The sequence below is a fragment of the Aquarana catesbeiana genome, linkage group LG10 (genome assembly GCF_042186555.1).
Source record: "Aquarana catesbeiana isolate 2022-GZ linkage group LG10, ASM4218655v1, whole genome shotgun sequence".
NCBI lineage: Eukaryota > Metazoa > Chordata > Amphibia > Anura > Ranidae > Aquarana > Aquarana catesbeiana.
Window position 1 is genome coordinate 23752517 of NC_133333.1, and position 288358 is coordinate 24040874.

At 43.1% G+C, this 288358-nt stretch overlaps 7 protein-coding genes and 1 pseudogene across 7 annotated transcripts; all 8 read left to right on the top strand.

Moving 5' to 3' along the window:
- Positions 1–24556: 24556 nt before the first annotated feature.
- On the top strand, positions 24557–97524 carry LOC141110460 (sialoadhesin-like). Its single transcript, XM_073601814.1, has 19 exons — positions 24557–24606; positions 27712–28089; positions 39529–39822; positions 42651–42911; positions 49706–49981; positions 51496–51771; positions 53316–53591; positions 55140–55415; positions 56940–57215; positions 58722–58997; positions 60550–60825; positions 62369–62644; positions 64170–64445; positions 65953–66228; positions 67782–68057; positions 69600–69875; positions 74569–74665; positions 77640–77709; positions 87177–97524. The coding sequence occupies exons 1-19, from the start codon at positions 24591–24593 to the stop codon at positions 87318–87320; spliced, it is 4572 nt and encodes a 1523-aa protein (XP_073457915.1). The 5' UTR covers positions 24557–24590; the 3' UTR covers positions 87321–97524.
- Positions 97525–103747: 6223 nt separating this feature from the next.
- LOC141110461 (B-cell receptor CD22-like) lies at positions 103748–185342 on the top strand. The gene is made up of 15 exons (XM_073601815.1): positions 103748–104402; positions 129330–129394; positions 134031–134432; positions 137494–137784; positions 143246–143503; positions 151777–152037; positions 156218–156517; positions 161941–162201; positions 166232–166492; positions 169327–169423; positions 170931–171000; positions 173000–173035; positions 173330–173454; positions 179342–179408; positions 183204–185342. Exons 2-15 carry the CDS (start codon positions 129334–129336, stop codon positions 183348–183350), a joined length of 2637 nt encoding a protein of 878 aa, XP_073457916.1. The 5' UTR covers positions 103748–104402; positions 129330–129333; the 3' UTR covers positions 183351–185342.
- A 6052-nt stretch (positions 185343–191394) lies between these two features.
- LOC141109950 (free fatty acid receptor 2-like) lies at positions 191395–192369 on the top strand. The gene has a single exon (XM_073601205.1). It carries the CDS (start codon positions 191395–191397, stop codon positions 192367–192369), a length of 975 nt encoding a protein of 324 aa, XP_073457306.1.
- A 23316-nt stretch (positions 192370–215685) lies between these two features.
- Positions 215686–216603, top strand: LOC141109810 (free fatty acid receptor 3-like; annotated as a pseudogene).
- A 19441-nt stretch (positions 216604–236044) lies between these two features.
- LOC141109952 (free fatty acid receptor 2-like) lies at positions 236045–237001 on the top strand. Its single transcript, XM_073601206.1, has one exon. It carries the CDS (start codon positions 236045–236047, stop codon positions 236999–237001), a length of 957 nt encoding a protein of 318 aa, XP_073457307.1.
- A 6714-nt stretch (positions 237002–243715) lies between these two features.
- LOC141110462 (free fatty acid receptor 2-like) lies at positions 243716–255920 on the top strand. Its single transcript, XM_073601816.1, has 2 exons — positions 243716–243781; positions 252052–255920. Exon 2 carries the CDS (start codon positions 252142–252144, stop codon positions 253120–253122), a length of 981 nt encoding a protein of 326 aa, XP_073457917.1. The 5' UTR covers positions 243716–243781; positions 252052–252141; the 3' UTR covers positions 253123–255920.
- A 4392-nt stretch (positions 255921–260312) lies between these two features.
- Positions 260313–262109, top strand: LOC141109953 (free fatty acid receptor 3-like). Its single transcript, XM_073601207.1, has one exon. The coding sequence runs from the start codon at positions 260487–260489 to the stop codon at positions 261465–261467; it is 981 nt and encodes a 326-aa protein (XP_073457308.1). The 5' UTR covers positions 260313–260486; the 3' UTR covers positions 261468–262109.
- A 5856-nt stretch (positions 262110–267965) lies between these two features.
- Positions 267966–268925, top strand: LOC141109811 (free fatty acid receptor 2-like). The gene has a single exon (XM_073601078.1). The coding sequence runs from the start codon at positions 267966–267968 to the stop codon at positions 268923–268925; it is 960 nt and encodes a 319-aa protein (XP_073457179.1).
- The last annotated feature ends 19433 nt before the right edge of the window (positions 268926–288358 follow it).

Below are 288358 nucleotides of genomic sequence, written 5' to 3' on the forward strand. Positions count from 1 at the left end.
CGGGCCTTGGCACAATTTTCTTCCACGCAGTCGGTCCACGGTGCCAAAAAGGTTGGGGACCACTGCCCTAGACAGTTCCCTCCCCCCTTCAGTTAGAACACACACTAGGGAACACAGTTAACCCCTTGATCGCCCCCTAGTGTTAACCCCTTCACTGCCAGTGACATTTATACAGTAATCAGTGCATTTTTATAGCACTGATCGCTGTATAAATGCCAATGGTCCCAAAGATGTGTCAAAAGTGTCCGATGTGTCCACCGCAATGTCACAGTCCGCCATTCCTAGTAAAAAAAAATAATAATAATAAAAATGCTGTAAATCTATCCCCTATTTTGTAGACACTATAACTTTTGCGCAAACCAATCAATATACGCTTATTGCGATTTTTTTTACCAAAAATATGTAGAAGAATACATATTGGCTTAAACTGAGGAAAAATTTGCTTTTTTAAAAAAAAAAAATGGGGATATTTATTATAGGAAAAAGTACAACATAATGTGTTTTTTTCAAAATTGTCGCTCTTTTTTGTTTATAGCACAAAAAATAAAAACGGCAGAGGTGATCAAATACCACCAAAAGAAAGTTCTATTTGTGGGAAAAAAAAGTGACGTCAATTTTGTTTGGGAGCCACGTCGCACGACCGCGCAATTGTCAGTTAAAGCGACGCAGTGCCCAATCGCAAAAAATGGCCTGGTCATTGAGCAGCCAAATCTTCCGAGGCTGAAGTGGTTAACTTAACCGATTGCGGACCACCTATCGTACATTTACTGCGGCAGGGCGGCTGCACTGTGCCAGATCACGTACCTAGTAAACCGGCGACCTGTTCCCACTGTGAATATACACAGTGGGAGCCCAGTGGTGGGTACTGCGGATTTGATGTCTGCCAATTAGACAGTACAAAGGCAGAACAACAATCTGCCTATGTAAACAAGGAAGATTGTCGTTCTGTCAGAGGGGAAGGTACTGATCCTGTGTTTCTGCAAAGCAGGAATATGGATCTCTGCCCTTTCACTAATTCAAAGCACCTCCCCCACAGTGCGTAGGCACAATCTAGGCACACAGTTAACCCTTTGATCGCCCCTGATGTTAACCCCTTCCCTGCCAGTGTCATTAGTACAGTGACAGTGCATATTTTTTTTAGCACTGATCACTATATTAGTGTCACCGGTCCCCAAAAAGTGTCAAAGTGTCGCTGATCGCCGCCATTACTAGTAATAAAATGAATAAATAAAAATATCCCATAGTTTGTAGACACTATAACTTTTGCGCAAACCTATCAATATACACTTATTGGGATTTGTTTTATCAAAAAAATATGTAGCAGAATACATATTGGCCTAAATTAAAGAAGAAATTTGATTTTTTTTTTTTTTTAATTGGATATGTTTTATCGCAAATATTGTTTTTTTTTTTTTAACCGCTTGCTGACCAGCCGCTGTCATTATTTTGCAGAAAGGTGGTACGATCCTGTGCATCGGCATAGTGTACGTCGGCGCGGGATCTAGCTTTTGTGGGCGGCGCGTGCGCGCTCCCATTGGCCAGTGGGGGAGCCAGTCAGCGGGTCAGGCAGACTCAATGTCTGCCGGCCACCTGTGATCGATCCCCGCAGATCAATCACGTGTGTAAACAAAGCAGATCTCCGTTCTGACAGGGGAGATCACACAGATCCTGTCTTTCTGCTATGCATGAAGACGGATCTGTGTGTTTCCCCAGTCACACCGTCCCCCATACAGTTAGAACACACAGTGAGGGTACACATTTAACCCTTTGATCGCTCCTGATGTTAACCCCTTCCCTGCCAGTGTCATTAGTGCAATAACAGTGCATATTTTTAGCACAGATTATTGTAATAATGTCACCGGTTCCCAAAAAAGTGTCAAAAATGTCAGTTAGGTGTCCGATCTGTTCGCTGCAATGTCGCAGTCCTACTGAAAATCATTGATCGCCGCCATTACTAGTAAAAATAAAATTAAATAATAAAAATTCCATAAATCTATCCCCTATTTTGTAGATGCTATAACTTTTGCACCAATCAATATACAGTGGGGCAAAAAAGTATTTAGTCAGCCACCAATTGTGAAAGTTCTCCCACTTAAAAAGATGAGAGAAGCCTGTAATTGTCATCATAGGTATACCTCAACTATGAGAGACAAAATGTGGAAACAAATCCAGACAATCACATTGTCTGATTTTTGAAAGAATTTATTTGCAAATTATGGTGGAAAATAAGTATTTGGTCACCTACAAACAAGCAAGATTTCTGGCTCTCACAGACCTGTATCTTCTTCTTTAAGATGCTCCTCTGTCCTCCACTCATTACCTGTATTAATGGCACCTGTTTGAACTTGTTATCAGTATAAAAGACACCTGTCCACAACCTCAAACAGTCACACTCCAAACTCCACTATGGTGAAGACCAAAGAGCTGTCGAAGGACACCAGAAACAAAATTGTAGACCTGCACCAGGCTGGGAAGACTGAATCTGCAATAGGCAAGCAGCTTGGTGTAAAGAAATCAACTGTGGGAGCAATAATTAGAAAATGGAAGACATACAAGACCACTGATAATCTCCCTCGATCTGGGGCTCCACTCAAGATCTCACCCCGTGGGGTCAAAATGATCACAAGAACGGTGAGCAAAAATCCCAGAACCACACGGGGGGGACCTAGTGAATGACCTGCAGAGAGCTGGGACCAACGTAACAAAGGCTACCATCAGTAACACACTACGCCGCCAGGGACTCAGATCCTGCAGTGCCAGACGTGTCCCCCTGCTTAAAACAGTACATGTCCGGGCCCATCTGAGGTTTGCTAGAGAGCATTTGGATGATCCAGAAGAGGATTGGGAGAAAGTCATATGGTCAGATGAAACCAAAGTAGAACTGTTTGGTAGAAATACAACTCGTTGTGTTTGGAGGAGAGAGAATGCTGAGTTGCAACCAAAGAACACCATACCTACTGTGAAGCATGGGGGTGGCAATATCATGCTTTGGGGCTGTTTCTCTGCAAAGGGAACAGGACGACTGATTCATGTACATGAAAGAAATGAATGGGGCCATGTATTGTGAGATTTTGAGTGCAAACCTCCTCCCATCAGCAAGGGCATTGAAGATGAAACGTGGCTGGGTCTTTCAGCATGACGATGACCCCAAACACACCACCCGGGCAACGAAGGAGTGGCTTCGTAAGAAGCATTTCAAGGTCCTGGAGTGGCCTAGCCTGTCTCCAGATCTCAACCCCATAGAAAACCTTTGGAGGGAGTTGAAAATCCGTGTTGCCCAGCGACAGCCCCAAAACATCACTGCTCTAGAGGAGATCTGCATGGAGGAATGGGCCAACATACCAGCAACAGTGTGTGACAACCTTGTGAAGACTTACAGAAAACGTTTGACCTCTGTCATTGTCAACAAAGGATATATAACAAAGTATTGAGATGAACTTTTGATATTGACCAAATACTTATTTTCCACCATAATTTGCAAATAAATTCTTTCAAAAATCAGACAATGTGATTGTCTGGATTTGTTTCCACATTTTGTCTCTCATGGTTGAGGTATACCTATGATGACAATTACAGGCCTCTCTCATCTTTTAAGTGGGAGAACTTGCACAATTGGTGGCTGACTAAATACTCTTTTGCCCCACTGTACGCTTATTGCGAATTTTTTTTTTTTTTTACATTTTTTTCTGGATATTTATTATATAAAAAAAATAATTTTTTTGTTTACAGCGCAAAAAATAAAACCCGCAGAGGTGATCAAATTCCACCAAAAGAAAGCTCTATTTGTGGGTAAAAAAAAGGACATCAATTTTTTTTTTGGTATAACGTCACATGACCGCAAAATTGTCAGTTAAAATAACGCAGTGCTATATCGCAAAAAATGCCCTGGTCCTAAAGGGGTTAAACCTTCCAGAGGTGAAGTGATTGAAATAATCGCACTCAGCCCCAACTGGAGAGACAGCACAGTATTACCCAAGGATAATAATTTGATAACAGTATTGCCCCTCCTGTATACAGGCAGAGCACTCCTACATAAGTGTCTACTTACTCAATGTTGGAAAGTTTATGTCCCTCCAAGCTAACAACTGTCCCGCTCTTCTGGTCCGGACAGGAGCGTGAATAACCAGTTTCACTTCGAGACTCCCAGTGCCAGCACGTTCCATCCAGTCATGTGACTTGTATGATTTTGCTTGCTCCTAGTCCCCAATCTGCTCGGATTGGACATGGCCTGTAATGTAATGAATAAAATTAGTGAAACCTGAAATCAACTCAATAGATGGATCATTTTTGCTCTTACAGATCCAGCTAAATAAAATGTCTGTAAAATCAGTATTTTCCTGTCAATTGGCATTAATACTCATGCCCCAGTTGAAGTCCGTTGGGACGAAACGCATTTGGCTTGCATCATTCGCTCCCCACATTGCTTTTAACATTTTATCCTGTGATCACAATTTTTGCACTCATCTGCAATTAATGTTTGTACCTTTTAAGAATAAATCCCCTTTTTGACCTGCAATATATGGAGCATTTCTATTGTCTCCACGCTTTTATTTTGGCTTGACTGAGAACACCGCCCCACCCATTACCGGTCTTCAGACGGATCCTTTATTGGGTTATAGTCCCATTTGGTTTGGAGAATTGCCTGAGTCCTGGGCTTTCGGCTAAAAACGCATTCCACTGATTCATCCTTGCTGACAAGCGGACCCACCGTGTTTGGAGCGACTCCCTTCCGGGTTCCAGTCGTGTTTGAGTTGGTAATTAAAAAGGGGGGAATATTGGGACTTTAAATGAAGCACATATGATATGTGCCTCCATCCATCCCGGGTTCAAATAATATACAAAAAAGGGAATTTGGGACTTTAAATGAAACTAATGACATTGAGGAGGAAATTAATAGAGAAATATATTTAATGACATGCAAAGATGTAAAAACACATAGAAATAGTATGAAAAGTATGAATCATGTGTGTAGAACACATACATCTACATGTACAATATATCGACTTGGCAATACATGGTGTAAAATGTTCCTAGATAAATTCTGTAAATTCATAAATGTACAATCATCATATAGGCAGCACATTGCAATGGAAGTAATATGGAATAGTATAAACATGATTGATGTAAATTGATGTATCTGCATCCTGTAATGCCTGACGTGTTTCGTGTATAAACACTCATCAGGGGCAAAAGTTCAAGAGCATCTATGAAAAATAAATATGATTAAACTCATGTGGTACTAAACATAACAGGAAAAGGCAGATGTGCCGGTCCTGAAAACTAATGCCGCGTACACGCGGTCGGTATTTCCGACAACAAATGTTCGATGGGAGCTTGTTGTCGGAAATTCCGACCGTGTGTAGGCTCCATCGGACATTTTCCGTCGGAGTTTTCGACAAACAAAATTTGAGATCTGGAAATCCGTTGTTGGAAATTCCGATTGTGTGTAGACAATTCCGACGCACAAAGTTCCATGCATGCTCAGAATCAAGCAGACGAGCCGCACTGGCTATTGAACTTCATTTTTCTCGGCTCGTCGTACATGTTGTACATCACTGCGTTCTTGACGTTCGGAATTTCCGACAACATTTGTGTATGGAAGACAAGTTTGAGCCAACATCCGTAGGGAAAAAAAAAAACATGGATTTTGTTGTCAGAATGTGCGATCGTATGTACGCGGCATTACAGATAATTCAGTGAAACTTATGCCGTGTACACACGGGCGGACTTTTCGACCGGACTGTTCCGACGGAACAAATCCGTCGGACAATCTGACCGTGTGTAGGCTTCACCGGACCTTCAGCGGACTTTCTCTGTCAAAAATCAGAAGGACTTTAGATTTGGAACATGTTTCAAATCTTTCCGACGGACTCGAGTCCGGTCGAAAAATCCGTTTGTCTGTATGCTAGTCCGAAGGACGAAAAAGGACGCTAGGGCAGCTATTGGCTACTGGCTATCAACTTCCTTATTCTAGTCCCTTCGTACGTCATCACGTTCAAACCAAAGGACTTTCGAACAGACTTTAGTCCATTCATGTGTGTGCAAGTCCGGTCGTTCGCAAGTCCGTCGTAACTCCGTCCGAAAGACCGTTGGACGTTTGATACGCGGCATTAGTATGGTAAAATATGGTGAGTGGGGGCCAGAGAGGTAATCAATCCCGGGAGCTGAGGCAATTTAAGGCTGCATGGCAGCAGGGCGCACACACAGAGCCCTCCATAACACAGGTAGCCAGTCTGATCAGTGGATCCAAGTGGTGGGTGAATGGTGACTATCAAAGAGTCTGAAAATAGATAAGTAGGGTATAACTGTGCTGCAAGGGTTAATAAGGGAGTGAAGTGAAAGTGGGAAGTGACCGAGTGGAAAAATAAGGGAAACATGCACATGGTGATGAGTAAAAAGATCCAGTTCACAAACGTGAGTTGGTACAACTTCTGACTTCAAGGCTTTCGGCCAATACCAGCTCGATTGACCCACTACCGCTGGCAAGTGAGTCCACCTTGTCTGGTAAGAGTACATATCTACATCTTTCAGATAGAAGATTTTCCTGTTTTAACAGCTCTACAGCCAGCTTTAATTCACCCTACTGCACCAGTTTACATCCCTATAGGAGGACCTTAAAGTCAGTTATTTGATGGACACACTCAGTGTTAATTTCGTCGACTAAAACATTTTATTCGACTAAATGAATATTATTTTAGTCGACTAAAATACGACTAAAACTAAAACAACTGAGATGACTGAAATACGACTACAGGCAGTCCCCAAGTTACTAACAACTCCTACTTACGAACGGCCTCAAATGCCGGCCACTTGTGCTCCATGCTGGGCCTGGATACCTCCGGACACATCCAATACTGGAGTACTACATGTACTGCATGGCCAGAAGAGCCCCAGATAACATAACAAGCGTCCGGAACATCCCACATCCATGCCTAGGCGGACGTTACACGTAGGCCTCATCGGACTTTTTTTTTTTTTTTCGAAAATTCTGACGGACCTAGGTAGAGAACATGTTCTAAATATTTCCGACGGAACCAATTCCTATCGGGAAAACCGCTCGTCTGTATGCTGTTCCGACGGACCAAAAATGACGCATGCTCTGAAGCAAGTACGAGACGGAAGTTGTTGCATACTGGCTAATGAACTTCCTTTTTCTAGTCCCGTCGTACGTGTTGTACGTCACCGCGTTCTGGACGGTCGGACTTTGGTGTGATCGTGTGTACGCAAGACAGTTTCAGCAAAATTCCGTCGGAACGCCGTCGGAAAAACCTTCTGAGTTTATTCCGACAGGAATACCGGTCGTGTGTACAGGGCATAAGACTAAAACTAAATTGAAATTTGACTTCAAAATTAACACTGGTCTGTAGGGGTGCAACGGATAAAAAAACTCACGGTTCGGATCGTTCCTCGGATCAGGAGTCACGGTTCGGATCAACAAAAAAAAAAAAATCTCCCCCACTGTAATATCCACGTCATCTCCCCCACAGTCACATCAGTCTCTGTACAGAGGAGCTTACACTCTAATGTCCCCTCCCCCCACAGCCACATCAGTCTCTGTACAGAGGAGCTTACACTCTAATGTCCCCTCCCCCCACAGCCACATCAGTCTCTGTACAGGAGCTTACACTCTAATGTCCCCTCCCCCCACAGCCACATCAGTCTCTGTACAGAGGAGCTTACACTCTAATGTCCCCTCCCCCCACAGCCACATCAGTCTCTGTACAGGAGCTTACACTCTAATGTCCCCTCCCCCCACAGCCACATCAGTCTCTGTACAGAGGAGCCATTTTTGCAGGGAGGGGACATTAGAGTGTAAGCTCCTCTGTATCTATGCGCTCCCCTCCTTCCTCTCACATTATTGATCACCTATCATCTGTATTATTCATAATTCCCTCCATGTATCCTCCTCACCTCTCAATACAAGGCTTCTTCCTGTCTCGTCCTCCAAACACTAGAGGACAACAAAATTTAGCTGAGGCTCCGGCTGGCGGCCATTTTGCATAGGGCCAAACGCCATAATATACTGCATAGGGACACACAGGAAGTCCTCCAGCAGACACTAGAGGTCACACACTGCTCTGTGAAAGGACTCCAGCAGGGGGCGGCCATTTTTGCGGCCAGGTGTACCAAGATGGTAGGCCAAAGCCGCGGCCTTTCCTAAGGCCGAGGCGGCGGCGCGCTCCGCGGAGCGCATGTGTGCCGATCTGAACAGGCTGAACCGTTCGGATCACGGATCAGTGACGATCCGTTGCACCCCTACTGGTCTGTTGTGCATGTTCATACCTCAATGTAATAATAAATAACATATGAGATTTTTCACTCCAGCAGTATATAATGAGTTTGCAAATTGTAGAGAAATGTTAACTAATGCATTACAATTGAATTACACCCATTCGATTTTAGACGACTAAAATGAGTTTTAGTCGACTAAAATATACTGGAGATTTACAGGTAGTCGACTAAATACAACTAAAACAATTGCAGAAGACTAAAATGGGACTAAAACTAAAATGCCATTTTAGTCCTAAGACTAATGCCCCGTACACACGATCGGACATTGATCGGACTTTCCGACAACAAAATCAATGGAGTCTTCACGGGCTCTTTCTGACGAGGCAATGTTCTCATACTAAAACAAGAAATGGGGAATACATATCAATACATTGCACTGAATCTCACAAATTTCAGATTTGCTATGATGAAGGGAGATCCAGAAATGGTCATTCTGACTAAGTAGGACCCTAATGCCCCGTACACACGATAGGATTTTTGGACAACAAAATCCTAGGATTTTTTTCCGATGAATGTTGGCTCAAACTTGTCTTGCATACATACGGTCACACAAATCTTGTCGGAAATTCCGAACGTCAAGAACGCGGTGACGTACAACACGTACGACGAGGCCGAGAAAAATGAAGTTCAATAGCCAGTGCGGCTCTTCTGCTTGATTCCGAGCACGCGTGGAACTTTTGTGCGTCGGAATTGTGTACACGCGATCGGAATTTGCGCAAACGGATTTTGTTGTCGGAAAATTTCAGAACCAGCTCTCAAATTTTGTGCGACGGAAATTCCGATGGAAAATGTCCGATGGAGCCTACACACGGTCGGAATTTCCGACAACACGCTCCGATCGCACATTTTACGTCGGAAAGCCCGACCGTGTGTATGGGGCAAAGGACTAAAACTGAATCGAAATTTGCTGCCAAAATGAACACCGTGTAACGTGGGCAATCCGCGCTACCCCCTGTGGATATCAATGAAAAAACAATATATAAAAATATATAAATATAAAAATGCAAAAAGGTGTTATGCCCCGTACACACGGTCGGACTTTGTTCGGACATTCCGACAACAAAATCCTAGGATTTTTTCCGACGGATGTTGGCTCAAACTTGTCTTGCATACACACGGTCAAACAAAGTTGTCGGAAAATCCGATCGTTCTGAATGCGGTGATGTAAAACACGTACGTCGGGACTATAAACGGGGCAGTAGCCAATAGCTTTCATCTCTTTATTTATTCTGAGCATGCGTGGCACTTTGTCCGTCGGATTTGTGTACACACGATCGGAATTTCCGACAACGGATTTTGTTGTCGGAAAATTTTATAGCCTGCTCTCAAACTTTGTGTGTCGGAAAATCCGATGGAAAATGTGTGATGGAGCCCACACACGGTCGGAATTTCCGACAACAAGGTCCTATCACACATTTTATGTTGGAAAATCCGACCGTGTGTACGGGGCATTAGTATTATGTGACGGTGCTGCAATCTAAAAAAAATGGAATATTCAGCTTGGAAGTAGGTGTAATGTGAAAAAATAGATGTGCAACCCAAACAAAAGAAAGAAAATCAAATGTGTGCAAAAAAAAAGGAACACAAATTGGTGCAATAAATGGTGCAATAAAATGTCCCGTCAGAACAAATCAACCAAATAGCAGCAAACTAATAACAAAAGGAATTATCTGAATTAGACCTGTGTTGAGATAAAGATGAAATAAAAATGAAATAAAAAACGTACTAGTAAAAACACGGAAAAAAGCCCATAAAGTGTTCTATAAGGTCCAGTAAAAGGATCAATAAAAAGATTCAATAAAAAGATTGTAGGTGGAAAACCCCCAATTAGTCCTTTCCAGACTGTAGTCCCACAATATAAAAATGAACACTGGACACACTTCTTAGGAAGTTCACTATTTTGGTGTTTTCATTTTGTCTCTCACTTTTTGCACTTTATCTTCATTGATTACATTTTATGTATACTTTGTGTGATTATTGTACTCATTCATCACATGTTTATATTTCAATACTCACACACTACATGTCCATATTCCACGTTTTATATTTCAGTATTTTCAGTTTACCGCTGTTATATTGTTTTATGAGTATATTTAGCGCTACACTTTGTTTTTCACATATTTCTTGGACCTTGTTTGTTTTTGTGTTAGCAGCTTCACTTATATTGGATTAGCGCAGTAATGGAATACACCAAAGGAGAATATACTACCGATGAGCCCCTCTACACCCTGTCACGCCCGGCCCTGCACTACCTTCTTCTTTTTCTTTTCTTTCCGGGCCTCACTTAACAAACACTTAACAATCACAACCACTGATTTTCTATTGCTTGAATAAGCATACATAAAAAAAAAAAAAAAAAATCTGTCTCACTTTTTATTATAGAACTGCAAAGACAGGAAACTCAGAGGGTGGGCACTTAATGTAATGCTCTCTTGGTTCCAACATCACACAAGTATTGTGGCTGAGCTCCTTGAAGAAGAGGCAGTCAATTGCCGGAATTGCTGTAGTGGAGCTTCCAAAAAGTTCAGGAAATCAGGTAAAGCAATTAAGATTTACAGAATTTTCTTGGATGATAGATGAGGTTTTTCTCATGTTAGAAATAATGATGATGTGCAAAGTGCAGGAGAGGCATAGCAACCAATAGGAAGGAAGCTTTCCTTAGTTAGGAGCAGTGATAACATAGAAAGTAAAATTCTGATTGGTTGCTTTGGAATTAGGACATTTTATAAAACATTCCAAGGTGTTTTAGTAAATCCAATATTTATCCTATAGCAGTATATACATTGTTTTCTTACTCTGTAAAACTGATTGAAAATGTATTGATAATGCTCTGGTGGTGATTGCGTTATTGCAAAAAATAATATCAAATATTAAATAGAATAGTCCGTTTGACCACTTACAGACTGGAAGATTTTCCTGTTTAATGACCAGGCCATCTTTTGCGATACGGCACTGCGTCGATTTAACTGAAAATTGCACGGTCGTGCGACGTTGTACCCAAACAAAATGTAAGTCCTTTTTCTCCCCACAAATAGAGCTTTCTTTTGGTGGTATTTGATCACCTCTGCGGTTTATATTTTTGCGCTATAAACAATAAAAGGGCACCAATTTTGAAAAAAAAAAAAAAAAAACAATATTTTTTACTTTTTGCTATAATAAAATATCCCCAAAAATGTTTTTAAAAAACAAATTTCTTCTGCAGTTTAGGCCAATATATATTCTTTGTATTTATTTATTTCAGTTACTTATATAGCGCCGTCAATTTACGCAGCGCTTTACTTCTACATATTTGTGGTAAAAAAAAAAAAAAATCGCAATAAGCATATATTGATTGGTTTGCGGAAAAGTTTTTGCGTTTACAAACTATGGAAAAGATTTATGGCATTTTTATTATTATTTTTTTACTTTTTACTATAATAAATATCCCCAAAAATGTTTTTAAAAAACAAATTTCTTCTACAGTTTAGGCCAATATATATTCTTCTACATATTTGTGGTAAAAAAAAAAAAAAAAATCGCAATAAGCGTATATTGATTGGTTTGCGCAAATGTTATAGTGTTTACAAACTATGGAAAAGATTTATGGCATTTTTAGAATAATTTTTTTTTTTTTACTAGTAATGGTGGTGATCTGCGATTTTTTTAGCGGTACTGCGACATTGCGGCGGACAGATCAGACACTTTTGACACATTTTTGGGACATTGACATTTACACAGCAATCAGTGCTATAAAAATGCACTGATTACTGTGTAAATGTAATTGGCAGGGAAGGGGTTAACACTAGGGGGCGATCAAGGGGTTAAATGTGTTCCCTGGTTAGTGTTTCTAACTGTGGGGGGGATACTGACTGGGAGAGGAGACATGTCGCTGTTCCTATTTATAGTAACAAACGATCTGTCTCCTTTCCCCTGACAGAACAGGGATTTGTGTGTTTATACACACAGATCCTCATTTTGGCTCTTGTGCCCGCGGTCGCGGGTGGCCGGCGTGCAGCCTCCGGCGGCTCTTAAAGGGGAAGACTTACCTATACGTCGTTTTGCGGGAACGTGCCACTTTGCCGAGGTATATTGGCGTGAGACGGCCGGCAAGTGGTTAATATATTTTATTTTTCTATATTTTTTTTTTGTTTTTTTGTGTCTGGACCAGCACTATAATCATTGCTCCACATACCTATAGTCACAAATATGGATCAGGCACTTCATTGATTTGCAATTTAGATCTAATTATGTCTTTGTAATATGTCTCCATTCATACAAATTTAGTTAAAGTCGTATGTTTTCAAATAGTTTTGTAAAGATAAGGAGATATCTGAAATGTAAATCATTGCGGTACCTGAAAAGTCCCAATTGTAGATTTATGTTAATAATATATACATTGGGGGAAATAATGATTTGATCCCCTGCAGTTTGCCCACTTACAAGGAAATGAAGGGTCTATAAATTTTTATCATAGGTGTATTTGAAATAATAGAGACAGAATATCAACCAAAAATCCAGAAAAAACACATCATACAAATGTTCTAAATTGAGATGCAGTTCAGTGAGTAAAATAAGTATTTGACCCCCAAGCAAAACATGACTTAGTACTTGGTGGAGAAACCCTTGTTGGCAAGCACAGAGGTCAGACGGTTCTTGTAGTTGGTGACCAGGTTTGAACACATCCAGAGGCGTAGCTACAACTTTCAAGGGCCCGGTGCAAGAAACCATGAAGGGCCCTCTTGACCTCTGATCCCCGGGCCTGGATCCCTTTACTCTCATTGTGGGGCCCTTTATTAGGGTCTCATAGCAGCCTCCTTTCTGCCATCATGGTGGTAGAACACCAGGGTCCAGTCCCAAGTTCAACCTTTGTGACCCCGGTAGTTCCGCCACGGTGTTCCACCTGCATTTAGGTACTGCCATAAATGTGATAGATTTTACGGGCATGTAAGACCTGCACTCCCAGCATCCGCAAGGCTTTTAAACAGGGTGTTACTGACAGGCTCAGTGAGCGGACCCTGAGCAGATCACCCATGACAGGAGAACCAACATACCTATTGCCAACCCCAGGAATATGAGCTGCAGTGGTGCAGGAGGAAAGCTCTGACAGCAAGCGGCTCACATTGGGGACACTGATGGAGGTTGGAATGTCAGGCTGGCAGCATTGGGTTAGCAGCGGTTGGGGGGGGGGGCAAGTCAGGAGGCGGTTATCAGTAACAGAAGAGCCGGTGCAAGAATTTTTGTCTACACAGGCGAATGTGCATTTAGTTTTTTTGATGCTCTTCCACTCCACCGTCCACCCCTCCACAATGCAACCCCACCACCCCTACTATCCACAGCTGTGCTGGGACCTCCTTCACATTATGCCTGTGTTTGTGATGGGGTGCAATGTGAAGGACGTCTCTTCAAATCCCCCCAGGACAAATCCATCCCCACTCAATCCCCCTCTCAGCAAAAATCCTCTCCCCCCACCTCTAGCACAGATCCTCTCCTCCAGGTCCTCCCTTCCATCAGAACCCCCCCCTCATCCTCGGTCAAATCCGCTCCCCCCCCCCCATTCTCCCCTTTCTCCTATGCCAGCATAAGTACTCTCCCAATTCTGTAACAAATCCTACTACCCAAATCCCCCTTCTCAGTACAAACCCCCCCCAAATCACAAATCATCTCCCCTTCTAATACAATTCCATACTTCCCAACTGTCCTGGTTTTGGTGGGACCTTCCTGAGATACAAATGAAATCCTGTGTATCCGGATTAAGGGTCTGTTTATACCAGAATGTTGTGAGGGGAAAACCTGCGTTTTGTGTGCATTTCCCACACTGCATTCAAAATGCACTGCCATAGCGTTCTGTAATGGGTGTCAACTTAACCGCTTCAGCCCCCCCGGAAGAATTTACGCCCTTCCTGACCAGAGCACTTTTTGCGATTCGGCACTGCAATTGCCCTGAATCTCTAGCAAGGTGCCCAGGATCCCAGACCCCATGATTGTCCCCTCAATAGCAGCCAGTTTGTCTTTTAAGAAGAGGGGAAGGGGGCAAGTTGTCAAAGAAGAATACATGCAGTGATTTGGGGGGATAAGAGGATGCTTTATGTGTTAGGGGGCACTTTGGGAGGGGAGAGAAATTGTGCTGGAAGGGGGGTTAATTACAAAATCTGACCTCCCCTAATCACAAGTTTTCTCCTCCCCCCCAAAGTGCCCCCTAACACATAAAGCATCCTCTTATCCCCCTAAATCACTGCATGTATTCTTCTTTGACAACTTGCCCCCTTCTCTGATTCCCCTTTACTGGCTCCTTCCAGTGTTGCCAACTGTCCGTTAATTTACGGGCAGCCCGTAAATTACACCCCATTTTCAGGGCGCCCATAAATGTCCGTTACGGGCAGCGGTGCCCGTAAAAAAGATGGCTGCAGGCCGACATCGCTACTGCGCATGCGCCGTTCCGAAGCCTGCCGAGCTCGGGAGAACTCGTACATGCTTGGGCAAGCGCATACGCAGTGATGTAATTTTGCCGCCTGGTGCCATTTTTTCCTCACAGCCTCTGACCCCCTGTACCATGTCCGCACAGCCTCTGACCCCCTGTACCGTGTAAATGAAGAAATATGTTTTTTGACTTTTGTTTAACTTAAACACATTGCTAATAGCACTAGCTATATGTTTATAGTTTAGTTTAAATATTGATATTTGCACTGTTTAGCCTGAAAACAGGCATTGTAGGTACTTTTTTGCAGTACCAGTAAAAAATGTGGCTCTGTCAGTAAATTTCATGATTTTTGCCAGTAAAAAAAAAAAAAAAAAAAAAAAAAAATTGGCGGCGTTTGTAAATTTTGGGGTCCTGCCAGTAAAATTTACTTCGGGGGGGGGGGGGGGTTGGCAACACTGTCTCCTTCCCCTGCAAGTGCCAAGCATTAAGATTCAGTACAAACATCAGATCAGCACCCGTTCTGTTGATGCTGATTGCTGTGTCCATTCTCCTCCCCCTCCTTCTCCTGTCTCTGACATCCGTGCCGAGGAAAAGAGGGAGGGGACTTCAGCCTGTGTGTTAGTGTGAGGTGGGCAGGAGGGGGGAGGAAGGGGGGAGAGAGAGAGATGCTTTACAGCAGGGATCTGCAATTAGTGGACCTCCAGCTGTTGCAAAACTACAAGTTCCATCATGTCTCTGCCTCTGGGTGTCATGCTTGTGGCTGTCAGAGTCTTGCTATGCCTCATGGGACTTGTAGTTTTGCAACAGCTGGAGGTCCGCTAATTGCATATCCCTGCCTTACAGTGTAATCGCAGCGTGTAGGAACAGAAACACCCCGCACACGCTGCGAGCCAATCACTGGAGCCATTGGAGGTGAGAGAACCAGCAGTTGCTACGCCAGGTGCCGGACCGGAAGTCTTTCGTGCAGTCGTGGGGCGCCCTTACAGTGGCGGGATTTGCCAGGGCCCAGTCGCAAGTGCAACTGTTGCGACCCTGGTAATTCCGCCACTGAACACATCTCAGGGGGGATTTTGGTCCACTCTTTTTTACAGATCTTCTCTAAATCCTTAACCACTTCCCGCCCGGCCTATAGCAGAATGACGGCCGGGCGGTGGTTCAGTTATCCTGACTGGGCGTCATATGAGCGCTTTACGGAGGCTCTTTATCATGTGATCAGCCGTGTCCAATCACGGCTGATCACAGTGTAAACAGGAAGAGCCGTTTATCGGCTTTTCCTCACTCACGTCTGACAGACACGAGTAGATGAGAGCCGATCAGCTGCTCTCCTGACAGGGGGGTCTGTGCTGATTGTTTATCAGTGCAGCCTCCCCGCGGATGCCTGCCCAGGACCACCAGGGAAGCCCACAAAGGACGCCCACCAGGTATGCCACCCTGGACCACCAGGGATATGCCAATAAGTGCCCATCAGCAATGCCTGCCAGTGCCATCAGTGATGCCTATCAGTTCCATCTATCAGTGCCACCCATCAGTGCCTATCAGTGCCCACCAGTGCCGCCTATCAGTGCCCATCAGTGCCACCTATCAGTGCCCATCAGTGTCGCCTATCATTGCCCATCAGCGTCCACCAGTTCCACCTTTGAATGCCCATCAGTGCTGCCTATCAGTGCCCATCAGTGTCCACCAGTGCCACCTTTGAATGCCCATCAGTGCCGCCTATCAGTGCCCATCAGTGTCGCCTATCATTGCCCATCAGTGTCCACCAGTGTCACCTTTGAATGCCCATCAGTGCCGCCTATCAGTGCCCATCATCAGTGCCCATCAGTGCCACCTCATTGGTGCTGCCTTATTAGTGCCTGTCAGTGCAGCCTCATCAGTGCCCATCAGTTAAGGAGAAAGCGTACTTTTATAACAGAAACAAAGAAAAACTTTTTTTTTTTTTTTTTTTTTTTTATTCAATCAGCTTTTTTTTTTTGTTTAGCAAAAAATAAAAACCGCAGAGGTGATCAAATGCCACCAAAACAAAGCTTTATTTGTGGGAACAAAATGATAAAAACGTTGTTTGGGTACAGTGTAGCATGACCGTGCAATTGTCATTTAAAAAGTGACAGCGCTGAAAGCTGAAAATTGGCCTGGGCAGGAAGGGGGGAAAGTGGTTAAGGTTTCTTGGCTGTCGCTTGGCAACTCAAAGTTTCAGCTCGCTCCATAAATTCTCTACAGGATTAAGGTCTGGAGACTGGTTAGGCCATTCCATGACCTTAATGTACTTCTTCTTGAGCTACTCCTTTGTTGCCTGTGCAGTATATTTTGGGTCATTGTCATGCTGGAAGACCCATCTCCAATCCATCTTCAAGGTGCTCTGGCTGAGGGAAGAGGGTTCTCATCCAAGATTTTACAATACATGGCCCTGTCCATTGGTCCCTCAATTCGGCAAAATCGGCCTGTACCTTTAGCAGAGAAACAGCCCCAAAGCACAATGTTTCCACCTCCATGGTTGACTGTAGGTATTGTGTTCTTAGGGTCAGTGTCAGCATTTTTCTTCCTCCAAACACGGTGAGTCAAATTAAAGCTCAATTTTGGTCTCATCTGACCACAGCACTTTCTCCTAATCCTTCTCTGAATTATTAAGATGTTCATTGGCAAACTTCAGACAGGCCTGTACATGTGCCTTCTTGAGGAGGGGGACCTTGAGGGTGCTGCAGGATTTCAGTCCATGAAGACGTATTGTGTTAACAATGGTTTGTTTGGTGACTGTGGTCCCAACTGCCTTGAGGTCATTCACTAGTTCCTCCCGTGTAGTTCTGGGCTGATCCCTCACTTTTCTCATGATCATCCTCACCCCATGAGGTAAAACCATGCATGGAGCTTCAGACCGAGGGCGATTGATCGTTATTCTGTATTTCCTCCATTTGTGAATAATCATTTCAACAGTTGTCGCCTTCTCACCAAGCTTCTTGCTGATGGTCTTGTAGCCCATTCCAGCCTTGTGCAGGTCTACAATCTTGTCCCTGTCGTCTTTTGACAGCTCTTTGGTCTTGTCCGTGATGGTGAGGTTTGAATGAAAGAAAGAGATTCTGTGGACAGGTGTCTTTTATACACATAACGAGTTGTCATATGGAGCACCTTCTTAAACTGGCAGGACTAATCTGTGTACCACATGAGCACCTACAGTCTGTGGAAGCCAGAATTATTGTTTGTCGGAAGGGGACTAAATACTTATTTTACTCACTGAACTGCAACTCAATTTATAACATTTGTATGATGTGTTTTTTCTGGATTTTTTTGGTTGATATTCTGTCTCTATCATTTAAAATACATCTATGATAAAAATGATAGACCCTTCATTTCTTTGCAAGCGGGCAAACTTACAAAATCTGCAGGGGATCTAACAATTATTTTTGCCACTGTATATTGTTTTCTTTGTTTAGACAAAGCTGCTCCTCTGCAGGTACAGTACAGTAAGGCTGTCCATGCATAGATCAAAATTTAAAAAGTTTTTGAAAGTTTTCGAAATTCAAAAGTTTAGGGCTGTACTTTTGGCTTGTTGCGATTAGGTGGATTATCTTGCACCACGCTGCACTATAAAAGTACTGTGGCTCGGTGGTGTGAACTTGGGGGTGATGGTAGGGGACAAAGGATTTTTGCTATGTCTTGCTTTGGGACTGTGCTGGGCAAGATGTAGATATTTGCCAGCACACCATGGATCTTCAAGTTTTCCAAACAGCTTTATTGAAGTATGATCACATCACAAAACAGGAGAGTGCAACGTTTCAAAGTTACGCAGATGACCCCTTCGTGGCAGGTGGTGCTCGATAATGTGGGTAGGGGGGGGGCGGCAAACCAATGCCACCCCCCCCTTGGTGGGGGATGGACAATAATGCAGGGAACACCCCACCACCGCGGGAAAGGCCTCCTTACCTCTGTCCTGCCCAGACCCCGATCTCCCCTCCTCGAACCAAGGAGTGCTGGATGGCTGAGACGGATGCTGGATGGTGAGCCATCCATGAAGTGGCGGCTGTTGGGTCCGTTGGTCTTCCCCTTGCTTCTCCCCCAGCCGTGCATCTCCTCACTCCTCCTCCTCCCCCTTGACCAATAAGGTCGCTTCTCCTTTTGGCCAATCGGGAAACGGATCTCACTACCTGCTTCCTGATTGGCTGGGAGGAGAATCAGTGTGAGAATAGCGATATGCAGTTCGGCGGCATGATCGTTCTTACAAGTGGAGGGAGGGGGCAGAAGATGACACCCCTTCCCGCCGCCCTCTGGTGCTTCCCGCCATCTGCAATTGGTGAGTTGGAGAACAATTTGTTCGCTGCCAGAAGTTGAGCATAGCGATTTTCGATGACCAAATGGTCCCCAGTCATCTCTATGACCCTCGGAAGCCCGGGCGCGATGTTATGATGTCACATCCGGGCTGGCGGAAGTAAACAAAGCCGAGGACGGCTGGAAAGGTTGAGAGAGTTTATTTTTTTTTTTCCATCTCAGCCTTTCCAGCCTGGAGGAGAGATGTGGGGTCTTTTAGACCCCACATCGCTCCATAAAGAGGACCTGTCAGGCACTATTCCTATTACAGGGGATGTTTACATTCCTTGTAATAGAAATAAAAGTGATCAAAAAATATTTTTTTAAAGAGAAAGTGTAAAAATGAAAAAAAAAAAAAAAGTAAAATAAAGAATAAAAAAAAAAAATTTAAAGTGCCCCGTCCCCGCATGCTCGCGCACAGAAGCAAACGCATACGTTAATCACAGCCACATATGTGAACGGCGTTCAATTCACACACATGAGGTATTGTCACGTGCGTTAGAGCAAAAGCAACAATTCTAGCCCAAGAACTCCTCTGTAACTCTAAAAAGGTAACCTGTAAAAAAAATTTAAAGCATTGCCTATGAAGATTTTTTAAGTATCAAAGTTTGGTGCCGTTCTACGAGTGTGCGCAATGTTAAAGCGTGACATGTTAGGTATCTATTTATACAGCGTAACATCATCTTTCACATTATACAAAAAAATTGGGCTAACTTTACTGTTTTTCTTTTTTTAATTCCTAAAACTGTTTTTTTTTCCAAAAAAATGAGTTTGAAAAAACCCTGCGCAAATACCTTGAGACGTAAAAAGTTGCAACGAATGCCATTTTATTCCTTAGGGTCTCTGCTAAAAAAAAAAAAAAAAAAAAAAAAAAAAACATATATAATGTTTGGGGGTTCTGAGTAATTTTCTATAAAAAAAAAAAAATTAAAAAAGACAATTTTTACAGTAGTAGTAGCGATGTGCCAGAATTGGACCGGATAGGAAGTGGTTAATATCACTTGTAGCACCAAAATGCCAGAAGCGCAGAAGTACATCTGTAAGTACACTTGGCTGTTTTTTCAATATAAAAAAATCACATCACTGGCCCCTGACCCATTACATACAACAGAAAGCTGCTTCTGAACAAATAATAAAGACTGAGCCAAGTGTACAATTACAATCAGACAAGTACCATCTTCCTTCCCGTAATATATTTTATCTGACATCTAGCAGAGGAAGAGCAGAAGATCCGGTTTGCTATCAAAGTAACTGGCCAAGGTTTATGTTTTTAGCAATCCTTTTTTGTTTTGTGATACACACAAATTTAAATTGCAGACAGATACAAATTTGATGATTATTGAATGTTATAGAGCAGCGGCCCCAACCTTGTTTTGGCACCAGAGATCCCCCTTTATATCAGTGTCCACAGTCTCCCTTTACATCACAGATCCCCCTTTAACCACTTAAGGACCGAGCCTCTTTTTGAGATTTGTTGTTTACAACTTAAAAACAGGTTTTTTTTTGCTAGAAAAGTACTTAGAACCCCCAAACATTATACATTTTTTTTCCTAACACCCTAGAGAATAAAATGGCGGTCGTTGTAATACTTTCTGTCACACCGTATTTTGGAAAAAATACACTTTTTTTTTAATTAAAAAGTAAGACAACAGTAAAGTTAGCCCAATTTTTTTTTTTTAATATTGTAAAAGATAATGTTACGCTGAGTAAATTGATACCCAACATGTCATGCTTCAAAATTGCGCCCGCTCGTGGAAGGGCGACAAACTTTTACCCTTAAAAATCTCCATAGGCGACTAAAAAATTCTGTAGGTTGCATGTTTTGAGTTGCAGAAGGGGTCTAGGGCTAGAATTATTGCTCTCGTTCTACCAATCGCGGCGACACCTCACATGTGTAATTTGAACACCGTTTTCATATGCGGGCGCTGCTCATGTATGTATATAAAAAGGCTCAAGCGCTGACGTGGTTAAAAGTTACTACTAAAATACTGATATGGAAACCGAATGGTTAAGATGAGATGATCAAATAATATAGCTGCAACTAAATGAGTGATAAGTCAATAAATAATAAAGTGGTCAGTTGCGCTTATATTAACCTCATCTGCCCATTAAAATAGTGAAAGGAGAAAATAAACTACTAAAAAACTACTAAAAAACACCTCCCAATAATCTTAATCTACAAATTCTTTCAAAACTGATTTGAAATAAATAAATAAATATATAAATGAATAGATTAATCAATCTAATCCCACCATACTGCATATAATTAAGTCATAAAATGCATTAATAATAAAACTGCTCAAATGTGCATGTGCTCTTCAACATATCTACTATTCATACTAAATACATGGCATATGTCTGATTAAATATAATAAGCTGTGCTGCTTGAACTTCCACAAATAAAATAAATAAAATATAAGTGTGCCAAAAAATGTGCAAGAAATCCTTCTTTTATCTAAAAAATCCTTCCTGTGAACTGTGAACAATACAATAGTATTATGTAACCAAACACCTCAGTGTCAGATATAATGTGAAATTGAAACAAAATATATAAACTAAGTGAAAACAAAATGTGTTACTTTCCTTTTTTCACTTCTTCTTAAATCGCTCCTCCACTCAGATTGCGGGCATGTGAAAAGAGAAATTAAAAGTCTATTGCGCAGAGATCAACCACTGATTTAATGCTATCTAACAGATAGGGTTGTTCCACTCACATAACCTCCTAGTAGGGATCGCTTTTATTGATCAGCTGCAAAAACCGGAGCACAGCGGTGAGATGCTTCATTCACCGCTGCTGCTATCTCACACACTGCAAATGCTGGGGACTTCCAAGGGTTCCTCCTACATGTTACGTCACTGCCACGTGACTTGAAGGAACCTTGAAAAAGTCATGTGGCAGTGACGTAACATGGCTTGGCTACTCACGTATGCATTCGCTTCTGCGCACGAGCTTGGCTTTTTTTTCTTTTTTGTTTTTCCTTTTTTTTTTTTACACTGTTCTTTTTTTTTTTTTTTTTTAATTGTGTCACTTTTATTCCTATTACAAGGAATGTAAACATCCCTTGTAATAGAAAAAAAGCATGACAGGTCCTCTTAAACATGAGATCTAGGGTCAAAAAGCCCTCAGATCTCATATTTACACTAAAATGCAATAAAAAAAAAATAATGATAAAAAAATGCTGTCATTTAAAAAAAAATAAATAAAAATGGCCCTTTAAAAGCTATGGGTGGAAGTGGCGTTTTGACGTCGCTTCCACCCTGCAATGATATGGAGACGGATGCGGGCCATCTTCCCCTCACTCGTCTCCATGTCACACAAGGGACAGCATCCGATCGCCTCTGCTGATGGCTCCAGTAAGCGTCGGAGGGCACCGGAGCGTGGCGGGAGGAGGGGGGGGCCCTCTCCTGCCGCCGATAAAAGTGATCTCGCGGCGAATCCACCAAAAAGACCACCATTATCGGAAACCGGACCGCCGGCCGAAGAAGAGGATACCGGGGTTATGGTTGCTAGCATGTAGAAGCAGCAGTGCCTTTGATCTCACATTGCAGACATGAGGCTCAAGGTACAGGAGTACATACAGTAGGTACAGCGTTTGCACAACTATAATTCAAGATAATAGCAAACCTCCCAACCTTTTGAGATGGGAATGAGGGACACCTATTAGAATGAGTATGTAGGCAAAAAAAAAGAAAAATACTTAACCCCACATTTAAGAACTTAATGCAACTCTCTGGTGCAGATAAAGCAGTTTAGGGTTACCCCAGGGGCCAATATTTCAATAATGAAGATTTGGTTTGTCTAAGTATTCCTGCTTATTCTATACAGCAGGAAGAGGAGCATATGGACATCTCCATGGCATAGGGCTGCAGTTCGTTCTGCACTCCTGTAACCCATTTTCAGCAGGCAGCGGGCTGAAGCCTGCTGTTGGCTGACGTCACAGAGCTAACAGGCTCAAATAAGGCTCAGAAAAGATCCATATGGTCATGATCCACCCACATGCCTGGACCAGCACCTGGCTCAGCGAGCCGCTAAGACCCTGACCCGGCCACTCCCTCCACAGCCCAGCAATCCAGTGAGCGAGGCTGGGCAGAGCAGAGAGCCGATGACTGACAGTCACCGGCTCTCTGCTCACGGAGCTCTGAGAACCGAGCGATCAGCGGTGTTCTCAGTGTTAGAGACGGTGGGGGACAGATGCAAAAAACGGTGAATTAAATACGTGGGGTCAAAAATATATGTGGCAGTTCAAATTATCAAAAGACATCTATCTGGGAGAAAGGGACCAAAGGCTACTTCCAGAGGAGTAACTAGAGCCTCAATGCAAGAAACCATGAGGTGCCCCCCCCCCTACCGCCAGGGCACTTTCCATCCGTCCCGGCACTTTTCTCTGGTCTTGGGGGCCCTTCCTTCCTTTACTCTTTAAATCTTTTAAAGACCTGGATTTCACACTCTATCTCCTACTCTATTAGCTTTTAGACAATCCCTGAAAACCCTTCTCTTCAGAGAAGCCCACCCTACCCACACCTAAGAACTGTATTTTCATTTTTTTCCATCAGCTCACCCCCCACAGTTATTACCTTTTGTTTCCACTTGACCCTCCCTTCTAGATTGTAAGCTCTAACGAGCAGGGCCCTCTGATCCCTCCAGTATTGATTTGTATTGTAACTGTACTGTCTGCCCTCATGTTGTAAAGCGCTGCGCAAACTGTTGGCGCTATATAAATCCTGTATAATAATAAAACCGTTTAAATCAAAAAAATTGCAAGCAAGTGGCAAGGAAGTCACAGGGGAGTAGCAAGCAAGATGCAAGGAAATTAGGTTGCAAGCAAGTTGCATGATTTTGGGTTTGCAGCAGTGTGCACCAAGCCTTACAGTCCCACAGCAGACCCTTTTCCTGCTGTCTTGCCCCCCCCCCCCACATGGCAGAACACCAAACCCTAGTCACAAATGTAACCTTTGTGACCCTGGTAGTTACGCCACTGGATGCTTCATAAGGCTGTTTCTATCTTCTGTCTGCTTCTGCTGTTCTGTCAGCCCCTTAGCTTGACCGTCGATACCACCAGGTCCCAACCTTCTAGCTTAGTATCCAATTCACTTTTTAAAGGAAGTGTGTTAGGTGCTTCCTAGACCATTGTACATAGTTCTGTATCATTTGCTGCTCTGTACTTCACACTTTGAGCAAGGTTTGGATGCCCATTGTCAATAGGACTTTCGGTTTGCAAACTTTGAAAAAGTTTGGCCAAGCCACAGTCAATTGAACTTGTGATAAGTTCACTGATCTCTAGTTGCCATGTTACCCTTTCTTACTGTCTGGTTATATTAAGAAACCTTTTCATATAAATCATGTATTTACACCCACTGCTTTCAAATCCACATCATGTGGGCCTCTCTTCTCCAAGTGTCCCCTAGAAAAGCTCCATGTTCCCCCAAGCCACCATCCAATTTAAATGTTTACAGGAAAATGACAGCTGGGGAGTGCTGGTTTCAATCCAACCGGTGGCTGAAGACAACACAAGTAGTTCCTTTTTCGAGCACACATTGATAGCTGAATTTCTCTTTCAGGTTTATGAAGATGGGGGTGAAGATCATATGGATTTGTGGACTCTTAATGTTATTTCTAAAAGGTAAGTGAAAGCAAAGCACTCAGTGGTGTAAATTACCTAATACAAGTGCAGAGAGAATCAGGTGCCGTTTTTATTGAAATGCAGTTCCTTATTTACTGTATTTTTTGTTTATATAGTGTATATGCATTGTGCTGAGCTTAATTCACATCATACTTTTTTTATATCTGATCCCCCCAATGTTCCTGTCCCAGTGACCACAAAGGATATAAAAGGAAATCTCCCCAATAAAAACCCAAATGGAAATAAAAACCTGAATTGCGGTGTTGGCTTCATCCATCGCTCTGGCCACACACCTCTGTGACCAAGCCATGGTGGGCAGAGAGAAACCGGTCAGTGGGCATAGCCAGAGTGGCGGCTGAGGCCAACACCACAATTCAGGGCGTCCTTCCTTCCACTGCAACTTACACTTCTGTAGTAGTGCACACATGCCTGCCCCCGTTCTCTGGGCACTGGCGAGGAGATCTCTTATAATAGGCTTCATGTACATCGGGATCACAAGAAATAAAAACCTGACGGAGGTTCTAACTTGTTTTGCCATGAATTTCAGATTAAAAGAGCCCCCTTGTATAAGATATCCTGTACACTATATTACCAAATATTTTGGGACACCTGCCATTACACGCACATGAACTTTTATGACATCCCAGTCTTAGTCCATAGGGTTCAATATTGAGTTGGCCCACCCTTTGCAACTATAACAGCTTCAACTCTTCTGGGAAGGCTGTCCACAAGGTTTAGGAGTCTATGGGAATGTTTGACCATTCTTTCAGAAGCGCATTTGGGAGGTCAGGCACTGATGTTGGACGAGAAGGCCTGGTTCGCTGTCTCCGCTCTATTTTAAAGGTGTTCAATTGGGTTGAGGTCAGAACTCTGTGTAGGCCAGTCAAGTTCCTCCACCCCAAACTCGCTCATCCATGTCTTTATGGATCTTGCTTTGTGCACTGGTGCGCAGTCATGTTGGAACAGGAAGGGGCCATCCCCAAAATGTTCCCACAAAATTGGCAGCATGAAATTGTCCAAAATGCCTTGGTATACTAATGCCTTAAGAGTTCCTTTCACTGGAACTAAGGGGCCAAACCCAACCCCTGAAGAACCACCCCACACCACATTCCCTCCTCCGCCAAACTTTACACTTGGCACAATGCGGTCAGGCAAGTACCGTTCTCCAAACCCAGACATGTCCATTGGATTACCAGACAGACAAGTGTGATTTGTCACTCCAGAGAACACGTCTCCACTGCTCTAGAGTCCAGTGGCGGCATGCTTTACACCACTGCATCCGACGCTTTGCATTGCACTTGGTGATGTAAGGCTTGGATGCAGCTGCTCGGCCATGGAAAACAATTCCATGAAGCTCTCTACTCACTGTTGTTGTGCTAATCTGAAGATCACTTGAAGTTTGGAGGTCTGTAGCTATTGACTCTGCAGACAGTTGGTGACTTCTGCGCACTGTGAGCTCCATCATGCGCTGACCCCGCTCTGTCATTTTACCCGGCCTACCATTTTGTAGCTGAGTTGCTGTTGTTCTCAGTTGCTTCCACTTTGTTATAATACCACTAACAGTTAATCGTAGTAGCAAGGAAATGTTACAGATGGACTTATTGCACAGGTGGCAACCTATCACAGTACCACGCATGAATTCACTGAGCTCCTGAAAGTGACCCTTTCTTTCACAAATGTTTGTAGAAGCCGTCTGCTACACTGACACTCCTTACGCTGTCTCAGCAAGCCAAAATAATACCCAGTACTTCTGGGAGAACGGAAGCAGGTGACCTCCACTCGTGACAGTATTCAGGCCTACTAATAGAACCCCTCCCCCCCCCCCCCCTGGTTCTGTCCACGGCACTCTCGAACATCACAAAAGTTTTGACCCAAACCCAAGTCCCCATTTTGAAGACTTATATGCAAGGTATTGGCCATAAAAAAAAAAAAAAAAGAGTATGGGGGCCCGCGAACTGCCCTGGGGGACATGTATCAATGTAAAACGTTTTTTTTTAAAAGATTGTTTTTATAGGAGCAGTGATTTTAACGATGACATCACCAGGAGCAGGGACACACCAAGAGAAGAACGGCTAGGAAAAAGAGGCTACGCGCTGGGAGCTACAGCTCCTTCTACAGGCCTAAGGACAATAAACTGTTTTAAATTGTCACACAAATAAATATTTGAAATCTTTATTATTTCTTGGAAATAATATGGTGTGGGTGGATTTCTGCCAGTCATAGGCTGTGTCACACCCCTCCAGCCCCTGCAGCCTGTGTCTTAGAATAACAGGGAGGTGAAGCCTCCATCAATCTACATGTAATATCCCACCCTATTGCGTTTAGCTGTGCAACTCTATAGTCAGATGCGATAGGGAGGAAATGCTTAGGGTAGAAAATACACTGAAAAATGAGCATGTGCAGAGCTGGCAAAACTGCTCTGCAAAATCCCCAACTGCAGTGGGGACGTGGACAGAAGGGGGAGACAGAGAGCAGCAGGATCAACCAGTTTTTTTTTTTTTTGAATACAGAAAATCTCATAGTGAGTATAAACAGCATGTAGTACACCAATGATTGATAGTTTTTAATGATGTGGGTTTAAAGAGGAAGTAAACCCTGGTGGGTTTTACTTCCTCTTTATTTCCCTGCAAAGGTAAAGCATAATGGGCATAGTAGCCCATTATGTGTCACTTACCTGAAACCGAAGCCTACAATGTCATCGCTGTCCCCACTATCAGCGAGCGTCCATCTTCACCCCTCTTCCTTCCGGGGCCGCGATCTCCGGCTCTGTGACTGGCCGGAGTCGCATGACGTCACTCCCGTGCAGTCACGGCATGACCCCTTTTAGAAACAGCATGATCTGCCCTTTCTAAAGTGGTCATCAGCGCATGGCTTTTTTTAAATATCTCCTAAAATGTGGAGGTTTAGGAGATATTAATATAGGCTTACCTGTAGGTAAAAGAGGTTGTACAGGGTGTACAACCACTTTAATGACACATTAAACCACTTATACCAAAAACTATACTCATAATGGAGAAAACAAAGATGGAGAATACAAAAATCTGCAGAGTAAAGGAGTTGGAATAAGAATTTGAATAAAACTCATGATATCTGTGCTTGTTGCAGGTTGTTTCAATGGAACACTTAAAGATGACTATGTGGAACTCCTGGATAGAGTTGAGGTCTGGAAAGGCTCATGTGCGATGCTACCATGCAAGTACAAACCAAAAGACGACTTTGACAAATTTCTATGGTACTTCAACTCAACATATGATATTATTACTAAGGATTTTAATGGGACGACTGTCTACAACAGCAAGGATGAGAATGACGTGGACCCTTTGTTTGCTAGACGAGTGCAGTATGTAGGAAAGTCAGACACGGACTGCACCATAGTAATAAGAAATATTCAGAAAGAGGATGAAGGCACTTACAATCTGAGGCTGTTGACTAAGAATAAAGCTTTTAGGTGGATGTCCAAAACATTAACCATCGCAGTATCTGGTAAGTAATTTGCATGTTTTTTGCTGACTGCAACAGAGAAAACTTCTCCACAGGTCCTTCTTAAAGCATCCAAACCCATAAAAAGAAAAACATAAGATATTGCAAGTTTGTTTTATCCTTACATATGGATACATGAGACCAGCAAAACCTTAGAAGGTCCTAAAGCCCCTCTAGCCAAGTATCCAACAGGTAAACCTAAAGGGAGGCCAGACCAGATCAGACCATATAGCGGGAATCTTACTTTCCAGGCTCTTGTTATATGGGAGTAATGAAATAAGGGGTTTGGGAGTCTGGTCCCCAACCAGGACTCCCCAAGGGAAAGGATGGGGGGGGCAAGTGGACTATCTCGGGAACAATACAGAAGGGCATACAATTAAGTATATAAACAATCGAATAAAAAATAGAAAAAGTTTATTAATACATAATACATGACAGGAAATGTCAGTAACAGATTAAAAACATAGGTGACTTGGTCATGGACAGCATTTCAACTAGTTTCGCGGACTGGGCCGCTTCATCAGGAAAACATATGTAATTTAATCGACACAAGATCAATGACAATATAGTCAATCACATACAACAAAAATACAATTCAGCAATATGTAAATGTTACAAGGGGGAAAGATGCGAGGCTGCTTACCCGAATCCTGGTGTGCACACGGCACATGCCGTCACCAGTAGGGGGTAAGGTGAGAGTTCTGTGAGCACTGAGGTGTTGTTTGGTGGAAGCACAGGATTCACCCCCCACAGAAAAAGGAGTACACACCACTTGAGAGGACTATGCATATATTGATCTCACCCCACTGGGATAATATTTTTTAGGTCACTACTATCACTTGTTTATATAGTGCACTTGAGACTTTTTGTTACATCAGTTCATTTATTTGATGCAAATCTTGTTGATTGAGTTAAAGTGCATGTGTCAGATGAATTTATGTAAGAACTGGGCAGCTCTATCTATTTTGAATAATTCTTATGCCTTGCTTCATACAGTACATCACTTCCTACTGTGATGTCACCTCCTGACAGTTTATGCTGACCACCCAATGAGAAAGGAAGATTAGCGGTCACATAGTTACATAGTAGGTGAGGTTGAAAAAAGACACAAGTCCATCAAGTCCAACCTATGTGTGTGATTATGTGTCAGTATTTCATTACATATCCCTGTATGTTGTGGTCATTCAGGTGGTTATCTAATAGTTCCTTGAAGCTATCAATGCTCCCTGCTGAGACCACCGCCTGTGGAAGGGAATTCCACATCCTTGCCGCTCTTACAGTAAAGAACCCTCTACGTAGTTTAAGGTTAAACCTCTTTTCTTCTAATTGTAATGAGTGGCCACAAGTCTTATTAAACTCTCTTCTGCGAAAAAGTTTTATCCCTATTGTGGGGTCACCAGTACAGTATTTGTAAATTGAAATCATATCCCCTCTCAAGCGTCTCTTCTCCAGAGAGAATAAGTTCAGTGCTCGCAACCTTTCCTCATAACTAAGATCCTCCAGACCCTTTATTAGCTTTGTTGCCCTTCTTTGTACTCGCTCCATTTCCAGTACATCCCTTACTGAGGACTGGTGCCCAGAACTGGACAGCATACTCCAGGTGCGGCCGGACCAGAGTCTTGTAGAGCGGGAGAATTATCGTTTTATCTCTGGAGTTGATCCCCCTTTTAATGCCAATATTCTGTTTGCTTTATTAGCAGCAGCTTGGCATTGCATGCCATTGCTGAGCCTATCATCTACTAGGACCCCCAAGTCCTTTTCCATCCTAGATTCCCCCAGACGTTCTCCCCCCAGTGTATAGATTGCATTCATATTTTTGCCACCCAAATGCATTATTTTACATTTTTCTACATTGAACCTCATTTGCCATGTAGTCGCCCACCCCATTAATTTGTTCAGGTCTTTTTGCAAGATTTCCACATCCTGCGGAGAAGTTATTGCCCTGCTTAGCTTAGTATCGTCTGCAAATACAGAGATTGAACTGTTTATCCCATCCTCCAGGTCGTTTATAAACAAATTAAATAGGATTGGTCCCAGCACAGAACCCTGGGGAACCCCACTACCCACCCCTGACCATTCTGAGTACTCCCCATTTATCACCACCCTCTGAACACGCCCTTGTAGCCAGTTTTCAATCCATGTACTCACCCTATGGTCCATGCCAACGCACCTTATTTTGTACAGTAAACGTTTATGGGGAACTGTATCAAATGCTTTAGCAAAATCCAGATCCACATGATCTGCGTAAAAAGCATTAAATAAAAGGTGTTTAAGTGATTTTAAAAAAACTGAATCATAAGACTGATCAATGCCAGAGGATGTCATTGGGCCACTTGTTTTATGTATCCTTTGCATCTACTTAAAGCGAAGTTCCACCCAAAAGTGACAGGTATCCTGTTCCCACTTCTGGGAGTTCAGGCCCTGGCCCGGGACATCACCGCGGGGCTTCCTCCTGCTCCCTCCTCCTTTCCCTGTCGCTGGGCCAGTAGGAGAGAAGAGCGGGGCCTCGCGCATGTGCAGTAGGGTTCCCGGCGTAAAACATCAGCTGCAGTGCCGACATCGCTGGACTCCAGGACAGGTAAGTGTCCTATTGTTAAAAGCCAGCAGCTGCAGTATGTGTAGCTGCTGGTTTTTATTTTTTATTTTTTTGGACGGACCTCCGCTTTAAAGTGGTTGTAAAATGTTTAATTAAAAATAAAAAACACAAATGCGTACCTGCTCTGTGCAATGGTTTTGCACAGAGCAGGCCCTATCCTCTTCTTTTGGAGCTCCTGGACCCTCCTTTTCATCAGGTGCCCCCACAGAAAGCTGCTTTCCATCGGGGCACCCATGGAGGCTCACTCCCGAGGTCCCGCTGCTGCATTGGTTGACACAGACAGCAGGACTCGGCCCTGCCCCCCACTCCTGTGTCACAGATTTTAATTGACAACAGCGGAAGCCAATGGCTCCTGCTGCTGTGAATCTGTCCAAAGAGGAGAGCGACAGCGGCTGGAGCCGCTGCACTCGTGCACATTGCTGGATCGGATTGGGCTCAGGTAAGAACAAGTGGGGTCTGGTGGGGCGGGGGGAGCTGCAGCACAGAAGGTTTTTCACCTTAACCACTTGACGACCGCCTCACGCCGATGTACGTCGGCAAGGCGGCACGGACAGGCAAAATCACGTACAGGGTACGTGATTTGCCTTCCGCGGGTGGGGGGTCCGATCGGACCCCCCCCCGCCGCCCGAGGCGGTCCTGTTCTGTTCCCCGGCGATCAGAGATGAGGGGGAGGCCATCCGTTCGTGCCCCCCCCCTCGCGATCGCCGCCGGCCAATGGGAACACTCCTTTGCTGCTGTATGCTAAACAGCAGCAAAGGAAGTGATGTCATCTCCCCTCGGGTCGGTAGTTTCCGTTCCGGCCCGAGGAGAGACGACATGTGAGTGAGTGCACCAACACACACACACACAGTAGAACATGCCAGGCACACATTACACCCCGATCCCCCCCCCGATCGCCCCCCGATCCCCCCCCAATCACCCCCCCCTGTCACAAACTGACACCAGCAGTTTTTTTTTTTTTTTTCTGATTACTGCTGTGTCAGTTTGTGACAGTTACTGTGTTAGCACAGTTACTGTTACCCCCCTGTAGGTCTAGGGTACCCCCCTAACCCCCCCTAATAAAGTTTTAACCCCTTGATCACCCCCTGTCACCAGTGTCGCTAAGCGATCATTTTTCTGATCGCTGTATTAGTGTCACTGGTGACGCTAGTTAGTGAGGTAAATATTTAGGTTCGCCGTCAGCGTTTTATAGCGTCAGGGACCCCCATATACCACCTAATAAATGTTTTAACCCCTTGATTGCCCCCTAGTTAACCCTTTCACCACTGATCACCGTATAACCGTTACGGTTGACGCTGGTTAGTTTTTTTTTTTTTTATAGTGTCAGGGCACCCGCCGTTTATTACCGAATAAAGGTTTAGCCCCCTGATCGCCCGGCGGTGATATGCGTCGCCCCAGGCAGCGTCAGATTAGCGCCAGTACCGCTAACACCCACGCACACAGCATGCGCCTCCCTTAGTGGTATAGTATCTGATCGGATCAATATCTGATCCGATCAGATCTATACTAGCGTCCCCAGCAGTTTAGGGTTCCCAAAAACGCAGTGTTAGCGGGATCAGCCCAGATACCTGCTAGCACCTGCGTTTTGCCCCTCCGCCCAGCCCACCCAAGTGCAGTATCGATCGATCACTGTCACTTACAAGGCACTAAACGCATAACTGCAGCGTTCGCAGAGTCAGGCCTGATCCCTGCGATCGCTAACAGTTTTTTTGGTAGCATTTTGGTGAACTGGCAAGCACCAGCCCCAGGCAGCGTCAGGTTAGCGCCAGTACCGCTAACACCCACGCACGCAGCATACGCCTCCCTTAGTGGTATAATATCTGTACGGATCAATATCTGATCCGATCAGATCTATACTAGCGTCACCAGCAGTTTAGGGTTCCCAAAAACGCAGTGTTAGCGGGATCAGCCCAGATACCTGCTAGTACCTGCGTTTTGCCCCTCCGCCCGGCCCAGCCCAGCGCACCCAAGTGCAGTATCGATCGATCACTGTCACTTACAGAACACTAAACGCATAACTGCAGCGTTCACAGAGTCAGGCCTGATCCCTGCGATCGCTAACAGTTTTTTTTGTAGCGTTTTGGTGAACTGGCAAGCACCAGCCCCAGGCAGCGTCAGGTTAGCGCCAGTACCGCTAACACCCACGCACGCACCGTACACCTCCCTTAGTGGTATAGTATCTGATCGCATCAATATCTGATCCGATCAGATCTATACTAGCGTCACCAGCAGTTTAGGGTTCCCAAAAACGCAGTGTTAGTGGGATCAGCCCAGATACCTGCTAGCACCTGCGTTTTGCCCCTCCGCCCGGCCCAGCCCACCCAAGTGCAGTATCGATCGATCACTGTCACTTACAAAACACTAAACACATAACTGCAGCGTTCGCAGAGTCAGGCCTGATCCCTGCGATCGCTAACAGTTTTTTGGTAGCGTTTTGGGGAACTGGCAAGCACCAGCAGCCTAGTACACCCCGGTCGTAGTCAAACCAGCACTGCAGTAACACGTGGTGACGTGGCGAGTCCCATAAGTGCAGTTCAAGCTGGTGAGGTGGCAAGCACAAGTAGTGTCCCGCTGCCACCAAAAAGACAAACACAGGCCCGTCGTGCCCATAATGCCCTTCCTGCTGCATTCGCCAATCCTAATTGGGAACCCACCGCTTCTGCAGCGCCCATACTTCCCCCATTCACATCCCCAACCAAATGCAGTCGGCTGCATGAGAGGCATTTTCTTTATGTCCTCCCGAGTACCCCTACCCAACGAACCCCCCCAAAAAAGATGTTGTGTCTGCAGCAAGCGCGGATATAGGCGTGACACCCGCTATTATTGTCCCTCCTGTCCTGACAATCCTGGTCTTTGCATTGGTGAATGTTTTGAACGCTACCATTCACTAGTTGAGTATTAGCGTAGAGTACAGCGTTGCACAGACTAGGCACACTTTCACAGGGTCTCCCAAGATGCCATCGCATTTTGAGAGACCCGAACCTGGAACCGGTTACCGTTATAAAAGTTAGTTACAAAAAAAGTGTAAAAAAAAAAAAAAAATATGAAATAAAAAAAAAAATAGTTGTCGTTTTATTGTTCTCTCTCTCTCTATTCTCTCTCTCTATTGTTCTGCTCTTTTTTACTGTATTCTATTCTGCAATGTTTTATTGTTATTGTTATTGTTATTATGTTTTATCATGTTTGTTTTTCAGGTGTGTAATTATTTATACTTTACTGTTTACTGTGCTTTATTGTTAACCATTGTTAACCATTTTTTTGTCTTCAGGTACGCCATTCACGACTTTGAGTGGTTATACCAGAATGATGCCTGCAGGTTTAGGTATCATCTTGGTATCATTCTTTTCAGCCAGCGGTCGGCTTTCATGTAAAAGCAATCCTAGCGGCTAATTAGCCTCTAGACTGCCTTTACAAGCCGTGGGAGGGAATGCCCCCCCCACCCCCACCGTCTTCCGTGTTTTTCTCTGGCTCTCCTGTCTCAACAGGGAACCTGAGAATGCAGCCGGTGATTCAGCCAGCTGACCATAGAGCTGATCAGAGACCAGAGTGGCTCCAAACATCTCTATGGCCTAAGAAACCGGAAGCTACGAGTATTTCATGACTTAGATTTCGCCGGATGTAAATAGCGCCATTGGGAAATTGGGGAAGCATTTTATCACACCGATCTTGGTGTGGTCAGATGCTTTGAGGGCAGAGGAGAGATCTAGGGTCTAATAGACCACAATTTTTTCAAAAAAGAGTACCTGTCACTACCTATTGCTATCATAGGGGATATTTACATTCCCCGAGATAACAATAAAAATGATTAAAAAAAAAAATATGAAAGGAACAGTTTAAAAGTAAGATTAAAAAAGCAAAAAAATAATAAAGAAAAAAAAAAAAAAAAAAAAAAAGCACCCCTGTCGCCCCCTGCTCTCGCGCTAAGGCGAACACAAGCGGCGGTCTGGCGTCATATGTAAACAGCAATTGCACCATGCATGTGAGGTATCACAGCGAAGGCCAGATCGAGGGCAGTAATTTTAGCAGCAGACCTCCTCTGTAAATCTAAAGTGGTAACCTGTAAAGGCTTTTGAAGGCTTTTAAACATGTATTTATTTTGTTGCCACTGCACGTTTGTGCGCAATTTTAAAGCATGTCATGTTTGGTATCCATGTACTCGGCCTAAGATCATCTTTTTTATTTCATCAAACATTTGGGCAATATAGTGTGTTTTAGTGCATTAAAATTTAAAAAAGTGTGTTTTTTCCCCAAAAAATGCGTTTGAAAAATCGCTGCGCAATTACTGTGTGAAAAAAAAAAATGAAACACCCACCATTTTAATCTGTAGGGCATTTGCTTTAAAAAAAATATATAATGTTTGGGGGTTCAAAGTAATTTTTTTGCAAAAAAAAAAAACTTTTTCATGTAAACAATAAGTGTCAGAAAGGGCTTTGTCTTCAAGTGGTTAGAAGAGTGGGTGATGTGTGACATAAGCTTCTAAATGTTGTGCATAAAATGCCAGGACAGTTCAAAACCCCCCCAAATGACCCCATTTTGGAAAGTAGACACCCCAAGCTATTTGCTGAGAGGCATGTCGAGTCCATGGAATATTTTATATTGTGACACAAGTTGCGGGAAAGAGACAAATTTTTTTTTTTTTTTTTTTTTTTGCACAAAGTTGTCACTAAATGATATATTGCTCAAACATGCCATGGGAATATGTGAAATTACACCCCAAAATACATTCTGCTGCTTCTCCTGAGTACGGGGATACCACATGTGTGAGACTTTTTGGGAGCCTAGCCGCGTACGGGACCCCGAAAACCAAGCACCGCCTTCAGGCTTTCAAAGGGCGTGAATTTTTGATTTCACTCTTCACTGCCTATCACAGTTTCGGAGGCCATGGAATGCCCAGGTGGCACAAAACCCCCCAAAATGACCCCATTTTGGAAAGTAGACACCCCAAGCTATTTGCTGAGAGGTATAGTGAGTATTTTGCAGACCTCACTTTTTGTCACAAAGTTTTGAAAATTGAAAAAAGAAAAAAAAAAATTTTTTTTCTTGTCTTTCTTCATTTTCAAAAACAAATGAGAGCTGCAAAATACTCACCATGCCTCTCAGCAAATAGCTTGGGGTGTCTACTTTCCAAAATGGGGTCATTTGGGGGGGTTTTATGCCACCTGGGCATTCCATGGCCTCCGAAACTGTGATAGGCAGTAAAGAGTGAAATCAGAAATTTTCACCCTTAGAAATCCTGAAGGCAGTGATTGGTTTTCGGGGTCCCGTACGCGGCTAGGCTCCCAAAAAGTCCCACACATGTGGTATCCCCATACTCAGGAGAAGCAGCTAAATGTATTTTGGGGTGCAATTCCACATATGCCCATGGCCTGTGTGAGCAATATATCATTTAGTGACAACTTTTTGTAAATATTTTTTTTTTTTTGTCATTTTTCAATCACTTGGGACAAAAAAAATAAATATTCAATGGGTTCAACATGCCTCTCAGCAATTTCCTTGGGGTGTCTACTTTCCAAAATGGGGTCATTTGGGGGGGGTTTGTACTGCCCTGCCATTTTAGCACCTCAAGAAATGACATAGGCAGTCATAAACTAAAAGCTGTGTAAATTCCAGAAAATGTACCCTAGTTTGAAGACGCTATAACTTTTGCGCAAACCAATAAATATACGCTTATTGACATTTTTTTTACCAAAGACATGTGGCCGAATACATTTTGGCCTAAATGTATGACTAAAATTGAGTTTATTGGATTTTTTTTATAACAAAAAGTAGAAAATATCATTTTTTTTCAAAATTTTCGGTCTTTTTCCGTTTATAGCGCAAAAAATAAAAACCGCAGAGGTGATCAAATACCATCAAAAGAAAGCTCTATTTGTGGGAAGAAAAGGACGCAAATTTCGTTTGGGTACAGCATTGCATGACCGCGCAATTAGCAGTTAAAGCGACGCAGTGCCAAATTGGAAAAAGACCTCTGGTCCTTAGGCAGCATAATGGTCCGGGGCTCAAGTGGTTAATGCATAGAATGAATTAAAGATAAAAAAAACTTAACACTTTACAACTTTAAAGAATATGTAAACCCAACCTTTCATATTCCTGATATTTTAGTAATTCAATTCAAAAAGTGAAAGTCATATTTTATATAGATGCATTACACAGAGTGATATGTTTCAAGCATTTCTTTCTTTTAATTTTGAGGATTATGGCTTACAGCTAGTGAAAACCCAAAATTTAGTATCTCAGAAAATTAGAATATTACATAAGACCAATGAAAAAAAGATTTTTAATACAGAAATGTTGGCTTACTGAAAAGTATGTCCATGTACAGTATAGTATGCACGCTATACTTGGTCGGGGCTCCTTTTGCATGAATTACTGCACCAATGCGGCGTGGCAAGGAGGTGATTAGCCTGTGGTACTACTGAGGTGTTATGGAAGCCCAGGTTGCTTTGATAGTGGCCTTCAGCTCATCTGCATTGTTGGGTCTGGTGTCTCTCATCTTCCTCTTGACAATACCCCACAGATTCTCTAGGGGGTTTAGGTCAGGCGAGTTTGCTCAATTAAGCACAGTGATACCATGATCATTAAACCAGGTATTGGTACTTTTGGCAGTGTGGGCAGGTGCCTAGTCCTGCTGGAAAATGAAATCTCCATCTCCATAAAGCTGGTCAGCAGAAGGAAGCATGAAGTGCTCCAAACTTTCCTGGTAGAGGGCTGTGCTGACTTTGGACTTGATAAAACACAGCGGACCAAGACCAGCAGATAACATGGCTCCCCAAATCATCACTGACTGTGGAAACTTCACACTAGACCTCATGCAACTTGTATTCTGTGCCTCTCCACTCTTCCTTCAGACTCTGGGACCTTCATTTCCAAATGAAATGCAAAATTTACTTTCATCGGAAAAGAGGATTTTGGACCACTGAGCAACAGTCCTCTCCTTTTTCTCCCTAGCCTGGGTAAGACACTTCTGATGTCGTCTCTGGTTCAGGAGTGACTTGACACAAGGACAGTTGTAGCCCATGTCCTGGATATGTCTGTGTGTGGCGGCTCTTGAAGCACTAACACCAGCTGTAGTCCTCTCCTTGTGAATCTCCCCCAAATTCTTGAATGGCCTTTGCTTCACAATCCTCTCAAGGCTGTGGTTATCCCTGTTGATTATGCACCTTTTTCTACCACACTTTTTCCTTCAACTCAACTTTTCATTAAAGTGTTTGTTAACCCAAAAAAAATATATATATACAGATCCTGGTCCCTTAAAGCAGATTACACAGCACAGTGCTTGTGCTGTGTAATCTGCCCCCCTCTAAACTGTAAAAAAAAACCCTGAACCTGCCACTTTCTTTATGCCCTCTCTGCGCTGACCACAGAAATTTAAGGCTGCCTAGCCCTGATCACCGTGGTCAAAGTACATCCCTGCATTATACGTATCTGTCCTCTCAGCTCTCCTCTCTCCCCACCTCAGCCTCTCCTTCCTGCCTGTCATCTCCCTCTCTGTGTCTGTCTCCGGCCCGGCCCCGAGCCAGCCTTTCTATTAGAGGCTGGCATAGCACATTATGTAAGTAGTTTTCAAAAACGAGCGTTGTAAATACCAAATTTGACCTGTCTGCAGGCCGGTCACATCAATCACGGACGCTTTACAGCTCCAATGGATTGCTTCTGAGGGAGGGGCCGTAATCTCCCTCTGACATCAGGCGGGGAGATCATGTGGCCGGGCGTCTCCTCCACAGAAGCCCTGTATCGGAGCTGTAAAGCAGTCACAAAGTCACATGACCAGCCTGAAAACAGCTCAAATTAGGTATTTACAACGCTTGTTTTTGAAAACTACTTACATACAGTGTGCTATGCCAGCCTCTAATAGAGGGGCTGGCATAGTCTTATATAAATGGGTTAACAAACCCTTTAATATGCTTGGATACAGCACTCAGCCAGCTTCTTTAGCAATGACCTTTTGTGACTTACCCTCATTATGGATTGTGTCAATCATGGTCTTCTGGACAACTGTCAAGTCAGCAGTCTTCCCCAAGGTTGTGTATCTGTCAGGGCTGGGCCCAGCCCTTCCTTTTCTGAGCTTGCCGCTCTGCTGTCGGCTAATTGCCAGCTCCTATCACTCCACAGTGACTCACCTGTTGATGATCCTGCTCGTCGGCCCGGCCTACTTAAGCCGTCCGGTCCAGATGATCTCTGCCTTCACTTGGTCACATCTGCAGAGACACGCTCCTGTGTTCCTGTTAAAGACTTGCTTGGCTGACATTCCTTCTGGCTCCCTGACGTTTTGGCTTGTCTGACTATCCGTTCCAGTTCCTGAACTCTGGCTATGTTTTGACTATGTTTACGCTGTTTACCTTTTGTTTATTATTATTAAACAAGTGTGATTTAACTGTACTTCTGTCTCTGCCTGATTCATGGTTTCTGACAAAATCCTACTGAATCAGACTGAGAGACCATTTTAAGGCTGGGGAAAACTTTACATGTGTTTTGAGTTAATTAGTGCATTCGAGTGTCACACCGTGAGTCTACAATATTCAACTTTTTCGCAATATTCAAATTTTCTGAGATACTGAATTTTGGGTTTTCACTAGCTGTAGGACCTAATCATCAAAATTAAAAGAAAAAAAATGCTTGAAATATATCACTCTATGTGTGATGAATCTATAGAATATAGATGTTTCAGTTTTTGAATTGACTTACTGAAATAAATGAACTTTTTGATGATATTCTAATTTTTTTTAGATGCACCTGTACTTATATAAGAAAGTATCCTGTTCTGCCTTTCTTTTCTATTTTAAACTGAATGGGTTCTTATCCAAGGTGAGGGTTTACAGTCACTTTAATCTTGTTATTTTTCTCAGATATTGGGACAACCTTAAAAATCAACCCTCTGCCAGAAATAAGAGAGTCCGAAAATGTTACTTTAACTTGTTCAATAAGTTATTACTGTCCTTTGAACAACATTAGTCTTCATTGGATTGAAGACGTAAACGGTACCAGCACAATAGATATCAGAAGTGACATTAGTGAAGTACGAACCACGAGCACCTTGATGTTCCAACCATCGTGGCGAGACAATAAGAAGAACATCACATGTGTTCTTAATGGAGATGATGGAAAAGCTGATAATACAACAGTCCAGCTCAATGTCATGTGTAAGTCTATCTATGTGTTTGTGTTGTAATGATTGAGATGTAAAAATGTTAAGGGCAGACCAACATGCTATGGTACCTATTTATACAGCCCGCCAAAATAACACTTTATTCCACCATATTTTTCCACAAAATGTCATCCTTTTTTTTTCCTTTTCTTTTGTAGAATAATATGTATCGGCCGAAACTGAGGAAAAATTTTTTTTTAATATATTTTTGGGGATATTTATTATAGCAAAAAGTAAAAAATAATGCTTTTTTTCAAAATTGTGGCTCTTTTTTTGTTTATAGCGCAAAGAATAAAAAGCACAGAGGTGATCAAATACCACCAAAAGAAAGCTCTACTTGTGGGAAAAAAAGGACCTCAATTTTGTTTGGAAGCCATGTCGCACGACCGCGCAATTGTCAGTTAAAGCGACGCAGTGCTGAATCGCAAAAAGTGCTTTGGTCAAGAAGGGGGTAAATTCTTCTGGGGCTGAAGTGGTTAATGAGGAAAAAAAATGAACTTAAATGATTTTAGCAAATGGTTGCAATATAACAAAGAGTAAAAAATGTAAGGGGATCTGAATACTTTCCATCCCCACTGTATATATACACACACACACACTATATTGCCAAAAGTATTGGGACGCTTGCCTTTACACGCACATGAACTTTAAGGGCATTCCAGTCTTAGTCCGTAGAGTTCAATATTGAGATGGCCCACCCTTTGCAGCTATAACAGCTTCAACTCTTCTGGGAAGGCCGTACACAAGGTTTAGGAGTGTGTCTATGGGAATGTTTGACCATTCTTCCAGAAGCGCATTTGTGAGGTCAGGCACTGATGTTGGATGAGAAGGCCTGGCTCGCAGTCTCCACTCTAATTCATCCCAAAGGTGTTCTATCAGGTTAAGGTCAGGGCTCTGTGCAGGCCAGTCAAGAAATACAAAATACAAGTTCGGAAGTGATGTAATGTAATGTATTGCAGTAGTGGCCCGTCAATTAGGGGCGCACGGACACCGCTCCCCATCCATGTATCCGGCCCCCTGATCTACATGCGGGGGGGTGTTTTTTAAAGCACGCGATTAGAGCCAGAGGCTCTAATAACTTCAAAAAAAAGGGTGGGCTCCGCGCCCCAATCCCACCCTGTTGTGTGATGATAGTGAATGAATATTCGCTGTTTTAACACGAAATCTCCTCCCCGCCAATCAGGAAGCAGGCCATGAGACCCGTTTCCCGATTGGCCAAAACGTCAGACGATCCTACTAAATGCCTAGGAGGAGCAGAGAGGAAATGCACGGTGGCTTGCATGGCGGAAGCTGCCATGCTGGAGGAGAGGACACTGGAGCCGCTGCCCGGCCCTCAGATGGGGTAAGACCGACTGGCAGGCAGCTGGTGGGGGAGGGGGGTAGTGCCGCCTGCTGCCCGGTGGGGGGTGGTTGTTTGCAGTTACCTGTTTTTGACAGGTACCTGCTCCCACCTCCGAGTGACCTTGCTGCGGAGAGATCACCCAGAATTTCGGCTCCCATTCTCCTTCACCCGCCGCCGGGCCACTCGCAATGGTGCGGTAGGTAACCGGCTGTGAAGCCGCAAGGTTTCACTTACAGTTTACCTATAAAAGCAATGGCGGTGGGAGCACCCGGGAGCCAATGGCTGGGGTGCCGACATCGCTGGATTCCAGGACAGGCAAGTGTCCTTATATTAAAAGTCAGCAGCTACAGTATTTGTAGCTGCTGACTTAATTTTTTCTGAAGGAAGCTGGAGCTCCTTTTTAAGTCATCTTTATGTTTCCTGAATCCAGTATAGAAATGGGCAGTGTGCTAAGATCACATAAATAAGAGCTAAATTGTGAATTGCATGTACTTAGTGCAAACAAATAAATAACAAATGGTAATATAGAGCAAGGGGGGGGGCTGTTAGATAAACAGACCCCAGACTATAAAAAGTGCCCAAAAAGTAACATTAAATACAGTCGAAACAAGTGCATAATGTTAAATAAAAAGTATAAATAACATTGTGAATAAATAAAATTCCCCAAAAAATCTTTAGAATAATCCAATGAAAAAGATTCCTCCTACATGGATCATACGGTGAAATATTAGGTGTAGATGTACACTCACCAGATGTTGTAGATCCCTTGCCTTATGACAGGAAGGATCATTATAGGGCTTGTGGGGTCTCCCTGACCTCCTTGGATCTATTAAGCAAATTCCTCCAATCTCCTCCTCGTCAAAAGTAGGACGTATCTTCAAACGGGATGTCACCAGCGATATGAGTAGGAAAAAAGAGAAGCTTCTGATGACATCACACTTGATGATAAAAACGCATAAGGCTGGAACGCACGTTGCACTACGTCACCTCCTGGTGGAACACACGCTGACTCTGGTGTTGGTCTTGTGCTTTTCCACAGCCTCCACTGGTTATTGCGGTTACTCGCATAGGAGGTCCATAAATTGTTTTTAATCGGTTACTTGCTGTAGCCATTTGAGCCTTTAATAAACCAACCTCTCTGGTAGTTTTATTAAAGGAGTCCGTCCTCTCTTTTTTCCTTATATTGCTTGTTGTGCTTGCAATGCCATTCCTTGTTAATGGCAGCCCAAACGTGGCATAAAAAGACTTGTATTTTTTTATGCAAAAAATTGGGTGAAGCTCAAAAAAGGTGCATGAGCTACTTTTGCAGTGTTTGTTGTGCATTGGGCAACTCATTGAAATGAATGGACTGCCCTATGCATGTGGCGCGGCACGATTCTCGAAACGCTAAATGTGAATACAGACTTACAGTCTATGGACATCAGTAGTGCCCTCCTATCCTGTTCTGAAACTTTTTGTGTAATAATTTACAATATTTTCAGATGTTCCTCACAAACCAGTTATTAAGAAATATGGGGAAACCATAGAAGAAGGAAAGGACATCACACTGGAATGTTCTACTGAAGCAAACCCCCCGGTCTCCCTCTATGTCTGGTTGAAGGATGGGGCAGAGTGCTATAACCGCACCAGTAATCGGTTCACAATCTACAATATAAAGGAAGACAATTCCGGATCTTACACGTGTTTGGCCCGTAACAAGCTGGGAGAAGCAAAGTCTGACCAGCTAGATCTGAATGTGACGTGTGAGTATTACACGGAGCTGTATTTATGTCATTTATATGTAATGGTAACAGTGATGCTAATATAATAAAAGCAACATAAATATAAAACCCTTGGTTTAAAATGGTTATAAACCCATACACATATTTAGTGAAATGAATGGCCTCAGGTGATACACAGAGATGAAACAAATGATCCTACACATGTTGTACCTGTTTATCTGCAGTTTTCTCTTCTATACAGCCATTCAAAGTACAGGATTTATAAAGCTTGTCTGAGCTATCATAAAAAAAGGGACGGAGAGAGGAAGTTACACTCTGCAGAGCTCAGTGAGGAGAGCTCTGAGAGCTGATTGGAGGGAAGGGACACCCCTCCTCTCCCTCCTCACATAGCACACACGCTGTGCTCTCATGCCTGGTGTGGTCAGTTTTTAATGGAGAAGCACAGTCAAAGCTCGTTTGGCTGTTCTTCTCCTGTGAATCACAGGAGTGCAGTTTGTTCTGCCCAGTGCCGGCTGATGTCACAGAGCCGGTCCAGGCTCGGTAAAAGATCGTGACCATATAGTCGGGAGCCACCCACATTCCTGGACCAGCACCTGGCTCAACCTCTCAGTGAGTCGCCGAGAGCCTGAGCTGGCCGCTCCCTCCCCCTCCACAGCCCAGCGCTCCAGTGATATTCTTTACCTTTGAATATATTTTCTTAAGCATATCTTAGATGCTCCCAGTTACCCAAGGGTAGTCCTAGAGCTAAAAAGAACAAACAGCATTTGCTGAAGAAGACAAGATCATGTTTTTTGAAGAAGACCAGATCATATTTGTTGAAGGAGACAAAGTCATCTTTCGATGCAATGTCAACAGCAGCAACCCAGAAGTGACCAATATTATATGGCACGAGAACGGAAAGCATATTCAAAAATACAGTGAATCTGTAAATGCTGAAGATGCTGGGAAATATACCTGTGAAGCTGTAAATTCTGTAGGACATACAATGTCACCGGATGTTAATGTGGATGTTCATTGTAAGTATAAGATCTACGTTCCATAAGCCAGCAAGTAAAGTAGGCGTGTCATTGGCAAACAGTATATACTGTAAACCAGTGGTCTCCAAACTGTGGCCCGGGGGCCAGATGTGGCACTTTACTTGGTTTTATCCGGGCCCTTGGGACACTATTTCATTCACTGATACCAACAATGGGGCATAATTCCCCCTGCTGACACCAATGAAGGAGTCACATTTGCTCCCAATGGCACCAACGATGGGGCACAATGATATCATGGATGGGACACAATTCCTCCCACTTGCACCAATAATAGTGTGCTATTACTCTCTGAAACTAACAATGGGGAATTATTTTTCCCTACTGATGTTGGGACCTTTTCTACTCCCACTTGCCGCAGTGCAGCCCTCCTGAAGTCTGAAGGACAGTAAATTGGCCCTTTGTTTAGAAGGTTTGGAGACTCCTGCTGTAAACCAAGATCGTCATACTAGAGAAAAGCACCTTATAGCACTTAAATGATCCAGGTCACCACCTAGTTAACAGAATAATAAAAAAAAAAAAGCAGCTCATAGTGTATTCACAAAGAGCGTGTGACAAGCTGCACCTCTGAGGCATCTTATCAAAGAGACGTATTGATGTCCAATGTAAATACCTTCTCCTTGCTTTCATATTGTTTGTGTGTTATATTTTAGACTCGGGTCCATCCAACCATTCACACATAAGCCCCTGGCTGCTGACATATCCTGGAGGCTCCATTAGTGCGATCTCCTGCAATAATCCCCTTTATTCCTGCCAGGGGAGTTGCTAGGTGGCAAAAAAACCAGGGGCTTCAGCCCAAAGTCCGAGCCCAGCACCGGTGGGGGGGATAGTACCTACCTGACGCGTGCTGACCGACTTGACACTGACCTACACTGACCTACCTGACCTACATGACATACATGACATACATGACATACACTGACATACCTGACCAGACTTCAGGTGCCCTTTTGCAGCTCAGCGCACAGTAGAGTAGACTCCAGAGAAAGCCATGATGAGGTGAGGAGAGCCACCCGCCCAAGCGGCGAGTGGGGTCAGGATCTTCTGACAGTGGCTCAGCGGCCACATTGTAATTCCCGCCTTCTGGAGCCTGCAGCACCTATGATGGACGTCATGTCCCACGGTCCCAGCATTGGACCAGTGGGATGTCCATCAGAGCTGGAGGCTCCAGAAGGCGGGACCTGCTTGGGATCAGATCGGTCCCCGTTCGGCAGCGGCACTCAGGGCTAATAATAGAACCATGCCCACCTGAGACCCGGGGCTTTTTGGGGACCCACTCGGGGCTTCAGCCACTGTCAGCCCCCCCGCAGCCAATGCCACTGATTCCTGCCCACCTAGGAATTTTAGTGTCCTCACCCACATTTGTGCACTCCAGCTTCTCCTATTACATAATATAACAAAATAAATAGATAATCCCAATGTAACGAGTGGGAACCCCTTATAATGCACACAGCAGGTAAACAGGCCTGGAAACTCAGCACAGGTATAGAGGGAACCCCTCATAACGAGTAGAGTAGGTGTACAGACCTGGGGACTCAGTACAGGCATAATGGGCAGAGCATGTATGTAGAGCTGGGCAATTGGTAAAGCCCCTGAGAGGTAGAACAGATTGCCACCCTCTAGGTTCTACCAAAAACAGAAGCATCAATTTGGTATGGACTAACCCTTTCATATTTCATATACAGATAAAAAGGTACTTATCAGACAGACCATCAAGAGTCCTTGTTGAATGACCTGCTGTAAAAAAAGTAATTACAGGTTGGGGCGTATATCTACCGCAAAGACAAACAAGGCGTTTACCTGGGGTGGCGTCTAAACCGGTATGCTGCCAGCATCACCCCACTGGGAGACCAGAGTGGCACTCTGGTAAACTGGAAGCAATGACATCACTTCCAGTTTACTCGGGAACCATCGGCACCGGTAAAAATCGAAAGCATTCAAATCCAATCTTGGTGTTCTGAATGCTTTTAAGTGCAGAGGAGGGATTCTTATAGACCCAAGATCCCTCCATAAGAGTACTTTTTACTGCTTATTGCTGTCACGAGGATATTTACATTCCTTGTGTCAGCCATAAAAGTGATAAAAAAAAATTGAAGCAATAGTGTAAAAATGTAAAAAAAAAATATAAAATAAAGTAATAATTAAAAATGTTTTAAGTGCTCCTATCCTCCCATGCTCACTTGCAAAGGTGAACGTGTGTGTTGGTCCCCTACACGCGCAAACAGCAATTGTTCCACATATGTGAGACATAACCGGGAACGTCATGATCGTGGGCAGTAATTCTAGCACTAGACCTCCTCTGTACATCTAAAGTGGTAACTTGTAAAGACTTTTAAAGCATCTCCCATGGATAGTAAAATGTACATAATTTGCCGCCGTTGCACAGGCGTGCGCAGTTTTAAAGCAGTTGGGGTGGGGGTGTCTGATTTTAGTCTTGCCTAAGCAGTGGCGACTGGTGTTTTATTTGGGGGAGCGGCAAACAAGCATTCCCCCTCCCGGCGGCACCTCAAGCCCCCCTGCCCCCCTGCCTACTTGCTGTCTTACTTCAGCTAGGTGGCGGGTATCAGCCAGCGGGCATCGGCAGCGGAATCAGGATCGAGCAGCGGGAACAGGTATCTGCAGCGGGCATCGGGCTTCTCCTCCATTTTTCCATCTTGGCGGCCGTGCGTCTCCTGCCCTCCTCCTAGGCGTCCAATAGGATCGCCTGTCCTTTCAGCCAATCGGGTGACAGGTCTCAAAACCCGCTTCCTGATTGGCCGGGAGGAGGATCAGTGTTACAACTATTCATTTGCTGTAGTAACACACCTGGGTGGGCTCCGTTCACATTCTCTGCACCCCAAGCCCACCCTATTTTAAACACCCCCTCCGTATTGGAATTCATGCGCCCGGCATCCTGAAATTGGCCAGATGCAGTGGCGGCTGGTACTCAAAATGTTTGGGGGGGCGCAAACAAACTGAAAAATTCTGAAAAAAACCCCATCAATTGTAGCCTCACTGTACAATCAAACGCAGCCACTGTGCCCATCATACACAGCCACTGTGCCCATCATATGCAGCCACTGTGCCCATCAAACGCAGCCACTGTGCCCATCAAACGCAGCCACTGTGCCCATCAAACGCAGCCACTGTGCCCATCAAACGCAGCCACTGTGCCCATCAAACGCAGCCACTGTGCCCATCAAATGCAGCCACTGTGCCCATTAATTGCCACCACTGTGCCAAACGCAGCCACTGTGCCCATGAATTGCCGCCACTGTGCCCATCAAACGCAGCCACTGTGCCCATCAAACGCAGCCACTGTGCCCATCAAATGCAGCCACTGTGCCCATTAATTGCCGCCACTGTGCCAAACGCAGCCACTGTGCCCATGAATTGCCGCCACTGTGCCATCAAACACAGCCACTGTGCCCATCAATTGCCACCACTGTGCCCATCAATTGTTCCCACTGTGCCCATCAATTGCCACCACTGTGCCCCATCAAATGCAGCCACTATGCCATATCAAATGCTGCCAGTATGCCCCCTTTTGGCCCGCCGTCTGCACTTACCTGTCACAGTGGGACAGCTCCTCGATGTTTTCTCCCGTCCTCTCTTCTTGTCCTCTGCTTTGATTGGACGCCTGGCGTCCAATCACAGCGCCTGTCGTTTCAGCCAATCAGGTGACGGGTAACAGATCCGAGCACCTGATTGGCGGAGAGGCGGTTTAGTATTAGGAAAGCGAATATTCATTCGCTTTTCTAACACAGCTGAGTGTGGGCACTCACAGGTCACCTTTTTTGACGCCTATTAAAGCCTATGGCTCTAATCAGGTTCTTCAAAAAGACCCCTCCGCCGCTGTAATTCAGGCACCCTGAACCCGAAAAGGGGCCGGGTGCCTGAATAGGGGGTGGCAGCGGCGGCCATAGAGAGATTCATCCAATGCATGAATCTATCTATTGGTGCTAGAGGGGTGGCTGGAGAGAGGTTGTGCACCGCCACGGGGGGTGGCCATTGACGGGGGGGCGACGCCCGTGCGCCTAGGGGAGCACAAAACCAAAATACACCACTGATTACAGGATACGCCACCTGCAGAGTCTGTTTTATTTCAGACTGTACAACCTAAACTGGGGGAGGGAGTCTGGAGTTGGGTTTTAACTTAAAGCTGAATTCCCGACACAAATACTTTAATTTAAATGAACTCTTCACTAGTCATAGATTTATGTTGAACGCACCAAATCTTTTGGAAACTCAGATATTGCTTTGTAAATGCAGCTGTGGCATCACCATTGTGTAGAGTACATAGCCGGTGCAGACAGCAGAGCTGTGGGAGGGACCCAGCAGGCCACACCCACTACATGCTGCGGGGGGGGGGGGTACCAGACCAGTCACCCTGCAATAACAGATAGACCAACAGTGGCTGGTCTTTATTACAGGAAACAAAGTGCAGAAGTTGTTTCATGCTGAATTATGGAAAAAAATATGCAAAGGCTACTAAGAGGTCCATCTACAAAAAAAAAAGGGTGGAAGTTGCCTGCAGCAGTGATCAGCCTCGTTCCTCCTGAGCCTTCCCCCTCGGAGCACACCATGTGACACACACACCATGTGACACACACACACCAGGTGACACACACACCCCTCTTATCCTCTTGACACTGACAGGCTCAGTAAGCCCTGCAGACTGCAATGCACTAAGTTCAGCAGCTCTGTTCTCCTCCCTCACTCCTCCCCCACCATATAAGTAAACACAGCTTTTCTCCTCCTCTCTCCTTAGAATACCGGCTTCCTCCAGGTTTCCTGGGGCACTGCACAGGGCTCAGCTCTCTCTGCTGCTTCCATTCAAATTCTTCTTTTGCCGGAAAATGCAGGAGACCAGCACTGGATCAATCCGCCACTAATGCAGGCTCCTCACCACCCAGCCCCCGCCGGGTCTAACTGATCATTAGTGGCTTATTCGGCTGTATCCCTCCACTTTACAAAAGAGTCCCTAGCCTCTTGCAGACAGGATTCACAGCAGGTACCAAATAATTTTTTTTAAATCCTGTGACTTTACTGTAATACTTCTGTGGGAATTTTGGGGGTGCTATGAGGGTGCTTGAAGATTTTTTGGGGGAGCTTCAGCACACCCAAGCACCCACCTGGCACCACCACTGATTAAGGCTCCTTGTACGTGGAGCCATCTAGGAACAATATTTCCCTCCCAACATTTTGGTGTGCCTGGGAAGGACAGATACAGCGTCCAGCCCCTCTGCAGGCAACCTGTCAAAGTCTATGGCAGGTTGTGGCTATACGCTGTACCAAGTGGGACCCATATATGGGGCCATGTGTATTCAGGAAACAATACAATGAGAGCAGGAGACTTTTTTCTTACAAGTACATGGTACAGCATGCATGTATCAGGAATATGACATGTTGGATTTACATATTCTTTACCTTTGAATAATATGCATATGCCCGGATCTAGTACTGGGATCAGAAGTTCAGGCCTTCCAGCGAAACGCATTTGAGGAGTGGCCCGGTTGGAGTCCAGGCTGAGGTTGCCACTCACACACTCATCCTAGGGATGGTACGGATGTGCGGCTACAGGGAGACCTTTCTTTATCTCTAGTCGCCGGGACGAGCTCCCTCCCGAACCAGCACTCCCAGCTGCGGACGTTTAGAACTTACACCCTGTCCAGAGAGCCTGAGCGGGACACTATGCAGGTTTCTGGGTTACATGGTACAGCAGCCGAATATTAGGAATATGAAATATTGGGTTGATATATTCTTTACCTTTGAATAATTATTTTTATTACCTATCTTTAGATGCTCCCAGGTACCCAAGGGTAGTCCTAGAGCCAAATAGAACAACATTTGCTGAAAAAGACAAGATCATATTTGTTGAAGGGGACAAGGTCATCTTTCGATGCGATGTCAACAGCAGCAACCCAGACGTGACCAACATTACTTGGTACAAGAACGGAAAGAATATAAAAAAATGTAGTGAATCTATAAAGGCAGAAGATGCTGGGAAATATACCTGTGAAGCTGAAAATTCTGTAGGACGTACTAGGTCACCAGAGGTTAATGTGGACATTCGTTGTAAGTATAAGATCTACTTTCCATAAGCCAGCAAGTAAAGTAGACCTTTCATTATGAAACAATATATAAACGGAGATGGTTATATCAGAGAAATCGCCTTATAGTCCAACTGAAAGCACTTTTTTTAATGATACAGGCCACCACCTAGTTAACAAAATAAAAGAATAAAAAAAGTAGCTCATAGTGTATTCATGAAGCGAGTGTCACAAGCTGCACCTCTGAGGGGTGCCCACCACTGAGAAAGTAGGGAGAAGAATATGATTATCTAGAACAGCCATTTTCAACCATGGTCTCCTGAGATAGATTTCTTCAGGGATGCCTTGACAAAATACTTAAAAATTGCCCAAAAATGTCTACAAGCCAGTGGGTGGATGAAGGCTGACTTTTAGTTACAGAAAGCTACAGGTTTTCATTGTACACCATTACAACCTTCTAGCCACGGGCATCCTAACAACCAATGACATCATAAGTGATAAGGAGGACACCGGGCACTTGCACAGCATCCTTCCTTACCCTTCCCTGCCCCTCTCCGGCAGCCCTGGGGTCACATTAGCTGAGTGAAGGAAAGAAGCTGAGGGAGAAGAGAAACTCTGGAACACTAGTCATTACCAGTGTGCAAAAGTGTATTTGCTTTGGAAGAATAAATCACTTCTAATGTTGGCTGTCCTACGTGTGTGGATGATTCTACGATATGTAAAGCTATTAGTTTAGGTTTTACATTTTAGAAAAGGGTGCCTTGTGATTCTGCAGTATTTAAAAGGGAGCCTTGACTGAAAAACGAAACAGTTGAGAAACATTGATCTAGAAGAGATGGAAAATGGTAAGTATACAAAAAAAATTACCAGAAGGGGGGCTTTGGGGGGGGGGGGGGATTGCTTGCATGGTGTCTGCAGTGGGACTTTAGGGTGCAATACAAACCTTCTGTTTGTAAACTGGTACCTTCAGCCCACACAGGAAGCCAATATGTTCTGTGTCAAAGTTGAGTTTTTGCAAGTCCAAGCTCAAGCCCTGAGCTGAACAAACACTTTAAGAAATGGAGGGGCTGCTCATGCATAGCACTGATGTGTTGCTTTCTACACGCTTAACTGAAAATAACTGCCATGTAAGAAATACAAAGACTCCTATTAAATATAGGCTGCCTGGTTGTCCTGCTGTGGCCATTGCTGTAATACTTTCTGAGTCATAGGACCAGATCTAGTACTGAGATCAGGAGTTCAGGCCTTTGAGCGAAACTCGTTTGCCACTCACACACTCATCCCAGAGATGGTACGGATGTGCGGCTACAGGGAGACCTTTCTTTATCTCTAGTCATTACAGGAGCCGGGATGAGCTCCCTCCCGAACCAGCACTCCCAGCCGCGGACGTTTAGAACTTATACCACGTCCAGAGAGGCTGAGCGGCACACTATGCAGGTTTATGGGTTACATGGTACAGCAGCCGAATATTAGGAATATGAAATATTGGGTTGATATATTCTTTACCTTTGAAAAATTGATTTTTTTACCTATCTTTAGATGCTCCCAGGTATCCAAGGGTAGTCCTAGAGCTAAATAGAACACGATTTGCTGAAAAAGACAAGATCATATTTGTTGAAGGAGACAAGGTCATCTTTCGATGCGATGTCAACAGCAGCAACCCAGACGTGACCAACATTACATGGTACAAGAACGGAAAGAATATAAAAAAATTTAGTGAATCTATAAAGGCAGAAGATGCTGGGAAATATACCTGTGAAGCTGAGAATTCTGTAGGACGTACAATGTCACCGGAGGTTAATGTGGACATTCGTTGTAAGTATAAGATCTACTGTCCATAAGCCAGCAAGTAAAGTAGACCTTTCATTATCAAACAATATATAAACTGAGATGGTTGTATCAGAGAAAGCGCCTTATAGTCCAACTGAAAGCACTTTTTTAATGATACAGGCCACCACCTAGTTAACAAAATAAAAGATTATAAAAAGCAGCTCATAGTGTATTCATGAAGCGAGCGTGACAAGCTGCACCTCTGAGGGGTGCCCACCACTGAGAAAATAGGGAGAAGAATATGATCATCTAGAACAGCCATTTTCAACCACGGTCTCCTGAGGATTCTTCAGGGATGCCTTGACAAAATAGCTAAAAAAAAAGCCCAAAAATGTCTACAAGCCAGTGGGTGGATGAAGGCTGACTTTTAGTTCCAGAAAGCTAAGGTTTTCATTGTACACCATTACAACCTTCTAGCCACCGGTGTCCTAACAACCAATGACATCATCGGTGATAAGGAGGACACCGGGCATTTGCACAGCATCTTTCCTTGCCCTCCCCTGCCCCTCTCCGGCAGCCCTGGGGTCACATTAGCTGAGTGAAGGAAAGCAGCTGAGGGAGAAGAGAAACTCTGGAACACTAGTCATTACCAGTGTGCAAAAGTGTATTTGCTTTGGAAGAATGAATCACCTCTAATGTTGGCTGTCCTACGTGTGTGGATGATTCTACAGTATGTAAAACTATTAGTTTAGGTTTTTACATTTTAGAATAGGGTGCCTTGTGATTGTGCAGAATTTAAAAGGGAGCCCTGACTGAAAAACGAAAATGTTGAGAAACACTGATCTAGAAGAGATGGAAAATGGTAAGTATGCAAAAAAAATTACGAGTAGGGGGGCTTTGGGGGGGGGGGGGGTTGCTTGCATGGTGTCTGCGGTGGGACTTTAGGGTGCAATACAAACCTTCTGTTTGTAAACTGGTACCTTCAGTCCACACAGGAAGCCAATATGTTCTGTGTCAATGTTGAGTTTTTGCAAATCCAAGCTCAATCCCTGAGCTGAACAAACACTTTAAGAAATGGAGTGGTTGCTCATGCATAGCACTGATATGTTGCTTTCTACACCCTTTACTGATAATACATGCCATGTAGGAAATACAAAGACTCCTATTAAATTTAGGCTGCCTGGTTGTCCTGCTGTGGCCATTGCTGTAATACTTTCTGAGTCATAGGCCCGGATCTAGTACTGAGATCAGGACTTCAGGCCTTTAAGTGAAACTCGTTTGGGGAGTGACCTGGTTGGAGTCCAGGCTGAGGTTGCCACTCACACAATCATCCCAGGGATGGTACGGATGTGCGGCTACAGGGAGACCTTTCTTTATCTTTAGTCATTACAGGAGTCGGGACGAGCTCCCTCCCGAACCAGCACTCCCAGCCACGGATGTTTAGAACTTACACCCCGTCCAGAGAGCCTGAGCGGCACACTATGCAGGTTTCTGGGTTACATGGTACAGCAGCCAAATATTAGGAATATGAAATATTGGGTTGATATATTCTTTACCTTTGAATAACAGATTTTTTTACCTATCTTTAGATGCTCCCAGGTACCCAAGGGTAGTCCTAGAGCTAAATAGAACAAGATTTGCTGAAAAAGACAAGATTATATTTGTTGAAGGAGACAAGGTCATCTTTCGATGCGATGTCAACAGCAGCAACCCAGACGTGACCAACATTACATGGTACAAGAACGGAAAGAATATAAAAAAATTTAGTGAATCTATAAAGGCAGAAGATGCTGGGAAATATACCTGTGAAGCTGAAAATTCTGTAGGACGTACTAGGTCACCGGAGGTTAATGTGGACATTCGTTGTAAGTATAAGATCTACTTTCCATAAGCCAGCAAGTAAAGTAGACCTTTCATTATGAAACAATATATAAACGGAGATGGTTATATATCAGAGAAATCGCCTTATAGTCCAACTGAAAGCACTTTTTTTAATGATACAGGCCACCACCTAGTTAACAAAATAAAAGAATAAAAAAAGTAGCTCATAGTGTATTCATGAAGCGAGTGTCACAAGCTGCACCTCTGAGGGGTGCCCACCACTGAGAAAGTAGGGAGAAGAATATGATTATCTAGAACAGCCATTTTCAACCATGGTCTCCTGAGATAGATTTCTTCAGGGATGCCTTGACAAAATACTTAAAAATTGCCCAAAAATGTCTACAAGCCAGTGGGTGGATGAAGGCTGACTTTTAGTTACAGAAAGCTACAGGTTTTCATTGTACACCCTTACAACCTTCTAGCCACCGGCATCCTAACAACCAATGACATCATCAGTGATAAGGAGGACACCGGGCACTTGCACAGCATCCTTCCTTACCCTTCCCTGCCCCTCTCCGGCAGCCCTGGGGTCACATTAGCTGAGTGAAGGAAAGAAGCTGAGGGAGAAGAGAAACTCTGGAACACTAGTCATTACCAGTGTGCAAAAGTGTATTTGCTTTGGAAGAATAAATCACTTCTAATGTTGGCTGTCCTACGTGTGTGGATGATTCTACGATATGTAAAGCTATTAGTTTAGGTTTTACATTTTAGAAAAGGGTGCCTTGTGATTCTGCAGTATTTAAAAGGGAGCCTTGACTGAAAAACGAAACAGTTGAGAAACATTGATCTAGAAGAGATGGAAAATGGTAAGTATACAAAAAAAATTACCAGAAGGGGGGCTTTGGGGGGGGGGGGATTGCTTGCATGGTGTCTGCAGTGGGACTTTAGGGTGCAATACAAACCTTCTGTTTGTAAACTGGTACCTTCAGCCCACACAGGAAGCCAATATGTTCTGTGTCAAAGTTGAGTTTTTGCAAGTCCAAGCTCAATCCCTGAGCTGAACAAACACTTTAAGAAATGGAGTGGTTGCTCATGCATAGCACTGATATGTTGCTTTCTACACCCTTTACTGATAATACATGCCATGTAGGAAATACAAAGACTCCTATTAAATTTAGGCTGCCTGGTTGTCCTGCTGTGGCCATTGCTGTAATACTTTCTGAGTCATAGGCCCGGATCTAGTACTGAGATCAGGACTTCAGGCCTTTAAGTGAAACTCGTTTGGGGAGTGACCTGGTTGGAGTCCAGGCTGAGGTTGCCACTCACACAATCATCCCAGGGATGGTACGGATGTGCGGCTACAGGGAGACCTTTCTTTATCTTTAGTCATTACAGGAGTCGGGACGAGCTCCCTCCCGAACCAGCACTCCCAGCCACGGATGTTTAGAACTTACACCCCGTCCAGAGAGCCTGAGCGGCACACTATGCAGGTTTCTGGGTTACATGGTACAGCAGCCAAATATTAGGAATATGAAATATTGGGTTGATATATTCTTTACCTTTGAATAACAGATTTTTTTACCTATCTTTAGATGCTCCCAGGTACCCAAGGGTAGTCCTAGAGCTAAATAGAACAAGATTTGCTGAAAAAGACAAGATTATATTTGTTGAAGGAGACAAGGTCATCTTTCGATGCGATGTCAACAGCAGCAACCCAGACGTGACCAACATTACATGGTACAAGAACGGAAAGAATATAAAAAAATTTAGTGAATCTATAAAGGCAGAAGATGCTGGGAAATATACCTGTGAAGCTGAAAATTCTGTAGGACGTACTAGGTCACCGGAGGTTAATGTGGACATTCGTTGTAAGTATAAGATCTACTTTCCATAAGCCAGCAAGTAAAGTAGACCTTTCATTATGAAACAATATATAAACGGAGATGGTTATATATCAGAGAAATCGCCTTATAGTCCAACTGAAAGCACTTTTTTTAATGATACAGGCCACCACCTAGTTAACAAAATAAAAGAATAAAAAAAGTAGCTCATAGTGTATTCATGAAGCGAGTGTCACAAGCTGCACCTCTGAGGGGTGCCCACCACTGAGAAAGTAGGGAGAAGAATATGATTATCTAGAACAGCCATTTTCAACCATGGTCTCCTGAGATAGATTTCTTCAGGGATGCCTTGACAAAATACTTAAAAATTGCCCAAAAATGTCTACAAGCCAGTGGGTGGATGAAGGCTGACTTTTAGTTACAGAAAGCTACAGGTTTTCATTGTACACCCTTACAACCTTCTAGCCACCGGCATCCTAACAACCAATGACATCATCAGTGATAAGGAGGACACCGGGCACTTGCACAGCATCCTTCCTTACCCTTCCCTGCCCCTCTCCGGCAGCCCTGGGGTCACATTAGCTGAGTGAAGGAAAGAAGCTGAGGGAGAAGAGAAACTCTGGAACACTAGTCATTACCAGTGTGCAAAAGTGTATTTGCTTTGGAAGAATAAATCACTTCTAATGTTGGCTGTCCTACGTGTGTGGATGATTCTACGATATGTAAAGCTATTAGTTTAGGTTTTACATTTTAGAAAAGGGTGCCTTGTGATTCTGCAGTATTTAAAAGGGAGCCTTGACTGAAAAACGAAACAGTTGAGAAACATTGATCTAGAAGAGATGGAAAATGGTAAGTATACAAAAAAAATTACCAGAAGGGGGGCTTTGGGGGGGGGGGGATTGCTTGCATGGTGTCTGCAGTGGGACTTTAGGGTGCAATACAAACCTTCTGTTTGTAAACTGGTACCTTCAGCCCACACAGGAAGCCAATATGTTCTGTGTCAAAGTTGAGTTTTTGCAAGTCCAAGCTCAATCCCTGAGCTGAACAAACACTTTAAGAAATGGAGGGGCTGCTCATGCATAGCACTGATGTGTTGCTTTCTACACGCTTAACTGAAAATAACTGCCATGTAAGAAATACAAAGACTCCTATTAAATATAGGCTGCCTGGTTGTCCTGCTGTGGCCATTGCTGTAATACTTTCTGAGTCATAGGACCAGATCTAGTACTGAGATCAGGAGTTCAGGCCTTTGAGCGAAACTCGTTTGCCACTCACACACTCATCCCAGAGATGGTACGGATGTGCGGCTACAGGGAGACCTTTCTTTATCTCTAGTCATTACTGACTATGAGCTCATTACTGATGAGCTCCCTCCCGAACCAGCACTCCCAGCCGCGGACGTTTAGAACTTATACCACGTCCAGAGAGGCTGAGCGGCACACTATGCAGGTTTATGGGTTACATGGTACAGCAGCCGAATATTAGGAATATGAAATATTGGGTTGATATATTCTTTACCTTTGAAAAATTGATTTTTTTACCTATCTTTAGATGCTCCCAGGTATCCAAGGGTAGTCCTAGAGCTAAATAGAACACGATTTGCTGAAAAAGACAAGATCATATTTGTTGAAGGAGACAAGGTCATTTTTCGATGCGATGTCAACAGCAGCAACCCAGACGTGACCAACATTACATGGTACAAGAACGGAAAGAATATAAAAAAATTTAGTGAATCTATAAAGGCAGAAGATGCTGGGAAATATACCTGTGAAGCTGAGAATTCTGTAGGACGTACAATGTCACCGGAGGTTAACGTGGACATTCGTTGTAAGTATAAGATCTACTGTCCATAAGCCAGCAAGTAAAGTAGACCTTTCATTATCAAACAATATATAAACTGAGATGGTTGTATCAGAGAAAGCGCCTTATAGTCCAACTGAAAGCACTTTTTTAATGATACAGGCCACCACCTAGTTAACAAAATAAAAGATTATAAAAAGCAGCTCATAGTGTATTCATGAAGCGAGCGTGACAAGCTGCACCTCTGAGGGGTGCCCACCACTAAGAAAATAGGGAGAAGAATATGATCATCTAGAACAGCCATTTTCAACCACGGTCTCCTGAGGTTTCTTCAGGGATGCCTTGACAAAATAGCTAAAAAAAAGCCCAAAATTGTCTACAAGCCAGTGGGTGGATGAAGGCTGACTTCTAGTTACAGAAAGCTACAGGTTTCCATTGTACACCATTACAACCTTCTAGCCACCGGCGTCCTAACAACCAATGACATCATCGGTTGATAAGGAGGACATCGGCACTTGCACAGCTTAGCTGAGTAAAGGAAAGAAGCTGAGGGAGAAGAAAAACTCTTGAACACTAGTCAGTACCAGTGTGCAAAAGTGTATTTGCTTTGGAAGAATAAATTACCTATAATGTTGGCTGTCCTACGTGTGTGGATGATTCTACGATATGTAAAGCTATTAGTTTAGGTTTTTACATTTTAGAATAGGGTGCCTTGTGATTGTGCAGAATTTAAAAGGGAGCCTTGACTGAAAAAAAGGAAACGTTGAGAAACACTGATCTAGAAGAGATGGAAAATGGTAAGTATACTAAAAAAAATGACGAGTAGGGGGGCTTTAGAGGGAAGGGGAGGGGGGAATTGCTTGCATGGTGCCTGCAGTGGGACTTTAGGGTGCAATACAAACCTTCTGTTTTTAAACTGGTATCTCCAGTCCACCCAGGAAGCCAATATGTTCTGTGTCAATGTTGAGTTTTTGCAAGTCCAAGCTCAAGCCCCAAGCTGAACAAACACTTTAAGAAATGGAAGGGCTGCTGTTGCATAGCACTGATGTGCTGTTTTCTACACCCTTTTCTGATAATACATGCCATGTAAGAAATACAAAGACTCCTACTAAATATAGGCTGCCTGGTTGTCCTGCTGTGGCCATTGCTGTAATACTTTCTGGGTCATAGGCCCGGATCTAGTACTGGGATCAGCAATTCAGGCCTTCGAGCCAAACGTGTTTGGGGAGTGACCCGGTATGAGTCCAGGCTTCGGTTGCCACTCACACACTCATCCCAGGGATGGTAGGGATGTGCGGCTACAGGGAGAAGTTTCTTTATCTCTAGTCATTACAGGAGCCGGGACGAGCTCCCTCCCGAACCAGCACTCCCAGCCGCGGATGTTTAGAACTTACACCCAGTCCAGAGAGCCTGAGCGGCACACTATGCAGGTTTCTGGGTTACATGGTACAGCAGCCACATATTAGGAATATGAAATATTGGGTTTATATATTCTTTACCTTTGAATAATAGATTTTTTTTTACCTATCTTAGATGCTCCCAGGTACCCAAGGGTAGTCTTAGAGCCAAATAGAACAACATTTCCTGAAAAAGACAAGATCATATTTGTTGAAGGGGACAAGGTCATCTTTCGATGCAATGTCAACAGCAGCAACCCAGACGTGACCAACATTATATGGTACAAGAACGGAAAGAATATAAAAAAATTTAGTGAATCTGTAAAGGCAGAAGATGCTGGGAAATATACCTGTGAAGCTGAAAATTCTGTAGGACGTACTAGGTCACCGGAGGTTAATGTGGACATTCGTTGTAAGTATAAGATCTACTTTCCATAAGCCAGCAAGTAAAGTAGAACTGTCATTAGCAAACAATATATAAACGAAGATGGTTATATCAGAGAAAGCGCCTTATAGTCCAACTGAAAGCACTTTTTTAAATGATACAGGCCACCACCTAGTTAACAAAATAAAAGATTAAAAAAAGCAGCTCATAGTGTATTCATGAAGCGAGCGTGACAAGCTGCACCTCTGAGGGGTGCCCACCACTGAGAAAATAGGGAGAAGAATATGATCATCTAGAACAGCCATTTTCAACCAAGATCTCCTGAGGTTTCTTCAGGGATGCCTTGACAAAATAGCTAAAAATTGCCCAAAATTGTCTACAAGTCAGTGGGTGGATGAAGGCTGACTTTTATTTACAGAAAGCTGCAGGTTTTCATTGTACACCCTTACAACCTTCTAGCCACCGACATCCTAACAACCAATGACATCATAAGTGATTAAGAGGACACCGGGCAATTGCACAGCATCCTTCCTTGCCCTCCCCTGCCCCTCTCCGGCAGCCCTGGGGTCACATTAGCTGAGTGAAGGAAAGAAGATGAGGGAGAAGAGAAACTCTGGAACACTAGTCAGTACCAGTGTGCAAAAGTGTGTTTGCTTTGGAAGAATAAATCACTTCAAATGTTGGCTGTCCTACGTGTCTGGATGATTCTACAGTATGTAAAACTATTAGTTTAGGTTTTTACATTTTAGAATAGGGTGCCTTGGGATTGTGCAGAATTTAAAAGGGAGCCCTGACTGAAAAAAGGAAACGTTGAGAAACACTGATCTAGAAGAGATGGAAAATATTAAGTATACAAAAAAAAATGATGAGTAGGGGGGCTTTAGAGGGAAGGGGGTGGGGGGATCGCTTGCATGGTGCCTGCAGTAGGACTTTAGGGTGCAATACAAACCTTCTGTTTGTAAACTGGTACCTCCAGTCCACACAGGAAGCCAATATGTTCTGTGTCAAAGTTGAGTTTTTGCAAATCCAAGCTCAATCCCTGAGCTGAACAAACACTTTAAGAAATAGAGGGGCTGCTCATGCATAGCACTGACGTGTTGCTTTCTACATCCTTTACTGATAACACCTGCCATGTAGGAAATACAAAGACTCCTATTAAATATAGGCTGCCTGGTTGTCCTGCTGTGGCCATTGCTGTAATACTTTCTGAGTCATAGGCCCGGATCTAGTACTGGGATCAGGACTTCAGGCCTTTGAGCGAAACTCGTTTGGGGAGTGACATAGTTGGAGTCCAGGCTGAGGTTGCCACTCACACACTCATCCCAGGGATGGTACGGATGAGCTGCTACAGGGAGACCTTTCTTTATCTCTAGTCATTACAGGAGCCGGGACGATCTCCCTCCCGAACCAGCACTCCCAGCCGCGGACGTTCACAACTTACACCCCTTCCAGAGAGCCTGAACGGCACACTATGCAGGCTTCTGGGTTACATGGTACAGCAGCCACATATTAGAAATATGAAATATTGGGTTGATATATTCTTTACCTTTGAATAATAGATTTTTTTACCTATCTTTAGATGCTCCCAGGTATCCAAGGGTAGTCCTAGAGCTAAATAGAACAAGATTTGCTGAAAAAGACAAGATCATATTTGTTGAAGGAGACAAGGTCATCTTTCGATGCGATGTCAACAGCAGCAACCCAGACGTGACCAACATTACATGGTACAAGAACGGAAAGAATATAAAAAAATTTTGTGAATCTATAAAGGCAGAAGATGCTGGGAAATATACCTGTGAAGCTGAGAATTCTGTAGGACGTACAATGTCACCGGAGGTTAATGTGGACATTCGTTGTAAGTATAAGATCTACTGTCCATAAGCCAGCAAGTAAAGTAGACCTTTCATTATCAAACAATATATAAACTGAGATGGTTGTATCAGAGAAAGCGCCTTATAGTCCAACTGAAAGCACTTTTTTAATGATACAGGCCACCACCTAGTTAACAAAATAAAAGATTATAAAAAGCAGCTCATAGTGTATTCATGAAGCGAGCGTGACAAGCTGCACCTCTGAGGGGTGCCCACCACTGAGAAAATAGGGAGAAGAATATGATCATCTAGAACAGCCATTTTCAACCACGGTCTCCTGAGGATTCTTCAGGGATGCCTTGACAAAATAGCTAAAAAAAAAGCCCAAAAATGTCTACAAGCCAGTGGGTGGATGAAGGCTGACTTTTAGTTCCAGAAAGCTAAGGTTTTCATTGTACACCATTACAACCTTCTAGCCACCGGTGTCCTAACAACCAATGACATCATCGGTGATAAGGAGGACACCGGGCATTTGCACAGCATCTTTCCTTGCCCTCCCCTGCCCCTCTCCGGCAGCCCTGGGGTCACATTAGCTGAGTGAAGGAAAGCAGCTGAGGGAGAAGAGAAACTCTGGAACACTAGTCATTACCAGTGTGCAAAAGTGTATTTGCTTTGGAAGAATGAATCACCTCTAATGTTGGCTGTCCTACGTGTGTGGATGATTCTACAGTATGTAAAACTATTAGTTTAGGTTTTTACATTTTAGAATAGGGTGCCTTGTGATTGTGCAGAATTTAAAAGGGAGCCCTGACTGAAAAACGAAAATGTTGAGAAACACTGATCTAGAAGAGATGGAAAATGGTAAGTATACAAAAAAAATTACGAGTAGGGGGGCTTTGGGGGGGGGGGGGTTGCTTGCATGGTGTCTGCGGTGGGACTTTAGGGTGCAATACAAACCTTCTGTTTGTAAACTGGTACCTTTAGTCCACACAGGAAGCCAATATGTTCTGTGTCAATGTTGAGTTTTTGCAAATCCAAGCTCAATCCCTGAGCTGAACAAACACTTTAAGAAATGGAGTGGTTGCTCATGCATAGCACTGATATGTTGCTTTCTACACCCTTTACTGATAATACATGCCATGTAGGAAATACAAAGACTCCTATTAAATTTAGGCTGCCTGGTTGTCCTGCTGTGGCCATTGCTGTAATACTTTCTGAGTCATAGGCCCGGATCTAGTACTGAGATCAGGACTTCAGGCCTTTAAGTGAAACTCGTTTGGGGAGTGACCTGGTTGGAGTCCAGGCTGAGGTTGCCACTCACACAATCATCCCAGGGATGGTACGGATGTGCGGCTACAGGGAGACCTTTCTTTATCTTTAGTCATTACAGGAGTCGGGACGAGCTCCCTCCCGAACCAGCACTCCCAGCCACGGATGTTTAGAACTTACACCCCTTCCAGAGAGCCTGAGCGGCACACTATGCAGGTTTCTGGGTTACATGGTACAGCAGCCAAATATTAGGAATATGAAATATTGGGTTGATATATTCTTTACCTTTGAATAACAGATTTTTTTACCTATCTTTAGATGCTCCCAGGTACCCAAGGGTAGTCCTAGAGCTAAATAGAACAAGATTTGCTGAAAAAGACAAGATTATATTTGTTGAAGGAGACAAGGTCATCTTTCGATGCGATGTCAACAGCAGCAACCCAGACGTGACCAACATTACATGGTACAAGAACGGAAAGAATATAAAAAAATTTAGTGAATCTATAAAGGCAGAAGATGCTGGGAAATATACCTGTGAAGCTGAAAATTCTGTAGGACGTACTAGGTCACCGGAGGTTAATGTGGACATTCGTTGTAAGTATAAGATCTACTTTCCATAAGCCAGCAAGTAAAGTAGACCTTTCATTATGAAACAATATATAAACGGAGATGGTTATATATCAGAGAAATCGCCTTATAGTCCAACTGAAAGCACTTTTTTTAATGATACAGGCCACCACCTAGTTAACAAAATAAAAGAATAAAAAAAGTAGCTCATAGTGTATTCATGAAGCGAGTGTCACAAGCTGCACCTCTGAGGGGTGCCCACCACTGAGAAAGTAGGGAGAAGAATATCATTATCTAGAACAGCCATTTTCAACCATGGTCTCCTGAGATAGATTTCTTCAGGGATGCCTTGACAAAATACTTAAAAATTGCCCAAAAATGTCTACAAGCCAGTGGGTGGATGAAGGCTGACTTTTAGTTACAGAAAGCTACAGGTTTTCATTGTACACCCTTACAACCTTCTAGCCACCGGCATCCTAACAACCAATGACATCATCAGTGATAAGGAGGACACCGGGCACTTGCACAGCATCCTTCCTTACCCTTCCCTGCCCCTCTCCGGCAGCCCTGGGGTCACATTAGCTGAGTGAAGGAAAGAAGCTGAGGGAGAAGAGAAACTCTGGAACACTAGTCATTACCAGTGTGCAAAAGTGTATTTGCTTTGGAAGAATAAATCACTTCTAATGTTGGCTGTCCTACGTGTGTGGATGATTCTACGATATGTAAAGCTATTAGTTTAGGTTTTACATTTTAGAAAAGGGTGCCTTGTGATTCTGCAGTATTTAAAAGGGAGCCTTGACTGAAAAACGAAACAGTTGAGAAACATTGATCTAGAAGAGATGGAAAATGGTAAGTATACAAAAAAAATTACCAGAAGGGGGGCTTTGGGGGGGGGGGGGATTGCTTGCATGGTGTCTGCAGTGGGACTTTAGGGTGCAATACAAACCTTCTGTTTGTAAACTGGTACCTTCAGCCCACACAGGAAGCCAATATGTTCTGTGTCAAAGTTGAGTTTTTGCAAGTCCAAGCTCAAGCCCTGAGCTGAACAAACACTTTAAGAAATGGAGGGGCTGCTCATGCATAGCACTGATGTGTTGCTTTCTACACGCTTAACTGAAAATAACTGCCATGTAAGAAATACAAAGACTCCTATTAAATATAGGCTGCCTGGTTGTCCTGCTGTGGCCATTGCTGTAATACTTTCTGAGTCATAGGACCAGATCTAGTACTGAGATCAGGAGTTCAGGCCTTTGAGCGAAACTCGTTTGCCACTCACACACTCATCCCAGAGATGGTACGGATGTGCGGCTACAGGGAGACCTTTCTTTATCTCTAGTCATTACTGACTATGAGCTCATTACTGATGAGCTCCCTCCCGAACCAGCACTCCCAGCCGCGGACGTTTAGAACTTATACCACGTCCAGAGAGGCTGAGCGGCACACTATGCAGGTTTATGGGTTACATGGTACAGCAGCCGAATATTAGGAATATGAAATATTGGGTTGATATATTCTTTACCTTTGAAAATTTGATTTTTTTGCCTATCTTTAGATGCTCCCAGGTATCCAAGGGTAGTCCTAGAGCTAAATAGAACACGATTTGCTGAAAAAGACAAGATCATATTTGTTGAAGGAGACAAGGTCATTTTTCGATGCGATGTCAACAGCAGCAACCCAGACGTGACCAACATTACATGGTACAAGAACGGAAAGAATATAAAAAAATTTAGTGAATCTATAAAGGCAGAAGATGCTGGGAAATATACCTGTGAAGCTGAGAATTCTGTAGGACGTACAATGTCACCGGAGGTTAACGTGGACATTCGTTGTAAGTATAAGATCTACTGTCCATAAGCCAGCAAGTAAAGTAGACCTTTCATTATCAAACAATATATAAACTGAGATGGTTGTATCAGAGAAAGCGCCTTATAGTCCAACTGAAAGCACTTTTTTAATGATACAGGCCACCACCTAGTTAACAAAATAAAAGATTATAAAAAGCAGCTCATAGTGTATTCATGAAGCGAGCGTGACAAGCTGCACCTCTGAGGGGTGCCCACCACTAAGAAAATAGGGAGAAGAATATGATCATCTAGAACAGCCATTTTCAACCACGGTCTCCTGAGGTTTCTTCAGGGATGCCTTGACAAAATAGCTAAAAAAAAGCCCAAAATTGTCTACAAGCCAGTGGGTGGATGAAGGCTGACTTCTAGTTACAGAAAGCTACAGGTTTCCATTGTACACCATTACAACCTTCTAGCCACCGGCGTCCTAACAACCAATGACATCATCGGTTGATAAGGAGGACATCGGGCACTTGCACAGCTTAGCTGAGTAAAGGAAAGAAGCTGAGGGAGAAGAAAAACTCTTGAACACTAGTCAGTACCAGTGTGCAAAAGTGTATTTGCTTTGGAAGAATAAATCACTTCTAATGTTGGCTGTCCTACGTGTGTGGATGATTCTACGATATGTAAAGCTATTAGTTTAGGTTTTTACATTTTAGAATAGGGTGCCTTGTGATTGTGCAGAATTTAAAAGGGAGCCTTGACTGAAAAAAAGGAAACGTTGAGAAACACTGATCTAGAAGAGATGGAAAATGGTAAGTATACTAAAAAAAATGACGAGTAGGGGGGCTTTAGAGGGAAGGGGAGGGGGGAATTGCTTGCATGGTGCCTGCAGTGGGACTTTAGGGTGCAATACAAACCTTCTGTTTTTAAACTGGTATCTCCAGTCCACCCAGGAAGCCAATATGTTCTGTGTCAATGTTGAGTTTTTGCAAGTCCAAGCTCAAGCCCCAAGCTGAACAAACACTTTAAGAAATGGAAGGGCTGCTGTTGCATAGCACTGATGTGCTGTTTTCTACACCCTTTTCTGATAATACATGCCATGTAAGAAATACAAAGACTCCTACTAAATATAGGCTGCCTGGTTGTCCTGCTGTGGCCATTGCTGTAATACTTTCTGGGTCATAGGCCCGGATCTAGTACTGGGATCAGCAATTCAGGCCTTCGAGCCAAACGTGTTTGGGGAGTGACCCGGTATGAGTCCAGGCTTCGGTTGCCACTCACACACTCATCCCAGGGATGGTAGGGATGTGCGGCTACAGGGAGAAGTTTCTTTATCTCTAGTCATTACAGGAGCCGGGACGAGCTCCCTCCCGAACCAGCACTCCCAGCCGCGGATGTTTAGAACTTACACCCAGTCCAGAGAGCCTGAGCGGCACACTATGCAGGTTTCTGGGTTACATGGTACAGCAGCCACATATTAGGAATATGAAATATTGGGTTTATATATTCTTTACCTTTGAATAATAGATTTTTTTTTACCTATCTTAGATGCTCCCAGGTACCCAAGGGTAGTCTTAGTGCCAAATAGAACAACATTTCCTGAAAAAGACAAGATCATATTTGTTGAAGGGGACAAGGTCATCTTTCGATGCAATGTCAACAGCAGCAACCCAGACGTGACCAACATTATATGGTACAAGAACGGAAAGAATATAAAAAAATTTAGTGAATCTGTAAAGGCAGAAGATGCTGGGAAATATACCTGTGAAGCTGAAAATTCTGTAGGACGTACTAGGTCACCGGAGGTTAATGTGGACATTCGTTGTAAGTATAAGATCTACTTTCCATAAGCCAGCAAGTAAAGTAGAACTGTCATTAGCAAACAATATATAAACGAAGATGGTTATATCAGAGAAAGCGCCTTATAGTCCAACTGAAAGCACTTTTTTAAATGATACAGGCCACCACCTAGTTAACAAAATAAAAGATTAAAAAAAGCAGCTCATAGTGTATTCATGAAGCGAGCGTGACAAGCTGCACCTCTGAGGGGTGCCCACCACTGAGAAAATAGGGAGAAGAATATGATCATCTAGAACAGCCATTTTCAACCAAGATCTCCTGAGGTTTCTTCAGGGATGCCTTGACAAAATAGCTAAAAATTGCCCAAAATTGTCTACAAGTCAGTGGGTGGATGAAGGCTGACTTTTATTTAGAGAAAGCTGCAGGTTTTCATTGTACACCCTTACAACCTTCTAGCCACCGACATCCTAACAACCAATGACATCATAAGTGATTAAGAGGACACCGGGCAATTGCACAGCATCCTTCCTTGCCCTCCCCTGCCCCTCTCCGGCAGCCCTGGGGTCACATTAGCTGAGTGAAGGAAAGAAGATGAGGGAGAAGAGAAACTCTGGAACACTAGTCAGTACCAGTGTGCAAAAGTGTGTTTGCTTTGGAAGAATAAATCACTTCAAATGTTGGCTGTCCTACGTGTCTGGATGATTCTACGATATGTAAAACTATTAGTTTAGGTTTTTACATTTTAGAATAGGGTGCCTTGGGATTGTGCAGAATTTAAAAGGGAGCCCTGACTGAAAAAAGGAAACGTTGAGAAACACTGATCTAGAAGAGATGGAAAATATTAAGTATACAAAAAAAAATGATGAGTAGGGGGGCTTTAGAGGGAAGGGGGTGGGGGGATCGCTTGCATGGTGCCTGCAGTAGGACTTTAGGGTGCAATACAAACCTTCTGTTTGTAAACTGGTACCTCCAGTCCACACAGGAAGCCAATATGTTCTGTGTCAAAGTTGAGTTTTTGCAAATCCAAGCTCAATCCCTGAGCTGAACAAACACTTTAAGAAATAGAGGGGCTGCTCATGCATAGCACTGACGTGTTGCTTTCTACACCCTTTACTGATAACACCTGCCATGTAGGAAATACAAAGACTCCTATTAAATATAGGCTGCCTGGTTGTCCTGCTGTGGCCATTGCTGTAATACTTTCTGAGTCATAGGCCCGGATCTAGTACTGGGATCAGGACTTCAGGCCTTTGAGCGAAACTCGTTTGGGGAGTGACATAGTTGGAGTCCAGGCTGAGGTTGCCACTCACACACTCATCCCAGGGATGGTACGGATGAGCTGCTACAGGGAGACCTTTCTTTATCTCTAGTCATTACAGGAGCCGGGACGATCTCCCTCCCGAACCAGCACTCCCAGCCGCGGACGTTCACAACTTACACCCCTTCCAGAGAGCCTGAGCGGCACACTATGCAGGCTTCTGGGTTACATGGTACAGCAGCCACATATTAGAAATATGAAATATTGGGTTGATATATTCTTTACCTTTGAATAATAGATTTTTTTTACCTATCTTTAGATGCTCCCAGGTATCCAAGGGTAGTCCTAGAGCTAAATAGAACAAGATTTGCTGAAAAAGACAAGATCATATTTGTTGAAGGAGACAAGGTCATCTTTCGATGCGATGTCAACAGCATCAACCCAGACGTGACCAACATTACATGGTACAAGAACGGAAAGAATATAAAAAAATTTAGTGACTCTATAAAGGCAGAAGATGCTGGGAAATATACCTGTGAAGCTGAAAATTCTGTAGGACATACTAGGTCACCGGAGGTTAATGTGGACATTCATTGTAAGTATAAGATCTACTTTCCATAAGCCAACAAGTAAAGTAGACCTGTCATTATCAAACAATATATAAACGGAGATGTTTTATCAGAGAAAGCGCCTTATAGTCCATCTGAAAGCACTTTTTTAATGATATAGTCCACCACCTAGTTAACAAAATAAAAGGTTAAAAAAAGCAGCTCGTAGTGTATTCATGAAGCGAGCGCGACAAGCTGCACCTCTGAGGGGTGCCCACCACTGAGAAAATAGGGAGAAGAATATGATCATCTAGAACAGCCATTTTGAACCACAATCTCCTGAGATTTCTTCAGGGATGCCTTGACAAAATAGCTAAAAATTGCCCAAAAATGTCTACAAGCCAGTGGGTGGATGGAGGCTGACCTTTAGTTCCAGAAAGCTACAGGTTTTCATTGTACACCGTTACAACCTTCTAGCCACCGGCATCCTAACAACCAATGACATCATCAGTGATAAGGAGGACACCGGGCATTTGCACAGCATCCTTCCTTGCCCTCCCCTGCCCCTCTCCGGCAGCCCTGGGGTCACATTAGCTGAGTGAAGGAAAGAAGCTGAGGGAGAAGAGAAACTCTGGAACACTAGTCATTACCAGTGTGCAAAAGTGTATTTGCTTTGGAAGAATAAATTACCTATAATGTTGACTGTCCTACGTGTGTGGATGATTCTACGATATGTAAAACTATTAGTTTAGGTTTTACATTTTAGAATAGGGTGCCTTGTGATTGTGCAGAATTTAAAAGGGAGCCTTGACTGAAAAACGAAAACGTTAAGAAACACTGATCTAGAAGAGATGGAAAATGGTAAGTATACAAAAAAAATTACGAGTAGGGGGGCTTTAGAGGAGGGGGGGGGATCGCTTGCATGGTGCCTGCAGTGGGACTTTAGGGTGCAATACAAACCTTCTGTTTGTAAACTGGTACCTCCAGTCCACACAGGAAGCCAATATGTTCTGTGTCAAAGTTGAGTTTTTGCAAGTCCAAGCTCAAGCCCCGAGCTGAACAAACACTTTAAGAAATGGAGGGGCTGCTCATGCATAGCACTGATATGTTGCTTTCTACACCCTTTACTGATAATACCTGCCATGTAAGAAATACAAAGACTCCTATTAAATATAGGCTGCCTGGTTGTCCTGCTGTGGCCATTGCTGTAATACTTTCTGAGTCATAGGCCCGGATCTAGTTCTGGGATCAGGAGTTCAGGCCTTTGAGTGAAACTCGTTTGGGGAGTGACCTAGTTGGAGTCCAGGCTGAGGTTGCCACTCACACACTCATCCCAAGGATGGTAGGGATGAGAGGCTACAGGGAGACCTTTCTTTATCTCTAGTCATTACAGGAGCCAGGACAAGCTCCCTCCCGAACCAGCACTCTCAGCCGCGGACGTTTAGAACTTACACCCCGTCCAGAGAGCCTGAGCGGCACACTATGCAGGTTTCTGGGTTACACGTTACAGCAGCCACATATTAGGAATATGAAATATTGGGTTTATATATTCTTTACCTTTGAATAATAGATTTTTTTACCTATCTTAGATGCTCCCAGGTACCCAAGGGTAGTCTTAGAGCTAAATAGAACAAGATTTGCTGAAGAAGCAAAGATCATATTTGTTGAAGGAGACAAGGTCATCTTTCGATGCGATGTCAACAGCAGCAACCCAGACGTGACCAACATTACATGGTACAAGAACGGAAAGAATATAAAAAAATTTAGTGAATCTATAAAGGCAGAAGATGCTGGGAAATATACCTGTGAAGCTGAAAATTCTGTAGGACGTACTAGGTCACCGGAGGTTATGGTGGATGTTCATTGTAAGTATAGGATATACTTGTGGATGATGCTACGATATGTAAAACTATTAGTTTAGTTTTTTTCATTTTGGAATGGGTGCCTTGAGATTGTATAAATAATTAATGGGCACGGCCCATATAGTATTGCCTGTGATGTAATTGGTCAGGAAAAACAGCTGACTAAAGAAAAAAAACATCTCGTCTGCAAAGCCACAAACAAAAAATCCTGCAGAGACACAACTCCGCCAGCCTTCTCAGCTGCGACTTTACAAACGTCACATGTTCCATAACCTGATATTAATAAATCAATTTAAAAAAATCAATAAAAAAAGAATATTTGTATACAGACATTTTTCCTAGCCTGATGTTCCACACCAGTGGACCATAAACTATATATGTATATACACACACATACCTCTGCAAGTTGCTGCTAATCACATATCCAATGCCAATATCCATATGTCTTAAAAAACACTATGGAAACACAAATATAAACCATACATATATAACCTTATTTTATTTTGTTTAATAAATCCCCAAGATTATATATACCGTATATACTCGAGTATAAGTCGAACTTTTCAGCACATTTTTTTGTGCTGAAAGTGCCCCCCTCGACTTATACTCGAGTCAAGCACTTTTCTGCAGCAAAAAAGGTCATTTTCCGAACCGACTTTGGGGCCCCGTATCTCAGGGCCACTTGGTGCTAGGATACCCAAATTTGGTTTGAAAACCCAGTGGAACTGGTACTACAACATATCTAAAGCTGAAGTTCCTAGCACTAAGTGGCCCCGAGATATGGGGCCCCAAAATCGGTTCAGAAAATGTCATTTTCTGCTGCAGAAAAGTGCTTGACATTTTCTGAACCGACTTTGGGGCCCCATATCTCAGAGCCACTTGGTGCTAGGAACCCCAAATTTGGTGTGCAAACCCAGTGGAACTGGTACCACAACATATCCAAAGCTGGGGTTCCAAGTGGCCCTGAGATACGGGGCCCCAAAAATGGTTCGGAAAATGTCATTTTCTGCTGCAGAAAAGTGCTTGACATTTTCTGAACTGAATTTTGGGGCCCTGTATCTTGGGGCCACTTGGTGCTAGAAACACCAGCTTTGGAAAGTTTATGGTGCTAGTTCCACTGTGTTTGCACACCAAATTTGGGGTTCTTAGCACTAAGTGGCCCCAAGATACAGGGCCCCAAATTCAGGCAACTGTGTCCATTTGCAGCAATGTCATTTCGGACCCTTTGGGTTCAGAGACCCCAAATTTTGGCTGCAGCTAGGGGGCATCTATAAACCCTTAACTACCGAGTTTGAAGTTCAGGGGACCTATGGCTGCAAATGGGCACAGTGATGCTGCAAATGGCCATTGTTGACCCTCTTTTCCACTTACAGTAGCTGTGCATTTCTCACCCTCGTCTTATACTCGGGTCAATAAGTTTTTCCCATTTTTTTTGTGGTAAATTAGGGCCTCGACTTATACTCGGAACGACTTATACTCGAGTATATACGGTATATGATAAAGTTAGCACCCAACATTACATTTATATAAAATTATTTTATAAAACAAAGACTTCTGTGTGGGTTTATTGTTAGTTATTATTTTGTTTATGATTTTTTATTAATTTTTATTCCCCCTCCAATGGGAAGTCAGTAGTATATCCCCACTATATCAAACAAAGGTTGTTCTATACTAGAGAACCATGCACACTTCTGTGTTTTTATTGATTTTTTTTATTGATTTATTAATATCAGGTTATGGAACATGTGACGTTTGTAAAGTTGCAGCTGAGAAGGCTGGCGGAGTTGTGTCTCTGCAGGATTTTTTGTTTGTGGCTTTGCAGACAAGATGTTTTTTTTTTTCTTTAGTCAGCTGTTTTTTTTTGACCAATTACATCACAGGCAATACTATACGGGCTCCAGTAAAATGTCGCCGAGCCTAATTCCTGAAGACACGCGCACATTGTGAAATGTATTGAAAGGGAGGCTCGACACACTGTTACGAGTCCTCCGTTCCTGGATCAGCTGGAACGCTTGCCGAGGTGTCAACTAATACCCATAGAACATAAGGTATCGCTCAGTCTCTGCTTCCCTTCTCAACTGCAGCTTAGTTTGCTGTTTTTTCATCCTGTACCTGCACATTTTATTGGGAGTTTTTAGCTTTGTTGGAATAAGGACGTTTTTACACTATCCAAGTTTTTGTGGCTTTTATGGGGAGCCACTTTTTGCAGTTTTAGCTGAGGCATTGAAGCACCGTGACTCAGAGATAGAAGTCATACACAATTTCTGCTGACTGGTGATTAAAGTCTTTCTGCCAGGATCTGGCAAAGACACCTTTTTTGAAGATACATGGTTTTTCATGCCTGAGGTTCACTTTGATGCCACTACTATCTGGTGAGCGCTTAGATATACCACTTCGGGTGAAGCACGAATAAGAATGCATGCGCACTTTATTAAGTGGTGATTGGATTACTAAGAAGAACTTTGGGTGTTTTCTTCAAAATATTTGAGGACATTTCATTTGATTCACTGGATTCACTTTATTGTAAATGTAGCACAATTATCGTTTATGCACTATAGCACTTTTTGTTGTATAATCTATAGGTTCACATCATAATATATTGGATTCACTTTATTGCAAATGCAGCACATTTGTTGTTCATGCACTATAGCACTTTCTTTGCATAAATCTATAGGTTTACATTGTAACATATTGCCTTGAGAATGTGCAGAATTTTAACCACTTGACCTCTGGAAGATTTTACCCCCTTCATGCTATCCCCATTATGAGGGGTTGTTACCATCCACGTGCTGAGTTCCTGGGTCTGTACCCCTGCTGTGCCCATTATGAGGGGTTCCCTCCATCCCCCTGCTGAGTTGTCGGGTCTGTACCCCTGTTGTGCCCATTATGAGGGGTTCCCACCATCCCTGTGCCCAGTTCCTGGGTGTGTACACTTGCTCTGCCCATTTTGAGGGGTTCCCATCATACTTGTGCTGAGTTCCTGGGTCTGTACACCTGCTGTTCCCAATATGAGGAATTCCCACCATCCCCGTGCATTATACCATCCGGCTGCGCTGGTGTAATGGACTCCATTTTGAAGATCTCTAAGGGGATAAAAAAGTTTAACGTCTTCAGACCTACAACCGGACACTAGCCACCATCCCTTGCAAACTACATACAGGGTTGAATTGAAGCCTGTATATTCTTTTTGTGACTGGAATCAGGACGAAAACCACCCTAGGTCTGATTATTATGTATTATAGCAGCCTATCTGCCTAGAATAATGGAACCTGCTGAGAGGAGGAACATTCCCTATCCCTTTGCTTCCCATCTTGCGGGAGCAGGACGGACTTCCTGTTACTCCTGGTATGGCTGTGTTGCGTTTCCTACAAACACAGAGATTTCCTGTTATAAGGTATCTTACACCGAACTTGCCTGAGAAAACAAACGCAGCCCAAAGTTTCAAACATCGTATCTACTGTAGGCAGGGATTAAAGTGATGCTATCCAATCTCTAACGAGGATAAAACCTGTATGGACAAATAAAGGAGATTTTCTCTCCAAACTTTGCCGTTCTGAAGAAAGGGTGATTATGACTTTACCCATACAATTGGCTTATTGACTGTCTGGACACATAGTTCAATGGAGGGAAACCTGAAGCCAAGCAGTTCCAGGCCTTCCTCTGATGAAGAGGAGCTACTACTGTCCGCAGGCTGTCCACTCGACAGAGTAGCGGAACTAAGTGGGACAACGCCACCTGCCGACGTGCCAGGATGCTCTTCTAGTGACAGGCAACTAGGAGGGGTCTGCCTGGCCCGAGATAATTGAAATAAGTACAGCATAAAATCTCACGCCACCCTCTTCAATAACAATGATATTTGAGTGTTACCCATGTCAACTGCGAACTCCTCCAGGCAGTCTTTACTCACCAGCCTACTGGGCATAGATATTGCGACACAGGCATTGCAGGACTTTTGGTTGCTCTAGGAAGAATCAATAAGACATCATCCTTGGAACTTGCCCCCTGAATGGGAGCGGCCTCTAGGGCTATGTTCCTCCAAAGAACGTCCACCTTCCGTGGCTCTTGAACTTAGAGAGCATAAGCATACGGGGCTGAAAAAAATTCAAAGCAATCCGCAAAGAGAGACACTCTTTTCCTGAAACTTACCATCGTGATGGTCTCCCACCTTTGAATTTGAGGGTCTTTTGTATAAATGGTGACGGACTCATGGTTTGAGGACAAATAGGATGGCCAGCGTAAAAAAAAAACAAGGATAGCTGAAAGGGAAAATAGCATCAGAGAGCGAAGAGCACAGTGAACAGCTCTACTATTTGCCCTCTAGTGGAACATATTGAGGATGCATTTGTAGTAGGTGACTCTGGTGCCAGGAGCCATATCTCTGCTGAGTTCCCAGAGGTCTTTAAAGCCTTGTGAGCCATTCAAACCCTCCTGGAAATCCTGAGAGCTCCAAATCCAATGAGAATGGATTTCAGCACTGTGTAGGAATTCATTGTTTGCAGGATTAGGGGAATTCAGGTTTGCCAGGAGGTATCAGTGAGGCCCAGTAACATCAAAAGAGGCCACATAAAGAGGCCAAAAGCCGGGTTACATAAAAAATATATATTTTTAATTCTCTTAATGTTTTGCTTTTAATAAGTGTTTTTTTTTTTTAAAGGAGTGGAAGACTCAGTAATAAGCAGACCTTTTTGTCTTGCAGACAGTCCGGCTCCTATAGTAAAGTTCGCATCTATGGGGACCCTTTCCTTCATCAGCCTATTAATGCTCATCATTCTGATTGTTCGATTCAGAGTACGGTAAGCTGTGAGAGGAACCCACATGACACAATCAGACTATCCAAAGCTCAGTGCATGAAAATGATCAGCGCACCAGAGGATATATATAAAATATGCCCAAGCCCATTTACCTACTATTTCCTGATTGGCTAGAAAGGGAAAAAGTTAGCTGCCTCCTGGGGACTTTAGGTCATTAAAAAGGGGGTGCTATTTGATAAAAGCATAAGTCTGGACTTAAAGTTGTTCTAAAGGCAGAAGTTTTTTTTTATCTTAATGCATTCTATACATTAAAAAAAAAAAACCTTCTGTGTGCAGCAGCCCCCCTCAGCCCCCCTAAAACTTACCTGAGCCCCATCTCGATCCAGCGATCTTGCATGAGAGCCTCGGCTGTCCAGTACTCTCCCTCCTGATTGGCTGAGACAGCAGCGGGCGCCATTATCTCCCCTTGCTGTCAATCAAAATCAGTGAGCCAATGAGAAGAGAGAATGTGTGGGGCCGCGGCTCCGTGTCTGAATGGACACACAAAACACTGGCTTGGTGTGGGGGCAGGAGGGAGGGGCCAGGAGTGCCGGCAGGGGACCGGAGAAGAGGAGGATCAGAGCTGCTCTGTGCAAAACTACTGCACAGAGCAGATAAGTATAACATGTTTGTTATTTATTTGTATTTTTTAAAACAACTTTAATATCAGTTAACGTTTGTCAGAGTTCACCTACTAAAGTTCTATGGGAAAACTCCTTACTTTTTGTCTAATGGATAGAGCTCAGACAGAACAGGAAGTAAGGTGAAATCTTTCCACTTCCTGTCTATTTGAGGGGCATCACACACAACCAGAAGTGAAAAATATCAGGCTTGCTTTTTTTTTTAAGGGGGCAAAATGGGAAGTAAATGAAAATCCTCCCACTTCCTCTCTATATGGGGGGGGGGTATCAAGCACAATAGGAAGTGCAGGAAAATTCCTCCCACTGCCTGACTATTTGATGGGTGTCAGACACAACAGGAAGTGAAGGAAAATCCCCCTCACTCCCGAACTATTTGATGGGTATCAGGCACAACAGGAAGTGAAGCAAAATCCCACCACTTCCTGTCTATTTTGATGGGTATCAGGCACAACAGGAAGTGAGGGAACCCCCCCACTTCCTGTCTATTTGATGGGTACCAGGCACAACTGGAAGTGAAGGAAAATCCCACCACTTCCTGTCTATTTGATGGGTATCAGGCACAACTGGAAGTGAAGGAAACCCCCCCACTTCCTGTCTATTTGATGGGTAACAGGAAGTGAAGGAAAAGCCCTCCACTTCCTGTCTATTTGATGGGTATCAGGCACAACAGGAAGTGAAGGAAAATCCCCCTCATTCCCAGGTCTATTTGATGTGTATCACTCAGGCACAACAGGAAGAGAAGGAAAATCGCCCCACTTCCTCTTTATTTAATAGGCAGCAGATACACCAGAAAGAGAAAGGGAGTATCCCTCTTCCTATATAATTTATGGGTATTGAATGAAAATTCCCTCCACTTCCCCTCCTGTTAATTGAGCATAAGACACAACAGGAGGTGAAAGACACTCCCCCCACTTTCTATACATTTAATGGGTATTATACACAACAGGAAATGAGGGAAAATTCCATTGTCGGGACACAGACAGCATCAAAAGCAAAATTTTCTAGCTGGGCTAGGAAGGTCTAGATAGGCTTTATTGCTGCCTGTATCCTTGTATCCCCATAGGTAAAATTTACCCTCACTTCCTGCCCATGTGAGGCATTTCAGACAGAACAGAAAGAGAGGTCACCTCTATGGTGGCACAGGCAGCATTCAAGATCTCATCCAAATATATGGCATTTTCTCCCACAAAGAACTTCCTTTAGACTGGGTCATTCGTTATGATCGCAATTCGTAAATGCAAAAATTCGTAAATTCATAAATTAGAAAACTCCTAATTTCGTGAATTCAAAAATTCGTAAATTCGTAAATTCAAAAATATGTAAATGCGAAAATTCGAGAATTTGTAAATTCGAAAAAAAAAATCAGATAATTTGAAAGAACAGAAATTATAAATAATAACTAACTAACTAAAAATATCTAACTATTAAATTATAGGTATTGGAATTTCCTTTCAAATCTCGCTGTTAGTGAACGTAATGAATACGAATTTATCCGAACTTACAAATTATCCGAAATAAACGAATGCCGCATCCAAACGAATGGAACGGAACAAATTAATAAAAAATAATAATAATAAAAAGTATTTAATATTACTATTATTATTTATTATTATTAATTTGTTACGTTCCATTCGTGTAGAAACAGCATTTGTTATTTTGGATAATTCGCAACTTTGGATAAATTCCTATTCGTTGCGTTCACTAGCAGCCAAATTTGAAAGAAAAATTCCAATACCTGTAATTTAATAGTTAGTTATTTCAGATTTTAGAATTTTCTAGTTTTTGGATTTTCGAATTCCGAATTTATGAATTTACAAATTTTTGAATTTACGAATATTTGGAAAAATTAGTTAAACGGGTTTTCGTTAATTTGGATGATTCCGTATTAACGAATTTGTTGAAATTTGTTAAAAAACGAATTTGGAACAAAACAAATTGCACATGTCTATCATGCATTTAAAAAAAAAAATGCTGTTATCATGCATTTTTGAATGCACTACAATGTATGAGCATTAGCAAGGTGCTTTTGGGTGCCATTAAGAATGAATGGCACCACAGTGCGCTTGAAAGAAGGACACAGTGACCCAGTGAGGATGTCACTTGGTATAAAATGAGGTGTGCAATAAAAATGGAAAGGTTTGAGCTGTGAAAATTTAATTACTGTAGCATCTTGATTCAGGAAAAAGGAGGAACCAGGAAAAGCACAACCCTAAGCCAATGTTTCTGCATAAGCTTGAATAAACTAAAAATAGAATATCACATGTTAAAAGCACATTGATTATGTATTTTCATAATTTTTTAGTTGGAATTTCTTTTTTTTTTTTTTTTTTACCCAGCATCAGGAATGCACTTTGTAGAAGAACGGTTGATGACAAAGGCGAGTCTTCATCTTTTGTTTTGAAGAAGGTAACAAAAAGCACTACCTGCTGTACTAGTATTATATATTTGACCAGTTATGGCCGCTCCATTAGGGGCGCATGGGCGCCGCCCTTCTAATCCATATGCCCAGCCTCTAATCTACATGCAGGGCACCGGACGCATGGATTTCAATGGGTTTTGTTTTTTTTTGAAGCACATGATTAGAGGCTGAGGCTCTAATTGGCTTCAAAAAAGGGTGGGCTCGGGGTGCAGAGCACTGTGCCCTCAGCCCCCCCCCATTAGTTTGACATTAGCAAAAATAATATTCTAATATTCCCCCTGCTTCTCCTCCTGGCCAATCAGGAAGCGGGTCCTGAGACCTGATTGGCCAGGGAGTCTTAGGACTCCCTGGCCAATCAGGTCTCGGGACCCACTTCCTGTTCAGCCTGGAGGAGAAGCAACAGCCCCAGCTTTTACCTCGGCAAGCTGGAGCGAGGAGGAGCAACAGGTGGGGGGGGGGCAGATGGGCAGCGACAGCCTCTTTAAAATTCCAGGAGCCCTACCCTGGATCCAGCCCCACCTCGTCATCGGCCTCCTAAGGTAAGGCCACTGATCGCCGCCTTCCCGCCCATCTCCCGCAAGGGGGGGCGGTAGTGCCAGTGAGGAGGGCAGGTTTGTTTGCTTGACCCTCCCAAAATATTGAGCACCAGCTGCCACTGTATTTGACTGCTAAGGCGCCTAGGCATAAAACCAACTATTAACCACTTAAGGACCGCCTAACGCCGATTTACGTCGGCAAGGCGGCACGGGCAGGCAAAATCACGTACATGTACGTGATTTGCCTCTCGCGGGTGGGGGGTCCGATCGGACCCCCCCCCGGTGCCCGAAGCGGTCCCGTTCTGTTCCCCGGCGATCCGAGATGAGGGGGAGGCCATCCGTTCGTGGCCCCCCCCTCGCGATCGCCGCCGGCCAATGGGAACACTCCTTTGCTGCTGTATGCTAAACAGCAGCAAAGGAAATGATGTCATCTCCCCTCGGCTCGGTATTCCGTTCCAGCGCCGAGGGGAGAAGACATCAATGTGAGTGCACAACACACACACACACAGTAGAACATGCCAGGCATACAAAACACCCCGATCCCCCCCCCCGATCGCCCCCCGATCCCCCCCCAATCACCCCCCCCCCCCTGTCACAAACTGACACCAGCAGGTTTTTTTTTTTTTTTTTCTGATTACTGCATAGTGTCAGTTTGTGACAGTTACAGTGTTGGGACAGTGAATATTACCCCCCTTTAGGTCTAGGATACCCCCCTAACCCCCCCTAATAAAGTTTTAACCCCTTGATCACCCCCCATCGCCAGTGTCGCTAAGCGATCATTTTTCTGATCGCTGTATTAGTGTCACTGGTGACGCTAGTTAGTGAGGTAAATATTTAGGTTCGCCGTCAGCGTTTTATAGTGACAGGGACCCCCATATACTACCTAATAAATGTTTTAACCCCTTGATTGCCCCCTAGTTAACCCTTTCACCACTGATCACCGTATAACCGTTACGGGTGACGCTGGTTAGTTTGTTTATTTTTTATAGTGTCAGGGCACCCGCCGTTTATTACCGAATAAAGGTTTAGCCCCCTGATCGCCCGGCGGTGATATGCGTCGCCCCAGGCAGCGTCAGATTAGCGCCAGTACCGCTAACACCCACGCACGCAGCATGCGCCTCCCTTAGTGGTATAGTATCTGAACGGATCAATATCTGATCCGATCAGATCTATACTAGCGTCCCCAGCAGTTTAGGGTTCCCAAAAACACAGTGTTAGCGGGATCAGCCCAGATACCCGCTAGCACCTGCGTTTTGCCCCTCCGCCCAGCCCACCCAAGTGCAGTATCGATCGATCACTGTCACTTACAAAACACTAAACGCATAACTGCAGCGTTCGTAGAGTCAGGCCTGATCCCTGCGATCGCTAACAGTTTTTTTGGTAGCATTTTGGTGAACTGGCAAGCAAGCACCAGGCAGCGTCAGGTTAGCGCCAGTAGCGCTAACACCCACGCACGTACCATACACCTCCCTTAGTGGTATAGTATCTGATCAGATCAATATCTGATCCGATCAGATCTATACTAGCGTCCCCAGCAGTTTAGGGTTCCCAAAAACGCAGTGTTAGCGGGATCAGCCCAGATACCTGCTAGCACCTGCGTTGTGCCCCTCCGCCCGGCCCAGCCCAGCCCACCCAAGTGCAGTATCGATCGATCACTGTCACTTACAAGGCACTAAACGCATAACTGCAGCGTTCGCAGAGTCAGGCCTGATCCCTGCGATCGCTAACAGTTTTTTTGGTAGCATTTTGGTGAACTAGCAAGCACCGGCCCCAGGCAGCGTCAGGTTAGCGCCAGTACCACTAACACCCACGCACGCAGCATACGCCTCCTTTAGTGGTATAGTATCTGAACGGATCAATATCTGATCCGATCAGATCTATACTAGCGTCCCCAGCAGTTTAGGGTTCCCAAAAACGCAGTGTTAGCGGGATCAGCCCAGATACCTGCTAGCACCTGCGTTTTGCCCCTCCGCCCGGCCCAGTCCAGCCCACCCAAGTGCAGTATCGATCGATCACTGACACTTACAAAACACTAAACGCATAACTGCAGCGTTCGCAGAGTCAGACCTGATCCCTGCGATCGCTAACAGTTTTTTTGGAAGCTTTTTATTGAACTGGCAAGCACCAGCGGCCTAGTACACCCCGGTCGTAGTCAAACCAGCGCTGCAGTAACACTTGGTGACGTGGCGAGTCCCATAAGTGCAGTTCAAGCTGGTGAGGTGGCAAGCACAAGTAGTGTCCCGCTGCCACCAAAAAGACAAACACAGGCCCGTCGTGCCCATAGTGCCCTTCCTGCTGCATTCGCCAATCCTAATTGGGAACCCACCACTTCTGCAGCGCCCGTACTTCCCCCATTCACATCCCCAACCAAATGCAGTCGGCTGCATGAGAGGCATTTTCTTTATGTCCTCCCGAGTACCCCTACCCAACGAACCCCCCCAAAAAGATGTTGTGTCTGCAGCAAGCGCGAATATAGGCGTGACACCCGCTATTATTGTCCCTCCTGTCCTGACAATCCTGGTCTTTGCATTGGTGAATGTTTTGAACGCTACCATTCACTAGTTGAGTATTAGCGTAGGGTACAGCATTGCACAGACTAGGCACACTTTCACAGGGTCTCCCAAGATGCCATCGCATTTTGAGAGACCCGAACCTGGAACCGGTTACCGTTATAAAAGTTAGTTACAAAAAAAGTGTAAAAAAAAAATATATATATATAAAATAAAAAAAAATAGTTGTCGTTTTATTGTTCTTTCTCTCTATTCTCTCTCTCTATTGTTCTGCTCTTTTTTTACTGTATTCTATTCTGCAGTGTTTTATTGTTATTGTTATTATGTTTTATCATGTTTGTTTTTTAGGTATGTAATTATTTATACTTTACTGTTTACTGTGCTTTATTGTTAACCATTTTTTTGTCTTCAGGTACGCCATTCACAACTTTGAGTGGTTATACCAGAATGATGCCTGCAGGTTTAGGTATCATCTTGGTATCATTCTTTTCAGCCAGCGGTCGGCTTTCATGTAAAAGCAATCCTAGCGGCTAATTAGCCTCTAGACTGCCTTTACAAGCCGTGGGAGGGAATGCCCCCCCCCCCCCACCGTCTTCCGTGTTTTTCTCTGGCTCTCCTGTCTCAACAGGGAACCTGAGAATGCAGCCGGTGATTCAGCCAGCTGACCATAGAGCTGATCAGAGACAAGAGTGGCTCCAAACATCTCTATGGCCTAAGAAACCGGAAGCTACGAGCATTTTATGACTTAGATTTCGCCGGATGTAAATAGCGCCATTGGGAAATTGGGGAAGCATTTTATCACACCGATCTTGGTGTGGTCAGATGCTTTGAAGGCAGAGGAGAGATCTAGGGTCTAATAGACCCCAATTTTTTCAAAAAAGAGTACCTGTCACTACCTATTGCTATCATAGGGGATATTTACATTCCCCGAGATAACAATAAAAATGATTTAAAAAAAAAAAAAATGAAAGGAACAGTTTAAAAATAAGATAAAAAAGCAAAAAAATAATAAAGAAAAAAAAAAAAAAAAAAAAAAGCACCCCTGTCGCCCCCTGCTCTTGCGCTAAGGCGAACGCAAGCGGCGGTCTGTCGTCAAACGTAAACAGCAATTGCACCATGCATGTGAGGTATCGCCGCGAAGGTCAGATCGAGGGCAGTAATTTTTGCAGTAGACCTCCTCTGTAAATCTAAAGTGGTAACCTGTAAAGGCTTTTAAAGGCTTTTAAAAATGTATTTATTTTGTTGCCACTGCACGTTTGTGCGCAATTGTAAAGCATGTCATGTTTGGTATCCATGTACTCGGTCTAAGATCATCTTTTTTATTTCATCAAACATTTGGGCAATATAGTGTGTTTTAGTGCATTAAAATTTAAAAAAAGTGTGTTTTTTCCCCAAAAAATGCGTTTGAAAAATCGCTGCGCAAATACTGTGTGAAAAAAAAAAATGAAACACCCACCATTTTAATCTGTAGGGCATTTGCTTTAAAAAAATATATAATGTTTGGGGGTTCAAAGTAATTTTCTTGCAAAAAAAAAAAACTTTTTCATGTAAAAAATAAGTGTCAGAAAGGGCTTTGTCTTCAAGTGGTTAGAAGAGTGGGTGATGTGTGACATAAGCTTCTAAATGTTGTGCATAAAATGCCAGGACAGTTCAAAACCCCCCCCAAATGACCCCATTTTGGAAAGTAGACACCCCAAGCTATTTTCTGAGAGGCATGTCGAGTCCATGGAATATTTTATATTGCGACACAAGTTGCGGGAAAGAGACAAATTTTTTTTTTTTTTTTTTTTTTTTGCACAAAGTTGTCACTAAATGATATATTGCTCAAACATGCCATGGGAATATGTGAAATTACACCCCAAAATACATTCTGCTGCTTCTCCTGAGTACGGGGATACCACATGTGTGAGACTTTTTGGGAGCCTAGCCGCGTACGGGACCCCGAAAACCAAGCACCGCCTTCAGGCTTTCTAAGGGCGTGAATTTTTGATTTCACTCTTCACTGCCTATCACAGTTTCGGAGGCCATGGAATGCCCAGGTGGCACAAAACCCCCCCAAATGACCCCATTTTGGAAAGTAGACACCCCAAGCTATTTGCTGAGAGGTATAGTGAGTATTTTGCAGACCTCACTTTTTGTCACAAAGTTTTGAAATTTGAAAAAAGAAAAAAAAAAAAAGTTTTTTCTTGTCTTTCTTCATTTTCAAAAACAAATGAGAGCTGCAAAATACTCACCATGCCTCTCAGCAAATAGCTTGGGGTGTCTACTTTCCAAAATGGGGTCATTTGGGGGGGTTTTGTGCCACCTGGGCATTCCATGGCCTCCGAAACGGTGTTAGGCAGTGAAGAGTAAAATCAAAAATTCACGCCCTTAAAAACGCTGAAGGCGGTGATTGGTTTTCGGGGTCCCGTACGCGGCTAGGCTCCCAAAAAGTCTCACACATGTGGTATCCCCGTACTCAGGAGAAGCAGCTAAATGTATTTTGGGGTGCAATTCCACATAGGCCCATGGCCTGTGTGAGCAATATATCATTTAGTGACAACTTTGTGCAAAAAAAAAAAAAAAAAAAAAAAAAGTGTCACTTTCCCGCAACTTGTGTCAAAATATAAAATATTCCATGGACTCAATATGCCTCTCAGCAAATAGCTTGGGGTGTCTACTTTCCAAAATGGGGTCATTTGGGGGGGGGGGGGTTGTGCCACCTGGGCATTCCATGGCCTCCGAAACTGTGATAGGCAGTGAAGAGTGAAATCAAAAAGTTACACCCTTAGAAATCCTGAAGGCGGTGATTGGTTTTCGGGGTCCCATACGCGGCTAGGCTCCCAAAAAGTCCCACACATGTGGTATCCCCGTACTCAGGAGAAGTAGCTGAATATATTTTGGGGTGCAATTCCACATAGGCCCATGGCCTGTGTGAGCAATATATCATTTAGTGACAACTTTTTGTAAATATTTATTTATTTTTTTTTTTTTGTCATTATTCAATCACTTGGGACAAAAAAAATAAATATTCAATGGGTTCAACATGCCTATCAGCAATTTCCTTGGGGTGTCTACTTTCCAAAATGGGGTCATTTGGGGGGGTTTTGTACTGCCCTGCCATTTTAGCACCTCAAGAAATGACATAGGCAGTCATAAACTAAAAGCTGTGTAAATTCCAGAAAATGTACCCTAGTTTGTAGACGCTATAACTTTTGCGCAAACCAATAAATATACGCTTATTGACATTTTTTTTACCAAAGACATGTGGTCGAATACATTTTGGCCTAAATGTATGACTAAAATTGAGTTTATTGGATTTTTTTTATAACAAAAAGTAGAAAATATCATTTTTTTTCAAAATTTTCGGTCTTTTTCCGTTTATAGCGCAAAAAATAAAAACTGCAGAGGTGATCAAATACCATCAAAAGAAAGCTCTATTTGTGGGAAGAAAAGGACGCAAATTTCGTTTGGGTACAGCATTGCATGACCGCGCAATTAGCAGTTAAAGCGACGCAGTGCCAAATTGGAAAAAGACCTCTGGTCCTTAGGCAGCATAATGGTCCGGGGCTCAAGTGGTTAATGAACAACCCCTTGCCCCCCCCCCCCGTATAGACAGCCTAATTCCAATTTCCGATCAAGGGCAAAGCCCATTACAGCAACTTTAAATGCTGGCAAGGTAAAAAAAACGCTGCTAAAGCTGCAATAGACCATCCAAAAAAGGGGGCGGGAGGGTGGAAAGCTCTTAAAAAAAGCCCAGAATTCCCTGGGGCAGTCCTTTTACTGAGCTCAGGCCCAACCCCTTCACCCTCTGCGTCATCCAATCCTCTTTGGCCACTTACATACTGTTTACTCCCAGCTCCTGGCCATGCCCCCATCAGTCAAGTCTCTCTTTCCCTAAAGGGGATCAAGAGGGTTTCAATCTTCTAATTCATTTGCAGGTATTAAAAAAATGTAACAAAAATACATTTCTTAAAACAAGGATACATAGATCATCATTGAAATATTTTTTAGTACATTTCCTAGTAGTTCTAAAGGGAAAAAAAAAAGAATATACACAGAGCAGCCCCGATCCTTTTCCTTTTGGGTCCTCCGCTGGTGCTCCTGGCTCCCCCCCCCCCCCCTGCCGAGTGCCCCCATAGCAAGCCTCTTGCTATGGGGGCACTCGAGCAGGCTTGCTCTCGAAATGTGAAAAAAAAAAAGAAAAGAAAGAAAAAGACAGCACGGAGCCTTACACAGGGATGCACAGAACAGATATACACAGAACAGATATACACAGCACAGATATACACAGAACAGATATACACAGTACAGATATACACAGCACAGATATACACAGAACAGATATACACAGCACAGATATACACAGCACAGATATACACAGAACAGATATACACAGAACAGATATACACAGCACAGATATACACAGCACAGATATACACAGCACAGATATACACAGAACAGATATACACAGTACAGATATACACAGCACAGATATACACAGAACAGATATACACAGCACAGATATACACAGCACAGATATACACAGAACAGATATACACAGCACAGATATACACAGCACAGATATACACAGAACAGATATACACATAACAGATATACACAGTACAGATATACACAGTACAGATATACACAGTACAGATATACACAGAACAGATATACACATAACAGATATACACAGAACAGATATACACAGAACAGATATACACAGTACAGATATACACAGAACAGATATACACATAACAGATATACACAGTACAGATATACACAGTACAGATATACACAGAACAGATATACACATAACAGATATACACAGAACAGATATACACAGTACAGATATACACAGAACAGATATACACAGCACAGATATACACATAACAGATATACACATAACAGATATACACAGTACAGATATACACAGAACAGATATACACAGCACAGATATACACAGAACAGATATACACAGCACAGATATACACATAACAGATATACACATAACAGATATACACAGTACAGATATACACAGAACAGATATACACAGCACAGATATACACAGAACAGATATACACAGTACAGATATACACAGAACAGATATACACAGAACAGATATACACAGAACAGATATACACAGTACAGATATACACAGCACAGATATACACAGAACAGATATACACAGCACAGATATACACATAACAGATATACACAGTACAGATATACACAGCACAGATATACACATAACAGATATACACAGTACAGATATACACAGTACAGATATACACAGCACAGATATACACATAACAGATATACACATAACAGATATACGCAGTACAGATATACACAGAACAGATATACACAGCACAGATATACACATAACAGATATACACATAACAGATATACACATAACAGATATACACAGTACAGATATACACAGCACAGATATACACAGCACAGATATACACAGTACAGATATACACATAACAGATATACGCAGTACAGATATACACAGTACAGATATACACAGCACAGATATACACAGCACAGATATACACAGCACATTTATATAAGTATGTACACCACATGTATACAGGTATACACAGCACAGGTATGTAGGTATACACAGATATGCAGGTGTACACCGAACAGACATGCATGTATAGACAGCACAGGTATACAGCTATGTACAGCACAAGTATGCAGGCATACACAGCACAGGTATACACTGCGCAGGCATGCATGTATAGACAGCACAGGTAAGCAGATATTCACAGCACACATGTACATGTATGCATAGCACAGGTATGCACAGCACAGGCATGCTTGTATGCACAGCATAGGTATGCAGGCATGCACAGCACAGGTATACATATATGCACAGCATACATGCAGATTTTGGCACACATATAACTCCATAGATAGAAGAATTTGTTCAGCGCTAATGGTTAAATGATAATAAGAGCTGCTGCCGCCACTGTAACACCTACCTAAGTAGGGTCTAGGTGCAAAAAATTGGATCAATTCTAGTGGTTGTTGTGCTGCTCTATGAAGGTGTGATCTTAATTAGGTGCTATTAATTGTGTCGGCTTGACAAACAATCAACTATTAAAGCCACAGATGGTTTTCTATCTGGTCCCAGTGTGAAAAGATTCAGAGGACCTTTGGTTTACCTTTTAGAACCAAGATAGAAATATGGCCAGTACAACGTTGTCACCTCCTTTCCTGGCTCTGAAAAATCCCAAATGTGGACACTGATTCTTCCTGGTCCTGCGGTGATCCTCTTCAGCCAATAAAAAGATTGTTAGGGTCCTACTTAGTCAAAATGACTATTTCTGGATCTCCCTTCATCATAGCAAATCTGAAATTTGTGAGATTCAGTGCAATGTATTTATATGTATTCTCCACTTCTTGTTTTAGTATAAGAACATTCCTTCGTCAGAAAGAGCCCATGAAGACTGCCAGGATGGAACCCCCTGCTCCATCATTGCTAATTTGAATGAGAAGGACAAAGAACGGGAGCGTGACCCCGAGGTGGAATATGCCTCACTGGGACATTCATGAAGCGTGTTATGGATTGCGTTCAGAAATTTGTTTTGAAGGGTCATTTCATCCAGGAGGGATTATTTTAGTTATAGGTAAAGTTTGGTGAGCTACATCAGATACTGGCTCCTCAGATGATCCAGCGGTGAGATCTCCCTGCCCTAATTCTTAAATCATGTATGAGAAAAAGGAAGGTGGAACTTTGAATGAGGCTATTGTTTTGTGGGGGTGAGATAATTAGAAAGTATAATTAATTGGCATATTGAGTCTGACAATACATAACATTGATGCACATAGTAGAAAAGGTTTAATATGTACACACACACATACATGGTGTTGACCTCATATACATATACATATCAAAGGGATGGCATATAAAACTGACAAGAGATTTAATATGGATAAAATGAATTATTGCAGATTCATATATGTACACGTCATCTAAATGGCACTATGCAGTGTAATCAATAGTAAGAAACACAGTATAATCATTTGGTTGTAGATAATGAGTCTAAGTAGATTCCTATCAGTAGGCATGAGAATGCATCCTAAAATACCGACGCGTTTCGTGAATAATACCACTCTTTTTCCTTTTTTTCTTTTTCCTTCTTTCTTTTTTTCTCCTTTTTTCTTTTTCATCTCTAATCTTTTTTCTCTCTTCACACACTTCTTCTTTTCACATTCACTTGTCCACCTCCACTTTGGTATTGGGCTCTAGCTACTTCCCACAATATAGAGTATTTATAGTACACCCAATGAATGGCCAGTTGAATGAAGCTCAGGGGTTCCAATGGTGAGGTACTCCACTAGAATGCCTTAACTGTGCAGACATTGGCAGGTGTTCTTATCATGGGCACATAATGGCTTCTCCACAATGTACAATAAGCAATTGAGCCAAGTACACACTATAGAGGGATATGCTTTGTTAATATTTCATGTCTATTTACAGCAATTTTAATTTAGGAGCTGAAGCAATTCTATGCCATCTGCAGTGGTGGCTGGTGCTCAACATTTTATTTTTATCTTGGGGGGGGGGGGGCGCAAACAAACTGAAAAATGAAACAGTTTGTAATGCAGGACTGTAAATAGCCATTTATCAGGCGATTATTTATTATTACTGCTAGATAAAACTGTGCCCATCAATTGCAGCCTCACTATGCCCATCAAATGGTGCCTCACTGTGCCCATCACAGTAGGCCAATCACATCCACATTTCAAGTAAAAGAAAATTAAACCACTTAACATAAGGAGTCCTCATCAGAGTCCCCTTTTACATCAGGTATCTCAATCAGAGTCCCCCTTTACAGCAGGTGTCCCCATCAGCATCCCCCTTTACATCAGGTGTCCCCATCAGAGTCGGCCTATACATCAGGTGTCCCAATCAGAGTCCCCCTTTACATCAGGCGTCCCAATCAGAGTCCCCCTTTAAATCAGGCATCCCAATCAGAGTCCACCTATACATCAGGCGTCCAAATCAGAGTCCCCCTTTACATCAGGCGTCCCAATCAGAGTCCACCTATACATCAGGCATCCTAATCAGCGTCCCCCTTTACATCAGGCGTCCCAATCAGAGTCCCCCTTTACATCAGGCGTCCCCATCAGCATCCCTGTCAAGTGTCACCCCTTCCCCCCTCCCCGTCCCTCGTACTCACAACTCTCACAGCAAGTCGCCTTCCATCCACCTTCAGACTGGCCTGGATGAGTCAGAGAAACCAGAAGTGACACCACCTTTTAACCCTAGAGGAACCCCAAAAATGAGCAGGGCTCAATAGGAACAATGCTCCTTATATTAAAGTAGCAAGTATTAGGTAGGATATCGTGAATGACAGTTAGACAAAGAACTCTGGTATGGGAGATTTTATTCCATCTTTCTGGCCAGAAAAGAATGGACACTCCTGACCCGACTCGTGTCTACACGTCAAGAGTGTCAGATACAGTGAATACAGTGTAGATATATATTTGCAGCATATTGCGTCACAAGCGAACAGGCGGTACACTTCTGTTTTAACAGACATTCTAACCTTTTAAAAATCAACCTATGCATCCTAAAACCAGACAAGTTCCGGAAAACCATATATATTTTTAGCCTTATACAAAACTCATCTCTCTGCAGTATGCTCTTGCAGGTTCCTTCATCTGTCTTAAATGATGTCAGCAAGCAAGCTTTTTGCACAGAAAGAGGAATGTAGCAGATTCCTGTAATGGGGAAGTCACAAATAGCTTCAACGTGAAATACAAGAAATATGATTCTTAGCTGAAATTCTAAATCAGTCTTACTACACACATAACTATGGCCATATAAACTGACCCCCGTTCCTACTTCATTCCCCCCTTTGATCATAATCATAGCGATTAATATGAGTGAGATTAAGCATCACTAAATAGCATACAGTTTTGTTTTGTTTTTTTTTTCTATGATGACCTCACTAGCAGGCACAAAACATTCTTCTACCGAGATTATTCCCCATTGTCGGCTCCAGCCGGGTCTCTCATTAACTTATAAAACACTGGGATAGTGACCCTTGGCCCATGGTAACAATAAGAATGCAAAAAGAGTAAAAATATTAGCACTCCATACACTATAGGGAGAATCAGAAAATAATTAAAACTTGTCTCTGCAATACTTGAGTTGGTGATCAAGGTATGGTTTACCAGCTTACCGGTGGAGCTAAAGCTCCGAATGGTTAGCCAAGTTTTATAGGGAGCATAAGTAGGGTTATAACAGGTTATCTGATTTTCAACGGAGCACATTGAATAGGTAGTCCCATTATGTATGCAGGTACCAGTCTCTGTGCCTTGGCATTGATAATGAGAGTGCCACAGTAACATCTTGGTAGCTATGGTTCCTACTCTGGTAGTCCTTATACAAGAGTCACATGAATTACCCTCCCCCCTTTTTAGCTCGGCCAGTATCACTGCTATGACTATCAACAGTCTTGTTATAAAGATTTTAGTAAACATTACACCGATGAATATCCTCAGGCTTCAGCTTGTGCGTAGACCAACCAGCGTCCGGGGTGTGGTTGGAGCAGAGCTTAGTAGATATCCTTTATCTTCCGCCGTGCGTTGAGCCAGCAGCTTCCAGGAGTGTGTTGGCCGCAGGGCTGCAGTCTGTCTATCTTCTGCCGTGCGTAAATTCAGCAGCTTCCAGGGGTGTGCTGAACACAGAGCTGGAGTTCTTCCTTCTGACTTCTCTGGTCAATCTCAGTCTCAAAGGATCTTGGGGATCTACTGTACTGTGCCAGGATTCTGTGAGGTCAGCAGCTCGTTTTACCCTGGAGTGGTGTATCCAGGGTGTCACCTCAGCTACCTTAATGGCTGTTGGGGTAGATAGAAGAACAGTGTAAGGACCCCTCCATTTTGGCCCTAGTGGGGTTAAGTTCCACTCCTTTACCCACACTGTGTCTCCTGGTTTAAAGGGGTGTACTGGGTTCGACAAGCTTACGGGCAGTTTCTCTTGAACCCATTTCCCTATGTCTTGCTTAGTCTCCCCAAGTCTCTGTATCAGTTCACGGTTAACTACCCCTCCTATCTGATGCAAGTCTCCTCTTATCCCTCTAATGATGGGTGGGGGCCTACCATACAGTACCTTAAAGGGGACAGATTTGTCCTCTTTGTTGGGGTACCCCGAATTCTCAGTAAAGCAATGGGCAACATCAAGGTCCATTTCATTTGGATTTCCTGACAGAGCTTGGCCAGTTGTGACTTGAGCGTACAGTTCATTCGTTCAACTTTTCCAGAGCTTTGGGGCCTATATGCAGTGTGTAGTTTCCAAGTTATCTTAAGTGCTGTTGCAAATTCCTGGAGGCACTTGTGGACAAAAGCAGGGCCATTGTCTGAGCCTATATCTGGGGATAAACATCTTTTACAAAACTGCTTCTGTCAGTAAAGTACTCAACGATTGGATTTTCCAAGGGGCTGTCTTTCAAGTCTGGTCGGCTTGCATATCCATTACCTGGAGACTGTCATGAATTAGGGGTTCCTGTGAGGTGGGGAGCAGAGTGGCTGGGTTTAAAGTGTTTACAGTCTCTAAGTGGATACGAGGATTTTCACACAGCATAGCTTGATATTTAACCATTCAACTGTTAGTAAACCAGTGATTTCCCTTGTAATCCATTAATGCCTGTACTTGGTGTGGTACTTGGACATAAGTCTCCTGACCTAATGACAACTTGTCAGCTTCGGCCACAAGGAAGGCTGTTGCTGCGATGGCCCGCAGGCAGGATGGCCATCCCTGAGCTACAGTGTCCAGTTGTTTTGAAAGGTATGCTACAGGGTGCTGCCAAGACCCAGAGTATTGTGTCAGGACTCCTACTGCTATTCCTTGTTTTTCACTGACATACAAATAGAAGACTTTTTGGCTATCTGGCAAGCCTAGCGCAGGAGCCTGCATTAGGGAGACCTTAATGTCTTGGAATGCTCTGTTTTGTTGTTGTCCCCATTGAAAGGGTTCCTTTTCTCCCCCCTTTGTGGATTCATAGAGGGGTCTGGCTTTTGTGGCAAAGTCCGGTATCCAGATTCGGCAGAATCCTGCCACCCCCCAGGAATTCACGTACTTGCCGTCTGGTAGTCGGGGTGGGAATCTGACAAACAGCTTCTTTCCTGCCTTCTCCCAATTGTCTCTGTCCTTGTGATACTCTGAATCCTAGGTACTTTACAGTCTCTTGTCAAAAATGCACCGTTCTCCGGGACACCTTATAACCTGCCTCCCACAGTAATTGTAACAGTTCATTAGTGACCGCTGGGTGCATGGTCATTACAGCCTGATTGACCGCTCTGAGGTCTTGAACAGGACGACAGTGAGCTGTTTCGGGTTTCTGCACTGGGAGTAGAGGTGCATTCCAGGGAGACTGACAGGGTTTTAGAATTCCATAGTGTAGGAATTTGTTTAAGTACTTTTTTATTCCTACTAGGGCTTTTAGAGGGACTGGGTACTGTTTCAGGTTGACTGGAGTGGCTCCTGATTTTAATTCAATAAGGATTGGGGGAACGTGTCTGGCTAATCCTGATGCTTTGTCTTCTGCCCATAGTCCCGGGATGTCTTGCAGTATGCGGGCTTCAAAGGGATGGGGCAATTTTAGGATAGCCTGTCCGTCAGATTGGAAGTATATGTATGCTCTGAGTTCAGCAAGTAAGTCTTTGCCCAGCAAGGGAATAGGGGAATCCGGCATGTACAGGAACTGATGTTGGACTTGATGCCCCCCCCCCCAAAACTACAAAGTCTTTCTAATAGGAAGGGTCTTTTGCCTTTATACTTCTGCACTGCTTGGTTAATTCTGTGTCTCTCCTCAGTATTAAAAAGGGTCAATAAAAGTTGCTGGCAGTCCGACCAAGTGGGGTTATGGGTCTGAGTTATTGACCGGAGCAAATCTGTGATGGCTTGGGGCTTCTCAGAGTAGGCAGGGTTATGAATCTTCCAGTTCAGTAAATCTGTTGTGGTAAAAAGGGGTGTAAACTAAAGTCCGATGTTCCTCCACCGCCTGTTTTCTTAGGGGCATTTGCAGAGGTATGTTGAAAGACGGGGCAAGGGTCCGGCTGTTTGCATCAGGATTTCTCGGAGTGGAAGTGGACACTTGATTGGGGAGCCCATTGACTACTACTGAGTTCCCTATTTCTGTCCTGCCTATACCCAGAGTGTTACGGTTCGGAGTATATTTACTGAGATTTGGCATTGACAAACCTGCTGAATCTGATGTAGGTGGACAACAACTTGAGTCCCCTTGTTTACTGGACGGGGCATTTGGACATGGCTCTGACCTGTCTCTATCTGAGGTCTGTTCATCTACATATGGGGGAGGCTGATCTGTCTCTTCGGGTTGAGAATATATGTGTTTTGTTTGTTTTGTCAGTGGTACTACTCTTGTCATAACCATAATTCTACACTGTTCCTCTTTTTGTGGCTTCTATCCACTGCAGGTCTTTATCTCCCATATGTCCAAAGGATGCACAATCATCCAGACGGACGTTTTCTCCTAGCTGACTGACTGACTGGCTAAGGATTTATCCGAGAGATGCACAATCATCTGGACGGATATTCCTCCTGACTGGCTGGCTGAGGATTTATCCGAGAGATGCACAATCATCTGGACGGATATTCCTCCTGACTGGCTGGCTAAGGATTTATCCGAGAGATGCACAATCATCTGGACGGATATTCCTCCTGACTGGCTGGCTGAGGATTTATCCGAGAGATGCACAATCATCTGGACGGATATTCCTCCTGACTGGCTGGCTGAGGATTTATCCGAGAGATGCACAATCATCTGGACGGATATTCCTCCTGACTGGCTGGCTGAGGATTTATCCGAGAGATGCACAATCATCTAGACGTATATTCCTCCTGACTGGCTGGCTGAGGATTTATCCGAGAGATGCACAATCATCTGAACGGATATTCCTCCTGACTGGCTGAGGATTTATTCGAGGGATGCACAATCATCCGAACGAACAGTCCTCCTGGAAGGTGCGTCTTGGTCATGTTTCTGTGAGTCTGACATAATATTCTCAAATAATCAGTCAATGGTCTCTAAGTCAAGGGTTCCCTGTGGGGGCCACCGCGCTCCATAGCGGGGCCAATCTTTCTCACACAATGTTATCAATTTCTCAGGGCTAAGTTTTAAATTGCAGTCCTTAGCAAATCCCTTCCTAAAGTTGGAGATCATGGATTGTAGGGGAGATTCAACACTATATTTCCCACCCATACTTATAACCTAACAGACACCAAGACAGACACAGAGGGTAGGGTAAATGATGAGAATTCAGTAAGGGGTCTGAATCCTCGACACAAGTAGGGACAATAGACAATGCTTCCCTCGGTCAGTGGCCTGGGCGCGGTCTCCCGGCCAGGAACCGCACTTAGAAGAGGACCACGGTCACCTCACCACAATGTGATGTCTCATACACACATCAATCATACCAGACACTCCCACCCAAAAATTACTGACTGACTGAGGATTCGTCCGAAAGATGCACAATCATCTGAACGGACGTCTCTCTCGGAAGGTGATCAGGCTTCCCTTCTCTCGATCTGTCGAGAGGCTGTCTGGCTGTCTGACTGTTATCCAAAAACAGAAGTAAAAAAACTCTCACCTGTTCCCGTTGGAGCTCCAGCTATCTTTTTCTCAGATTCCCAGGTCCTTTTGACGCTACCAAGGTCGTCCACAGCAGGCCACCAAATGGGACACAGCGCAGTCTCCTAGATAATAGTACTAGAAGGCGCCTTTTGAGACTACGAAATAGCCCGCAGGGCTGGCCTCTCGGACCACTCCTTGTAGGTCTGGTGGAAAACAGTGCCACCTGCCTCAACAGGTCACACCGATATTCCCCCCTCATGGCCAAATGCACCAAATAAAGTAGCAAGTATTAGGTAGGATATTGGTGAATGACAGTTGGACAAAGAACTCTGGTATGGGAGATTTTATTCCATCTTTCTGGCCAGAAAAGAATGGACACTCCTGACCCGACTCGTGTCTACACGTAAAGAGTGTCAGATACAGTGAATACAGTGTAGATATATATTTGCAGCATATTGCGTCACAACAAACAGACACTCTAACCTTTTAAAAATCAACCTATGCATCCTAAAACCAGACAAGTTCCGGAAAACCATATATATTTTTAGCCTTATACAAAACTTGTCTCTCTGCAGTATGCTCTTGCAGGTTCCTTCATCTGTCTTAAATGATGTCAGCAAGCAAGCTTTTTGCACAGAAAGAGGAATGTAGCAGATTCCTGTAATGGGGAAGTCACAAATAGCTTCAACATGAAATACAAGAAATATGATTCTTAGCTAAAAATTCTAAATCAGTCTTACTACACACATAACTATGGCCATATAAACTGACCCCCGTTCCTACTTCAATATTGGTGGTTAATAGGAAGAATGTCCCCCTTAAAGTGGTGTTCAGAATGCCACCCTTAAAGACAGCAAAAAAGATATTTGGTGTCATGCTGCTGGCTTTGCTAAGTGGTGCTGAACCTTGAACTCTGTAGGCGTCATCAACTAGGTGGTCCATCAGCCACAGCTCAAAGAACCCCTAGCAACTTCTGGAGGAACCCTGGTTGAGAATGGCTGCTCTACTACAATGTCAGTGGCCATGCAGGCAGAAGCACCTAAATGTTATCCAGCTTTCACACTTAGGACCATGGCACGTGAGTGAATGAACCGGTCACTGGTGACAACTCACCTGCAACAGGACTGCTAAGTGACCATTTAACTCTATGAAGTCGCTCCCTTGCCACCTAAGCCAACAAGAAATTTCTTCCTCATTACCCTGTGACTAGAGAGAGAATTCCATATTAGAATCGTCCATATAGAATGGCCCTCAGTATTCACACATGTCCCACTGGGCCATGTCTAGGTTGGCTTGTGGGTGATCTGGCCCTGAACAATACCCAAGTGTTAAAAAGGGCAGAAGATTCAGTGGTATCAGCAGCTGAAACTGCATGCAGATCTCAAGCTCTGATGTAATAGGTGGCCTGATTTACCACCAAGAAGTTTCGGGCAAGGGTGGGAGGGGGCAGGGCTGAGATTATCATATAACTTCAGCTGTTGATTGTCCCTGATCTACTGATCATTTTGATGTGTTTTCACTGAAGATGACCTCTGCTATTTAATTACAAAATGAAGAAGATCCCATCTATGTCCCTTCACAAGCACAGATTCAGACTGTGAGTGACCCATCTCAGAATCAATGGATTGATGGGTATCATCTATATTTGCTATATATTTTTTTTTTCTCTGCAAGGAGAGTGAAAGAGATACTAAGCATCTCTCTCCTCCAAATGTATTAATTTTCTGAGAGTTTTATTCTTTAACATTCTGTCCTGTCTCCCTCTCTTTTCTCACTATGAATCTCCTCTTTAATGCCTTTATTCCCTTCTCCCTTCCCTATTTCATTCTCCCTTCTTTCCCCCTTTCAACTTTTCTTCTCTCTGTCTTTCCTTTCTTCTTCCCTTACTTCCAACTCCCCCCCCCCTTCCTTTTTTAATGCCTTCCTTCCTTTTTCCTTCCTTCCTTCCCTCCCTTTTCCCTATCTTCCTTCTCTTCTCTTTGCTCACATGCCTTCTTCCACCTGGCCTTCCTCTCTCTGTTCCTTTTTTATGAATTTCCTCCCTTTTTCCTTCCTGCGCTACCCCTTCAACCTTTTCTTCTCTACCTTCCTTCCTTCTTTTTCCTGCCTCCTTCCCTGTCTTACCTCCTACCTTCCCCCCTTCCTTCTTGCCTTTTTGCCCTTCTTTCTTCCATCATTATTTCCTTCTCTCTTCCTTCCCTCTGCATTACATTCTATATTCTCCTCTCTGTCCTTCCTGCTCTACTCCTTCTACCTTTTCTTCTCTACCTTATTTCCTTCTCTGTTTCCTCCCTTCTCCCCCATCTTATCTAATTCCTGCTTCCTCTTCCTCCTTGCCTTTTCTGCTCCTTCCTTCCTTACTTTCTTAATTTCTTCCATCACTGTTTCCTTCTCTCCTTCTTCCCTCCCTCTTACTTTCTTCATTCTTCCTTCCTTCCTCTCTGTACTTCCTGCTCTACTCCTACATTTTCTTCTCTGCCTTCCTTCCTTCTCTCCCTTTTTTTCTTGCCTTCTTCCTTCTCTTTTCGCTTCCTCCCTCTCTTCTTTTCTCCGTTCCTCCTTTCTGTCCTCTTTTCTTTCCTTCCCTACTTGTATCATTCCTCCCTCTCTTTTCTTCAATGGTTCTTTCCTTCCTTACTTCCTTCATGCCCTCCACCCCTTTCCTTTACTTTCTTTCCTTCCATTCATCCTTCTTTCTCTTCTTCCTTTCATCCATCCTTCTTTCTCCTCTTGCTTCCTTCCATCCTTCTTTCTCCTCTTCCTTCCTTCCTTCCATCCTTCTTTCTCCTCTTCCTTCCATCCATCCTTCTTTCTCCTCTTGCTTCCTTCCATCCTTCTTTCTCCTCTTCCTTCCTTCTGTTCTAAAGTACTTCATTCTCTCCTTCTTCCTTCCCGTTTTTCTTCTTTTTTCCTTCCCTACACCCCAAACACTTGTCATGCTATCTCAATGTTCCACCTGCTCCTACTTGCACCTGTTGCTACCTGCTGGACAATGAGCAATATATATAGAGGACAAAGTCCCTTTATACCTCTACAATAAGCGAAAATACGATTCCTGACCACTTTTTTCAGATGAGTGAACAATTGTGATAATGTGACATTCTGTCAAATATTAATGTACATATGTTTGTAAATAAAGTTGTGACAAACCACTGCGTGTGTCTCATTCTATACTGTCCTAAATAATCACAATTTTGGATTTCATTCAATTTAGGTAAAAAAATCATCCAACCATTTTTTATTATTATTATTATTATTTTACTAATTTTTCTTGACCCAAACACTGACCCTGGCACAGACCTAGTTTAAACCTTGATCTGGGTATTTTTTTTTATTTTTTTTTTTAATTATTATTATTATTATTTTTTCTCTGCAAAGAGAGTGAAAGAGATACTAAGCATCTCTCTCCTCCATCCAAGGAGAAGGAAAGCACAGGGACAGGCTTCACAGTAATTGATCACTGTGATAGCTAATCAGAGGCTACCACAGTGCTCAGGTGACCCGGAATCAGGAGTTCCGGGTCCCGATCATTAATACGGGCCCGGCGCTCTCTCCGTGAGACCCTGGTCTCTGTGCGGCGCGCTCCCAGCACAAAGGGAAATACACAAATTTGCGGCCCCATGGAAAAAAGCCCAGTCCAGTAGGACCACATATTTGCGCACGGCCGGCATCAGGGGGGTTAATGATTTACACATTTTCACTGCAGTTTAGGGCCAAAATACACCCCCCTTTATTTTGGGTACAAGATCACTACAAATATAAAACTGTACAATTTTTATATTTTTTTTCCATATTTGTATTATCTTGTAGCCGTGATGAACGGGGAGTGTGCTTTGCCCCCAAAAATGCATTGGCCAATTTGTGGATCATGAAAGCAGTTTTGGACTCCTTTATGACTTTGCTCTGGTGCTCTGGTTTATAATCTAAGTGGCATTCCTTGGACAGTCATGGGTGGGTAGCCCTATTTGCATACCTCCCAACATTTTGAGATGGAATGAGGGACACCTACTAGCAAAACGTATGTAGGCATAGGACAGGCCCCCTGCCACGACCTCTTAACCACTTGCTTACTGGGCACTTAAACCCCCCTCCTATGGTATGCAGACAAATTTCAGCTTTCAGCGCTGACGCATTTTGAATGACAATTGCGCGGTCATACAACACTGTACCCAAATGAAATTTTTATAATTTTTTCCCCACAAATAGAGCTTTCATTTGGTGGTATTTGATCACCTCTGCGTTTTTTATTTTTTTGTTAAAAAAATGTAAAAAGAGTGAATTTAAAAAAATATATATTTTTTTTAATATTTTGTTATAAAAAATTTAAAACAGGTAATTTTTCTCCTTCATTGATGTACGCTGATGAGGCGGCAGTGATGGGCACTGATGGGTGGCAGTGATGGGCACTGATCAGTTACAATGATAGGCAGCACTGCTAGGTGGCACTGATTGCCACTACTGGTGGGCATTGATAGGTGGCACTGTGGGCACTGTTAGGTGGCACTGTTAGGTGGCACTGTTAGGTGGCACTGTGGGCACTGTTAGGTGGCACAGATGAGACAGATGTGCCTCTTTCACTTCGGGACCGATGTCCCTCGCGCCTGAGCTGGTGATCGGCTTTTTTTTCTACTCACGCTATTAGCGTGAGTAGAAAAAAAAAAACGATTACCGATCTTTTGTTTACACCATGTGATCAGTTGTCATTGGCTGACAGCTGATCACATGGTAAGGGGCCAGGATCGGCCCCTTACTCGGTTCGGTGATCAGCCGAGTCTCAGTGACTCTGTGATCACAGCGCGCTCAGCAGGGCGTGTGCACAGGGGAGGCCATCATGTGACGGCCTCCTGGGAATTCAGGTCCGCGCTGTGGCCGTCATTTGGCCATAGCGCGGATGTCAAGTGGTTAAAGGGGAAAAAACAAAAAAAAAGTTAATGAAATCCACAAGTGCTTTTTTTTTTTACCACTATTATTCATTTTATTGGCTTTTAAAATTGAAAAATACAGCAATTTAGAATTTGGATGAAGGGTTTAGCACTGGGAAACACTTTTTGGAAGATTAAGTCCTCATGCACACGGACGTTTTTACAGCTGCTTTTTTGAGCTTTTTTTTCAGCTTAAAAAGGCCTGTCTATGTTAGTCTATGGCTTCATGCCCACCTAGGCGTTTTTGAGCTGCAAGTGGCATAGGCATTTTTAAGCTGTAAAAAAAACCCAGGACCAGTGGGTTCTGAGAGACGTTTTTTCAGCTGTAAAAACGCTCTAACACTGAAAAACGCTCAAAAACGCTCAAAAACGTCATTCACCAACGTTTTTTAGCGTTTTTGATCCATAAAAAAAAAAAAAAAATTTGAAAAAAAAAAAAAACGCTAACGCGGAAAAACGCTCAAAAACGCTCAAAAACTCTATTGCAAAAAAGCTGAAAAAAGTTTAAAAAAATCACTGCAAAGATAATGGCGTTTTCATAACGTTTTTTTAACAGCCTGTGTGCATGAGGGCAAAAAGTGCGTTTATATACAACTATATAGATCAGACCAAAATGAGGGACAAATGAGGAGGAATGAGGGACAGAGGGGACATTGCCCCAAATCAGGGACAGTCCCTCGAAATCAGGGACAGTTGGGAGCTATGGCTATTTGCATGTGATCTGCTTGACCAGAGTCAGTAAGCTCTCCAAATAACTGTAATTTTCCCTTTACTGTTCTGTGTGGTAAAGCATGGAAGTCCCAGCGCCTACTGAATGTATCCTGTTAGATTTGTATTGCAACAGTGACTGTTGCAGAGGTTTCCTCACTTCCTATCCAGTAAAATGCTGTCCACAGGACGGGAAGTGAGGGAAAATCTCCATAAGGCCTAGATGGCAGTAAAACCCCCACAGACAATTTATTCCTTCCTTACTTAACAAAACATAAAATAATTTTTTTTTGGCTTGACACACTATAGAAGACTTTTATCACCAATCACTACATTGTTAAAGACCCTACAAGATGTCAGGAAACACGCAGCTGCACACCATATAGATACTGAAAACCTCATTAGAGGAAGTGAATGTATAACCTCCGATATAGATCACTGCACATGGAAAGGAGTGCAAAATAAAGATACAAACGGTATGTATTAGGTCATTTTTATCCTGTGTTTGTTGTAAAGCGTGCTATCATTTGACCTGAAGCGTTTTTTTGTGAAAAACGACCCAGCATATACAATAAACAATTATTAAACACGTCACCATTTTTCTAGATAAATATATTTCCAAAGGTGCTATTGACATGAAACGTTCACCACATGTCGGTAACAACCCATGCCATCCATACATACAAAGACACCAAAACAAATAAGTTCAGAAATGAAGTTCTGTTCACAGGGAGAAAGAATTGAACACGCTTATGCCCCGTACACACGGTCGGACTTTGTTCGGACATTCCGACAACAAAATCCTAGGATTTTTTCCGACGGATGTTGGCTCAAACTTGTCTTGCATACACACGGTCACACAAAGTTGTCGGAAAATCCGATCGTTCTGAACGCGGTGACGTAAAACACGTACGTCGGGACTATAAACGGGGCAGTGGCCAATAGCTTTCATCTCTTTATTTATTCTGAGCATGCGTGGCACTTTGTCCGTCGGATTTGTGTACACACGATCGGAATTTCCGACAACGGATTTTGTTGTCGGAAAATTTTATATCCTGCTCTCAAACTTTGTGTGTCGGAAAATCCGATGGAAAATGTGTGATGAAGCCTACACACGGTCGGAATTTCCGACAACAAGGTCCTATCACACATTTTCCGTCGGAAAATCCGACCGTGTGTACGGGGCATAACTGAAGTTTATTATAATACTTGGTACAAAATTTTTTTGTTGGTAATGACAGCTTCAAGACACCCCCTGTATGGAGAAACTAGTCGCATGCGTTGCTCAGGTGTGATTCTGGACCATTCTTCCACACAAACAGTCTTCAAATCTCGAAGGTTCCGTGGGCCTCTTCTATGAACTCTGATCTTTAGTTCTTTCCATAGATTTTCCATTGGATTCAAGTCAGGTAACTGGCTGGGCCATTCTAGCAGCTTTATTTTCTTTGAAACCAATTGAGAGTTTCCTTGGCTTTGTGTTTAGGATGATTGTCTTGCTGAAATGTCCGCCCTTGTTTCATCTCCATCATCCTGGTAGATGGCAGCAGATTTTTATTAAGAATGTCTTGGTACATTTTTCCATTCATCCTTCCTTCAAAGACATGAATGTTGCCAGTACCGTATGCTGAAAAACAGCCCCACACCATGATGTTCCCACCTCCAAACCTCACTGTTGGTATGGGGGTGTTTTTGGGGTGCCATTTTACCTCCAAACATGGTGTGTATTATGGCATTCAAAGAGTTCCAGACCATATTCTCCCAGTATTTCACAGGCTTGTCTAAATGTTGTACAGAAAACTTGAAACAAGCTTCAACATGCTTTTTCTTCGGCAACGGAGTCTTGAGTGGTGAGTGTGTATACAGGCCATAGTGGTTGAGTGCATTACTTATTACTTATTGTTTTCTGTGAAACAATTGTACCTGCTAATTCCAGGTCTTTCTGAAGCTCTCCACAAGTGGTCCTTGGCTCTTGGACAAGCCTTCTGGTAATTCTCACTCCTCGCTCTCAGAAATCTTGCGAGGAGCACCTGGTCGTGGACGCTTTATGGTGAAATTATGTTCTTTCCACTTCCAGATTATGGCACCAACAGTGCTCACTGGGAGCATTCAGAAGTTTAGAAATCCTTCTGTAACCAATTCCATCAGTAGGTTTTACAACAATAAAGTTAAAGTTGCCAAGGTCTTGAGAGAGCTCTTTGCTTTTACCCATCATGAGATGGTTCCTGTGTGACACCTTGGTAATGAGACATCTTTTTATAGGCTATCAGTTGAGTTGAACCAGCTGATATTAATTTGCACTGACAAGGGGCAGGATTGCGTTCTAATTACTGATAGATTTCAGCTGGTGTCTTGGCTTTCCATGCCTTTTGGCACCACCTTTTCTGCGTGTGTTCAATTTTTTTACCCTGTGTCATTCCATTTTATTACACAAAACATCATTTCTGAACGTATTTGTTTTGGTGTCTTTGTATGTATGTATTGCATGGGTTGTTACCGACATGTGGTGAAAATTTCATGTCAATAGCACCTTTAGAAATATATTTACCTAGAAAAATGGTGACGTGTTCAATACTTATTTTACCCGCTGTAAATGCATAAACCTTCATTAGTACGGGACTCAATTTCACACCTCCGTACCGCACCAAGCACTTCTATTCATTTTTAATGGCACTTGAATACATTAGACATCTTGCCCACAAGGACAGCTAGCTGCTGACAATGCATCCTGTGGTATTAGTGTATCCAGAAGGCACAGGTGCACATCCAGGCCCACTGCCTGCAGCCTAATGCCGCGTACACACGACCGGAATTTCCGGCAAAAAAAGGTCCGCCGGAATCATTCTGTCGGACATTCCGATCGCGTGTGGGCTTCATTGGACTTTTTTTTTCTAAAATTCTGATGGACCTAGAAATAGAACATGTTTCAAATCTTTCCGACGGACTCAATTCCTATCGGGAAAACCGTTCGTCTGTATGCTAGTCCGGCTGACCAAAAACGACGCAAGGGCAGCTATTGGCTACTGGCTATTGAACTTCCCTTTTCTAGTTCCGTCGTACGTCATCGTGTTCTAAATGGTAATCCGGGCACTGATCATCAGTGCCCCGATTACAGGAAAGCCCCAGCAGTGCCCATCAGTGCCACCAATCAATGCCAATCAGTGCCACCAATCAGTGCCCATAAGTGATGCCAGCCAGTGCAGCCTTTCAGTGCCCATCAGTGCCTGCTCATCAGTAATGCCCATCAGTGCCCATTAGTGCTGCACATCAACGCTGCCCATCAGTGCTGCCTATCTGTGCCCACCACTGCCGCCTATGAGTGCCACCTATCAGTGCCCACCAGTGCCACATTTTAGTGCTCATCAATGCCCATTAGTGCTGCCATCAGCGCTGCCCATCAGTGCTGCCTATCCGTGCCCACCACTGCCACCTATCAGTGCCACCTATTAGTGCCCACCAGTGCCACCTACCCTGTTTCCCCGAAAATAAGCCCTACCCTGAAAATAAGACCTACAAGGACTTTAACTAGGGCTTATTTGGGGGGCAGGGCTTTTATTGCAGCCATCACCGACAATCACGCTACGTCTTATTTTCGGGGAAACAGGGTAGGTGGCACTGGTGGGCACTGATAGGTGGCACTGATAGGCGGCAGTGGTGGGTATTAGTGCTCATCAGTGCCGCCTATCAGTGCCCATCAGTGTGGCATATTAGTGCCTCCTCATCAATGCCACCTAATGAGTGCCCATCAGTGTAGCCTCATCAGCGCACATCAGTGAAGGAGAAAAATTACTTATATACAAAATTTACTGACAGAAACTAAGAAAAACTTTTATTTTTTTCAAAATTTTCGGTCTTTTTTTTTTGTAAAGATTCCAGCAGTGATTAAATACCACCAAAACAAAGCTCTATTTGTGTTAAGAAAAAGATAAAAAAATAATTTAAGTACAGTGTTGCATGAATGCGCAATTGTCACTCAAAGTGCCACAGTGGTGAAAGCTGAAAAATGGCCTGGGCAGGAAGGGGGTGAAAACGCCCAGTATTGAGGTAGTTAAAAAACTGAATGAACATTTTCCAGTAGGGGTTATTCCATACTTTTTGCTAGGGGTTGTATACTATCAAATGTGGAACCCAATCTGTACTCCGTAAACATACAGTATAAAATTAAAAAAAAAAAAAAACAACACAGCAGATTTTCTAATGCTTGAATAAGCACACATTACAAAAATTCAGTTTCACTTAATATAGAAGTGCGGAGGCAGGAAGTTCAGAGGGTGGGCACTTTATGTAATGCTCTTCAGCTTGGCTCCAACATCACACAAGTATCGTGGCTGAGATCCGGGAAGGAGAGGCAATCAATTGCACGAATTGCTGAATTGGAGCTTCTAAAATTTTCAGGAAAGCAGGTAAAATATTTAAGATTTACAGAAATGCCTTGGAGGATATTTTTCTCACGTAATAAATAATGATGATGTGCAAAGTGCTGCAAGTTAGGAGAGCAAAGCAACCAATAGGAAGGAACCTTGGGGAAGGCAGAATACAGAGAGTAAAGTTCTGATTGGCTGCTATGAATTAGGACACTTTGTACATTCCCAGGTGTTTTATTAATTCAATCTTTATCCCATGACATATACTGTATACTTTATTTTCTTACTCTTTAAAATAGATTGAAAGCATGTCAGTGTTTTAGTTGTGATTGTGTTGCTGAAAAAAATGACTATCAAATGTAAAATAGAATATTCTGTTTAATAGATTTTATTGGTCTCAATGTTTTTTACTGTGCCTGGACTAGTCCCTGCACCACACCCTTATTATGTGTAACAAATTACAACTATCTACGTCTGGGACTTTTCAGGTACAGTACCTCTATAGCAGGGGTCTCCAAACTACGGCCCCGGGAGCCAGATGCGGCCCTTTGCTTGCTTTTATGTGGCCCTCGGGGCACTGTTTCATCCACTGATACCAACAATGGGACATAATCCCCCCCACTCACACCAATGAAAGGACACAACTCCTCCCAATGACACCAACGATGGGGCACAATTTCTCCCAATGACACCAATAATGGGGTCCAATTATACTAATGATGGGGCACAGTTCCTCCCAATGACACCAACGATGGGGCACAATTTCCCCCAATGACACCAATAATGGGGTCCAATTATACCATTGATGGGGCACAATTCCCCCAATGACACCAACAATGGGGCACAATTTCTCCCAATGACACCAATAATGGAGCCCAATGACACCAATGAAGGGACACAATTCCTCCCAATAACACCAATGATGGGGCACTATTCCCCTACAATTCCCATTGATACCAACAATGTGACATAATTCCCCCCCCCCCCCACACTCACACCAATGAAGGGACACAATTCCTCCCAATAACACTAATAATGGGGCACAATTTCTCCCAATGACACCAATAATGGGGTCAAATTATACCATTGATGGGGCACAATTCCCCCAATGACACCAACAATGGGGCACAATTTCCCCCAATGACACCAATAATGGAGCCCAAAGACACCAATGATGGGGCACAATTCCCCCACAATTCCCATTGATACCAACAATGAGACATATTTCCCCCCCCCCCCCCACACTCACACCAATGAATGGACACAACATTGCCTCCCAATAACACCAATAATGGGGCACAATTTCTCCCAATGACACCAATAATGGGGTCCAATTATACCAATGATGGGGCACAATTCCTCCCAATGACACCAATGATGGGGCACAATTTCCCCACAATTCCCATTGATACCAACAATGGGACATAATCCCCCCCCCCCCCCCCACACTCACACCAATGAAGGGACACAATTCCTCCCAATAACACCAATAATGGGGCACAATTTCTCCCAATGACACCAATAATGGGGTCCAATTATACCAATGATGGGGCACAATTCCTCCCAATGACACCAATGATGGGGCACAATTTCTCCCAATGACACCAATAATGGGGTCCAATTATACCATTGATGGGGCACAATTCCCCCAATGACACCAACAATGGGGCACAATTTCTCCCAATGACACCAATAATGGAGCCCAATGACACCAATGATGGGGCACAATTTCCCCACAATTCCCATTGATACCAACAATGGGACATAATCCCCCCCCCCCCACACACACTCACACCAATGAAGGGACACAATTCCCCCAATGACACCAATGATGGGGCACAATTCCTCCCAATGACACCAACGATGGGGCACAATTTCTCCCAATGACACCAATAATGGGGTCCAATTATACCATTGATGTGGCACAATTCCCCCAATGACACCAACAATGGGGCACAATTTCCCCCAATGACACCAATAATGGAGCCCAAAGACACCAGTGATGGGGCACAATTCCCCCACAATTCCCATTGATACCAACAATGAGACATATTTCCCCCCCCCCCCACACTCACACCAATGAATGGACACAATTCCTCCCAATAACACCAATAATGGGGCACAATTTCTCCCAATGACACCAATAATGGGGTCCAATTATACCAATGATGGGGCACAATTCCTCCCAATGACACCAATGATGGGGCACAATTTCCCCACAATTCCCATTGATACCAACAATGGGACATAATCCCCCCCCCCCCCCCACACTCACACCAATGAAGGGACACAATTCCTCCCAATAACACCAATAATGGGGCACAATTTCTCCCAATGACACCAATAATGGGGTCCAATTATACCAATGATGGGGCACAATTCCTCCCAATGACACCAATGATGGGGCACAATTTCTCCCAATGACACCAATAATGGGGTCCAATTATACCATTGATGGGGCACAATTCCCCCAATGACACCAACAATGGGGCACAATTTCTCCCAATGACACCAATAATGGAGCCCAATGACACCAATGATGGGGCACAATTTCCCCACAATTCCCATTGATACCAACAATGGGACATAATCCCCCCCCCCCCACACACACTCACACCAATGAAGGGACACAATTCCCCCAATGACACCAATGATGGGGCACAATTCCTCCCAATGACACCAACGATGGGGCACAATTTCTCCCAATGACACCAATAATGGGGCACAATTTTTCCCAATGACACCAATAATGGAGCCCAATGACACCAGTGATGGGGCACAATTCCCCCACAATTCCCATTGATACAAACAATGGGACATACCCCCCCCCCACACTCACACCAATGAAGGGACACAATTCCTCCCAATGACACCAATGATGGGGCACTATTCCCCTACAATTCCCATTGATACCAACAATGGGACATAATCCCCCCCCACACTCACACCAATGAAGGGACACAATTCCTCCCAATAACACTAATAATGGGGCACAATTTCTCTCAATGACACCAATAATGGGGTCCAATTATACCATTGATGGGGCACAATTTCTCCCAATGACACCAATAATGGGGTCCAATTATACCATTGATGGGGCACAATTCCCCCAATGACACCAACAATGGGGCACAATTTCTCCCAATGACACCAATAATGGAGCCCAATGACACCAATGATGGGGCACAATTTCCCCACAATTCCCATTGATACCAACAATGGGACATAATCCTCCCCCCCCACACTCACACCAATGAAGGGACACAATTCCCCCAATGACACCAACAATGGGGCACAATTTCTCCCAATGACACCAATAATGGAGCCCAATGACACCAATGATGGGGCACAATTTCCCCACAATTCCCATTGATACCAACAATGGGACATAATCCTCCCCCCCCCACACTCACACCAATGAAGGGACACAATTCCCCCAATGACACCAATGATGGGGCGCAATTTCTCCCAATGACACCAATAATGGGGTCCAATTATACCATTGATGTGGCACAATTCCCCCAATGACACCAACAATGGGGCACAATTTTTCCCAATGACACCAATAATGGAGCCCAATGACACCAGTGATGGGGCACAATTCCCCCACAATTCCCATTGATACAAACAATGGGACATACCCCCCCCCCCCCCACACTCACACCAATGAAGGGACACAATTCCCCCCAATGACACCAATAAAGGGGAACAATTCCCCCACAACTCTCATTGATACCAACAATAGGACATACCCCCCCCCCCCCCCCACACACACACACACACACACACACCAATGAAGAGACACAATTCCTCCCAATAACACCAATAATGGGGCACAATTTCTCCCAATGACACCAATAATGGGGTCCAATTATACCAATGATGGGGCACAATTCCTCCCAATGACACCAATGATGGGGCACAATTTCTCCCAATGACACCAATAATGGGGTCCAATTATACCATTGATGGGGCACAATTCCCCCAATGACACCAACAATGGGGCACAATTTTTCCCAATGACACCAATAATAGAGCCCAATGACACCAGTGATGGGGCACAATTCCCCCACAATTCCCATTGATACCAACAATGGGACATAACCCCCCCTCCCCCCACACTCACACCAATGAAGGGACTTTATCTTTCATATACCTCTTTATTTGTACAATTGTATTTAAAGTCTTGTTTTTTTTTTAATGCATTTGTAAAGATAAAGAGATATCTGAATTGTAAACGATTGTGGCAAAAGCCCCAAATGTGGATAGTTCATATTTGTTACTAATATATTTTATTATACAGCTGTGGCCAAAATTTCCAAAAAGTCTGCTGCTTCAGTGTTTTTAGATCTTTTTGTCAGATGTTACTATGGTATACTGAAGTCAGCACGTCGCTCCTGACGTCACCGCGCTGTTCTTGCGCCCCCGCTTGCACGGGCGTGTTCGCACCATTTTGCCGGCCGGCTCAGAGTATTTTTATGGAATCTTTTATGGAATCTTTTTTAGTCTGTCTGTTTGGAACAGATTTTTTTTTACCAAAAAACCATCTGGTTTTACCTATGGCAAACTTTTTTGTTTCTCTCTATGGGCTTAAACCTACCCATTGATGTTACACTCGTGGCTGCTCGTTTGAGTGCTGATTTCCGCTAAGCCTGCAGGAACGCTTGGCTTGATCAGCCACTGGACTTAAAGGCCCGGGCCGGGTATTGGCCACAAGCTCCCACAGCTTGTCCAGCTGGTAAGCCTTCAATCTATGTGGTGGTGGATTCACAGTGTCCTTAAGTGTAGAAGATCCCTCACAAGGTGTTCTTAACCCTTATTCCCCATCGGGAAGCCTCATGGAAGAGACTTTATATGCACTCAATGATTATTTTTTATTGTTAATTTAAAGCGGAGTTCCACACAAAAATGGAACTTCCGCTTTTCGGAACCCTCCCCCCCTCCGGTGTCACATTTGGCACCTTTCAGGGGGGAGGGGGGTGCAGATACCTGTCTAAGACAGGTATTTGCACCCACTTCCGGCATAGACTCCCATGGGAGTCTACGCCTCTTCCCGTCCCCACCGCGCTGTCTGCTGGGAAAACACAGCTCCCAGGAGAGAGCGGGGACCACTTGGGACACGCAGCGCGACTCGCGCATGCGCAGTAGGGAACCGGGAAGTGAAGCCGCAACGCTTCACTTCCTGATTCCCTCACCTAGGATGGCGGCGGCAGCTGCCAAGAACCGAGTGGGTTCTCGGCATCGCCTGCCGACATCGCTGGACCCTGGGACAGGTAAGTGGCCATGTATTAAAAGTCAGCAGCTGCAGTATTTGTAGCTGCTGGCTTTTAATATTTTTTTTTTTTTGGCGGTGTGGGTGGACTCCCTCTTTATATCTCACGTTATATTTTTTCACTGATTATTTTTATATCACTTTTCTATTTGCTATATTGGATTATTTTTTGTTTATTCAAGAAGTGATGTGTGTGTTTCCTCTGGATTACATCCATTTGTATTGGTTTGTCTTGCAGGTTATGCTCTAATCACTATCCTATGTGTTCATTTGACTGTTTATTGTCTGCTCACCACATTGTGTACATATATATATATATATATATTTTTTTTTTTTTATTTTTTTTTTCTCACTACTAGCGCAGCTCTTTTTCTTAACTTTTAATAAATATGTGATCCTGCACAGCGTGGCCGCCCTGTAGCTGTAAAACCGCTATAGGGCGGTCGGCAAATGGCTATGCAAAGAGTCAATATTTGCAGTGTTGACCCTTCTTTTTCAAGACCTCTGCAATTCTCCCGGGCATGCTGTCAATCAATTTCTGGGCCACATCCTGATTCCTGACTGATGGCAGCCCATTCTTGCATAATCAATGCCTGGAGCTTGTCAGAATTTGTGGAGGTTCTTTTGCTTTATGGCAAGGTGCTCCATGTTGCCGGAAAAGGCATTGATCATCATCAAACTGTTCCTAAATAGTTGGGAGAAGCTGCTCCCGGAAGATGTTTTTGTACCATTCTTTATTCATGGCAGTGTTTTTAGGCAAATTGTGAGTGAGCCCACTCCCTTGGCTGAGAAGCAACTCCATCCATGAATGGTCTCAGGATGCTTTACTGTTAGCATGACACAGAACTGATGGTAGCGCTCACCTTTTCTTCTCCGGAGATGGTTTTTTCCAGATGCCCCAAATAATCAGAAAGGGGATTCATCAGAGGAAATTACTTTACCCCAGTCCTCAGCAGTCCAGTCCCTGTACATTTTGCAGGATATCAGTCTGTCTCTGATATTTTTTATGGAGATAAGTGGCTTTTTTGCTGCCCTTCTTGACATCAGGCCATCCGCCAAAAGTCTTCTCCTCACTGTGCATGCAGATGTCCTCACACCCGCCTACTGGCATTCCTGAGCAAGCTCTGTACTGGTGGTGCCCCGATCCTGCAGCTGAAACAACTGTAGGAGACGGCCCTGGCGCTTGCTGGACTTTCTTGGGCGCCCTGAAGTCTTCTTCACAACAACTGAACCTATATCCTTGAAGTTCTTGATGATCCGATAAATGGTTGATTTATATGCAATCTTAGTAGCAGCAATATCATAGCTCCCAACTGTCCCTGATTTGGAGGGACTTTCCCTGATTTGGAGCAATGTCCCTCTGTCCCTCATTCCTCCTCTTTGTCCCTCATTCTGATTTGATCTATATAGATGTATATAAAATGCACTTTTTATCTATCAAAAAGTGTTTTCCAGCGCTAAACCTTTCATCTGATTTCTGAATTGCTGCATTTGTAAATTCCAAAAGCCAATATAAAGGAATAGTAAGGGTAAAAAAAGCACTTTTGGGTTTAACCAATGTTTTCTTTTTTGTACAATTCTCCTTTAAGGGGTCGTGACGAGGGGTGTGTCCTATGCCTGCATACTTTTGCTGATAGGTGTCCCTCATTCCCATCTCAAAAAGTTGGGAAGTATGGCAATATCCTTGCCTGTGAATCCCTTTTTGTGCAAAGCAATAATGACTGCATGTGTTCCCTTGCAGGTAACCATGATTAACATAGGAAGAACAATGATTTCAAGCACTACCCTCATTTTAAAGCTTCCAGTCTGTTAACTCAATCAGCAATACAGAGTGATTTCCAGTCTTGTCCTCGTCAACACTGATACCTGTGTTAATGAGAGAATCACTGACATGATGTCAGCTGGTGCTTTTGTGACAGGGCTGACATGCAGTGGAAATGTTTTTTTTGGGGGATTAATTTAATTTTAATGGCAAAGAGGAACTTTGCAATTAATTGCAATTCATCTGATCACTCTTCATAACATTCTGGCGTATATGCAAATTGCCATCATCAAAACTGAAGCAGCAGACTTTGTGAAAATTAAACTGATTGTAAAGTCTCCTTTCTTCCTTCTAAACCCTTCATCCAATTTCTAAATTGCTGCATTTGTAAATTCCAAAAGCCAGTATAAAGGAATAGTATTGGTAAAAAAGAACTTGTGGGTTTAAACAATACATTTTTTTCTCCTTTTATTCTACTTTAACGGGGGGAGTGGCAGTGGTGTGTCTTATGCCTATGTACTTTGCTAATAGGTGTCCCTCGTTCCCATCTCAGAAAGTTGGGAGGTACACTATATTACCAAAAGTATTGGGACACCTGCCTTTACACGCACATGAACTTTAATGGCATCCCAGTCTTAGTCCGTAGGGTTCAATATTGAGTTGGCCCACCCTTTGCAGCTATAACAGCTTCAACTCTTCTGGGAAGGCTGTCCACAAGGTTTAGGAGTGTGCCTATGGGAATGTTTGACCATTCTTCCAGAAGCGCATTTTTGAGGTCAGGCACTAATGTGGACGAGAAGGCCTGGCCTTGTTCATCCATGTCTTTATGGAGCTTGCTTTGTGCACTGGTCCAAATCATTTGGTGGAGGGGGGATTATGGTGTGGGGTTGTTTTTCAGGGGTTGGGCTTGGCCCCTTAGTTCCAGTGAAGGGAACTCTTAAGGCATCAGCATACCAAGACATTTTGGACAATTTCATGCTCCCAACTTTGTGGGAACAGTTTGGGGTGGCGCCTTCCTGGTCCAACATGACTGCCCACCAGTGCACAAAGCAAGGTCCATAAAGACATGGATGAGCGAATTTGGGGTTGAGGAACTTGACTGGCCTGCACAGAGTCCTGACCTCAACTCTGTAGAACACCTTTGGGATCAGGGCCGATCCCGGGCGGGTGCATGGGGTGCAGTGCACCTGGGCGCCAGAGAGGTTGGGGCGCTGAAGCACCATAGTGGTCCCCTCCCTCCTCCTCCTCCCCTCTGTGTCCAGAAGTAGCTCTGTCCGCAGGTCACCGCCGCGGAGCGGCCGCTGTGTTTTTTGCGGCTAGAGCCCGTCCCCCCTCCCTCCTCCTCCTGTCAGAGAAGGAGAGCAGCCACCGGAGATCGGAGCGGCTGGTCTCTGTGTGGAGAGAGACCAACCGCACAATGACTTCGCTAGGGGGAGGGCAGTCCGTGCTTGCAGCCTGACACAGGTTCTCCTCCTCTGTCTCTCACTCCCGAGTCCCGCCTAAGCCTGTCTAGATCTGCTCTTCACCCGGGCGGCGCGGCTGCACACTGTCCTCTCTAGCTGCCGCCCGGGTGTTAATAGGTCTGTACTAATAGAGGGAGGATTGTCCCTGGGGCGGTCTGTACTAATGGAGGGGGTTTGTTCTGGTGGGGGGTCTGTACTAATGGAGGGGGTTTGTTCTGGTGGGGGGTCTGTACTAATGGAGGGGGGGTTGTCCTGGGGGATCTGTACTAATGAAGGGGGGATTTGTCCTGGGGGGTCTGTACTAATGGAGGGAATTTGTCCTGGGGGGGTATGTACTAATGGAGGGGGGTTTCTCCTGGGGGGGTGGTCTGTACTAATGGAGGGGGGATTTGTCCTGGGGGGTCTGTACTAATGGAGGGGGTTTGTCCTGGGGGGGGTCTGTACTAATGGAGGGGGGGTGTTTGTCCGGGGGGTCTGTACTAATGGAGGGGGGGTTTGTCCTGGGGGGTCTGTACTAATGGAGGGGGGGTTTGTCCTGGGGGGTCTGTACTAATGAAGGGGGGATTTGTCCTGTGGGGGTCTGTACTAGTGGAGGGGGGGTTCTCCTGGGGGGTCTGTACTAATGGAGGGGGTTTGTCCTGGGGGGGTCTGTACTAATAGAGGGGGGTTTGTCCTGGGGGTCTGTACTAATGAAGGGGGGGTTGTCCTGTGGGGGGTCTGTACTAATGGGGGGGGTTTGTCCTGGGGGGATCTGTACTAATGCAGGGGGGTTTGTCCTGGTGGGGGTCTGTACTAATGGAGGGGGGGTGGTTTGTCCTGGGGGGGTTCTATACTGATGAAGGGGGGGTACTGAGAGAGGGGTTTATACTTAGTGGGGGGTCTGCACTGAGGGGCGACTAAAGTTGGTGGAATGGGGGTGACACCATGTTATACCTCATGTGGTGACACCAACCCTAGTGACGTCACTGCAGCTGCGGGCTCTTCTTTCGGCCCTTCCCCTCCCTCTCCTCGGCACGTGCACTGCTATACTAGTGAGCGGCGCTGGCCAGCACAGCCTCCCACTATGTTTCTTCCCCACCTTCATATCAGCCAGGGAAAAAATAGAATAGATAAATGAGCATAGAAGAGGATTGGGACATGTAGTCCCGAGGACTGGCAGCCCCACTATAACACGGAAACTGCAGCCCACACAGCATGCTCAGCTGAATGGGAGAGAGAGAGAGCCAGGAGCCTGGGAAAGCTTTCAGGGAAGTACACCCAGGACTCCAGAGGGAGAGGGCAGTGCTGATGGAACACCATCAGAGAGGAAACCCCACTGCCCTGCGCCACCAGAGGGAAAGACACACAGCCTAGCGCCATCCCTGGCGGAGAAAGGAATGGAGTCACTGCCAGAATACAGATCTGGGTGCTACCAAGCGGAGTCGCCAGGGGGCAATTCAGAGTGAGCTGACTCCTGATCAGAGGAACCATTGCTGTATCGCTGGGTCAGGTGAGAGGGCCGATCGGCCATTATCTACTAACGTCCATAGGAACTGCAGTCTCTGACCATCTTTTGTATAATGTCTGCAGTCTCTGATCATCTCCTGTATCATGTCTGCAATCTCTGACCAGCTTCTGTACCATGTCTGCAGTCTCTGACTGTCTCTTGTATCATGTCTACAGTCTCTGATCATCTCCTGTATTATGTCTGCAGTCTCTGATCATCTCCTGTACTATGTCTGCAGTCTCTGATCATCTCCTGTATTATGTCTGCAGTCTCTGATCATCTCCTGTACTATGTCTGCAGTCTCTGACTGTCTCTTGTATCATGTCTACAGTCTCTGACCATCTATTCTATCTTGTCTGCAGTCTCTCACCATCTCTTGTATTATGTCTACAGTCTCTGACCATCTCTTGTATTATGTCTGCAATCTCTGATCATCTCCTGTGCTATGTCTGCAGTCTCTGACCATCTCCTGTACCATGTCTGCAGTCTCTGGCCATCTCCTGTATTATGTCTGGGGACTCTTTCTAACAGACAGCCCTCTCTGTGTGCATCAGAGAGACTCCCCTCCAGGTCTCATTAGTGTACGCTCTTGGTGTATTTTCTTTATTGTTAAGAGATCATGGGAGGATCCCAGGGTAACAAAGACTTCTTAGGGGAGCAGCTCTGTATTTGAGTCGTTGCCATAGAATCATTTGTAAAGGGGAGGAGATGGTAAGATGACCACGCCCATGTGGGGGCGCCAGAAATATTTCTGCACCCAGGCGTCTGTGAGCCTAGGATTGGCCCTGTTTGGGATGAATTATAGTGTGTACTTGTTTCAATTAAGAACACTAAGTGTAATTTCTGTCTGCTGCCTCCTTACTCTGCTATCAGCATGAATCACTTCTGACAAGTTTTCTTGACACCAAGAGAAGAAAGGTGACAAGGGAGGGAGCTCCAGCACACAGCTTGTGATTGACAGCATCAGCTCTGTTCCTGTCTGCTGTGTGAAGTGGGGAGGGGGTCTCTTTCCTCCAATCAGCTCTCAGAGCTTTCCTCACTGAGCTCTGCAGAGTGTAACTTCAGCTCCCCACCCCTGCTTTCTGAAAACACAGACAAGCTGCATAAATTCTGCACTTTAATATGGGGAGGGGGGGGGGGGGGGCAGTGGGCAGCGGCTGCACCCTAAAATTGAGTGGAACATGTAACATGTTCCCAAAGGTGAACGTAACCTTTAACGCAAGTTTTTTACAATTGTCCCCTGATCTGGGATCTTCAGGAGAATAGGGCTTCTGTATTTCTAATTTGTGCAACCTCTTTTTAAGAAATCCACTACAGGTATTGCATACTTAGGCAAAGCAAGAATGCTGGAGTCCTGTGCACATAGCCTGTTCCATAGAGAAGTGGTTTGACCAGTTTGGTGTGGAGGATTTGAGTGGCCTACACAGAGCCCGGACCTCAACTCTACTGAACACCTTTGGGATAAGATGAAACACCGATTGCAAGCCATGTCTTCATGTCTAACATTAATACCTGATCACACAAATGTTCTTTTGGCTGAATGGGCAAAAATTCCCACAGACAGTCCTAAATCATATGGAAAGCCTTCTCAGAAAAGCAGAGGCTATTAAAGTTCCAAAGGCAGGGCACCTCTACAATGCCCATGGTTTTGTGGTGGCATGTTTACTAAGCTCCTAAAAGGTGTGATGGTCAGGTGCCCACAAACAATTAGCCACGTCGTTTAGATAAATAATACATTAGATCAGGCATGTCCAAAGTCGGTCTCGCGGGCCAATTGCGGCCCTCGTTGCGGGTTTTAAATGGCCCGCCTGGTAATTTGGACATATATATATCTTTTGTGGCCCCCCAACGATCTCCCAGCGCCGGGGGCCACAAAAGATATACATGCTGGCTGCCTTGGAGGGGATAGGGAGGAGGTGAGATGAGTGCCGTACATACAGGAGTATTTCCTGTTTACGCGGCAGCCTCTGTAATAGGAAGTCCCATCTCCAGCGCTGCCATTGGACGACTGTTCTGTCCATCATAGAAGGCGGGACTTTCTATTAAGGAGACTGCGAGAAAACAGGAGTTTATCCTGTATGTAATCTTTAGACATACGTCTATTGCGCCGTCAATAAATTTGTTTCGTTTCGTTCCGTTACGTATTAAAATTAATTCGTAAATCGTGTCCGAAATTCAATTCGGATTCGTACGAAATACGAATTTTCATTAGGTTTGTAAACTTTTCATAAACAATAACGAAAGTTCGTTATGATAAATTTATCATTATGAAGGGCTCCCACCATCCCTGTGCTGACTTCCTGGGTTTTTAGATTCGTTAACTTTTCGTAACAATTACGAATGTTCATTATGATAAATTTATCCGAAGTTCGTAAATGAGATTTCGTATTTCGTACAAAATTCGTATGCATAAAAATTTGTATTTCGGAACCTCATGAATGTACGAATTTCTGGAAATTCTCACGAATTTCCGATTCGTACGAAACTAATCGAACATGTCTAGTAATCTTTTGGCGCTCATCCCGCCCCTCTCCCTGTTCCCTCCAAGGCTGCAGATGGATGGGCATTAATCAGGCTGCACTGATGGCAATGGTGAGTCTGTATTCATGGCAATGGTGGGTGTTGCATTCATGGCAATGATGAGTCTGCATTCATGGCAATGGTGGGTGCTGCATTCATGGCAATGGTGGGTGCTGCACTGATGGCAATGGTGGGTGCTGCATTCATGGCAATGATGAGTCTGCATTCATGGCAATGGTGGGTGCTGCACTGATGGCAATGGTGGGTGCTGCATTCATGGCAATGATGAGTCTGCATTCATGGCAATAGTGGGTGCTGCATTCATGGCAATGATGGGTGCTGCACTGATGGCAATGGTGGGTGCTGCATTCATGGCAATGATGAGTCTGCATTCATGGCAATGGTGGGTGCTGCATTCATGGCAATGGTGGGTGCTGCACTGATGGCAATGGTGGGTGCTGCATTCATGGCAAAGATGAGTCTGCATTCATGGCAATGGTGGGTGCTGCATTCATGGCAATGGTGGGTGCTGCATTCATGGCAAAGATGAGTCTGCATTCATGGCAATGGTGGGTGCTGCATTCATGGCAATGGTGGGTGCTGCACTGATGGCAATGGTGGGTGCTGCATTCATGGCACTTGTGAGGCTGCAGATGGGCACTGACCCTTATTTTGCTTCACATTTCTTTATTTAAAATTTACGTTTTTTCCCTGAAACTTGCCTCTTAAAGTAAAGGTGCGTGTTATACGCCAATAAATACAGTATATCCAAATAACACGCCTGAGCTCATCTCTTTACTCACACACAGCCACATATGCAGGAGAATTCTTGTTGGGCAGTGTATTAGTGCTCGAACGAACACACTTAGACCGAATTTTAATGGTTCAAAGAATGTCAGGCAAACACAACTGAACTCTGATTATAACTTACTGGTGCTCTATCTCCCCTGGACTGGTGCTGATGGTTGAGTTTAGGGGGGGTTGGGGACTTCTATCTTTCTATTTAGGTTGATTAGTTGGACTATGTTAGTTCCCTACGAGGCCAAGAGGGGAGAAGGTATGTTGCCCTCTCGGCCTCTATGTTTTGAATGTATACATGTATGAAAAAATTGATTAAAAAGAATTAAAAAAAAAAAAAAAGAATGTCAGGCAAAATGGTCGGCCCTCACGCATGTTCACTTTATCAAATCTGGCCCTCTTTGAAAAAAAGTTTGGACACCCCTGCATTAGATAGAAGAGTGTCAGGTTCATTTAAATTATTTTAAATCTTAGCACGATTTACGGTTACAGTGTACAATTTGCATAAAGACGATGTTGGTTTTTAGAAAATGACACGGTGAAGAGACAGTTCAGTGACTCCCGTACAGGTATCTCATGCTTGTGGTAACAGGTTTTGCATATACCGGATTGGCACAGCCTTTTCGTGACAAAAAATGTTCCATCTCTGGAGGAGAAGTTGTGTAGACCAGAACGTGGTGAAGGAAGTGATGGTCCTGCATCAGGGATCAGCCAGGAACTAAACAGAAAGGAACTACACATCCTTGCACAAATCATAGACGCATCTCACCCTGCAGAGAGCAGATCGCCATTAACTAGACCGAATCTAGCTGCAAAACTTTGATAAGACCCTATATGTTGTGAAATTGACAATTAAAGTGTAACTAAACCCACAACAGCAAAATCAGTCTGTATATGCAGTAAAGCATGCTTGTTATACTCACTGTGGAACCTAAGGGGTTAATCCTCTGCATTGTGTAAAACAGCTTTTTGATTCAGTCTTCTCTGATCCTTCCCTTCTTCCACTGTCCCCAATCCATCTCCTGATAGAAAAGAGTATTGGGGACAAGGTGCACATGCTCAGTTTGGTGTTTATTGCTAGAGAGTTTTTTTTTTTTTTTCTTGGAACAGTGCATGTGATCAGCACATGGCCAATCGGCACTGTCCAGACAGAGGGTCATGCAGCCCTTATAGGACAGTCAGAGGAGAATGAAAACTCCTCCTACAAGCTTTAACCATACACTGATAGAAGTCACAGGACTGCTATATACTGCTGATGATAAAAGGTATTTATCAGTTTATATTTACTAAAACTATTGCATTTCTATTGAAAAATGAGAGAAAGTAAATGGGATTTTTAAGATGCCAAAACAAAACAAAATTGTTATTATAAAAGTAAAAAAAAAATATTCAAAGAGTAAAAACAAGACATAACAGGAGTAAGTGTTGAAAACAGAGTACTAATACATGTGCTGACTGATTTCATCTCTACATGTTTCGCCTTGATATTGGCGAAACATGTAGAGCAATCAACAATTATAACAATTACAATACATAAATAAATAAATACAGTTTAAACAAATTGAAACGAGCATTCATCGATTGAAGACAGCACAGCAGATAAGTCATAGATGGTCATAATGATTACCTGGATATTCACAACAATTTACACATAAATTAGGGCTCCATAGTCATGGGGGTTTCAACAGACGGATCATATGGTGTAGCCATAGAGGGGGGTGTATCCGAAATACCAAATGATCTGTCTGTTAACATCTCTATGATTATGGAGCCTTAATTTATGTGTAAATGGTTGTGAATATCCCCACACCACAATCCCCCCTCCACCAAGTGATTTGGACCAGTGCACAAAGCAAGGTCCATAAAGACATGGATGAGTGAGTTTGGGGGTGGAGGAACTTGACTGGCCTGCACATAGTCCTAACCTCAACCCGATAGAACACCTTTGGGATGAATTAGAGCGGAGACTGCGAGCCAGGCCTTCTCGTCCAACATCAGTGCCTGACCTCACAAATGCGCTTCTAGAAGAACGGTCAAACATTCCCATAGACACACTCCTAAACCTTGTGGACAGCCTTCCCAGAAGAGTTGAAGCTTTTATAGCTGCAAAGGGTGGGCCAACTCAATATTGAACCCTACGGACTAAGACTGGGATGCCATTAAAGTTCATGTGCGTGTAAAGGCAGGTGTCCCAATACTTTTGACAATTTAGTGTAATTATAACTGTTGGATGACATTACAGTTGGACGAATTAAAAGAATTGGATCAGCGTTATATGTGGTAGTTCCAATTACAAAAGTCTTCTGGGAGAAAGGGACCAGAGGCCGTTTCTGCTTTTTATCTGCTTCTGTTATTTCCTTAGCTTGACTGTCAGTGCCACCAGGTCCCACCCTTCTATTTTAGTATCCCTGGTAGATTTTTTTAATAGAAGTTAAAATAAGTTGTATTTTGTCTTCATCATCTCATTAGGTAGGGCTACCAGGAGCTTCCAACATCATTCTGTACACTTTGCCATCATTTGTCCCCATTCTGGACCTTTCTTCTCCAAGTGACCTCAATAAGAACTACATGTGTTCCCCCAAGCCACCAATGTTTACCAGAAAAGGACATCTGGGGTGTGCAGGATTTAGGCCTCATTTAGACGGGTAATAACACCCGTAGACCATGATTGAGGGCCTTGTTTATGCGGTTTCAGCCGCCAAGTGCTGGTGCAGGCAGCTCATTCATGTCTACAGGGTGCAGAGTCTGCGACAGCCACAGCCGATCATCCCAATTTGACAGCTAGATGGCTGAGTGGCCCCCAAACAGATAGTCTGCGCTCCAGGTCGCTCACCCGTAGGGTGGCCACATTTCCAAACTGCCATTCAGGGACATCCCCCTCCCCCCCTCCACTTCCAAAAAAATCAGCTTGTGCTGTAATGAATCACAGCACAGTGATTAGACAAAATAAAAAATAAAAGGTAAAATAACTAAGCAAAAAAAAATGTTTTAAGTGTGCCCCGTCCTGCCAAGCTCGCATACGTGAGTAGCGCCCGCATATGAAAACGGTGTTCAAACCACACATGTGAGGTATCGCCGCGATCGGTAGAGCGAGAACAATCATTTTAGCCCTAGACCTCCTCTGTAACTCAAAACATGCAACCTGTAGAATTTTTTTAACGTCGCCGATGGAGAATTTTAAGGGTAAAAGTTTGTCGCCATTCCACGAGCGGGCGCAATTTTGAAGCGTGACATGTTGGGTATCATTTTACTCAGCGTAACATTATCTTTCACAATATAAAAAAGAAATTGGGCTAACTTTACTGTTGTCTTATTTTTTAATTCAAAATATACGTATTTTTTCCAAAAAAAGTGCGCTTGTAAGACCGCTGCGCAAAATACGGTGTGACAGAAAGTATTGCAACAACCGCCATTTTATTTTCTAGGGTCTTAAAAAAAAATGTATAATCTTTGTTCTAAGTAATTTTCTAGCCAAAAAAAACTGTTTTTAACTTGTAAACAACACATCTAAAACGAGGCCTGGTCTTTAAGTGGTTAAGCACTCCAAACATGCTCCAAAAGATGCAGCTTGCAGGACTTTTTTCACCGCCCCGCCAGGCGCACTGCCCCAGTGTGAATGCATCCATTGAAATGAATGGGAAGCAGTTTTCGGTGAGCTTTTTCAGGCGCTTTTTTTAGCGCAAAAAACGCCTGAAAAGCGCCTCAATGTGAAAGGGGTCTTGAAGATGAAGCCTTTTTGTTTTTTTTTTTCAATATCTTTTATTATTAATAATCTTTGAATCATGTACAAAATTCAATAAAATTTAATAACATTTTTTTTCCATCACACGAAATCCTGCTTCTCTGTGGCTAGATACAATTTACCTCTAAACCTCTAAACCCCTCCCCCCCCTACTAACCCCCCCCTCCTTCCCCTCCCCTGCACTGGATCCAAGTTTTATATCGCTTACGTCTTTTAATGTACCTACTCCTGATCTGGTCAAGCTCCAAGCATTTCTGAAAACTTCATTGTATGCTTAAATATATGCCAATCCTTCCATTTTTCCTCAAATCCAGCCCATCCCTCTTCCCCACTACATCTCAAATACTCCATATTATTTATATCATCTACTCTGTTACTCCAACTCCTCAGCGTGGGGCTCTATGGGTCTTGCCAATGTTTGGGGGATTAGGCTTTTGGCTGCGTTCTGGAGTGAGGGGACCAGGGTTTTCATATATTGGTTGACTGGTGTTTTCGTCCGGTGGAATAAACACTCCCACAGATCTTCTTGGACTTCCTTTTTTGTTATATATTTTATTTTCTGTGTTATTTCTCTCCAGAAATGTTTAATTTTGGGGCACGTCCACCAAATATGCGACATAGTTCCCCGTTCTCCGCACCCCCTCCAGCAACACTGCAAAGTCTCCGTTTGATACTTATGGGCCTCATCTGGAGTTATATACCACCGTGCTAAACTTTAAAAACTACTTTCTATCACATTACTATCCTGTGATGTTACAAAAACCAAACTCATAATTTTTCTCATCTCCGACTCATTCACCTGTGTCCCTAATTCCTCTTTCCATTTACTGATGTATGGCGGCTTCCCCATCCCATTCCCTTCCATCAGGATTTTATATATTACCGATATCCCCCTTCTTTTTACGCCCTCCATGCATAGTTTCTCCATCTGTAGCAAATTGTCTGCTGACCTCACTGGTTGTGGGAGGGAATCGAAAAAGTGTTTTAGAAGGGAATACCGCCATTCATCTATCACCATTAAATCATTTTTTTGTTTTTGAAATGTGCAAAACCTTCCCCTCACCGTTACATCTTTTAATTGTGCATTCTGTTTTATAATCCAGTTTCCAAACAAGTTACTTTTCCCCAGTGGAAAATACTCTGTGTCCTTCAGTGCAATACATGGGGAGTTATATCTCTATTTTTCTTTTTTGTGTGTCATATCCCACGTCTCTAGTGCTTTAAATGTCATCTTATATGATTTCTCTCCTATATTTCAAGTGTGTAGGCACCCAAATCATTTTCCCCAACTCTGTCTTGCTAATGGCATTTTCCAATTCCACCCACCTTTTATTTTTATTATTTGTTGCCCAGTCAATAACCCGAGCAAGGAGAGCCGCTTTATGATAGTTCTTTAAACCTGGGACTCCCAGGCCCCCCTGCTTTCTATCTCTAGTTAGTATTTGTAAACTTATTCTTGTCTTTTTCCCCTTCCAGATATACCTAATGCCGCGTACACATGGGCAGACTTTTCGACCGGACTGGTCCGACTGACTTTTGCTGGACTTCCAACGGGCTTTCTGACTAATGGACTTGCCTACACACGATCACACCAAAGTCCACCGGATTCGTACGTGATGACGTACGACCGGAGTAAAATAAGGAAGTTGATAGCCAGTAGCCAATAGCTGCCCTAGCATGGGTTTTAGTCCGTCGGACTAGCATACAGACGAGCGGATTTTTCTACCGGACTCGAGTCCGTTGGAAAGATTTGAAACATGTTTTAGTTCTAGGTCCTTCGGACTTTTGGGGGAAAAAAGTCCGCTGGAGCCCACACACGATCGAATTGTCCGACGGAGTCCGGTCCGCCGAAACAAGTCTGCCAAAAAGTCCGCTCGTGTGTACGCGGTAAAAGGAGTATTGTTTTCCATATTTTAAAATACGCTTGTGGGAGGGGGATCGGCAGCATATGAAATTGGTACATGATCTTTGGCAAAAGACTCATTTTAAATATATTAATTCTCCCCAACCAAGACAGGTGTCTTGACGCTATCTTGCTTAAGTCTTTTTTAATTTCATTCAGCAATGGCAGAAAGTTTGATTGGTAAAGCGTATCCATGTGCGTTGTAATCTTAACCCCTAAATATTTTAACTCTTTCTCTCTCCAGATAAATGGGAACTCCTCCTGATATATAAGTGCCTCCTCTAGCGGGACATCTAGAATTCAGGATCTCAGATTTAGCCGGATTTATTTTAAAATTCGAACATTCTCCGTACTGTTTCAGTTCTTTCATCAAGTTGGACAGAGTTGTCCTAGGGCAGGTCACGAAAAACAATATATCGTCGGCGTATGCAGCCATCCTATGTTCCGCTTCTCCTGACCTAAGCCCCCTAATGTTTACATCCTGACGTATTTTTGCCAACAACGGTTCAAGTGACAGTACAAACAGTAGGGGGGATAGGGGGCACCCTTGTCTAGTGCCATTGTGCATTTCAAAGGGTCCTGAGACAGAGCCATTTACTTTCACCCTTTCTGTGGGGTATTTGTAAAGCGCTCCTATCAATTGCATACATCTATTACCTATACCCATCAGCGCTAGGGCTTCTCCCATGAACCCCCAGTCTACCCTGTCAAAAGCTTTTTCAGCATCAATTGACAGGAGTAGACCGTGGCTCCCAGACTCCTTTATTTCATGCACCACCAACAATGTCCTGATTCCATTGTCTCGGCATTCTCTTCCGTGTACAAACCCTGCATGGTCAGTATGTACTAGCTCGCTCATTAATGGTTTCAGCCTTCCCGCCATTACCTTGGCAAACACCTTAATGTCGTCGTTCAGCAATGAAATTGGCCTATAATTCGAGCAAAGTGAAGCGTCTTTTCCCTCTTTTGGTATTATGGTTATGGCCGCCTCTAATGCCTCTTTCCTTATTGCCCACTTCGTTCCTATCCCGTTAATGTATGTGCACAGTTTTGGAACCAGGATATCTCTAAACTTTCTATAGTATAACGTTGTTATGCCATCCGGGCCTGGGCTCTTACCCAAGGGAGTCTCTCTTAATATTTTCCTTATCTCTTCCTCTGTTACAGGTTCTTCCAGCCCATTCTTTTGCTCCTCTGATATTCTGTTTAGGTCTATCTCTTCTAAAAAAAACCCTCATTTTATCATTTCTTTTATTTTTTTTGCTCAGGTGTTTCGTTATTAATAGTGTATAGTTTTGCTTAATATTCTTGAAAAAATTTTGCTATCCCTGATGTATTATAAACCATTTTTCCTGTACTATCTTGTATTTTTTCTATATAGTTTGCTGCTGTTTTCTTTTTTAACATCCTTGCCAGGGGTTTTCCAATTTTATTTCCCCAGAGATACCTTTCCTTTTTAATCTTATCATAGGCCAACCATGTATCTTGCTCGACTAGTTCTTTCAGTTCCTCTCTTTTACAAATAAGAGTCGCCATAGCCTCTACATTTCCTGTTTTTTTATGTTGCTGTTCTATTCCGGTAATATCTTTTATCAGAGTGTTCTTTCTCCTTATTCCCGCCTTTTTTCTTTCTGTTCCTAATTGAATCAGTATACCTCTAACATATGCCTTATGGGCCTCCCACAATGTGGCTTCTGATATTTCTTTCCTGTCATTAGTTTTAAAGTACCACTCTAATTCCTGACTGATCCTCTCTTCTGCCTCTTTATCCGGTAATAGCTCTTCATTTAGTCTCCAGGGAGATGTTCTATTTGGCTTCTCCTCCTTCTTAATACCCATCAATACCGGTGCATGATCAGAAAACGTAGCGATTTTAATATCGATTTTGACAATTGTCTCGAGCAGTCTATGGTCTACCAGAAAAAAATCTATTCTTGAGTATGTCCCGTGCACAGAGGAGTGGAATGTATAGTCTCGGCATTCGCCACACTTCTATCAACTGATTCTATAATAGAATCTTTTTTAAAGCCTTCCGCAGTACATTCCCAGTCCTCTGTGTATTTGACGTACTATCGATCCCTGGTGACATACGAACATTAAAATCTCCGCCCAAAATAGTATGTCCTTTCTTGAAGTCCATGAATCTTTTTATGATGTTAATTATATATTTTATTGGATTACTGTTGGGGCAATAGATATTTGCCAGAGAGTATTCTTCCTCATTAATTTTACCCTTCAGGAATAGATATCGCCCTTCCGGGTCTGTAATTCTGTCTTCTAGGACAAACCTTACTCCTCTGGCAAATCCTATAGCAATCCCTTTGGCTCTTTTTATTGGGGAGTCCCCATAGTACCAAACTGGGTAGTCTCTTGAAATTATTTTTAAATTAGAGTCATGTGATATATGTGTCTCTTGCAATAGAACTACATCCGCTTTATAGTGTTTAATCTTTCTTATTACATTGTTTCTTTTTATTAGAGCATTTAAACCGCGTACATTGTAGGTCATAAAGTTAAGGGGGGTCATCTCTGCACACTGTGCTCCGGGACATCTCTACCCTTCTCCCTCCCTTGCATCTCCTCCATCTCCAAGAGCACGGTGGGCAGAGACCCCCCTTTCCCCTTATCCTTATCTTGATCCTTTCCAGAGCAGTTCCCTTGGAGAAACCCCCTCCTTTCCCCCCCTCTCCTTTTTACCCTCCCTCCCCCCCTTCCTTTGGGGTGATTGGCCTCCCCGTGGCCCATGGATCCAAGGCCCTCTACCTCCTCCTGGCCCTTTGGTTCCCCCCAGAGGTTAGACACTACCTGTGGGTCCCGTCAGACCCGCTGCCCCCAGGAGTAGGGATGACCCATCCCCCGCCCCCTCCCCCCGAACATTTTACTCATTCTCTTATCCCCCCCCCCCTTGTCCTCCCCTCAGCCCCAGTTCTTTGTTTCTCAGATCTTCTTCTTTTATAAGGCCCAGTTTTTCCTTGTAATCGGTTGCCATCTCTGTTCCTCCATAGTCAGGGATGTTGTTTTGTGCTTCCCACCAGCCTGGTATTTCGACCAGTGGTATATCCAGTCTATCACAAAAAATAGCCGTATCGTCTGGGTATCTCAGGGTTGCTGACAGTCCCTCTCTTCTCCCTATTAGACATGCTGGAAAGCCCCAGGAATACTGTGTATTATTATGTTTCAAATGCTCCAGTAAGGGTTTCAATGTTCTTCTTCGGGCCAAAGTCTCGGGTGAAAGGTCAGGAAATATCTGCAGGATGGTCTCTTCATATTTAATTGGCGGTTTATTTTTTAGGCTCTGCCAGATCTGTTCCTTATCCTGGAAACAGTGAAATTGCTATTATATCTCTCGGTATTTCCGCTGACAGTGTAGCTGGCTTTCTTACCCGGTGAACCTTTTCAAACTATATTTTTTCAGTCTCTGTCAGTCCCAGCATATGCCCAAATATTTTATCCATTTTTACTTGCAAATCTTCTCCTTGCATATCTGGGACTCCCCTTATTCTAAGGTTTTTCCTTCGATTCCGGTTGTCCTGGCCTTCCAGCCGATACATTGTGTCTCTCTGATCTCTCTGTAGTCCTGCCATCTGCTATTGCTTGTAAATCCAATTGTTCTTCTCTATCCTTCTTAAGATATGGTTTAAATCCTCATGTAAGGTGGCCATTTCCCCCTTAATAGATGATTCTAATTTTGCAAACATCTCCGCCATCTCTCCTTTGGTTGGCAGCTGTTTTTTTGTCTAGGTTCAATTGCCAGCTCCTCTTCTCTGTCCTCCCCACTGCTTGCTGCTATCTCTGTCCATTTTTTTGAGCTCCCTCTAGGGTTTTTTTTTACTCCTAGCCCCTGTCTGTTTCCCCGGGCTCTCTGTCCCCCCCTGTGTCATATATTTTTTTATGGAGCCAGGACTCGAGCTCATTTTGGGTGGATTCATACTTTTTCCCTTTATCCTGTTCTTTGTTAAAGTTTAGATACCATTCCGGTAAAATAGTTTTTGGCAGAGTCACCTTTTCCCTTCAGTTCTGCTGGCTACAAACAGGCCCAGTGGCTTCGGGGGGTGAGTGACTGCTTACTTACTGTGTTGCTATGTGACCTTGTCTGTGTTCCAGTTTTCAGAATGGTTAATACCGGGTGTTCTCAGCGGGTGTGCATTAATTCATGAGAGATAAACGGCTCAGTGTATTTATCTTATGGTTCTAAGATGTTAATTTCTGATACCTTTTCTTGTTTAGACACGGGTACAAGGGTAAGTTGTGTGCACAGATATGGGGGTGAAGGGAGGGTCTCACCTTCCCTTCTCTCCCATCAACTCCTATCGCCAGGCCTCTCAAATTAGTCTTTGCCTCCGCTATTCATCCATATTCCTCATTGCTTCATCTGGGTTGCCTTATGCCGCGTACACACGACCGGTTTTGCCGTCGGAATTAACTCTGAAGGTTTCTCAGAGGGAACTCCGACAGAATTCCATTCAAGCGGTCAACCCAAAGTCCGACCAAAGTCCAAACGTCCAGAACGCGGTGACGTACAACACTTACGATGGGACTAGAAAAAGGAAGTTCAATAGCCAGTAGCCAATAGCTTCTGTCTCGTACTTGCTTCAGAGCATGCGTCGTTTTTGGTCCGTCAGAACAGCATACAGACGATCGGTTTTCCCGATAGGAATTGGTTCCATCGGAAAAATTTAGAACATGTTTCATTTCTAGGTCCGTCAAATTTTCAAAAATAGAAGTCCGATGAGGCCTACACACGATCGGAATAGACGATGAAAAGCTTCTGTCGGACATTCCGCTCGTGTGTACAGGGCATTCGTTTTCTGTTTCACACAGATTTACAGTTATACAAGTTATGCACCTCCACATACACAGTCCAATCACCCATAAAACCTGGGTACCGCTTTTTACAGGCTTTAACTACTCTAGCGGTTTAATAATTGTATTGACAGGGGTATCACCCTATATACCAAGTTTCTAGTCCATCCAGTGTTAATGCAATGTACGTACAGTTAAGGTACAATGGAGAAACAAGTCACTCACCCCTCTGTCAGTTCACTCCTGGGGGTTTCTGGATCTTTTTTCTCAGTGATTGTTTTGTGACCACCTTATGGGCACTTCAGTTACTGTATCTATAGCGCTTTTTTTCCAGCACGTGGCTCGGGAGGGCCAGCTTAGCCGAGCAGGGGGGCAGGGGGGGCGCCGCAGACCTCTCCCGTCCTTCAATCCAACCTGCCATCACTCCCTCTGCAACATGCCACCTCCTAGCCAGGACCGGCGCCGCCTGCAAGCAGTCACCCTCCCGCTGCCTCCACTGCACAATGGACACGAGGGACCAGGGAGACAGGTGAGCTCCTGATGTACTGTCTTTCTGTGTGCGTGTCCCCAAGGGCCGCTGTGTACTCTCGCCGGAGCCCGACACCGCTGCACGTTCCCGCTGACTCTCCAGAGGCGCTCCGGTGTGTCCGGTGTGTCCCGCTCTCGAACACTCGGCTGGTTGGCAAAGGGGCTGAGAGGGGGGGGATAGAACCGGAGCAGAGAGGGGAAGTCTTCACTCACTCAACTCATGTCGGGGGAGGTTCGCGGGCTTCTCGGGCCATCAGCAGCGGCTGCCTCTGTCAGGCTCCCTCATCAGGCCCGCCCTCTCCAGATGAAGCCTTTTTCTGACACTTGTTGCCTGCAAGTTAAAAATCTGTATTTTTTGCTAGAAAATTACATAGAACACCCAAACATTATATATATATATATATATATATATATATATATATATATATATATATATTTTTTTTTTTTTTTTTTTAGCAGAGACCCCAGAGAATAAAATGGCGATGGTTACAATATTTTATGTCACACTGTATTTGCACAGTGGTTTTTCAAATGCAATCTTGTGGGGAAAAAATACACTTTAACTCATTTTATCCAGAATTGTGCAGCTCTAATGGGGACATTAATCCAACAGGTGACTGAGGGCAACACAAAGCAGTTCTTACTTCGGACAAGTTAACATACATTTGATATCTGAATTTTTCTTTCAGGTTTATGACGAATATGAAGGTCAAAGTTATATGGACTTGTGGGCTCCTAATGTTATTTCTTAAAGGTAAGCGAAAGCAAAGCACTTAATGGGGTAAATAATCAAATGCAAGTGGAGAGAGGTCCTATTTAATGCAAATCTCGTTCCTTCTTATATTTATTTATGGTTTATATAGACACTTGAAGACCAGGCCTTTTCTGGCACTTTTTGTTTACAAGTTTAAATCAGTATTTTTTGCAAGAAAACTACCTATAACCCCCAAATATTATACATTTTTTTTAGCAGAGACCCTAGGGAATAAAAAAATTTAAAAAATATCGATCATTTTTCAAACGTAACGTTTTTAGAAACAATACATGTTAAAGAATTTAAACATCCTATGTACACCCTATTTTTTTAAATAAAATATGAAAGATGATGTTGTGCCGAGTAGACTTGTCACGCTTTAAAATTGCGCACGCTCATGGAATGGCGACAAACGACGGCACTTAAAAATCTCCATAGGCGACACTTTAATTTTTATTTTTTTTTGCAGGTTACCTGTTTAGAGTAACAGAGGAGGTCTATCCCTAGAATTATTGCTCTCGCTCTAACGTCCATGGCGACACCTCACATATGCGGTGCGAACACCGTTTACATATGTGAGCGTGACTTACGTCTGCCTTTGCTTCTGCGCGTGAGCACGGAGGGAAGGGGTACTTCAATTTTTTTTTTCTTATTTCATTTTTTACTTTTACACTGTGCCTTCAATTTTTTTTTTTTATCACTTTTTTTCCTATTACAAGGAATGTGAACATCCTTTCTAATAGAAATAAGGATGACAGGTCCTCTTCATGGAGAAATCCGGGGTCAAAAATACCCCAAATCTCTCCTTTACCTTTAAAAACAAAAGATCAAAAAAACTTTTTTTTTTATTTTTTTTGCTTTAAAAAAAAAAAAGCAGCCAGCAGTGTTTATCAACAACATTACTCAGCACTGAAAGAGAGAGAAAAAGAAACATTGTATCATTCTGTTCTTTTAGAGATCAAAGGGATGAACTTCAGTCTGCAAAAGAGGTCAGTTTAACCGCTTGCTGACCAGCCGACGTCATTTTACGGCGGCAGGTCGGCACGATCCCACGAACCATCGTAGCTATACGTCAGCTTGTGGGATCGGTATAGCAGGCACGTGCAATAGTTTGCTTCCACACTCGCTCCTCCAAGATCATAGAGGCGACCAGAGACCATCTGGTCTTTGTGTGCCTCTGTGACCAGCCAGCCGCACCGTCAGATCGTTTTTCAGGTGTAAGAAGCGTAAGCCTGAGAAACTCCAGTTGGAGGGGATGTCGCTTCTGAAAGTGATCCAGCAGCTAATCAGCCACTTGGACCGCTTATATGAGAAAGCCAGCTGGTAGCTGATAAAAGAAAAAAAAATACTGGGGTTATGGCTGATCATCCATAATCCCGGTAAACTACTTGCAAACTGCAACGTATATACATACTGGATAGTCTAAGTACATTGTGCAGAGCTTTACAGCTCACACCATTCATCACAGTACATGAGTGTCATTCAGGACAGTGACAGGGTCTATGTAAAGGGGCCCCCTGACCCACTGATACTTACCTTGCTAAAGTTTCAGTGACACTCCTAAAAATGTCTCGGCAAGCAGAAATGACTAGTACTTCCGGAAGTAGGGAAGCAGATGACCTCCATTAATGTGACAGTGCTCAAGTCTATTAACCAATCACTACAGAGATTCTGCAAAAGAGGGAGGAGCTGTGGGGGAGAGCAGGCTAGGTGGGTATTCGTGGACCTGGGGGCCCCTTTACACTGTTTTCTTGCCCTGAATAGCAAGTGTCTCTTCAACATGCTTTGAAAAACCTTTTTTTTTTTAAAAAAGGGCTCTATAAACAGCAGGTACTATGGAGTAATTCATCCTCAAAGTGTTTACAACTTTACAGAGAGTACATTTGTCCTTTTGCCCCTTTCAAAAAGACCATAGGCGCCATATATAGAGTATATATGCTGATCCCGGCGGCGTGTACATTATATACTGTATATGGTTTCCAAGGACTTTTTTCCATGCTTGAGAAAGGAGCGCGCATGCGCATATATGGCAATCTGAAACGTGTCGCCTCCCCTCGCTTGGTGACTTCATCTTACATACACCGCGTTCCACCACAATCTCAGACAGGAACAAATGGGTTTCCTTCCATCTGTGAGGGCTTGACAAGCGGATCCTTGGCGTTTAGACATGTTCAATTCGTTTTGTTCCGAATTTAGTTTTTTAACGAATTTTGACAAATTCATTAATGCAGAAATATCTGAATTAAAGAAAACCTATTTAACAGATTTTCTCATTTCAAATTTGAAAATTCGCAAATTAGAAAAGTAGAGAATTCGGAAATTCCAAAAATTCAGGAAATTCGGAAATCCAAAAATAAGAATGAAAAATCCGAAAATAAGAACAAAAGATCCGAAAATTAAGTACGAAAATCCGAAAATTTGAAAATCTGAAGTAATAACTTACTAATAATAACTATTACTAAACTATTAATTTATAGGTATTGGAATTTCCTTTTAAATTTGGCTATTAGTAAACGTAACGAATACGAATTTATCCAAAGTTACGAATTATCCGAAAAAAGCGAATGCCGCATCTAAATGAATGGAGCGTAACAAATTGCTTTTTAATATTATTATTATTATTTATTATTATTAATTTGTTCTGTTCCATCTTTTTAGAAGCGGCATTAGTTATCCCGGATAATTCGTAACTTATTTGTCCAGCCAAATTTGAAAGGAAATTCCAAAACTCATAATTTAATAGTTTAGTAATAGTTAAGTTATTATTAGTTAGTTATTATTTAGAATTTTTGGATTTTCAGATTTTTTTTCTTATTTTAGAATTTCCGGATTTTCAAATTTCAGAATTTTCAAATTTCAGAATTTTTGAATTTACGAATTCCGAATTTAATTTAATTTAACGAAACGAAAGCTAACAAATTTTTCAGCAGTGCACATGTCTATTGGCATTTATTCCAGTGGATAATACCATCTATGTCCCAGCAATTTAACAGATAAGCCTGTCTTGCATTTCATACATGTAAGTGGCCCTATTAGGGTTTAATAAAACTGTTTGGTCCTTCTGCACTTAGAGACACTTTTCCTTTCTCTTCTTCCCAATGTGCATACAGAGCCTGCTTCTGCTCGTGGATCAGCTTGCCCGAGTGAATGGACTTTTCTGGATTCTTTACTCTAATGCCGCGTACGCACGATTGGATTTTGTGACAACAAATGTTGGATGTGAGCTTGTTGGCGGAAAGTCCGACCGTGTGTATGCTCCATCGAACATTTGTTGGCGGACTTTCCGCCAACAAATGTTTGCTAGCAGGTTCTCAAATTTTCCACCAACAAATTTTTGTCGTCTGACTTTTCGATCGTGTGTACACAAGTCCGACGTACAAAAGTCCACGCATGCTCTGAATCAAGTACGAGCTGGAAGCGCTCGGTCTTGTAAAACTAGCGTTCGTAATGGAGATATCACATGACTATAGAACTTCCTTTTTATCGGCTCGCCGTACGTCTTGTACGTCACCATGTTCGTAATTGTTGGCCAACATTTGTGTGACCGTGTGTATGCAAGACAAGTTGGAGCCAACAACCTTTGAACAAAATTCCACGGTTTTGTTGTCGGAAAGTCCGATCGTGTGTACGGGGCATTACAGATAAGCCTGTCTTGCATACCATACATGTAAGTGGCTCTATTAGGGTTTAATAAAACTGTTTGGTCTTTCTGCACTTAGAGACACTTTTCCTTTCTCTTCTTCCCAATGTGCATATAGAGCCTGCTTTTGCTTGTGGATCAGCTTGCCCGAGTTAATGGACTTTCTGGACTCTTTAGCCTTATATTCTATTCGTGAGGTTTACTTACCCGGAAGCACCTACCATTCTTTGCCTTTCTTCCTAAAGCATTCACACTAGATCAGCCATTCTCAGCCAGGTTTCTGTGGAACCCTGGGGTTCCTCCAGAAGTTGCTAGGGGTTCCTTGAGCTGTGGCTGATGGACCACCTATTTGATGGTGCCTACAGAGTTCAAGGTTCAGCACCACTTAGCAAAGCCAGCAGGATGACACCAAATATATTTTTAGCTGTCTTTAGGGGGGCATTCTGAACACCACTTTAAGGGGGACATTCTTCCTATTGACCACCAATATAAGGAGCATTGTTCTTGTTGAGCCCTGCTGATTTGGTTTTAGTAAGGGTTCCTCGAGACATGAAAATTATTTTTGGGGTTCCTCTAGGGTTAAAAGGTTGAGAAAGCCTGCACTAGATCATCTCCATACTGCACTTGATTGTCACAGATCCCTTCATTCCTACAGGGAGCTGTACTCATGGTGGCCTCCAGAGATTCTGTGAAGTTCAGCACTCTCCAGGGAAATGAATGGGACTGTGGACAAGCTTATGCAAGATGAAGAACTGGTGGTGGAGATGATTTCATTAGAAAGAATGTGCTGCTCTGGGCAAGCACCAGGAGAGGGATAAGTATTAAACCAGGTGGCTACACACAAGCACGTACCAAAGCTACAGTTGTCCTTTAAAATAAGAACTGACAGTCCACTCAAGGGGCGAAAAACAAAGATGTAGAATAAAAAAAATCTGTAGAGTAGAGGAGTTGGAAGAACGATTTTAACAAAACTCATGATATCCATGTTTGTTGCAGGTTGTTTCAATAAACCAGTTAAAGATCAATATGTGGAATACCTGGATAAAGTTGAGGTCTGGAAAGGTTCCTGCACGGTGCTACCATGCAAGTACACACCAAAAAGCACCTATGACAAATTTATATGGTACTATAACGCAAAGTATGATGTCAAGAACAAGGATTTTAATGGGACAATTGTGTACAACAGCAAGGATGGGAATGATGTGGACCCTTTGTTTGCTGGACGAGTGCAGTATGTGGGGAAGTCAGACACGATCTGGCGGGACTGCACCATAGTAATAAGAAATATTCAGAAAGAGGATGAAGGCACTTACAATCTGAGGCTGCTGGGTACTCAGAAAGATGCACAGAAAAATGATAGGTGGATGTCAAAAGATCCATTAACCATTGCAGTATCTGGTAAGTAATTTGCATGGTTTATGCCAGCTGTAATTGGGAAAAAAAAATTCCTAAAGTGTAAGTAAACCCCCCCCTATCGTTTTCAGCCAAGGAAGCTGCCATCTTTGCCTCTGTTTAATCTACAACTGCCATGACGCTGCACATGTGATCAGTTATGACACCAGCCATTGGATGGTTTGACAGTTTGGTTGCGAGCACAACCAATGGGAGTGTTACATTTCTGGAACGTGCCGGAAATTAAACTTTTTTGAAACTGGTAAATGGATGGGTTTGCTTCCGCTTTAAAGCATCCAAACCCAAAAAAGAAAAATGCAACATATCGTAGCTTATTAATAGCTCTTGTCTAAATTGGTTCTGGTTGTTTGTACAACTTGGCTTTGCACGTGTGTTCTGCATGCTGTGGGCTTAGGCCCCTTTTCGCACTTGTGCGACTTGAAAGTCGCGCAACTTTGACGCTACTTTGACGTGACTTGAAGCAATGCCTGTGTAATCTTGAGGTCTATGGACCTCAAGTCGCATCAAAGTCAGACCAATGTAGTGCAGGGACCACTTTGAAGTCGCACAGATATGAACGGTACTTTTTGGAAATCATGGGGTACGACTTGTCATGCGACTATGCAGTCCCAAGTGGCAGGACAAGTCACACAAGTGTGAATGGGGCCTTTGTAACACTTTAATCTGTTAGGCCTCTTGCACATGATGCTGTTTGAGCATCTCCTTTTTTTAGACGGGACAGTTCACACCAGATGCAGTTCCGTGCGCTTTTTTTTCTGCACTAAAAATGCATGCACAGTGTTTTCCATGTATTCCAATGGCTCCAGTTCACACCATGCAGTCAGTGTCCGGTCAGTTTCTGGTGCAGAAACTGACCGGAAACTGACTGCATGGTGTGAACTAGAGCCATTGGAATACATGGAAAATGCTGTGCATGCATTTTCTGCAGAAAAAAAGCGCACGAAACTGCATCTGGTGTGAACTGGCCCTTAGAAAGAAGACAGAAAAGTTTAATCATGCTAATATAAGATATCCACAACTGCTTTTCTTTCTTTTCCAAGAATTGTATTGAGTTTTACAGGGAAGAAGAACAATACAACATGAGATGGTTATAAAAAGTGAATAAGAACAACATGTAAAACAAGTAGCTTGAAGCAGTTTGAATCCTGTTATTGTCCTTAACCCCATCAATACCGGGCACTAAACAAATAAAAAATACAGAAAATCTTAAAAAGAAAAAAAAGTTTTTCTTTGTTTCTGTTATAAAATTTTGTAAATAAGTTTTCTCCTTCACTGATGGGCACTGATAAGACGGCACCGATGGGCACTGATGAGGTGGCACCAATGAGGTGGCACTGATGGGCACTGATAGGCAGCAATGATGGGCACTGATAGGCGGCACTGATGGGCACTGATATGCAGCACTGATGGGCATTGATAGGTGGCACTGATGGGCACTGATAGGCAGCAATGATGGGCACTGATATGCAGCACTGATGGGCATTGATAGGTGGCACTGATGGGCACTGATAGGCAGCAATGATGGGCACTGATAGACAGCACTGATGGGCACTGATATGCAGCACTAATAGGCATTGATAGGCGGCACTGATGGGCACTCATAGGTGGCACTGATGGGCACTGATAGGCGACACTGATGGGCACCGAAAGGCTGCACTGATGGGTACTTATGGGTGGCACTGATAGGCGGCACTGATGGGCACTGATAGGTGGCACTAATGGACACTGATGGGTGGCACTGATAGGCATCACTAATGGCATTGGCAGGCATTGCTGATGGGCACTGATTGGCATCTGTTTGAGCACTGATTGGGATCTGTCTGAGCACTGACTGTCATCCCTGGTGGTCCAGGGTGGCATTCCTGGTGGCCATCCATTGTGGGCATCCCTGGTGGTCCAGTGTGGGCATCCGCGGGGGGGGGGCTGCACTGATAATTAATCAGTGCAGACCCCTCCTGTCAGGATCGGCTCTCCTCTACTCATGTCTGTCAGAAGCGACCGAGGAAAAGCCGACACACGGCATTTCCTATTTACACTGTGATCCGGACCATGATTGGACACAGCTGATCACGTGGTAGAGAGCCTCCGTCTGAGGCTCTTTACAGAGATCGGTGTTGTGGTGTGTCTGACTGACACGCCGTACCACTGTTGGTTGTGCTGTTATCCTGAAAGACGTCATCTGACATCCAGTCAAGATAACGGAACCACCGCCTGGCCGTCATTCTGCTATATATATGGAATTCTGCACTGCCGCCTAGGGGGGCGCATGCGCGCTGCTTCTACTGTGATTAGTCACATCATTTGCCAGGAAGGGAGGAGGGATGAGTCATAAGAGGGCCAATGAGAGCTGCAGAGCTGGAGGTGTGCCTCTGTGTGTCTGTGTAAATCCAGGAAGTGAACAGGCAGCCGCTTCAGCTGCCCACAGGTAAAATGGTTGCAGCCAGACTCAGTAGAGGGAGATTTCTGCAGCATATTTGGCCATACCTCCCAACTTTTTGAGATGGGAATGAGGGACACCTATCAGCAAAAGGATGCAGGGATAGGACACACCCCTTGCCACGCCCCCCTTAAAGGAGAACTGTACAAAAAAACAAGATTGGTCAAACCCACAAGTGCTTTTTTTACCACTACTATTCCTTTATATTGGCTTTTGGAATTTACAAATGCAGCAATTTAGAAATCAGATGAAAGGTTTAGCGCTGGGAAACACTTTTTGAAAGATAAAAAGTGCATTTTATATACAACTATAGAGATCAGACCAAAACGAGGGACAAATGAGGAGGAATGAGGGACAGAGGGACATTGCTCCAAATCAGGGACAGTCCCACGAAATCAGGGACAGTTGGGAGCTATATAAAATAACATGCAAAGTGGTTGGAGGGAAGCTTCAGAATGCCAAAGATGTTTTTATTACAAAAGCTGTGAGCAGACTGCAGTTCCTCTTTAGGAGACTGCCAAGTCAATGCCAGAGGATGCCATTGGGTCGTTTATTTTATGTAACCTTTGCATCTAGTATAATTCTACTTAATCTTTTTATTTTTCTCAGATATTGGGTCAACCTTAAAAATTCACCCTCCACCGGAAATAAGAGAGTCCGAAATTGTTACTTTATCTTGTTCAATAAGTTATTACTGTCCTTACAACATTAGTTTCAATTGGATTGAAGATGTAAATGGTATCGACACAACATATTTCAGAAAAGACACTTATGAAGTGAGCACCACGACCAGCTTGCAGTTCCAACCATCGTGGAGAGACCACAAGAAGAACATCACATGTGTTCTCAATCGAGATGACGGAGAAGCTGATAACAAAACAGTCCAACTCAATGTCATGTGTAAGTCCATCTTCATGTTCTAATGACTGAGACACAGAAATGATAAGTCCGGGCCAACATGCTAATGGTACCTATTTAGAATATTTCCACCATATTTTGCCATAAAATTTCATGGGTGGCACAGTGGTGTAGTGGGTAGCACCTTTGCCTGGCAGTAAAAAGGGTCGCTGGTTCAAATTCCAACCACAACACCACCTGCCTGCAGTTTGCATGTTGTCCCTGTGCCTGCCTGGGTTTTCTCCGGGTTCTCGGGTTTCCTTCCACACTCCAAAGACATGCTGGTAGGTTAATTGGATCCTGCCTAAATTGTCCCTAGTATGTATGAATGTGAGTTAGGGACCTTAGATTGTAAGCTCCTTGAGGGTAGGGACTGATGTGAATGTATATGTAAAGCGCTGCGTAAATTGACGGCGCTATATAAGTAACTGAAAAATAAATTTAAAAAAATTAAAAAATAAAAATAAAAGACTGACAATGAAAAAAGGAATAGATAAACCAGAATGTTCTTTCTTATAGTGGTTCTAAAGGCTCAAGGTTCTCTACCTTCATGCATTAAAGGTAAAAAAAAACTTTCTCTGTGCAGCGGGGACTCCCCCTCCTCGTTGGCTAAGACAGCAGCGCAAACCATTGGTTTGCGCTGCTGTCAATCACAGCCAGTGAGTCAATGAGGAGAGAGAGAAGGTGTGGTCAAGCCACGGTTCAGTGTGTGATTGGACACGTAGAGCTGCTGCTTGGGAATGAGCCTCCTTGGGTGGCCCTATTGCAAGCTGCTTACCTGAGCACCATCTCTATCCAGCGATGTTGCAGGAGAGTCTCGGCTGCCCGAGACTTTCCCTCCTGATTGGCTGAGACGGCAGCGCGGCGCCATTGGCTCCCGCTGCTGTCAATCAAATTCAGGGAGCCAATCAGGGGAGAGAGAGAGAGAGGGGGTGGGGCCGGGCCGCGGCTCCATGTCTGAATGAAGGCAGGGAGCTGTGGCTCAGCTCGGATGCCCCCCATAGCAAGCTGCTTGCTGGGGGGGGGGAACTTGGCAGGAGGGAGGGGCGAGGAGCGCCAGCAAGGGGCACTGAGAAGAGGAGGATTGAAGGTGCCCTGTGCAAAACCATTACACAGAGCAGGTAAGTATAACATGTTTGTTATTAAAAAAAAAAAAGCCTTTAACCACCTCAATACCGGGCATTTTCACCCCCTTCCTGCCCAAGCCATTTTTCAGTTTTCAGCGCTGTAACACTTTGAATGACAATTGCGCGGTCATGCAACACTGTACCCAGATAAAATTGTTATCATTTTTTTCCCCCACAAATAGAGCTTTCTTTTGGTGGTATTTGATCACCTCTGCGGTTTTTATTTTTTGAGCTATAAACAAAAGAAGAGCGACAAGTTTGAAAAAAACACAATATTTTTTACTTTTTGCTATAATAAATATCCAATTTTTTTTCTTTTAAACAAATTTTTTTCCTCAGTTTAGGCCGATACGTATTCTTCTACATATTTTTGGTAAAAAAAAATAGCAATAAGCGTATATTGATTGGTTTGCGCAAAAGTTATAGCGTCTATAAAATAGGGGATATCATTTTTATTATTATAATTATTATCGTGACCTGCGATTTTTATCATGACTGCGATATTGCGGCGGACAGAGACTTTTGACACATTTTTGGGACCATTCACGTTTATACAGCGATCAGTGCTATAAAAATGCATTGATTACTGTATAAATGTGACTGGCAGGGAAGGGGTTAACACTAGGGGGTGATCGAGGGGTTAATGTTCCTATGTTTAATGTTTATGTTCCTAGGGGAGTGATTCTAACTATAGGGGGAGGGGATTCACAAGGGGAGGAGACCGATCGGTGTTCTTCTGTACTGAGAACACACCATCGGTCTCCTCTCCTCTGGCAGGACCTGGATCTGTGTGTTAACACACACAGATCCATGGTCCTGCTTTGTTACCGGGCAATCGCGGCCGCTGGGCACGCACATCGAGGCCCCAGTGACAGGGCGCGCGCCCCCTGGTGGCCCGGGAAGGCGAGGGCGCCATATGACGCCCTCTCGCAACGAGGGCCGCGCCGCCTGGCCGTCAATTAACAGCCGGCAGTTGGCAAGCAGGTAAAGTGATTGTAAAGTTTTTTTTTTAGTTTAAAATAACAAACATGTTATACTTACCTGCTCTGTGTAATGGTTTTGCATGGGGCATCTTCGATCCTCCTCTTCTCAGAGCCCATTGCCGGCGCTCCTCGCCCCTCCCTCCTGTTAAGTGCCCCCCAGCAAGCAGCTTGCTATGGGGGCATCCGAGCCGAGCCACAGCTCCCTGTGTTCAGGGCCCCGCCCCGCCTCTCTCCTGATTGGCTCACTGAATTTAATTGACAGCAGCGGGAGCCAGTGGCACTGCTCTGCCATCTCAGCCAATCAGGAGGGAAAGTCTCAGGCAGCCGAGACTCTCCTGCAACATCGCTGGATAGAGATGGGGCTCAGGCAAGTATTAGGGGGGCCTGAGGGGGGCTGCTGCACACAGAAGGATTTTTATCTTAATGCATAGAATGCATAGGATAAAAAAAACTTCTGACTTTACAATCCCTATAATATCACTTTAAGGCTTGATCCCAGACACAAATGAATGCCTCTAAAGTAATTAATACATCATTAGATCAATTTTTTTCAATTTTTATTCAAACAATGTTTGTACCTAAGTTGGACTCTTTCAACCCCTGTATAGCAGAGCATAGACTGTGGGAGGGAGAAGTAGAATAAGCAGCCAGTCAGTTGTGCTGTAGAAGGAACATGCCGATAAGCGGAGATACAGTGGATATGGATGAGCGAGTTTGGGGTGGAGGAACTTGACTGGCCCGCACAGAGTCCTGACCTCAAACTGATAGAACACCATTGGAATGAATTAAAGCGCAGACTGTGAGCCAGGCCTTCTTGTCCAACCTCAGTGCCTGACCTCACAAATGCACTTCTGGAAGAATGGTCAAACATTCCCATAGACACACTCCTAAACCTTGTGGGCAGCCTTCCCAGAAGAGTTGAAGTTGTTATAGCTGCAAAGGGTGGGCCAACTCAATATTGAACTCTACGGACTAAGACTGGGATGCCATTACAGTTCATGTGCGTGTAAAGGCAGGCGTCCCAATATTTTTGACAATATAGTGTATGTATGTGTCTGCATCAGGATCCCAGAAGCAACAGCTAAATAAGGAGCAGCAGTAGAATTTGAATATCTCTAGGGCTGACGTGGTGCCTATAAAAGCTGATAAATCAACTGGCCAGTATACTGATTATAAGGGCGCATGCAGATTTTCATTACGTAAAATCTTGTCCTCACACTGTACACATGTAATGTTTGTGCTTTTGTTACACTCAGCATAAATGTAACCTATTTGCCACCTAGTGTCCTTGGTTGCTAGGACGCAAGCGGCTTCTGCCATCTAGAGACTTAGGCTGTTAGGATGCAGGCAGCTCCTACCATCTAGAGACTTAGGCTGTTAGGATGCAGGCAGCTCCTACCATCTAGAGACTTGGGCTGCTAGGATGCAGACGACTCATGCCATCTAGAGACTTAGGTTGCTAGGATGCAGGCAGCTCATGCCATCTAGAGACTTAGGTTGCTAGGATGCAGACGACTCATGCCATCTAGAGACTTAGGTTGCTAGGATGCAGACGACTCATGCCATCTAGAGACTTAGGTTGCTAGGATGCAGACGACTCATGCCATCTAGAGACTTAAGTTGCTAGGATGCAAGGGGCTCCTGCCATCTAGAGACTTAGGTTGCTAGGATGCAGGCAGCTCATGCCATCTAGAGACTTAGGTTGCTAGGATGCAGACGACTCATGCCATCTAGAGACTTAGGTTGCTAGGATGCAGACGACTCATGCCATCTAGAGACTTGGGCTGCTAGGATGCAGGCGGCTCCTGCCATCTAGAGACATAGGTTGCTAGGATTCAGGCAGGTCCTGCTATCTAGAGACTTAGGTTGCTAGGATGCAGGTGGCTCCTGCCATCTAGAGACTTGGGCTGCTAGGATGCAGATGGATTCTGGCATCTAGAGACATGGGCTGCTATGATGTAGGCAGCTCCTGCCATATAGAGACATGGGCTGCTAGGATGCAGACGACTCATGCCATCTAGAGACTTAGGTTGCTAGGATGCAGGCAGCTCCTACCATCTAGAGACTTGGGCTGCTAGGATGCAGACGACTCATGCCATCTAGAGACTTAGGTTGCTAGGATGCAGGCAGCTCATGCCATCTAGAGACTTAGGTTGCTAGGATGCAGACGACTCATTCCATCTAGAGACTTAGGTTGCTAGGATGCAGACGACTCATGCCATCTAGAGACTTAGGTTGCTAGGATGCAGACGACTCATGCCATCTAGAGACTTAAGTTGCTAGGATGCAAGGGGCTCCTGCCATCTAGAGACTTAGGTTGCTAGGATGCAGGCAGCTCATGCCATCTAGAGACTTAGGTTGCTAGGATGCAGACGACTCATGCCATCTAGAGACTTAGGTTGCTAGGATGCAGACGACTCATGCCATCTAGAGACTTAGGTTGCTAGGATGCAGACGACTCATGCCATCTAGAGACTTGGGCTGCTAGGATGCAGGCGGCTCCTGCCATCTAGAGACATAGGTTGCTAGGATTCAGGCAGGTCCTGCTATCTAGAGACTTAGGTTGCTAGGATGCAGGTGGCTCCTGCCATCTAGAGACTTGGGCTGCTAGGATGCAGATGGATTCTGGCATCTAGAGACATGGGCTGCTATGATGTAGGCAGCTCCTGCCATATAGAGACATGGGCTGCTAGGATGCAGATAGATTCTGACATCTAGAGACGTGGGCTGCTATGATGCAGGCAGCTCCTGCCATCTAGAGACTTAGGTTGCTAGGAGGCAGGCGGTCATTCTGGGTCAATATTGACACTAAACTCTGTACACATGTAAATGTTAGTCCAAACATTACAAGTGTACAGTTTTAAATACAGTTCATACGCAGGACCCTGGATGCAGATTTTTAATTTTTTTTTATTCTCATTTTTAAACCCAGCTCCAGATTACAGAGGTGTCCATGCCCATAGCATAACATACAGCTGTGGTCAGATCTAAAAAAAAAAAAAAAAAAGTATGCATTACAGATCTGAAAACAGAATATTTTCGGCCTGTCTGCATGAGCCCTTATACTGATTATAATAGAAATAAAAATATGATTGGTGCTCTAGCATTATCCCACTCCCTTCCATTGGAGAGTTTCCCTCACTTCCTGTCTGGTAAAACATTGTTAACAGGACAGGAAATGAGCCTTGGATTGCATAAAAACCTGACAGGGGTTCAAACCCTTTCCTATTCTATCCATAACTGACAAAGCTGGATCAATAGTCGTGTATTTAAATGTTCTTTGTCATTTGTTGTTGATCCTCTTTTTTTTTTTTAATGCCTATAAAATAATTATGACTTTCACTGCCATTCCAGATGCCCCCAAAAATGTTAATATTTTTTCTAACGCCACCATAGAAATAATAAAAGGGGTGTCGACGACCTTGACTTGTTCTGTTGAAAGCAGCAATCCGCCAGATTATGACATCACGTGGTTCAAAGATAATCAACGGCAAAACTCCAAAAAAGGAAGTGCCAGCCAATTGGAAGTCACTTATCCAGGAAAATATTTCTGTCAGGCAAAAAACAAAATTGGTGAAACAAAATCAAACTTGGTGGAAGTATCCGTCTTGTGTAAGTAGTTAAGCTCATATTGGAATGCTGTGTCCATTTTGTTATTGGATGTATCAGGAATGGGGGGGGGGGGATAAGAGGTAAACTGAAGAAATAATGCTCAATGTTTATATTGCAAGTAGAGGTGCACCGGACGGAAATTTTGGTGCCAAAACCGAAAATTCGAGATGCACTTGGCCGAAACCGAAAATTACAGTTTTAAAAAAAATATTTATATTTTTATACATAATTGTATTATATTCGACTTTTTAATTAATATCATGAATTTAAATGAATAGGAATTTAATTATCGGCACCCCTAGCGTTAGAAAAGATTAAAAAAAAAATGCATCCCTTTAACCACTTCAGCCCCGGAAGATTTTACCCCCCTTCCTGACCAGAGCATTTTTTGCGATTCGGCACTGCGTCGTTTTAGCTGACAATTGCACGGTCGTGCGACGTTACACCCCAACAAAATTGACGTCCTTTTTTTTTGCCACAAATAGAGCTTTCTTTTGGTGGTATTTGATCACCTCTGCGGTTTTTATTTTTTGAGTAATAAACAAAAATAGGCAATTTAAAAAAAAAAAGCAATCTTTTTTTACTTTTTTCTATAATAAATAAAAAAATTAAAAAATATATAAAAAAACAAATTCCGTCCTCAGTTTAGGCCGATATGAATTCTTCTACATATTTTTGGTAAAAAAAATCGCAATAAGTGTATATCGATTGGTTTGCGCAAAAGTTATAGCGTCTACAAAATAGGGGATAGATTTATGTCATTTTTATTATTCTTTTTTTTTTCTACTAGTAATGGCGGCGATCTGCGATTTTTATAGGGACTGCGACATTATGGCGGACACATCTGAAAATTTTGGCACTATTTTGGGACCATTGTCATTTATACAGCGATCAGAGCTAAAAATAGCCACTGATTACTGTTTAAATGACACTGGCAGGGAAGGGGTTTAACACTAGGGGGGCGATCAAGGGGTTAAGTGTGTCCTAGGGAGTAATTGTAACTGTGGGGGGGGATGGGATACCACTGACATGACAGCGATCACTGCTCCCGATCACAGGGAGCAGTAGATCTCTGTCATGTTGCTAGGCAGAACAGGGAAATGCCTTGTTTACATAGGCCTCTCTCCGTTCTGCCTCTTCTCACCGCAATTGCGGGCCTCCGGCAAATATCGAGTTTGCGGGACGCTCACGCCCGATAGGCCGCAAATTCAAAGGGACGTACAGGTACGCCCATTTTCCTGCCTGTGCCATTCTGCTGACGTATATCTGTGTGCAGCGGTCGGCAAGTGGTTAACCACCTTCCCCAGGTCGATGTCATATTACATTAGGGACTTTGCGTGGAGATATCTGAATGATGGGTGCAGCTACAGGCATCATCCAGATATCTTTGTTTTCAGCTGGAGGTTCCCTACAAAGTAAAAGCAATCATAGTGGACGTTTGCCCACTTGCAAAGAAATTAAGGGTATATAAGTTTTATCATAGGTGTATTTTAAATGATAGAGACAGAATATCAATCAAAAATCCAGAAAAATCACATGATACATATGTTATAAATTGAGTTGCAGTTCAGTGAGTAAAATAAGTATTTTATCCCCAAGCAAAACATGACTTAGTACTTGGTGGAGAAACCCCTGTTGGCAAGTACAGAGGTAAGACGTTTCTTGTAGTTGGTGACCAGGTATGCACACATCTCAGGAGGGCTTTTGGTCCACTCTTCTTTACAGATCTTCTCTAAATCCTTAAGGTTGCTTGGCAACTCAAAGTTTTAGCTCCCATAAATTCTCTACAGGATTAAGGTCTGGAGACTGGTTAGCCCACTCCATGACCTTAATTTGCTTCTTCTTGAGCCACTCCTTTGTTGCCTGTGCGGTATATTTTGGGTCATTGTCATGCTGGAAGACCCATCCACAACCCATCTTCAGTGTTCTGGCTGAGGGAAGAGGGTTCTCATGCAAGATTTTACAATAAATGGCCCCGTCCATTGGCCCCTCAATGTGGGAATGTCAGCCTGTACCTTTAGTAGAGAAACATCCCCAAAGCATCATGTTTCCACCTCCATGCTTGACTGTAGGGATGGTGTTCTTAGGGTCATAGTTAGCATTTTTCTTCCTCCAAACACGGCAAGTCGAGGTAATGCCAAAGAGCTCAATTTTGGTCTCATATGACCACAGCACTTTCTCCCAATCCTTCTCTGAATTATTTAGATGTTCATTGGCAAACTTCAGACGGGCCTGTACATGTGCCTTCTTGAGGAGGAGGACCTTATGGGCGCTGCAGGATTTCAATCCATGGTGGCATGTAACAAATGGTTTGTTTGGTGACTGTGGTCCCAGCTGCCTTCAGATCATTCACAAGCTCCTCCCGTGTAGTTCTGGGCTGATCCCTCACTTTTCTCATGATCATCCTCACCCCATGAGGCAAAATCTTGCATGTAGCTCCAAACCAAGGGCGATTGATGGTTATTTTGTATTTCTTCCATTTGCGAATAATCATTTCAACAGTTGTCTCCTTCTCACCAAGCTTCTTGCTGATGATCCTGTAGCCCATTCCAACCTTGTGCAGGTCTACAATCTTGTCCCTGATGTCCTTTAACAGTTTTTTGGTCTTACCTATGGTGGTGAGGTTTGAATGGAAGGAAGGAAGAGATTCTGTAAACAGGTTTCTTTTCTACACATAACGAGTTGTCGTTAGGAGCTCCTTCTTATTATATTGACAGGACAAATCTGTGTACCACATGAGCGCCTACTGTAGCCAGTCTGTGGGAGCCAGAATTATTGTTGGTTGGTAGGGGATCAAATACTCAATGTATAACATTTGTATCATGTGTTTTATCTCTATTTTTGGTTGATATTCTGTCTTTATCATTTAAAATAAACCTATGATAAAAAGTATAGACCCTTCATTTCTTTGTAAGTGGGCAAACTTACAAAATCTGCAGGGGATCAAATACCGGTAATTATTTTCCCCACTGTGTGTGTGTATATACAGTATCTCACAAAAGTGAGTACACCTCTCACATTTTTGTAAATATTTTCTTCTATCTTTTCATGTGACAACACTGAAGAAATTACACTTTGACACAATGTAAAGTAGTGAGTGTACAGCTTGTATAACAGTGTAAATTTGCTGTCCCCTCAAAATAACTCAAAACACAGCCATTATTGTCTAAACCGCTGGCAACAAAAGTAAGTACACCCCTAAGTGAAAATGTCCACAATGGGCCCAATTAGCCATTTTCCCTCCCCAGTGTCATGTGACTCATTAGTGCTACAAGGTCTCAGGTGTGAATGGGGAGCAGGTGTGCTAAATTTGGTGTTATTGCTCTCACTCTATCATACTGGTCACTGGAAGTTCAACATGGCACCTCATGGCAAAGAATTCTCTGAGGATCTGAAAAAAAAAAAAAGAATTGTTGCTCTACATAAAGATGGCCTAGGCTATAAGAAGATTGCCAAGACCGTAAAACTGAGCTCCTGCACGGTAACCAAGACCATACACCAGTTTAACAGAACAAGTTCCACTCAGAACAGTCCTCGCCATGGTCGACCAAAGAAGTTGAGTGCACATGCTCAACGTCATATCCAGAGGTTGTCTTTGGGAAATAGACGTATGACTGCTACCAGCATTGCTGCAGAGGTTGAAGGGGTGGGGGGGTCAGCCTTTCAGTGCTCAGACCATACGCCACACAATGCATCAAATTGGTCTGCATGGCTGTCTTCCCAGATGGAAGCCTCTTCTAAAGATGATGCACAAGAAAGCCCGCAAACAGTTTGCTGAAGACAAGCAGACTAAGGATATGGATTACTGGAACCATGTCCTGTGGTCTTACGAGACCAAGATAAACTTATTTGATTCAGATGGTGTCAAGCGTGTGTGGGGGCAACCAGGTGAGGGGAACAAAGACAAGTGTGTCTTGCCTACAGTCAAGCATGGTGGTGGGAGTGTCATGGTCTGGGGCTGCATGAGTGCTGCCGGCACTGGGGAGCTACAGTTCATTGAGGGAACCATGAATGGCAACATGTACTGTAACATACTGAAGCACAGCATGATCCCCTCCCTTTGGAGACTGGGCCGCAGGGCAGTATTCCAACATGATGCAAGATTCCAAGATGACCACTGCCTTGCTAAAGAAGCTGAGGGTAAAGGTGATGGACTGGCCAAGCATGTCTCCAGACCTAAACCCTATTGAGCATCTGTGGGGCGTCCTCAAACGGAGGAGGAGCGCAAGGTCTCTAACATCCACCATCTCTGTGATGTCGTCATGGAAGAGTGGAAGAGGACTCCAGTGGCAACCTCTGAAGCTCTGGTGAACTCCATGCCCAAGACGGTTAAGGCAGTGCTGGAGAATAATGGTGGCCACACAAAATATTGACACTTTGGCCCAATTTGGACATTTTCACTTAGGGGTACACACAGCCAATAATGGCTGTGTGTTGAGTTATTTTGAGGGGACAGCAAAATTACACTGTTATACAAGCTGTACACTCACTACTTTACATTGTAGCAAAGTGTCATTTCTTCAGTGTTGGCACATGAAAAGAAATAATAAAATATTTACAGAAATGTGAGGGATGTACTCACTTTTGTGAGATACTGTATATGTGCAAAAGAAAAAAAAACATGACAATGAGTTTCTAAGGACATAACTGTATATTAGTAAGGTCTATTGGGACATGGTTGTGTCTGTATGTACCCATTTATATAGACTGAAAGCATATAGACCTGTGCCACAAAAAGGCATGTCAAAGGAGGGTACCAATCTCAAATTCCTTATTGAGGCCACCAGGTGTCATGGTAATCAGGGTATAAATCCAAAAGGTTTCCCTTTGGCAGAGACATTTAAACATGTGTAGGAGGATTTGTTTCATCTCTGTGTATCACCTGAGGCCAGTCACTTTACTGGGTATATATGAGGGCCCTTTCACACTGCTCTGTAGCAAAATCACGGTAAAAACATGTTTTTACCACGATTTTGCTGTGTTACAAATGCGTTTTTGGGTTGCCTGCACCTGTGTAAAATGGACATGTGACTCAAAAATTCACCAAATACGCAAATCGCGGTGCGTTTTTTTCTTCAATTTTACTGCAACTTTGAGATTTTGATTTATTTCAATGGGAAGCTGTGTTTTTGGTGTGGTTTTCAAAACTGCACCAAAGATGCAGCATGCAGGACTTTTCAAAACACACATGCACCCACAGTGCAGTGGTGTGAAAAGTCCCATAGAATTTAAAGGGTAACATTTTTCTTGCTCTTTTCTTGCAAGGTAAAAACGCCAGAAAAAATGTATCGGTGTGAAAGGGGCCTAAGGCTTTACAACCACGTTAAATATAAGGAGCATTCTACTAAATGACCACCACACTAATGAACCGTTAACTTTAGATATACTGTAGCAGTTTTGAGATGGGGTTCCCAGAGGCTGGAAAGTTATTTCAAATGTAGCCATGGTTTGCTACTGTGCTTATGATTAAGGGACAGTTTCTTTATGGTTATATGGGTTTGGCACCCTCTAGTGCATGCTGGACTCTATGTGTGTTCTTTCCTCCTGTGAGAATGACCCAGAGCAAGGCATCATGGAACATGTGGTCCGGGATGAGGAAGTGACACTGTTAGCAGGGCCAATCCAGACCACAGGTAACAGAATGCTGTGCGCACAGAACAGCCTGCTGGGAGAGGAAATAAAAAGGTGGGTGTGGCCTGTTTTCGCTCTCTCTGGACGCCATTCTGACGCTGCCAGCAGGAGGTCTGTGTGACAGGTAGACATGTGCACTGTCAAAAAAATTTGTTTGTTTTCATTTTTGTTTCATTCGTTTTTTGGGTTTTTTTTTTTCGTTTTTCGGGTCATTCGTTATGATTGCAATTCGTAAATTCGTAAATTCCTACATTCGTACATTCATAAATTCGTACATTCGTGAATTCATAAATTCATAAATTCGTACACATTCGTAAATTAGAAAATTTGCATATTTGGAAATTTGTACATTCGCACATTCGTAAATTAGAAAATTTGGAAATTCGAAATTCGACAAATTCAAAAATCTGAAATAGTAACTAACTATTAAATTAGGTATAGGTATTGTAATTTCCTTTCAAATTTGGCTGTTAGTGAAGGTAACGAATACGAATTTATCCGAAGTTTCGAATTATCCGAAATAACGAATGCCGCATCTAAACAAATGGAATGGAACAAATTAACAATAAATAATAATAATAAAACGTTTTTATTACTATTATTTATTATTATTAATTCATTGCGTTCCATTCGTTTAGATACGGCATTCGTTATTTCCGATAATTCGTAATTTAGGATAAATTTGTATTTGTTACGTTCACAAACAGCCAAATTTGAAAGGAAATTACAATACCTATAATTTAATAGTTAGTAATAGTTAAGTTATTATTAGTTAATTATTATTTCAGATTTACGAATTCACGAATTTACAAATTTACAAATTTAAGAATTTAAGAATTTATGAATTTACGAATGTGCGAATGTACGCATTTATGAATGTACGAATTTACAAATTTTCAAATATTCAAATTTACGAACATTCAGAAAAAATTTATTAAATGGTTTTCGTTAATTCAGATATTTCCCCCATTGTGCTTTAAAGTCAGTATTGTGAACATTTCTTCACTACAGTTAAAGGAGAAGCATACACTGGTTATCATTTCTTCAGATAAAGTGCAGTTCAGTTCATTCTTGTTACCGTTTTTCATCTTGGACTACAATTTACTGCAGTGCAAAGAACACAGGCTAGCTGAAGATAACTGGAACTAAAGGAACATTTCTTATTTCCTCTCTGCTGTGCACAACTTCCTTACTTCCTTATATTCCCTTGTATATTGCATTGAACAACTACAGGGAGCCACCCTATAGAATATCATTGAAGTTATATTGTGTTGATATATTACAGTTGGTTGGTCTGTGTGTTGAGGACACAGAGGGGAGAAATCCAATACATGTGATATAGTATTGGGTATTTATTCCTCTTGACATATGAAGGACATACACCTCCAGATTTCTATTCAACCTGTTAACCTCTGACCTCCAAACCACCCCCTTTTACCCCATAAATGACATGACAAGGTTTTGGAGTAAAATGGCCTTACGGCCTTTTATTTAAACAATTAACGTAACTTAAATAACATTTAAAATAATCATCAACAAAAACTTCTCTATACTTTTTGGTGGTCTTTGAGGGCAACGCCACACAACTTGGTCACTGCGACCAACTTCTTTTAAAACTCAGGCCTCCAGTCGCAAACCACTGACTCGGAGACGGTACTCGACATACGCATTGACCTACCATTTTAAACCTTTCCTTGTTAAACCCCTTGTTAACCGGAAGGTACCCGGGAACCCCATACCACAGATGGGTCCCAACTAGGGTTGCCACATCATCCCTTTAATCCAGGACACATATTAATTACACAGGTTCTGAGGCTGATTTAATGCAGATAAGGCACCAAGTGATTACCACCTTAATCAGCCACAGAACCTGTGTAATTAATGTGTGTCCTGGATTAAAGGGATGATATGGCAACCCTAGTCCCAACCACCTTGTTGTATACCAGCCTTCTTCTCTTCCTCCAAAGACCCACCACTGCCGGGCTGTCCGGACAGCCCAACTGACATAATGACCAAACATAGGGAGGGCGTGGGGGGAATCTCCACGCTCTCTGATCTAAACTGATGTCACTTCCCGTTCTTCCTGGCACTAACTTCCCCCAGTCTCCTCGCATCTCTAAACCACCCCCCTTTTCTTAAAGGAGCGCCACCAAGCTTATCCCTGTCTGTCTTGCTGTCCTGCCTCCGTCCTGCCATCCCTCTGCCTATGGTATTTATACTTTTTGCTCCAGGACTCCCTGTCTACCTGCCCACATAGGTCTTATAGTGGATTTATGTTAAGTATTCATGTACAGTATATACGAGGCATATTCACGTTAAATTAAGCTGTGTTTACTTATGCAATTCTTTGAGTTTCTTTTATCTCAGTAAACATATCTGAGTTGTTCAGTGATATTGTGTGAGTCTCTAATTACTATCACAGCTGTGACGGGATGGAACCCAAGTTGTCAGAGGTAAGAGAGGATTTGCAGAGTCGGGGTAGCCAATGGGGTATAGAGTCTATTAGCAGCCCTCACGGGGGGTAACGCTACACAAATATTCCTCCATGTTACAAAGGTTGGTAAAGGCTGGTCTATGGACATCGGTAGTGCCCGCCTATCCTGTTCTGAAACTTTTTGTGTAATAATTTACAATATTTTCAGATGCTCCTGTCAAACCTGTTATTAAGAAATATGGGGAACCCATACAAGAAGGAAAGGACATCACACTGGAATGTTCTACCAAAGCAAACCCCCCGGTCTCCCTCTATGTCTGGTTCAAGGATGGGGCAGAGTGCTATAACCGCACCAGTAATCGGTTCACAATCTACAATATAAAGGAAGACAATTCCGGATCTTACACGTGTTTGGCTCGTAACAACCTGGGAGAAGCAAACTCTGACAAGCTAGATCTGAATGTGATGTGTGAGTATTACATGGAGCTGTATTTATGTCATGTACTGTATATGTAATGGTATCAGTGATCAGGGGCGGACTGACCATTCGGCCACTCGGGCACTGCCCGAGGGCCCCGGGCCACTAGGGGGCCCCATCAGGGTTGCCAGCCTCAGTAAAACCAGGGACCGGATGTAAAAATCTGTGTTTTTTTTACATCTGTCTCTAAAATGTAACTTACCGACATCCTTTTGGTCTAAAAATCCCGAGATTATAGCTGCCCCACCTCTCCAGTACCTTCTCAGCCAATAGAAACATGTCTGTGTATACTGTGTGTACATGTATGTGTATACTGTGTGATTGTATACTGTGTGTGTGTGTGTATACTGTGTGGCCCCATAATCTCTGATTGCCTGGGGGCCCCATAAACTCCTATTGCCCGGGGGCGCCATGAGTTGTCAGTCCACCCCTGTCAGTGATGTTGATTTAATAAAAGCAACACAGATTTTTTTCACATAGCAAGGTGTCGCTGTACTAACCATTATCCGATCAAATCACAATCCGCAATTTTTTTTTCTTTTTACATCCCCTGCACACGATTGGGCAATAAAATGTGAACGCAAGCTTATTTTGCTTACTGTGCATAGTTTACTACTTCAGTAACCCAACCCCATCACTTGAGTCATTGAAAGCACCCTATTTTGAAGCCTATTAGAGCCTATGGCTCTAATCAGGTGCTTAAAAAAAACACCCCCGCCGCTGTAATTCAGGCGCCGGACGTCCTGAAAGGGGCCGGATGCCTGAATAGGGGGTGGCCATGGATAGATTCAAACTCTGCATGAATCTATCCATTATTCATATTATAGGGGGTGGCGAGGATAGAGGGGGCGGTGCCCGGGTGCCCCTTATGGACGGGCCGCCACTGCCAACAACCAATGATGTCATCATAATGAGGACCTTGGGCACCTGCACAGCATTCTTTTTTTGCCCCTGAAAACAGATAGACTCTCAGAAATTGGTGTGAAAAATTGCCACCATCCCTAAATAGTACAAAAAGAACCTCATATAGATGGGATTTTAAGGGCAAAATTACTTACAAGAAATATTAAAAAATTATTTTTTATTATACAAAAGTTTTGAAAACAAATTTTATACAAGAAACATGTGTAAAGACAACACAATTGTAGTGTATTAAAGTAATGACAAAAAATTATTCAAACCAACGCGTTTCGAAATAGTTAATTTATGCAATCTTCTTCAGGGAAAATTTTTGCCAGGGCGTCCTGAAAGGGGCCGGATGCCTTAAAAGGGGGGGGGGGGCATGGATAGATTCAAGCTCTGCATGAATCTATCCATTATTCATATTATAGGGGGTGGCGAGGATAGAGGGGGCGGTGCCCGGGTGCCCCTTATGGACGGGCCGCCACTGCCAACAACCAATGATGTCATCATAATAAGGACCTTGGGCACCTGCACAGTATTCTTTTTTGCCCCATTTCATCAGCACTGGGGTCACATTAGAGGAGTGAGGAAGAGAAATTGAGAGAGAGAGAAGAGAAAACATCGGAATATTATTCAGTCTCAGTGCACAAAGGTGTATTCGCTTTGTAAGAATAAATCGCTTCTAACGTTGGGTGTCCTACATGTATAGATGTTGCTGCATTATGTAAAACTATTAGTTTTGTTTTTTTACATTTTAGATTGGGGTGCCTCAGGATTGTGAAGAATTTTAAAGAGTGCCTTGAGTGAAAAAAGCCCGAAAAACACCCAACAGGCAAAATCCCATTCATTTAAATGGCCCCTGTTCACATGTGAGCGTTTTGTAGCCTGAAGCAAAACGCCTGAGGCTCTTGTTCACATCTAGGTGTTTTTGGGTGTTTTTCTGCTGTAAGCCTCATCTCTAAAAACACCCAACAAGACAAGAAATAACAGGGTTGGGAGCCTAGTCCCCAACCAGGCTGGGACAAGGACATGGGGGCAATTGGACTATCGCATTACAGTAAAGCAACACAATTTTAAATATATTACAAATATAAAAAATACAAAAGATTTTATTGATGCAAAAGAAAGTCAATTACAGATTAAAACATGGTAGCAGTTCATATATATCACCAGAAAAATAATTTAACTGTGATCAATTAAACTGAATTTAATTGATCACAGATGGCATCTCTCTCTCAACTAGTTTCGCGGACAATAGCCGCTTCGTCAGGAGGGTATCTGTAATTTAATTAGCAGATTGATCAGGAAAACAATATAATTGCCTAAAGGCATAAACAATAAAAAAACTTGTAATACAGCATCATGATTGAACAAAATATTGATGTACATAGAGGGGGAGAAGGAGCAAGGCTGCTTACCCATGTCCCAGTAGACACCAGGCGAAACAAGACAAATCAGATTCATTTCAATGGCCCCTGTTCACATCTGAGCCTTCTGTCGCCTGAAGCAAAACGCCCGTCGCTCCAAAAAGTACAGGAGCTTCTTTTTTGACAGGCGTTTTCTGCTTTTTTTACATTGGTGACCTTTTGTGACTTTTTTTTGCAACTTTCTGCCTGAAAACTAAACACTCAGGTGTGAATGCAAAGGAAAAAAACAGCATAAGAAATAGAGCTGCATGATTAATTCGTCAAGAATCGTTATCGTGATTTTTTCCCCCCCGTTGTGATCTTGACAAAAGTGTTTCACGATTCTTAATATGCAAAGAATTCTCTTCTGCTCTTCTGAAGCCACAGCCCTCAAAAGAAAGGAAGAAAAAAACGGGCAGTCTGCCAAGAATCACAACATTCTTTAGCAGTGAGACTTAAGTATAAACATTGTAACAATTTTCAATGGAATAGACTTCGGTGTGTAAATGAGGAAAGTTTAACCACTTAAACACTAAACCTTTTTCTGACATTTGTTGGTTTCAAGTTAAAATCATTTTTTTTGCTAGAAAATTACTTAGAACCCCCAAACATTTTATATATATATATATATATATATATATATATATATATATATATATATATATATATATATATATTTTAGTAGAGACCCTAGAGAATAAAATGGTGGTTGTTGCAATATTTTATGTCACACTGTATTTGTGCAGCGGTCTTTCAAATGCATTTTTTTTTGGAAAAAATTACTTTAATAAATTAAAAAAAAAAAAAAACAGTAAAGTTAGCCCAATTTTTTTTGTATAAAGCATTACACAGCTCCTCGCTGCAGGCTGTGTAATGTCATCTGAACTGTTTTACTCCTCCACTGTGGCTCCTTCTTCCCCCTAGCTTCTCACTGCAGGCTGTGTACCATCATCAGCCCCGTCCCACTCCTCCACTGTGGCTCCTTCTTCCCTCTAGCTTCTTGCTGCAGGCTGTGTAATGTTATCTGAATGTTCTACTCGTCCACTGTGGCTCCTTCTTCCCCCTAGCCCCTGCTGCAGCTTGTGTGCCATCATCAGCACTGTCCCACTCCTCCACTGTGGCTCCTTCTTCCCCCTAGCCCCTCGCTGCAGGCTGTGTAATGTCATCTGAACTGTCCCACTCCTCCACTGTGGCTCCTTCTTCCCCCTAGCCCCTCGCTGCAGGCTGTGTAATGTCATCTGAATGTTCTACTCGTCCACTGTGGCTCCTTCTTCCCCCTAGCCCCTCGCTGCAGGCTGTGTAATGTCATCTGAACTGTCCCACTCCTCCACTGTGGCTCCTTCTTCCCCCTAGCTCCTCGCTGCAGGCTGTGTAATGTCATCAGTTCTGTCCCACTCCTCCACAGTGGCTCTCTTCCCCGCTAGCTTTTTGCTGCAGGCTGTGTACTGTCATCAGCACCGCTCCACTCCTCCACTGTCGCTGTCTTTCCCATTTATCTTTTTGCAGCAGGTGGTGTACTGTCATCTGCACCTCTCTCTGCTTTGGCTCCATAGCTTTTTGCTGCAGGTTGTGTACTGTCATCAGCACCTATCTGCTTTGGTTCCTTTCCATCATAGCTTTTCACTGCAGGTGGTGTACTGTCATCAGCACCGCTCCACTTTGGCTCATTTCCCCCATAGCTTTTTGCTGCAGGCTGTTTACTTAAGCACTTAAGCACTCCACTCCTCCACTGTGGCTCCTTTATACCTTGGCTCTATGCTGCCGGCCCCTTGTTGTCATTTGTAAAAATTGGAATAAAACTAACTGAAAACTGTCATAGTTTTCCATTAACTTTGAAGGCTGAATTTTTTTTCTTATCTTAGATGCTCCCAGGTACCCAAGAGTAGTCCTAAAACTAGATAGACCAACAATTGGTGAGGACGACAAGATCGTATTTGTTGAAGACAAAGTCATCTTTGTTGAAGGAGACCAGGTCATTTTTCAATGCAATGTCAATAGCAGCAACCCAGAAGTGACCAGCACTATATGGTATAAGAATGGAAGGCGTATTTCAAAAAAATTGAATGAACCTATGAAGGCAGAAGATGCTGGGAGCTATATCTGTGAAGCTGTAAATTCTGCAGGACACACTAAGTCACCGAATATTGACGTTGACATTCATTGTAAGTATAAGATCTACTTTCCATGAGCCGAAAAGTACAATAGACTTGTCATTAGCAAACAATATATAAAAGAGAGAAAGCACTCTATAACAACTCAAAGCACTTTTTTTTTTGTATGGGATGATCCACCAGCAAGTTAACAAAATAAAAAAGTAGCTCATAGTGTATTTATGAAGAAGTGTCACATGATCATTTAGAAGACATTGAAAAATGGTAAGTATGCTAAAGGGCATTAAGGTGCCAGCACATACCTTCTGTTTGTAAACTGGCACCTCCAGCCTAGCCTAGAAGTCAACATGTTCCATATGTATAATTTGAGTTTTTTGCAAGTCCAAGCTCAAGCTCGAGGTGTACAAACACTTTAAGAAAAGGAGGGTCTGTTCCTGAATGGCATAGACATGTTGGCTTGTAGGCATGTGCAGTCTACTTCTCCACTGCAGGTGGCACTCATCTACAGCGGCCTTGTAGCTAGAGAGGAAGTCAAGAGGAACATAGTACCTCTATGGTTTCCTGGGTCACTGAGGAAGAAATCTGGTTGGATGCTGCTGCCCAATAGGACACTGGCAGCCATCTTGGGTCAGGCAAAGCCTTTTTAGGGCCCTGGCTCCCAGGCTTGGTGCGCTTTTTGCAAGTGGGTAGAGTAGGGAAAGGTACCTCATCTGTTAGGGACAGTACTAGTGGTAGGGAAAAGTTTCAGACAAAGAGGCAAACCGCAGAGTCGCAGCTCCTCTGGACATCTTCCCGCCTGGGCACGAGAATGCCAGGCCGCATTCTGCCCTCTTTCATGTTACTGGAAACCGTGAGTGTACCCGGTTGGGCAGCCCTCCCACCGGGTTTGTTGAGAATTATTGCTGCATTACTTCAATACAAGTCTTCTATTGTACCTGCCTCTGTGAATTATTGCCATTGCACCACACTGCACCCCACCTACAGGTTTCTATACCCTTTACTAATGATACCTGCTATGTGAGAAATATGAGGACTGTCCATCTTTCTGAAAATACAGTCACTGACCTGGAACTAGTATTGGGATCAGGAGTTAAAGTATAAAAAAGGCAGAACTATTTTATTAGTTTTGGATAGCGTAGAGAGGGATTAGAACATCTGTCAGATTTTATTACTGCCCTTGCCCCCCCCCCGTTTTTGTCCTGTTTACCCTTATCATTGAAAATGAAAGTAAAAGAAAATCCCAGATTTTGGTTTGTCCCCAGAAAAGTAATAAAGGGGAATCTTCCAATGGGGACACTAGTTCTGGAGACCTGGTGGGGCAAGGAATTCCCTAAGATTTCCTTTCACTTCCTGTTTGGCTGTGGGACAGGAAGTGGAGGGAAATCTCCCCAATTGGGCAAAGATGGCGAAAAAAAAAAAAAGTCTGACAGCGGTTATAGCCCTCATTTACTCTATCCAAAATGAAAAAAAAGTTTTACCTATAGTTCTACTTTAAGACCCTCTCCAAGTTCACTTGCTGCATGCATTTTTCTGGGTCAGTGACAAATTGCTGAAGCCAAAAACAGCCAAGCTGTGAGCATTTTCAGATGGAAGTCAGCAACGGCAGCCCACATATTTTCACATGACCATTTTCTTTTACGGGAATATTGGACTAGGGTCACTAAGTCGCTTCTGCACTCTTGACTCTGAAGTCCATTTTCATTTATTACCTTATTTTTAAGGGAGTTATGCAATTGTCAAAATGTTTTAATAGGTGGATGTCAGTCTGGAAGAGTGGGTATTTCTTAGGCTGAACTGTATTTGCATACAGCCCCCAGGTGTAATACTGAACCTCCACAATTGAAAGAACTGAAATTCAATGAATGAAAGGGGTGGGCCCGAACAGTAACGCATAGGAGGAAAGGACTATACCAGCCATTCTCCACCAGGGTTCCTCCAGAAGCCGCTAGGTGTTCTTTGATCTGTGACTGGTTTACCTTTAATCTGATGGTGCCTGCATAGTTCCAGGTCCAATGACACTTGGCAGAGCCAGCGGTATTACACCAATGGTCTTTTTAACTGTCTGTAGGGGTGGCTATCTGACCACCACTGTAAGGGGGTGCATTCTTCCCACTGATGTAAGGGGCAATTGTCCAATTGACCCTTATGATTTAAATTTAGCAGGGGCTCCCTAAGACCTGAAAGTTATTTTAAGGGTTCCTCTAGGATAACATGTTTGATAAAATCTGAGCTAGATGATGTTGGATGTCCTGCAGCTAGGAAATGAAGGCCTCTTGAGCCCCCTCCCTAGGGAAAGAGAGCCTTGACTGATGGGGGCATGGCCAGGTGCCGGTCAAGGGGAACGATTGGTTGAAACATGGGAATGGGCCTGAGCTCAGGGAACGTGTGCCCCAGGGAATTCTGGGTCTTTCGGAAGAGTCGGTTGGAAGAGCTGCCCACCCTCCCGCCCCTTTTTCCTCTGTTATAGTATGTCACTGCTTGCAGTGGTTTCTTGACCTTGCCAGTAGTTAAAGTTGCTGTAATGGGCTATGCCCTTGATGGAAAATTGGAAGTAGACTGTCTGTCCAGCACTTATGGTAAGGACAGGCCCCAATTCCCAATTCTTTTGGTTGAGTGCTCACAGCAGTGGTGTATTTAGGTTTTGTCCTGCCCTAGGCCTGACTAAGCTCACGCACCCCCTAATATAACTATGACCCACCCTATCCTGTCAAGGCCACACCCCTTCCTTTTTAAGATCCGCCCTGTCATCTTCATGGGAGGACAGAGGGACACCGCAGGAGGAGGGCAGTGAGCGATACAGCATCTTTTCATTTGGGGGGTAAGGGGATATGTGCTGGGTGCTTTGGGAGGCTCTTGCACTGAAGTCGTGTCCTTCCTCTGTGGCTCCTCCTCCTCCTGGCTCTGTACTGAGTGTATGTGGCTGACAGTGGGGAGAGAGGTGTCGGCTGCTACGAAAAGCCCATCGCCGCTTGTGGGACTCCAGGCGGCAGATGTCCTGGGTGCCCACGCTGGCGTATCCCTGTCTGGCCAGTTACCGAAACTCAGTGCCGTAACTTGTTGTGTGCTCTGGGACAGTGGCATCACTAGGGTTGGCCTAGAGGATATCAGGTTAGGTACTTCCTAATGGCTCGGTTCCTGGGAACAGTAATGTACAATGGCCAACAGGCTCTCTTACCAGACCCGGTGAAACTGCAACAGTGATTCCTCCGGCTGGACGTTCACTCACTCTGGGTTGCCCAGGCCAACTCTAGTCAGTAGTGTAGCATGTCTCTACCCTGGCAGTGGCTTCATCTTTCTCCCCCTCTGGTAGTGCAGGTACAGCATGGCTCTCTGGTGGTGCATGTACAGCGTGGCTCTCTGGTGGTGCGTGTACAGCATGGCTCTTTGGTGGTGCATGTACAGCGTGGCTCTCTGGTGGTGCATGTACAGCGTGGCTCTCTGGTGGTGCATGTACAGCATGGCTCTCTGGTGGTGGGGGTACAGCGTGGTTCTGGTGGTGAGGGAACAACGTGGCTCTCTGGTGGTGCGGGAACAGCATGGCTCTCTCACTGGTGGTGCGTGGCTCCCTCTCTGGTGGTGCGGGTACAGCGTGGCTCCCTCTCTGGTGGTGCGGGTACATCGTGGCTCCCTCTCTGGTGGTGCGGGTACATCGTGGCTCCCTTTCTGGTGGTGCGGGAACAACGTGGCTCTCTGGTGGTGCGGGTACAGCGTGGCTCTGGTGGTGCGGGTACAGCGTGGCTCTCTGGTGGTGCGGGTACAGGGGTACAGTGTGGCTCCCTATCTGGTTTCCTCAGCACAGCATTCTCTTTTTCTCCTCCTGTAACCCCCCCCCCCAGCAGAGTGCATGCATGCTGGGGGCTGTAGCATGATGTCTGATACACACAGGGGCCGCCATTCTTTAGTGATTACTTTTCCTATTATGTCCCCAGAGTCTTCTGATTGGCCCTCTGCTGTGGCCAATTATGGGGTGGGAAACAGCGAGGAGGAAGCTGGGCGGCGGCACGGCGAAACCAATTAGAGACGCTCTCTCTCTTCTCCCTTCAGCTGACAGAAAGGGGAGGGGGAGGCGAGCGGGGGAGATACACAGACAGCCCACAGCTCTCCTCTCCCTGTCACAGATCTGCTGCTCCATTTACCAGAGAACTCCCCCGCTCGCCCCCCCTCCCCTTTCTGTCAGCTGAACGGAGAAGAGAGAGAGAGAGAGCGGCTCTAATTGGTTTCGCCGTGCCGCCGCCCAGCTTCCTGCCCGCTGTTTCCCTCCCCATGATTGGCCACAGCAGAGGGCCATTCAGAGAGAGAGAGAATCGCGGCTTTACGGGGCGGCTTGACGGCTCCTGTGCAGGAGGAGAGCGGGTGCCGTTTTGGTGGGGGGGGGCGGCTTTTTTGCCGCCCCCCACAAAGTGCCGCCCTAGGCCTGGGCCTTGTTGGCCTAGGCCAAAACACAGCACTGGCTCACAGTAATGCCCCCTAGACACAGTCGGATTTTCCGTCAGAAAATGTGCGATCGGAGCGTGTTGTCGGAAAATCCGACCGTGTGTGGGCTCCATCGGACTTTTTCCATCGGATTTTCCGACACACAAAGTTTGAGAGCAGGCTGTAAAATTTTCCGACAACAAAATCCGATCAGTTAAATCCCAATCGTGTGTACACAAATCCGGCGCACAAAGTGCCACGCATGCTCAGAATAAATTAAGAGACGAAAGCTATTGGCTACTGCGCCGTTTATAGTCCCGACGTACGCGTTTTACGTCACCACGTTTAGAACGATCGGATTTTCCGACAACTTTGTGCGACCGTGTGTATGCAAGACAAGTTTGAGCCAACATCCGTAGGAAAAAATCCATGGATTTTGTTGTCGGAATATCCGATCATTGTCCGACCGTGTGTACGGGGCATAAGACTGTGACTGGCACTGGTTAAATATGTTCACATGTTATGTGTTGGAATTTAATAAAGCTGTGGCCTTGCCCTTTCCAACCTAATGGTTGTAAGTGTCTTATTTAATGGGCTAAAGGGAAAGGGTGATGGGGGATTTGATCCCATTGTGTTACGTTAATTGGGACCTAGGCCCATTGCACAGTCTTGAGGCTCTATCAGACTTGCTGCAGCTTCCAGTGCAACTGGATAAAAAAGCCATCCTTAAGCCCCAGTCTTTGACTAGGCTGAGAAGATGTCATCAGTTTGCTGCAGGAAGAAGACAGCATTTCCTCACTCTATTTTCCCCCCAGTTATCAGGTGGCAATATTGTAACTTTCTAACAAATGACAAGGTGAGAAGCTGCAGCAGGGAGGCTGATCTTTGTCGGACATTTGTTAACATATCCAAAAATTGGAAAGTAGAAGGTGACTTTTATGATGGCTGAACGAGGATGGTTTGCTCCTTCTGCAGACAAAAGTGATGTCTACATGTCTAAACTGTACAAACATGTTAAATAAATACATTATATAGATCACTTTGTTCATTTCTTTTTCTAGACCCTCCTAAAGATGTAGACCTTTGGATTTCAAGCAAATCTTTCAAAGAAAATGAAACTATCAAATTAAAATGTATATCGAAAACAAGCAATCCACAATCCAGCAGACACGAGTGGTACAAAGATGGAGTTCTGTTCAAAAACACAACTGAAGATTTTATGGTTCTGCAGTTAGAATGGACCCATACTGGACAGTACTCATGTAATGCCCTAAATGCCATTGGGTCTGGTAGATCATCGCCGAGACCTATTGATGTCAAATGTAAATACCTTCTCCTGGTTTTCATATTGTCACTGTATTGTATTTTAGAGAGTACATCCAGCCATTCACAAGTCAGCCCCTGGCTCCTGACATGTCCCGAAGCCTTTAATAATGAGATCTCCCTGCTATAATCCCCCTTTATTCTTGCCCACCTGTGAATTTTGGTTCCCTCACTCACATTTGCCCACTCCAGCCTCTCCTATTACATCCTATATAACAGGAGTCTCCAAACCTACTCAACAAAGGGCCAGTTTTCTGCTTTTCAGACTTTGGGGGGAGGGCTGTGGCCAGTGGGAGTAGAAAACGCCCCAGCATCAATGGAAGTCCACAATGTCTCGTAGTGGCATAGTGGTCAGTGGGATTTTAAAAATGTGGTCAGTAGGAAGAGGAATAGTGCCCCATTATTGGTATTAGTGTCAGAAACAGTGCACCATCGTTGGTGGGGGCGTTAGTACCCCATCACTGGTTTCAGTTGGAGAAATGATGTCTATTGTTGGTGTCAGTGGAAGGAATAATGCCTCATCATTGGTGTCAATAGAAGGAATAGTGCCTCAAGGGCCGGATAAAGACACGCAAAGGGCCACATTCGACTCTCGGTACGCAGTTTGGAGACCATTGTTATATAATATAACAAAATAAAGGAAAAATCCAGTGTGTTTCTCCTGTTACTTTGTTTATATTAAAAAATAAGTAAATCCAGCAGGGGTGGGTATAGCAGGCGTAGAAAGAGAAACCACAATGTGTGGCCCAAGCGCTAAAAGTTTAGATCAACACACTCTGTAATGGAATCCAAACCAAGTGCAGCTGTAAAAATGCATTAAAAAATGCAACAATAAACCTAATTCAACAAAGTTAGCGCTCTGTAAGCTGGGTGATGGTGTGGAAGCCAATGAGCCATGGTAATAGGGACCCAAAGGCACACCTGGAGTAAGCCAAAGCTATAGGCAATATAGTTTATTAACCATGATGAGAAAATCCAATTAAGAAATAAATAACGATTGAATGTTGGATTGGGTACAGCAGGTGTGCATACCCAGGAACTCATCACAGAGTTGGTGGGAATGCTTCATAATGGGTATAGCAGGTATTTAGACCCAGGGACTAAGTTTGTGGATTATGGGAACCCCTGATAATGGATACAGCAGGTGTGAAGACCTGGGAGCTCAGTGCAGGGATGGTGGGAGCCCATTATACTGGACACAGTAATGCCGCGTACATACGGTCGGATTTTCCGACGGGAAATGTTGGATGTGAGCTTGTTGTCTGAAAGTCCGACCGTGTGTACGCTCCATCGAACATTTGCTGTCGGACTTCCGCCAACAAATGTTTCTTTTACAGGGTCTCAAATTTTCCGCCAACAAAACTTTGTTGTCAGAAAGTCCGATCGTGTGTACACAAGTCCGTCGCACAAAAGTTCACGCATGCTCTGAATCAAGCAGAAGGAGCCGCACTGGGTATTGAACTTCCTTTCTCTCGGCTCGTCGTACGTCTTGTATGTCACCGCGTTCCCACGTTCGGAATTGTTGGCCAATATTTGCGTGACCGTGTGTATGCAAGACAAGTTGGAGCCAACAACCTTCGAACGAAAATCCACGGTTTTGTTGGCGGAAAGTCTGATCGTGTGTACGGGGCATAAGTGTAAAAACCTGGGAACTCAGAACTGAGATGTGGGAACCCCTCAGAATGGGCACAGCAGGAGTACAGACCCAGAAACTTAGTGCAGGGATGATGGAAGCCCCCCTAATGAGTAGAACGGGTGTACAGACCTGGGTTCTCAGTGCAGGGTAATGGATACCCCCTCATGATGGGCGTGGTAGGTGTATAGACCTGGGAACTCAGTACAGGCAATAATGGGAACCCCTCATAATGGGTATAGCAGGTGTACAGACCAAGGAATTCAGTGCATGGATGGTGGGTACCCCTCGTAATGGGCACAGCAGGTGTACAGACCTGGGAACTCAGTGCAGGGATGATGGAAATCCTCATAATGAGCACAGGAGGTGTACAGATCCAGGAACACAGCACAGGGATGGTGGAAGCTCCTCGTAATGAGTAGAGAAGGCATACAGACCTGGAAACTCAGTACAGGCAATAATGGGAACCCCTCATAATGAGTCTAGCAGGTGTACAGAGCTGGGAATTAGGCAAAGCCCCCGAGAGGTAGAACAGATTGCCACTCTCCAGGATCTACCATAAAGTGAAGCATCAGTTTTGTATGGACTGATCCTTTCATATTTCATATACAGATAAATAGCTACTTATCAGACAAGCCTTGTTGAATGACCTGCTGTGAAAAAGTGGTTACAGGACACGCCACCTGCAGAGTCTGTTTTATTTCAGATTGTACAACCTAAACTGGAGGACGGAACCTGGAGTTGGGTTTTAACCTAAAGCTGAGCTCCTGGCACAAATACTTTAATCCAAGTATATTCTACATTACGCATGAAGATTTATGATGAATGCACCAAATCTCTTTGGAAACCCAGACCTGTTACCATGGGCGTGCGCACAGGGTGTGCCGGGTGTGCCCAGGCACACCCTAATCACCCTGTGCAGCACAGATTCCCCCTACTGCCCTGGCTCCCCCCTCCTTCCCTCTGCAGCACTGTCGGCTTTCCTCCTCTCCTGCCAGCTGTTGTTGCGGGGATGTTTTAGGATGAGTGAGGGAAGGGGTCGGTAAATATGTATTTATCAGCCACTTCTCTTTCTGAATGAACATTGTGCATGATCGGTAGTGTGTGCTTGAGCTTTGGGGTGCACACCCTAATGCAATAGGCTGCACACTCCTATGTCTGTTACAGATATGTATTATGTGCAGATATTACAAATGCAGCTGTGACATCATCACTGTGCTGTATACAGCCTGTGCAGGCAGCAGAGCTGTGGATTGAACCCAGCAGGCTCCACCCACTACATTGTGCTTGGGGGGGGTGGATAGAAGACACACAGCACAGCACAGGACAATGTGCACAGCAGTGGCCAGTCTTTATTACAGGAAACAAAGCGCTCAAGTTGCTTCATATTGAATTACTGAACTAAGCGGGAAGAAATACACAAGGGACGCTAAGGCCGCGTACACACGAGCGGACTCTTCGGCAACAAAAGTCCGACGCCATTCCGGTGGACTTTCCTCAGACTTTTGACGGACTTCCGACGGACTTTTGGAACGAATGAACTTGCCTACACACGATCACACCAAAGTCCGACGGATTCGTACGTGATGACGTGCGACCGGACTAAAATAAGGAAGTTCATAGCCAGTAGCCAATAGCTGCCCTAGCGTCAGTTTTTGTCCGTCGGACTAGCATACAGACGAGTGGATTTTTCGTCCGGACTCGAGTCCATTGGAAAGATTTGAAGCATGTTTAAAATCTAAAGTCCGTCAGATTTTCAACTGGAAAAGTCCGCTGAAGGTCCGATGAAGCCCACACACGATCGGATTGTCCGCCAGACTCGGTCTGTCGGATCAGTCCGGTCCGAAAAGTCCGCCCGTGTGTACGCTGCATAAGGGTTCTATTTATAAAAAATATATATATATTGGTATGCCAATGTTTCAAGCATTCACACAGCTGTCACAAAAAAAATAAATCGCTGTAATATGTTTACATCCTCTGATCGCCAACTCCATCTAAAGGCCACCATGTGATATTTTCCTGATTGGGGTATTTCAGGTAATACTACATTATGGCCACTAGATGGAACTGGGGAAGTAAACATATTACGCAAATTTTGTTGAATATTCATGAGAGCTATGCGAATGCTTGGAACCTTCGCTCGCCAAATTTTTTTTATGACTAGACACCTCAGGATTATAGTAAGAATACACACGCCTCTTGTATTTTACACAATATTTGTGCAGCTTTAATTTCTGGCACCCAGACCATGACACCAGTCCATCATGTCTGCGCCCCCCTCCTACGCTTGCACATTTAAAAAAAAAAGCGCAACTGCAGGCTTCGGTTTAATCAAAATCAGCGTGAGAGATCTTGATGCAGATATGAATGACTCAATAAACTATCTTCTTTGGCAGATGCTCCAAAAAATGTAACTCTGACTGTCATCCCCGGAGATTACGTAACTGAACACATGGATGTGACGTTGAAGTGCACCAGCAGAGGCAAGCCAACTTCAATCCATTATGAATTTTATCTAAACGATGTCTTTTTGAGCAGTAGTGATGGGTCTTTTCAGCTGAAAGACGTACAAATAAAAAACATCGGGAAGTATTCTTGCTCAGCAGAAAATGATGTTGGTGAGAAGAGATCGAATGTAGTCTTACTACATGTGTCATGTAAGTATCAGCTCTGTAGAAGAGTTTGTCTCCATTTTATTTCTCAAGATCTAATGCTTATTTAACTGTGATGGTCAGGTGTTCACAAAGCTTTGACCATATAGTGTAAAAATTAACATTTATTAAAAGGTAAAGGTTTCACAAAGCGCTATGAGATAGCTAACAACAGAGTATAGCAGAAACTGTCTGCATTACAAACTAAAACCTCGGACTGACCCAACCATTGATTTTGCAGAGGCAATATGGGAGACTAGAGGGCACCACGGGGGCTAGGGGGCACTGTGCGACACTGTTGGGGGCACTATGTGGAGCTGTAGGCTCTGTAACAAGCAGGGGGCAATGTGAGGGCTGGTGGGCATTGTGGAAGGTTGTAGGACACTGTGGGCTGCTATGGAAGGTTGAGTGGCAATTTAGGAGCTAGAAGACACTGTGGGTGGTTAGGGGATCTGCAACTAGCTGGAGGTCTGGGGTCATGGCTCGGTGGGTCAGAACCAGTGCTGGGACAAGGTCACCTAGAGCCCAGGGCAAACATACCAAATCTGCCCCCTGTTGAAATACCCCCTCCCAGCACAAATCGTTGCCCCCCTTCCCCCCTCATATCCTGTCTTGCCCCAAATCCCCACAGCACAAACCCCCCCCCCCCCAAAAAAAAGTCACTTCTCCTAGCACAAATCCTCTACTCCTTAAATATCCCCTCCGAGTACACATCTTCTTCCCCCCACTCCAAATCCCCCCTCCCAGCACAAATCCCCCCTACTTAATTTCCCTCCCTAGCACAAATACCCTCCAATCATCCCTACTAGCACAACCTACTTCCCCCCACCAAAAAAAATATTGACCCTCCTAGCACAAATCCCCTCCCCCTCTACCATATCACCTCTTCTAGCACAAACCCTCTTCCCCAATCCCCACTCCCAGCACTCCCAAATCACCTTACCTAGCAACCCCCCCCCAATATCTCCACCTAGAACAATGCTTACCCCCTGTTGCCTCCCAAATTTCCCCACCCAACACAAATTCCCTCCCCCCAATCTCCCTGTGGCACCCCGCACTTCACATGATACCACAGTGCCCAGGGAAGCTGTCCCTCATGCCCACTTCTTGACCCTGGTCAGAACCATACAGCCCAGTGAACAGCTATACTATCTGCCCTCTAGAGGAACATACTGAGAATGCATTTGTAGTAGCAGGGGCAGCAAGCCACATCTCTGTTTAGGTCCCAGAGGGCTTTAAAGCCTTGTGAGACATTCAAACCCTGTGAGCCCAGAATCCAATCAGAATGGATTTCAGCATTGTGAAGGAATGTATTTTTGCAGGATTTGGGGTACTCGGGTTTCCCAGGAGGTATCCGTGGGGCCCAGTGACATCCCTAGAGGCTACAATAAGAGGCCGGAAGCTGGGGTACAAGATATATATATATATTTATACAGTATACACACATAGGGGTGGAACCAGAGTCTAGTCTCAGGAGGGGCACTGCCAGAAAATACTTTTTTTGGGGGGCAATTTATTGGGGAAGTGGCTGGTGTAGGCGCTTCAGTCATCACAGCACCATGGTTGTTATGGTGTCAGGATGATTGAAGCGCATTATTACTATTATTACATTGTTATATAAAATTAAATAGTTCAACTCACCATAATGCAGAATCAGTGGAAGCCCCGAATGTGTCACTTGCCACCATCACCTGCCACCAGATGCTGATTGTCACTTGCCACATCACCTGCCACACATTGCGGATTGTCACTTGCCACGTTGCCTGTCACCAGAAACGGATTGTCACTTGCCACGTCGCCTGCCACCAGATGCAGATTGTCACTTGCCACGTCGCCTGTCACCAGATACAGATTGTCACTTGCCAAGTCACCTGCTACATGTTGTGGACTGTCACTTGCCATGTCACCTGCCACACATTATGGATTGTCACTTGCCACTTCACCTGCCACATGTTTTTAGATTGTCACTTGCCACATCACCTGCCACACGTTGCGGATTGTCACTCGCCACGTCACCTGCCACACATTATGGATTGTCACTTGCCACGTCATCTGCCACACGTCACGGATTGTCACTTGCCACATCACCTGCCACACTTTGCGGATTGTCACTTGCCACGTCACCTGCCACACGTTGCAGATTGTGACTGGCCACGTCACCTGCCACACGTCATGGATTGTCACTTGCCATGTCGCCTGCCACACGTTGCAGATTGGCACTTGCTGTGCCCCAAAAAGGACGTTCCGCCCGCGGAGCTGCCCGCTTTCTCACCCGCGGAGCCACCCGCTCTCTCACCCACAGAGCAGCCCACCTGCCCACTTACCCGCATTCTCGGGGGGGGGGCAATTGCCACATTGCCCCCCCCATGGATCCGCCCCTGATACAAACACTCTTATAAATTAATGTATTAAAACATGGATGGTGTCAGTAAGGCAGAGGACAGTGTCAGCAGGGCAAAGATTGTTATGAGTTGTTTTTTATTTTTATTATTTTATTTTTTTATTATTTTTTACAATTTTGATTTTGTATTATTTTTTACAATATTATTATTATCGGCTTCCTGTTTATTCACAAACTGAAGCATAGTAAACAGTTTACAATGCTTCAGTTATTAATGAACACAGTGAGTTATTGATAACGAGAGAGGGTAGACGAGGGGGGAGGCCTGGGCAGCAGGGGGAAATCTGCACCCAGGCACATCTGGCACACCCTGTACACCCACCTATAGATAGGAGATTTGGTAGTGAGCAAACCTTGCATGTTCATGCATGTTCCACTTTAGTTGCATAGTATGATGCTTCTCGGTATAGTGCCAGAGCTCTGTTCTTTTGTCTTGCAGACAGTCCGGCTACTATAGGAAAGTTTGCATCCATTGCGGGCTCTACTTTCATCGTCCTATTAATTCTAATCATTCTGATTGTTCGATTCAGAGTCAGGTAAGCAGTTGGGGCAGGGGTGTAAAAATCTATTTCATTGTTGGCCGCATTATGGTTGCCTTCATAGGGCCAGATGTATCGAAGACTAGATGTGTAGGGCACCCCAACCCCCTTACATCAGGTGTCAAGAGCCCCCCCACCATCAGAAGTCAAGAGTTCCTCACCCCTCCTTACATCACAGTGCACCCCCCTTACCTTGTGCTGCTGCAAGGAGCAACCTGGGGGCAGAGCTGGGAAGCGAGAAAGTCTGGGTCTGCAGGAGGACCAGCGGAGGACTGGAGTCAGCTGAATGTGGAAACCAGGGGAGGTGGAGAGAAGGAGGGGCTGTGGCTGCACATAGAAGTGCAGGATCTGTAGGAGGAGTTCTGTCTTCCTCTCTGCTGCTGACTGCTGAGACAGGGAGGGGGGGACAACATATACAAGCCTCTCTGTGGCTGCATGGAGAAGTGCAGGATCTGGTGGAGGAGTTCTGTCCTCCTCCCTGATGCAACAAAAAAGGGGGGTGCAGCAACTGCAGGAGGGGTGTGAGGGCCAAAATAAAAAGGCCTGGAGGGCCAGATTCGGCCCCCGAGCCTTGTGTTTGGCACATGTGGGTTAGGGGAACCCACATGACACATTCAGACCATTTACGCTCAGCTGACCAAAATGGCACATTGTGGGGGGCACATAAATATGCCACTGACCCATTTTTTCCAATGGGCTGCCCAACTTGCCACAGTCACACCAAAGAAGTTCAAGCACCTTTTTAAAAAAAAACATTCTTACCATACATTTTAGCATGCTACAAAGTATGCTCATTAGAAAGGTGTGTTGGGGTGCTGTTAAAAATGAATGGCACTGCAGCATGCTTGCAAGAAGGAACATGCCCATAGAGAAGTTTTATACCAATATAATGCTGCGCTATCCAAATGTAATCTTACGGTAACCGTACTAAATCATAATATTACTGGCTGCAATTAAATAGTGGTGGTGAGATGTTCTATTCCTATATAAAAAATCTAGTGAACATTTTTTTTATATAGGAATAGAATATCTCACCACCACTATTTAATTGCAGTCAGTAATATTATGATTTAGTACGGTTACCGTATGAGTACATTTGGATAGCGCAGCATTATATTGGTATAAAACTTTTTGGCACGAGCATATGGGACGTGATCAATGCTAGCAGCTGTCCTTTAATCATCTCTTTAATTATCATTTGGATTTTCACATGGTAGCTCGCAAGATTCTTGTTTTTTAGATGCCCATAGAGAAGCACAGAGACCCAGTGATGATGTCACAGGGTCTAAAATAAGGTGTGCAATGAAAATGGTTTAATTTTAAAATGTCATTATCATATTGATGAGGGGGAGAGAGGTACCAGGTGAGGCAAAATATAAGCCAATGCAGAAGTGTGAATACAATTAGAATATAACATGATAACAGCACATTGATGATTTATTTAATGACATTTTATAATTGTTTCTGTTAGTTTTATTTTTCTGTTTTTTTTTTTTATACCCAGCATCAAGAATGCATTTAGAAGAAGATCCGTTGATGACAAAAGCGAGTCCTCATTTTTCGTTATGAAGAAGGTAACAAAAAAATCACTAAATGCTGTACCAGTGATCAATGTATTTCTATAATTCATTGGTAAATATTAGGGAAAAAAAAACGATAAAAATTATTTTCTTGTACCAGCACCTGTAATAAAATAAAGAAATGGGGAGGGGGGGGGGGACTGCTAGAGCAGTAAACCTAGTAGCATTGCTAGGAATGCCATACTCCACTCAACAGACCGCCTGCTAGTCTTCCTCTTTAATTGTACCTACAGGCAGTGGCGTCGCTAGGGGGTGGCTTTTGGGGCTATAGCCCCGAATCTAGGGCCCATAGCCCCGAGTCTCTGCAGAGGTCCTCAACAGGAGGGGAGGCTCTCTGGGGACCCTGATGTAAGTTGGGGGCTCTCTGGGGACCCTGATTTAAGGGGGAGGCTCTCTGGGGACCCTGATGTAAGTTGGGGGCTCTCTGGGGACCCTGATTTAAGGGGGAGGCTCTCTGGGGACCCTGATTTAAGGGGGAGGCTCTCTTGGGAACCTAATGTAAGGGGGGCTCTCTGGGGACCCTGATGTAAGGGAGGCTCTCTGGGGATATATACACACACACACACACACACACACATGTATATTATATACATGTGTATGCCCGCCCAAGCGTATGACTTTCTTTACTGCGCTGCTATGGGCTCTAGCCCCAGATCTTTAGTAGACCTAGCAACGCCCCTGCCTACAGGTAAGCCTATAATAAGTGTAAAAAGTGTATAAAACCGTGTTATGAATCATCTATCCCTAAAAAATAATAACCAGTGAGCAGCAATTCTTTTGTGTAACACAATCACAAACAATAAATGTAAAGTCCATAAATGAATCCATATGGATTATATTCATAAAGTTGTCCACAAGCAATGTGATAATGAATCAATCTTTAACCACTTCCATACCGGGCACTTTCCCCTTCTTCCTGCCCGGGACAATTTTAAGCTTTCAGCGCTGTCGCACTTTGAATGACAATTGCGCGGTCACGCAACATTGTACCCAAACTACATTTTTATCATTTTCTTCCCACAAATAGAGCTTTCTTTTGGTGGTATTTGATCACCTCTGCGGTTTTAAATTTTTGGGCTATAAACGAAAAAGGACCGTTGATTAAAAAAAAAAACAACTGATGGGCACTGATAGGCGGCACTGATAGGTGGCACTGGATAGGCAGCACTGATGAGGAGCTACTGACAGGCATTAGTGAGTGGCACTGATTGGCAATTTGATGGGGCACTGACAGGCAATACTGATGGGGCACTGACAGGCATTACTGATGGGGCACTGATTGGCACTTTTTTGGGCACTGATTGGCACCTTTTTGGGCACTGATTGGTGCTTTTTTGGGCATTGATTGGCACTGTTGTGGGCACTGATTGGCATTTATTATGGGGACAGGCTGGCAGGTGTTGGGCACTGATTGGCACCTTTTGATGGGGGCTGTGCTTATAATCAATGTGCTGATTATCAGCATAGACCCCCCCTCTGACAGGGAGAGCCCCTGATCGGCACTCCCTGTCAGCGTGAACCGAGGAAAGCCGTTTACCGGCACTTCCTGGTTCACGCTGTGATCAGCTGTGATTGGTCACAGCTGATCACGTGGTAAGAAGCCCCTGTCAGAGGCTTCATACCATGATCGGAGGTGCGGTGGGTCAGGATATCACAACCACTTTTCTAACGTCATTCTGCTATATGGCGGGGCGGCAAGTGGTTAAAATAGCACTGTCCATCATCCATCACCAAAAACCACAGTGAATCCACCACCAGAGATGTACAGAGATCAACCAGAGGGGAATGTTTATTTTTCTCAACAAAAGTGGAGTTACTCTTTAAATTAAAGGAGGTGAAATTAGGTGGCACTTAAAGGGGACCTATCATCAGACACAGTACATATTTCAGGTTATGTGCAGTATGCTTACCAATATGTAAATGCAACACTTCTAGGCATTTATTACTTGAGATCACAGTACCAACAATGGCCTTCATCTGTTTTTCTCTCCAGAAGGACGAAGCCATCATTGTTCAGCCATCATCCAGAGTAAGTATCTACTTCCTGAACAGGGATGCCAGTTCAGAGATTATATAACATATGTAATTCCTGGTGTTTGCGCAGTTCTTGTATATCTTAGTATTTACAAGGTACTAAAAGATCTTTCAAATGAAGGATCTTTGAAATCCTCCAAATCACTACCATATATGGGAAAAATCACACCCATTCCCAACAAGTACCACCCTTTAATTGTCTCAGAGGTAGCACTGCCATGATAAAGGGACCTGGGTCACACGACTATTGAACCAACAATGATGACCTTAAATCTAATGTGCTTTACAGTTACGCAATGAGTTGGCTGACAACATTGGACATCCCAACCCTTCCATCCACAGCTCCACCGATCAACTGCATTACTCCAGGGTGAATTTTCAAGCTTCCTCCAAGAGACAGAGCAACCTTTCCAGGTCAGCCATATATGTAATGACAATTCTAAGGATTCCAAACATACATTCATTTTATTAACCCCTTCATGAGGAAGGTAAAACAAATCCTAACTCCTGAACAGGGCTTTCATTTGGTGGTAAAAATTAATGGAAGTCTTCTAAATTTTTTTGATTACCAAAATAGAAAAAAAAAATGTATATATATATATATACATATATATATAATTAATTATATAATAATAATAATAATACATAATAATACATAATAAATAATATATATATATCTATATAGATATATAGATATATAGATATATAGATATATATATATATCTATATATCTATATATCTATATAGATATATAGATATATATATATTTTTTTTTTTTTTTTCTTTTAAAATTAGCTCTAAATTTAGCTCTAAAAATTGTCCTGCTCCTGACGATCGCAGCGATACCACATACACTATATTCCCAAAAGTATTGGGACGCCTGCCTTTACACACACATGATTTAATGGCATCCCAGTCTTCTGCCCTGTACACACGATCGGACACTGTCTTGCATACACACGGTCGCACAAAGTTGTCGGAAAATCCGATCATTCTGAACGCGGTGACGTAAAACACGTACGTCGGGACTATAAACGGCGCAGTAGCCAATAGCTTTCATCTCTTTATTTATTCTGAGCATGCGTGGCACTTTGCGCGTTGGATTTGTGTACACACGATCGGAATTTAAACGATCGGATTTTGTTGTCGGAAAATTTTATAGCCTGCTCTCAAGTTTGTGTGTCGGAAATGCAGACGGACACAATCCGATCGCACTTTTTCCATCGCAAAATCTGACCGTGTGTACGGGGCATTAGTCCGTAGGGTTCAATATTGAGTTGGCCCACCCTTTGCAGCTATAACAGCTTCAACTCTTCTGGGAAGGCTGTCCACAAGGTTTAGGAGTGTGTCTATGGGAATGTTTGACCATTCTTCCAGAAGTGTATTTGTGAGGTCAGGCACTGATGTTGGATGAGAAGGCCTGGCTTGCAGTCTCTGTTCTAATTCATCCCAAAGGTGTTCTATCAGGCTGAGGTCAGGACTCTGTGCAGGCCAGTCAAGTTCCTCCACCCCAAACTCACTCATCCATGTCTTTATGGACCTTGCTTTGTGCACTGGTGCGCAGTCATGTTGGAACAGGAAGGGGCCATCCCCAAACTGTTCCCACAAAGTTGGGAGCATCAAATTGTCCAAAATGTCTTGGTATGCTGACTCCTTAAGAGTTCCCTTCACTAGAACTAAGGGGCAAAGCCCAACCCCCGAAAAACAACCCCACACCACGATCCCCCCTCCACCAAATGATTTGGACCAGTGCACAAAGCAAGGTCCATAAAGACATGGATTGGATGAGCGAGTTTGGGGTGGAGGAACTTGACTGGCCTGCACAGAGTCCTGACCTCAACCCGATAAAACACCTTTGTGGTGAATTAGAACGGAGACTGCGAGCCAGGCCTTCTCTTCCAACATCAGTGCCTGACCTCACAAATGCTCTTCTGGAAGAATGGTCAAACATTCCCATAGAGTCCTGACCTCACGTGCAGACTGCGAGTCAGTGTCACCCAGCCAGTATCAGTTAGGGCCAGATTTCCCCCCACACTATCACGGTCACAATATAAGTCGCTGATCACCAACATTACTGGTATAGTATCTGTACGGGTCAGTATCTTGATCACAATCAGAACTACACTGGGGTCTCCAACACAGCATTAGCAGGATTAGCCCCAATCACTGCCAGCCCTTGTAGCCGAATACATTTTGGCCTAAAGTTATGAAGAAATTTGATTTTATTGGATATGTTTTATTACAGAAAGTAGATAATATTTTATTTTTTTTTGGGGGGGGGGGACAAAATTTGAGTCTAAATAATAAAAATTAAAAAAAAAACAAAAGAAAACTCTATTTGTATGTAAAAAATTATATAAATGTCATTTGTGTACAGTGTTGCCAATTACCAGTTAAAGCAGCACAGTGCTGAATAGCAAAAAATTCCCTGGCCGTGAAGGGGGTAAAAACTTCCAGAGGTCAAGTGGTTAAACCCACCTAATATACACTGACTTCTGTGCATGACCCTTACCCTGACACTGACCTCGATCAAACCCTGATATAGCTATTTTATCTTTATTTATTTTATTATTATTTATCTTTATTTTATCTTTATTTATTTTATTATTATTTATCTTTATTTTATCTTTATTTATTTTATTTTATCTTTTTTTTTTTTTTTTTTTTTACACAGACTGTTTTGTTTCCTCCCTCAAGGAGAAAAAAGATACACTGTATTTTACCTCCAGAAGATTTACCCCCCCCCCCCCTTCATGACCAGGCCATTTTTTTTCTTTTTGGCACTGCATCATTTTAACTGACAATTGCGCTGTCATGCAACGCTGTACACAAGCAAAATTTATATCATTTTTTTTCCCACATATAGAGCTTTCTTTTGTTGGTATTTGATCACCTCTGCGTTTTTAATTTTTTTTCGCTCTATTAATGAAAAAGACCAAACATATAAAAAAAACAAAACAATATTATTTTAGTTTCTGCTCTTAAACATACAATAAAAAAAAAAATTAAAAAAATCAAATTTCTTCATAAATTTAGGCCAATTAGTATTCTGCTACGTAAAAAAAAAATCCCAATAAGTGTACAGTGCCTTGAAAAAGTATTCATACCCCATGAAATTTTCCACATTTTGTCATGTTACAATCAAAAACGTAAATGTATTTTATTGGGATTTTATGTGATAGACCAACACAAAGTGGCACATAATTGTAAAGTGGAAGGAAAATGATAAATGGTTTTCATTTTTTTTTTACAAATAAATATGTGAAAAGTGGGGGGTACATTTATATAGTATAGTCAATACTTTGTAGAACCGCCTTTCACTGCAATTACAGCTGCAAGTCTTTTTGGGGATGTCTCTACCAGCTTTGCACATCTAGAGAGTGATATTGTTGCCCATTTTTATTTGCAAAATATCTCAAGTTCTGTCAGATTGGATGGAGAGCGTCTGTGAACAGCAATTTTCAAGTCTTGCCACAGATTCTCTATTGGATTTAGGTCTGGACTGTGACTGGGCCATTCTAACACATGAATATGCTTTGATCTGAACCATTCCATTGTAGCTCTGGCTGTATGTTTAGGGTCGTTGTCCTGCTGGAAGGTGAACCTCTGCCCCAGTCTCAAGTCTTTTGCAGACTCTAATGCCTCATACACACGGTCGGACTTTGTTCGGACATTCCGACAACAAAATCCTAGGATTTTTTCCGACGGATGTTGGCTCAAACTTGTCTTGCATACACACGGTCACACAAAGTTGTCGGGAAATCCGATCGTTCTGAACGCGGTGACGTAAAACACGTACGTCGGGACTATAAACGGGGCAGTAGCCAATAGCTTTCATCTCTGTATTTATTCTGAGCATGCGTGGCACTTTGTGCGTCGGATTTGTGTACACACGATCGGAAATTCCGACAAAATGTGTGATGGAGCCTACACACGGTCGAAATTTCCGACAACGAGGTCCTATAACACATTTTCCGTCCGAAAATCCGACCGTGTGTACGCGGCATAACAGGTTTTCTTCTAAGATTGCCCTGTATTTGGCTCCATCCATCTTCCCATCAACTCTGACCAGCTTCCCTGTCCCTGCTGAAGAAAATCATCCCCACAACATCATGCTGCCACCACCATGTTTCACGGTGGGGATGGTGTGTTCAGGGTGATGTGCAGTGTTAGTTTTCCACCACACATAATGTTTTGCTTTTAGGCCAAAAAGTTCAATTTTGGTCTCATCTGACCAGAGCACCTTCTTCCACATGTTTACTGTGTCCTCCACGTGGCTTCTCACAAACTGCAAATGGGACTTCTTATGACTTTCTTTCACCAATATCTTTCTTCTTGCCACTCTTCCATAAAGGCCAGATTTGTGGAGAACACGACTAATAGTTGTCCTGTGGACAGATTCTCCCACCTGAGCTGTGGATCTCTGCAGCTCCTCCAGAGTTACCATGGGCCTCTTGGCTGCTTCTCTGATTAATGATCTCCTTGCCCGGTCTGTCAGTTTAGGTGGACGGCCATGTCTTGGTAGGTTTGCAGTTGTTCCATACTCTTTCCATTTTCGGATGATGGATTGAACAGAGCTCCGTGAGATGTTCAAAGCTTGGGATATTCTTTTATAACCTAACCCTGCTTTATACTTCTCCACAACTTTATCCCTGACCTGTCTGGTGTGTTCCTTAGCCTTCATGATGCTGTTTGTTCACTAAGGTTCTCTAACAAACCTCCGAGGACTTCACAGAACAGCTGTATTTATACTGAGATTATATTACACACAGGTGGACTCTATTTAGTAATTAGGTGACTTCTGAAGGCATTTGGTTCCTCTAGATTTTAGTTATGGATATCAGGGTAAAGGGGGCTGAATACAAATGTACCCCACACTTTTCACATTTTTATTTGTAAAACATTTTGAAAGCCATTTATTATTTTCCTTCCACTTCACAATTATTCGCCACTTTCTTTTGGTCTATCCCATAAAATCCCAATACAGTACATTTACGTTTTTGGTTGTAACATGACAAAATGTGCAAAATTTCAAGGGGTGTGAATACTTTTTCAAGGCACTGTATATTGATTGGTTTATGCAAATGTTATAGCATTTGCAAACTATGGGATATATACTGGAATTTGTATTTTCTTTTTTAGTAAAGCGATTAGCGACTTATAGCGGGACTGCGATGTTGTGGTGGACATTCTGATACCAACTGGCAGTTTTGACACTTTGCGGGAACCAGTGACACTAATCTAGTGATCAGTGCTAAAAATATGCACTGTCACTGTACTAATGACACTGGCTGGGAAGGGGTGAACAGATAGGGAGATCAATGGGTTAACTGTGTGCCTAACAAGTGTTTATGTTTGTACAGTGTGATGCTTTCACTAAGGGATGTGCTTTGCAGGGAAGCAAAATCCATCACATCCCCACTGACAGGACAGAGCTCTGCATTGTTTACATAAGCAGAGCTCCGTCCTATCTATCTCCTCGCCAATTAGCAGGTGCTGGCTGTCATCCATTGGCCGCCACTCGCTTATCGGCTTCAGCTGTGTCTAATTACAGCATAAGCCTGGCGCCGGCGGGGCACGCACGCGCCGGAGGGGCGTGCATGCGCCCCCTACATGGAAGTGCCGGATCACACACTAGATAGGTGATCCGGCACAGGAGAGCCACTTTGTTGCCATATAAAGGCATTATGCGGTTTGCAAGTGGATGCAATGTATCTTTTATGTATACAATGTATATTTTTCTCCAATCAAAAGGGGAAAATAAAGCACAGAGGCGGGCTGTTCTGTGATTTATCACTGTAATAACCAATCACAGGCTATCATAGCAGTCAGGTGACCAAGGGCCAATCCTCCTGGCATATTATAGTAGCTGCCATCACAAGGAAAGGCTGCTTTCACACAGATCAGTTTTTTTTTTCTGTTTTTGTGTTACAAAAACCCTAAATCCTACAGTTTAGAGCAGTTCACACCAGTCATTTGCGGGTCAGTTGTTGTTTTTGTTTTTTTTTTAAGTACCGCATGCTGCATTTTTGGCGCATGTTTAAAACCGCATTAAAAATCCACCTTCCTATTAAAATGCATTGAAAACGCACGAAAATTGCACCCGTTTTTTTTTTTTTATGCATTTTTTTGATTAAAAATTTTAATGTTTTACAGTTGCATGCAGATGTCAGGCAACCAAAAAATGCACCGGAAACGTGGCAAAAATGCATATATTCGTTTTTGCCACGTTTTTTTGCAACAGTGCATTACAGGAGCAGCCAAAATGTCTTTCTAAATACTTCCCTGTTTGTTCTTTTAGTGCCACGGCAGATAATGACATCACCACGATTTACAGCGTTGTCAGGAAAGTGCCCAATACACACGAGGTGAGTTTACCTGCATGATTAAATCTGCACCTCCTCCATGGAAAGAGAACATTTGGACATTCCCTATTGGTCCTCAAGAATCATTACATAGACATAAAAAAAAAAAAAGAATGTGTCTAATAATTACAATGTAAATAATTAAACTGCTCCATTAAAGTAGGCCTCCAGGTAAACAACTAAATAAACCAATAAAATACATACAAGGGAATTGTTTTACCCGGTAATGGTTTTGTATTTGTGTCCATCCAATCCTGAAATGTACACAGCTATGCCACAGAGCACAGTCCTTCTTTGCAGAGAGAGCAGGAGACCTGATTTTTTTTTCATGCAATAAAAACCTATAATCCAAAAAAAAAAGCCAGCACGCCAAAACGATCGCTCCACATTTACTGAAGGCTCAGTCATCAGCAAGATAACCACCAATGTTTTTAGAGCACAGCGGCCCTTTATATCAAGGTGACAACTTATCTTCTTTTCTTTGCCTACTTTCTAATGGTTTCTACTTATCACCCCGATATAGGGAGCCGTTGTGCTCTCAAGCATTGCTAGTTATCTTGCTGATATGGAATCTCCAGCAATGCCAGGTATGAAGGTATACACAGGACAGGTATACAGGTATGCAAAGCACATAAATACAAGTATGCAGCGTACAGGTATATAGGTGTGCTGGTATACACATCACAGGTATACACAGCAAAGGCATACAGGTATGCAGAGTGCAGGTATACAGGTAAGCAAGTATGAACAGCACAGGTATACAGGCATGCAGAGCGCAGGTATACAGGTAAGCAGAGCGCATATATACAGGTATACAGGTAAGCAGGTATGAACAGCACAGGTATACAGGCATGCAGAGCGCAGGTATACAGGTAAGCAGAGCGCATGTATACAGGTATACAGGTAAGCAGGTATGAACAGCACAGGTATACAGGCATGCAGAGCGCAGGTATACAGGTAAGCAGAGCGCATATATACAGGTATACAGGTAAGCAGGTATGAACAGCACAGGTATACAGGCATGCAGAGCGCAGGTATACAGGTAAGCAGAGCGCATATATACAGGTATACAGGTAAGCAGGTATGAACAGCACAGGTATACAGGCATGCAGAGCGCAGGTATACAGGTAAGCAGAGCGCATATATACAGGTATACAGGTAAGCAGGTATGAACAGCACAGGTATACAGGCATGCAGAGCACAGGCATACAGGTATGCAGAGCGCATATATACAGGTATACAGGTATGCACAGCACAGGTAAACAGATATGCACAGCACATATATACAGGTACACAGGTATGCACAGCACAGGTAAACAGATATGCACAGGACAGGTAAACAGGTATGCACAGCAAAGGTGTACAGGTATGCAGAGCACAGGTATACAGGTATGAAGGTATGCATAGCACAGGTATATAGACATCAAAGAAATTCTGGACAACCGCACTCCAAAGATATTTGCCTTTATTCAATAAGGTGTCAATCAAAATACAGGTCACAGCAAAGTGGAACAGAGCTTACGCGTTTTGCACTACAAGGAGTGCTTAGTCATAGCTATGACTAAGCACTCCTTGTAGTGTGAAACGCGTAAGCTTTGTTCCACTTTGCTGTGACCTATATTTTGGATGACACCTTATTGAATAAAGGCAAATATCTTTGGAGTGTGGCTGTAAAGAATTTCTTTGATGTCTAACTGCCATAGCATTGCCAGCACCTGGACTTCTAGACTGAAGGTGATGCCTTTTACCTTGATCTGACCCACCTGAAGCGGTGATACTCTCTCTCCACAGCACAAGTATACAGGTATTCGCAGCACAGGTATACACAGCAAAGGTATTGTCACGAGAGCCACATACTTGATGTGAGACTGAAGTCGTGGGGAGGCCTCCCGTGCACCTCGGGTCCTTGAAGCCTCTGGAGATATAGACAGAGACTTGGTGGACACCCGAGTGGCAGGGGTGCCAGGGGTGCGGAGCACCGTGCAAGCCTTATGCCGTGTACACACGGGCGGACTTTTCGGCATCAAAGGTCCGGCGGTCTTTCCCACTGACTTTTGACGGACTTTTGATGGACCTTCGAACGAACAGACTTGGCTACACACGATCACACCAAAGTCCGACGGATTCGTACATGATGACGTACGACCGGACTAAAATAAGGAAGTTGATAGCCAGTAGCCAATAGCTGCCCTAGTGTCGGTTTTCGTCCGTCGGACTAGCATACAGAGGAGCAGAGTTTTCGACCGGACTCGAGTCCGTCGGAAAGATTTGAAACATGTTCCAAATCTAAAGTCCGTCTGATTTTCGACCGAAAAAGTCCGCTGTAGGTCCGATGAAGCCCACACATGGTCGGATTGTCCGACGGATTCATTTATGTACACGGCATAAGTCCGAGATCTGAGCCGAGGTCCAGTCCAGTTTGGCAATGAAGTATAAAAGGGTTAATCAGAAGAAGAATGGTGGAGATCCAAGCCGGGGTCGGTTCCAATCTGGCAGCTGAGTACAAAAGGGGCAAAGAAGTAGAATGGTTAAGGTACAAATCCGAGGTCAAATGGCAAGCAGCAAACAAGAGTAGTCAAATAAGTTTCCAGGTCACAACAAGTCCAGACAGATCACACACTGGCGCAGGAACAAGGGGGACTGAAGATAATCCAGCAATTTGGCAGTGTCTGGGCTGGGCTTATATAGGGAAGTTTGAGGTCACTTCCTGTGCACCTCCTGGGCATTTTCCCGCCTTTTTCCATCAAGTTTGGGGTCACTTCCTGTGTGCCTCCTGGGCATTTTCCTGTCTTTTTCCATCAAGTTTGTGGTCACTTCCTGTGTGCCTCCTGGGCATTTTCCTGTCTTTTTCCATCAAGTTTGTGGTCACTTCCTGTGTGCCTCCTGGGCATTTTCCCGCCTTTTTCCATCAAGTTTGAGGTCACTTCCTGTGTGCCTCCTGGGAATTTTCCTGCCTTTTTCCATCAAGTCTCTGCGCAGGTGCGGGTTGGCGTACTGAGGCGTCTTTGGCGCATGCTCAGTTGGCACGGATTTCCTCTTGCGGCAACATGCCATTGGTGCATGCGTAGTAAGCCGTGGACTCTTACAGGTATACAGGCGTGCAGAGAACATGTATACAGTTATGCAGAGCATAGGTATACAGGCATGCACAGCACAGGTAAACAGGTATTCACAGCAAAGGTGTACAGGTATGCAGAGCACAGGTATACAGGTATTCACAGCACATATAAACAGCCATACACAGTACAGGTATACAGGTATGCAGAGAGCATATATACAGGTATGCAGAGCACAGGAATACAGGTATGCAAGTATGCACATCACAGGTAGAGAAGCATTCACATCAATGATATGCAGGTATGCACAGCACGGGCATGCAGGTAATCACATCACAGTTATACAGGTATGCCCAGATCAGGTATTCAAGTATACACAGCTTAGGTATTTAGGTATGCACAGCACAGGTATACAGATATGCACAGCACAGGTATACAGATATGCACAGCACAGGCGTACAGATATGCACAGCACAGTTATACAGATATGCACAGCACAGGCGTACAGATATGCACAGCACAGGCGTAGAGATATGCGCAGTACAAGTATGCACAGCACAGGTATGCACAGCACAGGTGGCCATGCAGTGATCCCCTTCAGTCATTAGGGCAATAAAAAGATTTTTCATGGTACTACTTAGCCAAAATTACCATTTCTGGATGTTCTCTATAAAATACTGAATCTGAAATGTTTGGGTTTAAGTGCAATGTATTGATATGTATTCCTCACTTCTTGTTTTAGTATGAGAACATTGCCTCACCATCAGAGATAGCCCGTGAAGACTCCCAGGATGAAATCCATTACTCCGTCATTGCTAATTTAAATAAAAAGGAGAAAGAACGGGAGCGCGACCCCGAGGTGGAATATGCCAAGCTGAAACATTCATGAAGTGTGTTATGGATTGCTTTCAGAATATTGTGTTAAAGGGTCAGTTCACCTAGGAGGGTGAACCCAGGTGGCTGGATCATCCAAGGAGCTCCTGGCTCTTTGGATGATCCAACGATGAGATCTCCCTGCCATAATTCTTAAATTGGTTCCTGTCCACCTGGGAGTTTTGGGTGCTCCCATCTGCCCTTGTGTGTTTCTTCCCATCTGCTCTTCCTGTTACTTTGCCACTTTGTCTATATTATAAAATAAGTAAATCCAGCAGGGTTGGTTGGAATCCTTCATAATGGGTACAGCAGGTGTGCAGACCTAGGAACTCGGTACAGGGTTGGTTGGAATCCTTCATAATGGGTACAGCAGGTATTCAGAACCAGGGACTAAGTTTAGGGATTATGGGAGCCCCTCATAATGGGCACAGCAGACCTAGGAACTCAGTGCAGGGTTGGTGGGGACCACTCATAACAGACACAGTAAGTGAACAAACCCGGGAACTCTGCACAGCGATGTGGGAAACCCTCATAATGGGCACAGTAGGTGTCCAGACCTGGGAAATCAGAGCTGCCTATACATAAAAGTATTTGCCAGGTAAATTAATTTCCAAAGCATCTATCGAACCCTTTTAAAGCCAATTTGCCCCAAAACTGCCTTTTGTAGTGAATGGCAAGTTAATGCAGGTGCTGCTTTTTTACAAGGGTTCTAAAGAAGAAATACCCCAGCTGAATGCCTGGTGCCCCTGAACTGTGCAGACATTGGCAGGTGTTGGTATCATGAGCACATAATGGTTTCTCCATGATGTGCAACACACAAATACCTCGAGGTTCAAGCTACAGAGGAGTGGTAGCTTCATTATGGGCTTGTTGGTAGAGGGACACAGATAAACTAGGCTAATACAACCACTATGGTTTTCCAGAGCCCTAGAGCCTCTTGCCCAATAACGTGGTATGAATGGACTCTATGGAGATCACGTAACGACATCTCTTTGATAGCTGCATTGATGGACAGTTGTGGAGGGAGTACTTTGTCTTATTTTTCTGTGTGCTGTCTGAGGCTAACCCAACAACACATCTAGCAAGGTGAGGAGCCGTCTCCTCACCAGTTGCGTTGTCGGAAGGCTGTGGAGGGAGTGGGTGCCCTATCCAACGCACAAAGGAATATGGGACGAATACTACATTTACTTTGTTCCTACCCCACTGCAACTACAATGCTCTGGTAGCAATGGGAAAAGGCTCCAGACACTAGTTGGGTCTTTTCCAAAGAGGCTGTGTGCTATTAGGCTGCCCACACACCCATCATGACAGTGGAGGACCACTCACCTGGCTGCTGATCATTTGTCCAGGTTCCTCTTCTTTACCAGATGTGATCTCTGTTAGCTGCTGAGGGACAGCAACATTAAAACTCTTCCCTGGGTGTGTCCAAGAACCCAGAGAGTTGTAGGACAACAGTTAGAGAGGCTTGTCCATGGATCTGAGCATTATGAGTAAATGAGTACTCTGCTACAAAAATTGTCCACTTGTCATCGGAATATGTGTCCTGGAATATTTACTCTTCCCCTCTGTTCTGGTGACAACATGAAAATTTTGCATTTTCCACCACTTCCTGTCTAGGTGAAAACGGCCACCAGAACAAATAGAGAGGGTGGATCCAAACAGCAGGAATACAGGAAACGATAAAAGACTGACAGGGATTCCAACCCTTCCCTACTCTGTCCAAAAGATTACAAAAAAAGGTTTGGCCTGTACATTTACTCCCTCATTTCATTGAACCGACACTGACTATTTCAGTTGTCATGATTACATTAAAGCAATATTAGCTTGAGTAAAACTTACCTCTATTAGAAAAAAAATGCAATTACTCCCTTGTTTTTTTTTTACTATTACATTTATGTATATATTGGTGTGAGTATATAAGCGTGTGATGCTTTTTTATATAAAAATTTTATATTTGAAAAATGTAACTTTTTTCGTCTAAATCCAATAAAATGTATTTTAATATAAATATTTTGTGTTCTGTGTAATTAGGTCGATTTTGATTTATTTTGTTAATTGTGAATTTTTTTTAAGCATAATTATTATATTCATATTCATATTATTATTATCCAAACAGAATAATAATAGACTCATTCCCATTCTCCTTCTCTTTCTTCTTTCCTGCTCTTCTTCATTCTTCTTTTCTTCTTTCTTCTACCTTCTTCTTTTTATGTATTTCCTTTCTTTTTTTTCTTCTTCTTCTCTTTCTTCTTCTTTCTCCTTATTCTTCTTTTTTCTTCTTATTGCGTCTTTCTTTCTTTCTTCTTCTTTATTCTTCCTTGTTCCTTTCTTTCTCCTTCTTTTGTCTTCCTTTCTTCTTCCTTTTTTTTTCTTTTTTCCTTCGTTCTTCTTCTTCTTTCTCCAATTTCTTCTTTTTTTCTTCTTCTTTCTCCTTCTTTTCTTTCTTCTTCCGTTGTCTTCCTTTCTTCTTCTTCCTTGTTCTTTCTTCTTCCTTCTTATTTTTTCTTCTTTCCTTCCTTCTTTCTTTCTTCTTCTTCTTCCTCTTCTTCTTCTTTCTCCTTTTTCTTCTTTCATCTTCCTTTCTTTCTTCTTCCTTTAACTTTCTTTCTTTTTCTTCTTCCTTGTTCTTTCTTCTTTCTTCCTTCTGCCTTCTTTTTTCTTTCTTTCTTCTTTCCAAACAGGAAAGATTGGAATGACAATGGGTGATTACAGGGTCAGTGGATGGATTGGGGGGGGGATATGAGGTTCACGTCATTCTGTGGTTGTTCCTGCAGGCATGCCATCACAGCACATGGGGCAGGCAGGCAAGGCTGCTGTTAGAAATCACAGGGCCCCATACAGCCTACCTGACAGGCCCCCCCACCCCCTTCCCCAGCCGAAGGTGGCTGAGGACATAGATTTATCAGTCCCTTTCTCTGCAGCATCAGCTGCACAAATGAATGAATAGGAAGTGCTCTGATGCTTCCTGCAGTTTACTATGCTTCAGTGATGAATGGACACAGGATTGATTGGTACTGATTGCACACTGTGTTCATTCAGTAAAGGAAGGGGCCAGTAAATTACATATTTACCAGCCGCCTCCCCTGTTCTCCATCCTGAAACATCCCCCTGTTTATCTGTAGCAGCTGCCAGCGGGAGAGGAGAGAAGCCAGCAGCGCTGTGGGGGAAAGGGGCACACGGGGAGGGGGCCCGGACAGCAGATGGAAGGGGCACATGTGCTAAGACCAATCCCCCTGCTGTGCAGCCATATGGAGAAAGATGAGGAGAAGCTGGCAGAGCTGCAGGGGGAGGATTGGTGTCTGCAATAAGACAGTACAGCTGGCCTTCCTACTGAGCAGGTGCCTGGGCCCCCTCCCCCTCCCCCTCTTAAATTGATGGGGCCCGGGCCCAGTAAAGGAGGGCTGCACTGCCTTATCAGCGGCCCTGCATGCCGGCATTGAATGGGGGGAGTGTGCATGTGCTTGGTGACAGAGAGATTGCATGACAGTCCTTGTCCAGGTACTTCCTGTTAATAGGTAACATCTCTGTTTCCTTCTACCAGTTATGCTCATGCCTTGTCACCCTGTCTTCTGATGGAGCCTGCCAATGGCCATTCCATAAACACACATTACGCAGGCATGGTTCACTGTTATCACCATTAGGAAATTGAGAAATTCCATGCAGCCATCACTGGAGTGCCTGTAGACAAAAAGTGACTGGAAAGAGGCCACAGGGTGGGATACAATGAAGGTGGAACAAGAAGGTGAAAATAAGTATTTTGCAAAAGAAAACAAAAATATGACAATTGTTGTCATACTGTACACCTTAGCAATCTAAATCCATAACAGCTTATATCAGCTTCGATCTTAGTCGCCAGATAAGGAGTCTCACAGAGATGTGGGAGTAGCTTAATTGGAGCAAATTGAACTGACGCAAGATCCTCTGCAATCCATTCCAGTCATCTCTTCTATGATACCTTCCCATATCGATTGTAAATCCTTATTATTCAAAGACGTCACTTGTGCAGCCCGTCTGTTATTACTTTATAATTTGTTATCTGTGACTGATAGTAAGCGATAGTAGCATGTGCGGCACCAAGCATACTTAGTGTGTTTGTGTCTGTGCGCTGTTTATTTTCTTATCTGATATGATAAGATGTATTATTATGTTCGGAAATGACCCTGACCAGCTATTTTGGAAAACCTCTTCCTGTAAAATTACATTTAAAATGATACTAAATTTTTTTTTGTATTTTAGAATAGGAGGTCCACACATACCTATTGTGTGTAGTCTTCTTCTTCTTAAATGTCCCTTTCCTCCTGTTCCCAGGAGTCCCAAGGCCACTGTCCTGTTCCCCCAATTTGCAGGTGTTTCCCCAGCTAGCCATGTGCTAAAGAGACACCCATGCATGAACTGCAGGTTCCAGTATCTCTTATTTGGCTACAGCATCGAACCAATTTGGAGTACAAGCTCTGGCACTTGTGCCACTCTGTGCCCTTACACTCTCTGCCACCACCTTCAGGTGTGTTGGGCAGGAGGTGCAAGAGAAGCCCTTTGGGCTGCTCAGTCTCCATCAGGTACATGATAAAAGGCTTCCCTTGTGTAGACACCAAATAGCCTTGAGATAGCCGCTTTTTTTTTTTTTGAAGAATGTTTATTGAAATATTAACATTACAAGCAAGAAAATATGAGGCATGTACATATTTCAGAGTTCAGCATCTCTGGTTCACCATTATGAACAAAAAAGAGTAGAGCACAGGTTAAGCAATAATGGGGGAATGGAAGGGATGGGAGAAGGAGAAGGGGATAGAGGAGGTAATTTTACCCGTAAACAACAATGTGGCATATTATATCAAGGTGATACATCACAGTAGATATCAATACTTTCAGGAGTGGAAGCAAAGTTAGGAACATTTGGGTGGCGTTTGCCTGGGAATGATATAGCAATGATAATAATAACAAGAGAGAAATCCACCTATTTAGAGTATACTATCTTGAGTCGTCAAAGTGCTTCATGGGCGCAGTGGCGTCTCCAGCTTTCAAATTTAGGGGGGGCACATGGGGGGACAGGGACAAAAGTAGGGGGGCAACTATAAAATGCATATATATATATATATATATATATATATATATATATATATATCCTGGGGCCCTTTAGTACGACCCCACAACGGGCCCTTTTGCATGTTCTGCAGTGAGCTCCCTTCCTACTGTATTGGGCCCCCCCAGGGTGGCAGAAAACAAGAGATATATGTCACCAGCATATCAAGAAAATATAAGGATCCAAAGCAGTGGGAGAACTATCAGGGTTGCAAAGGTTGTCTTGCCTCCGGGCCCTGGTGTTCTGCCACTGTGGGGTTCCCCAGCCTCCTCTTGCTGTCCTGCCCCTGCTATTGACAGCTCTGGTCTGGCATCTCTTGGAATTTACAGGCTGGTCCTCCTGTCCTAGGGACGGGAGAAATCAGTCTGTTTTTTCAGTAACTGAAAGTCCTGGTGGAGTCCTTCCTGCAACTCGCTCTTCTCCCTGCCAATGAGGATGCAGGTGAAGGAGCAGATCAGGCGGCCGCGGTTGTGTGAACGCTCGCATTATGCAGTGTCAGCGAGCAGGGCAGGGGGGAAGAATCACCCGCAGGAGCTGACTGGGGACTCTCTCCCTCTTAGACATTGATTTTTTGTAAAAAAAAAAAAAAAAAAAATTTTTTTTTTTGGGGGGGGGGGGCACATGGTGGGGCACAGCATAATGTTGGGGGGGGGTCAGGGCCCCCTCTGCCCCCCCCCTAGGGTCGCCATTGCATGGGCGTGGTATTTCTAGGGTGGTAGAAAGATGGAGGGATCTGACAAGTTGGATAGTTTAAGTTTACCTAGGGAGTTTGATAGGTCTTGTTTCAGATACCAGTCCGTGAATTTAAATGGTTGCATTATCTCCAGTAGTTCCTTCTGGGTCAACGTGGCCTCCATATATTTACGCCATCTAGCAAAGAAGCGAGTAGTAGATTGGAAATTTAGAACAATAGTGTCTAGTCTCTCCAGATTGAAGATCGTTAACATTGAGCGTTACAGAACTGTGAGGCTAGGTGGTGTTGGTTTGATCCAATGGAGCATGATCGTTATACAAGCTTTTTTTTTTTTTTTTTATAATCCATATGGACCTTAAGTTGCAAATGTGGTGACATCACCACTCTTGTGTTCCATTGAGAATTCCAAGTTCTTCTGCCATAGTGGCAGATGGGACTTGAGTTTTGTCATTCATTCACAGATCTCTGTATAAAGATGGAGGGAGTGATACAGAAATCTAATTAAAGAAGTAAGTTTGTCCAGGGGCCTTGCTATGGTATTTAAAGACCCCTGACACCTCCAGACACAACAACTAGTGTCAATTTAGGGAAGCAAATGAAAAAAAATCATTATAGCCTTATATCCCCTGACCCCAGAGGCATATAACGGACTTCCAGTAGCAGGGTGGACAAGTATTTACCCCAAGGCTGTGTCACTGGTCCTTGGGGTACCATATAACCATGGCTCTATACAGACTCCAACTCTTCGCTATACAGTATAAGGGTCTTCAAGCCATAACCAGCATTCTGTAATTTGCAGTACCTTTAGCAGCGATTGAATGGCTCCATTCTTCCTCCTAGATGAGATACTAGTCACCCTGTGAGGTTCCAGCTTCACACACCACCAGCAGCAAAGTCGCTCCTCTGGCATGCCATCTTAGGACCAGCTTCCCTCCACATCGGTGAGGCCAGATTTTGCAGTAAAATCCAGGTCCATTCTTTACAGCACAGTTAAGCTCTCTGTAGACAGAAGGCCTAGGAATACAGCAGAATTAAAACACACCCTCCTCCAGGCTTTGGCCCAGGAGGGGGGCATGGGGGTTGGTGACGCCTTCACAAGTCAAACATTTATATCTTTCCCCAGCATGTACCTCTGACAATAAACATCTTAGTGGTTGGCTAGGGTAGACATAAATATTCATAAACCTGACCTAATGCGCCTTCCCTCTTTATTGCCAGGGACGCTCCCAGCAGCAGCCAGTAGACAGTCAGATTGGACGTAAGCAAGACCAAGTAAAGACAAAGCATATCGTTTGAGTGCTAAAAACACTCCTGCTTAAGGCAGGTTGGCTACAATAATTTGCATTCAAACCATTATCAAACTTGAAAAATACGACTGACTTCTGTTGAATGAGGATGGCCATACATAAATTTGGCCAGTCCCTGCTGAACCAGCAGAATTTTGATCCATCTATGGCCAGCCTAACTCTTTTTGGGATTGGATTGTTATATTTTACACCATATGTATACACTATATACACATTATATATACCTTTACTTTTGAGTGTCATTTCAGGACACCCTAGGTTTCAGCCTAAGCCTACTATATTGGTAATATCTCCTCTTATTCATCAACTTATACACAAGCACTATAGATTTACTTCACATAATTGGTATCAGTTTGCTCCATTAGCTGTCCAGTGTCTGCTATAGCTTTAAGCAATGCTCTCCTAGCAACAGTTTACAAGTATCCAAATAGCCCTTCCTGTGCACGTGATCCTGTACCAGCTAATACTTTCTCCATCCAGTACAACTAACTGTTGTTTTCCCCTACAACTCTATAAAAATCACCACAGCTTATCAATTTATTGTCAGTGTTCCAAAGCCATGTTATAGAATCAGTTTTGTATTTATTGTTTTATTGGCCATTAGTCAAGGGCGACTTGATACATGAGCTTGTCGGAAGAATCATTAGCGGAGATTATCAATCTTCATGGACCATTTCCCATGCATTTAAGAGAGAAAAATAAAAGGATGGTTTGGCTTCAATCCAGATGTTTAATACTTGGCTTAGAGTTGACTGTTCAACTTATCACAGATTCTGTTTGGCGTAGAGTTGTAAGCACTCTCAGCTCTGCCCTGGAAAGACCAACAGAAGTATCCTGTTCAAAGGCTGAAGAGGTCTTGTTGAAGGTCTAACTCTTCTTGGGATTTGGTTTTTATATTTGACATCGTAGGTTTGCAAGCTAATCAAAGGAAAGATGTCTTCATTTAAGGATTCCTTGGCCCTCCGTTGACACCTATAAGATGGGCCTGGACACCCTATCTCTGGCAGTTTACATCATGACCATGTTTTTGGGACTGCCTTCCAATCTTCTAGTCTTTTACATTTTCTGCAAGAAGGCCCAAAACCGGATGACCCCAAATCTCATCTACATGATTAACCTTTGCATCTCCGACCTTGTGTTTATAATGTTTTTACCCATAAAAATTATGGAAACTTTCTTATCTGGATGGACCCTTCCAGAGATCTTATGTCCAATGTACAACTTCGTCCACTACAGCACGATCTACGCAAGTGTTTTGTTCCTCACTGCAGTAAGCGTTGGTCGGTACCTGAGTGCCGCTTTCCCAATTAAGTACAAGATCTACAAGAGACCCATATATTCTTTCTTCATTTGCATTATCCTGTGGGCCCTTGTGTTTCTCCATGTGTCTTTTGTGTTCGTCTTGGAGACCACCCAAAAAGGCAATATTGAAATGTATCTTTACCAAGTAGACAATAAAGTGGTCTGTTATGAAAATTTTACTTCTAGTCAGTTGAAGTTGATCGTGCCAGCAAGATTGGAGTATTCAATTGTCCTTTTCTTCCTTCCTCTGGGTATTACCATATTTTGCTATACTCGTTGTATTCAGATACTGATGAAATGCTACTTGCATGCCAAGCACAAGAAGAAAGCCATTCGAGTCGCAGTCACAACTGTGACTGTCTTCATAGTATGCTTTGCCCCTTATAATATTTCGCATATAGTGGGCTTCGTTACTCATGAGAGTGTGTGGTGGCGCCAAGCGGCACTACTGCCCAGCACTTGCAATGCCTTTCTGGACCCCCTCATCTTCTACTTCTTGTCATCGACAGTCGATAAAGGATTTTACCAAGCCTGGAAGTCTTTGCAGCAAAAATACAGCATGTCAAAGAGGAAGCTTTCATCTGTTTTTGGAAAGGAATCTCCAGACCATGCAAAGACACCACCTATAATAACTATATGTTCAGATCTATAGATTGGATGGGTAGATATTATTACTACAGAGCCCAGTGGATAAAAGTAAATATTTTATTTTTATTTTCAGCAACGTTCAGTTTTAACTACTCAAAATTGGTTGGAAACCATTTGGAAACATAAAAAATAGAATTTTCCTCAACACATTTTTCTTTAAGGGCTTGTGGCTATTCTTAAGAGCTTTATTGTTTTATAAAATTCAATTCTGTCTGAAAGTGTACCTAAGCTTCAGATTCAGAATATTTTATTAATCCGGAACGGGACATTAGTAAACTGATACCACCACTATTGGCTACTAGGCTTGGCCATGATAGAGCCAGGTCAATCTATCTTTATGATGGGCAAGCTCAGTGGCCAATGAAACACTCTATAGAAGGCAAAATGAGGCAGGATCAGCTTCTCAACCAGGCTGGTCAGTATATCCATGGTAGAATGTTTCCAGGATTTGGGGCTCCTGAGTTCTCAAAAACTAATTTGAATTGGCAGACAGATACCAGGAGCTACTTGTTATGTGCTAGCAGTAGTATTTTAGAAACATCAATGTCACTTTAGGTTCCTGTACTGAACGAACTAAAGACAGTAGACCCCCTTTGTTGACCTGCTTTCCTGGCTGCTCATAATTTCAAGGTCACCGTTGCAAACCGCAGTTCAGGAAAATATTTCCCTATAATTATACGTGTATTAATGACTTGCATTAAAACATTATATCTATCAGATTTTCAGAAGAAGAGGTTAGCTTATGCATTCCTTTCAGTAGAAAGCATTCTTTAACCATTTCAGCCCCGGAAGATTTGGCTGCTGAATGACTAGGCCATTTTTTGTGTTTCGGCACTGCGTCCCTTTAACAGACAATTGCTCGGTCGTGCGACGCTGCACCCAAACAAAATTGACGTCGTTTTTTTCCCACAAAAAGAACTTTCTTTTGGTGGTATTTGATCATCTCTGCGGTTTTTATTTTTTGCACTATAAACAAAAAAAAGAGCAAAAATTTTGAAAAAAAACACAATATTTTGTAATTTTTGCTATATTATATATCCCCATTTTTAAAAAAAAATATATGTTTTTCACAGTTTAGGCCGATATGTATACTTCTACATATTTTTGGTAAAAAAATCGGAATAAGCATATATTGATTGGTTTGCGCAAAAGTTATAGCGTCTACAAAATAAGGGATAGATTTATAGCATTTTTATTATAATTTTTTTTTACAATTAATGGCGGCGATCTGCAATTTTTATCGGGACTGCGACATTATGGCGGACACATCGGACACTTTTTACACATTTTTGAGACCATTGGCATTTTTACAGCGATCAGTGCTATAAAAATGCACTGATTACTGTAAAAATGTCACTGGCAGAGAAGGGGTTAACACTAGGGGGTGATCAAGGGGTTAACTGTGTTCCCTGTGTGTGTTTCTAACTGTAGGGGGAGGGGACTCACCTAGAGGAAATGACAGATCGTGATTTGTAGTTATTAGGAACTCATGATCTGTCTCTCCTCACAGAACAGAACAGGGATTTGTGTGTTTACACACACACATGTCCCTGTTCTGCCTCTCGTGCTCACGATCGCTCGTGGCCGGCGGTCATTGCAAACGTCGGCCACGAGCATCGGCACCCCCGCAGTGCAGCGGGCGCACGCCTGCTATCCCACTTAAAGGAGCCGACGTACAGCTACGACGGCTCGCGGGATCGTGCCGACCCGCCGTGGTATAATGACGGCGGCTGGTCGGCAAGAGGTTAAAGTAATTCTCTAGTCAAAACTTTTTTTCTCTGTCTTGGATAGAGTGAGGAAGGGTTAAACCTTCCGCTTAAGGCAGAGTGGCTACAATGTTTTGCATTTAAACCATTATCAGCCCTTGTTCACACTGAACACGGCTTTGAAATTGTGCAAGTTCACCTGAACTCGCATGATTTCAAAGCCGCTTTTCAATCTGACTTCAGGGGCGACTTGAAAGACATCTGTGCGGGTTCATGCACAGATGCCTATTGAAAGCCCCCGAAGTCGACAAAAGTAATGCAGGAACTACTTTTGGAAATCGGTGCAGTGCCACAAATTCGGGGACGCTCTTATTTCCAGCAATAGGCTCCAAATCAGGCCGATGTGAACGGGGGGCTCAAGCCTGAAAAATACAGTCTACTTCTGTTACATAGCTCCCAAATGTCCCTGATTTTGTGGGACTGTCCCTGATTTGGAGCAATGTCCCTCTGTCCCTCATTCCTCCTCATTTGTCCCTCATTTTGGTCTGATCTATATAGATATATTTAAAATACACTTTTTATCTATCAAAAAGTGTTTTCCAGGGCTAAATCTTTCATCTGATTTCTAATTTCTGGTTTTGTAAATTCCAAAATCCAATATAAAGGAATAGTAGTGGTAAAAAAAAGCACTTGTGGGTTTAACCAATCTTGTTTATTTGATACAATTCTCCTTTAAGGGGGCGTGACAAGGGGTGTGTCCTATGCCTGCATACTTTTGCTGATAGGTGTCCCTCATTCCTTTCTCAAAAAGTTCTGAGGTATGCTGTCACATGGGGACGGCCATACCCTAGTTGAGAAACCCTGCACTAGACAGACTGGACTTATTTAAAGCATGGGTGCTCAACCTGTGGCCCTCCAGCTGTTGCAGAGCTACAACTCTCAAGAGGCACTGCAAGTGGCTGACAATTACAAGCATGACCCCCAAAGGCAGAGACATGATGGGACTTGTAGTTTTGCAACAGCTGTAGGGCCACAGGTTGAATGCCTATGATTTAAAGTGTTACTAAACCCAGGAGCCCGCAGTCACTATATCTGGTCTCCCACAGTACACAGAACATGGAAATGCAATTATTTTAGTAAATATAAACTGATAAATACCTTATTTATATATAGTATATAGTATATAGCAGTCTTGTGACTTCTATCAGTTCCCAGTAAACCTTGTAGGAAGAGTTTTCATTCTCCCCTGACCCTCTGTCTGGACATGTCTGGACAGTGCTGATTGGCCCTGTGTTGATCACATGCATCCCCCCCAAAGAAAATAAAAACTCTCTAGCAATACACACCAAACTGAGCATGTGCAGCCCATCCTCTGGCTCTGTAAATATCAGGTTATTTTTTTTGTTGTTGTTGAGACAGTGGAAGAAGAGGAGGATCAGAGAAGACAAAATCAAACAGTGTTTATACACAATGCAGAGGATTAACCCCTTAGGTTCCACAGTGAGTGTAACAAGCGTGCTTTATTGCATATACAGACAGATTTTACTGTTGTGGGTTTAGTAACACTTTAAGTGCTAAAAACACCCCTGCAGGGTGGCTACAAAAACAAATAGTACATTAAAAAGAAATAAACTGAAACTAACACAATTGGAAGACAGGGACGAAGAGTTGTGACTTTGTAAAAGGAAATGCCTGAAGATGGAGCTTCGTGGCAGGATCTCAAGGGATTATTTTTATTACCTTGCAGATTTCAAAGCAAAAAAAATGACGTTTGAACTGACATAACACATTAAAGCTTGTCTCCCTGTTTAAGCAACTGGGTTTACATAATTATCCTATACGATTAGAATCAGTTGTAATATTTTAGACATGCATGACTGCAGAAGTTATCTGAAATGTAATAAAACATAATAAAGCCACCTAATGAAAGTGAAATAATAACTAATACTAGTGAAAGTGATAATCAATATGCAACAGTTTTATTTGTCAATCGATATCACTTTGATGGCTCTGCAGGCATCAGGCCAAAGTCTCACTGGCAGTCATTGGGTGGTTTGCTTTGTGTTAATAACAGATTAAGCAGGAAATGTCTAATGTATTGATTTTAAATGTTATTATCTTATTTTATAAGGTGTGACTGTAAATTGTAAATAGGAATTATAAAGATATCACATTTTAATGTACAGACTACGCAGCTATTTTTAATGATTTCAATATATAGAAAATGTATATAAAAATATTTTGCTTATATATGTACTTTAATGACAGATTATGAAAGATAGATTTTGAGCAAGATTATAAATGGGGAAAAAGTAGCCAATGCACAGTGAGCAGTGTCAGTTTTTCTAAAAATATAATGGTGTGGATTTACTAAAGGCAAATCCACTTTGCACTACAAGTGTACTTGGAAGTGCAGTCGCTGTAGATCTGAGGGGTAGATCTGAAGTGAGGGGAAGCTCTGCTGATTTCATCATCCAATCATGTGCAAGCTAAAATGCTGTTTTTTTATTTTTTATGCATGTCCCCCTCGGATCTACAGCGTCTGCACTTGCAGTGCACTTGTAGTGCAAAGTGGATTTGCCTTTAGTAAATAACCCCTATTGCATTGATAAGGGGTAAGCTGTTTTAATTTTAAACAATCCATCCTGTCCCTCTTCCTCTCTTCTCTATCATTAAATCTCCTCTTTAGTCATCCTCTTCTCCTCTCCCTTCCCTCTTTCATTTCTTCCTTTATTTTTCATTCCTTCTCTCTGTCCATTCTTCTCTATTCCTTTCATCTTTTTTCTCTCTCTTTCATCCTTCTTTTCCTTCTCCTTTCTTCTTTTTTTCCTCCTTCCTTCCACCCCCTCCCCCTAGTTCCTTCTCCCTTTTATGCCTTCTTTCCCTTTTTCCTTCCTTCAGTCTCTCATCTCTGCTCTCCTCCCTTCCTCCTTTCTTCTGTTCTTCCTTCCCGCATGTCTGTCTTTCTTTCACTTTTCCTTCCTTCCTTCCTTCCTTCCTTCCTTCCTTCCTTCCTTCCTTCCTTCCTTCCTTCCTTCCTTCCTTCCTTCCTTCCTTCCTTCCTTCCCTTCCCTTCCATTCCCTTTCCTTCTTGTCTGCCTTTCATTCATTCTCCCTTCTTTCCTTCCTTTACTTCCCTTGTGTCTGTCTTTCTTTCATTTTCCCTTCCTTCTTTCCTTTCTTCCTTCCTTCCTTCCTTCCTTCCTTCCTTCCTTCCTTCCTTCCTTCCTTCCTTCCTTCCGTCCTTCCTTCCTTCCGTCCTTCCTTCCTGCTCTTCTTCCCTCCCTCCCTCTTTCCTTACCTCCTTCTTCCTTCATTCATTCTTCCTCCCCCTCTCTATCCTTCTCTACCTTTACTTCCTTTCTCTATACTTTTTTGCTTCTTTCTTTCCTCTCTTCTTTCTTCCCTTCTTCTTTTCTTCCCTTGATACCCCCCTTTCTTCTCCCCTTTCCATCTTCCATCTCTTGTGCCTTCCTTCAACTTTTATTCATTCTTCCCCTTTTCCTTCCTTCTAGCTTTCCTTATCTTCTCTCTTCCTTCTGCCATACCTTCTTTTCCTCTTTCCTTCCTTTTTTCTCCCCTCTCTCCTTTCTGTCCTTCCTCCCTCCCTTCCCTGCTTTCCTTCCATTATTTCCTTCCTTCATTCTTTCCATCAGTACTTCCTTCCCTCCTCCTTTTCTTCTTCCTTCCCTTTCTACCATCCTTTTATTCCTATAGCCTGCATTTTCTCCCTCCTTCTTTCCTGGCTTCATGTTCTATCAGCACACCCTTCTCCCTTCCCTCCCTCCTCCTTCCTTCGTTATTCCTTCATCCTCTCTGCGCTTCCTCCTCTACCCCATTACTTTTTATTCTCTCCCCCTCCATCCTTGCTTCTTTCTTTCCTCTCTTCTTTTTTTCCTTCTTCCTTCCTGCTATACTCCATTGTATCTTTTATTTCTGCCTTATATCACTCCTCTTTTATTTTCTCCCATCTTCCCTCCATCCTTCCTTACCCCATTTCTTCTCTCTTTTCTGCCTTTCTTCTTTCCTTCCTTACATCCTTCCTTCCTTTCTTCCTTCCGTCCTTCTTTCCCTTCCCCACTTCCTTCCTTCCTTCCTTCCTGACTTCCCTACTTTCCTTCTCCCCTATTTTTCTTCTCCCTTCCCTCCTTCTCTCCCTCTTTCCCTAATTTTTACCTTCCCTACACCTCCATCCCCCACTTGTCGTGTCATCACAGCATTCTACCTGCTCTTTACCCTCAGTGTCATTGCCCCCTCCATCAATCCCTGTAGATCATACACAGAGCACTTGTTTAATGGTCTGTTGCTAATTTGTTATGTCAAGTCAGTGAAAATCTATGCCTGAAATTGCAATTTCCAGAACGGGCGATGAGCAATATATATAGAGGACAAAGTCCTTTTATTACCTAAGGAAGGAGCAGGCTATATCTTCTACTACCATCCCCACCCCCTTCTTTTCAGATGACGAGGAAACAATTGTGATCATGTGATCAAGTTCTGTTAAATATTCCTGTACATCTTTATCTTTGTCAGTAAAGTTTTGGGACAAATCATTGCTATTGTAGTGTGTGTCTGATTAAATTACAGAGCTAAAAAAAAAAAAATAATAAAAAAAATATTGTCCTAAATCATTACAATTTGGAATAACATTAATTTTAACCACTTCCTGACCAGGCCATTTTTTTGCGATATGGCACTGCGTAACTGACAATTGGTGGTATTTGATCACCTCTGCGGTTTTTATTTTTTGCGCTATAAAAAACACAGCCTGCCTCTGGCACACACCCCCTTCCAATCACAGTCTGCCTCTGGCACACACCCCCTTCCAATCACAGTCTGCCTCTGGCACACACCCCCTTCCAATCACAGTCTGCCTCTGGCACACACCCCCTTCCAATCACAGTCTGCCTCTGGCACACACCCCCTTCCAATCACAGTCTGCCTCTGGCACACACCCCCTTCCAATCACAGTCTGCCTCTGGCACACACCCCCTTCCAATCACAGTCTGCCTCTGGCACACACCCCCTTCCAATCACAGTCTGTCTCTGGCACACACCCCTTCCAATCACAGTCTGCCTCTGGCACACACCCCCTTCCAATCACAGTCTGCCTCTGGCACACACCCCCTTCCAATCACAGTCTGTCTCTGGCACACACACCCCCTTCCAAACACAGTCTGCCTCTGGCACACACCCCCTTCCAATCACAGTTTGTCTCTGGCACACGCACCCCCTCCCAGCCACAGTCTGTCTCTGGCACACGCCCCCTTCCAATCACAGTCTGCCTCTGGCACACACCCCCTTCTAATCACAGTCTGCCTCTGGCACACACCCCCTCCCAGCCACAGTCTGCCTCTGGCACACACCCCCTTCCAATCACAGTCTGCCTCTGGCACACACCCCCTTCCAATCACAGTCTGCCTCTGGCACACACCCCCTTCCAATCACAGTCTGCCTCTGGCACACACCCCCTTCCAATCACAGTCTGCCTCTGGCACACACCCCCTTCCAATCACAGTCTGTCTCTGGCACACACCCCCTTCCAATCACAGCCTGCCTCTGGCACACACCCCCTTCCAATCACAGCCTGCCTCTGGCACACACCCCCTTCCAATCACAGCCTGCCTCTGGCACACACCCCCTTCCAATCACAGCCTGCCTCTGGCACACACCCCCTTCCAATCACAGCCTGCCTCTGACACACACCCCCTTCCAATCACAGCCTGCCTCTGGCACACACCCCCTTCCAATTAACATCATGCTTCTGGCACACACCCCCTTCCAATCACAGCCTGCCTCTGGCACACACCCCCTCCCAGCCACAGCCTGCCTCTGACACACACCCCCTTCCAATCACAGCCTGCCTCTGACACACACCCCCTTCCAATCACCGCCTGCCTCTGGCACACACCCCCTTCCAATCACAGTCTGCCTCTGGCACACGCCCCCTTCCAATCACAGCCTGCCTCTGGCACACACCCCCTCCCAGCCACAGCCTGCCTCTGGCACACACCCCCTTCCAATCACAGCCTGCCTCTGGCACACGCCCCCTTCCAATCACCGCCTGCCTCTGGCACACGCCCCCTTCCAATCACAGCCTGCCTCTGGCACACGCCCCCTTCCAAAAACAGTTTGTCTTTGGCACACACCCCCTTCCAATCACAGCCTGCCTCTGGCACACACAACCTTCCAACCGCAGTCTGCCTCTGGCACACACCCCCTTCTAATCACTGTCTGCCTCTGGCACATGCCCCCTTCCAATCACAGCCTGCCTCTGGCACACACCCCCTTCCAATCACAGCCTGCCTCTAGCAAACACCCCCTTCCAATCACGGCACAGATTAATCTTGCCTGAGCTGAACAGACTATGGATTACAGGAACCCTATGTTCCGTCCCACTTACATATCATTTTCTGTGTTGTACTGAACTGCAACAGGTTATTATTTTTCAGTAATATGCTGACATCTAGAGACATTTTTAGGCAACTAAAACTTGTTTACTACGGGATTTTGTCTTCTCCCTCTATCCTCCCCTCCTCTAGTGCTAGCTAGTTCAGTCCAACTAGACCCTCCCATTTCCTCCATATGCTCTTTCTTGCCAGAGACTTAGAAAGTCATTGTCCTCTTGAACATCACAAGCCTTGCCTTGTTGACTTATTGTCGCTGACATTCGAGTCCACCTGTTCCGTTAATGCCCCGTACACACGAGCAGAATTTCCGTCGGAAAAATCTTGGATGGTTTTTCCAACGGAATTCCGCTCCAGCTTGGCTTGCATACACACGGTCACACAAAAGTTCTCTGAACTTTCGACCGCCAAGAACACTGTGAAGTACAACACTACGACGAGCCGAGAAAATGAAGTTCAATGCTTCCGAGCATGAGTCGAATTGTTTCCGAGCATGTGTAGGAATTTTGCGCATCGGAATTGGTACAGACGATCGTAATTTACGATCAGAACTTTTTCCGACCGAAAAATTGAGAATCTGCTCTCAATCTTTTGCTGGCGGTAATTCTGCATACACACGGTCGGAATTTCCGACCAAAAGCTCACATCGGACTTTTGCTGGCGGAATTTTCAATCGTGTGTACGGGGCATAGGAGTATACATCCCTTACCTTGGGTGGAGGACACACTATCCCTGAAGTTTTATATGCTTGCTGAGGCCTCTGTATCCCACTTCTGAACAACCATTTTCTGCGGGGGACTTTTTATGTTTTCCACAAGATTTTTTCACCTTTGGTACTTCCTTATTTGTGTTTTCACCCATTTTTCATATGCTTTGTTGTACTTATTTTTGGGACTGATATTCACTATTTAGTTCTTATCACTTTTATACATTATTTGGTCACATTATTTAATGTCTATGGTTTAGCGCTACATTTATACCATCCTTTGCTTTTAAATATAATCCGTCATGCCAACTGCCATTTTTTACAATCTTCTTGTAATATTCATACATTTTATTGCATGTTTACATGGCTAAGCAATCTTATCTATGTGATAATACAATAAAAAGGAGCTTTTCCCTTGGGACAAGCTTGTGGGTGTGCTGACGACATATGTTATCTATTCAACACACATAACATGCAGGGATTCCCCAGTTACTGGAAATCCCCAGTTTCTCTGTGATATAATATATTATTGTTTCTTGAGATTTGAAGTTGAAATAAAGTTTATTTCCTGTCTTCCTATCTGTAGAGGAAGTATCTCTCGCAAGTGCTAAATCACAAACGTCAAACACCCCATGCTTTACTGCACTGACATGCTTGTTATCTTGTATCTCAGGAAGCTTATACAGTATATCTAATAGAATATATTGCCAGCACAGTAATCAGTCCTATGGGATTGTTCACATCAAGGTGTATGGGTTTTTAAGTTGTGATGTGCTACAATGTGTCTTGTATATGTGTTGCGTTGCATTTAAAAAAAATATACATTTTCGTTTTACTTTATGGAATTACTGTGTACACGTTACATGCATATGTTACAGTGCATTGGAACACACTGCAAAAAAGACCATTATGTCCATTTTGTTCTTGAGTTTAGACTGCATTGGACAACATAGACCAATGCTGCTGGTGTGATCAAGCCCTTGCTGTCAAGCCAAAAGCTTTCAAGCCCAACTTTGAGCACACTTGCAGCGGGGATCCCCCTACACTGCAAGGGTAAATACTCGTTTAGTCTATGGCAGTGGTTCTCAGCCACCAGGCCATGGCTCACTGTCAGGCCCCTGGCCAGCTGCAGATCCTTTAACCTCCTGTAGTGCCTCCCAGCTTTGTCACCCAGTCACACATTATGGCTCACTGTGTCCCGCAATTTCTCACAACCTTCCAGTCTCTTAACCAGCTGCAGATCCCATAACCTCCTACAGTTCCTCCCAGTAACTATAATGCCTCCCCACCTCCCATAGTGGCCCATTGTGCCCCAATCCTCCTGGGCCTCTGACCAGCTGCAGATTCCCTAACCTCCCACGTGCCTCTCAGCTGCCATATTGCCAGCAAACCTACCATAGTTGCCCCACAGACTCCCACAACCTCTTGGGCCTCCAGCCAACTGTAGATCCCCTAAACTCCCACAGTGACTCCCAGCTCGATCCCATAACCTCCCATAGTTCCTCCCAGCTCCCATAAGGCCACTCAACCTCCCATAGTGGTCCATCATGTCCCAAACCTCCTGGGCCTCTGGCCAGTTTCAGATCCCCTAGCCTCCCATGGTGCTTCTTGGTTACCATAATGCCAGCCAACCTCCCATAGTTGCCCACTGTGCCCCTCAAATTCCCACAACCTCTCGGGTCTCCAACCAGCTGTAGATCCCCTAACCTCCCACAGTGCCTCCCAGCTCCCATAATGCCACCCAGTGTCCCATAATGACCCACCATGTCCCTCAATTTCCATCAACCTTCCAGGTCCTCAACCAGCTGCAGATCCCATGACATCCCACAGTTCCTCCCAGATCCCATAATGCCAACCAACCTCCCAAAGTGGCTCACCATGACCCAAGCCTCCAGGGCCTCTGGCCAGCTGCAGATCCTCTAAACTCCCACATTGCCTCTCAGCTCCCTTAACGCCAGTCAACCTCCCATTCATCCTTTGACACAGTTGACCACCTGCTCCTCCTCAGCAAACTACACTCCCTTGGCCTCCGTGACTCTGCATTATCCTGGTTTTCCTCCTACCTATCTCAGCGCACTTTCAGGGTCACTTACAACTCCATCTCCTCCGCTCCCCTTCCTCTTTCTGTTGGGGTACCCCAAGGCTCCATTCCTTGGGCGTCTCCTATTCTCACTCTATACCTCTTCCCTGGGCCAGTTGATAACCTCCTATGGCTTCCAATACCACCTCTATGCCAATGACACCCAGATCTATCTCTCCACTCCTCAACTCACCCCCTCGATCTCCTCACGGATCTCAAACTTACATATTGGTAAGGATGTCACACCACTTCCTTAAACTTAATCTTTCTAAAACTTAGCTTGTTATATTTCCTCCTTCATGCCCCCCCCGTGACTTCACCATTAATATCAACAACACAACCATTGGTCCCTCCACACATGCCAGGGTCCTGGGTGTAATCCTTGACTCTGACCTCTCCTTCAGGCCCCATATCCAATCACTGGCTAAATCCTGCCGCCTTAACCTCCGCAACATCTCCAGAATTCGACCCTTCCTGACTAATGACACCACAAAGCAACTTATTCACTCCTTGATTATTTCCCGCCTTGACTATTGCAACTCTCTCCTTAATGGCTTACCCTTAAGCAGGCTATCCCCCCTTCAGTCTATTGTTAATGCTGCTGCTAGACTAATACACCTCACTAATCGATCCGTGACTGCCTCCCCTCTCTGCCAATCTCCTCATTGGCTTCCCCTACCCCAACGTGTAAAATTCAAATTGCTAACCATAACATACAAGGCCATTCACAACATTGCCCCCATCTACATCACCAACCTCATCTGCAGATATCGCCTCCGCTCCTCCCAGGACCTCCTGCTCTCTAGCTCCCTTGTTAACTCCTCCCATGCTCGCCTTCAGGACTTCTCCAGAGCCTCTCCCATCCTCTGGAACTCCGTGCCTTAGTATGTCCGATCAGCCCCTACCCTGTCCACCTTTAGAAAATCCCTGAAAACTCATTTATTCAGGGAAGCCTATCCCACACCCACATAACAACTATCCCCGAGCCACCCCCATCAAATCATTCTCTTCAGCTATTACCTTTTGTACCACCACCCCCTCCCTTTAGAATGTAAGTTCTACGAGCAGGGCCCTCCTGTACCTTTTGTATTGAACTGTACTGTAATTGTGTTGTCCCCCTATACATTGTAAAGCGCTGCATAAGCTGCATAAAATCGCGTAGAATAATAATAATAATAATAATTCATCCTTACATACTGGCCCACTGTGTCCTTCAATTTCACACAAACTTCCAGGCCCTCAACCAGCTGCAGATCCCATAACCTCCCATAGTCCCTCCCAGCTCCAATAATGCTAGCCAACCTCCATTAGTTGTCCACCATGTCCCACAACCTCCCACCAGGTGCCCTAAGCCCCTAGAAAATCCTCGGACTCCACAGGTTACCAGGCCTTGGCCTCAGTAAGGCTGAGAACCACTGCTCTAGGGGTTTGTGTAAGCCCACCACAGGGAGGGCATTAAAGGGGCAGTCCGCTTCCCTATCCCATCCCCTGATAAATGAACATAGTCAGTTAGGGACAATCTGAATGATTTCATAGCTGCCTGAAGTGTCAACTCAGATCTGTGTTGTAATCTAATTTCAGAAATGAGTTTCCTAATGCCACTCTGAGCATGAGGTTTAACCTCCAATGTCATCATAGATAAAAGAAAGCAACATCTGATTTTTTTGGCTAGCTTTAGGAAATCATAGCATCTCTATTTTGAAATGAAAAGGTCATTTGTATAGTGGAACCTTGGATTGCAAGTAACGCGGTTAATGAGTGTTTCGCAATACGAGCTATTACTTTTTTTTAATCCTGACTCGGTTTGCGAGTGTTGTCTTGCAAAACAAGCAGGATTCAAGCCTCTTCGGTGTGCAGTACCATCTCTGGCCACATGCGGTATTGCATGCAATAGAAGTCAATGTGGAACTAATGATCTTCGTTTGCATTGACTTCTATGGGGAAACTCGCTTTTGGATTACAAGCATTCTCCTGGAATGGATTATGCTCGTAATCCAAGTTTCCACTTTAATAGCATTCCATTACAAAATGGTTTGTGAAACAATTATATATGTGGCTTAATGGTTAGCACTTCTGTTTTGCAGAATTGAGGTCCTGGCTTTGAACCCTGGCCAGAACATCATCTGCATAGAGTTTGAATGTTCTGCCTGTGCTTGTGTGGGTTTTTCCGAGGATACTCCAATTTCTTTCTACACTCTATAGACATGCTGGTAGGTTAACTGGCTTCTGTCTGAATTGTCCCTAGTATATGTGTATGCATATGAGATTGGGACCTTAAAGTGTAGGTCCACCCTAAAACTAAAATCCCTGCCTCTACAGGCATCCACGATGTAACACTAACCTATCTAGCCCTGTAATAGCCCGGTCCGGTCTCCAGCGGCGGAAGCTCTGCAGAGGACACAGCCGACAACTGCTGTGAAATGAATGGGAAGTGATGTCACCCATAGAGTTACTATAGGGCTTCTGTTGTCGTATGTGTCCTCTGTACCCGCCTCCTCAGCGAAGCCGTGGCTGACAGCTCACCATGGGATCGGGTTGGATCAGCTTCAAAAAAAGGTATGCATACTGATTTCTTCTTTACAGGGTTAGATAGGTTAGTGTTAGATCGTGGATGTCTGTAGCTGCAGGGATTTTAGTGTTAGGGTGGACTTCTACTTTAAGCCTTTCAAAAAGTATTATTATTATTTATTTATTTTTTTTGATAACCATAGTAATATAGTAGCTTGCGGTGCAGCAGGGGATGCATACATCTGACAGACCCGAAAATGTTGGATTCTGAAGACTCTTTTTCTGGTGTGGTTCCACAAACGGTTGAAGATTGGAGCCATGTGCAAATAATATTTTGACTCTTCTTTTACAGGGGGGGGGGGGTCTTTGTTTCTTGCAACAGAATTACTATAATATAAAATAGAAGGATACAATAAAGTAAGACGTAAACATATATAGAGAAAAGGGAGGAGGACCGATGAATGGTGTGATATGAAAGGAATACTCTGGACGGCTGCACGCCAAGATCCACATTTATTGATTCTTGTAAAAACCGTACAGAGAAACAGTGGAGAAGGCATGAACTTTTAATTCATCCATCAAAGTGTTCCCCACAGTCATTACCTTTGTGCCACATGCCCCACCCTATTAGATTGTAAGTTCTTAAAAGCAGGGCCCTCTTGACTCTCTTGTATGTTATTGTATTATAACTGTATTGTCTCCCTTTATATTGTAAAGTACTGTGCAAACTATTAGCACTATATAAATCTTGTAAAATGATAATGAACAGTTTGACGCATTTCATGGGGTTATGATTAACTGTTAAGGAGAGCTTGAAACGCGTCAACTTGTTCATGCCTTCCCCCCCTGTTTCTGTGTACCATTTTTACAAGTAGCAATAAAGGTGGATCTTGGAGTGCAGCTGTCCACAGTATTCCTTTCATATCTTTGTGCATCGTTTATGAAGCTGGGTTGGCACCCTTGTGCAGCGGTGTGTGAAACTGTGAAGAATGTCGCTGCCTGGAGCTGTGTTTTTTTTACATGATTAAAATGAATTGTGTGGTTTAGGTGAGCACATATTTTGAGCTAGGCTAGCTTTACATCTATGCATGTCAGGAACATGCCCAAAATTACATGCTTTTTTCACTCTCGTAGAAACGTCCTGCCCTTTGGCAGACATTATGGTGGCATTAAACGTTCGGTTTCGGTGCAGTACATTTTTGGAAAAGAGTCAAGGATTTCTTTTCTGTGTTTCCTGTGCATAGAACAACCCATTAAAATGAATGGGCTGCCCTACACATGACATGCGAAAATGCACCTGTAGGTGTGAAGCAAGGACTATTGCAGTGTTTAACTTAAAGTGTATGTAGTGATACTCCCGTAGGAGCCACAGAAATTACTGTCCAGGTCTTCCCAACTTCAGCCCCGCAGCCAGGCACACAAAAAGCTCATTCATGCTTTTCTCCAAAGACCAGTCTAGGGGATGTTGCTTTTATTGTTTTTATTTTTGAAGAACTTGGATGAGGATGAGGGAAGTGGGGGGATACACCAAGAATAAGAACTATTTACAACTGAGGACTTGGTCTCCTTCCTGTAGTTCAAGTAGAAGTAGTAGTAGTAGAGCCGGTAGAGCAAAGTCCCTTTAAGCAGTAAAGTGTCTGGACAGAGCTCTTCAGGACACCAGCCAGTGTCCCCCTTTAACCCACCGCTGACAATAATTAGGTATCAAAGAGGTAGCTAGAGAACAAGGTCCCCAAGATCTTCCCAGTGCCTATACTCATAAGGCTCAAAGACAGATGGAGCCTCCTTCCAATCTTCTAAGAGATGCCCTCCAGTGATACCAGACTGATCTATGGCAGACAACTCCCCTCAGTCAGCTTCTTCTAAGCACCCGGGTCTCAGCATTCCTCCCTCAGGTGGCCTCCTCATGGCAGCTTGTTCCTGAGAGGACAGTGTGCCTCCCTCAGACTGGACTCCTTCTCTCAGGGACAAGACCCTGAGCTCCCAGAAAAAATACAGTCTCCCAGCATGCCTTCAGAGCTGGTCTCTTTGGGATAGGCTGGGGCTGTATCAATATTTATGCTGCCATCTGCGTAGATCCACACCTATCTTCCAGAAACTTCTCAAGTTGCCTGGATACAGAGGGAGCTATCCAGCAGACTGGCAACAGCAGAGTACACCGATCAAGCTTAACTAATCAATTGCAGCTCACTGAGAGCAGTGAGCCAAACTATGCTTTTCCCTCAACCAAATTCCCAGCCACACTGACTACAACATTTATTTAATTTGTGACAACTAAATTTACCTGTCAAAACACTAACATTTATCTAACTATCCTAGCACCTACCTAGGAGAGTGCTACATCTATCCAAAGTGGAAACTTTTTTTTTTATTTGTGACCATTACCACCAGGGCTGAAAGCAAAAGTCATTATTTTGCATTGACACCAAAACAGGAATAGAGGAGATATTTTGCACTGGGGGACACTTGTTTCAGTGAACACTTGGAGGGGATTTCCCAAACTTTGGAAAGATTCCCTTTCAATTCCTGCTGTTTTTTAGGACAAGAAGGGAAGGTGATTCTCCTCAAAGGGACAAAAAAGAAAAAAAGAAAATGCTGCAGGGGTTAAACGCTTTCTGTGCTTTAGGCTCCATGCACACTGAAGCTCGTAAACGGCCGTTTTTGGGAGTTTGGGCGTTTTTTTTAACAGCCCATAAACTCCCCTCTTTGTTATCCTATGTGTCCATGCACATATGGACGTTTTTGGATGTTTATCAGCAGTGGAGTTTATGGGCTGTTTTCTGAACGACATAAAATCGCCTTCAGAAGTCGTTTTTCTGACCACAAAAAACTCCAAGCGCTAATAAACGTCGATAGATGCTCAAAAACGTGGCTCACCAGCGTTTTTTAACATTTTTGATCCATTGAAAAAAATATAAAAAAAAAAAAAATGCTAAAAAACGCTAATGCAGAAAAATGCATAAAAATGCCAATAAACGCAGTTGAAAAAAGTTAAAAAACGTTGAAAGATTCAATGCAAAGCTACAGGAGTTTTTATAACGTTATTTTAGGCTCCATGCACACTGGAGGTTAAAATAATGTTATAAAAACGCCAGTAGCTTTGCATTAAGTCTTTTAACGTTATAACTATAGTGTTTATTAACTTTTTTGCAATAGCGTTTATTAGCGTTTTTTAGCGTTTTTCTGCATTAGCGTTTTTTTAGCTTTTTTTTTTCAATGGATCAAAAACGTTAAAAAACGCTGTTGATCCATGTTTTTTGCGCGTTTTTCGACGTTTATCAGTGTTTATGAGCGTTTGGCATTTTTTGTGGTCAGAAAAACGACTCCTGAACGCGATCTTATGGCGTTCAGAAAACAGCCCATAAACTCCACTGCTGATAAACATCCAAAAACTTCCATTTCTGCATGGACACATAGGATAACTTAGAGGGCAGTTTATGGGCTGTTAAAAAAAAAAAAAAACGCCCAAACTCCCAAAAACAGCCGTTTATGAGCTTCAGTGTGCATGGAGCCTAACAATTAAAAAAATGTATTCAGATATATTCTAAAGTGATTTATTTACATCAAATTAACATTATACACATTATTCCATATTGTGCTGTTGTTCAGCACTACCATTCTGCTTCCTGCCAGACAAATGCCAAAATGTGATATCAGCCAAACAGAGTGCATTGTTTTTAATGGTTTTTAATGGTCCTACTGTCTCGTGGGGGAGATTTATTAAACAGGTGAACACACAATCTGATGTACAGTAACTGTGTATAGTAACCAATCAGCTTCCAGGTTTTATTGTCAAAGCTTAATTGAACAAGCTGAAGTTAGAAGCTGATTGGTTACTATGCACAATTGCTCCAGATTCTGTGTGCACCAGTTTTAGTAAATCTCCCCCATACACTTCTATTGTAAGCAAACACTAAAAAAAAAAAAAATGGTCTATTTATAAAATATTTGCTGTGTGAATATCTCAAACATTTGCACAGCTGTCACAGAAAAACCTCCATATTGTGTATATGTATTGCCAGCTCCACCTTGTGGCCATAATGCAGTTTTCTGATTGCCGTATTTCAGGAAAGTATTGTATTAGGGCCACTAGATGGAGCTGTCCATAATAGGAAAAGAAAAATTAGATACCCTGTTTCCCTGAAAATAAGACCTAGCGTGATTGTCGGTGATGGCTGCAATATAAGCCCTACCCCCCCAAATAAGCCCTAGTTAAAGTCCTTGTAGGTCTTAAATTCAGGATAGGGCTTATTTTCGGGGAAACAGGGTAGGGCTTATTTGGGGGGTAGGGCTTATATTGCAGCCATCACCGACAATCACGCTAGGTCTTATTTTCGGGGAAACAGGGTACAATAAGGTGATGTGACAGGTGTGTGAATGCTCGAGACATTTGCATAATAAAATTCTTTAGAAGCACTGCAAAGGAAGAAACAGCGGGTGTATGTAAACTACATATATGCTGCCCCATATATCTATAAAAGTTTTATTTATTTTTAAATTATTAACACAGATTAATAAAGTCATTTAAATTACCCAGATCTCTTTTTCATTTAAAATAAATAAATAAGTACCGGTAAATTAAATACCGTAATTAAATTAAATAGATAAAAAAAACAGCAAGTTATTTAACAAAAATCACAATAACATGTTTAAAAAAAATAATAAATGAATTTAAATGAAACCGATCTCTTTTTCATTTGAAATGATTAAATAAATAATAAATTCATTAAATAATTTAATTAAATAAGTAAAAAAACAGTTATATGTTAAAAAAAAAAAACTGCTCTCATTGCAACGCTGACCTTATCTTTGTTGTTGTCTCCCACAGGCGCACCCCTCCTGATCCTCTTCCAGGTTGATATAAGGGAGGAGGAAACTAGAGTTGGCCTATGAATAAACATCGAAATTAAAGTTGATTTTAGCACTTGTGATGCATTTATGATTTTTTTTTTTTAAACTTTAGGCCGTGAAGGTCAAAATACGCTCTCAGTGTAATTTTGGTTGCAATCAAATTCTGTGGTGTATGCCATAGGGTTCTAAGCAACATGATGGAACTCAAAACAATACTTTAATCCATTACTATAGATACTGGAGATAGTGCACAATGGGAACAAAGATATCTTGGAACATTGGTATAAGCTAGATCACACATCAGTTTTGGTTTTCTGTATGTGAGCTTTGTGCTAATTCTGAAGTATAATTTGTTTAATGCAAAATGATGCACCACTAATGTGCCAAAGTCTGTTAATGAATAACCTGTATTAGTTAGATGGGGACTGCACTTTGACTGCAGACTGGCGGATGTTGCAGGTCTTTCCTGGCTTTTAGAGGATCGATTGGTTCTCAGGGTTCAGGAGGAGTAAGGGAGAGCCCTCATCAGTTCTGCCTCTACAGGGTACGTGGCCGGTGGCTAGCCTTGGAACGGTATAGTTCTACTTATAATTCCAAATGGATGGGTGAAAAAATTAGACTGCTTCTTCAGAGCTAAAATACATAACGACTAATAAACAATTCACAGTGTGGTCTTCAGCCTTCAGAACTGATGATGAATTATGGGTTGGAGTTGCTGGATCCCACATGGGGGTTAAGTCTCTTATGGAGTGGAATATATAAAGTGCAGTGCAGTGATTCAAGTTCGGCTGCTTTCATGTAATAAAAGGCCCCATGGGAGGTGCTTTAAAATGTTAATCATAGTATAGCTGAAGGAAAAATTCCAACATGTTGTGGATGTCTCTTCATGAGGGCTCAACATACTGGTAATAATTTGACTTTAGAGATGCTGTGGTTCAAATATAGAGTTTGAGTATCTGTGAATCACAGAGCCAGATCATCCAAAGCCTAGGGCCCAGTCTGTATGCTCCTGCAGTTAACTTGGCTTAGGCCCGGTTCACACTGATGCGACAACATCTCCGACTTTAGAGCACTTGTCGCATCAGAAGTTGGACCCCGTTAGAAAAAGGTTCCTGCACTACTTTTGGTCCAACTTTGGTAAAACTTGCATTGACTTTTGTTAAAGAAGTCGCATGCAAGTCGTGTTGAAGTTGCGCTGGGGTCCGACTTCCCAGTTGCATGGCTTTGAAGTAGCGGGCAGTTTAGTAATAGTGCAATCTGTCGGAGCTGTACTGCTGTCTGTCAGTTCATAATGAAGGATAGACATGTAATTACTTGGTGTCTTACGGAGTGGACCATGCCGATATAGGCAATACAAATAGGGAGACGTATCTGTGATTAGTGTAATTCTTATCACTTTTAATCAAAAGCAGGAGTGTCCAAGCTTTCTAAAGAAAGGGCAAGTTTACTGTCCTTCAGACGTTAGGGTGGGGGGGGGGGGGGGGGCGGACTGTGCCCAGTGGGAGTAAACAATGCCCAATATTTGATATTAGGGGGGGGGAATAGTTGGTGTCAGTGAAAGGAATTATGCCCCATTGTTGGTGTCAGTGGATGGAAAAGTGCCCCATTGTTGGTGTCAGTGGCAGGAATTATGCCACAAGGGCCAAATAAATAAAGTCAAGCAAAGGGCCACTTCCGACCCCAGAGCCACAGTTTTGAGACCACTGATTGAAAGGATGAAGGGCCACAGCTGCCACCATGCCTAGGGCCCCCATTTTAATTGGATCCACTTCTGAAACAGCTGATTTAAGTAGCTATTTCCTAATGAGGTAGGCAACCTGGTCTGAACTTGGGCATTTGTGTACACCTTTAAAGGTGACATCAGCTTGTTGGTTTGTCCATGGACAGATGCAAATGGCCTTCCTCCATAAAATATGATATCAGCACTACACAAAGAATACAACCTATTGGCCAAGCTTGGCAAAACATTTTTTTTATACCCTTTGATAAGCCGTCTAGGTTCAGCAGCATAGAAAACAGCAGCCCTGGTCATGTGCCTATTTAATAAGCTTTAGTGTTCAAGGTTTATAGCTGTTGAGGAGGCATGGCACCTGCCTGCCGCTACATTAGGAACGTACACAGAAATCCTAGGCTGGGGCCAGGTTTGTTTCGCGTCTCCTCCCAGCCAATTGGGTCTTAGGGTTCCTGGCCAATCAGGTCTTAGGACCCACTTCCTGATTGGCCAGGAGGAGAAGCGGGAAAACATTCGCGGATATTAATTTGCTAATGTCACACAACTGGATGGGCTCAGGGCGCAATGCTCTGCGCCCCGAGTCCACCCTTTTTGAAGCGATTTTGAGCCTCTGGCTCTAATCATGTGCTTAAAAAGAAAAAAAAAACCCATCGAAATCCATGCGTCCAGTGCACTGCGTGGAGATTAGGGGCCGAGCATATGGATTAGGGGGGCAGCGCCCCTGCGCTCCTAATGGAGCAACCGCCACTGACAACAAGGGTTCACTTCAAAACCATTACTATGGAACCTCCAAATACATGGTTTGGTAGCCTCTCATCTGTTAAAGTATACGGCTCAGAACAAGTTCCACCTGGGGTAGACCTGGAATATCTAGCCAGGAAGACCATAATTTAACAAATTTTACCCCTACTACCTCTAAGCTGGATGGTATCACCCTGAAAAAGGGCTCTAGCAATAGCCTGCCTTGAGGTATCCTCAACTGGAAGGCCATCTAATATACCCAATAGGCATTGTTTAGGTTCCTCTGCAATCTGAACCTGGAAAACCCTGTTAAGAGTGTCTATAACCTTCTACCAATAAAATGCAACTTTGGGCACCTCCATAGGAGATGTATCAAATCCCTATGTTCCCTACAAAATCTGGTGCAGGTGGGATCAGATTTCAAAATGATTTCTAAACAAAATAAAGCATGGAGACATGGATGGATAGGGGAGATGCTCTGAATATTAAAAATTAATTATCTAGGGTTTTTGGTTTGTGGTGCTCAGATACAGTTGAATTTTGCTTTAAATAAAGTCTAATCTCAGCTTATGATTAGACTTGACAAGTTAGAGCAAGAAGAAGTTATTCCAGTCCCACAGCTGTTGGCTTGGTCTGCCATCCAAAATGGTCTGGCCGTTGTGCTATCTCATGTCACCTGTTAATGAAGCTTTTACGTTATCACCTTATACAGATCATTTATAACCCTCATGTGACCACACTGCTGTCTTATCATTGTAACATCCACATTTATGCCGCGTACACACGATCGGATTTTCCGACAGGAAATGTTGGATGTGAGCTTGTTGTCGGTAAGTCCGACTATATGTATGCTCCATCGAATATTTGCTGACTTTCCACCAACAAATGTTTGATAGCAAGTTCTCAAATTTTCTGCCAACAAAACTTGTTGTCGGAAAGTCCGATTGTGTGTACACAAGTCCGTCGCACAAAAGTTCACGCATGCTCTGAATCAAGCAGAAGGAGCTGCACTGGCTATTAAACTTCCTTTATCTCGGCTCCTCATACGTTTTGTACGTCACCACGTTCCCACGTTCGTAATTGTTGGCCAACATTTGTGTGACCGTGTGTATGCAAGACAAGTTTGAGCCAACAACCTTCGAACAAAAATCCACGGTTTTGTTAGCGGAAAGTCCGATCCTGTGTATGAGGCATTACAGTGGGCTCAGTATAGGTGTACTAAGTCTACATACATGGTTTATATAGATACGTACATAGTAATGATCATAAAGAAGAATGTTAATTAGGTAAACTATACCATCTTAAATTAAAAAAGAAGTATTCAAAAATGCTTTCCTCACGGAAGGAAACAAAAGTTAAAAAATAAAAATAAAATAAATGTATAGCAATGCACAAATAACCATCAAATACAAAAAAAAAAATGGATATGTTAAAGGAGAAGTATAGCCAAAGTTTTTTTGGCTGTGCCTCCCCTATGGATCACAGGAGTGCAGTTCGTTCTGCACTTCTGTGACCCGCTAAAGCCCCCTTTTGGCTGATGTCACAGAGTCAGTTCAGGCTCTTAAAGGATCCCGACCATATGCTCGGAATCCACCCAGATGCCTGGACCAGCAGATGGCTCAGCCTTTCAGCGAGCCACTGAGAGCCTGAGCAAGCCGCTCTCGCCCCCCGTCCACAACCCAGTGCTCCAGTGAGCGTTGTAGGGGCAGAGCAGAGAGCCAATGACTGACAGTCACTGGCTCTCTGCAGCCTGAAGACGGGACCTGAGTGATCAGCTGTGTTTGATTGCTGAGTTCTCGGTCTTAGAGCCGGCAGGGGACAGATGCAGCATTGGACTGATGTTGAATCCACCTAGGTGAGTATAATTTTTTTTTTTTTTCTAAAGCTAAACCCATACTTCTCTTTTAATGCTCAGGAAGTGACATGGCATTTTATTCTTGTGACCACTGTGATTGGCTCTCACAATGGTCACATGAATGTGAGCCTGTTCCATAGGCTCCCAATCATATGGTGCCGCTGAGAGCCTGAGACAGCTGATCCCACCTCCTCCACAGCCCACTGAGTGCTGGAGGGACAGAGCAGAGAACTGATCGATCAGCAGGGTTTGATCACTCAGTTCTTGGTCTTAGAGCCGAAGGGGGACCTATGTGAGTATATATATATATATATATATATATATATATATATATATATTTAACTTAAACCCATAATTCTCTTTTAAAATATCCTAAATATACCCCAGAAAACCCAGAGCCTCAAAAAAAAAAATGTAGATTTTTTAAAAATACAGAAAAAACCCAATGTGTGAAATTGAGAGTTTCCACTAACTTAGTGGTTCCTCCCACTGACCTTATATTAGTACAGGAAACAGAGGATCAAGCCGCTGAATCCAACACTCTCGAATGTGTTGATTTCTAAATGTTTCTTGGTGGAGCAGGAGATGTGAGTATCTAAGTTCTACTTTGCAGTGGCAGATTTATTTCAGGTACTAGATATACCAACAGAAATGTGTATCATAAAAAAAAAAAAATGTTTAAATTAATTGTAGCCTTTATCAACGACCTGATTATTTCTTTTTTTTTTTTCAGTATGCTTAAGAAGCTTCAAGCAGCAAAACAAATCAACAAGGTACTTGACTAAATTCAAACTTCCCAATATTAAGTTCCAAGTGAACCATGACCTACTTTCCAGGATAGGATGCCCTCTTTTTGCTTGTCTACATCTTCACACTTATAACAGGTCTTCCCCTGAACATAAGGGCCCTGTGTACGCTCATTAAAAAATTTAGGCAAGGTGTCCTACCAGTGGACATCCTACTGGTCAACTTGACCATTTCTGATTTGCTTCTTTTGATGTTTCTTCCCTTCTGCATGTTGAAAGCAGCGCCTGGCATGCAGTGGAATATGTATTTTGCCATTTGTCAACGTTTATGTATTTCAGCAGCATTTACATTACTTCTCTTTTCCTCGTGGCCATCAGTGTGGAGAGATATTTTGCTGTTGCCTTTCCTATCAAATATACACTTCTCCGGAAACCAATCTACTCTGTGCTGACTAGCCTCTTCATCTGGTTTATTGGATCTGTTCACTGCAGTATTGTTTACATTGTGGAGCACATTATTCACAATAATATGACGAAATACAATATGATGTGCTACAGTACCTTTTCTACACGGCAGCTCAAAATTTTACGTTCAGGCTAGAAGAGAATTTGCTTCTCTTTCATCTCTTTGTGATCACCGTCTTCTGCTATTCCATGCCTCAATTGGAGAGAAAGAGAAAAATAAGAGCCACCTGCCTAGTGGTGGTCACCCTCATTAATTTTATTCTTTGCTTCATGCCCTATAATTTATCACATGTTGTGGGGTTTTTCCAAGGTTATAGTTCAGAATGCAGAGTCTACGCTCTGCTGTTAAGCACGTTCAATGCATCGTTGGATACTATCATATTCTACTTCTCATCTACTTCCTTTAAGAAAGTCTTTTTGGAGGGACTGGTGGACGTTTAAAAAATGTTGCATTTAGGAAAATGATGCTATAAAATTTGTATAGCACCATGTGAGAGAGAGACTAAAAAGATCAGAGTTTCAGCTTAGGACCATACAGAACTACATACTACTGTGTATATAATTGTTAGTTTTATGGTGTGAAATATATGGCGTTAAACTTGCAGTAACACACTGAAATATACTGCATTAAACGTGCACTAACACTTAGAAATAAACTGTGTTAAATGGCACATAATGCACTGAAATATACAGCGTTAAGCTTGCAGTAACGCACTGAAATATACTGCATTAAATGTACACTAACACACTGAAATATACAGCATTAAATGGCACATAACGTACTGAAATATATGGCGTTAAAAGAGACTAAAAAGATCAGAGTTTCAGCTTAGGACCATAAAGAACTACATACTACTGTGTATATAATTGTTAGTTTTATGGTGTGAAATATACGGCGTTAAACTTGCAGTAACGCACAGAACTATACTGCGTTAAAACGTGTGCTAACGCACAGAAATATACTGCGGTAAGTGGCATGTAACGCACTGAAATATACAGCATTAAACGTGCAGTGACGCACTGAAGTATACTGCGTTAAATGGCACGTAACGCACTGAACTATACCGCAGTAAACCTGCCCTGACAAAATAAACTGACACTAATGTAAAAATGAATAGTAACTACACTAACACTTACTGAGCCATCACTAGATTCACACTAAACTGATATTCTACAATGACAATAGAATCAGAATAGTACACTATAGCACACTAACTGTCTAGTAGCACTGAACAGAGCCCTGTTTTATCTCTCTCCATCCCAATATCACACTACAAATGGCCGCTATTGAAAGAATTATTTTATAGTGTGTGGCGGGACTAAGAGCAATGAGCCATGATTGGATAGAGTCATCATGACAGCGTCCAATGATGGCTCTGATAGTGCTCTGTGCCCTGATTGGGCAAAAGCTTTCATTGCTTCAGCCAATCAGCGATTCCAATGCACTGTACGGTGGCACAGTGCATTGTGGTCATTCAGCGGGCCAAACAAATGGATGAACGCCCCAATAAACTCATGCTCGGGCCGAACCATTTGCCCATCCCTAGTCACAAATAATCTCTATATTGTGTATATTATGTTTATTTTCTATAATAAGGTGATGTAACAGCTGTGTGAATGCTCAAGACAAATTCTTTAGAAGCACTGCAAAGGAAGAACCAGTACGTGTATGTAATTTACATATATGCTGCCCCTATATACCTATAAAAGACATAAACATGTATTTTTTTTAAATTATTAACACATATTAATAAAGTAATTTAAATTAAACTGATCTCTTTTTCATTTGAAATAATTAAATAAATAAGTAAATTCTTTAAATAATTTAATTAAATAAGTAAAAAAACAGTAAGTTATATGCTAAAAAAAACCTGCTCTCATTGCAATACTCACCCTATCTTTGTTGTTGTCTCAGACAGGCGCACCCCTCCTGTCATTCAGCTCCGATCCTCTTCCAGATTGATGTAAGGGAGGAGGAAACTAGAGCTGGCCTTTAATTAAAAATCAGTATTAAAGTTATTTGTGAAGCAGTTCTGATTTTTTTTTTTTACTTTTAGCTGTGAGGGTCAAAGTACGCTCTCAGTGTAATTTTGGTTGCAACCAAATTCTGTGGTGTATGCCATTGGGTTCTAAGCAACATGACCAAACTCAAAACAATACTTTAACCACTTGAGCCCCGGACCATTATGCTGCCTAAGGACCAGAGGTCTTTTTCCAATTTGGCACTGCGTCGCTTTAACTGCTAATTGCGCGGTCATGCAATGCTGTACCCAAACGAAATTTGCGTCCTTTTCTTCCCACAAATAGAGCTTTCTTTTGATGGTATTTGATCACCTCTGCAGTTTTTATTTTTTGCGCTATAAACGGAAAAAGACCGAAAATTTTGAAAAAAAATGATATTTTCTACTTTTTGTTATAAAAAAAATCCAATAAACTCAATTTTAGTCATACATTTAGGCCAAAATGTATTCGGCCACATGTCTTTGGTAAAAAAAATGTCAATAAGCGTATATTTATTGGTTTGCGCAAAAGTTATAGCGTCTACAAACTAGGGTACATTTTCTGGAATTTACACAGCTTTTAGTTTATGACTGCCTATGTCATTTCTTGAGGTGCTAAAATGGCAGGGCAGTACAAAACCCCCCCAAATGACCCCATTTTGGAAAGTAGACACCCCAAGGAAATTGCTGATAGGCATGTTGAACCCATTGAATATTTATTTTTTTTGTCCCAAGTGATTGAATAATGACAAAAAAAAAAAAAAAAAAAAATATTTACAAAAAGTTGTCACTAAATGATATATTGCTCACACAGGCCATGGGCCTATGTGGAATTGCACCCCAAAATATATTCAGCTACTTCTCCTGAGTACGGGGATACCACATGTGTGGGACTTTTTGGGAGCCTAGCCGCGTATGGGACCCCGAAAACCAATCACCGCCTTCAGGATTTCTAAGGGTGTAACTTTTTGATTTCACTCTTCACTGCCTATCACAGTTTCGGAGGCCATGGAATGCCCAGGTGGCACAACCCCCCCCCAAATGACCCCATTTTGGAAAGTAGACACCCCAAGCTATTTGCTGAGAGGCATATTGAGTCCATGGAATATTTTATATTTTGACACAAGTTGCGGGAAAGTGACACTTTTTTTTTTTTTGCACAAAGTTGTCACTAAATGATATATTGCTCACACAGGCCATGGGCATATGTGGAATTGCACCCCAAAATACATTTAGCTGCTTCTCCTGAGTATAGGGATACCACATGTGTGGGACTTTTTGGGAGCCTAGCCGCGTACGGGGCCCCGAAAACCAATCACCGCCTTCAGCGTTTTTAAGGGCGTGAATTTTTGATTTTACTCTTCACTGCCTAACACCGTTTCGGAGGCCATGGAATGCCCAGGTGGCACAAAACCCCCCCAAATGACCCCATTTTGGAAAGTAGACACCCCAAGCTATTTGCTGAGAGGCATGGTGAGTATTTTGCAGCTCTCATTTGTTTTTGAAAATGAAGAAAGACAAGAAAAAACTTTTTTTTTTTTTCTTTTTTCAAATTTCAAAACTTTGTGACAAAAAGTGAGGTCTGCAAAATACTCACTATACCTCTCAGCAAATAGCTTGGGGTGTCTACTTTCCAAAATGGGGTCATTTGGGGGGGTTTTGTGCCACCTGGGCATTCCATGGCCTCCGAAACTGTGATAGGCAGTGAAGAGTGAAATCAAAAATTCACGCCCTTAGAAAGCCTGAAGGCGGTGCTTGGTTTTCGGGGTCCCGTACACGGCTAGGCTCCCAAAAAGTCTCACACATGTGGTATCCCCGTACTCAGGAGAAGCAGCAGAATGTATTTTGGGGTGTAATTTCACATATTCCCATGGCATGTTTGAGCAATATATCATTTAGTGACAACTTTGTGCAAAAAAAAAAAAAAAAAAAAAAAATTTGTCTCTTTCCCGCAACTTGTGTCGCAATATAAAATATTCCATGGACTCGACATGCCTCTCAGCAAATAGCTTGGGGTGTCTACTTTCCAAAATGGGGTCATTTGGGGGGGGGTTTGAACTGTCCTGGCATTTTATGCACAACATTTAGAAGCTTATGTCACACATCACCCACTCTTCTAACCACTTGAAGACAAAGCCCTTTCTGGCACTTATTTTTTACATGAAAAAGTTTTTTTTTTTTGCAAGAAAATTACTTTGAACCCCCAAACATTATATATTTTTTTAAAGCAAATGCCCTACAGATTAAAATGGTGGGTGTTTCATTTTTTTTTTCACACAGTATTTGCGCAGCGATTTTTCAAACGCATTTTTTGGGGAAAAAACACACTTTTTTAAATTTTAATGCACTAAAACACACTATATTGCCCAAATGTTTGATGAAATAAAAAAGATGATCTTAGACCGAGTACATGGATACCAAACATGACATGCTTTACAATTGCGCACAAACGTGCAGTGGCAACAAAATAAATACATTTTTAAAAGCCTTTAAAAGCCTTTACAGGTTACCACTTTAGATTTGCAGAGGAGGTCTACTGCAAAAATTACTGCCCTCGATCTGACCTTCGCGGCGATACCTCACATGCATGGTGCAATTGCTGTTTACGTTTGACGACAGACCGCCGCTTGCGTTCGCCTTAGCGCAAGAGCAGGGGGCGACAGGGGTGCTTTTTTTTTTTTTTTTTTTTTTTTTTTTCTTTATTATTTTTTTGCTTTTTTATCTTATTTTTAAACTGTTCCTTTCATTTTTTTTTTTTTTAAATCATTTTTATTGTTATCTCGGGGAATGTAAATATCCCCTATGATAGCAATAGGTAGTGACAGGTACTCTTTTTTGAAAAAATTGGGGTCTATTAGACCCTAGATCTCTCCTCTGCCTTCAAAGCATCTGACCACACCAAGATCGGTGTGATAAAATGCTTCCCCAATTTCCCAATGGCGCTATTTACATCCGGCGAAATCTAAGTCATAAAATGCTCGTAGCTTCCGGTTTCTTAGGCCATAGAGATGTTTGGAGCCACTCTTGTCTCTGATCAGCTCTATGGTCAGCTGGCTGAATCACCGGCTGCATTCTCAGGTTCCCTGTTGAGACAGGAGAGCCAGAGAAAAACACGGAAGACGGTGGGGGGGGGGGGCATTCCCTCCCACGGCTTGTAAAGGCAGTCTAGAGGCTAATTAGCCGCTAGGATTGCTTTTACATGAAAGCCGACCGCTGGCTGAAAAGAATGATACCAAGATGATACCTAAACCTGCAGGCATCATTCTGGTATAACCACTCAAAGTTGTGAATGGCGTACCTGAAGACAAAAAAATGGTTAACAATAAAGCACAGTAAACAGTAAAGTATAAATAATTACATACCTGAAAAACAAACATGATAAAACATAATAACAATAACAATAACAATAACAATAAAACACTGCAGAATAGAATACAGTAAAAAAAGAGCAGAACAATAGAGAGCAAGAATAGAGAGAGAGAACAATAAAACGACAACTATTTTTTTTTATTTTATATATATATATATTTTTTTTTTTTACACTTTTTTTGTAACTAACTTTTATAACGGTAACCGGTTCCAGGTTCGGGTCTCTCAAAATGCGATGGCATCTTGGGAGACCCTGTGAAAGTGTGCCTAGTCTGTGCAATGCTGTACCCTACGCTAATACTCAACTAGTGAATGGTAGCGTTCAAAACATTCACCAATGCAAAGACCAGGATTGTCAGGACAGGAGGGACAATAATAGCGGGTGTCACGCCTATATCCGCGCTTGCTGCAGACACAACATCTTTTTGGGGGGGTTCGTTGGGTAGGGGTACTCGGGAGGACATAAAAATGCCTCTCATGCAGCCGACTGCATTTGGTTGGGGATGTGAATGGGGGAAGTACGGGTGCTGCAGAAGTGGTGGGTTCCCAATTAGGATTGGCGAATGCAGCAGGAAGGGCACTATGGGCACGACGGGCCTGTGTTTGTCTTTTTGGTGGCAGCGGGACACTACTTGTGCTTGCCACCTCACCAGCTTGAACTGCACTTATGGGACTCGCCACGTCACCAAGTGTTACTGCAGCGCTGGTTTGACTACGACCGGGGTGTACTAGGCCGCTGGTGCTTGCCAGTTCAATAAAAAGCTTCCAAAAAAACTGTTAGCGATCGCAGGGATCAGGCCTGACTCTGCGAACGCTGCAGTTATGCGTTTAGTGTTTTGTAAGTGTCAGTGATCGATCGATACTGCACTTGGGTGGGCTGGACTGGGCCGGGCGGAGGGGCAAAACGCAGGTGCTAGCAGGTATCTGGGCTGATCCCGCTAACACTGCGTTTTTGGGAACCCTAAACTGCTGGGGACGCTAGTATAGATCTGATCGGATCAGATATTGATCCGTTCAGATACTGTACCACTAAGGGAGGTGTATGCTGCGTGTGTGGGTGTTAGTGGTACTGGCGCTAACCTGACGCTGCCTGGGGCCGGTGCTTGCTAGTTCACCAAAATGCTACCAAAAAAACTGTTAGCGATCGCAGGGATCAGGCCTGACTCTGCGAACGCTGCAGTTATGCGTTTAGTGCCTTGTAAGTGACAGTGATCGATCGATACTGCACTTGGGTGGGCTGGGCTGGGCCGGGCGGAGGGGCACAACGCAGGTGCTAGCAGGTATCTGGGCTGATCCCGCTAACACTGCGTTTTTGGGAACCCTAAACTGCTGGGGACGCTAGTATAGATCTGATCGGATCAGATATTGATCCGATCAGATACTATACCACTAAGGGAGGTGTACGGTGCGTGCGTGGGTGTTAGCGCTACTGGCGCTAACCTGACGCTGCCTGGTGCTTGCTTGCCAGTTCACCAAAATGCTACCAAAAAAACTGTTAGCGATCGTAGGGATCAGGCCTGACTCTGCGAACGCTGCAGTTATGCGTTTAGTGTTTTGTAAGTGACAGTGATCGATCGATACTGCACTTGGGTGGGCTGGGCGGAGGGGCAAAACGCAGGTGCTAGCGGGTATCTGGGCTGATCCCACTAACACTGCGTTTTTGGGAACCCTAAACTGCTGGGGACGCCAGTATAGATCTGATCGGATCAGATATTGATGCGATCAGATACTATACCACTAAGGGAGGCGCATGCTGCGTGCGTGGGTGTTAGCGGTACTGGCGCTAATCTGACGCTGCCTGGGGCGACGCATATCACCGCCGGGCGATCAGGGGGCTAAACCTTTATTCGGTAATAAACGGCGGGTGCCCTGACACTATAAAAAATAAACGAACTAACCTGCGTCACCCGTAACGGTTATACGGTGATCAGTGGTGAAAGGGTTAACTAGGGGGCAATCAAGGGGTTAAAACATTTATTAGGTAGTATATGGGGGTCCCTGTCGCTATAAAACGCTGACGGCGAACCTAAATATTTACCTCACTAACTAGCGTCACCAGTGACACTAATACAGCGATCAGAAAAATGATCGCTTAGCGACACTGGCGATGGGGGGTGATCAAGGGGTTAAAACTTTATTAGGGGGGGTTAGGGGGGTATCCTAGACCTAAAGGGGGGTAATACTCACTGTCCCAACACTGTAACTGTCACAAACTGACACTATGCAGTAATCAGAAAAAAAAAAAAAAAAAAAAAAAACCTGCTGGTGTCAGTTTGTGACAGGGGGGGGGGGGTGATTGGGGGGGGATCGGGGGGGGGATCGGGGTGTTTTGTATGCCTGGCAAGTTCTACTGTGTGTGTGTGTGTTGTGCACTCACATTGATGTCTTCTCCCCTCGGCGCTGGAACGGAAACTACCGAGCCGAGGGGAGATGACATCATTTCCTTTGCTGCTGTTTAGCATACAGCAGCAAAGGAGTGTTCCCATTGGCCGGCGGCGATCGCGAGGGGGGGGCCACGAACGGATGGCCTCCCCCTCATCTCGGATCGCCGGGGAACAGAACGGGACCGCTTCGGGCACCGGGGGGGGGTCCGATCGGACCCCCCACCCGCGAGAGGCAAATCACGTACATGTACGTGATTTTGCCTGCCCGTGCCGCCTTGCCGACGTAAATCGGCGTTAGGCGGTCCTTAAGTGGTTAATCCAATACTATATACCAGGGGTCTTCAAACTATGCCCCTCCAGTTGTTCAGGAACTACAATTCCCATCATGCTTAGTCATGTCTGTGGATGTAGATCACACATCCGTTTTGGTTCTCCATATGTGAGTTTTGTCCTAATTCTGAAATATAATTTGTTTAATGCAAAATGATGCACAGTTAATATGTCAAAGTCTGTTAATGAATAACCTGTATTAGATGGGGACTGCACTTTGACTGCAGACTAGATGATCTGTTGGTTCTCAGAGTTCTCATCATGGAGCTTTTGGACCATAAAAAAACATTTTACAGTGCAACTCTGGTGAAATTGTTGTATACAAAGGTCTGGATGTGAGGCACTGGATTATTATAGTCCAATAACAATAATCTGTTTAATAGAAATCAACTTTTCTGGCAGCTTTCAAGGGACCTTGGGTGGAATCCAATGGTGAAGAAAGTATTGATAGTGCTACACCACTGCTCTTAAAGAGGAACTTCAGGTGCTTATTTGATTTTTTTTTAGCTTCACTCACCTGCCATGCAGCCTCTGCCTTTGAACCCATTGATCAGGTGCAGCAGGGTCCCACACTGCCATCTTGGTCCTCCTCAGTCATTGAAAGCTGGCTGCCTCTTCCATGTTCGGGCAACCAGTCTCTTATGATGGCCACAGATCTGCCCATCAACTGCTGTTATTCCCTACTCCTGCAGCCTCCTGGGATATGTGACATGGAATCCCAGGAGGCTGAGCCAGAAGAAACACCTCATTCTTCCATAGACAAAAATGTCAGTGGGTGGGCAGGGCCAAAAAAAAAAAGCCTAAAGAAAAAAATGCCCCCAAAAAAGCGTGAAGGATAGTGGTCATGGAAAGTGCCTTAGAAGATCTTCGGAAAAGGTCACGTTTAAAGCCCAAAATAATAGCCGTTTAATTAAAAGGCAGATTAACATGACATAAAACAACCAATGTTTCGGAGGTTACATACAGCCCCCTTCATTGGGGCTACAATAAAAAGCAAGGAAGACAAAATAGAGAATGTGAAATAAGAATATAATATAATAAATATAATAATATATATACAATATATAAAATATAATAAGAACTAAAGAGTCTCTTAATGAAGGTGAAAGAGAACGCAAATGCTGGCCTGAAATTGAACATTAAGAAAACTAAGATCATGGCAACCGGTCCCATCACTCTTTGGCAAATAGAAGGAGAAGAAGTGGAAACAGTGACAGATTTTTTCTTCCTAGGCACCAAGATCACGGCAGACGGTGCTGTAGCCATGAAAGCCATGAAAGACGCTTGCTTCACCCTACTGACAAAGTGCCATATAGTCAAAGCTATGGTATTCCCAGTAGTAACCTATGGCTATGAAAGTTGGACCAAAAGGAAGACTGAACACCAAAGAATTGATGCTTTTGAATTATGGTGTTGGAGAAGACTCTTGAAAGTCCCTTGGATGGCAAAAAGATCAAACCAGTCAATCCTGAAGGAAATCAGTCCTGAATATTGACTGGAAGGACAGATCCTGAAGCTGAAACTCTAATACTTTGGCCACCTAATGCAAAGCGAGGACACATCGGAAAAGACCCTGATGCTGGGAAACATGGAAGGAAAAAGGAGACAACAGAAAACAAGATGGATAGATAGCATAATCGAAACAATGAACATGAAGTAAAGCATACCCTAGGAGGCAGTGGAGGCACTGAAGGATAAAAAAAAGCTTGGCGTGCTATGGTCCAGTTGGTCACAAAGAGTCGGACATGACTAAATGACTGGACAACAACAATATAATATAATACTTTTAGTTCCATAAAGTTTTATTGAAAAATTAAAGGTATACATGCACAAAGTAGCATCCATAAATATGCGGTGGCAAAAGCCAAATATGAGTCCAGAGAGCAAAGACCAATAGGCTATAATAAAGTGTCATCCAAGAAAGGCAAAAATAATTTTATGCTTATTTAATATTCTTTATTTAAAATTCCTTGTTTTTATTGTAGCCCTGATGAAGGGGTGCTTTGTAACCCTCGAAATGTGTTGGCTATTTTTTTCCATGTTTCCTATGAATTAAAAGGCTATTAGGGGTAGAAGAATGTTGAGGTATTTAACCAATTGCCTACTGGGCACTTTTACCCCCTTCCTGCCCAGGCCAATTTTCAATGTTCAGCGCTGTCGCACTTTGAGTGAAAAATGCAACACTGTACCCAAATAAAATTTTTATCATTATAATTTTTTTCACACAAATAGAGCTTTCTTTTGGTGGTATTTAATCACCACTGGGTGTTTTATGTTTTGCTAAATAAACAAATAAAGACCGAAATTTGGAAAGAAAAAAAAAACCTTTTTGTTTGTTATAAAATTTAGCTAATTTGTCTCCTTCACTGATGTACACAGATGAGGATGCACTGATGGGCACAGATGAGGCTGCACTGATGGGCACTGATGATGTCTGAATTCACTTTGGCACTCAGTAGCCTATTTAAAGTGCCTCAAGACTCATGATCATTGCTGAGTGGTCATCAGTTCCTGTGATCTGTGACCAGACCCTGCTTGTTCCTGTGATATACCTGGTTTGCCTTCTGACTACGTCTGATCTCGATCCCTCCAGTACTTGACCTCTGACTTGCTTCTTGACGCTCTACCTTGTTATCCCTTTGGTTCATCAGCTTCCCCTGTAATAATGACCTTTGCTTGGCTCATGTTTACGTGGTTGTCTTCCGGATCTGGACCCTTGCTGCCTGCCTGTTGCCAGCTACTGCCTGTCTAACCATGTTCCTGTTTCCGGCTTCTGCAAAGCCTTATGATGACATCTCACATGAGTTCCTGTTCTTCAGCTTCTACTTCATCGCCAGATCCAGTCCTTTTGCTAGCCAGGGCTTACTACAGGTGCCCGTGCCACTCTGTGTCCTGTTCTACCCTGTCATCAATCTTGGGGGCCAAACGGGACAGGAAGTGAAAGAGAGATCCCTCTCATCAGTTCAGCCTCTACCAGGTACTTGACAGGTGGCTAGCCTTGGAACGGTATAATTCTACTTGTTTGAAATGGATGGGTGAAAAATTAGGCTGCATCTTCAGGACTAAAATACATAAAGACTAAAAATCAATGCACAATGTGCTTCTCCGCCTTCAGATTAATGAATTATGGGTTGGAGTTGCTGGATCCAATATGGAGGTATACTCTCTTGTGGAGTGGAACTCAACTCAAGTTAGACTACTTTCATACAATAAAAGGCCCCTGGGAGGTGCTTTAAACATTTAAGTATAGTATAGCTGAAGGAAAAATTCCAACATTTTTAAAGGTTTTCCTTCATCCAGGCTCAACATTCTGGTAATAATTTGAAAGGAGAGAAGGTGTGGTTAAAATATCAAGTTTGAGCATTTGTGAACAACAGAGCCAGATCATCTAGGCCTAGGAGGGCCGGACTGTGCCCAGTGGGAGTAAACAATGCCCGATCTTTGGTATTATGGGGAAAAACAGTTGGTGTCAGTGGGATGAATAGTGCCCCATTTTTGTTGTCAGTGGAAAAAATGATGCCCTAACGTTGGTGTCAGAGGAGGGATTTATCCCCTATCGTTGGTGTCAGCGGAAGGAATTATGCCCCATCGTTGGTGTCAGCAGAAGGAGTTATGCCCTATTGTTGGTGTCAGTGGCAGGAAAAATGCCACAAGGGCCAGATAATGGCAAGCAAGGGGCCACATCTGGGCCCAGGGCCGCAGTTTGTAGACCACTAATCAAAAGGATGAAGGGCCAAAGCTACTACCATGCCTAGGACCCCTGTCTAATTGGATCCAACTCCGGAACAGCTGACTTAAGTGGCTATTTCCTAATGAGGTAGGCAACCTGGTCTGAACTTTGACATTTGTGTACACCTTTGAAGTTGGCATCAGCTTGTTGGTTTGTCCATGGACAGATGCAAATGGCCATCCTCCATGAAATAATATATTAGCACTACACAAAGATTACAACCTATAATCAGATTGGCCGGGCTTGATAAAACAAATTTTATTTTCGAACCCTTTGATAAGCCCTCTAAGTTCAGAAGCATAGAAAACAGCGGCTCTTGTCATGTACCTATTTAATAAGCTTTAGTGTTCAAGGTCTATAGCTCTCGCAGAGGCATGGTAATTGCCTGCCGCTACCTTAGGAACGTACACAGAAATCCTCCATGTGTTTTTCCATATATTGATCGGTTTGAAATATAAGCTTTAGCCATCTGCAAACAGCGGACAGATAAAACTTGTAGAGGAAATCTTTGTGCAAACCACCTCTAATTATACTTAGTTAGTCAAAGGAGAGGCTTGTGTCAACTCCTAATTATGAAGAAACTCACTGCACGACTGTAGTGCAGTACGGTTCTCATAGAAGATATCAACCGGGTGATTTCAATCTCATCACTCAATACTAATTAAGGTCGGTACAAATTAATTTTTTATTTGCATTTTTGCTGTTATAATATTCAATATTTAAGTTGTTGCATTTTTATTTTCAATTTTATTTTTCATTTTTGCTGTTGTATTACTTGTATTGCCTTGTATTATTATACTGTTTTTTAAAATATTTCCTTTTGTGATGTCATAAAGTGATGGGATGTCATAAAGGGATGTAACCTCCTCCTTTCTTATGTTCATCCTGCATGCTGTTGGGTGGGCACCCCAAGCAGTCTCTTCCGCCCTTCATTGTAAAACCGTAAAGCCAAAATATTTTGACGACCAATATTTTCTCTCTTGCATGTACAGGTAGTCATTATTGTAGGCTCATGTGGTAATTTTAAACTATTAGAATGACTCCAACTTAGGAAGGAATATGATGAATTTGAGTAAAAAAAAAAAAACAAAAAAAAAAAACATAGCAAATATTAAAAATATAACAAAAATAACAAACCTAAAAAACTTGATCCGCTTAGCCGAATTCAAGATTTTCTAAAGTATAAATAAAGCCAAAATATATTTTTAAAATTTGGATAGTGGGGAAGGGTTATAATCAGGCTGTTGTCTTTAATTGTTCACCAGAAATGAAAGTGAGGGTAATTCCAAAATTTCGAGTTGCCTCCAGAACTAGAATAAAGGGAAAATCTTCCTTTAGGAACAATTGTTCCTAAGACAACTTATGCCGCGTACACACGATCGGAAATTCCGCCAGCAAAAGTCCGATGTGAGCTTTTGGTCGGAAATTCCGACCGTGTGTATGCTTCATCGGACTTTTGCTGGCAGATTTCCCGCCAGCAAAAGATTGAGAGCAGGTTCTCAATTTTTCGGTCGGAAAAAGTTCCGATCGGAAATTCCGATCATCTGACCGACGCGCAAAATTCCTACGCATGCTCGGAAACAATTCGACGCATGCTCGGAAGCATTGAACTTAATTTTCTCGGCTCGTTGCAGTGCTGTACGTCACCGCGTTCTTCAATGTTGAAAGTTCAGAGAACTTTTGTGTGACCGTGTGTATGCAAGCCAAGCTTGAGCGGAATTCCGTCGGAAAAACCATCCAAGATTTTTCCGACGGAAATTCCGCTCGTGTGTACGGGGCATAAGAGGTTGTATCCCCCACACATCCTCTCACTTCCTCTTGAGTCTACAGGGGTGAAGGGAAATCCCCCTAAAGAGACACAGGTGACTAATAGCAATCGTAACCCTACCCTACTCTATTCACAATGCTAATAAAAAAAAAAGTTTGGACTTTAGATAGACTTTAAGACTTGACTAAAAATAAGAACTGTTCTGGATTGTTTTTTTCTCATTTTTATTTTTAACTTTTTTTAATTGATAGGCATTTTTATAACCCACATAAGCTGATCCCTAAGACAATGCTTTAAAATTCCCACCAGAGACCAGGGATTATAAAAACAAAAGTTAGAAAGGGGTATTAGACACTGTTATCGTTGTAAGGCTCCCTCTGATGTAAGAGGGCACCATTTTAAATAGTATATTAACCCAGTGGAATCTAGACATGTGCAGAATGAAAAACATTGTTTTAATTTGTTTAGTTCCGATTTGTTATTTACATTAATTTGTTTAATCCGTTTAATTCGTTTTTGGAATTTGTTTTGTTTATTCATATTTGAATCGGTTTGAATTTTCAAATTCGAATTCGGATCGTTTCGAAAAAGGTTTTCGAATCAACTTTGCATAGTTTTCGAATTCGAATAGTTTTCTAAATCGAATCGTTTTCGAATTTGAAATGTTTTCAAATTCGAAACGTGAATAAAATAGAATAGGTAATAAAGGAATAGAATAGAAAAAAATAGAATAGAAAAGAATATAACAGAAAATAAAAGAATAGAATATAATAGAGTAAAACAGAACAAAATAGGATAGAAAATAAAAGAACAGAATGGAATAGGATAGAATAGAAATGAATAGAATAAAAATAAGAATAGAATTACATAGAAAGAGTATAACCATCTTCTGAAATTCAAATAGAATATAAAAGAATAGAATTAAAAAAAAACAATAGAATAGAATAGAATTGAAATATAACCATTTTCCAAAATTCAAATAGAATCAATTTGAATTTAAATAGAATAGAAAACAATAGAGTAGAATAGAATAGAAAATAACACAATAGTATAGAAAAAACAACAAAATAGAATTGAATGAATATAACCATCTTACATGGGAGAAGTATAGTTATAGAGCTAGTCTGCTGGAAAGACTCAATTTAGGCGCCACATCCCTTATTTGCAAAGATAACATAGAAAAGGAGGAATTGGACTTTTTAAGCGCAAACATAAACAAAATTTAGAAAAATAGAAAATATTTATTTAGATTAAAAATACATAAGTGAAAAAAGTAAAACCACAGTACATCAGTAACAAATATCAACAGAAGTATAATTGTATCTCTACATGTTTCGCCATTCACGGCTTCTTCAGGAGATTCTGTTACAATAAGCTCTGTATGCATAGACTGATCACTTCAAAGTTTCAAGAATACAATCATCAAACAGTTGTGGAAAGGCATGCAGGGCCATTTGGGAGCATCATAGAGAAGGGTAATAGACTGGGAAGAATTGAAAGTCCATCTCAATAAATTTTTCAGAACCAATCAAGGTCTTGATATCACCAGCAGGTTACAATTGCTCTATTTGCAAACAAGGGAGAAAAATAGACTTTTTGATTCTCAAAGTGTTCCAAACTTCCCTATTGTTTTCTGGAGCCCTAGGCAGCATGCCTCCTTCCATGGACCAAACCGGTTTTTGTTTTTTAAATCTGGAGAGTAGCATAGGGGGACAATGTTGCATTTCCATAAATGGTTGGATCAGCAGGAGCTCCTGCCTCCTCCTTCCTGCCGAGTTCCCCCACAGCAAGCAGCTTGCAATGGGGGCACCTGAGCCAAGCCGTTGCTCTGTGTGTCCATTCAGACAAGGAGCTGCGGTTCAGCCCCGCCCCTTCTCTCTCCTTATTGGCTTACTGATTTTGATTGACAGCAGCTGGAGCCAATGTCAATGTATCAGCCAATGAGGAGGGAGAGTCTCCAGAGAGCTGAGGTTCTTGTGCACATTGCTGGATAGAGATGAAGCTCAGGTAAGTATTAGGGGGGCTGCACAAAGAAGGTCAATCCTGTTTACCAACGATACCTTTGCCTGCCATTTTAAACCACAATTCTGACTTCCACGTGCACCGACCTCAGCCTGTTAATCTACCATGTTTTTTGCCTGCCACTTGGACTGAACTTTTGCCCTTTTACTTTTAGTACACAGGGGTCTCACATATGTGAGGGGCTTCAGAATAGCAGAGTAGGGAAAACCAGTTTTTGGTTTTCTGTGTTCCCACAACAGGGCCTGATGTCCAGAGACTTCAAAAAGATTTGGGCGGGAGAAGCCTCTCTGTGGCCCTAAGCTTGATGGTCCTCCCTGCTGCCTGGACCAATAATTTGGCCTCATAGAATATACATTGGGGTGTTTGCTTTACAAAATGGGGTCATTTTGTGGGCAATTCCATTGTCCTGGTGCTCCAGGGCCTTCAAAATTGTGATAGGTCTTTCAGGAAATGATATGTGTACCATATTTTTTGCTCAATAAGACGCACCTGACCATAAGACGCACCTAGGTTTTAGAGGAGGAAAACAAGAAAAAAAATATTCTGAACCAAATGGTGTACTAAAATATTTTCCAGTGCCCATGAAATGCAGCCTGACCAGTGCCAAAGAAATGCAGCCTGACCAGTGCCATAAACGCAGACTGACAATTGCCATAAACACAGACTGACCATTGCCAATAATGCAGAGTGACCAATAATGCAGAGTGACCAATAAAGCAGAGTGACGATTAATGCAGATTGACCAATAATGCAGAGTGACCAGAGCCGAATGCTATGTTTTCTGTATCTGGCAGAGCAGGGGGATCGCCCGGTGCCCACGGGGGGGTTTGGATGTCTGTCCCCCACTCTCCTGCCTCTCTTCCGGTGTTGGCGGAGGTGCCTGCGGTGGCGGTGCTGGTGGCGACAGGGGGGGCGGTGCCAGCGGCAACGGTGGGTGGTGCCTGTCGTATTTTCGCAGCATAAGACGCAGAGACATTTTCCCCCATATTTCTGGGGGAAAAAGTGCATCTTATGGTCCGAAAAATACAGTAATTTATGCTCCTAGACCACCTGATGGTGCCCCCTGCATGTTGGGCCTCTGTATGTGGCCAGGCTATGTAAAGTCTCACACATATGATATCACTATACTCAGAAGGAGTAGCAGAATGTATTTTGGGGTGTAGTTGCAAGTATGCATATGCCGTGTGCGAGAAATAACCTGTTAATATCACAAGTTTGTGTAAAAAATAAATAAATACATCAAATTCTTAATTTTCCCAAGAATTGTGGGAAAAAATGGCAACTTCAAAAAACTCACCATGCTTCTTACTAAATACCTTGGACTGTCTACTTTGCAAAAAGGGGTATTTGTACTTTCCTAGTTTGTTAGTGTCTCGAGAAATGAGATAGGCCGTCAGTACATCAATTGTGATCAGGTGTGATCAATTTTCAGTGATTGGCACCATAGCTATAACTTTCACAGAGACTAAATAATATCCAGTAATTTGGATTATTTTTACCAAAGATATGTAGCAGTATACACTTTGGCCCAATTTTATTAAGAAAAATTACCGTACTTATTTGCAAAATTTTACAATAGAAACTAAAATTTTTCAAAATTTTCGCTCTTTTTTTGCTTATATTGCAAAAAATAAAGAACCCAGCAGTGATCAAATACAACCAAAAGAAAGCTCTATTTGTGAGAAATAAATGATAAAAATTTTGTTTGGATACAGTTTAGCTCGACTAAGTAATTGTCATTTAAAGTGTGAGTGCACTGAAAGCTGAAAATTGGTCTGGGCAGGACGGTGTATAAGTGCCCGGTACTGAAGTGGTTAAGTAAAGTCTAATTTTAGCTTTTGGTTAGACTTGGCCAGTTAGAGCAAGTAAAAGTAATTCCAGACCCACAGCTGTTGGCTTGGTCTGCCACCCTAAATGGTCTGGCCGTTGTTATGCTATCCCATTTCACCAGTTAATAAAGATTTGCATGTATCACCTTGTACAGACCATTTATAACCCTCATGTGATCACATTTCTGCCTTGTCATTGTAACATCCACATTTACAGTGGGTTCAGTATGGGTGTACTAAGTCTACATACATGGTTATATAGATATGTACATAGTAATGATCATAAAGAAGAACGTTTATTAGGTTTAAACTATACCAATTTAAATTAATCCGGATATATTGCCTCGGAAGAAGCAAAATAAAAAACAGCGAAACAGCTGAAAGATTAAACTCAAACTGCATATTTGGCAGCTAAAGGTGAGGAAATATTCAGTACTAGGGATATTTTGGTAAAATTTTGGTAAAATTTTGAAGTTTTCAGTGAATTTGTGCCATTTTAGTGTCAATGGAGAAGACAAAGTTAGTAAGGTTGAAATACTTGAAACTGTTAATGGCCCCTGAGGGTTACAGAAGCTCCTTTTAACTCTCCTGTATCTGTTCTTTTACCAAAAATGTCTCCTCATAACGCTCATTATTTCAAAATTTCTTTCCTCTCAGAGGGAAACAAAAGTTAAAAAAGGAAAATAAAATAAATGTATAGCAATGCACAAATAACCATCAAATACAAAAAATTAGATACATTAAAGATAAAGTACAGCTAATTTAAAGTTTCCACTAACTTAGTGGTTCCTCCCACCGACCTTATATTAGTACAGGAAACGGGAGGTCAGAGGATCAAGCCGCTGAATCCAGCACTCCTGAATGTGTTGGTTTCTAAAAATTTCTCATTCACTACTGCAGAGATCGGTGGAGCAGGAAAGTGAGTATCTACGTTCTATACATGTAGAGAACTGATATGTAGCTATGGGCTTTGCACATGTACTTCTGAGGAAGATCATTCAAAACGCGTCAAGTTTACATTTGGAGTTTTTTTTGGAATCATTACATCTATGTGAACCTAAAGGCAGACATATTTTTAATGACTGTTGTAGAGTCTGATTCTTGATTTTAACGTTGTTAACCACTTGGCAACTGGCTCACGCCGATATACGTCGCCAAAGTGGCACGGGTGTCCAAAACGACGTACCCGTATGTCACTCCGTCATCGGCGGGTAGCGGGCACCGCGGGAGCATGCCCGTGTGTCCAGTAGACTTGATGTCCGTCGGCGGCCCGCAATCGCCGCACGGAGAGTCAGAACGGGGAGATGCCTATGTAAAAAAGGCATTTCCCTGTTCTGTCTAGCAACATGACAGGGATCCACTGCTCCCAGTGATCTCTGTCATGTTCTGGTGATCCCACCCCCCCCCACAGTTAGAACCTATCCAGGGAACACACTTAACCCCTTGATCGCCCCCTAGTGTTTAACCCCTTCCCTGCCAGTGACATTTACACAATAATCAGTGCATTTTTATAGCACTGATTGCTGTATAAATGCCAATGGTCCCAAAATAGTGTCAAAAGTGTCCGATCTGTCCGCCGCAATATCGCAGTGATGATAAAAATCGCAGATCGCCGCCATTACTAATAAAAAAAGAATTAGAATAAAAATGTCATAAATCTATCCCCTATTTTGTAGACGCGATAACTTTTGCGCAAACCAATCAATATACGCTTTTTGCAATTTGTTTTTACCAAAAATATGTAGAAGAATACATATTGGCCTAAACTGAGGAAGAAATTAGTTTTTTTATATATTTTTTTGGGGATATTTATTATAGCAAAAAGTAAAAAATATTGCTTTTTTTTAAATTGTAGCTCTTTTTTTGTTTATAACGCAAAAATTAAAAACCGCAAAGGTGATCAAATACCACCAAAGGAAAGCTTTATTTGTGGGGAAAAAAAGACGTCAATTTTGTTTGGGTACAACGTCACATGACCGGGCAATTGTCAGTTAAAGCGACGCAGTGCCATATCGCAAAAATGGGCTTGGTCAGGAAGGGGGTAAATCCTCCTGGGGCTGAAGTGGTTAATCAATAAAAGTTTCTGCTTTAGTATGTGGTTTTTATCTATATGTCCCTCAAAAAGTCTATGGCTACATATCAGTTCTCCATGTGTATACTGCCTTATAGGGCGGGGGGAGGGGGGGGGCATATAGTGTCTTATGCATTCTGTGTTTCTGCATTCTGTGTATCTAAGTTCTACTTTGCAGTGGCAGATTTATTTTACGTACTAGATTTACCAACAGAAATGTGCATCAGAAAAAAATTCTCACACTAATTGTAGCTTTTATGAATGACCTGATTATTTCTTTTATTTTCAGCATGCTTAAGAAGCTTCAAGCAGCAAAACAAATCAACAAGGGACTTGACTAAATTCAAACTTCCCAATATTAAGTTCCAAGTAAACCATTATGACCTATTTTCCAGGATCGGATGCCCTCTTTTTGTTCATCTACATCTCCACATTTGTAACAGGTCTTCCCATGAACATAGCAGCCCTGTGTACACTCATTAAAAAATTTAGGCAAGGTGTCGTACCAGTGGACATCCTGCTGGTCAACCTGACTATTTCCGATTTGCTTATTTTGATGTGTCTTCCCTTCCGCATGTTGGAAGCAGCATCTGGCATGCAGTGGAATATGCCATATGTTTTATGTTCTTTGTCAACATTTATGTTTTTCAGCAGCACTTATACCACCTCTCTCTTCCTCATGGCCATCAGCGTGGAGAGGTATTTTGCTGTTGCCTTTCCTATCAAATATGCACTTCTCCGGAAACCAATCTACTTTGTGCTGGCTAGCCTCTTCATCTGGTTCATTGGATCTGTTCACTGCAGTGTTGTGTACATCGTGGAGCACACTATTTCCAGGAATATGACGGAACACAGTATGACGTGCTACAGTACCTTTTCTCCACGCCAGCTCAAAATTCTACTCCCGGTCAGGCTAGAAATGTGTTTGGTTCTCTTCCTCATCCCATTTCTGGTCACCGTCTTCTGCTATGCCAACTTTATCAAGATCCTCCTATCTCAGCCTCGTCTGGAGAGAAAGAGAAAAATAAGAGCCATCTGTTTAGTGGTGATCACCCTCATTAATTTCATTCTTTGCTTCATGCCCTATAATTTATCACATGTTGTGGGCTTTTTCCAAGGCGATAGTCCAGAATGGAGAAACTACGCTCTGCTAATAAGCACCTTCAACGCTTCGTTGGATCCCATCATATTCTACTTCTCATCTGCTTCCTTTCAAAACATTTTTTTGCAGGGAATGGTGGACATTTTAAAAATGTTGAATTTGGGAAAATGGTCTTATAAAATTTGTATTGCACCTTGTGAGAGAGAGACTAAAGAGATTAATTTTTCATCTTAGGATCATACAGAACCACATAATACTGTATATACATTTGTTAGTTGTCTTTGATGTCAAGGGACAGTCTCAAATACACCCTTAAAAAATGTTGGTTTTGGATGCTAAGTTCTATTTAAAATTAAAAAAAATGTTCATCCCCATCGTAATGGCTGGTTTTGATTTTTTTTGGCCACACCTAAAAGATTAGAACAGCCTTTATCAACCAGGGTGCTGTGGCACCCACCTGGGTTCTTCAGGGGTGCCTTGGTAAAATGCCTAAAATGGCCCCAAACTGACCAAACATTGTCAACAAGTGAGTGGATTAGGTCTAACTTTCTGTTAAACAAAGCCACAGGTTTTTATTGTGCAGCACTAGAACCTTGGGCATCGTGTGGGCCAGATGCCAGCATCTAAAAACCAATGTCACAGGTTGATTAAGGTGTACGTCAGGCGCCTGAGGACACCCTAGTTTGCCCTTCCTCTGCTCCTCTCTTTCAGGACTGGGGTCAAGTTAGGTAAGTGAGGGAGAAAAACTCAGAGAGAAGATAAACACTAAATATTAGTCAGTACCAGTGTGCAGGGGTGTATTTGCTTTGTAAGAATAAGTCACCTCTAATGTTGGGTGTCCAACGTGTGTGCTGCGATATCTAAAAATATTAGGTTTGTTTTTTAAACCTTACAATGGGGTGCAAAATTTTAAAGGGTGCCTTGACTGAAAAAAGGTTGAGAGACCTTGGATTACAACATAAACAAGAAGAAAGAAGTGAACTTCAAATAAGTAATTAGTCAATTCTTCAGAGGTACCATCCTGAATAAGGATCCACAAAAAGAACCTTTCCTGTAATGAAGGACTTTAGATGTACCAGTGAGGATACATATCCGTACACAATTCAAAATTTTTATTGTGACCTGTTATATTGCTTTTGGCACCACTCAAAGTAGAGTTGAAAGCATATCCCTGTGTTCCAGAACATGAGGTGCAGGCTTGTCCTGATACCAATCCAGAGGGCTTGTAAATTGCCGCTACTCCGCTACAGCCCAAGTGAATGAACGGTAAGGAGCAGCCTCAGCCTACATGTCTCCACCACACCATACACCCTGATGCATTTCACCCTGCCCACCAGGCTTAGTCATAGAGACCTATGACTAAGCCCCAGAGAGCAGGGCGAAATGCATCAACGTGTATGGCGGGGTGGAGACATGTAGGCTGATGCCGCTTGTGTATAATGTGGTGGAGACATGTAGGTTGAGGCCGCTCCTTATCATTCATTCACCTGGGTTGGCCAGTAGTAACGACGATCCTTTCCTCTTTTCAATCTTTTTATTGTTACATCCTTAATAAAATCCCAGACATACAAAAAAAAAATCACATATAAAACTCATATAATATGACTTTACACCACATGATCCCACATATTATCTGTTGCAACACTCTACTTCGTGCGTTTTTGAGGCCCTAAAGTCAAATTCCAGCCTAACACTAACTAGTCTTAAAAATGTACCCTCTTCCATCCTGCTACCTATGCCCCCTAACCTGCTTAAAAAAAAAAAAAAGATGTGTGCACTTACCTGTTTTTAGTCCAGTCCAGTCACATGATCTGCAAGTCTGGCTTTCCTGGTCAGTCAGCAGTGGCCACAGGGGAAAGGAGGGAGCACCAACACTGGCTGGGACATGGGAGCCCACGAGTGGCATCATGGCTCCCAGAGTTCCCAGTCCTTTTTGAACACGCCCTCATGTCTCCTGCAACTGCTACTTACTGACACAAGTAAGTATAAGTATACAGATCTTTTTTACACAGGTCAGGCAGTATAGGTAACAGGATTGGGGGGGGGGCACATTTTTAGGAATAGTTAGTGTTAGGCTGGAATTCTACTTTAAAATCTGCTCTTTCAGCAATTGGGTTGTTGATATCATATACATGTAATAAATCAGCTGGTCCATCTGTGATTTGCGCTGTCCCATTTAGCCATAAAGAAGTCCCATATATGCTAAGGAGGACTTAGGTCTTCTGGCCTATGGGGGGAAGCCCCAAAATGGTTGTTAACAGACTATAGGTTGCTGGATTATGTCCTGAATCACAAACTATCCCCACAATGTCACTGAATTGGAGAAGTGAGGGTTTCTCAACCAGGGTTCCTCTCGAGGTTGCTAGGCGTTCCTTGAGCAATGAGCAATTTTTGGCTCTCAGATAAGTTCCCACTGACACCACTGACCTTTTTAGCTATCTGTAAGGGGGTAATTCTTCTCAATGACCACAAGTGTCAGGAACATTCTTCCCTCCGACCATCATACTTATGTATCATGGGCTGTAGATATAGTAATTTTTAGCAGGGGTTCCCTAAGAGCAGCAAGTTATTTCAAGGGTTCCTCTGTGTTGAAGAGGTTGAGAAAGGCTGGAGTAGAATGTGGTAGGTCCCTAAAATAATATGAACATGAAAACCAAGAATGTGTTGATCCAACCATAAAGCTGGAATAGCAGTGTATGTGGTGAATTCTTTTTTTTGAGGATATAATATTAAAAGATCCTGCAGATTTTAAGGCCACAAAACATGTTGATTAGGTTTTTATGATAGATAATACGCTGGATCTGAATTACACACCTTGTGATGTAAAGTCATATCAATCACAGTAAAATACTCTGCATCGTATGGTATGGCGATAAGTATTGATGGCACATCAATACTTGGGCAATCGGTACTAGACATGTGCACAGCCAAAAAATTCGTTCATTTTCGTTTTCGTTTCATTAGTTTATTATTTTTTTTTTGTTTTTCGGGTCATTCGTTATGATCGTGATTCGTAAATTCGTTCATTCGTAAATTCGCAAATGCGTTCATTCGTACATTTGTTCATTCGTACATTTGTACATTTTTACATTTGTACATTTGTAAATTCGTACATTCGTAAAATCGTACATTTGTAAATTAGAAAATTCGGAAATTTGTAAATTCGAAGTTTGAAAATTCAAAAAACCCGAAAATTCAAAAATCTGAAATAGTAACTAACTATTAAATTATAGGTATTGTAATTTCCTTTCAAATTTGACTGTCAGTGAACGTAACAAATACCAATTTATCCGAAGTTACGAATTATCCAAAATGAATGCTGCATCTAAACAAATGGAATGGAACAAATGAATAATAAATAATAATAATAAAACGTTGTTATTATTATTATTGTTATTTATTATTATTAATTCATTACGTTCCATTACGTTTTTTTGGATCATTCATGACTTCGGATAAATTTGTATGTGTTACGTTCACTAACAGCCAAATTTGAAAGGAAATTACAATACCTATGATTTAAAAGTTACTAGTAATTACTAATAGTTACATTATTATTAGTTAACTATTATTTCAGATTTCAAAGTTTTCGAATTTACAAATTTACGAATTCACTAATTTACTAATGTACGAATGTACATTCGTAAATTGCGAATGTACCAATGTACGAATGCCCGAATTTACGAATGTCCAATTTTATCGAATTTACGAATATTCGGAAAAAATTCGTTAAACGGGTTTTTGTTAATTCGGATATTCCCGAATTAACGAATTTGTCGAAATTCGTTAAAAAACTATTTCGGAGCGAAACGAATTGCACATGCCTAACTGGTACCACTAGGATATTGATGACCCTTAGGTCTTGTACAAACCTATAGTCACCATTTGCCTTCTTTACTGGGAGTGTTGTAAGGCGAGACAATTTCCCTTAAGATTCCTTTCTTTAACCGCCTGCCGACCGCCGGCCGTCGCGGCGCAGGCGGCGCAGCTCTCGTTGCGGGAGGGCGTCATATGACGTCCTCGCTTTCTTAGGCCACCAGGGGGCACCCGGTGTGCGTGCCCGATGTCCGCCGGGCACCCGCGATTACCGGTATCACAGCAGGACCGTGGATCTGTGTGTGTAAACACACAGATCCACGGTCCTGTCAGAGGAGAGGAGACCGATGGTGTGTTCCCAGTACAGCGGAACACCGATCGGTCTCCTCCCCTAGTGAGTCCCCGCCCCCTACAGTTAGAATCACTCCCTAGCAACACAGTTAACCCCTCGATCACCACCTAGTGTTAACCCCTTCCCTGCCTGTCACATTTATACAGTAATCAATGCATTTTTATAGCACGGATCGCTGTATAAATGTGAATGGTCCCAAATATGTGTCAAAAGTGTCCGATGTGTCCGCCATAATGTCGCAGTCACGATAAAAATCACAGATCGCCGCCATTACTAGTAAAAAAATAAAAAAAAATAAAAATGTTATAAAACTATCCCCTATTTTGTAGACGCTATAACTTTTGAGCAAACCAATCTATATACGCTTATTGCGATTTTTTTTTACCAAAAATATGTACAAGAATACATATCGGCCTAAACTGAGAAAAAATTTGTTTTAAAGAAAAAAAAAATTGGATATTGATTATCGCAAAAGGTAAAAATTATTGTGTTTTTTTTAAAACTTGTCACTCTTCTTTTGTTTATAGCGCAAAAAATAAAAACCGCAGAGGTGATCAAATACCACTAAAAGAAAGCTCTATTTGTGGGGAAAAAAATGATAACAATTTCATTTGCGTACATAGTTGTATGACCGCGCAATTGTCATTCAAAGTGCGACAGCGCTGAAAGCTGAAAAATGGCTTTGGCAGGAAGGGGGCGAAAATGCCCAGTATTGAGGTGGTTAACCACTTCCCGTCCACCTGCGTCATATGACGTCCTGGGCTTTGAGCAGGTATATCTGAATGATGCCTGTAGTTACAGACATCATTCCGATATTGCCGGTTTCAGCCGGCGAATCTCTACACCATAGGAATGATCATAGTGGCCGTTCCGCCGCTTGATCGTTCCTATGGGAGGCGAGAGGGGACCCGCCGCCCTCTGGTGCTTGTTCCGACTCACCGTTACCATCGGTGAGGCGGAGAGCAGATCTGCCGGCGCCCGATGTAGATCATAGAGATTTCCGGCGGACCAGATGGTCGCCGGAGTCTCTATGGTCATCGGAGGCCGGGCGCGATGTTATGACGTCACGCCCGGCCTCTCCATTCAAAAAAACGGTGCCGCTTCTGCTGGGAAGCGGTGATCGTTTTATTTTTATTTTTTTATTTCAGGCTTCCCAGCCTAGTGGGGAGATATGGGGTCTTATTGACCCCATATCTCACTATTAAGAGGACCTGTCATGTTATATTCCTATTACAAGGGACGTTTACATTCCTTGTAATAAGAATAAAAGTGATCAATTTTTTTTTTTTCAAAAAAGTGTCAAAATAAAAAAAATAAAATAAAATTAACAATAAAAAAAAAAAAAAAAATTTTTTAAAGCGCCGCTGTCCCCGTGTGCTTGCACGCAGAAGCGAACGCATACGTAAGTCCCGCCCACATATGAAAACAGTGTTCAAACCATACATGTGAGGTGTCGCCGAGAATGTTGGAGCGAGAGCAATAATTTTGTCTTTAGACCTCCTCTGTAACTCAAAACATGTAACCAGTAAAAAAATTTCAAGCGTCGCCTATGGGGATTTTTAAGTACCGAACATTGGCGCCATTCCACAAGCGTGTGCAATTTTGAAGCATGACATGTTAGGTATCTATTTACTCGGCGTAACTTCATCTTTCACAATATGTAAAAACATTGGGCTAACTTTACTGTTTTGTTTTTTTTTTTAAACACAAAACTGTTTTTTTCCCCAAAAAACACATTCAAAAAATTCATGTGCAAATACTGTGTGAGATAAAAAGTTGCAACAACCGCCATTGTATTCTCTAGGGTCTTTGCTAAAAAAACATATATAATGTTTGGGGGTTCTATGTAATTTTCTAGCAAAAAAATGATGATTTTTAAATGTGGGAGAGAAATGTCAGAATTGGCCTGGTAGGGAAGTGGTTACGAAATCCTCTTTCTCTGTTTGTAACTCCCTCTTTGTCCTTGCCCCCTTTCCTCTTTTTATAAAAGTTTCCCCTTTGATTTCCTAAGAAATCATTTTGATAATGTGTTGATACTGGTGTTTGTTTTGGGATGTCAAAACATCCCGCTGAGTCTTTTTCAATCAACTTTTTTTTTTTTTCCTTGAAAGTCAGTCATACCCTTTGTAGCCCAGTCTGACATCTGCTGTCTCACAGTAAGTGCATATTAAGTGCCGGTTCACACTACCGCGACTTGGGATCCGACTTGTCAGACCTCAAGTCGCCCCAAGTCGCTTGACATCTGAAAGTCCATGTAAGTGAATGAGAGCCGTCTATATGTACGCTACTGAAGTCGCTCCGACTTCAGAAAAGGTCCCTGTACTACTTCAAGGCGACTTGTAGGCGACTTGTACCCATTGATTTCAATGGAAGTCGCCTACAAGTCGGATCGTGGTCTATAGTGAAGCGACTTCACAGGAAGAGAAGATGTTTTTTTTCACGCAAACCCCTCCCTCCCCCAGAGCGGATTGTAGTTTGATTGGCCACTGGAAAGTCGCCTGTCTTGGAGGCGACTTGAAGTCGCCTTGTAAGTCGCCCCAAGTCGCGCTGAAGTCGCGCTGAAGTCGCCTTGCTAAGTCGCGCTGTAAGTCGTGTTGCCCCTGTGTGAACCAGCGCTTAGGGAGAAGGTTACTGAGATAAGTCTGTATTAAAAGACTGTGCATTTCATCTTAAGTGTTAAATCCGGCGTCTTGTGTCATGAAAGGAAACCTAGAGCATTAACTAACTGCGTAGTTACTTCCTCTTTTTTTTTCTCTGTGCTTTCTGCTTGTTTTAAAACTGCATGTTTTGTATTCTGACCATCTACAGCGTGTGCAGCCTTTGCAGCTTTCAACTTCTGCATTGTGGTATGTAAGATGGAGGTGGCGGGGCACAGGGAACTAGGGCAGGAGCTAGGGCACATGGTACAGACATAGAGAAGGTTGATTTAACCCTTAATTTACCACCCCATGACTCTGCTAAACCCATCATAAACAATGTATGGGCTAGGATACTATAGGGAGCCTCGGTCCAGCCGATCTCCACAACATACCTATTTATTTTTTCTTTCTAAACATTCTAATTAGATACTGAGTCTCTTTTTTTTCCTTTTTTTGCAGTGTGCCAACAGGTTCAAATAGTGCCTTCAATTGCGGTAGTACTAATGCCGCAAACAATTCCCCACTATCTATTACAGTCAGTGAGATATTAGTACTTGAACCCTGTTGGCAAAAAGCCAAATGTCCAAATTTCCCCTTCCCCTTCGCAAGAGATGTCAGTAGCAAAAAAAGAATTATTCAAATAGCATGTTTTAATCAAAAGTTAGCCTCACCAATTTATGTATAACCTTAAAAAAGTGTTATTAACGCTCTACCCATATTTTAAATGGTAAAAACGTAACTAATGTCACAATGCTTCAAAGACCGGGGACAGACTTGATAAGTCTCCCCTGCTCTTCCAATAAGTGACATTACTCCCTGCACTGTCAATCCTTCTTGAAACACAAATTTGTGTAAACCAGTAATACAATCAGGACACTTTTGAGACATTTTTTTCTTTTGGTATTTTCCCTAAGATGACACTAAACGTCTGATTACAGCAAGGCAAAGAAAATATTTTTGCTCACCGCATCAATGCCAGAATCATCCTGCCGATTATAATATGATACACTTTATATCTTATACTTTAGAGTCAAAGCATTCATATATAAATCATTAAAAGTCAGCATTAATACATCACCAGACGAGGAGACACGGCCACTGTACTCCAAGTCACCCTTGGGCCCTCGACTGCCCCTCATGGTTCTGTACTGTTGCAGTATGTTGATGATTTTTTGATTTGTAGTTCTTCAGAGGAGGACTGCCGAGCGGATAGCCTATCTTTATTGAAATGGTTACATGTATGTGGTTACAAAATGTTTAAGAAAAAGTTACAATGTTGTAAAAAAAAAAACAAAAAAAAAAAGTTGATTGAAAAAGACGCAGCGGGATGTTTTGAAATCCCAAAACAAACACCAGTATCAACGCATTATCAAAATATTATAGCATCACTCTACGTTTCATTATAATTAGGGATGAGCTTCGAGTTCGAGTCGAACTCATGTTCGACTCGAACATTGGCTGTTCGCAAGTTCGCCGAACAGCGAACAATTTGGGGTGTTCGCGGCAAATTCGAATGCCGCGGAACACCCTTTAAAAGTCTATGGGAGAAATCAAAAGTGCTAATTTTAAAGGCTTATATGCAAGTTATTGTCATAAAAAGTGTTTGGGGACCGGGTCCTGCCCCAGGGGACAAGGATCAATGCAAAAAAAAGTTTTAAAAATGGCCGTATTTTCAGGAGCAGTGATTTTAATAATGCTTAAAGTCAAACAATAAAAGTGTAATATCCCTTTAAATTTTCGTAGCTGGGGGGTGTCTATAGTATGCCTGTAAAGGGGCGCATGTTTCCCGTGTTTAGAACAGTTTGACAGCAAAATGACATTTCGAAGGAAAAAAGCCATTTAAAACTACTTGCGGCTATTTCATTGCCGGTCCGACAATACACATAGAAGTTCATTGATAAAAACGGCATGGGAATTCCCCACAGGGGAACCCCGAACCAAAATTTAAAAAAAAAAATGACGTGGGGGTCCCCCTAAATTCCATACCAGGCCCTTCAGGTCTGGTATGGATATTAAGGGGAACCCTGGCCAAAATTTTTTAAAAAATGACGTGGGGTCCCCCTAAATTCCATACCAGACCCTTCAGGTCTGGTATGGATTTTAAGGGGAACCCCGCGCCAAAAAAAAAAAAAAAACGGCGTGGGGTCCCCCAAAAATCCATACCAGACCCTTATCCGAGCACGCAACCTGGCAGGCTGCAGGAAAAGAGGGGGGGCCAGAGAGCGGCCCTTCCCCCTGAACCATACCAGGCCACATGCCCTCAACATTGGGAGGGTGCTTTGGGGTAGCCCCCCAAAACACCTTGTCCCCATGTTGATGAGGACAAGGGCCTCATCCCCACAACCCTGGCCGGTGGTTGTGGGGGTCTGCGGGCGGAAGATGATGAAGAAGAGAAGAAGATGAAGAGAAGAGCGGGAGCCTCCCCCCATGCCATGGGTGCGGAGTGGCCCGAGGAGAAGAGGATAGAAGATGCCGCGGAGGAGATGCTGGACGAGAACGCCGGAGGAAGAACCAGAAGAGCCAGAAGAACCAGAAGAAGAAGATGAAGGAAGATAGAAGAAAGAAGAAGCATTTAAATAAAGGAATTGTCAAAAACTGTCTCTTGTCATTTTTAACATTTTTGCCAGTTTTTTAGTGAAATGGTAGGGGTACTTTTGTACATCCTACCTCCTTACCATTTCACACAGGGGGGGGCTGGGATCTGGGGGTCCTCTTGTTAAAGGGGGCTTCCAGATTCCGATAAGCCCCCCGCCCGCAGACCCCCACAACCACCGGCCAGGGTTGTGGGGATGAGGCCCTTGTCCTCATCAACATGGGGACAAGGTGTTTTGGGGGGCTACCCCAAAGCACCCTCCCAATGTTGAGGGCATGTGGCCTGGTACGGTCCAGGGGGGGCGCTCTCTCGCCCCCCCTCTTTTCCTGCGGCCTGCCAGGTTGCGTGCTCGGATAAGGGTCTGGTATGGAATTTAGGGGGACCCCCACGTCATTTTTTTTTTAAATTTTGGCCGGGGTTCCCCTTAATATCCATACCAGACCTGAAGGGCCTGGTATGGAATTTAGGGGGACCCCCACGTCATTTTTTTTAAATTTTGTTTCGGGGTTCCCCTGTGGGGAATTCCCATGCCGTTTTTATCAATGAACTTCTATGTGTATTGTCGGACCGGCAATGCAATAGCCGCGAGTAGTTTTAAATGGCTTTTTTCCTTCGAAATGTCATTTTGCTGTCAGACTGTTCTAAACATGAGAAACATGCGCCCCTTTACAGGCATACTATAGACACCCCCCAGCTACGAAATTTAAAGGGATATTACACTTCTATTGTTTGACTTTAAGCATTATTAAAATCACTGCTCCTGAAAAAACTTTTTTTTGCCTTGATACATGTTCCCTGGGGCAGGACCCGGGTCCCCAAACACTTTTTATGACAATAACTTGCATATAAGCCTTTAAAATTAGCACTTTTGATTATTCATGTTCGTGTCCCATAGACTTTAACGGTGTTCGCGTGTTCGAACAAACTTTTTTCCTGTTCGCATGTTCTGGTGCGACTCGAACAGGAGGGTGTTCGGCTCATCCCTAATTATAATACAATGATAATACAATACAATGGAAAGGTGTCATCTTACCTTATGACACTTGACAAATTCCACACAGACAAACAGATTACCTTATTTTATCTACTTATTTTATCTCTAAGCGACAGAAAGGCAAGCAAAGAGGTTTGGGTTTTTCTGGCACACTCTATCAGATATCTTTATATACTGTATTATATTACTTTGGGCTTCTCAGAACCCTTTGGAACTATCTCAGAGTCCCTTCTTTTTGGAACTATCTCAGAGTCCCTTCTTTTTGGAACTATCTCAGAGTTCGTTACACTTCCGTCACCCGAACAGACTTCTACCGAGGTTCATACATTTACATAAATGTTTTTAACACTACACCTTCTGTTAATCCCATATAGGGAAACGGTCTTTTAACCACTTGCCGCCCGCCCTATTACCAAATGACGATGGCAAAGTGGTTTGATATTCCTGACTGGACGTCATATGACGTGATCAGAATTATATCGAGCCGCTGCCCCCGGGGGCGCGCATCGCGGCGATCGTTGTTGCGGGGTGTCAGTCTGACACCCCGCAACACCGATCTAGGTAAAGAGTCTCTGACGGAGACTCTTTACCACGTGATCAGCCGTGTCCAATCACGGCTGATCACGATGTAAATAGAAAGAGCCGGTGATCGGCTTTTCCTCACTCGCGTCTGACAGACGCGAGTAGAGGAGAGCCGATCGGCTGCCCTCCTGACAGGGGGGGTCTGTGTTGATTGTTTATCAGCACAGCACCCCCCTCGGATCCTACCCAGGACCAGCAGAAAAGCCGCCCAGGACCACCAGGGAAGCCATCCACACTGGACCACCAGGTATGCCCCCCCTAGACCCCCAGGGAAATGCCACTATGTGCCCAGGCAGCTGCCAATCTGTGCCCAGGCAGCTGACAATCAGTGCCCACTCCAATGCCTACCACTGCCAGTGCCACCAGGGATGCCCATCAGTGCCTCATATCAGTGCCGCGTATCAGTGCCCATCAGTGCCACGTATCAGTGCCCATCAGTGCCCAGCAGTGCCACGTATCAGTGCCCATCAGTGCCCAGCAGTGCCGCCTATCAGTGCCCAGCAGTGCCGCCTATCAGTGCCGCCTATCAGTGCCACCCTATCAGTGTCCAGCAGTGCCCGGCAGTTCCACCTTTCAGTGCCCATCAGTGTCGCCTATCAGTGCCCATCAGTGCCAACCAGTACCACCCAGTGCCACCCATAAGTGCCCATCAGTGCCGCCTATCAATGCCCATCAGTGCTGCATATCAGTGCCACCCATCAATGCCGCCTACCAGTGCCCATCAGTGCCGCATATCAGTGCCTATCGTCAGTGCCCGTCAGTGCCCGCTCATTGGTGCCACCTCATCGGTGCCGCCGTATCAGTGCCTGTCAGTGCCAGCTTATCAGTGCCCATCAGTGAAAGAGAAAACTTACTTATTTACAAATTTTTTTAACAGAAACAAAAGCAAAACTTTTATTTTTTTCAAAATTTTCGGTCTTTTTTTATTTGTTTAGCAAAAAATAAAAACCGCAGAGGTGATCAAATACCACCAAAAGAAAGCTCTATTTGTGGGAACAAAATGATAACAATTTAGTTTGGGTACAGTGTTGGATGACCGCGCAATTGTCATTCAAACTGCGACAGCGCTAAAAGCTGAAAATTGGTCTGGGCAGGAAGGAGTCTAAGTGCCCTGTATTGAAGTGGTTAAACTAAAAGTCACGGTGAGAGAAACAATAATAATTAAATCACTCACCAGACTTAGAAACTTGGATGATGACCATCCCATGAATGACGACCATCCCACTTCTGACATCAAAGCTGTTGGGGTGTAAGTATGTTCTAAAAGCAAGGGAACCCTCGTATGATATCCTGCTTAGAGTGTTCCTTCAAACCCATTCAGATCTGGAGATCATTCCGATAAGAAAATAATGACACACATACAAGGCATGCCGTTCAGAATGATCTAATCTTTTACTTCCGTATTTCACTTATATAACTAAAATGACATCACAACAAAAGTCCAACCCCTTCATTAATATATGGTAAAGTTACAGACATACAGGATGTTTAAAACAAGCCAAAAATAGAATATTAATAACTCATATAGAAACTAACAACAGGAAAAGGCTAATGCCCCGTACACACGGTCGGACATTGATCGGACATTCCGACAACAAAATAACTTTTTTCCGACGGATGTTGGCTCAAACTTGTCTTGCATACACACGGTCACACAAAGTTGACGGAAAATCCGATCGTTCTGAACGCGGTGACGTAAAACACATACGTCGGGGCTATAAACGTGGCAGTAGCCAATAGCTTTCATCTTTTCATCGTGGCACTTTGTGTGTCGGATTTGTGTACACACGATCGGAAATTCCGACAACGGATGTTGTTGTCGGAAAATGTTATAGCCTGCTCTCAAACTTTGTGTGTCGGAAAATCCGATGGAGAAAGTCAGATGGAGCCCACACACACACGGTCGGAATTTCCGACAACACGCTCCGATCGCACATTTTCCGTCGGAAAATCCGACCGTGTGTACGGGGCATTACAGGAAAGGACTTACACGTCATTTAAAAGAAGTCAGGCCATTTACAAGAAATTGAAACTTAACTTTTCATAAACGTCACATATACATATTATTCTAAAATGGATACACATTTTTATAGCTAAAATGGTGGACAACAAGCTAAAATATCCCTACAATAAAGTAACACCAATCAAAGTTTGAATTTTTTTTTTTTTTTTTTGCTTTGTTACATTTTTGTGTATGGATTGCATAAAAATTAAAATTATTTTTGCAAGACAAAATCACCATAAAAAGCCTTGTCTTGCCGACCGCCTAATTGTAAATATAGGTCATGTTTTTGACATTAAATACCGGGGTTATGGCTGCAGTTAGATGCCATAACCCCGGTATCTTTTTTTTTTTTAGTTAGGCGGCCAGCTTTCTGATAAAATCTGGCAGATTTGCTGCATGATCAATTTAGGCAGCGGGAGAGGTTCCCCCACTCAGCTCTATGCCCTTGGAGGACCAGAGCAACCTCACTTCCGGTTCTCAGGCTTAAAGAGATGATTTTTTTTTTTTAAGTCGCAGTGTCAAAACAATTTTTTTTTTTCATTTACTTTTAAAGGTAACTGTCTTTTTGACCCCAGATCTCTCAATAAAGAGGTGTCATGCTTATTTTTATTACAAGGGATGTTTACATTCCTTGTAATAGGAATAAACGTGATAAAAACAAAAAATAAAATGAGGGGACTGTGTAAAAATAAAAAGGAAAATAAATAAGGAAAAAAAACATTTAAAGTGCCCCATCACTCCGTGCTTGCGCGCAGAAGCGAACACATACGTAAGTCGCACCCAGATCTGTAAACGGTGTTCAAACCAGACATGTGAGGTATTGTCGCGATCGTTAGAGCGAAAGCAATAATTCTAGTGCAAGAACTCCTCTGTAACTCTAAACAGTTAACCTGGAAAATATTTTAAAGCGTCGCCTATGGAGAAGTACCGTAGTTTGTTGCCATTCCACAAACGTGCACAATTTTAAAGCATGACATGTTAGGTATTTATTTACTTGGCGTAACATCTTCTTTCACATTATACAAAAAATATGGTGCAACTATTGTAGTTTGGGTTTTTTTTCATAAAAATATTGCATTTGAAAGACAGTGTGACATAAAATTTTGCAACAACCGCCATTTTATTCTCTAGGGCCTCTGCTAAAATATTTATATAATGTTTGGGGGTTCTAAGTAATTTTCTAGCAAAAAATACTGATTTTAACTTGTAAGCAACAAATGTCATAAAAAAGGCTTGGTCAGAAAGTGGTTAAAAAAAATAAAAAATATTAATACATACGGTATATGTGTTCTTTTGCTATCTTAAACCCTTTTCTAATTGCCTGCTACCAATCTTGGGTCAGGACGGAGTGCTGTCTATACCAGCTTGGTCTTTGCTGGGAGAGTGCAGTGAGCGTTCAATGTTTAATCAATATTTTTGATTACTTTTTCCTTTGCTTTGATATATCTCTGCAGCTTCCTGAAATAATTCTCTCACACTGATCTTGCAACAATGCCGGTCTTCCAAAAACAAACTGCAATCTTAACCTTCCTTACCAATGCAAATATCAGAAGAGCCCACCATGTGCAAAAGGACTATAAATTTACCAATGAGGAAAACTGCCAATTTTATACAACTTGAACCATATGTAATATATATATATATATATATATATATATATATATATATATATATATATATATATATATATAAATGTACATTAACTATATTTACAAATTACTGAAAATCGTACGAATTTGGTAAACAATTTCCCTTATTGGTACATTTCAAGTTTATGATTTCAGGGATCTTGCTAAAAATTACTATATCTACAGCTCATAATACATTAGTGTGATGGTCAGTGGGAAGAATGTTCCCTAAACTTGTGGGAATTGGGAAGAATGACTCTCTTATTGATAACTAAAAAGTTTAAAGGTGTCAGTGGGAACTTATCTGAGAGGCAGAAATTGCTCATTGTACAAGGAGCCCCTAGCAACTTCTAGGTTTCCCTAGGAACCCTAGGGTTCCATGGATCCATGCATGGTTGAGAAGCCCTGGTCTACTCACTCATTTAATTCAATTACACTGTGGGGATAGTTTTTTTTTTTTTGATTCAGGGCATAGTCCAGCAACATATAGTCAGTTATAAACTATTTAAGGGCTTCTTCCACAGGCCAGGTGAGCTCAGTCTACCCTAGGGTCTACTTAGCAGTGGAAGCTTTATTTTAGGTAATAGTTTTAAAAGCAGAAAGGTGTGAAACAAAAAAAAAAAAAACAACTGTAGATCTTATCAATGACCTGATTGTTTTTAATGTGTTTATCAGCATACTTAAGAAGCCTCAAGCTCAAAACCAAATCAACAAGGGACTTGGCAAAATTCAACACCATCGGTATTAAGTTCGGAGTGAACCATCATGTCCTATTTTCCGGGATCGGATGCCCTCTTTTTGTTTGTCTACATCTCCACATTTGTAACAGGTCTTCCCATGAACATAATGGCCCTGTGTACGCTCATTAAAAAATTTAGGCAAGGTGTCGTACCAGTGGACGTCCTGCTGATCAACCTGACCATTTCCGATTTGCTTCTTTTGATATTTCTCCCCTTCCGCATGTTGGAAGCAGCATCTGACATGCAGTGGAATATGCCATATGTTTTATGTCCTTTGTCTGCGTATATGTACTTCTGCAGTATTTACATCTCCTCTCTCTCCCTCATGGCCATCAGTGTGGAGAGATATCTTGCTGTTGCCTTTCCTATCAAATACAAGCTTGTCCAGAAACCAATCTACCCTGTGCTGGCTAGCCTCTTCATCTGGATCATTGGATCTGTTCACTGCAGTATTGTGTTAATTGTGGAGCACACTATTCCCAGCAATATGACGGAACAAAACAATACGATGTGCTACTCTACATTTTCACCAGCCCAGCTCGAAGTTCTACTCCCAGTGAGACTTGAAGTTAGTATTGTTCTCTATTTCATCCCATTTCTGATCACTGTCTTCTGCTATTCCAACTTCATCAAGATTGTTCTCTCCCAGACTCGTCTGCAGAAAAAGAGAAGAATAAGAGCCATTTGTTTAGTGGTGATCACCCTCATTAATTTCATTCTTTGTTTTATGCCCTATAATTTATCGCATGTTGTGGGGTTTTTCCAAGGCAATAGTCCACAATGGAGAGTCTATGCTCTGCTCTTGAGTACCTTCAATGCATCGTTGGATCCCCTCATATTCTACTTCTCATCTGCTTCCTTTCAGAAAGTCTTTTTGGAGGGGCTGGTGCACGTTTTTGAAAAAGTTGCATTTTCAACATGCAGTTGCAGTTGTGGAAAATGTTGTGATGCAATTTGCATTGCTCCTTGCGAGAGAGAGACTAAAGGGACCATATTTTCAGTTTAGGATTATACAGAGCCACAAAAAAATATGTGTAGTCATTGGATGTCTTTGATGTCAAGGAGCAGCCCGAAAAAAAGTTTGTCCTTGGCTTTAAATGTGATCAACTACACAGCAAAATGTACATTTTTTTCTGAATATTGTATTTAATTTGGTCTGTCTTTATGTTTTTTTTTTTTTTTTTTATCCTAATAGTAATGGTTAGATTTGTTTTTACACAAAAGATTAGGGCTTTTAGTTGGCATATTATTCCTACCTCTAGTCACAAATATTGCCTGTATTTAAATATTTCTGAGATTGTTTTTTTATGGATACCAAAAACAAGAATGCCTTTCAATTTTATATCACATCTTCAGAGTCCGTTTAGAAAAATTGGACAAAAAAACGGGTTCCATCAAGCATGAGGGGGTGTCATTCCACAAAGACACTTCTCTACCCCACACTTCCACCCATTTTCTGCATTCTCTCATTTTCCTTTGCTTGACCCAGAGAGTTGTTAAGAGATTTTATCAAGCCTGGAAGTCTTTACAGCAAACTACAGCATTTCAAAGAGGACATTTTCATCTGTTTTTGCAAAAGAACGCCCAAACCAGGCAAAGACGTTGAACATAATAACTATATCTTCAACTGTATGGGTAAATGGGCACACGGTACTACAAAGAAAGGTATGTCCTGATAAAAAAACATTTGGAAAGAGTAAGGAAGTTTGGGGACTCTTGATGGTTTTCCATGCTATCCAGGATTGATTGTCCTGGATGGTATGGAAATCCAGGGAGATTGATTGCGATGAAACCCTAAAGTGCACTGGTGGTATCCCAATAGGGCTTCTAAGTGATGGGGGGCTGCTCTCATGAACTGAGGAACAGGAACTAGAACTGGAACTGGAAAACAGATAAAACATGTTAGTTTTTTCTTTTAGTAAAGTAAGGGAAGGTTTAATCCATGTCAGCTTTTTATTTCTGCCCCTGCTGCTGATTTTCCCTCACTGCCTGTCTGGCAATTACCATTGTGACAGTAAGGCCCCTTTCAGACAAGAGATCAACCTGTTTTTCAGGCGGACTTGATTGGACCCTCCATTTTCCTCTATGGGCAGTGGGATGTAAATGGACTTTTACTGTCCGTTTACACCCGGCCACCTCCGATCTGATCCGTCAAAAATTTGTTCCCTTCCATCTGGCCAGATCGGAGGACAGTCTGGTGTAAACGGATAGCTGGTCCATTTGCATCCAACTACCCATAGAGCAGAGCGGGCAGTGTCCATGTTTGCTCTACATAAGTGGAGCAGACACGGTCCTGTCATCTGTCCGCTACGCACAGCTCAGTAGGGGATCAACAGACAGATCCCCTGTTGAGAAAAACTGTATCTGGCCCATGTAAAAGGGGCCTTGGTGAGAGGATATCCCTCCAAGGCAGCCCCAGATCGCAGTAGAAATCCCGACAGCCACTCTAATCCTTCCACTTTCTGTCAATGCCTGGCTGCCAAAAATGACAACCAGCTGTTGTGGGTAAACACAACTGCTGTAGAAGCTGCTGTTGTCAAAAAAAATGAACCATATAACAGTGTTTATAAACAATGTTCAAAAGCCAAGATAGGGAGATACAAAGTATCATTGTTACTTTTGTATCTATTCAATTTTGTTAATCTGATGGGCTTCAATCTGTTTATGATGTCAGTAAAAGAAACCTAAAAAGTAAAACAAAGTTATATATTCCTATTTAACCCCTTTTTTCGATGTGTAGTTTACACCAACAAGCCTTAATTGAGTGTTTTATTTTCCTCTTTTCCCCAAATTATTATTATCCTGAAGATTTTTTTTTTTTTTTGTTTATCTCTATTTTTCGAAAAAAAAAAAATTTTAATTAAATTTTTTATTTTATTAGAATTCAGCTTAACAGTCAACTAAGGACAAAGACATATGTCCATGTATAATATTTACATAATATCCAAAACTCCCCCCCCCAGTCAAGGGCCCCAGCCTCCCTAGCTATTCATGTTCCTAATATCTCTCAGTGCACCAATATTTTTTCGAACAATTAATTTTTTTTTTTTATATTTCCCACTTAATTATTTTAATTTCATTTTTATTCATTGTGCTTATTAGTTAAAAAGCATTTAAAAGGTTAAACATAAAATTAAACAACTGCAAAATTGGAAAACTAGTCTTTATTTTATCTGTAAATAACTTTGCAATGCCTTGTACCAGAATCATAATTTTAGTGTCATTTTAAACAGGACAAATTATAGAATTAAAAATGTATATTTTTTTTTTTTTTTGTGCCCTTTTGTATATTCTCTTTATATTGGTATAGGTTATTCAGGTTAAACAGCCTTGTTAATTATTAAATTTTTACAAAAGTTGGTATCTCCGCCTTACATTTTCAATACATTATTATTTATTATTATTATTATACAGGATTTATATAGCGCCGACAGTTTACGCAGCACTTTACAACATTAGGGCAGACAGTACAAGTACAATACAATTCAATACAGTAGGAATCAGAGGGCCCTCCTCATTAGAGCTTACAATCTAGGAGGGAGGGTCAAGTTGTACAAAAGGGTAATAGCTGTGGGGGATGAGCTAATGGAGAAAATAGTGCAGTTGTTAGATGGAGGCAGGATAGGCTTCTCTGAAGAGGAAAGTTTTCAGGGATCGCATAAAAGTGGATACATTTGGAGACAGTCTGACAGATTGGGGTAAGGAATTCCAGAGGATGGGCGAGGCTCGGGAGAAGTCCTGGAGGCGGATATGGGAGGAGGTGATGAGGGAGCTAGAGAGCAGGAGGTCTTGGGAGGAACGGGGATGGCGATTAGGTTGGTATTTTGAGACTAGGTAATACATTAATCTATATTAGACATACCATCCCTCCCTCATCACATAACCTGAAAAGAAAATTTCAAAGTTTAGTAAATAATTAAATAAATCCCATAACCGCCCCTCCCTCCCCCCTTCTCTCTCTCTCCCCCCCCTCCCACCCCCCATGGATCCACCCTCATGACTCCTCTTAACACTCCACCATCATCATATATTCTGATGATTTTTTAAACTCTAGCCACCTCTCCCATACACTGTTATATGTTTCCATGGAGTCTTCACTTCTATGTATTGTTTCTTCTATTGATCTCAACCAATCTATGTTTACTATCCATTCTTTCATTGAGGGGGGATCAGGAGTTCTCCATACTCTTGGTATCAGGCTTTTGGCTGCATTCAGAAGGTGGGGTACCAAGGTATTCTTGTATTGAGCTACTCTTTTATCCATATCATGGAACAGACATATCCACGGCTCTTTCCGAACATGCTCTCCTGTTATTTGGTAAATGTTATCTATGATCCTTTCCCAATAAGGCTGAATCTTCACACAGTCCCACCATAGGTGTGCAAAGGTCCCCAGGGCCCCACATCCCCTCCAGCATGTTGGTGAGGTCTCTACACTATACTTCTGTAATATTTGCGGGACAACATACCATCTCGCCATCAGTTTATAACACATTTCTATTGTCTTAATATACCTAGAGGTAGAGCATGCTACCCTAAGAAACGTTTTTTTTATTTGTAAATAACTTTGCCATACTTTGTACCAGAATCATCCTGCCATTTTAAACAGGACAAATTATAGAATTCAAAATGTATATTTTTTTCTATATTAACAATAAATCAAAGTTTGAATTTGTTTGTTTTTTTTGTTTTGTTTTGTTACATTTTTGTATATGGATTGCATAAAAAAATAAAATTATTTTTGCAAGACAAAATCACCAAAAAAAGCCTTGTCTTGTCGACCGTCTAACTGTAAATGTAGGTCATGTTTTTGACGTTAAATACCGGGGTTATGGCTGCAGTTAGATGCCATAACCCCGGTATCTATTTTTTTAGTTAGGCGGCCAGCTTTCTGATAAAATCTGGCAGATTTGCTGCGTGATCACTTTAGGCAGCGGGAGAGGTTCCCCCACTCAGCTCTATGCCCTTGGAGGACCGGAGCGACCTCACTTCTGGTTGTCAGGCTTAAAGAAATGATTTTTTTTTTTTTTTTTTTAAGTCAAAGTGTCAAAACAATTTTTTTTTTTCATTTACTTTTAAAGGTAACTGTCTTTTTTGACCCCAGATCTCTCAATAAAGAGGTGTCATGCTTATTTCTATTACAAGGGATGTTTACATCCCTTGTAATAGGAATAAATGTGATAAAAACAAAAAATAAAATAAGGGGACTGTGTAAAAATAAAAAGGAAAATAAATAAGGAAAAAAAAAAACATTTAAAGTGCCCCATCCCTCCGTGCTTGCGCGCAGAAGTGAACACATACGTAAGTCGCACCCGCATCTGTAAACGGTGTTTAAACCAGACATGTGAGGTATTGTCGCGATCGTTAGAGCGAGAGCAATAATTCTAGTGCAAGAACTCCTCTGTAACTCTAAACAGGTAACCTGGAAAATATTTGAAAGTGTCGCCTATGGAGAAGTACCGTAGTTTGTCGCCATTCCACAAACGTGCACAATTTTAAAGCATGACATGTTAGGTATTTATTTACTTGGTGTAAAATCTTCTTTCACATTATACAAAAAAATTGGGGTAACTATCGTGTTTTGTTCTTTTTCCCCAAAATATTGCATTTGAAAGGCCGCTGCGCAAATACAGTGTGACATAAAATTTTGCAACAACCGCCATTTTAGAGTCTCTGCTAAAATATATATAGATAATGTTTGGGGGTTCTAAGTAATTTTCTAGCAAAAAATACTGATTTTAACTTGTAAGCAACAAATGTCAGAAAAAGGGTTGGTCAGAAAGTGGTTAAAAAGAAAAAAAATAACAATACATACAGTATATGTATTTTTTGTTATCTTAAACCCTTTTTTTAATTGCCTGCTACCGATCTTGGGTTAGGACAGAGTGCTGTCTATACCAGCTAGGTTTTTCCTGGGAGGGTGCAGTGAGCGCGGTCCCAACTCATAAACATCGGTTATCCCTGGGGACTTCTTTCCCAGAAAAATGCAGAGGAAAAAAATCCCTGACCTGTTTGTAAAATTGCGCAATTACGCTATAACTTTTGGGCAAACCAATCAATATACGCTTATTGCGATTTTTTTACCACAAATATGTAGAAAAATACATATCGGCCTAAACTGAGCAAAAAAATAGCAATTTTTATATATTTTGGGGGGGATATTTATTATAGCAAAAAAGTAAAAAATATTGCATTTTTTTTATCAAAATACTCGCTCTTTTTTTGTTTATAGCACCAAAAATAAAAACCGCAGAGATGATCAAATACCACCAAAAGAAAGCTCTATTTGTGGGAAAAAAAAGGGCATCAATTTTGTTTGGGTACGACGTCGCACGATCGCGAAATTGTCAGTTAAAGTGACGCAGTGGCGAATCGCAAAAAGTGCTCTGGTCAGGAAGGGGGTAAAATCTTCCGGGGCTGAAGCGGTTAAAAGCAAAACAAGCTCTCGATATCCACAGATTTGGAATATACACGCACACAGAAACGGGAATCAACAGGTTTTCAAACACAGTCCTACTAATTCTACCTCTGCTGTGTTATCATTCATATATTAGAAAAAGAAAAGGCAACCCAAAAAAAAAAAAAAAAATTATTTTACAGAAGAAATAATGTTTTTGATTACTTTTTCCTTTACTTTCATATATCTCTGCAGCTTCTTGAAATAATTCTCTCACATTGATCTTGCAAAAATGCCGTTTTTCCAAAAACAAACTGCAATCTTAACCTTCCTTACCAATGGAAATATCAAAAGAGCCCACCATGTGCAAAAAAAAATATAAATGTACCAATGAGGAAAATTGCCAATTTTATACAACATGAACCATGTGTAATATATATATAAATATACATTAACTGTATTTACAAATGATTGAAAGTCGTATAAATTTGGTAAACAATTTCCCTTATTGGTACATTTCAAGTAATTTTGTACATGATGGGACCTTTTGCAGTAATCATTTTTGAAGCTGAAAAAAAAAAATCAAAATGAAAAAAAAGGAAAAAAATGTCAATACAGGAATCGGAAAGTTTTGGAAAAACCTCTACCCATAAAAGTAACATTAAAAGTCTACCTGGGGAGAAAAAGAGCCCCTTGAATGTGGAATGAGTGAGAAGCTGTAGGGAGGAGACTTCTGGATTGAGGAAGCCGTATACCGGGTCCCTTGTAAATGGCTGGATCCTTCAACTGTGTCTGGAGATTCCCATTCAACAGTTGACCTTTGCCAGGACAGGCCGGTGCGTCAGTATGTGTTGTGTAGCAAGTGTAGGTTAGGGCTTGGATTCCCCGGTAGTCAATGCAAGAGCAGGAGGAGACAGAAAGTCATGGCTTGGTAGGAGGAAAGTCAGGAAGAATGCTATTATGGTATCTCAATTTACTTTTTAACAAAGATTTCAAGTTATCACCTTATACAGATCATTTATGACCAGTCACTGTGATCGCAATACTGTCTTATCACTGTAACATCCACATTTAATAAACATTGAGCCCAGTATTAGTGTGCTAAGTCTAAAATTAAGGCAGTATAGCAATAGCCTTAATACCCAGATACATGGTTACATAGGTATAGTAATGATAATAAAGATAACTTTATCAGGCTTTTGCTATTCCAATACCTATCAACAAGAATAAATATTACTATCAACAAGTGGTGGTTTCCGCAGAAACTTCTTCAGGTGAATTTCTTTTCATTACTGCAGTGCAGAGATCGGTGGAGCAAGGAGAGGTGAGTGTCTAAGGCACGCTTTCTCAACCTTTTAACACAGAGGAACGCTTGAAAATTACTATATCTACAGTTCATAATACATTAGTGTGATGGTCAGTGGGAAGAATGTTCCTTAAACTTGTGGGAATTGGGAAGAATTACCCTCTTATGGATTCCTAATAAGTTTAAAGGTGTCAGTGGGAACTTATCTGAGAGGCAGAAATTGCTCATTGCACAAGGAGCCCCTAGCAACCTCTAGATGAACCCTAGGGTTCCATGGATTCCTTGTTGAGAAACCCTGGTCTACTCACTTATCTGATTCAATTACATTGTGGGGATTTTTTTTTTGATTCAGGGCATAGTCCAGCAACATATAGTCAGTTAAAAACTACTTAAGGGCTTCTTCCACAGGCCAGGTGAGCTCAGTCTAGTTTCTGGTTGAGAAACCCTAGGGTCTACTTTGCAGTGGAAGCTTTATTTTAGGTAATAGTTTTAAAAGCAGAAAGGTGTGAAACAAAAAAAAAATTCAACTGTAGATCTTATCAGTGACCTGATTGTTTTTAATGTGTTTATCAGCATACTTAAGAAGCCTCAAGCTCAAAACCAAATCAGCAAGGGACTTGGCAAAATTCAGCACCATCCATCGGTATCAAGTTCGGAGTGAACCATCATGTCCTATTTTCCGGGATCAGATGCCCTCTTTTTGTTTGTCTACATCTCCACATTTGTAACAGGTCTTCCCATGAACATAATGGCCCTGTGTACACTCATTAAAAAATTTAGGCAAGGTGTCGTAACAGTGGACGTCCTGCTGGTCAACCTGACCATTTCCGATTTGCTTCTTTTGACATTTCTTCCCTTCCGCATGTTGGAAGCAGCATCTGACATGCAGTGGAATATGCCATATGTTTTATGTCCTTTGTCGGCGTATATGTACTTCAGCAGTATTTACATCACCTCTCTCTTCCTCATGGTCATCAGCGTGGAGAGATATCTTGCTGTTGCCTTTCCTATCAAATACAAGCTTGTCCAGAAACCAATCTACCCTGTGCTGGCTAGTCTCTTCATCTGGATCATTGGATCTGTTCACTGCAGTATTGTGTACATTGTGGAGCACACTATTCCCAGCAATATGACGGAAAAAAACAATACGATGTGCTACTCTACATTTTCACCAGCCCAGCTCGAAGTTCTACTCCCAGTGAGACTTGAAGTTAGTATTGTTCTCTATTTCATCCCATTTCTGATCACTGTCTTCTGCTATTCCAACTTCATCAAGATTGTTCTCTCCCAGACTCGTCTGGAGAAAAAGAGAAGAATAAGAGCCATTTGTTTAGTGGTGATCACCCTCATTAATTTCATTCTTTGTTTTATGCCCTATAATTTATCGCATGTTGTGGGGTTTTTCCAAGGCAATAGTCCACAATGGAGAGTCTATGCTCTGCTCTTGAGTACCTTCAATGCATCGTTGGATCCCCTCATATTCTACTTCTCATCTGCTTCCTTTCAGAAAGTCTTTTTGGAGGGGCTGGTGCACGTTTTTGAAAAAGTTGCATTTTCAAAATGCAGTTGCAGTTGTGGAAAATGTTGTGATAAAATTTGCATTGCTCCTTGCGAGAGAGAGACTAAAGGGATCATAGTTTCAGCTTAGGATTATACAGAGCCACAAAAAAATATGTGTAGTCATTGGATGTCTTTGATGTCAAGGAGCAGCCCCCAAAAAAGTTTGTCCTTGGCTTTAAATGTGATCAACTACACAGCAAAATGTAAAAAATTTTTTTCTAAATATTGTATTTAATTTGGTCTTTCCTTATGTTTTTTTTTAAATCCTAATAGTAATGGTTAGATTTGTTTTTATACAAAAGATTAGGGCTTTTAGTTGGCATATTATTCCTACCTCTAGTCACAAATATTGCCAGTATTTTAATATTTCTGAGATTGTTTTTTTTATGCATACCAAAAACAAGAATGCCTTTCAATTTTATATCACATCTTCAGAGTCCATTTAGAAAAATTGGACAAAAAAACGGGTTCCATCAAGCATGAGGGGTGTCATTCCACAAAGACACTTCTCTACCCCACACTTCCACCCATTTTCTGCATTCTCTCATTTTCCTTTGCTTGACCCAGAGAGTTGTTAAGAGATTTTATCAAGCCTGGAAGTCTTTACAGCAAACTACAGCATTTCAAAGAGGACATTTTCATCTGTTTTTTTGCAAAAGAACGCCCAAACCAGGCAAAGACGTTGAGCATAATAACTATATCTTCAACTGTATGGGTAAATGGGCACACAGTACTACAAAGAAAGGTATGTCCTGTCAATATATATATATATATATATATATATATATATATATATATTTTTACATTTGGAAAGAGTAAGGAAGTTTGGGGACTCTTGATGGTTTTCCATGCTACCCAGGACTGATTGTCTGGTGTAAACGGACAGCTGGTCCATTTACATCCAACTACCCATAGAGCAGAGCGAGCAGTTGTCCATGTTTGCTCTACATAAGTGGAGCAGACACAGTCCTGTCATCCGGCCGCTACGCTCAGCTCAGTAGGGGATCAACGGACAGATCCCCTGTTGAGAAAACCTGGATCTGGCCCATGTAAAAGGGGCCTTGGTGAGAGGATATCCCCCCAGATCGCAGTAGAAATCCCGACAGCCACTCTAATGCTTCCCGCACTTTCTGTTAATGCCTGGCTGTCAAAATGACAACCAGCTGTTGTTGTTTAAACACAACTGCTGTAGAAGCTGCTGTTGTCAAAAAAATTAAACCATATAACAGTGTTTTTAAGCAATGTTCAAAGCCAGGATAGGGACATACAAAGTATCATTGTTACTTTTGTATCTATTTAATTTTGTTAATCTGATGGGCTTCAATCTGTTTATGATGTCAGTAAAAGAAACCTAAAAAGTAAAACAAAGTTATATATTCCTATTTAACCCCTTTTTTCAATGTGTAGTTTACACCAACGAGCCTTAATTGAGTGTTTTTTTTCCTCTTTTCCCCAAACTATTATTATCCTGAAGATTTTTTTTTTTGTTTATCTCTATTTTTCGAACAATTTTTTTTTTTTTTATTAAATTTTTTATTTTATTAGAATGTAGCTTAACAGTCAACTAAGGACAAAGACATATGTCCATATATAATATTTACATAATATCCAAAACTCTATATACACATATCAAAATATTCTATTCAAAAAGAAAAAAGAGAAAAGAGAAAAAAGAAGAGAAAAAAAAAGGTAAAAATCACTTCCCCTCTTAACATACAATATATTATAAAAGTTGAATTTGCTCCGACACCCCCCCAGTTGAGGGCCCCAGCCTCCCTAGCTATTCATGTTCCTAATATCTCTCAGTGCACCAATATTTTTTCGAACAATTAATTTTTTTTTTTTAAATTTCCCACTTAATTATTATAATTTCATTTTTATTCATTGTGCTTATTAGTTAAAAACATTTAAAAGGTTAAACAGAAAATTAAACAAGTGCAAAATTGGAAAATTAGTCTTTATTTTATCTGTAAATAACTTTGCAATGACTTGTACCAGAATCATAATTTTAGTGTCATTTTAAACAGGACAAATAATAGAATATAATTTTTACTTTCTGATTATAATAAATATAAACTGACACCTTGTTTTGTTATGTTTTTTGTCTATGGATGGCAAAAAAAAAAAAAAAAAAGGTTTTTTTTGCAAGATAATATCAACAAATGAAAGCCTAGTTTTTGTATTTTTTTATTTAAATGATAGAAGTGTTACTTTGTTATCTTAAGTAATGACAATGTTTTTGCTGAATAAACAGAAGAGTCGCATCTAGCCTAGTCTAGCCTGTCTGATCCGGGGGTGCAGGAAAGAAAATCAGGGGGGATACTGTCAACGCAACTTCATTTTATCCTCTCCAACTAGCTCTGTCTATATTTCTGCCTCTCCAGCTCCCCCCACTGGCACTAGATGATACTGCATGTGAGTCACCGTCTGGCACACAGGGTTTAATTCACTAAGAGGTCTCCGGCTGGGTTTCACACTTATGCAAATTGGATGTGGGTTTTTCCCGCATCCAATTCGCATGACAGGAGACTGTGACCTGTGTGCCTTTGGCTCAGTTTCAGGTGCGAATTCCGGCAAAAATTTGGACCCGATTCGCACTTGAATCGGTGAATGGGGACACACCGGTGTACAGGAATGCTTGGACCCGTGGCCGCATCAGTGTGAACCCAGCCTTAATCTTTTCCAGTCCTGCAGAGCAATCCCAACATTCAGGACTTTGTGAAACAAGTGTCCAAAGAAATTTAAATTGATTTCCTGGAGTAGATCCGTGTCAAATTATTTAACCAGATCTCAGAGACAGGCAGTGACCTCTCTACAAACAAATCAAAATCTCATAATTAAGCCTTCAGATATAGGAGGAAATATCATAGTTATGAGCTGGTTAGGTTACAAAGAGATTTTGAATAATTATGAAGGTATAGGCCAGTGATGGCGAACCTTGGCACCCCCAGATGTTTTGGAACTACATTTCCCATGATGCTCATGCACTCTGCAGTGTAGTTGAGCATCATGGGAAATGTAGTTCCAAAACATCTGGAGTGCCAAAGTTCGCCATCACTGGCATAGGCTATTCATACCCCTTGACATTTTTCACATTTTGTCATATTACAGCCAAAAACATAAATGTATTTTATTGGGATTTTATGTGACAGACCAACACAAAGTGGCACATAATTGTGAAGTGGATGGGAAAACTGAGTACTGTCTGTGATACTTTTTTTGTTTGCACTAACATATCATTTTTCATTTTCATATGTTAGTGCAAATAAAAAAAGTATCACGGACAGTACTAAATTTTCTCTTTCACAATTGCACTAATACGGCTACAATCACCTCAAGTATGAAGTGGAAGGAAAATTATAAATGTTTTTCAATTTTTTTTTACAAATAAATATGTGAAAAGTGTGGTGTACATTTGTATGGCGCCCCCCTGAGTCAAAACTTTGTAGAACCACCTTTCACTGCAATTACAGCTGCAAGTCTTTTTGGGGATGTCTCTACCAGCTTTGCACATCTAGAGAGTGACATTTTTGCCCATTCTTCTTTGCAGAATATCTCAAGCTCCGTCAGATTGGATGGAGAGCGTCTGTGATCAGCAATTTTCAAGTCTTGTCACAGATTCTCAATTAGATTTAGGTCTGCACTTTGACTGGGCCATTCTAACACATGAATATGCTTTGACCTAAACCATTCCATTCTAGCTCTGGCTGTATGTTTAGGGTTGTTGTCCTGCTGGAAGGTGAACCTCCGCCCCAGTCTCAAGTCTTTTGCAGACTCTAACAGGTTTTCTTCTAAGATTGCCCTGTATTTGGCTTCATCCATCTTCCCATCAATTCTGACCAGCTTCCCTGTCCCTGCTAAAGAAAAGCATCCACACAACATGATGCTGCCACCACCATGTTTCACGGTGGGGATGGTGTGTTCAGGGTAATGTGCAGTGTTAGTTTATGGTCCACACATAGCAATTTCATTTTAGGCTAAAAAGCACCATCTTCCACATGTTTGCTGTGTCCCCCACATGGCTTCTCACAAACTGCAAACAGGACTTCTTATGGCTTTCTTTCAACAATGACTTTCTTCTTGCCACTCTTCCATAAAGGTCAGATTTGTGGAGAGCACGACTAATAGTTGTCCTGTGGACAGATTCCCCACCTGAGCTGTGGATCTCTGCAGCTCCTCCAGAGTTACCATGGGCCTCTTGGCTGCTCCTCTGATGAATGTTCTCCTTGCCCAGCCTGTCAGTTTAGGTGGACGGCCATGTCTTGGTAGATTTGCAGTTGTGCCATACTCTTTCCATGTTCGGATGATGGATTGAACAGTGCTCCGTGAGAAGTTCAAAGCTTGGGATGTTTTTTTAAGTCCTAAGCCCTTTCCTGGTCTGCTAGGCTGCATGCTCGAACAAGAGTCTGGTATGGATTTTGGGGGGCTCACGCCATTTTTTTTTGGCTTGAGCCCCCAAAAATGCATGCTTGCTTCCCCCCCCCGAACCATACCAGGCCATCTGCCCTCAATATGGAGGGGCTGCTTTGCCAGGGAGGAACCCCTGGTAAAGCACCTTGTCCCCATGTAGACAAAGAGAAGGGCCCCGACAAACCTGGACCAGTGGTTATGGGGGTGCGGAGAGTAACTTTTCGGCATCTGGAAGACCCCTTTAACAAGGGAGCCCCCAGATCCTGGCCTTCCCATATGTGAATGAGTATTGGGCACATACTCCCATAATACAACACCATAAAGTATAACGTTTTTGGCAAATTCTTTATTAGAAAAAAAAAACATTTTCCCTGATGTACATTCAATGTTAAATACGATGAATGCTGACAGCTGACCCACATGAGAAAAAATAAAAACATTGCCCGCCGACATGACTGCTCCATTGCTTGGCTCCCGCTGACTGACACGCTGCTCCCTCCCTCGCTGATGAAATCAGCCGGTGATGCCATTGACGATGCATGGACATGTTCACGTATGGTCAATGATGTAATATGGGGTGGGGTCACCCGGTGATGTCCCCTTGAGAATCCACCCCCTTATGACATTATTGACCATACATGGATATGTAAATTATGGCATTGAGTGACCGTGATTTTCTAGATTTGGAGTATACTGATTTGGAGTATACTGTACATGTACACACATAAATGGGGATCAACAGGTTTTCAAACACAACAGTCCTACAATGTCGACCTCTGCTGTCTGCTCATTCATGTACTGCAAAAAGAAAATGAAACATGAATTAAAACATTTCTTTACAACATAAATACAATTTGTTTTAATGACTTTTTCCTTTGCTTTGATGGAGCTCTGTGCAGTTTGTTGGATTAATTCTTTTGGTGGGCTCTCTTGATGTAATAATAATTGTGGATGTTACCTCTAAGGAAACAGTTGGTGTAATCTAGATTCCATGCCTGTGGTTTGTTTTTGTTACTTACCAATGGGAAAAATTAGAGCACAAACTGCTAGGCTCCCCAACTCCGAACATGTCTGTTCCCCACTAATCAGTCTTCCATTTACTGGTGCAATGCAATGGAGCACTATTGCAAGCCTAGGTCATAATATTCTATCACCATGACTGCTCTACTGAACAAGAGCACACAGAAAAAAAGATGGAAAAAGGAACATCAGTCATTAAAAAAAAACAATAAGCATTAAAAATGGAAAACTACAAGAATTGGTCACTTCACTGAAAGTTTCTGGGGGGCAAAGGGAAAAAAAGAGCCCCTTGAATGTGGAAGGAAGGGCAGCAAGAGATTGTAGGGAGGAAGCATGTAGATTAAGGATGCCACATAAGACATGTTCCTCAGGAATGGCTGGATCCTCCAACTATGGCTATTCGCTTCTATAAGACAAGTTAGTGGACCTTTGCCAGGACAGCCCAGGGCTTTAATACAGTATGTCCCGGGTAAAAAGTATGGATCAGGACTGGGATTCCCCGGTAGGCAATTCATGAGTAGGAGGAAAAAGAAGGCCTGGCAGTAGGAAGCCCGGCAGGCTGCTGTCTCAATTTACATATTACTAATGTGCTTGGTATCTCAATTTACTTATTAATATTGATTAAAATTAATCACCTTATACAGATTATTTATGACCAACAGCGAGGTCCTGTGACCTCAATATTGTCTTATCACTGTAACATCCACATTTAGTGTACACTGAGCACAGTATTAGTTTGATAAGTCTAATATTATAGCAGTATAGCAAAAGCTTGATAAGCCAGACACTTGGTTACACAGTAATGATAATAAAGACCGAGTTTATCAAGCTTGCGCTATTTCCAATATGTATCAACAAGCATTAGTTCCCAAGATTCTTCACCGGGTGTTTTCTTTTCACAACTGCAGAGACTAGTGGAGAAGGCAGCAGGAGAGGTGAGTATCTTAGGTCTACTTTGCAGTGGCAGCTTGATTTTAGCTACTGGTTTTAATAACAAAGGTTGCAGCACAAAAAATTCCCAAACTACTTGTAGCCCTTATCAGTGACCTGATTATTTTAAATTATTTTTTAGTATACTGAAGAAGCCTCCAGCTCAAAAACAAATCAACAAGGGAGTTGGCAAAATTCAACATCACCAATATTAAGTTCCACCATCATGTCCCTTTTTCCGGGATCGGATGCCCTCTTTTTGTTCGTCTACATCTCCACATTTGTAACGGGACTTCCCCTGAACATAGCGGCCCTGTGTACGCTCATTAAAAAATTTAGGCAAGGTGTCGTACCAGTGGACATCCTGCTGGTCAACCTGACCATTTCCGATTTGTTACTTTTGATGTTTCTTCCCTTCCGCATGTTGGAAGCAGCGTCTGACATGCAGTGGAATATGCCATATGTTTTATGTTCTTTGTCATCGTTTATGTACTTCAGCAGCATTTACATTACTTCTCTCTTCCTCATGGCCATCAGCGTGGAGAGGTATCTTGCTGTTGCCTTTCCATTCAAATACGCGCTTCTCCGTAAACCAATCTACTCTGTGCTGGTTAGCCTCTTCATCTGGATCATTGGATCTGTTCACTGCAGTGTTGTGTACATCGTGGAGCACGCTATTCCCAATAATGTGACGGAACAAAACAATACGATGTGTTACAGTACGTTTTCACCAGCACAGCTCAAAATTCTACTCCCGGTGAGGCTAGAAATTAGCTTGTTTCTCTTCTTAATCCCATTTGTGATCACCATCTTCTGTTACTTCAACTTCATCAAGATCCTCCTGTCTCAGCCGCGCCTGGAGAAAAAGAGAAGAATAAGAGCCATCTGCCTAGTGGTGATCACCCTCATTAATTTCATTCTTTGTTTCATGCCCTATAATTTATCGCATGTTGTGGGCTTTTTCCAGGGTTATAGTCCAGAATGGAGAGTCTACTCTTTACTCTTAAGCACCTTCAACGCATCGTTGGATCCCATCATATTCTACTTCTCATCTGGGTCCTTTAAGAAAGTCTTTTTGCAGGGGCTGGTGGATGTTTTGAAAAAGTTGCATTTTGGAAAGTGTTGCTATAAAATTTGCATTGCTCCTTGCGAGAGAGAGACTAAAGCGATCAGCGTTTCATGTTAGGACCATGCAGAGCCACATAATATGTAGAGTTAGTGGATGTCTTTGATGTCAAGGAGCAGTCCTAATATGTGCCTAAAAATGTTGGTCCTTGGCTTTGAGTGGTGATCAACTACTTTGTTTTGTTAATTTTGTTTAAATTTTGGTCTGTCATTAAATGTTTGTTTTTTTTACTCCAATGATAATGGTTGGATTTTCTTTACTGAAAAAATGGGTCTTCTAGTTGACATATTCTTCCTACCTCTCACTGCAAATATTGATATGGCTGTATTCAGAAATTCCTGAGATGGTTTATGTATGCCATACCTAAAAAAGGCCTTTGAATTTGCAATCTTTTGTTGTAAAAATATTGACAAAGAGTGGGCTCCATCAAGAATATGAGGGTGTCATGGCACAAAGAGTCTTTCCTGGTTTCTCTCATATTCTCTAAGGGCATTAAAGTGGTATGAAAACCCAACAACAAAAGTGTAATGGGGTTGCAAGTTGCCAATCCTTAGTAGTGGTGGCTGAATTAGTTTCCCTTTGTTAGGATTTATTATTCTTATTTATGCCTGGTGATGTGGCTGGTAAAACACTGCCTTGTTAATATAATGTAACATAACTTACATACATAGTTACATAGTAGGTAAGGTTGAAAAAAGACACAAGTCCATCAAGTCCAACCTATACTTATACAAAAACATATGTTGTGAGTGGTTCAGTATGATTATTTACAGTATGGTTTTTGTATGTGTGTAGGATGGTTATGCTATATTATTTTAACAACCCTCCAGTAACATGTAAGAGTCGGTATACAGAAGCAGAGACACACACATTTATGTATAGGTGTTATATATTGTATTTTGTTGGCGTTCTACTTTTATGTTATTCATTCAACATTTTAATATTTTGTACGAAATAAAACTGTGCAAATTATTTTTTTTTTACGTTAAGAAAAAAAGGAGGGGGGGATTTGGGACTTTGAGTGAGATGTGTGTTGGACAAAAATAAATAAATTGCACAATAATGAGAAAGTTTATTCATATAAATACACATGGGACATGGTACATAGCAGATATGACGAGCTGATGAGCATATAATAAACACATGTGAAAATTCCATTATTGCACATGATACATAAAATCAAAGAAAAGGGTATAATGTAAACGCATGATTGAATAAAAAACTGCATTTAAAATATTGACGCGTTTCATGGATGAAGTTCCACTTCTTCAGAAGAAAGTGCAGAATGCGTATCTAGAAAAAATATTTTAAATTACTCCAATAAATGAAATAAGGATGTAGGGGGAGCAGAAAAACAAACACCTCAAAATTACTTACATATCAGCTCTAAAGTTGGTCATAGGATGCTAAAACCACTTTCCATCTCTCCCCTTGGGTGTGATGTTTTCCGCCTTGGATGCCCGCAGTTTTACGCCCCCCACAGCTCCCGGCAGTGATATTTCCTGGCTTTCCTCAACTATGAGGTTTTAGCATCGTATGACCAACTTTAGAGCTGATGTGTAAGTCATTTTGGGGTTACTAGGGATGGAGGTATATGCTCGTTTGACCATATACCTCATTTAAAGTCCCAAAAATTGCCCCTTTTATAATTATTTTTTTACTGGATATTAGATATTGGATATTGTTGATTGAAAATCTCAATGTTCTGTGGCTATTATTGTTAAAGTAAACGAAGGTTAGAACCCTTATCAGCTTTTTTTCCCCCAGTAATGTTGTAATATTGGGGAGTGCAGGACTAATCAATATGTTCTATATAATCATAGTTAGCTGGTAGCTCCATGGCTACATTGAGCTAGCTAGCTATAATACTAAAAAAATAAATGGCCACCTCCCCCGCCTAAAACTGGCCTTCGCAGCACAAGGAGCACACGGAAGGGTGTTCTTGCTGCAGAGGCCAGTTATAGATGGGGGCAGTGGCCATTTGTTTGTACTGTTGGAATATTGGTGAGGGGACGCCCTGGACACCTTTGCTGACATTATGCTACATGCTGGGTATCCAGTACGCCCCTATGCCTTTAAGGAGTGGTGGGCTCCCTCCAGGCTCACCTGCTCTCTTTCTATCCATTATCATGCATGTGCTTCTACTATGGAGCAGTGGTGCTAATCTTTTGGGGGGGGGGCGGCAAACAAACGCTCCCCAGGTCTGACCTCAGTCCCTCCATGGTCCCCCGCACTCAGCCCCTTGAGGGTTCCCCGCACTTAGCCCCTCCATGGTCCCCCCCACACTCAGCCCCCCCCATGGTCCCCCCCACACTCAGCCCCTCCATGGTCCCCCCGCACTCAGCCCCTCCGCGTTTTCCTCCTCGGCTTCTCCTCCCGGCCAACCTGATCCGCCTCCTGTCCTGATTGGCCGAGAGGAGAAGCCGGAAGACAATAGCGAATATTGATTAGCTAGTGTCACAAGTGGGTGGGTCCAGGGTGCAGTGCTCTGCACCCCAAGCCCAACCTTTTTTAAGCTAATTAGAACCTCAGGCTCTAATCATGTGGCTTAACAAAAAAAAACTCATAGAAACCTATAAATCCGGCACCCTGCATGTATCCCTGCATGCAAACTAGGGGCGCTCCTAATGGACCGGCTGCTCTTACTATGGAGGCTCTCAAAAATGTATAGAGGACTGAAGTTAATACTGGGGTGCCATGAAGTGGCTCTGCAGCTTACACATGTATTTGCAAATGTGTGCAAACTAAACTCCTGTTTTTATCACAAAGTGTTAGACAGGATAATTTGGTTGGTTGCAGGCTGGTTGGCAAGTTAAGCTGGGAATTTTCTTTGGGTTTTCTTTGTTATAATACCAAATCTGCTGTTATCTACCTGTGGTTGACACAGATTGCTCAACCTGACTGTTCTCTTGCCTGCTGCCTGTACCCTTTCTGTCCAGCTCACCCCTTTAGTGGGGCAGTCCTGGGGGCTATGACCTGATGCCAGTTTTCAGCAAAGTAGACTGGATCCCATCATCCCTTGTGGGGTGCTCTAATAAAACCAACTGGCACTTAGCCTGGGGTGATCCAGTGTCACCTGACAGGGGGGCACAATAACACAACATTTCTAGGAGTGTCATATGCCTGTGTTCCCCACCACATGCACTGACTCCATTCTCCATGACCTACATCGCTACAGAGCCCTGTAGTGACATAGAATTTGGAGTATAAACACACCTCCCAACTTTTTGAGATGGAAAGGAGGGACACCTCTTAGCAAAAGTATGTAGGCATAAGACACACCCTGCCACACCCATTAAAGGAGAATTGTACAAAATGAATGATTAAATAAACCCACAAGTGCTTTTTTACCACTACTATTCCTTCATAACGACTTTTTGAAATTTACAAATGTAGCCATCTAGAATTTGGATGAAAGGTTTAGCACTATTTTGATAGATAAGTAGTGCATTTTATATACAACTATATAGATCAGACATAAAAAGAGGAACAAATAAGGTTTAAAAGAGGGACAGAGGGACTTTGTTCCAAATCAGGGACAGTCCCTCGAAATCAGGGACAGTTGGGAGCTATGTATATGTAACCCGGACTGAAGCTGATAAATGCTGTGGAACTTCTTTCTTTATTGCTGCTGTATTATCCCTCTGCAATGTGGGCAGGGCTAAACTGAATATTCATTAATGCAGAAGTGCAGCAGCCAACTTTAAGGAGACAACTTTGCAATGCTCATCCATGGAGTGTCTCCAGTGCAGAGGGCAGACATCTTGGCTAGGTCTGGATTGATCCTGGAGGACGGTGATGGGCTAATGCAACAAAGCAAGGGGAAGTGTGTCTGCGGACAGTCTTAAAATAAAACTAAATCCATTTATTTGCAAATTTTTGTATAAAGTAAGGGAGAGTTATAACCCCTGTAAGGTTTACTTTTGTCATCTGTGTCCTATTGGCAAGATCTCCCTTCACTTCCTGTCCCAAAGACAAAACAGAAAGGGAGAGAAAATCCATCTAAAGTGAAAGAATCCCTTGTTGTCACCAGGGTCATCAGAACTAGTGTCCCCATTAGAAGATATCCCCAGTATTCCTGTTCTGGGGACAACCCAAAATTTGGGATTTTCTTTTACTTTAACTTGGTTATGGTAAACAAGACAAGTGGAGAGGGTGAATCTCCCCAACAGGCATATACAGCAATAAAAACCTGAAATGGGTTCTACTTTCTCTCCATTCTATACAAAACTTTGTTGGTAAGTGCTGGGAGAGCGAGGTGTTTCATCTTCAAGCCTGCAGAGTAATCACAAGGTAATTCAGCTTCTCCTCTGGGGGTAGTGCTACACATGGAACCACACTGCACAGACATCCCCGGAGGCTTTGAGTTGCTGCAGCATTCTGTAGATGCTCTTCTTTTTCAGGGACACATTTTTAAACCTGGCCGGGTTGCTTTAAGCCATCCATAAATGGATCGAAATTCAACCAGTTCAGCAGGGACTGCCTGAATTTCGCACCATGTAGGGGCAGGAAAGTTGTACAGAAGTCCAACTACTAATCGACTTCGGTGCAACTGCCCTGTTGGAAGATTTGTTGGAAAATTTCCACTTGATCAGCGCCACCGGCTATAGCTGATCAGTGTATTTTCATAAAGGGGGAGATTCAGCGGAAGGATTCCCCCATACACCTTGAATGTGTGAATGGGGGAATCAAGACGTTATTTTTGTTCAACCCACTGGTTGAATCAAAAAATGAATCATCTATGGCTGTCTTTTAGTGTAGCACAGCAACCTCATCTCAGTGCTAATCTACGTACAAAATCTTATCAATAGGCATTCACAGAAAACAGATGACTTGACTTGTATGTATGTTGTATGTAATGTATGTCTTTGCAGCAGCTGCTCAGCAAGGATGTAGAGTGCTCTGACAAAAAAAAATAACCACTAGGGGGAGAACTGACTAATTTCTATATTAATTATGATCCTCAAAATTAGAGATGAGCTCCGTGCTTATCTCTAGCTGAACCTACACTTTGTGCTATTCTCTAGTCCAGGGGTCTCCAAACTTTCTAAACAAAGGGCCAGTTTACTGTCCTCCAGACTTTAGGGGGGCTGGACTGTGACCATTGGGATTAGAAGTTGTCATTGCATCAGTGGGAGTAGCAATGCATCTTTGGTATCAGTGGGAAAAATAGTGCCCCATTATTGGTGTCAGTGGGAGAAATAGAGCCCCATCCTTGGTGTCAGTGGGAGGAATAGTGCCCCATCCTTGGTGTCAGTGGGAGGAATAGTGCCCCATCCTTGGTGTCAGTGGGAGGAATAGTGCCCCATCCTTGGTCTCAGTGGGAGGAATAGTGCCCCATCATTGGTGTTAATGGGAGAAATAGTGCCCCATCATTGGTGTCAGTAGGAGGAATAGTGCCTCATCATTGGTGTCAGTGGGAGAAATAGTGCCCCATCATTGGTGTCAGTGGGAGGAATAGTGCCCCATCATTTGTGTTAGTGGGAGGAATAGTGCCCCATCATTGGTGTCAATGGGAGAAATAGTACCTCATTGTTGATATCAGTAGTAGGAATACGGCCCCATTGTTGATCTCAGCATAAGTGAAAGTGCCCCAAGGGCTGGATAAAGGCAAGCAAAGGGCCACAGTTTGGAGACCACTGCTCTAGTCTAATCATTTGCTTGCCATGTCATAAAGGCAATGACGTTCACCAGCCCCTTAGTTTATACTGTATGTGCTGCAGGGCGGGGAATGAATGGACTACAAAATAGCTTGAATTGGAAGTTCGGATAGAGGTAATGAGGCCTAACCTCATCTCTACTCAAAACATGTCACAACACTTATATAAAAATAGACTTAAAAAATTACTCCCAAGTAATAGGAATAATTGATGAGCACATCAGTACATACAGTATATCATTAGTACATAATACATCTAGTCTTTGTTCAGAAGTTGTCAGCCGTTGGCTCTATAAAACCTTCAGCACAGGCTCAATTAAGCATAAACCCTTCAATGTTTGAGCAATACCTCCCAGCATGCACCACGGTCTTCCTTCTGCTAATTCCCGAGCCAACCTTTGCTCTCAAACAGCAGGACAATGCAGCTATTGCCTAAGTGTTGGTTTAGTACATATAAATCTCAAATATTACCATTAAATGTTTGCTCTTTGTAGCCGGTGCTTCAGTGTCTGCTTCCTGGGTCATGTTGTGTACCGTGTAATTACTCATCATGGCCTATCTATTGAGAATATTAATATTTCACAATCTGTTGCCCTGGAGCACATCCAGTTCCTGCTCGTATTTCACAGGAAGGTTGGTTTAGGACCATTCTTGGGACTTGAAGCCATCTAGCCTTTTCTCCTCCAACTTGTCCTCCTTTTATGTCTATGAACATGAGGCTTTAAAGCAGTGGTTGTCAAATTATGAGCTAAAGGGGGCCTCAAATGTGGCCATTAAATGTTTGCTCTTTGTAGCCAGTTCTTCCGTGTCTGCTTCCTGGGTCATGTTGTGTACCGTGTAATTACTCATCATGGCCTATCTATTGAAAATATTAATATTTCACAATCTGTTGCCCTGGAACATATCCAGTTCTTGCTCATATTTCACAGGAAGGTTGATGTAGGACCATCCTTGGGACCTGAAGCCCTCTGGCCTTTTCTCCTCCAACTTGTCTTTCTTTTATGTCCATAAACATGAGGCATTAAAGCAGTGGTTGTCAAATTATGTGTTTAAAGTGGGCCTCAAATGTGGCCATTAAATGTTTGCTCTTTGTAGCCGGTTCTTCAGTGTCTACTTCCTGAGCCATTTTGTGTAATGTGTATTTACTGATGGCCTATCTATTGAGAATATTAATATTTCACAATCTGTTGTCCTGGAACACATCCAGTTCCTGCTTGTATTTCACAGGAAGGTTTATGTAGGACCATCCTTAGGACCTGAAGCTGTCTGGCCTTTTCTCCTCCAACTTGTTCTTGCTTGATGTCATAAACATGAGGCTTTAAAGCAGTAGTTGTCAAATTATGAGCTAAAGGGGGCCTCAAATGTGGCCATTAAATGTTTGCTCTTTGTAGCCGGTTCTTCAGTGTCTACTTCCTGGGTCATGTTGTGCACCGTGTAATTACTCATGGCCTATCTATTGAGAATATTAATAGTTCATAATCTGTTGCCCTGAACACATCCAGATCCTACTCGTATTTCACAGGAAGGTTTATGTAGGACCATCCTTGGGACCTGAAGCCCTCTGGCCTTTTCTCCTCCAACTTGTCCTTCTTTTATGTCCATGAACATGAGGCTTTAAAGCAGTGTTTGTTAAATTATGAGCTAAAAGGGTGCTTAAAAAGTGGCCCCTGAAATCACCCAAGGGCCGCCCATAAGGTTTAGTATCTGAAAAGCTTGAGAGGACTGTCAGAAACTGACGACCAAATAGAGGAAATGAGGGTCAGAGAATGAGGACAGGATACATCGTTGGCTGGGGATATGCTGCAGAAGACAATAGGAAACTGGGAACATGTTACAAGAGGCTAGTAGAGATCAGTGCTGTTACCCTAATCAATGTTCCCACTACAGATTGCTGAGGTCCAAGGGCACACATCATATACCTAAGGGCCTTGTGCGCCCTCGGGCCACAGGTTGGACACCAGGGCTTGAGGAAAATGGAGATCTTATGTTTCTGCAGAAACATGGATCTCTGTTATCCTCCAGTGCATCCACTCCCCCTCCCCCCCCCACAGTTTGAAAGCACTCCCTAGGGACACACGTAACACCCCTGATGTTAACCCCTTCCCTGCCAGTGTAATTTATACAGTGACAATGCCTTTCTTTTTAGCACTGATCACTGTATTGGTGTCACTGGTCCATAAAAAGTGTCAGAATTGTCTGCCACAATGTCGCAGTCCCGCTAAAAATCGCTGATTTCCCCTATTACTAGTAAAAATTATGAAATAAAATAAAAAGTCCAAAAATCTCTATCTCATAGTTTGTTAGACGTCATAACTTTTGCACAAACCAATCAATATACGCTTATTGGGATTTTTTTTACCAAAAATATGTAGCAGAATACATATTGGCCTAAATTGATGAATACATTCGATTTTTTTTTATTGGTTATGTTTTATAGCAGAAAGTAAACAATATTTTTTTTTTTTTTCAAAATTGTCCCTCTTTTTTTGTATATAGCGCAAAAAATAAAAACCGCAGAGGCGATCAAATAGCACCAAAAGAAACCACTTCCGGAACGCCCACCGTCGTTATACGTCGGTACTTTGAAGAGGTGTATCGTTGTTATGGCAGCAGCTAGCGGCCATAACCCCAGTATCCTCTTCTTCAGCGGGCAGTTCGCTTCAAGGTAAAAGTGGTCTCTGCAGCGGATTCACCGCAAGATCACTTTTTCGGGGAGGGAAGAGGGTGCCCCCCTCCCACCGCGTGCGGTGCCCTCCGTCGCTTACTGGAGCCGTTGGCAGTGGTGGAGGCAATCGGATCCTTTCCCTACCCTAAAATGGAGACGAGTGAGGGGAAGATGGCCCCCACCCATCTCCATATCATTGCAGGGCGGAAGCAACGTCAAAACGTCACTTCCGCCCATAGCTCTTAAAGGGCCATGAAGTAGTTACACAAAATAGGCCAGAAAAAGCCTGGTCGGCAAGTGGTTAACAAATGAATATGAAATTAAAAAAAAAAATTCTGTCGTTCATTTCATTTCTGGGGGCGTTCAGTACGCCAACATGTACAGAATGCCTTCAGGTTGCCATGCTGCATTACATTTTTTTGAGTTTTAAAAAATGATAAAGGCTGCTGAACTAAGTGGGAAATGTCATGTTCAATACTATTCAATTTAAAAAATGGCATGTATAGCAAGGTCATAATAGTTATTTTAACAATAGTGGAGTGTTCCTTTAAGCATAAATATTATTTTTCCACAGTGGCCACCAGAGGGAGATAACTGAACACTTGTTATTCTGCTGTATAAACTAGGAAAAAGAATCATCGCAGTACAATTTATACGGAACGCGGAAGACACTTTTAGATGTAGTGTGCACAGTTTTATCTACAGACTCTATCAGAGTTATTGAATGCAATGAGCCATAGCAAGCAATCACACATATATTTTAATTTGAGCTTGGCCAAACCTCACTCTTCTGACTCATGTGACTTGCTAATTATTGTACCTTCATTAAATGTAACCACATTGCTACACTTAGAGGCGCCTCTCTTCTCTTTTATACTCAGTTGTGACATGACACTACTTGTATATCAAGACATCGCTTGTATATCAAGTGAAAAATTATTTAAAACTTTTGCTTGTCTTGCAAAACGCTCTTAAACCAAGTTACTCCCAAACCAAGGTTTTACTGTATAAAGGAATAGTAGTGGTAAAAAAAAAGCCCTTGTGGATACAACTAACCTTTTTCTTTGGTTAATTCTCCTTTAAGGGGGTGTGGCAGGGGGCGTGTCCTATGCCTAAATACGTTTGCTAGTAGGTGTCCCTCATTCCCATCTCAAAATGTTGGGAGGTATTTGCTATGGATAACAGCACAAATTTTGTGATTGCAAGACTCTTATCCTGGCTATTATTGCCTGCCACAGAGGACCCTCACTCTGTAAATAAAATCAGATTATCCTCAGGAAATCCAGGACAGTAGAAACAACCACACAGGTGTAGCGCCAATCCCACGAAGGCCACATGAAGATGACTGACCCCAAAGGTTGCCCTGACCTTGCAAGCCTCCCGACACCTCTGACACCCTGGGTTCAAACATATTTCAATGAAAATGCAATTATACAGACTGATGCCACGGGCCTGGAACCTTTGTGACCAACTATCAAACAATAAATTACCAGAAATGGAACACTTCATTTCTGAAGTGAGTTCCCCTTTAAATGTGTGCAAATATTAGGCACAAAGTCCTTTAAATGGAGGGGGCTGGTGAGGAAGTCCTGAGGATGTAGATGTTCAATGTCTTCAGCTAGCCTAACAAGGGCCCAGAGGGAATCTCCGTGTAATGGTATCCAATACTGCAAATAGCAGGTGCAAAGTGTCTCCTTGTTACAACTTTAATGCAAAGAAGTAGGATAAGGTGTCTGCATGCAGTGTCTCTTAGGGTGTATAGAGGGTGGACTTTTGCCCGCTCACCAATCCTGGCTCAAGGAAATGGGAAGTCCCGTAATAAGCCCCTGTAAAATCTGTCAGAAAGGAAAGGTCGAAATTGGTAATGATTAAGCACATTTGTACTCTGTGAAACGCGTCTAATGCCGCGTACACACAGTCGGACTTTTCGTCTACAAAAGTCCGACGGACCAAAGCCAGCTGACAATCCGATCGTGTGTGGGCTTCCCCGGACTTTCAGCGGACTTTTCCAGCCGCAAATCTGACGGACTTTAGATTTGAAACATGCTTCAAATCTTTACGTCGTAACTCCGCCGGACCCAGAAATCCGCTCGTCTGTATGCTAGTCCGACGGACAAAAACCCACGCTAGGGCAGCTATTGGCTACTGGCTATCAACTTCCTTATTCTAGTCCGGTGTACATCATCACGTACGAATCTGTCGGACTTTTGTGTGATCGTATGTAGGCAAGTCCGTTCGTTAGAAAGTCTGCCGTAAGTCTGCCGCAAGTCCGCCAAAAGTCCGTTCAAAGTCTGTTGGACGGGCTGTCGGACTTTTGTAGCCCAAAAGTCCGACCGTGTGTACGCAGCATTAGAGATTATGTGTTGGTGTCCCTGTGGTGACTCAATAAACAGCATTTGGAACCACCCGATGTGTAGCCATCTCTTTTCATTTTGATTATCAAGGAAGGCAGGCCGGGGCTGGCAGTCGTTTGGAGGTTCCACCAGGCATACTTATTTCACCTGGAGCAGCGAGTTCTTTTTCACTTTCACAAGGGAAAGGTGCCTGACTACACACCTTGTGACACTGGGATTCAGCAGGATCAGTGCCTAGGATGATGGGAGTGTCCCCAGTGTAAGCGTGACTCTGTGGACTACATGTCCCAAGATTCTTTGCTCTTCTGTCCCCTTCCTTGCAGGACAAACGTGTCCACAGTGAATACAAAGCAAACAAATTGGATCACAAAAAAACTATGGGGACCTTCATTTGTGGTAACTGTGGCTACTGCCACTATATGGACACAAGAAAAAATTTTAATTTACCAAATGGAGAAACATTTAAACCCAAGTATTTTGTAAACTGCCGCACTGTAGGCATGGTTTACTTGCTATTGTGCGAATGTGAATGCTACTATGTGGGAAAAATTGAATTGAATTATGGTGAAGAATATACAGACATATAGTCAGTATAAACAAAAAAGATCCCATTCTACCCCTTGGGAGACATAGCCGCACGGTGCATGGAGACAGCACTCCTAAAGTGCGGTTCCTTGCACTGGACCACATTGTCGACAACCCAAGGGGCGGCGACTCCAACAAACTACTCCTACAGAGTGAATTGAGGTGGATTTTCCGCAGAGCATGAGAAGGGGTTAACACTAGGGGGCGATCAAGGGGTTAGGTGTTCCCTAGGGAGATGTTTCTAACTGTGAGGGAATAGGACTGACAGGAAGTAGAGAGAGATTGCGTTCCTGAATACTAGGTACAGCAGATCTCTCTCTACTCCCCTGACAGAACGGGGATCTGTCTATTTACACTGACCTATCCCCGTACTGTCTCTGTGAGGAGAGATCGATCGTGGGTGGTCGGCGGACATTGCGACCACTGACCACGCGCATCTGCTCTGGCCCCTTCAGCTCTTAAAGTGGCCGATGTACACATGGCGATTCGCCCAGGAGAGCCAACCTGCCGCAGTATAATGACGGCGGCTGGTCGGCAAGCAGTTAAAGAAACCTTTGTCCTGGTAAGAGGACTACAACCTTCTCCAGGAATGAAAGCCTCTTTGTTATGATGATGATGAAAGCTTTATTTAAAAAATGCAAAAGAACAATAAAATGAGGTCATTTTCTCTTCTTGAAATTGAATGCATAGGTTTATGGTCAAGTAGATTAGCATAGGTAATGAGGTCTGTTCCACATGGGTGGACACATTATTATTATTATTATACAGGATTTATATAGCGTCGACAGTTTACGGAGCGCTTTACAACATTAGGGCAGACAGTACAAGTACAATACAATTCAATACAGGAGGAATCAGAGGGCCCTGCTCGTTAGAGCTTACAATCTAGGAGGGAGGGTCAAGTGATACAAAAGGGTAATAGCTGTGGGGGATGAGCTAATGGAGAAAATAGTGCAGTTGTTAGATGGAGGCAGGATAGGCTTCTCTGAAGAGGAAAGTTTTCAGGGATCGCCTAAAAGTGGATAAAGTTGAAGACAGTCTGACAGATTGGGGTAGGGAATTCCAGAGGATGGGCGAGGCTCGGGAGAAGTCCTGGAGGCGGATATGGGAGGAGGTGATGAGGGAGCTAGAGAGCAGGAGGTCTTGGGAGGAACGGAGATGGCGATTAGGTTGGTATTTTGAGACTAGGTTAGTGATGTAGCTGGGGGCAGAGTTGTGGATGGCTTTGTAACTTATTGTTAGTATTTTGAATTTAATTCGTTGGGCGAGTGGTAGCCAATGGAGGGATTGGCAGAGAGGGGTATAGCAGACACTGAGCGGTTTGTAAGGTGGATGAGTCTGGCAGCAGCATTCATGATGGACTGAAGGGGGGATAGTCTGTTTAAAGGTAAGCCAATGAGGAGTGAGTTGCAGTAGTCAAGGCGAGAGATAACCAGGGAGTGAATCAGGAGCTTTGTGGTTTCATTGGTTAGAAAGGGACGAAGTTTAGAGATGTTGCGGAGGTTGAGGCGGCAAGCTTTAGAAAGTGATTGGATGTGGGGCTGAAAGGAGAGTTCAGAATCCATTATATATGAAATGACCAATCAGGGGTATACTGTATCTTCAGTCTTGAGGCTAAACAGTTAATCATATTTTTTTAAGGATTCTAGCATGAAGTGACACTTTTTTTTGTGGTCTTGACTAATTTCTAAAGAAGTCTGTCGGTTTATAAGAAACAGGAAAACTTACAGTCAGACACGTTCACAAATTTGAAAAGAGGAAGTAAAACTTTATACATCCCATAACAAAATGGGGGCAAATGCCTTGCAAATCTACAAATCCAATACATCCCTTGCCACGGGGTTCCTCCAGAGGGTTCTCTAAGTTCCCGGAGCAATGAGCAATTTCTGCCTGTTGTATATGTAACCACTGATACCAATCATCTTTTAGCTACCTGTAAGGGGAGCATTCTGACAACGAATGTTATGCCGCGTACACACGGTCGGACTTTTCGTCTACAAAAGTCCAACGGACGCTGACGGACTAAAGCTGGCTGGTAATCCGATCGTGTGTGGGCTTCTCCGGACTTTCAACTGACTTTTTTAGCCTCAAATCCGACGGACTTTAGATTTGAAACATGCTTCAAATCTTTACGTCGTAACTACGACGGACCCCGAAATCCGCTCGTCTGTGTGCTAGTCCGACGGACAAAAACCCACGCTAGGGCAGCTATTGGCTACTGGCTATGAACTTCCTTATTTTAGTCCGTTGTACGTCATCACGTACGAATCCGTCGGACTTTTGTGTGGTCGTGTGTAGGCAAGTCCGTTTGTTAGAAAGTCTGCCGCAAGTCCGCCGAAAGTCCGCCGGAAGTCTGTCAGACAGGCTGTCGGACTTTTGTAGCTGAAAAGTCCGACCGTGTGTACGCGGCATAAGGGGTATTCTTCTGGCAATTAGCCGACAGCTGAGAGGAGGAAGGGCTGAGCCCAGCCCTGACACATAGGTAATGAGGTCTGTTCCACATGGGTGGACACATTATATATGAAATGACCAATCAGGGGTATACTGTATCTTCAGTCTTGAGGCTAAACAGTTAATCATATTTGTTTATGAATTTTAACATAAGGTGACACGTTTTTTGTGGTTTTTACTAATTTCTAAAGAAGTCTGTCGGCTTTATATGAAACAGGCAAACTTACAGTCATACACATTCACAAATTTGAAAAGAGGAAGTAAAGCTTTATATATATATATATATATATATATATATATATATATATATATATATATATATATATATATTATAAAATATTTCATACTAAATGACAGACACATGCCCATAACAAAATGGGCCTATAAAGGTTTATAGAAATGTGTTGTAACAATATAAATATATAATAGACGCAGACTAACAAATATCCATTTGTCGTAAATATCATTTATTAAGAAAAATTACGGAAAGAGAGGAAAATTCAATAGCACCACATCCCAGAAATTCACTTTAAATGTAAGAGAGGGACATTGAGGCCAATATATGGTCCTCAGGGACTTTTAACGGTGCTTGAGTCAGGTAATGTGTCCAACATATCATAAAATCATATTTTATTAAACAATCTTATAAAAGGAAACAGACATAATCAAGGACAATATACAATATAAAAGAGGAAGGGGGATGGGGGAAAAAAGATAACCCTTTGATTTACAAATTAATACCACTTTCTCAACATGTTTCGCTTGCATAAGCTTCTTCAGGAGATATATTTGTGATATTAAGGTCAACTGTAGAAAGAAGTCTACAAATCACATGGACATTGTGTAATGGCAGAATGCTTCCTCCTTGATTCTCACCTCATTAGGGAGGCATGCAGAGAGAGATAAAAATCTTTGAATATAAGCTCTTCTCAATAGAATCAATCAATTTACAATCATTTATTAAGGCTTAGGTACGCTGTCATCATAATGTAGAGCAGCCTTTGTCAACTTTTTTAACATGGAGGAACCCTTGAAATTACTTTCAGGTCTGAGGAACCCAATGCCGATAGTTTCTATATCTGAAGCTTACAGTACATTAACCTGGTGGTCGGTGGGAAGAATGCTCCTTACAAATCCACAAATCCAATACATCCCTTGCCATGGGGTTCATCCAGAGGGTTTTCAGAGCTCCTGGAGCAATGAGCAATTGTATGCAATGAGCAATTGCCTGTTGTATGTTTAACCACTGATACCAATCATCTTTTAGCTACCTGTAAGGGGAACATTCTGACAATCAATGTATGGGGCATTCTTCCCACTGACCACCAATGTAAGGGGCATTCTTCCCACTGACCACCAACCTGAGGACTATTATTCCCACTGGCCACCAACCTGAGGAGTATTATTCCAACTGACCACCAATGTAAGGGGCATTCTTCCCACTGACCAGCAATGTAAGGAGCATTCTTCCCACCGACCACCAGGTTAATGTACTGTAAGCTTTAGATATAGAAACTATTGGCATTGGGTTCCTCAGACCTGAAAGTCATTTCAAGGGTTCCTCTATGTTAAAAAGGTTGGCAAAGGCTGCTGTACATTATGATGACAGCGTACCTAAGCCTTAATAAATGATATTTACGACAAATGGATATTTGTTAGTCTCCGTCTATTATATATTTATATTGTTAAAACACGTTTCTATAAACCTTTATAGGGCCATATGTCTCTACCCTTGAATAAATTTGTTTATTGTATAATAGCACAGAGTGATACTGTGGATACAGGTAAGGTGGAAGAGTGCCACGTCCTATGAATTGATATATAGAAAGGGGGGAAGGAGGGACTTTAGGTACGTGCATACAAATAGCACTCGTCCTCATTGCGTTCCATCAGTCTATATCACAGACGGTTGCTGGACTATCTAAGGTTGCTGGTTCTAGGGGGTCCTATCTATTAAAGCGGAGTTCCACCCAAATTTTGAACAATATCTGTATGCATTCTCTTCCTTGCCTAGATGCTGACATGCCGTTTAAAAAAATTTAAATCGCCGTAATTACCTTTTATTTTTCTATTCTTCTTTGCACTTCCTGGTTCTCCTCCCGTGGGAGTAGGCGTGTTTCTAGCCTCTCCCAGACTCCTGGGAGCTAGTCTCAGGCTTCCCAGGATGCCACTGAACATGTGCGGGAACGAGCGGTGAATGCTGGGAGCACAGCATTCACCACATCCAGGAAATAAATGCTTGTGGGCTTCAAATGCCCACAATGAAGATGGAAACCGCCTGCAGTGAATAATATAAGTTATTCTTTCCGACGAAATCTGACACAGGCGGACATATTACACACAATATGTGAGTATGTAATGCTGAGAAGAAAAGTTTGTGAATTAACTAAAAAAAAAAAAAACATAGATAGGTGGTCCCCCGCTTTAAGGTATGTTTTTTTGCCTCACTGACCTTTTATGCATTCAGGTTGGTCTATTCACTTTTCAATTCTTCCCTACCTTGTACCGTGATTTGGCTATTTTGTTTACCTTTCAGGTCACCACATCGTTACTACCTTCTGTCCTGTTTTTCACCAGTGCGGGACCTCAGTCCCTTTATATGTATCAATAAGCTTCCTGCTGGGCTGTCTAGATTATGGAGCCCTCTTTTTTCATATGACCATGTATAGGCTCTGTGGTGAATGCTCCTTGTCCCCCCTCCCCCCCTCGCCTATATAGCTTACTCTTGAGTTTACCACCAAATAGGTGAGTCTCTTGTGGCCTACTTACTGTACCTCATTGTATTTAGTTTTAGTGGTGATTGATATTACCCATTATTACAAAATCTTATATGTGTTCTTTTGTAGGCAGTTTCTTAACGAGTCCCTACACTGGACCATGTTACATACTTTTACCCCACTATCCAGCGCCTCATATACCGTTTCTGTAGGTGTTGTCTCTCTGGTTTTTAAACTTTCCATCTTAATACACATTATAGAGTAAGTATTACTTCTTATTTAACCCAGGCTTCTAGTTACAATTGTGGTCCAATTTTTATGGTTATATATATTATCACTATTACTGGGCCTATTAATTTAATCTTCTATATACTAACCAGGTCAATACTATTTCCCCACTACCATCCTCTACGCTGTTATGTACGCCCCCGTAGTGACCATGCCTGCCCCCTTTTGCCTCTCCGGTGCTGTTTGAGCCTGGATCCACAGGGACTTTCTAGCTGGGACAATATATGAGTTTACTTTTATATTTTTTGTTCTATAGTAATTGTTTTAATTTTCTATGTTTGCCAGCCACAATATTCTATGCCCCTGAAGAAGCGTGAATGCACGCGCAACATGTTGAGCCTACTTCAATGATGAACTACAACACTTTACCGTCTGTCTGTCGTATAGCCATACTCTGGGACTCTCGACATTATGGAATGATGCCCATATCTTCCAAGACTTCCTGTAGTTGTATGGTCTGGTACAGCAGCGGTCTTATCTAGTATATGTGTATATAGATCCATTGTGGCTTTTTATGGAATTGCAATTTTAGATGTTTTCAAAATAAAATTTTTTTTATTAATAACCGATTTTTGTGTTACTGTGCCTATAAAGTCCAAAGTCCCTCCTTCTCCCCTTTCTATAAGTCTGTACCCTTGAATAACTCTACAATGTACTATCCCCGTCACACTCATCAAATTCATCTACCACTAGGTCTCCCTTCTCCCTACCCGCCACTAGGTCTCCCTGCTTCTATCTGTAACTAGGTCTTCCTACCACCATCTGCCTCTAGGTCTCCCCACTACCATCTACCACTAGGTCTCCCTACCACCACCCACCACTAGGTCTCCCTGCTACCATCTTCCACTAGGTCCACCTACTTCCATCTGCCACTAGGTCTCCCTACCACTATCTGCCACTAGGTCTCCCTACCACCATCTGCCACTAGGTCTCCCTACCACCATCTGCCACTAGGTCTCCTTACCATCCTCTGCAACTAGGCCTCCCTACCAACATCTGCAACTAGGTCTCCTTAACACTATCTGCCTTAGGTCTCCCTACCACCATCTGTCACTAGGTCTGCCACCATCTGCCACTAGGTCTTCCTACCTCCAACTGCCACTAGGTCTCCCTACCATCATCTGCAACTAGGTCTCCCTACCACTGTCTGCCACTAGGTCTCCCTACCATTATCTGCCACTAGGTCTCCCTACCATCATCTGCCACTAGGTCTCCCTACCACCATCTGCCACTAGGTCTCCTTACCATCCTCTGCAACTAGGCCTCCCTACCAACATCTGCAACTAGGTCTCCTTAACACTATCTGCCTTAGGTCTCCCTACCACCATCTGTCACTAGGTCTGCCACCATCTGCCACTAGGTCTTCCTACCTCCAACTGCCACTAGGTCTCCCTACCACCATCTGCCACTAGGTCTCCCAACCTCCATCTGCCACTAGGTCTCCCTACCTCCATCAGCCACTAGGTCTCCCTTCCACAATCTGCCACTAGGTCTCGCTACCATCCTCTACCCCTAGGTATCGCTACCACTATCTGCCACTAGGTCTCTCTACCTCCATCTGCCAATAGGTCTCCCTACCATCATCTGCCACTAGGTCTCCCTACCTCCATCTGCCACTAGGTCTCTTTACCACCATCTGCCACTAGGTCTCCCTACCTTCATCTGCCACTAGGTCTCCCTACCTCCATCTGCCAATAGGTCTCCCTACCATCATCTGCCACTAGGTCTCCCTACCTCCATCTGCCACTAAGTCTCCCTACCTCCATCAGCCACTAGGTCTCCCTTCCACAATCTGCCACTAGGTCTCGCTACCATCCTCTACCCCTAGGTATCGCTACCACTATCTGCCACTAGGTCTCTCTACCTCCATCTGCCAATAGGTCTCCCTACCATCATCTGCCACTAGGTCTCCCTACCTCCATCTGCCACTAGGTCTCTTTACCACCATCTGCCACTAGGTCTCCCTACCTTCATCTGCCACTAGGTCTCCCTACCTCCATCTGCCAATAGGTCTCCCTACCATCATCTGCCACTAGGTCTCCCTACCTCCATCTGCCACTAGGTCTCCCTACCACTATCTGCCACTGGGTCTTCCTACCTTCATCTGCCACTAGGTCTCCCTACCATCATCTGCCACTAGGTCTCCCTACCACCATCTGCCAAAGGGTCTCCCTACCTGCATCTGCCATTAGGTCTTGGGCATGGAATTCACCAGAGCTTCAAAGGTTGCAACTGGAGTCCTCTTCCACTCTTTCATGACGACATCATGGAGCTGGTGGATATTAGAGACCTTGCGCTCCTCCACCTTTCGTTTGACGATGCCCCACAGATGCTCAATAGGGTTTAGGTCTGGAGACATATCTATCATATCTATCTGCCACTAGGTCTTCCTACCACCATCTGCCTCTAGGTCTCCCCACTACCATCTACCACTAGGTCTCCCTACCACCACCCACCACTAGGTCTCCCTGCTACCATCTTCCACTAGGTCCACCTACTTCCATCTGCCACTAGGTCTCCCTACCACTATCTGCCACTAGGTCTCCCTATTACCATCTGCCACATGATCTTCCTTCCTCCATCTGCCACTAGGTCTCCCTACCACCATCTGCCACTAGGTCTCCCTACCACCATCTGCCACTAGGTCTCCTTACCATCCTCTGCAACTAGGCCTCCCTACCAACATCTGCAACTAGGTCTCCTTAACACTATCTGCCTTAGGTCTCCCTACCACCATCTGTCACTAGGTCTCTCTACCTCCATCTGCCACTAGG

What these genes read in the sequence shown, in the direction of transcription:
- LOC141110460 (XM_073601814.1), top strand. An exon ending in GGTTAATGTGGACATTCGTT is followed by an intron (nt 53,592 to 55,139) that starts GTAAGTATAAGA and finishes ACCTATCTTTAG; the next exon opens with ATGCTCCCAGGTACCCAAGG. An exon ending in GGTTAATGTGGACATTCGTT is followed by an intron (nt 60,826 to 62,368) that starts GTAAGTATAAGA and finishes ACCTATCTTTAG; the next exon opens with ATGCTCCCAGGTACCCAAGG.
- LOC141110461 (XM_073601815.1), top strand. Translation starts at nt 129,334, where the DNA reads ATGACGAATATGAAGGTCAAAGTTATATGGACTTGTGGGCTCCTAATG. An exon ending in AGTCCAACTCAATGTCATGT is followed by an intron (nt 137,785 to 143,245) that starts GTAAGTCCATCT and finishes CTGCCATTCCAG; the next exon opens with ATGCCCCCAAAAATGTTAAT. An exon ending in GAGACCTATTGATGTCAAAT is followed by an intron (nt 162,202 to 166,231) that starts GTAAATACCTTC and finishes CTTCTTTGGCAG; the next exon opens with ATGCTCCAAAAAATGTAACT.
- LOC141109950 (XM_073601205.1), top strand. Translation starts at nt 191,395, where the DNA reads ATGGGCCTGGACACCCTATCTCTGGCAGTTTACATCATGACCATGTTT.
- LOC141109952 (XM_073601206.1), top strand. Translation starts at nt 236,045, where the DNA reads ATGACCTATTTTCCAGGATCGGATGCCCTCTTTTTGTTCATCTACATC.
- LOC141110462 (XM_073601816.1), top strand. Translation starts at nt 252,142, where the DNA reads ATGTCCTATTTTCCGGGATCGGATGCCCTCTTTTTGTTTGTCTACATC.
- LOC141109953 (XM_073601207.1), top strand. Translation starts at nt 260,487, where the DNA reads ATGTCCTATTTTCCGGGATCAGATGCCCTCTTTTTGTTTGTCTACATC.
- LOC141109811 (XM_073601078.1), top strand. Translation starts at nt 267,966, where the DNA reads ATGTCCCTTTTTCCGGGATCGGATGCCCTCTTTTTGTTCGTCTACATC.